The sequence below is a fragment of the Physella acuta genome, unplaced genomic scaffold (assembly GCF_028476545.2).
Source record: "Physella acuta isolate Inbredline_101_S28 unplaced genomic scaffold, ASM2847654v3 ptg000802l, whole genome shotgun sequence".
Taxonomy (NCBI): domain Eukaryota; kingdom Metazoa; phylum Mollusca; class Gastropoda; family Physidae; genus Physella; species Physella acuta.
In genome coordinates this window covers 4,420-292,777 of record NW_026732320.1, presented here as the reverse complement: position 1 = coordinate 292,777, position 288,358 = coordinate 4,420, and the positions used below count along the sequence as shown (strand labels likewise).

Below are 288,358 nucleotides of genomic sequence, written 5' to 3'. Positions count from 1 at the left end.
GCTAAATCTTTTATTGGTTTCTAAAAGCCCGATTTTGACCCAAACATAGATGGCGCATTATTCATACAAATCCTACAGACGTTTTTCCATAATCATCCAGTTTCAAAAAACGTATTTATTTTCTCCATGATATTTTTACTAAAAAGCAACTCTTCTTTTTTATATATTTTACAAAGACAAGCAACTGCGAATACGAACTTACGTCTGTTTATTCATCAACTTGTAAATCAAACAATGTTGAAACCTTGATTTCATTCAAAATGTGTTCTTTAATTATTCAAGGAAATGTCTGCTATAAGCCGCTGAATACAATTATTAGACATAGATACTTGTTGCATCTTTATTGCACTGGAATCCCCAAGAATTAATTTTACCATCTTCAACATGCAGCGTTTGATGAAATTTTATCCTATTGTTTTTATTTTTTGTTGTTTTTTTTTTTTTTTTTTTTTTTTGCTTGGCAATTTCTATCGCGACTTCATTGATGCTTGCTATAATGCTGTGTTCCATTGAAGAAAACTTCCTGTTCAATTAAGTCTCTGACATTTGCAACTAACTTCATGCCGACGAAAGAACTTCATGTCTTTTTGGTGTACCGAATGACTCGTCTCAAAATGACGTTTAAGTTTTGAAGGCTTCATAGACCCATGGCTGAGATCAACTTTTCACAGTTCGCATTGTTTTTCTTGATTTCATTTCCTGAGATGTTAGTAAAGCCGAATTTCAGATATTCTTCTAATTTCTAAATATTTGTTGTTGTTTTTTTCATTGCTAGGGTATAGTCTAACAGTTCGCGAACCCCCAGAAAGCCATTCGCGACCCCAATGCTCTACAGACTTAACTGGACAATCCTTCACATTTTATTCAATTAGAATGGGCCGAAATATATTTTTAATCGCAAAAGACAGTCATTGCAAAGTTTAGCAAACAAAATCATTCGATATCATCACACAATAATTGCAATTTAATTTAATGTATGGTGTTAAAATTAAATTACTGATTCAAGAACAATCATTTTAATAATGAAAGCAAATGAAACTATAAGTTTGTTGTGTAGTGGTTGGTACCCGTGTTTTATTCATTCAACGGTTAGGTTATTGCTGGGATATTTACAGGACCCCATGTCTACATATATTACTAACGTGCCCGATCCCGCGGTCTCAGAAGAAAGTCAGATGTAATATTTTGAGAGGGTTTTATCATTACGTTACCACCCCTATATTCTTAGACGTATAGCCTAACACGAAGCTATTTAAATGTAAACAATACCTGAGCGATATTTCTTGGGCCATATTTTTCGGGGTAAGGATTTGCTCACATTACCGTCCAGCACGCCCGAGCACGCCCGAAGCGTGCTGTATAAAACCTTTGAGTGTATGTTAATCACATTCCGTATTAGTGAGGCAGATCACACTTCGGCGACAGCCCATGAGTGTGGAAAGTAGAGCGGCGCTCTCGGGAGCTCCTGGTTAAATAAATGCAGGGGCACCGTGTACGGACCAGGGGCGGAACTACAGTGCCGCCAGACCCCGCAATGCGGGGGGGGGGGGGGGGGGCAGACCGATTGGGGGCCCAAAAATCCTGGCTAAATTATTTTTTAAACAATTTAAAAAAAAAATTAGGTGGAGGTCGAGTTATCTTTCTTCTACAGTTAAAAACAAACACGATAGTCGGCAAACGTCTTTGAGAAAAATGCACAGACTATAGCTCGAGAGACCGCCAGACATATAGACAACTTCAAAGACGTAGCCTACCGTTCTTTTTTTAGTGGCGTCGATTAGGAGAACAAAAAAGCATTGTTATATTGTTTACATTATTAAAATACATATCTATGATTGTGTGTTTAAACAACTGGCCTGAATTCTACAAAAAAAATATAATTATTTATTTCGATCTCAGACATTTATAATTGCGTTCATTTTTACTTTAACAACTGTATCAATAAACTTGTAAAAGTTTAAGTTATTTCCCTTCAGCGAAGCATCTGAAATTTTATTGTGCCGGCACGCTTTGAAATCGGGCTGGGGAAATGTTGCGACGACTATCCTGGTCTTCTAGACCAGGGGTCTCCAAACTACGGCCCGCGGGCCGGATGCGGCCCGCGAGGTCCTCTCGTCCGGCCCGCGGAGATCTTTTTGTCCACGAAAAAAACGTTTGTTGGTGATGGCTGAGGAACTTTGCTCAGAAAAATCAAAGACATGCCTGGAAGAAACTGGCCCCCGAACTGAAATTTGATAGTTAATGCGGCCCTCGGACTGAAAAGTTTGGAGACCCCTGTTCTAGACGACCGGAAAAAGTCGGCACTATTGATGTAGATGTTTATCGGCGCTTTCTTGTCCCCTTCCAATGAACCTTCCCAAATCTCTCCCCTCCCCCCATCACCCCTACCCCTCACCTCTACCCCTCACCACACCCTTACTCTTATAATTGATGTAATGCATAGATTACCTAACCGTCTATGAACTACTGAACTGTAAACTTCTGCACATTTTGTTAGACACTAGTCAGTAGTTGTTCATTTACCTGATGAACAGGGGTGGAACTACAGTGTCGCCAGACCCCGCAATGCGGGGGGGGGGGGACAGGCCGTTTTGGGGCCCACGGCTGACGAAAATTAATATTTTTTAATATTTTGAATTTAATTTTCGTGCATTTTTGCCTTAATATTTGGTTCGTAAAACTAGCTGCGGTACGATTATCTTTATTTTACAGTCACTATACCAATACCACGCTCTTCCGCAAAAGATAAAATCCATTACACAAACTACAGTGTAAAATATAGACAACTCTTCAAATTTGAATGACTTCTTTGACTCGTTGCCCCCCCCCCCATGATAGCTAAATATAGGACACGTAACTGTTTGACCGATCCTCCAAAGTGTACTGTGTCGGGTGGGGCAGGGGATGGGGATCAAAAAGGGGGTTCAAAAATTGTCAATTTTTTTATATGTTTTAAAAAGTTATTTATAATTGTATTTTTTAACAAATCGTCAAGGTCGAGTTTTATTTCCCTACAATCAAACACACGCTGTTGCCGGAAAAATTCTTCTTAAAAAACAACAAAGTCCATAGCACGAAAAGCCGCTACATATGAAGTGGGCTTTCATGATGCGCGGTTCTTCTTTGCGGCATTGGTAAGGGGCCCAAAATCCATTGTACATTTTTCAATGTTAATATGTGTTTGTGATAGTGGTTGAATTTGTATCCTGTACTATATCTTGTATCCTACAAATAATAAAAAATATTATAATACTAGAAACTTCAGTTTTATATACGTTTACTTGTTTTTGCTTTTACAAGAAATATAGTAAACTTTTAAGGCCTATACTTGGAATTATCTCCCCTGAGTAAGCTTTACAATGGGCGATGCTGACGTACATAGATCAAGGCGTTTTGTTGTCTCTTTCAAGTTTTTTCCCGAGCCGACACCCCCCCCCAATCCCATCCCATCCCTCTTTCTCAACCTCGCAAGTATCGAGGAGATAAATGTATCGTTTATGAACTACTTCCTAACCGTACGATTCACCACTTCAGCACATTTTGTCAGACACTAAATCTAGACAGCACTAGTCAACAGATATTAATTTACTTTCATAGTATTAGGCACATCTAATTCACAAAACAGGGCAGGTAAGATTATTGTTATATAATTATTTAGAAATTAATTAGAACGTTTAGAATTAATTGAACATTATTAATAGTCAATTACTATTTATAAATGACATCATTGAGGTGGGGGTGTGTGAGGGTCTGCAACATGGCTTTTTGTTAGTCCCCCCCCCTCCCCTAAATCAGAAGGTTATCCAACGCGTGACCTGGCCACATACAGTTGTACATGTGAAAAACACTTTTCTGTCTATTATGCATTACTGCATCATTCACCCAATCGCCATGAAAACTTGGGAAGCTTTTGAGTACAGGCCCGCAAAGGTTTCTGTCATAGGCCTAACATTTGTACATATTGGAGTGGGGACTCCTAACGGAAATATGTGATTTAGCGCCCCGTGATCCTGAATAAGAGGATGGGGTTACTATTTGAATACAACCGGCGGCAGTGTCATCTTGAGCGCATCACATATGAGCAGGTTGGCCCCCACAGACAGTCGTTTAAAAGTTCCCACAACATTAGGAATAAGTCTCACTACTACACTCGATGACTAAATCTAATTAGGTGTCGCACCAATGTTTCTTCCAGGGTAAACTGTTTTCGGGGGAGAGGAGGGGGGGGGGCTCTGTCGGAAGAAACAATGTGTTGCAACCATCATCCGTGCAGTAATGTAACCGGTAGCTCCAAGAGCCCCGTGACTCCCTTGACAGCTGGGTCGTCGCCGAGGACTTACAGCATACCTTGGCGTGTCTAGTTGGTAGTGTGGACTAACCCGCGCCCTAAGATCCATGAAATGAACTGCCGACATTGTTAACATTTAATTCAACTTCTGAACAACAGGGCACACGGTTGGTAACGTTTTGATGAAAGCCTCAGTTTGGTGTATTGGACTAGATTTAGAGAGTCCGTGCTTCTCACTTGGAAAACTGAAAAGGGCCAGCTTGTGTGTTGGAAAACTTCTGATTTATTCGTGTACCAGATGGAAATATTTTTAAAAATTTAGAGCGACCCTTGTTTTCCATATATATATATATATATATATATATATATATATATATATATATATATATATATATATATATATATATATATATATATATATATATATGTATGTATGTATATATATATGTATATATATATATATATATATATATATATATATATATATATATATATATATATATATATATATATATATATATATATATATATATATATGTATATATGTATATATATATATATATATATATATATATATATATATATATATATATATATATATATATATATATATATAATTATATAGAAGCCCAAAAAACAATTCAGCGGGGGCCTTTTTTTTCTAGTTCCGCAACGGGTACGGACCCTGGTTCTGTTTAATTTTTAAATCTTCGAATGTCGTATGCCTATGAGTCAAATACTATAGTACCCCAATTTATACATAGCCTATCGCATGATTTAATTTAGTGAGCTGTTATAGAACCCCATTGTATCCATAGCCTAGCGCACTCTTTCAAATGAACGTATGCGATAAAATGCACACAGGGGAGTCCGAGGCGCCTTAGGCCCCGCAATCGCTGGGCGCCGGCGGCTGCGCCTGTTGCAGTTTTGCCGCTGAATATAGTAGCACCCATTACCCACTTTGCAGGACGCCCAGTTAACAGATACCAAGTGCTAAGACAGCTGCTCTGGAACTCTGGGTGGCAAACCATGTATGGACAAAAACCGAACTCTCATGGTCACCGCCCATAATTTTTTTTTCGAAAAAACCTCCTCTGGAGTATTCTTATCAACTCTCCAAAAATTTATGGCACTAGGATGAATGGGGTCAAACCGCATCACTTTTTATATACCGTATTATAGAGAAAAATAGCATCGAACCTTGCCGGTGCGCCGCCCTTGTGAAATTGAATCTTTCTCCGCCGCCCCCGCCCCAGAACACACACAGAAAGAAACCTATTCATCAAAGGTGTAGTAATGCCATAAGGACAAATCAACAAAGCCATATACATTCATTTATATATATATAAGTATATATATATATATATATATATATATATATATATATATATATATATATATATATATATATATATATATATATATAGGGTAAAGGAGGGCGTTAAGAGCCGTGTGGTATTAAGCCCCAATCAACACCCCACCCCCACAAAACCCCGAATAACACTGCTAATCTACTTCTGAGGTAACAACCACTGCTGTTCTTTGATAACAGAGAAGCAGAGGATTCATTTTATGTAATTTATGACCCACTTGGTCCAATAGGGAGAGGATGAGACAGGATTTAATCCCACTGCTCTTTCCCTAAAATTTCTCATCTCCATAAAACCATTTTGTGAACTTTTTTTCCAAATAGACATAACTTGGGAAACTTTACTTTGTAATAAACCAAATGAGTTTTTCAAGCCCATTCTTTATTCCTGTATTAGAGCATTGGTTGTTGTACATTTTAACACTGTTTTTATAGCTATTGCTAGAATAGTTTTATTTTGGTGAATTTTTTTTGCACAGTGATTATTGGTGCCAAAACAGAATGGCCGACATTTGTCCCATTTTAACATGCTATAAAGTTTTTATCATTATCAGAGTAAAACTTGACTGATCATTACCATAATTGTTTTATTTGTTAGATAATAACTAAATCTACATGAATACATTAATTTTGTCCACTAGCTTGCCTGTTCAGAAAAGTTATAACAGATACTGTTATGTGGCTCTTGAAACCCTATGTGCAAGTTTCTCATTTATTAGACCACTGAATATGACACTGGTATAGGAATAGTTAACACAAAATGTATTAATTGTTAAACAGACTTGTGTCTAAATGATAGAAATACAATTCTAACCTGCTAAAAAGTAAAAATTCAGCCATCTGATGTTAGCCAGGTAATTTTTAAAATGGTACACGTACTTATTACAGCCGACTCAGCCCCCACCTGTTTCTAACCAACCATAAAACTTCTAATCTCTTTGTAGGTAACAGTAATAAATGTTCTTAGGTCTCAGCCAATCTGGGGTGGTATGTTATGTAATTTATGACCCTCATGGTCCAGCAGGGAAGTAAACAGACACATTAAAACCACTGCTCCCCCCCTTACAATTTCTTACCCCCATGATACCCAGCCCCACCAGTTTCTGGCCCACCATAAAACTTCATCTCTTTGTAGGTAACATGGATTACAGTTACAGATCTCAGACAATCTGGGGTGGCATGTTATGCAATATATGACCTTCATGGTCTAGCAGGGTGGAGACCAAAGAGGAATCAGTACCACTGCTCTCCCCTCACAATTTCTCACCTCCATGATAGCCAGACCCCACCTGTATCTACCCTATCATAAAACTTCATCTCTTTGTAGGTAACATGGACTAAGTTCTTAGATCTCAGCCAACCAGAGATAACATCTCCTTATGTAATTTATGGCCATCAGGGTCCAGCAAGGAGAAAAAAAGGGGAAACCAGTACCACTGCTCTCCCCTCAACATTTCTCACCCCCATGATACCCAGCCCCCACCTGTATCTAACCCACCATAAAACTTCATCTCTTTGTAGGTAACATGGACTTAGTTCTTAGATCTCAGCCAACCAGAGATAGCATCTCCTTATGTAATTTAAGGCCCTCAGGGTCCAGCAAGGAGAACAAAGGGGAAATCAGTACCACTGCTCTCCCCTCAACATTTCTCACCTCCATGTCATGTTATGTCATGTATAGCACACATGGCTTATCAGGGGAAAGCATTAAGGCAGATTAGTTAGTACCACCCCTTTTTACATACAAGAATGTTAACTCTGGACAGCTACACACTAGTATACTAGCTACACACTAGGCATACTAATGTGCCTACTGTAAACTACTAGACTGTAGGCCCTATGTAGTATGTACACCTGCAATTGTATCAATTGTAGACTGGGCCCATTGGGGCCTAGTGATAGCTAGTATAAGTTAAAGTGTGTGTAAACGGTAAACGGAAAAAAAGTCACAGGAAAAAAAAACACAGAAAAAAAGTCACAGTTTTTGCTAGGAAAAAAAGTCACAGAAAAAAAGTCACAGTGGAAAAATTTTATCGGAAAAAAAGTCACAGAAATAAAGTCACAGAAAAAAAGTCACAAAAATCTTTTTAGAAATATTTTTATTAATTTGTTAAGAATTGTAAATTTTGTATGTTTATTGTTGTGGGTTTTATTTTTGGATAGCATAAATTATTTATAGACGTTAAAAGCATTATGATTTATAACAATTGTAAGTAAAAATACTCTAAGATAATTTACACAACAATCTTAACTTGTTACGTATTTATTTAAATACGCGGTAGAAAAGTTAATTATAAAAGAAATTTAGGCACATTTTGCCGTAGGCTATTGATCTCTGGTCGGCCTCTCCTCAGTAGGTATTGTCCGAACATATTTTGTGTTGTTGACGTTACGCGTCAATGACAGCCTTTGAACCTTGTCGGCTTTCTGTTTTGATCCTAAGTTTTGTTATGTAATGAGCGTGATAAATGTGGGCAGTAAAGGTGGTTGAACTAAACATAACTATTGTTGCCATGAGTTGAGGGCAGCAAGTCAGATGAATTCACCATTTCACGGTAATTTAATATTGGTATTTTAAAAAAAAACACGATGAAAACCGTGGACTTAGGAGCATTCTATTAAATGCTACTAATCTTAAGTTTAAAATAATTACAATCTACATACTTCATAATAAATATCTTTAGATGAATTTTAAAAATTCCTATGCGTATACAGCCTACATACATTACATTACATTTAATTAATCCTAAGTTAATTTGCACTCTCTAAATATTTAATACATAAAAGTATTAACAAATATCATGCAAATATATATTTGTGACTTGTTTTCCTGTGACTTTTTATCCTGTGACTTTTTTTCCTGTGACTTTTTTTCCTGTGACTTTTTTTCTGTGTTTTTTTTTCCTGTGTTTTTTTTTCCTGTGACTTTTTTTCCTACAATCGTGTACACAGCATTAACTATTTTGGGGTTAGAAATTTATTATTTTTATTGTGGAGTTAGTCGAAACTAGGAGATAATACTTATTGCCCCATTGCCTGGCTCCTTTCACCCCAAATGCTGATTTTGGGGGTATGGCAATAAATGTTCAATTAAACCCATTTAAAGTATATTTAATAGACTTTGTTATTATTTTTATATTGTGTAAGATATGTTAGAATAATTTTGCCATATATTCAATACTAAAAAATTCTTAGATTAGTAGAAATCTTCAAAAATGTACAGGTGCTAAAAAGTGTGGCTCTTAACGCCCTCCTTTACCCTATATATATATATATATATATATATATATATATATATATATATATATATGTCTAAATGTATGTATCATAACAGCTGATTCAATCATATTAACAAATTGTGTCTTATGTCTTAAAAAATTCAATCATTTTTAGCTACATTAAGTAATACATTTTGTTGCTCAATTCAATTCAATTATCATAATTATGATTAACTTAATAGGTTAATAAATTATCTATACAAAATTTAGAATTACAAAAAATGGAATATTCTATATAGAAAAATATAGAGTAAATATTACTTCACTGATTCAAATAATAATTGTACATTTAGAATGTTGGTGTTTATTAGTGGTTAGTATTACTATATGGGTAATGTAAAGGGTAAGAATTTAGGCATAATTTTTTTTCAAAAAACCTGAACAAAGCTAGCCAAATGTCACATTCATAAGGTCTCTGGTAAATGAATATTTTTATGTTTAGATAAACTACCTTTATAATTAAATTTTTTGGGACACACATCACATTCATATGGTCTCTCTGGTAAATGAATATTTTTATGCTCTGATCAATCACCTTTAAAATTAAACTTTTTATGGCACACATCACATTTATATGGCCTCTCTGGTAAATGTATATTTTTATGTGTAGACAAATTACCTTTACGATAAAAAAATTTATGACACACATCACATTCATATGGTCTCTCTGGTAAATGAATATTTTAATATTTTGATAAATCATCTTTATGATTAAATTTTTTGTGACACACATCACATTCATATGGCCTCTCTGGTAAATGAATATTTTTATGTGCTGATAAATTTCGGTTACGCCTAAATCTTTTATGACACACATCATGGTCTCTCTGGTAAATGAATATTTTTATGTGCCGATAAATTACGTTTATGCCTAAATGTTTTATGGCACACATCACATTCAGATGGTCTCTCTGGTAAATGAATATTTTTATCATATTTATGTGTAGCTAAATGAACTTTATGATTAAAAAATTTTTATGACACACATCACATTTATAAGGTCTTTCTCCTGAATGCATCTTTTCATGTTCTGATAAATAACATTTATGATTAAATTTTTTGTGACACACATCACATTCATATGGTCTCTCTGGTAAATGAATATTTTTATGTGCTGATAAATTACGTTTATGCCTAAATGTTTTATGGCACACATCACATTCAGATGGTCTCTCTGGTAAATGAATATTTATATGTTTTGTTAAATCCCCTTTAATCTTAATTTTTTTGTGACACACATCACACCCAAATGGTCTCTGGTAAATGAATATTACTGTGTGTAGATAAATGATTTTTATTACACACATCACATTCAAATGGTTTTTCTCCTGAATGAATCTTTTTATGTTCTGATAAATGACCTCTCTGACTAAATGTTTTGTGACACACATCACATTCATATGGTCTCTCTGGTAAATGATTATTTTTATGTTCTGATAAATGACCTTTCTGACTAAATTTTTTGTGACACACATCACATTCATATGGTCTCTCTGGTAAATGAATATTTTTATGTCTAGATAAATTAGATTTAAGAGCAAAACATTTATGACAAACATCGCATTCATGTGGCTTGAGACTAGAATGGACATTTCTTTTATGTCTAGATAAATTTCTCTTCTTTGCAAACTTTTTATGACACACACCACATTCATATGGACTTTCTCCTAAATGTATCTTTATATGGTTTGCTAAATGATTTTTAATATGATATTTTTTATGACACACATAGCATTCATATGGCTTATTAATTCCAGACGGTATATTTGTGTGTGTGGATAAACTAGACTTTGTAGTTAACTTATTAGACAAACTAGACTTATTGTATACCTGTTCTAGGTTTATTTTGTTAATCTGTTCACCCTGACTGATCATAACAACTTCTTGCTGATGAAAATCATGACCATATGGATTCACCCTTGTGTGAATGTTTATGTGTTGTTTAACAAGATCAAAATGGAAAAATCTTTGACAACACATATCACACTTGTATGTCTTCAGTCCCTTATCATTTATCTGATATTCTGTTGGGAGATTATCTATCAATTGTGTATGCAATGACTTGAGTTCTTTTAATTCATTTTGAAGATCTGATTTTAAAACTGCTAAATTTTCTTTAAAATCAGTTGAATCTGGTGGGGAAGAAAGTTGTTGCTGTGCTTTGAAACCATTTTGTTTTTCACTCTCCAAAGATGAAATTGTTAATATCTCAGGTTTTATATCTTCAAAAATTGAAAATGCTGTTGATAGATTTGGTTTCATGTCTTCAGCAGATGAAAATGTTGGGTTATCTTGTTTCATCTCTTCTAAATTAAACAAAGGCTTTGTTTTATCAATATTTTTATCTTCTAAAGCTAAAGGTTGCATTGTTTCCTCCAAGTATTTGTCTTTAACAGTTGAAAATTGTGTTGATACATTTTGCATTATATCTTCAGAATTTGAAAAGAGTGTTGATATATTTGTTTGTACTTCTTCTGAACTTGAAATAGCTGATGTTTCATCTGATTTCATGTCCATAAATGTTATGATGTCGTCACACAATTCCTGTTTAACCATAATTAAACTCTCCCAAACTATACCATTAGTGTCGTTTGTGTTTTCCATAGCTTTAGATTGATGAATTATTGCACAAAAACTGAAATAAAAATAAACTTGCTTAGAAAACCAAATTAAAATTTCTTTTTGAAAATATATTGATTGCATTTTTTTTAAATTTATAAATATTTATGTCTTAGCTTTACTATATTACATAACACCATAGAACATTTGTTTTAATAACTGAAGTGTCTATTATCAATCAGAAGTATTATGAATAGATCAATAGTTAAAAACAGTGTTCTTGCCTTAGCACACCATCAACCATGGTTGAGTGGCACAGTGCACATCTGTTAACCCATCTCCCCAGAGTTTGAATCTCAGTAGGGAATCATATATTCACGTTTTCTTTGTCTTTTGCCTTTATTAATCAAAGGTTGACACATTTTTTAATAAGCCATATTGTTTTTCTCTATACAATTAGTCACAGTAAAAATCAACTTTTTTAAAAAAAAGCATACCATCAAACTAAAACAAGCCTGCAAAATTTTTAATGCAAATTAATCTAATATTATTTTATCATTTTTTAAATTAATAGTCCTTGATGAGATTTTCAAGAAGGGCTATGAGCCACTAAAGAAGCATCAATATTAATTATTAATCAATAATATTACTATTATTAGAATATTAGGCCAGGGGTCTGCAACCTGCAGCTCGCGAGCAGCATGCGGCTCTTTTGATGTCCAGTTGCGGCTCTTCAGCTCCATGCACAAATATTAATAATTATTTTATTTAATTTCAAAACTCATAAAAATATTAGTCTGCAACACTCGGTAATAAAAGATATAACAATAGTTATAAACAATAAACATTCACTATTATATTAGAATATTTAGTTACTCCCTATCTCAATGTACTTCATTGTCCATTCCGAATTGAAATATTCAACTTCATAGTGGATATCACAAGAAACTAAACCAGCTAAGTGTAAAAATGAAAGGAAAACCCAGCCTATGTCTTGATTGAAGAAGTGGTTTGTTTAAAAAGAATACTTTTTTGTTGAAGACATGGTGAACGGTAAATTACGAAAAATCTGAAAAAAATATCGTTATGGAGCCAATGCTACTATTCAATCGCTTCGGCATTACTATAAACAATGAATGGCGTTTTCACTGACAGATGTGAGAAATTCAAAACAAATTCAAGCACTCCGACGTTCACCGCAGATCCTCTCAACACAACTTCAAATGAGATTATTTCAGAAAAGCGTGGGGGTCTTCCTTAACATTAGTAAAGGTATCCAATAGATACTAAAGTAACCCACGCTTTTCTTTATAGTTATTTAAATAGTAGTCTATAATTTATTTTCTACTTTTTAGTTCATTATTACATAAAAGCTTGTTATTAAAACGTTTTTTATGAATTTTTTTTACAAGCTTTTATTTAACTCACTTCCTCTGTCTCTCGTCAGTCTAGATCGAAACGCCGGAGCGAAAATTCTGACACTTCTAACTGACAGATACGGTTTGTAATTGGTACGTGGGTCAAGACATGAAGACAATGCAATCTGAAATTAAATTTGACTTAATTGGATGCCTAATTAATTTTTTATGAATTAATTAAAATTTGGACCGAATTAGTAGGCATTTCTATCCAACCACACCACACACGTCATCACGTTCAATAGCGCGTCATCATGTTCAATAGGCTCGCAATGGTTTTTAGTCATGAAACTCTATTGTAAATAAAAACATGTAAAGTACTAAAAAAAAACTACTATTAAAATTACTATAAAGAAAAGCGTGGGCGTCTTCCTTAACATTAGTAAAGGTATCCAATAGATACTAAAGTGACCCACGCTTTTCTTTATAGTTATTTAAATAGTAGTGTATAATTTATTTTCTACTTTTTAGTGCATTAGTACATAAAAGCTTGTTATTAAAACGTTTTTTATTAAAAAAAAATTAATACTGCCTTTTATTTGTTCTAATTAAGTCTTTTTTTTGCGTTTTCGTTTTTGTTTGTCCTTTTTTTGCGAACAAAGGGAATTCGTTTTTGTCGGTCGCACCAGAAAGCTCTTTTGTAGACACCTGCACCAAACTACAAGAAGATATACCATTTTATATAATACTAGCCATCCTGGATTGTGTTGCGTTTGTGTTGTGTTTTGTTTGTGTTTTGTTTGTGTTGTGTTTTTGTTGTATTTTTGTTTGTGTTGTGTTTTTATTGTATTTTTGTTGTGTTTTCTTTTGTTCTGTTCTTAAGTTTGTACATTTAAAAAAGATTTACTGTGGCGGAGCACGGATATACTGCTAGTAATCTTATATGAAACAACTGGGGATGGCAACTCGGGATATTGACAATATTTTAAATCCATTTTTAATTACTTAAACTTTTTATAATAGAATAGAATCTCGTAAAAAAAAGAGTTGCACACAAAGTGAACGCCAAATAAAATGTGCATAATAGTGCGGGATATTATGCGTACTTTATAAATTCACATGCATTTTTTTGCGAAATCGGAAAATAACGTAAATTACTACTAGATCAACCAGTCGACAGAAATTACTCAAAATTTGATAGAAGGCAGAAAATTAGAACTTTTACTTATATGTTAAATTCCATTTATCTATCTGAAATAGTACTCAAGTTATAGACTTTTGAAAAATTCAAAGCAGAAATAGTTCCTTTTCCGGTAATCGCTCAAAAGTTTATACGGATCTAAGATTTTCATACAATACTTAAATATGAAATTTCATTAACCTAGCTGAACGGTACTCAAGTTATCATGTTTACACACAGACAAGATTGCAAAATTATGTTTTTTCGACTCAGGGAACCTTAAAACGTCGAGATTTTTAAAAAAAAATGTGCACAATTACAAGACTTTCTCTATACTTCGTATATACAAGAAAGTAAAAAGAATTGCATAACAAGTAAAATAAATATAATAATAATGCCAAATAAAATGTGCAATATAGTGCGGAATATTATTAGTACTTTATAAACTACCATGCGTTTTTGAGAAATCGGAAATAGCAAAAATTACTTCTTCCGGTCAACGGAAATTACTAAAATTTTGACAGAATGCAGAGAATTAAATATTTTACTTACATGTAAAAAAAAAGCATAGTTCCCTTTTCAAACCTGACGGTCTATAAGGCAAGTGAAGTAGAGTTCACTTATTTCTGTGACCTCTGCATATGAAGAGATAGTGTGGTTAGCACTATGCCCTGCCGCTTTTACTTTCCCTAACGTGAGTTAGGTACCCATCAGAGTTGGGTGGACTCAGGGACGGTCTACTGAACTTGCGACTTACGGGTTAGCAGTCCAGCTCTATACCGCTAGACCACTCCAGTGGTGTAGCTACCGTAAAGCTAGCGTTAGCAAGGCATAGAGGCCCATGGCATTTAGGGGCCCTTTTTACTTTCTCGTATATACGAAGTATAGAGAAAGTATTGTAATCGTGCAAAAAAAAAAATCGAGATTTTTACAAATCTCGACGTTTTACATCTCACTGATACGGAAAAACATAATTTTGTAATCTTGTCCGTATGTCTGTGTGTCTGTCTGTGTGTCTGTCTGTCTGTCTGTCTGTCTGTGTGTAAACACGATAACTTGAGTACCGTTACAGCTATTTTGATGAAATTAAATATATATATAAGTATTTTATCAAAATCGTAGATCCGTATCAACTTTTGAGCGATTTCCGATAACCGGAAGTGGTACTTTTCCATTTTAAAATTTTCAAAAGCCTACAACTTGAGTACTATTTCAGATAGATAAACGAAAGTTCACGTGTAAGTAAAAGATCAAATTCTCTACCTTCTGTTAAATTTTGAGTCATTTCCGTTGAACGGAAGTAGTAATTTACGCTACTTCCGATTTCTCAAAAGCTAATGTAAATTTTTTAAATGTACTAATAATATTGCGCACTATTATGCACTTTTTTTATTTAGCGTTCACTTGGTGTGCAATTCTATTGTCTACGAGATTTTATTCTATTTTTAAAACTTTAAGTATTTTAAATGGATTAAAAATCATGTCTGTAGCGCGAGTTCCCATCCCCTGTTATTTTATATAAAAATATTCGAGAAAGTTTAGGGGAGATCACTCCCGGTTTATTTCCTCTTTAAAAAATAAGAACTTTTTACGTTGAAATTTTAATATTTCTTTTATATAAATAATTTTAAAATGAAAGGAAAATTCCATTTCTTTTCTATCGTAGAAATAATTAAAAGTTCCAAAAAGGCCCCTAGTCCTTTCGTACTTTACAAGTAGTGGGATTCAGTGGGGGGGGGGGGGAAGGGGGCTCGAACAGGGCCCAACCTTAATAATATCACTATATCTACGTTAATGACATTTCATTTGTTGATCTAATTAATCTTTAATCAATATGGCGCTATTAACACTATACATTTTTGGTTTTAATCCAATCGCCAAGAAACAGTACTCAAGTTATAGGCTTTTGAAAAATTAAAAGTAGAAAAAGTTCCACTTCCATTTATCGGAAATCGCTCAAAAGTCGATACAGATCTACGATTTTGATATAATACTTATATATGAAACTTCATCAACCTAGCTTTAACGGTACTCAAGTTATCGTGTTTATACACACACAGACACGTGCAAGTTTGCAAAACTATGTTTTTCCGACTCAGGGAGCTGTAAAACATCAAGATTTGCATCTCAATTTTTTTCACGACTACAAGTCTTTTTCTTTACTTCATATATACGAGAAAGTAAAAAGGGGTGTTGGGTTATTAGTAGTATTGTAATCTCAACTAATTTTATAGTTAGAAATTAGGGTTAGGCGTATGGTAGGACCAGGGTTGGGGTTAGGGACAGGGTTAGCATTGACATTTGCCAGCTAGGTGTGAATATAGTTAACTACCAGTAACCTAACACCCCTTTTTGAAAATGATACCATTATCGGACTTCCATTTGTCGGGGATTTCAGTGTCGGTTTGGTCAGGGAGTTCATTGTCATTTTTGTCAGGGATTTCAATGTCGGTTTTGTCAGGGATTTCAATGTCGGTTTTGTCAGGGATTTCAATGTCGGTTTTATCGAGGATTTCAATGTCGGGAGTTTTGTCCTACATGGACAGTAGCATTTTGTGGTCAGATATTTTCAAGGGAGCCGTATATCACAAGGTCATTTATTTTTAACGGGATCGATTTGTCAGGACCTTTAATATTGCCCTGTCACGGTACTTTTTTATGTATGAGGATAACCAATATACAGCTTTTTGTTACAATTTTAGCAAACATCGTTTATACTTGCCTACATTTTTATTTTGCTTTATATGTGTTTTTATTTGCTAGTTATATTTTATTTATTGTTATGTTTTATATTCCAGACAAAATATGCCCTTCGAAAGCAGAGCAGAAACCATATCTAGAACTATATAAATTATAATAAAGCTCTTTGGTGTACTCCTATATAAATTGTTCATCATTATTTCTTTTTACTCTAATAAAATTACAAGCATATTTATTGAGATTAAAATTAAATGAAGCCCAGCAATGGACAGCATTTGAGCCAGCAGTGAAGAAAAAAGTATTTCTTTCAAAATGACAAATGTTCTTTAGAAATGCAATATATTTTGGTATAAATAAGAAACATTATTATAAACCTAAATTAAACTAAATCCTCATTTAAAAGTAGTGGGGTTATGACTATGCCCAGCTGTCTTCAATTTCCATAAAGAATATTAGGTACTCATTACAGCTGGGTGGACTCGGGGATGTCCTATCAACCTTAGTCCTGGATCCGAACTTGAAGCTTATGGTTAACATTTGGGCATTCTATCATCTGACCATGTTTATCCCCGGGCGCTGGGAAAGGTCGCTACGCCTCTGCTGTATCATCAATAACAACATAGATGTGCAGTATTAAAAGTGACTTGTGGCAATCATTGTACAACTGCACCACACGCCTTAATTGAGTTTAATTAAGGTAATTAGAAATTATTTTCCTTTTAATTAATCTTTATTTCATTTGCATATTCCCATTGTCTTCACTCTCTAGCATCAATGTTCACATTTTCAACATTATTTGTTTTTCAACATTATTTGTTTAATAACTACGTTATACAAACCCAAAGAAGGGCACTAAATATTTTGTAACTTTACATGAACATCTAAGCTGTTTTTCCTAAAGCTTTAAAAATTCATATAAAAAACTACTGGGCCTAGAATGATCATTTTTGTTGTTTATTAAATGGCAGAACCTCTTCTTGATTATATGTAAATTTTATCATTCTGTGTTAAATAGAAACATTTTTACAAAAATGCCTAGCCTATATATATTCTAGGTATGAGTCTATTGTTTTAGGTACGTAAAATCGGCCGAGGCTAGTAATGTGCGAGAAAGTTGGCTCATTAATATGGCTTTAATACAAGTATATTATTATATTTTTGCGTCAAACATAATACATAATAATAAACCAATAGCAATGTCTAAATATATCAAAGGCCAGAAATTGACTTTAAACAGCATTGTCCTTGTTTTCGAACAAGATTTGCTATATAAACAGCGGCCATCTGTAAATTAGAGTGGTTTCCCCTGAATCTCTAGCTAAAATGTTACCAAAAAACTTAATTAAACAAGATGGCTTCTAAAGTAAATGAGCTTGGTTGCATCTGATGAAAACATCGCCAATCTTTATTTATTACTGAAAAGTTTTAATACACTTTGTAATAGATTGACGATAGAAGCATGTGATTGTATATAAAACGTTTATTGGCCTCAACTAACCGGATGGAACGAGAGAGGGCGGAAGTGACGAGAGACAAAGATATATATACATATAAGGGACATCACTCAAGATAACAGTATAAATATAATACTAATACAAGAAGAGTGAGTTCCCTTGACTTCACAATTCTCACTATATTACATCCCTTTACCCTTAGTAAACACAACACATCTCTCAATAGAACAATTTACAGTATCCTAAAATCACCAAATATATTGTAACATGAACATTATGGTAGATTACATCCTTACAAACAATGCACCATATGTTACAACATAATTAAAATACAAAACAATGATGTCAAAGTCCCTTTGACCTTTAAAATCATAGGTCTAACTTATTTGGGACTTTGATTGTCCTGCTTGACCTTCTCAGTGGCTTTTGATTTGGTGACTCAAGATTCTGACCATATGGATTCTCTATCTCAGGAGGTCTAGGATCTAAATCATTAATTCCAGAATTTACATTTTCTGACTCCAGACTACTTGGTTCACTCATATCAACAGAACTTGGTTGTGGAACAAACTGAGTTGGTGTGAACTGATCAGATTTGGTGGGATTGACAGATTCACACTTATTATCTGCACAAGTTATTTTTAACTGGTCTGCATGTCTACGGACAATAAGTCCATCATTTGTTTTTACTTTATAAGACACAGGTCCTGTACATTGAACAATTGACCTGGTATCCATTTTTCCCTTCTCCCATAATTTCTCAGATACACATTCTCATTAAATCCAAATTCTCTTTCAATGGATGTTTTGTCATGATTTAATGGAACTATTTTTGAATTGGCATCTGAAAGTATTATGCTATTATTCAGATCCTTAACTGACATAGATTTCTTTGATTGATCAATTTTCTCAGGTAATGTGATAGTGCTTTTTGGTAACCAAAAATACTGTTTAAAAGTACTATCCTGGACCATATCAATTTGCAACTGTGATCCAGTATTTGAAGTGGGTGTATTAAATGGCAAAAATATTTTTTTTCTTTTGATGTTACCCTTTTAGTTTCCGAAGTGCTAATGATGTTAGCAAAGTTGTTTGATGAGCACATTCCTTCTTACTAATGTATTCTCTTTAAAACATTTGAAATTGCCATATCACCATAATCATTTATTAAGTTACAAATACTTTGTTTAGGCAACTCTGACTGATAATGGACTGCATCTTCTCCATCTTTTAGACTTAATTCCATTTTTCTTATTTTATATGGCCTTAAGTCATCATTCACAGACTTTTCAGGCCAACCATACTTACAGTACTCATATACTTTTATTAAGCACTCATCTTTTTGTGTTTCTCTTTTAATATCATTCACATTTATATTGGAGTTATCCATGATAGTGAAGAGAACAAATACATCTTCTGGTACATAGCTAAGGCTTTGGTTTTTTAAAGGTAATCGACTAAGACTATCTGCACTATTCTCAGATCCAGGTTTGTATTTCAATTCATAATTGTATGCAGCTAGTGTGATAGCCCATCTTTGAATTCTTGGTGAGGCATGCTCAGGTAGGGGTTTGTTTTCTCCAAATAAACCTAGCAATGGCTTATGATCTGTAAAGATGGTGAACTCTTTACCAAACAGAAACTTATGAAATTTTTTAACACCAAAAATGATGTCTAAGCCTTCCCTATCTAACTGAGAATAATTTTTCTCAGCCTGGTTCAAAGATCTACTGGCAAAAGCAATGGGTCTGTCACCCTTTTCATCCATGTGGGACAAGACTGCTCCTACACCATCTGGTGAAGCATCACATGTTAATATAAGTCTTTTCCCTGGGTCATAGTGAGTTAGTAAGGTGTCAGAAGACAAAGCTTCTTTTGCTGTATTAAAAGCAGCATCTTGTTGTTTACCCCAGTGCCAACTTGCATTTTTCTGTAGCAGCTTGTACAGTGGTGATAGTTTACCAGACAGATTCCCTATGAACTTTGCATAGTAATTTATCAAGCCCAAAAAAGCTCTTAGTTGTTGGGTATTTTCAGGTTTGGGTGCTTCTTTAATGGCTTTTGTTTTCTCAGGTTGAGGTCTGAGACCTTGCTTGCTTAATATATAACCAAGAAAACTAATTTCTGTCAGCATGAATTGACATTTATCTTTGTTTATCTTTAAACCTTTTTCACCAACTATTTTCAAGACTTTATCAAGTGTTTTTAGATGTTCAGTGTCATTCTTACCAGTTATGTACACATTGTCAAAGTAAACACAAACATTTGGAATATCCTTAAAAATACTGTCCATGACAGCTTGGAAAATTCCAGGGCTGGATGATATGCCAAAACATAGTCTTTCATATTGGTAGAGTCCTTTATGTGTGTTTATTGTCGTATAGACTTTTGAATCTGGATGCAGTTCTAGTTGAGTGTAAGCATGACTAAAGTCTAATTCAGTGAATTTGTCTCCTCCTGCCAAATTCAAAGAAATTTCCTCAATGTTAGGAATAGGGTACCTATTTAGCTCTATTTGCTTATTCAGTGTGGCTTTATAGTCTCCACAAATTCTTACAGAACCATCCTTCTTTAACACTGACACAATGGGCGTTGCCCAATCGGAATAGTCTACCTTCTTTATGATGCCATTAGATTCCAATCTACTTAGCTCATTTTCAATTTTATTCCTCATTGCATAAGGTGGAACTCTAGCTTTGCAGTATCTTGGATTTGTGTCTTTAATGCTTATCTTCACTGTTCTATCATTTAGTAATCCTGAATTACCAAAAACACTTTCATTTTTAGATATTACTTTATCTATTGAAGTAAGACTAGATTCTCTTGCATTGTTCACTGAAAATATACTCTCCCAATTTAACTTAAGATCAACTAACCAGTTCCTACCTAGTAATGGTGGTCCATTTCCTTCAACCACAAGAAGAGGAAGTTTAACACTTTAACCATTATAACTTACATGAACCATACACTCTCCTATCACCGGAACATTGTCACCAGTGTATGTTGTTAGACATTTTTGACATGGTTGTAGAGGCACTGATCCTCCTGTGACAGCGTCAAAGTCCTTCTTTGTGATGACTGTTAGAGATGCTCCAGTGTCAAGTTGGAAGCTGATGCTCTTACCGTTGATATTAACTAGTACATTGATGGGAGCATGACTTATTGATTTCACAGAGAATAGGTTGAAATCCGGCTGCGAATCAGTTTGAGCATTTTCACAGGTAGAGTTGTTCATTGGTTGGGTTAGGTAGTCTTGGTGAGAGTTAACATAGTGCTGCCTTTGGTTGCGGTACTGTCTTGACTGGCTAGATTTAGCAACAGACGAAGACTTTGCAAAGCAGGCCTTGGCAATGTGACCTTGCTTACTGCACTTATAACAAGTTGCTAACTTGAACTTGCATCGATGAGATGCATGGGGACCTTTGCATCGATGACATTTTTGATAATTATTACTAGATTTAGATCTAGGATTTGAACGTGCAGGCTGTTTAGCATAAGTTGGAATGCTCTGATGGGGTTGGTGTTTGTTGACTAACCTGCTGTTTACTGCATGGATCCCTGAGGGTGCTAGAGATCTCGCCGCATCGGATGACTGCTGGAATGAAGTCGCAAGTTTTATTGCTTTTTCCAATGTGAGATCTGACTCGAGAAGCAACTTTCTTTGAACATCAGGGCTATTTACACCTGTCACAAACTTTTCACATAGTCTGTCAGACAGCGTGTCTCCGAATTCACAAAATTCACTTAAATGACGTAAAGCAGCAACATATTCTGATATTGACTCGTTTGGTTGACGAGTCCTACCTTCAAATCTAGCTCTACATAGAAACTTTGATGGTACAGGCGCATGGTGGTCTGTTAGCAGTTTGCTCAGCTCGTTAAAGCTCTTGGTAGTTAGACTAGCTGGTGCGCATAAGTCCTTTAATAGCCTAAATTGTTGAGGCCCTATGACTGGTAACAAAACAGCTCTCTTTTTGGCTTCTATCGTCACGTCGTTTGCTTCAAGGTAAAAGCTTAACCTATCTAGATAATCATGAATGGTTTCATCATTCGAATCAAATTCTTTCATTTGGCCATATAGCGCCATTATTCTAGAAATACTTAGCCAATATGCTCTAGCAAGCTCCTTTTTAAGTAAGCATATGCTCTTTCTAGTGGATTATCCCATCCTCGTCGCCAGATGTAATAGATTGACGATAGAAGCATGTGATTGTATATAAAACGTTTATTGGCCTCAACTAACCTGATGGAACGAGAGAGGGCGGAAGTGACGAGAGACAAAGATATATATACATATAAGGGACATCACTCAAGATAACAGTATAAATATAATACTAATACAAGAAGAGTGAGTTCCCTTGACTTCACAATTCTCACTATATTACACACTTGTTTAAAAACAGGTACATGAATGGAGGGTTGAAACATTTCTGTAAAACTTTAACAAACATATTGACATAAATCTTGATTGCAATACAATGACTGCAAGTAAAAGGAGCAAAAAATTAGAATCACAGAACAGTTTTCCTTTTTGATGTAGCTTTAATGGTTAAAAAGCTATGCTTTTTTTCTATTATAAAAGGTGCATTTTTAACAGGATAAAGAATTTTTTAGTGTGCACTAAAATGATCATTTGATCATAGCCTGTAAACTACATGGTAGAATCTGTTTAAACTTTCCAGTATCTTTTTTATCATATATGGAGGCATAATAAACAAAAAAATAAGACATTTATGGTTAGAATTTTTGAACAACAAAAGTTGAACACGGGAACCCTATTTTTGAATACGCAGTGCTTTCATACAACCACAGTTTAAATTTTAACTCTTTGAAATATTAAGCTCAAAATAACTCAGAAAGAGTAACTATGGGTGTGTCAATGAATAATATCAAAATACTGATCTTAGCATGAAAGTTTTGTGTATATCATGACGCAAAGCTGATAAATCATGCGATTCTACAAAACCGAAGTCTGGTTTGTGTGAAATACTAAAATTATGACAAATTTAAACTACTGAGCATTTAAGTCCCATAATTTGCTTAACTTTAGAAAGAATCAAAATATTGGTTGTGACTCCATCTGTTTGCCAGAAATATATGGTTGAAGAAGGTACCCCCCTTTTAAAAAACCAAAACTTTTCGCACAACCTGAGTGTGAGTTCTATTTATTAAACATATCACGCACAGAGCTTGCTCGAATGAAGTTCTAAAAGTGTGTCTATTAATGTGTACTAAATAATTATCATAAAGGTATGTTTTTCTTTTCATTGAGCTGAAGAATTGATACAACTCACTTTGTAATTATATAAATGATTATCATTATCATTGTTCCAAAAGTGAAAATAAATATGTTGATGTTACATTGATGGCAAATCATTTAAAACCCTTAGTCTGAATCAGTGATTGTAATTAAATGAAAGGATGACATGGTCAGATGACAGAATGCCCAAATGTTAACCATAAGCTTCAAGTTCGGATCCAGGACTAAGGTTGATAGGACATCCCCGAGTCCACCCAGGTGTAATGAGTACCTAATATTCTTTATGGAAATTGAAGACAGCTGGGCATAGTCATAACCACATAAATGTGTTTTCTAAGGTGATGATAGAGATAGCAGCAGAACTAACATGTCTGATGAACCTGAAGAAAATACTTGCTGTCAGTCACCTGATCTAAGACAGAGCTTCTCAAACTTGGGGAGATGTAGCCCAGTACACATTTTGGAAGGGATCAAACACACTCTTCTTGATAGGAATCAAACAATGGTGTGCTGCCTTTGATAACTGTTCATGGCACAAAAACATCTTCACAAATATCAAAACTTTCCTGGGGAGGGGATTCAAAATTTGATAAAAACTAAAATACTTTCAACAAAAGGATCCCATATATAAAAAAAATAATGCTATGAATGTGTAAATATAGCTGGTAATGTGTTTTAGACCTATAATAATGCTCATAATATACATGTAAGAGAAATAAGCCAGTAGCAGCTAGGCCTATCATTCCTGGCCTTCATCTTCCTCTGTGTTCTGCTGCTCCAGGGCTTGAAGGCGCTGCTCCAGTTCCCCAATGCGCTTGTCCTGTTTGCGCACCTTGTTCTTTAGCTCAGTGATTTCTTCTTGGAGTTCCTTCAGGTCGATACCATCATGTTTGTGTGACTGAGGTGGTAAAGATGGGGCTGCTGCCGCTTCAGCATTGTTGGATGACTGTTGTTGCTGTTGTTGTTGAGGTTTGGCTGGCATTTTGTCAAGAATATTGGACTTTCTCACCACTTTTAACTGCTCTTTCTTGGTTGGTGCTGATCCATCTTTCAATGAAACCAAAACAGGCTCAGCGTTTTTCCCTGCAAAGAAATCATCAGCGGAAATAGCAGGCACATCTGAAGCTGTGTCAGGGTAAAGGTCGTCTTGGAAAAGTTCAGACTTTCTAGGAACTGTAAATGGAATAATCTCACAGAAACCATTGTTGTGTAGCTTGTAAAACCTAGCAATCTCATTATTATTAACATTGAGGCCTCTTTTTGGCATGAATCCAATACCTCTCTGTGGGGAGTTGGACTGGTAGAGGGTTAGGAAATGAACATATGGAGCCTCATCAGTAACCTCATAATAACGGATTATACTGTCCCCCTTGCCTTCAAGATACACCATACTTGTGTCAGCATCATAACAGATAAACAAAACACCATTGCTTGAGTCTATCTCCTCTATTGTCTTTGGCTCATTCAAATCATTCTCATCCCACAATGCATACTGTCTTTCACTCATCTTTGAGAATCCAGTAGTAAAGATTTGACCATTCTTCAAGTATGCGCACTGAGCTGGTTTTGATCCTAAGTGACATTTGCCTTCTGAAATTGTTTTTCCTGTATGTGTGTCCATTATCCTCAGAAGTTTGTCTTTACAGGTACAAACAAAGCGGCTTCCGTCTGAGTTGAAAGAGGCAGAATAAATCTGATCTGGCAAATCAACTTGAAGCATGGCCTCACCAGTCCCAACATTCCACAAAATCACAAAGTTGTCCGAACCAGTGCTAAGTAATACATTCATAGCTGTGGGATGCCAGACAAGCAATGTAACTCTTCTTTGATGGGCACACAGGTCCACTACCACAGCCGGTAACCCCACTCGTGCTACCAATTTGTAAGCCCTGCTAGGGGGGGAGGGGATACCTTAAAATCTATATAACTGTCCGGGTCAGTGCAACCGTGGTGAAACCCACGGTGGTTATATCTTATCCTTAGTCTAAATAAAATACTAAAATAAAACAAAAACTTTAACAGTTAACAAAATTTATTTATCAAAATTAAGGAACCAATGGAAAAATCACAGAAAAAGGATAGATAAAAACTGACACAAAACAGACAAAACAAAACCAAACAAAACACCCAATTTCGGACCACCGTCCAGGTCTATGACGAACACAAACACAAAATAAAGACGGCTGGATGGTGTGAATTTGTTGTTCTTTACAATCGATGACCAGAGAGTCTTCCTGCTCTCTTCATCGCTGCTTTCCACACACCAAAAAGACAGACTCGAACAAGCCGGAAATCGACTTCCACACACCTCACACACTACACGTAAACAAATAGTCCCTAACTCACGGATAACAAACCAAACGCCACGAAACATGCAACAGAATTATATAAAAAGACACTTAATATAAACAATGACAACAATATAAACGAAATATATACAAACTAGCTATAAACAGGGACATAAACAGTGAGACAGCGACGCCATAATACGGGACTACACAACTAAAAACTACGAACAATTTACGACATGAAACGAAACGATACATTCGCCTTCTAAGTTACACATAATAAAAATACACTCCAGCCGCTCACATAAGCATTCAGTATCTCCCTCAAGCACAGAAATAAACTCGCTGTATTTCTTTATTCTGAAAAACAATCTGCTTTTAGTCGCTATTTGCGAAGTCGACGCAATCAGCGGGAGTCAACTAAACAAAGAATCGTCTATCAAACTGATATTTCAATGTAAAATTGTAGGCCTCCTATTTCATACAACAAACGCAATCCGTCCTGGCACCTCGCTCTACAAAATACGATTCTCTACAGCAGTGGTTCCCAAACTTTTTCAAGTGGCGACCCCCTTTTATAAAAAGTAAGTGACCCGCGACCTTCATAGAATTAAAAAAATTGGAAGGAAATTTATAAGCGCTTAAATAAAATTTTCCAGAAGACTTTCAATATAAATTATTCTTGATAACTGTTTTAATACGATGAGTGAAATTGCATGCTATTAACAAGCCTCAACATTCGCAGTTGAGTTTCTGTTAACGCCAAATTTATTTATTTCTTTGTTTTGTTTTTAATTGGAGAAATCTTGAAAATCCCCCGCCACCCCTCCCCCCTACCTTGTCGGAAAAAAGTCTGGAAGAAACACTGAGCAAGGGAAGCAGAGAATACGTAACGCGTCAAGGCAGATTCTTATTCTTTCAACACAGGGAAAATAACGCCACTGTTCGTTTTCTAGAGATTCAAGATGCCCAGAATCCTATTTCAATTTTTTATATATCTCACAATCAGATTCATCTACCACATTGCAGACAATATTTACTATACGTATTTTTCTTCCCAAATTTGCAGTTTTGATAAAAATTCAAAGAGATTATCTTGAAAACAGATAATATTCGTTCATTTTCTCTGATGCTTCAGGTTAAGCTTATGTTGATGTTGGAATATATCTGCTAGGTATGCTACTCTTTCCAACCACTCTTTTGACAGCCAACGTACTGCAGTGAAGAAAAGCAGAACTTTGTGATGTTTATCATTTCTTTGCACCGTTCTTTAAACAGACGTGTGTTTAGGACTCCGAATTTAATATTATAATTTACGACGTTTATTAGCAATGGTGTCGGAAGAGTCTTACTGGCGAGGGCATACCGGTGAATCATGCAGTAGATTTCCCGTAGGTTAGGCAGCTAAATCTTTTATCGGTTTCTAAAAGCCCGATTTTGACCCAAACATAGATAGCGCACCATCCATACAATTAATCCTACAGACGTTTTCCCATTTTAATCATCAAGCTTATAAAAAAAAAGTATTTTTTCTCTCCATGATATTTTCACTAAAACGCAACTCTTCTTTCCTATAATTATATTTTACAAAGACAAGCAACTGCGAATACGAACTTACGTCTGTTTATTCATCAACTTGAAAATCAAACAATGGTGAAAGCTTGATTTCATTAAAAATTTGTTCCTTAACTATCCAAGGAAATAGCTGCTATAAGTCGTTGAACAGTATTATTAGACAGAGATACTTGTTGCATCTTTATTGCACTGGAACCTTCAAGAATTAATTTCACCATCTTCAACATGCAGGGTTTGATGAAATTTTGTCCTATTGTTTTTTTTTTTTTTTTGCATGGCAATTTCTATCGCGACTTCATTGTATGATTTCACTAATGCTGTGTTTCATTTTTGAAAACTTGTTCGATTAAGTCTCTGACATTTGCAACTAACTTCCAGAGTTTCTTCCAGTTCGCCCCCCCCCCCCGAAGAAAGTTTACCGCCCCCCCCCCCCCCACCAAAAATTTCAAGTCCCCCCCCCCCCCGGAGAAAAAAGTCTGGAAGAAACACTGCTAACTTCATGCCGACGAAAGAGCTCCATGTCTTTTTGGTGTACCGAATGATTCGTCTCAAAATGACGTTTGAGTTTTGAAGGTTTCATAGACCCATGGCTGAGATCAACTTTGCACAGTACGCATTGTTTTTCATGATTTTATTTCCTGAGATGTTAGTAAAGCTGAATTTCAGATATTCTTCAAATTCTAAATATTTGTTGTTTTTTTTTAATTGCTAGGGTTTAGTCTACCAGTTCGCGACCCCCAAGAAAGCCATTCGCGACCCCAATACTCTACAGACTTAACTGGACAATCGTTCACATTTTATTCAATTGGAATTGGCCGAACTATATTTTTTTTAATCGCGAAAGAGTCATTGCAAAGTTTAGCAAACAATATCATTCGATAAAATACTATAATACCCCAATTTATACATCGCACGAACGTAGGCGCCTTTGCGCCTGATTTAATTTAGTGAGCTGCGCCTGTTGCAGTTTTACTCCCCAAAGTTTTATGGCACTAGGATGAACGGTGTCTAACCGCATCAAGACTTTTTATATACCGTATTATAGAGACAAATCGCATCGAACTTTGCCGGTGCGCCGCCCTTGTGACCTTGAATCTTCTTCCCCCACCCCTCTCAACACAGAAAGAAACCTATTCAGCAACTCCCCATAGTGCGATGGCGATAGGTGAAAGGTGTAGTAATGCCATAAGGACAAATCAACAAACAAACCCACATACATTCATTTATATATATATATATATATATATATATATATATATATATATATATATATATATATATATATATATATATATATATGTATGTATATATATATGTATGTATGTATGTATGTATATATATATATATATATATATATATATATATATATATATATATATATATATATATATATATATATATATATATATATATATATATATATATATATATATATATATATATGTATATATATATATATATATATATATATATATATATATATATATATATATATATATATATATATATTGGTCTAGATCTATATATCATAACAGCCGATCCAATCATAATAACCCTAAAAAACGGAATTAACGCTTTCTGATTAATTAATAGCTGAAAATATTTATTATGTCTTTTAAAAAAAGATAAATTAAACATCAATAATAATCATAATAATAAATTGTTTCTTATGTCTAAAAAATTTAATCATTTACAGCTACATTAATTAATACATTTTGTTGCTCACTTCAATTATCATAATTATGATCAACTTAATGGGTTAGATAATTATTTATACAAAATTTAGAATTGCATAAAATGGAATATATTCAATTTATTCAAACCCACATACATTTATATATATATATATATATATATATATATATATATATATATATATATATATATATATATATATATATGTATATGTATAGATTGGTCTAGAGTAGTCTAGACCTATGTATCATAACAGCCGATCCAATCATAATAAACCAAAAAAACGGAATTAACGCTAATTAAAAGCTGAAAATATTTATTATGTCTTTAAAAAAAAAATATAAATTAAACATCAATAATCATCACAATAATAAATTGTATCTTATGTCTTAAAAAATTAATCATTTTCAGCTACATTAATTAAAACATTTTGTTGCTCACTTCAATTATCATAATTATGATCAACTTAATGGGTTAAATAATTAGTTATACAAAATTTAAAATTGCATAAAATGAATTATATTCAATATAGAAAAATATAGAGTAAGTATTACTTCAATGATTCAAATTATAATTGTACATTTAAAATGTTGGTGTTGATTAGTGGTTAGTATTAATTGTATGGGTAATGTAAAGGGTAAGAATTTAGCCATCTTATTTTCCAAAAAACCTGAACAAAGCTAGCCATAACACCTTGTACAAGATCATAAATGTGCTATGGAGATTCACGACATCCATTCTTTCCATGTAGTTTTCTTTCCATTGTGTGAAATGTCTAGATAGCATATTAATCATTAGTAATACTTTGTATGACAAATATTACTATAAATGAAGAGTATTATGTCATGTATGACAAACATTAATGGTGTGTTTTTAGCCTCCACAATGTGGTTTTAGTACAAAAGCAATAATTTTATATATAGATAATTGAAGATCTTTGTGAAAGAGAATTTAATGACCAACAACACATTCAAGTCCTGAGTAAAAATTTGTGTGCATAGATAAACTAGATTTAGAGGAAACGTTTGTGATAAATGTCAAATTTATATGGTCTCTCGGGTAAATGAATATTTTTATGCTTAGATAAACTATCTTTAAAATTAAATTTTTTGTGACAGACATCACATTCATATGGTCTCTCTAGTAAATGAACATTTTTATGTATTGATAAACTACATTTATACTTCAATTTTTTATGATACACATCACATTCATATGTTTTTATGTATTGTATTTTATGTGTTATGTATTGATAATTGACCTTTATAATTAAATGGTAATTGAATATTTTTATGTATTGATAATTGACCTTTATAAATAAATTTTTTGTGACACACATCACATTCATATGGTCTCTCTGGTAAATGAATATTTTTATGTTTTGATAAATCCTCCTTATTCTTAAATTTTTTGTGACACACATCACATTCATATGGTCTCTCTGGTAAATGAATATTTTTATGTTTTGATAAATCCTCCTTATTCTTAAATTTTTTCTGGCACACATCACATCCATATGGTCTCTCCAGTAAATGAATTTTTTTGTGTGTAGATAAATGACCTTTACGATTAAATTTTTTATTACACACATCACATTCAAATGGTTTTTCTCCTGAATGAATCTTTTTATGATTTGAAAGATTCCATTTAGTACTAAATTTTTTAAGACACACATCACATTCATATGGTCTCTCTGGTAAATTAAGTAAATGAATATTTTTATGTTTTGATAAATCACTTTTATGATTAATTTTTTTGTGACACACATCACATTCATATGGGCTCTCTGGTAAATGAATATTTTTATGTTTTGATAAATCACTTTTATGATTAAATTTTTTGTGACACACATCACATTCATATGGGCTCTCTGGTAAATGAATATTTTTATGTTTTGATAAATCACTTTTATGATTAAATTTTTTGTGACACACATCACATTCATATGGTTTCTCTGGTAAATGAATATTTTTATGTTCTGATAAATAACGTTTGTGATTAAATTTTTTGTGACACACATCACATTCATATGGTCTCTCTGGTAAATGAATATTTTTATGTTTTGATAAATCCTCCTTATTCTTAAATTTTTTCTGGCACACATCACATCCATATGGTCTCTCTGGTAAATGAATTTTTTTGTGTGTAGATAAATGACCTTTACGATTAAATTTTTTATTACACACATCACATTCAAATGGTTTTTCTCCTGAATGAATCTTTTTATGATTTGAAAGATTCCATTTAGTACTAAATTTTTTAAGACACACATCACATTCATATGGTCTCTCTGGTAAATTAAGTAAATGAATATTTTTATGTTTTGATAAATCACTTTTATGATTAATTTTTTTGTGACACACATCACATTCATATGGGCTCTCTGGTAAATGAATATTTTTATGTTTTGATAAATCACTTTTATGATTAAATTTTTTGTGACACACATCACATTCATATGGTTTCTCTGGTAAATGAATATTTTCATGTTCTGATAAATAACGTTTGTGATTAAATTTTTTGTGACACACATCACATTCATATGGTCTCTCTGGTAAATGAATATTTTTATGTTTTGATAAAACCCCCTTATTCTTAAATTTTTTCTGGCACACATCACATCCATATGGTCTCTCTGGTAAATGAATTTTTTTGTGTGTAGATAAATGACCTTTACGATTAAATTTTTTATTACACACATCACATTCAAATGGTTTTTCTCCTGAATGAATCTTTTTATGATTTGAAAGATTCCATTTAGTACTAAATTTTTTAAGACACACATCACATTCATATGGTCTCTCTGGTAAATTAAGTAAATGAATATTTTTATGTTTTGATAAATCACTTTTATGATTAATTTTTTTGTGACACACATCACATTCATATGGGCTCTCTGGTAAATGAATATTTTTATGTTTTGATAAATCACTTTTATGATTAAATTTTTTGTGACACACATCACATTCATATGGGCTCTCTGGTAAATGAATATTTTTATGTTTTGATAAATCACTTTTATGATTAAATTTTTTGTGACACACATCACATTCATATGGTTTCTCTGGTAAATGAATATTTTTATGTTCTGATAAATAATGTTTGTGATTAAATTTTTTGTGACACACATCACATTCATATGGTCTCTCTGGTAAATGAATATTTTTATGTTTTGATAAATCCTCCTTATTCTTAAATTTTTTCTGGCACACATCACATCCATATGGTCTCTCCGGTAAATGAATTTTTTTGTGTGTAGATAAATGACCTTTACGATTAAATTTTTTATTACACACATCACATTCAAATGGTTTTTCTCCTGAATGAATCTTTTTATGATTTGAAAGATCCCATTTAGTACTAAATTTTTTAAGACACACATCACATTCATATGGTCTCTCTGGTAAATTAAGTAAATGAATATTTTTATGTTTTGATAAATCACTTTTATGATTAATTTTTTTGTGACACACATCACATTCATATGGGCTCTCTGGTAAATGAATATTTTTATGTTTTGATAAATCACTTTTATGATTAAATTTTTTGTGACACACATCACATTCATATGGGCTCTCTGGTAAATGAATATTTTTATGTTTTGATAAAGCACTTTTATGATTAAATTTTTTGTGACACACATCACATTCATATGGTTTCTCTGGTAAATGAATATTTTTATGTTCTGATAAATAACGTTTGTGATTAAATTTTTTGTGACACACATCACATTCATATGGTTTCTCTGGTAAATGAATATTTTTATGTTTTGATAAATCCTCCTTATTCTTAAATTTTTTCTGGCACACATCACATCCATATGGTCTCTCCGGTAAATGAATTTTTTTATGTTTAGATAATCTAGATTTAAGGGCAAAACTTTTATGACAAACATCACATTTATGTGGCTTGAGACTAGAATGGATAGCTATTTTATGGCTAGATAAATTACTCTTTTTTGCAAACTTTTTATGACACACACCACATTCATATGGACTTTCTCCTAAATGTATCTTTATATGGTTTGCTAAATAATTTTTATTATGATATTTTTTATGACACACATAGCATTCATATGGCTTATTAATTCCAGAATGAATATTTGTGTGTGTGGATAAACTAGACTTTGTGGTGAACTTTTTAGACAAACTAGACTTATTGTATACCTGTTCTAGGTTTATTTTGTTAATCTGTTCACCCTGACTGATCATAACAACTTCTTGCTGATGAAAATCATGACCATATGGATTCACCCTTGTGTGAATGTTTATGTGTTGTTTAACAAGATCAAAATGGGAAAATCTTTGACAACACATATCACACTTGTATGTCTTCAGTCCCTTATTGCTAACCAGATATTCTGTTGGGAGATTATCAATCAATTTTGTATGCAATGACTTGAGTTCTTTTAATTCATTTTGAAGATCTGATTTTAAAACTGCTAAATTTTCTTTAAAATCAGTTGAATCTGGTGGGGAAGAAAGTTGTTGCTGTGCTTTGAAACCATTTTGTTTTTCACTCTCCAAAGATGAAATTGTTAATATCTCAGGTTTTATATCTTCAAAAATTGAAAATGCTGTTGATAGATTTGGTTTCATGTCTTCAGCAGATGAAAATGTTGGGTTATCTTGTTTCATCTCTTCTAAATTAAACAAAGGCTTTGTTTTATCAATATTTTTATCTTCTAAAGCTAAAGGTTGCATTGTTTCCTCCAAGTATTTGTCTTTAACAGTTGAAAATTGTGTTGATACATTTTGCATTATATCTTCAGAATTTGAAAAGAGTGTTGATATATTTGTTTGTACTTCTTCTGAACTTGAAATAGCTGATGTTTCATCTGATTTCATGTCCATAAATGTTATGATGTCGTCACACAATTCCTGTTTAACCATAATTAAACTCTCCCAAACTATACCATTAGTGTCGTTTGTGTTTTCCATAGCTTTAGATTGATGAATTATTGCACAAAAACTGAAATAAAAATAAACTTGCTTAGAAAACCAAATTAAAATTTCTTTTTGAAAATATATTGATTGCATTTTTTAAAAATGTATAAATATTTCATAACACCATAGAATTTTTTAAGTCATAAAAAAGATCAAACAGGCCTTATTGAGCTATGGTAACATTTGTTTTAACAATTGAAGTGTCTATTATCAATCAGAAGTTTATGAATAGATTAATAGTTAAAAACAGTGTTCATGCCTTAGCACACAATGGTTGGGTGGCACAGTGCACATCTGTTAACCCATATCCCCAGAGTTTGAATCTCAGTAGGGAATCATATAATCATGTTTACTTTGTCTTTTGCCTTTATTAATCAAAGGGCGACTCCATTTTTATAAGCCATATTGTTATATTAATCCAAAGTAAGTGAACGCGTGTGGACAGAGGGCGGGGTAGTGGAGAAGGGGGGGGGGGGTGTCAAAAATCCGAAAAAAATTGTTGTAAGTCATAAATGGATGACGCCTTACAGACTGATAAATAATATCTAAACTACCACTCACACATCTCCCCCATAACTTTTTGTTTTGACTGCCTGCATGCAAACTCAAACGATGAAAAAATAGCGGGTGAAATCGAGAGCCTAACAATCATGACGGCGATCATTCTTTTATTAAACGACAATTTTTTTCGGATTTTTGACACCCCCCCCCCCCTTCTCCACTACGACTGACCGTGTGAATGTGTTACTTGTAACACATTCACACGGTCAGTCGTGCCACAAAATATCTCTTCCCTCCCTTCCCCTCTTTTTCCAATGACGTAGTAACTGAGCATCCGTTTTTTTATCTGCGAACCAGCGAAAAAACATCACAACAAACATAGGAAAAAAAAGGGAGTAAATTCACTGAAAAAAAAGCAATTTTTTAAGTTGGAAAATATGGACTACGAAGTTGTGCTTCTAAAACTAGATTCCAGACTTTTTCCAGACTTTTAAAAAATCCTGCCCAAAAACTAGCGATTTTCCAGACTTTTTTATGTCTTAAATTCACTTTTCTAAATTCAAGACTTTTTCCAGACTGCGTACGAACCCTGAGTGTTGTCGCATAATTTCCACCACCCCAGGTACAGTACACTACATCTACATGTATTACAATGTTTGGTCAACCATTATTGTGTTGCATGTGTAGGTCTGCTCTACTTCATCTACCCAAGTAACAAGTTACTATAATAAGTAATATGTGCTTACACATTTCTAAAGAAAAACTGGTTGTAAAATAGTACAATAGTAGTAACATTATTTAGTATTCAGTCTTAATATTCAGTATTAATAAATCCGTTTAAAAAATTAAACAAGATCTAAAAAAAAAATATAAAAGTTGCATTTTTTTAACACAATGTCAATCTGTTATGAGGGTGAAGCCTTATTATAATTTTTTAATTTTTCGAAAAATGCAAATACAGGATGATGCAATAAAATTATAATTTTTTTGAAAAATGCTAATCCGTAATGATGCAATGAAAAAACCATATGTGCCAACTTTTTTACTTGCGTAATATAGACTTGAATTACGAAGGTCTAAGCTGTTTTAGCCACGCCCACAATTTTTTAAAAGCCCATAAATTAGCTCCTAATGAAGCTAGAGACACAAAAATGGTATTGATGTGTTGGGAAAAAATCCTTTTTTTTTTGTGTGGTATAATTTTATCTGAAATTAATGTAGTTCAAAAACTACGAGCAACAACCTAATATAATCAAGAAGAGGTTCTGCCATTTAATAAACAACAAAAACTATCATTCTAGGCCCAGTAGTTTTTTTTATATGAATTTTTAAAGCTTTAGGTAAAACAGCTTATATGTTCATGTAAAGTTGCAAAATATTTAGTGCCCTTCTTTGGGTTTGAATAACTTAGTTTTTAAACAAATAATGTTAAAAATGTGAACATTGATGCTAGAGAGTGTAGACAATAGGAATATGCAAGTGAAATAAAGATCAATTAAAAGGAAAAGAATTTATAATTACCTTAATTACCAATTAAGGCATGTGGTGCAGTTCTACAATGATTGCCACAAGTCACTTTTCATACTGCATATCTATGTAGTTATTGATGATATAAAGATAAAACTTAGCACATAGATGCCTAAGGATATGGAAATAGAAACTTACAAGTTAATACATGCTAGAAGAAAAAGACAATCACGTATAATGAAGTCTAACTAAGGGGATGGGACTGAAATTTTGCATCAATAATACCTGGGTATTATACTTTACGGTAATATGATATGATTAGGATTATGTTGAAGTATCTAAATATTAGTAGCATTAGTTGTAGGCTACTTTTAATAAGTAGCCAAGGATTGCTAATCAATAAATGGTTTAACAGGAACTAGACGAGATGTGTGGCAACCAAAGGATAGACAGCTGCCTTATTTGCTAATCCGAACCTACTATATAAAAAACATTACTGTTGCTTAGTTTGTTATTTTTAAGTAAAATTAAAGGAAGTGGCTATTCGGACCCGGGTCCTAATAGACTCGGCCACTATTGGAACCCGGCATTAAGTTCGTTAAGCCCTTGTACAACCTGTATTAAAATTATACCTTTTATGTTTAGGCTATTTGATTTGTCTTGTGGATTTGCTCGTATTTTGTTGTTTTTTATTGCAATTAGTTATGCGGATTAGCTAGCGTTAGTTCTTGCGTTGCTATTTTTAAATACCCTATATTTAGCTCGGTATACAAAATCATTAAACTTTGTGAAATTATCGTTAGACGTCGCGGTCGAGTGGAGAACGCAGTACCTCATGTTTCTTGATCAGTTACGGGATCGGAACCTATCAAAGCTCTTGTTTTTGCGTGAAGTAAAGTGTATTTATCTAAGTTTAACGTTCCATTGAATTGTTTGCATAAGTGTCTTTTTTTTAAATTTAAATAGATTTTTTTTCTCTAGATTTAGGGTTTTAAACACGCCAATTATAAGAACATCGCTCTATTGTTCGTCTGCTCGCGTTTTCTGGTCAGCGCAAGAAAAATACCGACACGTTCTAGCCAGGGTCACTGTGAGTTCACATTGGTTTAGACGTGAACAGTGTAGGCGTATAGCATACGTCATAGAAAGACCATTGCTATGAGCTTGTCGAGATTTGTCGTCGTCGTAGAACTTTTGTATAACTAAATCTAAACAATTCTATTGGCTGGTCCCAATAGCGGCCGAGGCTTTTAGGACCTGGGTCCCAATAGCGGCCGTGGCTATTGGGACCCGGGTCCGAATAGATGCATCCAAAATTAAATCACATTGTTTAAAGTGTTACTGTTTCTGTTTTCTTTTTGACTTTTAAAAAAATGTATCACTGTTGCTTTAGATCAAATTATTGTTAAAGTGTTAAATGTTCCTATTTTATCTTTGACTTAGTTTTTTTGTTTTTTAATTTCCATTGCCTCTATACTATAGCACTATATTTTAACTATTAGGCCTATTTCTATTTGATTTTTATATTACTCATTGGTTAGGCTATCTATAGACTACCATTACTACTAATAAAAAGTTTAAAATTTAAATGGAATTAGTTTAGGCTGGACAGCAATATTTAATATTTAGTTATTTCTTCTTCTTCTTCGTTCTTAATTATTAGTGTTGAAGGGGATCGAGATTTATCTGCCAGTGGGTTTGAACTCGAGACTTTGTTCGAATTTATCAACCATGAGCTTTTTGCCGACTCGACCACGCCTCCAACACAATTAAGCGTTACGTGTAAACTAGTTATGCGCCATTGAGGCCATTGACTCCAATTTCAGCCTATTTTTCTTTTTGGATTTGCTTCCATAGCCTTTGTCCAAACAAGAACAAACTACAAGGCAGTAGTTGTTTAATTTTGGAGTTGTCTCTCCTAGAAGAGTGGCTGTCCCCAGCTAACGAGCCTCATCTGCCCGAGGGTTTGAACTCGAGACTTTTCAGTTTAGCAACCATGAGCTTTTAACGACTCGGCCACGCCGACCCCTCTAATTTTTAGATCTAGGGCCTATTTAAAATTTTAATTAGGTATTATTTACTAATATTTACCCGGAGAATGTTTACACCAATGTCCGATAATGGAATCTTCTTTAAATAAACCGGGAGTGATCTCCCCTAAACTTTCTCGAATATTTTTATATAAAATAACAGGGGATGGGAACTCGGGCTATAGACATGATTTTTAATCCATTTTAAATACTTAAAGTTTTAAAAATAGAATAAATTCTCATAGACAAATTAATTGCACACCAAGTGAACGCGAAATAAAAAAGCGCATAATAGTGCGCAATATTATTAGTACTTTTAAAATTTACATTCGTTTTTTGAGAAATCGGAAGTAGCGTAAATTACTACTTTCGGTCAACGGAAATTACTCAAAATTTAACAGAAGGTAGAGAATTAGATCTTTTACTTACATGTGAAATTTCATGTATCTATCTGAAATAGTACTCAAGTTATAGGCTTTTGAAAAATTCAAAGTAGAAAAAGTACCACTTCCGGTTGTCGGAAATCGCTCAAAAGTTGATACGGATCTACGATTTTGATATAATACTTATATATGAAATTTCATCAACCTAGCTGTAACGGTACTCAAGTTATCGTGTTTACACACGGACACACAGACACACAGACAGACATGCGGACAAGATTGCAAAATTATGTTTTTCCGTATCAGTGAGGTGTAAAACGTCGAGATTTGTAAAAATCTCGATTTTTTTTTTTTGCACGATTACAATACTTTCTCTATACTACGTATATACGAGAAAGTAAAAAGGGGTGTTGGGTTACTGGTAGACTAGTTAACTAAATACTAAATACACACATGGCTGACTAATGTAAATGCTAACCCTGTCCCTAACCCTAACCTCAACCCTGGTCCTACCATACATGATACGCCTAACCCTAAAATTAAAAAATATAATAGTATGTAGCATTAGAACAAAGGGAGATAATTTTCAGACAAAAACCTGCCCAGAGCTTTTGACTGATTTTTCAAATTTTGTTTTTACCACTGTCTCTTATTAATTTTAAATTAATATCATATTAATTTCCAATACACAAAGCAACTACATTTTCAAAATCTACTGAGGTTCAGCTATAGTCTAATGCAATTACTTTTCATTTTCTTTCATTTTTGCCTATAAAAAATTTGATTTGAAAACAATATATGCTCTAAATCAACTTTATTTTAATATATAAACACTTGCCTGCACACAAAACTATGCAAAATCAGTTAAATAAACCACGTGTGATTCTTATTTAATAAAGAAATTGTGATAGAATTTTACAAATACATTTTTTATGATTTTTTTAAGATTTGGACCTTTATCAGCCATGTTGTTTTTTCCTATATAATTAGTCATAGTAAAAATGTACATTTTTAAAAATAAAGCATAACATCAAACAGAAACAAGCCTGCACAATTATTAATGCAAATTTACATAAAGGAAACACCCCTGATTCATAATATATCATTAGAATTCAAAAAAAAAAATTTGCAAACATATTTTATAAAATTTTCATTTTTGTTTCCCACTAGTTTCATTTTTTACAGAGATTATATAAGACCATACATTTTAAACAGAAAAAAAATTATTTCTCCTTTCTTGTTGAAGCTAGAAATATAAATTTGGTACCACTGGAATTCTTAATCCTTCCTCTAACTAACTCATATGATTTTAAGATTAAATACTCAAAAATTAATTTTGAATGCTACACCTACTACAACCTACCCTAATTTAGTTAGTAATGGACACCAGCGAGAAAAGTCTCAAAGGTATTTGAGAGGTCCATAAATTAATTTTAAAATCTTGCACGGCGTAGTTACAATTAATATGGTTATAAAATCCTGCCTGTCTGTTTTTTTTTCGGACTTCACTAAAGATTGGATGTATTTGATGTTTTTAATATTTTCGGTAACTAAATAAAAATAATAAAAAAAGCAAAAACAATTTGGTTTTCACGTGTAATGGCGACATAAACAATGGCCGCCATAAATTTTATTGTACACATTGTAAGCTAAAAATAGAAAAAATAGGTCATGGTGTTTAAATTTGCATTGTTATTTAAAAACTTGATCTGCAAAGTTTTGTAAACAAAATAACTATAAAGAGGGGCTGTCAGAAATCCATCACGGAGTGCCTTTACAGCCAATCAATGTTTGCCTTACGAAAGTGAAACATCTGGTTATAACTTAGGCTTGATGAAAATAAATAGAAATGTAGCCTTAAACTCGACCCATCCTGATGGCACACCGCCTTGAAGTGGTGGGATGGCTTGTGTGCCCCAGCGACCCCCAGAGCTATGCCGGCGGGAGCCTAGTGCTCCTGGCAGGTCTAACCAAGTCGGACAGATCTGCGTGGGTAGGGGCCAGACCAAACGATGTGCCCTGGTCCTCCAGGTTGGGGGTTGTGCGATGGGCTAACTACTCGTCCACATAAAACAAAAGACAGTTACAGAAACCGAAGCCAAATCCGAAACAAATCCGGTCCTCGGGAGAATCAGGGCTCCACTTAGGAGAAGTATGACGCAATGCAGCCAAATCCGTAAGGAAGCTACAGAGCCGACCCCCCTTCTTCAACCGAGGAAAACTAAATCCACAGCCCCAAAACTACTGTCGCAAAAGAAACCTATCCTCACAGGAACATGGAACGTCAGAACACTATGGGAAGCAGGGAAGTGTGCACAGGCATTGAAAGAAATGCAACAGTATCATCTTACAGTGCTTGGCCTGTGCGAAACAAGATGGAACACCTTTGGAGAGACAAAATTCCAGACGGGAGAAACACTGTTATACTCGGGAAAAGAAAATGAGGATGACTCACGAGAGGCAGGCGTAGCCTTGCTATTGACAAAGGAGGCAACAAAAAGCCTGATGAAATGGGAACCTGTATCTGATCGAATAATTAAAGCTAGATTTGAATCCAGGTTTCAAAAGACCTCCATTATCATGTGCTACGCTCCTACGAACAACGCAGACGAGGAAGAAAAAGACCGTTTCTACGAAGAGCTTCAGTCGGTGGTTGATAAGGTACCCAAGCGCGACATGCTGATCCTCATGGGTGATTTAAATGCCAAAGTAGGCAAAGACAACAGAGGCAGGGAAATGGAGATGGGAACCAATGGCTTAGGGGAAATGAATGAAAATGGTGAACTCTTCGCAGACTTTTGTGCCTCAAATGAGCTTACTATCGGCGGTACACTTTTCACCCACCGAAGGTGTCATAAAGCCACCTGGATATCACCAGATCATCATACCGAAAACCAGATCGATCATGTCGCGGTAAGGCGTCGTTGGGGGGCCTCACTGCAGGATGTGAGAGCAAAGCGAGGAGCAGACATAGGATCCGACCACCACCTGGCTGTTGCTAAACTGAAGATGAAGCTAAAGGCAAAGAAGAGGCAACATGAAATTGATCCACGAAGAAGATTTGATGTAAGTAAACTTAAGACGCAAGACAACAGGACAAATTTTCAGGTCACCCTAAAGAATCGGTTTGAAGCTCTACAGACAGAAGAGAAAGATTTTGATTCAGTTGAACACACCTGGGAAATATTTAAGCAAGCCACTATTGAAGCCTGCGAAGAGGCTCTAGGAGGCAGAGCGCCAAACAGGAAGCCCTGGATCACAGATGATACATGGCAGAAGGTGGAAGAAAGAAAAAGCCTAAAGAGCGAACTAAATCAAGCAAAAACACGGCAGCAAAGACAAGCAGCAGCCGCTCGATATAACGAAAAGGCTAAAGAGGTGAAAAGGAAACTAAGAAATGACAAGAGATTGTTTATAAATGAAATGGCAGAGCAGGCCGAAACAGCTGCCAGTAAGGGAGATCTCAAGACGCTCTATGCAACAACCAGAGCTCTGAGTGGGAGGAAAACCAATCCCAACAGGCCAGTGAGGAGCAAAAATGGTAAACTTCTAACGTCAATTGAGGAACAATTGGCACGATGGAGAGAGCACTTCCAGGAATTACTAAACGGTCCAACACCTCAAGATCCACCAGACCTGGAGCCAGGGGAACCCCTTAACATCAATACCGAGGAAATCACCAGACAGGAAATTCTCAACGCCTTAAATAGTTTGAAGAGTGGCAAGGCAGCAGGACCAGATAATATCCCAGCAGAGGCATTAAAACAAGGTGGGGAAGAAGTTGTAAATCGACTTCATAAATTACTTAACTTAGTCTGGAACACAGGACAGATCCCAACCGATTGGAAAAGGGGCCTCCTTGTGAAGTTGCCTAAGAACGGTGACTTATCTCAGTGTGGAAAATGGAGGGGCATTACCTTGTTGTCCATACCAAGTAAAGTCCTTACCAGAGTTATTTTGGACAGAATGAAAGAGGCGGTTGACCTTAAGCTAAGAGAGGAACAAGCAGGATTCAGGAAGGAAAGATCTTGTACAGATCAGATAGCCACTCTTAGAATTATTGTAGAACAGACGATAGAATGGCAAGCCCCGCTTTACATCTGCTTTGTTGACTTTGAGAAGGCCTTTGATAGTGTGGATAGGCAAACAATATGGCATCTGTTGAGACACTATGGTGCACCTGCTAAGTTAGTGGAAATAATCCAGCAACTTTACAATGGATTTTCATGCCAAGTTAGCCATGCAGGGAAACTGTCTAAAGAGTTCCAGGTCAACACAGGTGTGAGACAAGGATGTCTGCTGTCGCCCCTCCTCTTCTTGGTGGTTCTCGACTGGGTGACACGCACAGCCTATGCCAGTTCTGGAAAAGGTATTCAGTGGACACTCACGGGGAAACTAGAAGATCTGGAGTTTGCAGATGATCTTGCCTTACTCTCGCACAGGCTACAGGACATGCAAGAAAAAGTTGATGCATTAGGAGCCATCTCGCAGCGCGTAGGTCTGAAGATCAACAAAGAAAAGACGGAAATGATGAGAATTAACAATAAACAGGAGGCTCCAGTGTCAATAGACGGAAGACAGGTAAATGATGTGCAAGAGTTTGTCTACCTTGGCAGCAAGATCAGCAAAACGGGAGGCACAGAGGAGGACATACGCGCTAGAGTTAATAGAGCCCGCTGCGCTTTCACAGTCCTGCGACCCATATGGAAAAGTTCGGCCATCTCCATTACCACAAAAATTAGGATATTTAACTCTAATGTCAAGGCAGTTCTGCTGTATGGAGCAGAGACATGGAGAGTCTCCAAGGCAAGCACAGCAAAGATACAGACCTTCATGAATAGATGCCTTAGACAGATACTGAAACTGAGATGGCAGGACAAAGTGCCGACCTTGGAACTATGGAGGAAAGCTAGGCAGGAGCCTATAGGTGTGCAAATAAGAAGGAGGAAGTGGCGCTGGGTGGGTCACACACTGCAAAAGGCTCACACAAATGTTACACGCCAAGCGCTTGAGTGGAACCCCCAGGGAAAGCAGAAGAGAGGGCGCCCAAGACAGACCTGGAGGCGGAGTCTTCTTGAAGAACTGAAGCCAATAGGGATGTCTTGGGAGATGTCAAAATTAATAGCCGAGGATAGGAAGAAATGGAAGGAAATGGTGGAGGCCCTATGCTGCATAAGGAGCAAAGAGGACTAAGTCAAGTAAGTCAAGTAAGTCAAGTCTTAAACTCGACAAATTATTTTCAAGTTCTCTGGATCTGCAACTTGTATAGCATTGCTTCTAAAAATATTAAATTTCTCAATTAGTTTTAGGCTTAAGTTTTTAATAAAATTTTATCTTTTATTATTTTTACGATCCTAAAACTAAGAAAGCACATTTTTATTCCATGTCAACAACAATACGGAAGGAATCTCGTCAACTAGCTGGTGTCCATTTGCCATTAGGGCCTAAGGTAGCGATGTCGGCATCGCCGCCATCTTGCTTTAAAGAACGGCAACCGGGGAATTTCGCTATTGTAAAATTTCGTCGAATATCTTCCTTATTGAAATAAATAGTGAGAAAATATAGGGATTTTAGAGTAATCGATTCAATTTCATAGTCGGGCCAACTTTTCACCAATTTAATGAAATAATGTGTGATTTTAAACTGCTTACTGTATTACTTTTCTCTCTTCCTTCTCCAAGTTATAATATTGCGAAACATGGTCTAATTTTGTGCGTGTTTCAACGACAACTGTTGATAGAAAGGTGAGTTTATCAAGCTATCTCTTTGTATTCTCAAAAATTACATTATGTATATTATAAGTTAATAATGATTTCATCTAATTTGAGGTACGTTTTCTAGTGGTATTTTGACCGAAAAAAAAGGTGTTTGATTCACCACAATAACGCCATTTTATAATTAAAAAATATGGCGAGACCGGAAAACCTATAAGGGCGTGGGGGCCGGCGTCGCCTTTATAAATGTTCACTTGTTCCTTAATCGTAGAGTTTATTGCAAATGAATGATCGCCTTTTAAAAATAAAAGATGTATAAATATGTTAAAGGCTGTTGAAGAAAGCCAGTGGGGTTTTTTTTTGCACATCAAGCTAATAACCAATAATAAATTACCACTCAAGAATAGAAATTATTTTAAGCATATATTTCCTTATCCCTTACTTTATTATGCTACACACATGTCTCTATTAAAACAATAAATTCTACTTTTACAGTAGTATTAATGTTGATTTCTTTTCCTCTAGATATATGATCAAGAGTATGGATGAGGAAATAAATACTTTAGCAGGTGGTAATTCTGAAGGCTCTGGGAGCCCTGATAAGCATTCTGCCAAAGATTTACCAATTCTGATTAATCAGTATTCTGACTTTCGGACAGCAGCTGTCATAAAGCAAGACCATATAATTTATGTATGGTATGAAAATAAAAAACAAATTAAATAGGCAGTGCAAGTTTTGGAAGAAATAATACCAGCGTCAAGTAACAGTCATCAACTTTATAATAAAATCAACAGATTATGTGTTAAATTTAGATCTCTTAAGCCACAAGCACAATGGGATTAAATTATAAATTTTATGGAACTGCCATTTCAAGAGCCTGTACCTAAAGAAAAGGGGATTGTCTCTAAGTTAGCACCTGAATTAATAACAACAATAATCCCCCCAAAACAAGCCTCACCTTTAAAACTTAAACAAGACTGTGTAAGTTGTGCATACAAAAGAAAGTCTACAGAACAGTTATTGAAATCAAATTGAAAACTAGTTTAAAATTCTATCAAAATGAACTTCAATCAAATAAAGTTTTTCAAATTAAAGATCTAAATAAAAAATTAAACGACTCACTGACAGACTCCTCAAACAAGAGAAAAAGAATAGACAGTTGGAAGCAGAGAAAGTAGAGGTTAAAAAAAAAACTTAACTGCAATCCGTTTGCAGATTCCATCCAATACAAAATGAAACTGAATCAAGTTGCCAGTTTAAAGAAAAAAATTATCAAGAAGAGAAAGAAAAATTGAAGCACTAGAAAATCTGGTCAAGATCAAAAACAAAACCATCAAAAATTTAAAATCAATGGTCAATGATTTAGAATTAATGTATGATAATGCCATCAACATGTAAGAACCCCAAGAAGAGGGACAAACTATTGTAACCAAAGAAGGAAAGCATTATGGTACTTCTATGAGAATTTGTATGTACCAATCTTTGTTGAAAAATGTTTCTGTGTTAGCTGCTGGACAGCTATTACAGTTTTTCCTGGAGCAAGAAACTGGAATGAAACTTGACTGCGTGCCTCGCAAATCTACAGTGGCTCAAATGGCTTATGAAATAGGCAATTTAGCTGATCTGCAGGTTGGCGAGGCACTTGCATCCCTTGATGGTGCCACACTGTCATGGGATGCAACCACCATTGATGGTAGTCATGTAAATGAAATCCATATTTCTGCTGCAGGATAAACTCTTGCTGTTGATGTAAAACCTTTACCTGGTGGTAAAGCTGTAGATTACATAGAACATATTAGTGTTAAGTTAAAAGATATTGTAAACATTTATTGTAAATACATAAATCATCCAAATTTAGAGCAGCTGTATAAAACTCTTATATTCACCATTAAATCCAATGTGACAGATAGGGCAGCTGTGAATCATAGTGTTGTAAACCAGCTTAATACTTTGTTACAGACACACCTGCTGGAATTGAATTGCAATGTTCATCCCCTAGATAGTTTTGCTGCTGGTGCCAGAAGAGCATTGGAAAATGATACTGAGATAGGCAATAAGACATTGCACTGTATTTTGAGTATTTCCAAGCTCAGATACAAGCAATCCAGTGGAGACCCTAGCGGGTTCAAGACCTATTTTAGAGAAAAAGATATTCCAGTGGGAGTTTTCCTTCGGTACGTCGGTAACCGGTTGCACATTTTATTCCATTCAGCTGGAATTATAATTTTATTTCTGAAAGAGCTGAAGAAATTTGTTGAATTAGGAGGCACCAACCTTAAAAAAAGCATTAAGGAAGAGCTGGATGACCCTAGGGTTGTAGCTCAATTAATTGCACTCGGGCTCATCGGGAAAACAGTCACAGGGCCATGGATGACTAAATTCTATGCAAATTCAATGAATTTAGAAATGGTCCCCGTGATCCAAAGCTCTAAAAATATTTTGGATAGATTTGCTGCTGAGCCAGAAGAGTTGTTATGTCCCACTGTGAATGTTTTTAATGAACCCATTGATGCAGCTTCAGACATGGTGCTGACAGCAATCATCAACAATATTGAATCCCACAGGGGTAAAGTAAAGCAAACTTTGAAGCAAATATTACATGAAATTGTTAAGGTCTTTGACCGCCAGTTTGTTCGATATACCAGTGGCGACCTTTCTAGCCCTACAGTTGAGCAGTTGACACAAGCTTCAACTGCTCCTTCACACAACATGGCAGCTGAGAGAATATTAGGAATGACTGACTATTTATGGCGTCGGGCCCCTAATGCGACAGCTGGTTTTGTAGACGGAAAGGTTAGAGGACAGACAAATCATTTTGATACAGTAGGATGGCTTCTGCAACAGGACAAAACGACCCAACATAGATTAGTTTATTTTGCAATGACAGAGGGTTACAGAGCAAGGGAACTTGCAGCCCAAAGGAAGAAGATGATGGAAGCAGTGATGATGCGTCGAATGCTAGAAGCTGGTCAGAAACATGAACAATCCAACCGTAAGGCTCTAGAAAAAGGGGTTGCTATGGCTTTGAGTGCTAAAGATCTGAATGCTAGTGTGTTTTCATCTGCGTCTCCTGAAGTTATGGGCCTCATTGCAATGCATATTACTACAGAAAATCCTATGTCTGAACTGACTGAAACCTATACAGGACATCTACTTAAGCATTTATGGACAGAGGAAGGAGTTGATAAAATGTATTCTGGCAGAGTAGTAAATTTTAAGCAACAGAAGACTAAGACAGTGAAATGTACAACTACTTACTGGGGACCTGATGAATTGGAAACTGACAGTGTTGACTATGACATGACAATGACATCTCTAGTCACTGATTTACTGACAGGTGACCTTGTGTTTAGTAGCTAGGATGACAGTAGTAGTCCATGTTGTACAAAGCTTAACTTGGTACAAGTCTCACCTGTTATTGTATTGATGTAAGCTATGTCTACCTTAAAAGTTTATTGTTTTGGTGTATATATTAAGGTAAAAATTTAGAGAAAACCCTTGATATTTCATAGTATCCGCCGCCAACCAATCAAACGCGCGCTTTCAACGCGTTTTGGTTGGCGGCTGACGTCACGATGACGTCACGCGACCCGTAAACACGGCGTTTTTGGAGCTAAAAAGGGCCGAAAAAGCCATTTTTTCTACGTGTTCGGATTTTTTTACGTTTTTTAAAATGGGCCCGAAAATGACCCTTTTTTAGAAATGGACATAGCCATTTTTTCGAAGAATTAATTCAAAAAAGGGCTGTTTTGAGCTATGTTTCGATGTAAACAAAGGCCCATGTCAACACGTGTCAAACCACGTGAAGGCACCCGATCGACGATTTCGGTCACGAATGAGTGGTTTTCGTACGTTCTCGTGAACTAAATACCAGTTTCGTGACAACAAATTGGAAAACGACAATTTCGTGAAAATAACGACCCTGGAGGAATGGCTTTTGAAGATTATTAAATAAAAATCGATGTATTGGCTACATGTGTTGATTCTAAAGTTGTCTATAATTGACTAGTAGGGCATGCTGAAACAACGGCCTTAGGGCACCGTGTAGTGTGTAGTTTCGCTAAATCATGAAATGTAAATTAATCAGCCCGGCCGCAGATCGACCGCAAACTGTTAAATTGGTTGAATGTGAAAAGCATACTACTTACAAATTACTTTTGAATATTCACATCACACAAAATAATCCCAAAGAAAGCACAAAATAAAATCCGTTAGAAAAGCATCACCATGAAATTTGAAAACCACAGTATGTCAACCTTAACCAGCCATCTTTGGCTCGATCTAGAGGTCATTCTTTAGCCTACATATGAGTCTTGCCAATAAATTTAGTTTCTGATGGTACACGACATTAGATCAATATATTAATTAACAAACTAACTGAATTCCAACATACTATCACTCTAATCCTAAAATGAAACAGAATTTGAAGCACAATGATCTAACGAATAAATCCCACTCTAAGTAAGTGTCGCAGCTCTAATCCTGGATACAACCGTAGTGTGTAGTCGTGTTGTGAGTAAACTTGCACGAGATAAAACACCGACCTAGACCTTCCTGATGCTGTGTATGGCCCCAAAGTGAAATGCTGGGAGTAGGGGAGGGGAATTTAACAGCAGAATATTTTTTTTTCAGTAGTTACGTCACCAGTAGTTCACGCATCCTAACGGGGTTGAAAGTGTAACTTTATATTCAACTAGGCAAAAGGTGGAGGGTGGTGTCTTTCTAGTCGAAGAATACGGGGAAGCCGGCATTTGAAGCCGGCATTTCATTATTGTCATTGCTATTGAGTACAACCCTTTATTCTAGTTAAATGCATGACTAGGCTACTCATTACACAATCTAAAAAATGTCGTTGTGCTGCCATGCAAAAGTAGCCTAATATTTCTACTGAATGGGGTAGGTATTTGACTTTGTTTATTTAAATGCAGATACCATTAGCCTTAACATATTTGGATGCACATTTCAGTTATATCGTAAGGATTAATTTTATAATACAATGCATATATTCTGACAGTCCTTCAAGTATTAGTAGTTATTGCCTATTGGACTATTCATAACTTGTATTTCAAAGATTTATAATGAGCGGGATGCACTCGATGTTTTAAGTTCTACATTCTGTAGCTGTTACTTTGTGCATGACAGCATCCCAATAGTTCAATGTTAATAATGTAAACTGAGCTTGACGAGACTCCCATCGCCAAGCAATCGTATGATGATAGACCCAGCAAGCATCACTCGTTATATTCGACAACATGGCTATACCAGTCCTTGATTTTCATTACTGCCTTGAAACGCCTAGATCTTGGTTTTGAAAAAAAAAACGTCTCCCCCCCCCCCCCCACCCCTTTGCGCTTGCGCCGACGTCATCATAGGCCAATATCACGGTGCATTTTTTTTTCACCGAGTATAACACACCCCCCTCTCCCCCTCACAGCAAGCGCCAACAACGGTCACCCAAGGCCCAAGGCCAATAACACGCACCACGGTGGATTTTTTTCAATGAGTATATACTCTACCCACCCGCCGCCTTACAGCATACCGCTAGTCTTTACAAATGGGGTTAAAAGTTTAACTTTGAGTTCAATAAGGGGAGAGGATGGTATTGAAACAACGATGTTCTTTAATATGTTTAATAGTACAAATACATAGTAAAAAAATATACTTACCTACTTCTATAGCATCATACATAATTTTATAATTAGCAAATTAATTAATTAATTAAATATATCTAATGATAATGAAGGGAGATAGTTTATTTTGGTTAAGGCACGACACACAACACTATGCGTGCGTGGTATGTGGCCTGACCGACCGAAAGGAGATTGTTTATATTATTGTTTTGAGTTTATATTTAACTCTATGCAACGAGCCCGCCGGTTGGTTGAGGCCATGCCGGGGGGACGATCTGTCCGGGATTCAAAGGGTCGATTCTAAATATCATCCAAGTTATTCTACTTGTTGTGTTGCTAATAATAATAGTTTTTAAAGACAACCATTCAGTAAATAAAACTCCTGGCTTGCCAGTGGGCCTAAGATAAATTGTTCGGTTTAATTTATTAAAAAAAAAATTAGTGCCTACTACCTTTTTATTCAGTTTGTTCTGCTACTGACAAGTCTATTAATAATTAAATTAATAAATGTAATTCAAACATGCTGAAGTAAGATCATGCAGAGTTTTAACATTGTACCTTTAAAAACAACTGAGCAGTGCTACTTAGAAATTAGGGCCCAAAAGTGGCGTAATACATCCCTTTGAGGAGTACTAATTATTCTGCTCCCAGTGAATGAATTAATGATTTCAATTAATATTTGTAATTCAAACATGCTGAAGTAAGATCCTGCAAAGTTTAAACATTGTAGTTTTAAAAACAACTGAGCAGTGCAACTTACTTAGAAATTAGGGCCCATAATAGCCGTAATGTATCCACTTAAAGGAATACTAATTATTCTGCTCCCAGTGAATGAATTAATGATTTCCATTAATATATGTAATTCAAACATGCTGAAGTAAGATCCTGCAAAGTTTTAACATTGTATCTTTAAAAATAACTGAGCAGTGCTATTTCAAAGTTAGGGGACAGTGATTTTCATGACTTACAATTTACTTACATAGAAAATTTCTATAATAGAAATATAGTGGACATTCACCAATTAAGTAAAAAATTCATTAAAAAAAAACTACTGAAGCTAGAAAGAAAATTTTTTCAGTGTTATTTAGTTACATCAAGCACAATATTTTTGCAATGCTCATACATTTAATTAGCCAATTTTAATTTTTTTTAATGGAATGCCTAGCCTAGCCCTAATAATTCCTAACCATAAAATTAAAATTAGTCAATAGTCAGGATTACAATACTAACAACCCAACACGCCTTTTTTAAAGAAGATTCCATTATCAGACACTGGTATCTATAATCATCCGAAGTGTTTAGTTCGTTTTAAACTAAATTACTTAATTTATTATTTATTGTCACTCACTGCCATTCACAACACACCTCTCCTTGACAACTCTTCTTACGTTTCAATCTAAAGCAAATCACAAATCGGCTACACTTTTTAAGTGGCCTTGCACCCAGAGTTCCTCACTAGTGATCATCAAATAGCGGTCACATGGTTTTAAAAAAAAATTTGGTTGTCATTCAAAAGCCATGTTTTATAAAAAAAAAAAGTTGTTAGCAAAATTTGATTTATTTTTTCACAGAATGATAACCCTAATAGTTCTACAACCTCAAATTCATTTTTGTAACCTCCAGGCTGATATTTGAAAAAGTTCTATTAATTTTAATGAGATCGACTTTAAAATTTAGCCTTCTTTCTCCAAAGCAAATTTTAAAATGCTTTTCTGGCATATTTAGCCTTGCCGCCTTATAACACGAAAACCCGCCATTTTGCTCGTGGTAAACATTTTTATAAGTAATTCTAAGAAGGTCTCTCTAACTAAGACAAAAAAACCGTCGGAAGTCATTCATCCGGTCCGTACGCCATATTGTTGTTAGCAAATTAATTTTTATCAACCCTGTTCGAGATAGTAAATTTGAAATTAAAAACAGCAACCATCTTTAGAAAATATTTAGAGTAGCTTCCCTTTCATTACTATTCGTATGAAACTGTATTTAAATATGATTGTCTTGTATTTGTATAGGCCTACAAAGCATTGTTTTTAAATTCTGCCCTTTAAAAACTGAAGTTACTAACAAACAGCATCATCAATTCTAGAAGTATTGTGATATGCAACTTGTATCCATGTATAAAATCACGTTTTTTTTTGTACTAACGTTTATTTGATCATTACTAGATCCATTATACAGTTTATGTTTTTAGCGCTATTTCCATTCTGGAGAATTGCGATTATTAACTCGACATTTCTGGGAATGGATGTCCGCAGCTTTAAGTCGCTTTAAGTCGTATCTCCTCCTCAACGAAGCAATATCGAGGACTAGTTCCAAAGCAAAAATGTTAAGCAAGTTCCAAGGATGATTGTGGGCCAAAAAAAAATCCCGGTTTCCTTCCTGGATTTCCCGGAAAAGCAAAAAAAAAACTCGAAAAATGCAGTTTTTTGCCCATATCTCGGCAACCAGACCACTTAGCTACTTGAAGCATTTACCAATCGATTCCTGCCATAATTTAGAACAATATTGCCGAAGAAAGTTTTCAAAAATATCCTTTCGTTCGGTCACAAAAAATTAATTTCTTCTAATTTGTATTGGCTAAGATTACTAAGAATATACAAAACCAAGCACACCGGCTGAGGCAGTCGCTAGTGAGAGGTAACGTCTACTTGTACACGCTGCCATTGGTCAGACTCGCGCAGATCTCGCGAGGGGGCGGGGACTAGCTCTGCTCGTGTGGAGAAAAGAAAAGGGGTGCAAACATCTACGGGTGATTCGTTCGGTCACAAAAAATTAATTAAGGAAATTGCGCTTACATTGTCACTAGATTCTATAGTCGCCCCCCCCCCCCCCCATAAATTATTTTTTTTCGAAGAAACCTCGTCGGAAATATTCTCATTAACTCCCCAAAGTTTTATGGCACTCGGATGAACGGTATCAAACCGCATCCGACTTTTTATATACCGTATTGTAGAGAAAAATCGTTTCGCACCTTGCCGGTGCGCCGCTCTTGTGAAATTGAACCCCCCCCCCTCCACACACACAGAAACCTATTCATCAACTCCGCAACGTGTGATGGTGATAGGTAAAAGGTGTAATGTAATAATGCCTCGATTTTTTTTTTTTGCACGATTACAAGACTTTCTCTATACTTCATATATACGAGAAAGTAAAAAATTGAAAAAAGTGTGTTCTATATCAATACTTTTTTACTTTGAGTCTGCGTAAGAAACCTGATTTACGCGAATAGGCCCTAGTATTATTTCAAATTAAATTTATCCCAAATTAGCCAATTCCATAGCTAAACAAACAAAGATGTATATAAAATAATTAAAGTCTGAAATAGTTTAGTATAGAAACTCATTAAGTCTAGTCAAGTCTTTCCATAGTTCTAGATCTAGAGCCTAGATAGCATAAATAAATCCCTTGTATTACTAAATAAGATGATGCTTGAAACTAAAAAGCAAAGATTTATATAGAATATTTAAGGACTAAAACAGTTTAATAAAGAAACTCAATACTTTATTCTGATTTTATAATGGTATTTATTTTTAACTAATTTATTTTGGTTTTACCTAGATTCTAAATCTATAATTATAATTTTTCCTTCCTTAGACAGCTGATGTGTAGATTCTAGATCTAGAGAAATTTATTGTTCACTCAAATTAAAAGAAATGCTGAAAGTTGAACCTAAAAAAAATAGCAAACAGACATATTGTTAATGCTATAGCCGACAGAAAAGTAGCTGTATAATGCTTTATACTTTTGAGTGGGCAACAAAATTTTGTATGGAAGCCGCCATTATTGTTATAAAAAGTAAATAAATCATGTTACGTCACTAAAAGTAATGTCATTGTTCTGAAGTTTTATAATTAAAGTGGATAATCTACCAATGAATATATCAATAAATTAATTATTGTCTTTAAATTAATTTGTGATTAACAGTTTGGTCAAAAAGAACATTGTTCTCTACCTAAATACTATTTTACAGCTGTACACATAGTGCAGATTCTCTCCTGTAACCAAACAGACAAACAAAAAAAAAATACTAACATGTAAACAAACTTGAGTTTTAGTAGTAAATATATATATATATATATATATATATATATATATATATATATATATATATATATATATATATATATATATATATATGCCTAGATCTATATATTATATATATATATTATATAGGCCTATATATATATATATATATATATATATATATATATATATATATATATATATATATATATATATATATATATATATATATATATATAAACAGCTGATCCAACACTATTATAAAAAAACAGACGTGTTTTTGTTCTCAATCAGTAAGCCTAGAAAAACGGAATAAACACTTTTTGATTAATTAATAACTGAAAATATTCATTATGTCTTAAAAAAGATAAATAAACATCCAATCATTTCACAAAGGCTAATAATCATAATAAATTGTATCTTCTGTCATAATAATTTAATCATTTTCAGCTACATGAATTAATACATTTTGTTGCTCAATTCAATTATCATAATTATGATTAACTAAATGGATTATATAATTATTTATACAATTTAGAATTACATAAAATAAAACATTCAATATAGAAAAATTTAGAGTAAATATTACTTCAATGATTCAACTTATAAATATAATTGTACATTTAAAATGTTGGTGTTTATTAGTGGTTAGTATTATTGTATGGGTATTAATTGTATGGGTAATGTAAAGGGTAAGAATTTAGCCATCATATTTTCCAAAAAACCTGAACAAAGCTAGCCATAACACCTTGTACAAGATAATAGATGTGCTATGGTGATTCATGACATCCATTCTTTCCATGTAGTTTTTCTTCCTGTGTGTGAAATGTCTAGATAGCATTTAATCCTTAGTAATACTTTGTATGACAAATAATATGAATGAAGAGTATTATGTCATGTATGACAAACATTAATGGTGTGTATTTAGCCTCCACAATGTGGTATTAGTACAAAAGCAAAAATTTTATATATAGATAATTAAAGATCCTTGTGAAAGAGAATTTAATGACCAACAACACATTCAGGTGGCTTAAAGTCCTGAGTGAAATTTTGTGTGTGTGTGTGTGTGTGTGTACATAAACTAGACTTAAGAGCAAACTTTTTATGACAAATGTCACATTCCAATGGCCTCTGGTAAATGAATATTTTTATGTTTAGATAAGCTACATTTATAATTAAAATTTTTGTGACACACATAACATTCATATGGTCTCTCTGGTAAATGAATATTTTTATGTGTAGATAAATAACCTTTAGAATTAAATTTTTTATGACACACATCACATTCATATAGTCTCTCTGGTAAATGTATATTTTTATGTGTAGATAAATTACCTTTATGATTACCTATTTTGGTGACACACATCACATTAATAAGGTCTTTCTCCTGAATGAATCTTTTTATGTTTTGATAAGTCACTTTTATGATTAAATTTTTTGTAACACACATCACATTCGTATGATCTCTCTGGTAAATGAATATTTTTATGTCTAGATAAATGAACTTTATGATTAATTTTTTTGTGACACACATCACATTCATATGGTTTTTCTCCTGAATGAATCATTTTATGTTGTAATAAATTACTTGTATGATTAAATCTTTTGTGACACACATCACATTCAAATGGTCTCTCTGTTAGTGTTAAATGAATATTATTATGTCTAGATAGATGATATTTACAATTATATTTTTTATGTCACACATCACATTCATATGGTCTCTCTGGTAAATGAATATTTTTATGTTTTGATAAATCCCCCTTATTCTTAAATATTTTGTGACACACATCACATCCATATGGTCTCTCTGGTAAATGAATTTTTTTGTGTGTAGATAAATGACCTTTCTGAATAAATTTTTTTTTACACACATCACATTCAAATGGTTTTTCTCCTGAATGAATCTTTTTATGATTTGAAAAATTACCTTTATGATTAAATTTTTTAAGACACACATCACATTCATATGGTCTATCTGGTAAATGAATATTTTTATGTTTTGATAAATCACTTTTATTCCTATATTTTTTATGGCATACATCACATTCATATGGTCTCTCTGGTAAATGAATATTTTTATGTATAGATAATGTATATTTTAGAGCAAAACTTTTGTGACAAACATTGCATTCATATAGCTTGAGACTAGAATGAATCTTTTTAGAATGAATCTTTTTATGTTTTGAAAAATTACCTGTAGTACTAAATTTTTTAAGACACATGTCACATTCATATGGTCTCTCTGGTAAATGAATATTTTTATGTTCTGATAAATTATGTTTATGCCTAAATTGTTTATGGCAAACATCACATTCATATGGTCTCTCTGGTAAATGAATATTTTTATGTATAGATAATGTAGATTTTAGAGCAAAACTTTTATGACAAACATCACATTTATGTGGCTTGAGACTAGAATGAATAGTTATTTTATGTCTAGATAAATTACCCTTCTTAGTAAACTTTTTATGACACACACCACATTCATACGGTCTTTCGCCTAAATGTATCTTTATATGGTTTGCTAAATACTTTTTAATAGGATATTTTTTATGACATACATAGCATTCATATGGATTATTAATTCCAGAATGAATATTTGTGTGTGTGGATGAACTAGACTTTGTAGTGAACTTTTTAGGCAAACTAGACTTATTGTATACCTGTTCTAGGTTTATTTTGTTAATCTGTTCACCCTGACTGATCATAACTTCTTGCTGATGAAAATCATGACCATATGGATTCACCCTTGTGTGAATGTTTATGTGTTGTTTAACATGATCAAAATGGAAAAATCTTTGACAACACATATCACACTTGTATGTCTTCAGTCCCTTATCATTGATTGGATATTCTGTTGGGAGATTATCAATTAATTTTGTATGCAATAACTTCAGTTCTTTTAATTCATTTTGAAGATCTGATTTTAAAACTGCTAAATTTTCTTTAAAATCAGTTGAATCCGGTGGGGGGAAAAGTTGTTGCTGTGCTTTGAAACCATTTTGTTTTTCACTCTCCAAAGATGAAATTGTTAATATCTCAGGTTTTATATCTTCGAAAATTGAAAATGCTGTTGATATATAAGGTTTCATGTCTTCAGAAGATGAAAATGTTGTTAGGTTATCTTGTTTCATCTCTTCTAAATTAAAAAAAGGCTTTGTTTTATCAAGATTTTTATTTTCTACAGCTAAAAATGGCCTTGTTTCCTTCAAGTATTTGTCTTTAACAGTTGAAATTTGTGTTGATACATTTTGCTTTATATCTTCAGAATTTGAAAAGAGTGTTGATGTATTTGGTTTTTACTCCTCCTGAACTTGAAATAGCTGATATTTCATCTGATTTCATGTCCATAAATGTAATGATTTCATCACTAAATTCCTGTTTAACCATAAATGAGCTCTCCCAGGCTATACCATTAGCGCCCTTTGTGTTTTGCATAGCTTTAGATTGATGAATTATTGAAGAAAAACTGAAAAAAAAATATCTTCATTAGAAAACAAAATTAAAATTTCTTTTTGAAAATATATTGCATTTTTAAAAAATGGATAAAAATGACATAACACCATAGAATTTTTTAAGTTATAAAAAGGATCAAACAGGCCTTATTGAGCTATGGTAACATTTGTTTTATTAACAGAAGTGTCTATTATCAATCAGAAGTTTATGAATAGATAGATTAATAGTTAAAAACAGCGTTCATGCCTTAGCACATCATGGTTGGGTGGCACAGTGCACATCTGTTAACCCATATCCCCAGAGTTTAAATCTCAGTAGGGAATCATAAAATCATCTTTTCTTTGTCTTTTGCCTTTATTAATCAAAGGTCGACTCTTTTTTATAAGCCATATTGTTTTTCTCTATATAATTTGTCACGGTAAAAATCTACTTTTAATGAAAAGCATACCAACAACTAAAACAAGCCTGCAAAATTATTAATGCAAATTAATCTAATATTAAGTATTAATAGACCTATTATTTTACCATTTTTAAAATTTAAATGTATAGTCCTTGATGAGATTTTCGAGAAGGGCTATGAGTCACTAAAGAAGCATTAATATTAATTATTAATCAATAATATTACTATTATTAGAATATTAGGCTAATATCATATTATGCGTATATTTTTAATATTTTCTGATCTTACTTATAAAATATTGTAGACTGTAGATCTATTAGGCCTACTAATTTCTATTACCTACCTAAAAACCTACATTTACATAATTAAAGTAAGGTATCAAATAGTAACTATCCAGTTTTAGATACATAAAATTATTTTAAAATTGGCCAAAGTCAAAGCTAGTAATGTGAAATGTGACAGAAACCCTAGCCTACCACCCTGTCATAGTCCAATAACTTCATAAGTCAATGGGACGATTATAGATACCAGTGTCTGATAATGGAATCCTCTTCAAAAAATAAACCAGGAGTGATCTCCTCTTAACTTTCTCGAATCTAATATATAAAGTTCAATTCTGTATGTTTGTAAAATGTTTGTAATCGAGGATTACAAAGGAATATATAAAAACACTATACTTCCATTGAGTCAAGTTTTAAATGTCTAAAATGCTCATGGTCTAAATATATGAGTTAAAAAATTAATATTGAAAGTGTTTTATACAGTTTTCATTTAGCATACTTAGAATAATAATTTTCAATATGCACATTAAATAAACATTTTTTTTTTAAATGTATCAATGTTTACAACATTTCTAAATGTGTCTGAAATACATTTGCATTTAGTCCTTTAGCTCTCATTACATCCCTTGACTAGGAAAACACAGTTACTTCCCAGATACTGCTAGTATTCTTATATGAAACAACAGGGGTTGGCAATTCAGGATATTGACAATATTTTTAATCCATTTTTAAATACTTAAACTTTTTAAAATAGAATAGAATCTCATAAAAAAAAATTGCACACAAAGTGAACGCCAAATAAAATGTGCATAATAGTGCGGGCTATTATTCGTAGCAGTGTTTCTTCCAGACTTTTTTCTCCGGGGGGGCACTTGAAATCTTCGGGGGGGCGGTAAACTTTCTTCGGGGGGGCGGACACTGTTAAAAGTATATATTTTCTATATAAATTATATAAATTTCATTTCGTTCGGGGGGGGGGCGGTAAAAATTTTTCGGGGGATGCCTGGAAGAAACTCTGATTCGTAGGGGCCTACTTTATAAATTCACATGCGTTTTTTTTTTTTTGAGAAATCGGAAAATAGTGTAAATTACTACTTCCGGTCAACAGAAATTACTCAAAATATGATAGAAGGCAGAGAATTGGAACTTTTACTTAAATGTGAAATTTCATTCATCCATCTGAAATAGTACTCAAGTTATAGGCTTTTGAAAAATTGAAAGTAGAAAAAGTTCCACTTCCAGTTATCGGAAATCACTCAAAAGTTGATACGCATCTACGATTTTGATATAATACTTATATATGAAACTTCATCAACCTAGCAGTAATGGTACTCAAGTTATTGTGTTTACACACACACACAGAGACAAGTTTGCAAAACAATGTTTTTCCCACTCAGGGAGCTGTAAAACGTCTAGATTTGCATCTCGATTTTTTTTTTGCACAATTACAAGACTTTCTCTATACTTTGTATATATGAGAAAGTAAAAAGGGGTGTTGGGTTGTTAGTAGTATTGTAATCTCGACTAATTTTATAGTTAGAAATTAGGGTTAGGCATATGGTAGGACCAGGGTTGGGGTTAGGGACAGTGTTAGCATTGACATTAGCCAGCCAGGTGTGAATTTAGTTAACTACCAGTAACCTAACACCCCTTTTTGAAAAAGATTCTGTTATCGGACACCGGTGTAAACATTCTCTCAGCCAATGTCTTGACCCTTATTTGAAGTTTTAACCATAGGCCTATTAAATGACTAATGACTAATGTAATAAATCATAATCATAATGAGATGAATGTTATGAAACAAAATCTAGACATCTAGTTCTAGATCTAGATCTAGTTTTCTAGACCTAGATCTCTATACCAACTTTTTTTTTACTGTGCAGTGTAAAATTTAAAATAAAATTACTATCATAAAAAAGTAAAAAAGCTTTTAAAAAAGCCTCATTGACATTTTAATTTGAATTATTTGAGAGATAAAAGCTAAAATAAAACGTTTTTAGTCATTCTAGTACAAAACAACACATTAAAAATGTTTCAAACTGTAAAATTGTGTATCTAATTATGCTTTAAAGTGCAAAATATTAAAAAGTTCCTTATGAGGAACGGGTGTTCGCTATTCGGAACAAATGTAAAAAAGGTGTTCGCTATTGGGAAATACAGACACATGCAAAAAGTGGAAAGTAAAATCTAAAATGCGAATGAATACAAGGATGAATAGCCTATTATTATTCTCCTATAAATAAAGAGTATTATGGTCGATTCGGTTTTTTTCTAGGTGAATTAATGTGAATTATTAATGAGACGAGGTGCCCTCATAGCGAACATGTCGCATTTTTTGTGTATCGGTGTTTATTAATGTCACTTTACTCTATATACAAATTTCAGAATGATTTTTTTTTTATTGAAAATGTATCAATAGCTAGCACACTAGTAAACTAAGCCAATTTAGCATATTTTAACTTTCTGTACAAAGTCATTATTACTGAAAAAAATTCCAAAGTCAGGTCAGCCTGTGGCACCCTCCACTGAACATGACTAAATAAAGGAAAAAATTTAAAATATTTGACCTGCGACCTTCATTGAAACAGAATTTACTTTTTTTTTAAATTACTAGTAAACATGTGCTTAATCTTACCCAATAAAAGTAATTTAAAAAATTTGAAAATTAATTTTAATTAGGCCTACTGTTGTAAAGTGAGATAAGCAGCTTAATAAACAGCATTCTTGAGGGGGTGTGGCACATAGTAATTATAACTTTACGAGCCGACCCGCGGCGTATTATATGTGCTGCACATTTAAAATCAAACGGGCTGCCTTGTCGAGACTATAGATTCCTAGTTCGCATCTTCAGACTGATCTGAGGTTGTCACGGAAAAAATTTTCCTGAACTGCCTTGGGTCGCAAATAAATTAAATTAATGGACACCAGCGAGAAAAGTCTCAAAGGTATTTGAGAGGTGTATAAATTCATTTAAAAATCATGCACAGCGTAGTTACAATTAATATGGTTATAAAATCCTGTCTATCTGGTTTTTTTCGGACTTTACTAAAGATTGAATGTATTTGATGTTTATAATATTTTCGGTAACTAAATAAAAATTTTAAAAAAAAGCAAAAACAATTTGGTTTTCACGTGTAATGGCGACATAAACAATGGCATCCTGGATAGGCCGCCATTGATTTTATTGTACACATTGTAAGCTAAAAATAGAAAACTAGGTCATGGGGTTTTAAATTAGCATTATTATTTAAAAACTTGATCTGCAAAGTTTTGTAAACAAATAGTTATCGATCACTAAGTTACTGTACAGCCAATCAATATTTGTCTTACGAAAGTGAAACATCCGGTTATAACTTAGGCTTGATGAAAATAAATAGAAATGTAGCCTTAAACTCAACAAATTATTTTCAAGTTCTCTGGATTTGCAACTTTTATAGCATTTATTCTAAAAATATAAAATTTCTAAATTAATTTTAGGCTTAAGTTTTTATTTTTTATTTTTTTTTACGGTCTAAATCTAAAAAAGCACGATTTTATTCCATGTCAACAACATTGGGGACGGAATCTCGTCAGCTCGCTCGCCTCCATTAAGTAAGCTTCATATGAGCTAGTACCATCAAACAAAGTATTTAATATTATTGATCTATATTTTTCATAGGTAATGTTTAAATGGAAAAATAATGAAATTTAAAATTTAGTGAGAATCGCTAGAGGTAAAACTCCATTTCAGCGTATTTTATTCTCCGTTGCTTGTTTACCTCCAGTTGAGCGTATTTTATTATAACAACCGAAACACACCAAAACATTAAGAAAACACGATTTATTTTTTTGTATTGTATTTTTGTTTTAGCAAATGAATAAAAATGAATATTTAAAAAACACGACTTGTTTATTTGTATTGTACTTTTTAAAAAAGGCATTTGTCTCATGGTGAAACTGATACACTGTTAATCATTCTGTTTTATATTTTTGTATTTATGCAATAAATGTACAAACTCTGTGTTTTTTAATTTGACAGTTTTGCTAAAACTGAAAAAAATATTTTACTATAGAGTTGTATGTTATTTAAATTCATAGTAAATCTACCATCCTTCCTTTTTTTGTATGAGTAAATTTCTGACTTTAAAAAAAAAATTGATGAGGGGGTCGTCCATAAATGACGTCACACTCGTAAGGGAGGGGGGGGGTCAGCAATTTTGTGACGGTGTGTGATGAGGGGGTGGGGGTTTCAGATGGTGTGACGTCCCTTTTTTGCATTATAAAAAAGCAATGTTAGAAAAACAAGATTTAGCCGTTATTTCGCGTTTTAGAAAACGGTTTTAATAAATTGCAATATGAATTGATCAAAATACTCTATGTTGACAGAGTTCTGACAAGATTTTGGAAAAATTATCGATGTTTTAAGAAAAAAACAGAAATTTTGAGGGGGGGGGGGGTTGTCGGCTGAGGTGTGACGTCATTTTAGGGGGGGTCTGACTTTTTGTGACGACGTGTAACGGCCCACTTTCGGCAGCATCATTGTGCCTTTTAATACTTTTATTCAGTTTAGTTGAAATTGGAACACTTAATTGTACAAAGTGTGCATCTCTATTTTTGTAACCAGCAAACAAATCACTTCAGTCAGTCTCTTTGTTGTTTTTTTATTCATTTATTAAAACAAAAATACAATACAAATAAATAAGTCGTGTTTTTTAAACATTCACTTTTATTCATTTGTGAAAACAGAAATACAATACAAAAAATAAATCGTGTTTTTCTAATGTTTTGGTGTGTTTCGGTTATTATAATAAAATACGCTCAACTGGAGGTAAAAGTATACCAAGTTACAAAACCTGCGATCTAACTTGTAATTCATACTTTCAGTTTAAAAAATTATAAATACGATCATGAATGAAGAAAGCGTAAATATTTTATTTTTAGGTGTGACATAAAAAAAAACAGTCATAAATCTAGCCAAATGATTGGATTCTTGCGCGGCACATATTTTTCTGCGCCTCGTTTTCACCAAACAAGATCATAATAAAACGAGCCGACCCGCAGCGTATCATACGCCGCTATTTAGTTGTTTTATTTTCAACTTTTCAGTAATTCATAATTTGTGAATTCGACAGTACCAATGCTCGCTCTCTCTCTCTCTCTCTCTCTCTCTGGTGACCAGACCAGGAAAAAATATTCGGAAATTTTCTTCAGACAAGAACTCAATGTTTAATCTTTTTTTCTTGTCGCAGTTAATTACTGTACTAATTGAATGTTTAATTAAGCTAATATTTTAAATAAAAGAAGTTTGTTACTCTTACACTCTAAAATAACAATGAAAGTCTTGTCGCAATTTAATATTTAATGTTTACCTCAGGGGTCTCCAAACTACGGCCCGCGGGCCGGACGGCCCGCGATGTCCTCTCATCCGGCCCGCGGAGATCTTTTTGTCCACGGAAAAAATGTTTGTTAGTGATGGCTGAGGAACTTTGCCCAGACATACCTGGAAGAAACTGGCCCCCGAACTGAAATTTAATAGTTAATGCGGCCCTCGGACTGAAAAGTTTGGAGACCCCTGGTTTACCTTATAAACAACCTTAAAAAAATATTATTTACCATGTAACAAAAGTGGCAATTAAGTTTTATTTTAACATTTAGCTAATTTAAACTATACTAATCTAGTCCAAATGTGTACACTTGTTTTGAATTTTAAATTATGCCTTATATTTAATTTAAAGATTGGCATGGTAAAAATGTTTGTCTTCAACAGTAAACAGCCTAGATTTAGATTAATTATAACGAGCCGACCCGCGGCGTATCATACGCCGCTATTTCGTTGTTGTTTTTTCTACTTTTCAGCAATTCATAATTTGTGAATTCGACAGTACCAATGCTGCCACTGAAAATATTTGCTTTAAAACACCAAAACCCTCCTTTCCCCCCAACCCCCCCCCCCCCCCCCCCCCACGTGAAAGCAGTCTCCTCTTAGTTACCTCCCATAAGTTTAAAATCGTTTCAAACTAAATCATCTGCCCCTAATAGCCGTCATTAAACCCGTCTCTACGATTGTAAACATTTAGCGTGAACCACAGCTATGTGGGGATGGGGGTGGTAGCGATATGCCTAGAGAGGCGGAGAAGGGACTGCTAGGCGCGCTTAAAGCTTGGTGTTTTCTAGGGTCTCCAAGAAGAGAATTATATATATAGATTTGAAAGTTTTAGGTTCATGTGATGGAAAATGAAATTGACCAGATTAGTTAAAACCATTATAATAGCCAAACCACATCGTTATTCATGATTTTGGAACAGCTGTAAATTGTTAGGTCATCGATAAATGACGTCACGTTTTTTTATTTGACGATTTTTACCTCCCCTCTATGCTCCGTCACAAAAGTCAGACTCCCCCCCCCCCTAAAATGACACACAACTCAGCCAACAACCGCTCCCCCCCCCCTCCTCAAAATTTAATTTGTATTTTTTTTTTAATCACAGTTTTTTTTTCAGAAATATTGACTGAGCTCGACCAACATAGAGTATTTCTAACATTACTTTTTTAAAATACAAAATTACGACGTCACACAATCTGACCCCCCCCCCCTCCCCCCTACGAGTGTGACGTTATTTATGGAAGACCCCTTATTAACAGTCTGTGTCGTATTTTTTCTTCCACAAACAAGACATAGTAGAAGTCGCGTTGCGTTCAGTTTTTTTTAATCTGTTGGCCTACAGCTATTTGAAATTGACTGTGACATCATTTTAATCCCCCCCCCCCTTCCCACAAGCAGCACCAAACACGTACTCGGGGTCATGGTGAGGTCACAAGAGCCACCGAAAAAGTCGGATTTCCGCTCAAATTTGGAAAAGTCACATCCCTGCTCTGTGGGTGCCTCGCGCGACTGCCCCGTGTTCTGAAAATTCTCCTTTTTATATCACTATCACCAAAGGATTATGGGATATCGACACTAAGGCCAAGGACTATAGGGGGGATCCAAAACACGAGTTCCACGCACGAGCACAGTTGTGATCACCGTCACTTGAGTCTGGTGGAAAATTACTTAAGACACAGGTTCCCAAATTAAGAGGTCGTCAACTAATGCATTTATTAAAAACAAGTTAATTAAAAAAGTCTAGTGACATTTGTGCGCAATTTCCTTATGTTATCGAAAAATAGCTCTGACGTATAATGTTGGGGTGCATTCAAGCTAGAAGAACAATCGGTTTGTAGGTGTTTATGTAATTTTAAAATTTGTGACCGAACGAGAGAATATTTTTGAAAACTTTCTTCGGCAATATTGTTCTAAATTATGACAGGAATCGATTGGTACATGTTTCAAGTCGCTAAGTGGTCTGGTTGCCGAGATATGGGCCAAAAACTGCTTTTTTTTTCGAGATTTTTTTGGCTTTTCTGGGAAATCCATGAAAGAAACCCGGAATTTTTATGGCCTATGTTCATCCTCGTAACTTGCTTAACATAATTGCTTTTGGAACTAGTCATCGATATTGCTTCGTTGAGGAGGAGATACGACTTAAAGCTGCGGACACACATTCATCCATCCATCCATCCAGAAATGACGGGTTAATAAACGCAATTCTCCAGAATGGAAATTGCGCTAAAAATATTTAAAAACTGCAATGAAATCGGCTTTACACATAGATCTACAAGCTTTAATACTAAACTAGCATAAGGAATAGAGAAGCCTAAACACATATTGTGCGAAGTTGTTCGCAGCCATGACTTTACGCTTTACGAACAGAATTTCTTCCAGGCATCTCTGGGGGGGGGGGGCGGCTCGAACAGGGCCCAACCTTAATAATATCACTATATCTTTACGTTAATGACATTTCATTTGTTGATCTAATTAATCTTTAATCAATATGGCGCTATTAACACTATACATTTTTTGGTTTTAATCTAATCGCCAAGAAATAGTACTCAAGTTATAGGCTTTTGAAAAATTAAAAGTAGAAAAAGTTCCACTTCCATTTATCGGAAATCGCTCAAAAGTCGATACAGATCTGCGATTTTGATATAATACTTATATATGAAACTTCATCAACCTAGCTTTAACGGCACTCAAGTTATTGTGTTTATACACACACACAGACACGTACCAGTTTGCAAAACTATGTTTTTCCGACTCAGGGAGCCAGCCAGGTGTGAATTTAGTTAACTACCAGTAACCTAACACCCCTTTTTGAAAATGATACCATTATCGGACTTCCATTTGTCGGTTTCAGTGTCGGTTTGGTCAGGGAGTTCATTGTCAGTTTTGTCAGGGATTTCAATGTCGGTTTTGTCAGGGATTTCAATGTCGGTTTTATCGAGGTTTTTAATGTCGTGAGTTTTGTCCTATATGGAAGGTAGCATTTTGTGGTCGGATATTTTTAAGGGAGCCGTATATCACAAGGTCATTTATTTTTACGAAATCGATCTGTCAGGACCTTTAATATTGCCCTGTCAGGTTATTTTTTGATGTATGAGGATAACCAATATGCAGCTTCTTGCTACAATTTTAGCAAACATTTTTTATACTTACCTACAGTTTTATTTTGCTTTATTTGTTTTTATTTGCTAGTTATATTTTATTTATTGTCATGCTAATGATGTATGTTTTATATTCCAGACAGAATATGCACTTCTAAAGCAGAGCATAAACCATTTGGAGAACTATTTAAATTATAATAAAGAATAAAGTTCTTTGATGTAGCCTACTCATATATATAAATTGTTCATCATTTTTTTTCTCTAATAAAACTGCAGTTTTTTTTACTACAAGCATATTTATTGAGATTAAAATTAAAATAAATGAGGCCCAGCAATGGACAGCGTTCGAGTAAGTAGTGAAGAAAAAATATTTGTTTTCAAAATGACAAATGTTCTTTAGAAATGCTAAATATTTTTGTATAAATAAGAAACATTATTATAAACCTAAATTAAACTAAATCTTCATTTAAAAGTAGACTATGCCCAGCTGTCTTCAATTTCCATAAAGAATATTAGGTATTCATTACAGCTGGGTGGACTCGGGGATGTCCTATCAACCTTAGTCCTGGATCCGAACTTGAGGCTTATGGTTAACATTTGAGCTTTTTATCATCTGACCATTACAAATAAATTACATCCCTTCATTTGATTACAATCACTGAATCAGACTAAGGGTCTTAAATGATTTGCCATCAATGTAACATCAATATATATATATATCTTCACTTTTGGAACAATGATAATGATAATCATTTATATAATTACAAATTGAGTTGTATCAATTCTTCAGCTCAATAAAAAGAAAAACATACCTTTATGATAATTATTTAGTACACATTAATAGACACACTTTTAGAACTTCATTCGAGCAAGCTCTGTGCGTGATATGTTTAATAAATAGATAGAACTCACACTCAGGTTGTGCAAAAGTTTTGGTTTTTTAAAAGGGGGGTACCTTCTTCAACCATATGTTTCTGGCAAACAGATGGAGTCACGACCAATATTTTGATTCTTTCTTTTGTAGTAGGCCTATAGAGTTATCTAAAGTTAAGCAAATTGTGCGGCTTAAATGTTCAGTAGTTTACATTTTTGTCATAATTTTAGTATTTCACATAAACCAGACTTCGGTTTTGTAGAATCGCATGATTTATCAGCTTTGCATCATGATATATACAAATCTTTCATGCTGTGATCAATATTTTGATATTATTCATTGACACACCCATAGTTACTCTTTGGTGTGTTTCGGTTATTATAATAAAATACGCTCAACTGGAGGTAAAAGTATACCAAGTTACAAAACCTGCGATCTAACTTGTAATTCATACTTTCAGTTTAAAAAATTATAAATACGATCATGAATGAAGAAAGCGTAAATATTTTATTTTTAGGTGTGACATAAAAAAAAACAGTCATAAATCTAGCCAAATGATTGGATTCTTGCGCGGCACATATTTTTCTGCGCCTCGTTTTCACCAAACAAGATCATAATAAAACGAGCCGACCCGCAGCGTATCATACGCCGCTATTTAGTTGTTTTATTTTCAACTTTTCAGTAATTCATAATTTGTGAATTCGACAGTACCAATGCTCGCTCTCTCTCTCTCTCTCTCTCTCTCTCTCTCTCTCTCTCTGGTGACCAGACCAGGAAAAAATATTCGGAAATTTTCTTCAGACAAGAACTCAATGTTTAATCTTTTTTTCTTGTCGCAGTTAATTACTGTACTAATTGAATGTTTAATTAAGCTAATATTTTAAATAAAAGAAGTTTGTTACTCTTACACTCTAAAATAACAATGAAAGTCTTGTCGCAATTTAATATTTAATGTTTACCTCAGGGGTCTCCAAACTACGGCCCGCGGGCCGGACGGCCCGCGATGTCCTCTCATCCGGCCCGCGGAGATCTTTTTGTCCACGGAAAAAATGTTTGTTAGTGATGGCTGAGGAACTTTGCCCAGACATACCTGGAAGAAACTGGCCCCCGAACTGAAATTTAATAGTTAATGCGGCCCTCGGACTGAAAAGTTTGGAGACCCCTGGTTTACCTTATAAACAACCTTAAAAAAATATTATTTACCATGTAACAAAAGTGGCAATTAAGTTTTATTTTAACATTTAGCTAATTTAAACTATACTAATCTAGTCCAAATGTGTACACTTGTTTTGAATTTTAAATTATGCCTTATATTTAATTTAAAGATTGGCATGGTAAAAATGTTTGTCTTCAACAGTAAACAGCCTAGATTTAGATTAATTATAACGAGCCGACCCGCGGCGTATCATACGCCGCTATTTCGTTGTTGTTTTTTCTACTTTTCAGCAATTCATAATTTGTGAATTCGACAGTACCAATGCTGCCACTGAAAATATTTGCTTTAAAACACCAAAACCCTCCTTTCCCCCCAACCCCCCCCCCCACGTGAAAGCAGTCTCCTCTTAGTTACCTCCCATAAGTTTAAAATCGTTTCAAACTAAATCATCTGCCCCTAATAGCCGTCATTAAACCCGTCTCTACGATTGTAAACATTTAGCGTGAACCACAGCTATGTGGGGATGGGGGTGGTAGCGATATGCCTAGAGAGGCGGAGAAGGGACTGCTAGGCGCGCTTAAAGCTTGGTGTTTTCTAGGGTCTCCAAGAAGAGAATTATATATATAGATTTGAAAGTTTTAGGTTCATGTGATGGAAAATGAAATTGACCAGATTAGTTAAAACCATTATAATAGCCAAACCACATCGTTATTCATGATTTTGGAACAGCTGTAAATTGTTAGGTCATCGATAAATGACGTCACGTTTTTTTATTTGACGATTTTTACCTCCCCTCTATGCTCCGTCACAAAAGTCAGACTCCCCCCCCCCCCTAAAATGACACACAACTCAGCCAACAACCGCTCCCCCCCCCCTCCTCAAAATTTAATTTGTATTTTTTTTTAATCACAGTTTTTTTTTCAGAAATATTGACTGAGCTCGACCAACATAGAGTATTTCTAACATTACTTTTTTAAAATACAAAATTACGACGTCACACAATCTGACCCCCCCCCCCCCCTCCCCCCTACGAGTGTGACGTTATTTATGGAAGACCCCTTATTAACAGTCTGTGTCGTATTTTTTCTTCCACAAACAAGACATAGTAGAAGTCGCGTTGCGTTCAGTTTTTTTTAATCTGTTGGCCTACAGCTATTTGAAATTGACTGTGACATCATTTTAATCCCCCCCCCCCCCTTCCCACAAGCAGCACCAAACACGTACTCGGGGTCATGGTGAGGTCACAAGAGCCACCGGAAAAGTCGGATTTCCGCTCAAATTTGGAAAAGTCACATCCCTGCTCTGTGGGTGCCTCGCGCGACTGCCCCGTGTTCTGAAAATTCTCCTTTTTATATCACTATCACCAAAGGATTATGGGATATCGACACTAAGGCCAAGGACTATAGGGGGGATCCAAAACACGAGTTCCACGCACGAGCACAGTTGTGATCACCGTCACTTGAGTCTGGTGGAAAATTACTTAAGACACAGGTTCCCAAATTAAGAGGTCGTCAACTAATGCATTTATTAAAAACAAGTTAATTAAAAAAGTCTAGTGACATTTGTGCGCAATTTCCTTATGTTATCGAAAAATAGCTCTGACGTATAATGTTGGGGTGCATTCAAGCTAGAAGAACAATCGGTTTGTAGGTGTTTATGTAATTTTAAAATTTGTGACCGAACGAGAGAATATTTTTGAAAACTTTCTTCGGCAATATTGTTCTAAATTATGACAGGAATCGATTGGTACATGTTTCAAGTCGCTAAGTGGTCTGGTTGCCGAGATATGGGCCAAAAACTGCTTTTTTTTCGAGATTTTTTTGGCTTTTCTGGGAAATCCATGAAAGAAACCCGGAATTTTTATGGCCTATGTTCATCCTCGTAACTTGCTTAACATAATTGCTTTTGGAACTAGTCATCGATATTGCTTCGTTGAGGAGGAGATACGACTTAAAGCTGCGGACACACATTCATCCATCCATCCATCCAGAAATGACGGGTTAATAAACGCAATTCTCCAGAATGGAAATTGCGCTAAAAATATTTAAAAACTGCAATGAAATCGGCTTTACACATAGATCTACAAGCTTTACTACTAAACTAGCATAAGGAATAGAGAAGCCTAAACACATATTGTGCGAAGTTGTTCGCAGCCATGACTTTACGCTTTACGAACAGAATTTCTTCCAGGCATCTCTGGGGGGGGGGGGGGCGGCTCGAACAGGGCCCAACCTTAATAATATCACTATATCTTTACGTTAATGACATTTCATTTGTTTATCTAATTAATCTTTAATCAATATGGCGCTATTAACACTATACATTTTTGGTTTTAATCTAATCGCCAAGAAATAGTACTCAAGTTATAGGCTTTTGAAAAATTAAAAGTAGAAAAAGTTCCACTTCCATTTATCGGAAATCGCTCAAAAGTCGATACAGATCTGCGATTTTGATATAATACTTATATATGAAACTTCATCAACCTAGCTTTAACGGCACTCAAGTTATTGTGTTTATACACACACACAGACACGTACCAGTTTGCAAAACTATGTTTTTCCGACTCAGGGAGCCAGCCAGGTGTGAATTTAGTTAACTACCAGTAACCTAACACCCCTTTTTGAAAATGATACCATTATCGGACTTCCATTTGTCGGTTTCAGTGTCGGTTTGGTCAGGGAGTTCATTGTCAGTTTTGTCAGGGATTTCAATGTCGGTTTTGTCAGGGATTTCAATGTCGGTTTTATCGAGGTTTTTAATGTCGTGAGTTTTGTCCTATATGGAAGGTAGCATTTTGTGGTCGGATATTTTTAAGGGAGCCGTATATCACAAGGTCATTTATTTTTACGAAATCGATCTGTCAGGACCTTTAATATTGCCCTGTCAGGTTATTTTTTGATGTATGAGGATAACCAATATGCAGCTTCTTGCTACAATTTTAGCAAACATTTTTTATACTTACCTACAGTTTTATTTTGCTTTATTTGTTTTTATTTGCTAGTTATATTTTATTTATTGTCATGCTAATGATGTATGTTTTATATTCCAGACAGAATATGCACTTCTAAAGCAGAGCATAAACCATTTGGAGAACTATTTAAATTATAATAAAGAATAAAGTTCTTTGATGTAGCCTACTCATATATATAAATTGTTCATCATTTTTTTTCTCTAATAAAACTGCAGTTTTTTTTACTACAAGCATATTTATTGAGATTAAAATTAAAATAAATGAGGCCCAGCAATGGACAGCGTTCGAGCCAGTAGTGAAGAAAAAATATTTCTTTTCAAAATGACAAATGTTCTTTAGAAATGCTAAATATTTTTGTATAAATAAGAAACATTATTATAAACCTAAATTAAACTAAATCTTCATTTAAAAGTAGACTATGCCCAGCTGTCTTCAATTTCTATAAAGAATATTAGGTATTCATTACAGCTGGGTGGACTCGGGGATGTCCTATCAACCTCAGTCCGGGATCCGAACTTGAGGCTTATGGTTAACATTTGAGCTTTTTATCATCTGACCATTACAAATAAATTACATCCCTTCATTTGATTACAATCACTGAATCAGACTAAGGGTCTTAAATGATTTGCCATCAATGTAACATCAATATATATATATATATATCTTCACTTTTGGAACAATGATAATGATAATCATTTATATAATTACAAATTGAGTTGTATCAATTCTTCAGCTCAATAAAAAGAAAAACATACCTTTATGATAATTATTTAGTACACATTAATAGACACACTTTTAGAACTTCATTCGAGCAAGCTCTGTGCGTGATATGTTTAATAAATAGATAGAACTCACACTCAGGTTGTGCAAAAGTTTTGGTTTTTTAAAAGGGGGGTACCTCCTTCAACCATATGTTTCTGGCATACAGATGGAGTCACAACCAATATTTTGATTCTTTCTTTTGTAGTAGGCCTATAGAGTTATCTAAAGTTAAGCAAATTGTGCGGCTTAAATGTTCAGTAGTTTACATTTTTGTCATAATTTTAGTATTTCACATAAACCAGACTTCGGTTTTGTAGAATCGCATGATTTATCAGCTTTGCATCATGATATACACAAATCTTTCATGCTGTGATCAATATTTTGATATTATTCATTGACACACCCATAGTTACTCTTTGGTGTGTTTCGGTTATTATAATAAAATACGCTCAACTGGAGGTAAAAGTATACCAAGTTACAAAACCTGCGATCTAACTTGTAATTCATACTTTCAGTTTAAAAAATTATAAATACGATCATGAATGAAGAAAGCGTAAATATTTTATTTTTAGGTGTGACATAAAAAAAACAGTCATAAATCTAGCCAAATGATTGGATTCTTGCGCGGCACATATTTTTCTGCGCCTCGTTTTCACCAAACAAGATCATAATAAAACGAGCCGACCCGCAGCGTATCATACGCCGCTATTTAGTTGTTTTATTTTCAACTTTTCAGTAATTCATAATTTGTGAATTCGACAGTACCAATGCTCGCTCTCTCTCTCTCTCTCTCTCTCTCTCTCTCTCTCTCTCTCTGGTGACCAGACCAGGAAAAAATATTCGGAAATTTTCTTCAGACAAGAACTCAATGTTTAATCTTTTTTTCTTGTCGCAGTTAATTACTGTACTAATTGAATGTTTAATTAAGCTAATATTTTAAATAAAAGAAGTTTGTTACTCTTACACTCTAAAATAACAATGAAAGTCTTGTCGCAATTTAATATTTAATGTTTACCTCAGGGGTCTCCAAACTACGGCCCGCGGGCCGGACGGCCCGCGATGTCCTCTCATCCGGCCCGCGGAGATCTTTTTGTCCACGGAAAAAATGTTTGTTAGTGATGGCTGAGGAACTTTGCCCAGACATACCTCGAAGAAACTGGCCCCCGAACTGAAATTTAATAGTTAATGCGGCCCTCGGACTGAAAAGTTTGGAGACCCCTGGTTTACCTTATAAACAACCTTAAAAAAATATTATTTACCATGTAACAAAAGTGGCAATTAAGTTTTATTTTAACATTTAGCTAATTTAAACTATACTAATCTAGTCCAAATGTGTACACTTGTTTTGAATTTTAAATTATGCCTTATATTTAATTTAAAGATTGGCATGGTAAAAATGTTTGTCTTCAACAGTAAACAGCCTAGATTTAGATTAATTATAACGAGCCGACCCGCGGCGTATCATACGCCGCTATTTCGTTGTTGTTTTTTCTACTTTTCAGCAATTCATAATTTGTGAATTCGACAGTACCAATGCTGCCACTGAAAATATTTGCTTTAAAACACCAAAACCCTCCTTTCCCCCCCAACCCCCCCCCCCCCCCACGTGAAAGCAGTCTCCTCTTAGTTACCTCCCATAAGTTTAAAATCGTTTCAAACTAAATCATCTGCCCCTAGTAGCCGTCATTAAACCCGTCTCTACGATTGTAAACATTTAGCGTGAACCACAGCTATGTGGGGATGGGGGTGGTAGCGATATGCCTAGAGAGGCGGAGAAGGGACTGCTAGGCGCGCTTAAAGCTTGGTGTTTTCTAGGGTCTCCAAGAAGAGAATTATATATATAGATTTGAAAGTTTTAGGTTCATGTGATGGAAAATGAAATTGACCAGATTAGTTAAAACCATTATAATAGCCAAACCACATCGTTATTCATGATTTTGGAACAGCTGTAAATTGTTAGGTCATCGATAAATGACGTCACGTTTTTTTATTTGACGATTTTTACCTCCCCTCTATGCTCCGTCACAAAAGTCAGACTCCCCCCCCCCCTAAAATGACACACAACTCAGCCAACAACCGCTCCCCCCCCCCCCCCCTCCTCAAAATTTAATTTGTATTTTTTTTTAATCAGTTTTTTTTTTCAGAAATATTGACTGAGCTCGACCAACATAGAGTATTTCTAACATTACTTTTTTAAAATACAAAATTACGACGTCACACAATCTGACCCCCCCCCCCCCCTCCCCCCTACGAGTGTGACGTTATTTATGGAAGACCCCTTATTAACAGTCTGTGTCGTATTTTTTCTTCCACAAACAAGACATAGTAGAAGTCGCGTTGCGTTCAGTTTTTTTTAATCTGTTGGCCTACAGCTATTTGAAATTGACTGTGACATCATTTTAATCCCCCCCCCCTTCCCACAAGCAGCACCAAACACGTACTCGGGGTCATGGTGAGGTCACAAGAGCCACCGGAAAAGTCGGATTTCCGCTCAAATTTGGAAAAGTCACATCCCTGCTCTGTGGGTGCCTCGCGCGACTGCCCCGTGTTCTGAAAATTCTCCTTTTTATATCACTATCACCAAAGGATTATGGGATATCGACACTAAGGCCAAGGACTATAGGGGGGATCCAAAACACGAGTTCCACGCACGAGCACAGTTGTGATCACCGTCACTTGAGTCTGGTGGAAAATTACTTAAGACACAGGTTCCCAAATTAAGAGGTCGTCAACTAATGCATTTATTAAAAACAAGTTAATTAAAAAAGTCTAGTGACATTTGTGCGCAATTTCCTTATGTTATCGAAAAATAGCTCTGACGTATAATGTTGGGGTGCATTCAAGCTAGAAGAACAATCGGTTTGTAGGTGTTTATGTAATTTTAAAATTTGTGACCGAACGAGAGAATATTTTTGAAAACTTTCTTCGGCAATATTGTTCTAAATTATGACAGGAATCGATTGGTACATGTTTCAAGTCGCTAAGTGGTCTGGTTGCCGAGATATGGGCCAAAAACTGCTTTTTTTTCGAGATTTTTTTGGCTTTTCTGGGAAATCCATGAAAGAAACCCGGAATTTTTATGGCCTATGTTCATCCTCGTAACTTGCTTAACATAATTGCTTTTGGAACTAGTCATCGATATTGCTTCGTTGAGGAGGAGATACGACTTAAAGCTGCGGACACACATTCATCCATCCATCCATCCAGAAATGACGGGTTAATAAACGCAATTCTCCAGAATGGAAATTGCGCTAAAAATATTTAAAAACTGCAATGAAATCGGCTTTACACATAGATCTACAAGCTTTAATACTAAACTAGCATAAGGAATAGAGAAGCCTAAACACATATTGTGCGAAGTTGTTCGCAGCCATGACTTTACGCTTTACGAACAGAATTTCTTCCAGGCATCTCTGGGGGGGGGGGGGGCGGCTCGAACAGGGCCCAACCTTAATAATATCACTATATCTTTACGTTAATGACATTTCATTTGTTGATCTAATTAATCTTTAATCAATATGGCGCTATTAACACTATACATTTTTGGTTTTAATCTAATCGCCAAGAAATAGTACTCAAGTTATAGGCTTTTGAAAAATTAAAAGTAGAAAAAGTTCCACTTCCATTTATCGGAAATCGCTCAAAAGTCGATACAGATCTGCGATTTTGATATAATACTTATATATGAAACTTCATCAACCTAGCTTTAACGGCACTCAAGTTATTGTGTTTATACACACACACAGACACGTACCAGTTTGCAAAACTATGTTTTTCCGACTCAGGGAGCCAGCCAGGTGTGAATTTAGTTAACTACCAGTAACCTAACACCCCTTTTTGAAAATGATACCATTATCGGACTTCCATTTGTCGGTTTCAGTGTCGGTTTGGTCAGGGAGTTCATTGTCAGTTTTGTCAGGGATTTCAATGTCGGTTTTGTCAGGGATTTCAATGTCGGTTTTATCGAGGTTTTTAATGTCGTGAGTTTTGTCCTATATGGAAGGTAGCATTTTGTGGTCGGATATTTTTAAGGGAGCCGTATATCACAAGGTCATTTATTTTTACGAAATCGATCTGTCAGGACCTTTAATATTGCCCTGTCAGGTTATTTTTTGATGTATGAGGATAACCAATATGCAGCTTCTTGCTACAATTTTAGCAAACATTTTTTATACTTACCTACAGTTTTATTTTGCTTTATTTGTTTTTATTTGCTAGTTATATTTTATTTATTGTCATGCTAATGATGTATGTTTTATATTCCAGACAGAATATGCACTTCTAAAGCAGAGCATAAACCATTTGGAGAACTATTTAAATTATAATAAAGAATAAAGTTCTTTGATGTAGCCTACTCATATATATAAATTGTTCATCATTTTTTTTCTCTAATAAAACTGCAGTTTTTTTTACTACAAGCATATTTATTGAGATTAAAATTAAAATAAATGAGGCCCAGCAATGGACAGCGTTCGAGCCAGTAGTGAAGAAAAAATATTTCTTTTCAAAATGACAAATGTTCTTTAGAAATGCTAAATATTTTTGTATAAATAAGAAACATTATTATAAACCTAAATTAAACTAAATCTTCATTTAAAAGTAGACTATGCCCAGCTGTCTTCAATTTCCATAAAGAATATTAGGTATTCATTACAGCTGGGTGGACTCGGGGATGTCCTATCAACCTCAGTCCGGGATCCGAACTTGAGGCTTATGGTTAACATTTGAGCTTTTTATCATCTGACCATTACAAATAAATTACATCCCTTCATTTGATTACAATCACTGAATCAGACTAAGGGTCTTAAATGATTTGCCATCAATGTAACATCAATATATATATATATATCTTCACTTTTGGAACAATGATAATGATAATCATTTATATAATTACAAATTGAGTTGTATCAATTCTTCAGCTCAATAAAAAGAAAAACATACCTTTATGATAATTATTTAGTACACATTAATAGACACACTTTTAGAACTTCATTCGAGCAAGCTCTGTGCGTGATATGTTTAATAAATAGATAGAACTCACACTCAGGTTGTGCAAAAGTTTTGGTTTTTTAAAAGGGGGGTACCTCCTTCAACCATATGTTTCTGGCAAACAGATGGAGTCACAACCAATATTTTGATTCTTTCTTTTGTAGTAGGCCTATAGAGTTATCTAAAGTTAAGCAAATTGTGCGGCTTAAATGTTCAGTAGTTTACATTTTTGTCATAATTTTAGTATTTCACATAAACCAGACTTCGGTTTTGTAGAATCGCATGATTTATCAGCTTTGCATCATGATATACACAAATCTTTCATGCTGTGATCAATATTTTGATATTATTCATTGACACACCCATAGTTACTCTTTCTGAGTTATTTTGAGCTTAATATTTCAAAGAGTTAAAATTTAAACTGTGGCTGTATGAAAGCACTGCGTATTCAAAAATTCAAACCATAAATGTCTTATTTTTTGGTTTATTATGCTTTCATATATGATAAAAAAGATACTCGGAAGTTTAAACAAATTCTACCATGTAGTTTACAGGCTATGATCATTTTAGTGCACACTAAAAAATTCTTTATCACAGAAATTTTAAAAATCCTATGTTTAACACAAAATGATAATTTACATATAATCAAGAAGAGGTTCTGCCATTTAATAAACAACAAAAATTATTATTCTAGGCCCAGTAGTTTTTTTTATATGAATTTTTAAAGCTTTAGGAAATACAGCTTCTTTGGGTTTGTATATCGTAGTTATTAAACAAATAATGTTCAAAATGGGAACATTGATGCTAGAGAGTGAAGACAATAGGAATATGCAGTGAAATAAAGATTAATTAAATGGAAAAGAATTTATAATTACCTTAATTAAGCTCAATTTAGGCGTGTGGTGCAGTTCTACAATGATTGCCACAAGTCACTTTTAATACTGCATATCTATGTTGTTATTGATGATACAGCAGAGGCGTAGCGAACCTTCCCGGCGCCCGGGGACAAACTTTCGATTTGCACCCCCCCCCCCCTCGAACTTTTTATTTACACCCCCCTCCTCTCAAACTTTCAATTTGTCGTATCCCCCCCCCCCCCCGCTCCCCCCCCCCGTCTCTACGCCTCTGACAGAGTTAGAACTTAGCACATAGATGCCTAAGGATGGTGGAAATAGAAACTTACAAGTTAATACATGCTAGAAGAAAAAGACAATCACATATAATACAGTCTAACTAAGGGGGTGAGATTGAAATTTTGCATCAATAATACCTGGGTATTATACTCATACTGGAATATGATATGATTAGGATTATGTTGAAGTATCTAAATATTAGTAGCATTAGTTGTAGGATTGCTAATCAATAAATGGTGTAACAGAAAATAGACGAGATGTGTGGCAACGGAAGGATAGACAGCTACCTTATTTGCTAATCCGAACCTACTCTATAAAAAACAATACTGTTGCTTAGTTTGTTATTTTTAAGTAAAATTAAATCACATTGTTCAGTGTTACTGTTTCTGTTTTCTTTAGGTCTTTTAAAAAAAATGTAGTATCGTTGCTTTAGATCACATTATTTGATTACTTATGTTGGTGTTCAATTAAACAGCCCCTCACCCTCTCCCCCCCCCCCTCTCCCGCCCCTCACTCGTCCATTTTCCCGTACGTGGTTATAAAATTTCTCAAGCTTGCTGTTTTGAGACTTTCGGCCCTTTAAAACTTAATTAAGCTCCCATCCTATAGAAATAGACTACCCATTATGTTGTCGTCCATAAATGACGTCACACTCGTAGGGGGATGGAGGTCCGTAATTTTGTGACGAGGGGGAGGGGCGGCGGTTTAGATGGTGCAACGTCACACTTATGCATTATAAAATGCAATGTTAGAAAACGAATTATAGACGTTATTTCGCGTTTTAGAAAACTGTTTTAATAAATTGCAATAGGAATTTATTAAAATACTCTATTTTGACAGAGTTCAGACAAGATTTTGGAAAAATATCGATGTTTTAAGAAACATGCAACTGCAATTTTGAGGGGGGGGGGGTCGTAGGCTGAGGTGTGACGTCAATTTAGGGGGGGGGGTCTGGCTTTTTGTGACGATGTGTGACGGAGGGGAAGGGGGGAGGTAAAAATCGTCAAAAAAAGCGTGACGTCATTTATGGATGACCCGTAAGCTCCAAAAGAAGCTTGTCTTTAAAATGCGCTTGGTGACAAACAGGGGAAGCCGTCTGATTTTGAAATTGTTCGGAGCTTTATAAATAGCACAATTAACGATAAGATGACACTTATAGTAAGTAAATTATAATTCTGAACCTTGTTACATTAAAATTGACATTTAAAAATTAGGAGTTGTGTATTAGGACTAACAGTCAACATGATATTTCAGTTCAAGTCCAAGAAAAACAAAACATTTCTCAAAAGAAGGAACACTACTAAATAGTTGCGCAGTTTCGCGAAACTAAATTACGGTATTTACGGCATCATAGCCTACTGGTGCTTTAACGCTGCCCCGTTTGGTTCGTCGGGCTCGGGCCCCATGCTGATGGCCGTATTCCTAACGCCACGCATTAGACGCGGTATATTCGTCGGCAGGCATTTGGTGGCAAGCCTTTTTGACGGGGATAATGAGTTGAGGCCATTCTGCCACACGTCTCAAACTAGCAGACTTGCAACATTTTGACAATAAAGGATAACCGAAATGTGTCTGAAAAGTGGAGACTTGGGATCGACCATAAATGACAAAACGCACTTAAGGGGTGGAATGGCTGATTTTTTTTTTTTTTTTTTTTTTGATGTTTTAGAGGGCAGCTGGTGGATAATAAATTTTGTCTCTCTATATTAAAAAAATTATGAAAAACATGTTTCTTTGTCAAAATTATGGCTACAGATCTTTGAAAAAGGCAGAGCAAAACTGGTAATATTTTACATTATGACTTTTTGTGACATTTGACAACTAAAATATGATGGAGGTTGGGGTTTAATTAAGGTAGAGAGAAGTAACAAGAACTGACATAATTTACGATTGAATCACTAATTAAAGAAAAGAAACTTAAAACCTGAAATGAAAATAGCAAACATTCAAACAATAAGAAAAACTCTAACTGTGTAGTTTGTTTAAATAAACATTAATTTAAAAAACGGGATTGTATGAATGGGTACAAGTTGCATCTCACAATGCTTCAAGAATTGATGATGATGTTTGTCAGTAACTTTAGTTTTAAAAGGGCAGACTAAAAAAATAATCCGGGAGTGATCTCCCCTAAACTTTCTCGAATATTCTAATATAACACTACGGAGAAAGGCAACTCAGGACATAAACAATATTTTTAATCCATTTTTAATTATTTAACTTTTTATAATAGAATAGAATCTCGTAGAAAAAAGAATTGCACACTTAGTGAACGCCAAATAAAATGTGCACAATAGTGCGGCATATTATTAGTTAGTTAGTTAGTCCTCTTTGCTCCTTATGGAGCATAGGGCCTCCACCATTTCCTTCCATTTCTTCCTATCCTCGGCTATTAATTTTGACATCTCGCAAGACATCCCTATTGGCTTCAGTTCTTCAAGAAGACTCCGCCTCCAGATCTGTCTTGGGCGCCCTCTCTTCCGCTTTCCCTGGGGGTTCCACTCAAGCGCTTGGCGTGTAACATTTTAGTGAGCCTTTCGCAGTGTGGGACCCACCCAGCGCCACTTCCTCCTTCTTATTTGCACACCTATAGGCTCCTGCCTAGCTTTCCTCCATAGTTCCAAGTTGGGTGGAGAGAAATGTTTTGCTACAATGCTAAATTTGTTATTTGTATTTTTAAAAGTCACATAGGTTTAAAACGTATGCCGCTTCTTTGCTTCGAATGAACAGGGCTAAATATTTGTTTGCTGAAAGGACCGATTTCTTCGAAAACTTGCATCTGCTAAGTTTCTTAAACGTATTGAGATCGGGTTATAATTATTTATAATGAGTCTATTATTAAGAATAAAAGTAGATCTAGTTTGTAGAGTAGGGCTTATGACACTCACCCCCCTTCTCGTTTTTACAGTCAGTTGATTAAGTGTGATCCCACGTGCACATTATGGTGAGCCTATAGATTTATTCATGTCAGACGGAAACAGAAATATGTTTATGCACTTTTAAAAAAATATTGGTCAAGGAAAAATTGGAGATGAATTTGTTTGAATTATATTTTTTAATTAATCATTATTTACTTGATTACAACCTAAACTGGTTTTAAGGGTCGTCCATAAATGACGTCAAGCTTTTTGACGATTTTTACCTCCTCCCCTCCGACACATATCGTCACAAAAAGCCAGACCCTCCCCCTAAAATGACGTCACACCTCAGCCTACAACCCCCCCCCCCCTAAATATTGTAGTTGTATTTTTCTTAAAATACGATACATTTCCTGATCTTGTCTGAAATTTGTCTACAGAGAGTAATTTAATCAATTCCTATTACAATAATATTTAAAACAGTCAGTGGCGTGTAGACCTATGCAGATACCCAGGGCCAACTCAAGCAGAAGATGTGTGTGTGTGTGTGTGTGTGTGTGTGTGTGTGTGTGTGTGTGTGTGTGTGTGTGTGTGTGTGTGTGTGTGTGTGTGTGTGTGTGTGTGTGTGTGTGTGTGTGTGTGTGTGTGTGTGTGTGTGTGTGTGTGTGTGTGTGTGTGTGTGTGTGTGTGTGTAAGGGGCTGGGGAGTTATTTAATTATTATATTATTACAAAAAGGTGAATGTCACTTTTTGTGTTCCTTTGAGGATTGTTGTGGATTTTATTATGGCGCTGATATGATTTTGATTTTAAAATGGTTTATAGCCTAGTTATTGTGTCTTGTTTATGTTTTGATGTTATTATTTATGCAAACTTTGTATTTGAGTGTGGCTGCACTTTGCTTTATATCCTGAATGTAAGTTATTGTTGTATTAGGGCAGAGGCGTAGCGACCCTTCCCGGCGCCCGGGGACAAACTTTTCGATTTGCACCCCCCCTCAAACTTTCGATTTGCACTCCTCATCCCCCTCAAGATTTCGATTTGCATCCCCCCTCAAACTTTCGATTGCACCCCCCTCAACCTTTCAATTAATTTTTCCAACCCATTTTGGCGCCCCCTAAGGTCGGCGCCCGGGGACATATGTCCCGTCGTCGTCGTCCCCCCCGCTCCCCCCCCCCCCCTCGCTACGCTACTGTATTAGGGACTATTTCCTTGTACGTAGTATTGGTTTTAGCTCTTAAATGTGGTGTGTGGACAGGGAGGGACATTCTGCGGGAATGTTGAGGCCTGTGTGTTGAAGTGTTTCTGTGTCACATTTAGAATCTAGATCTATGAGGTGTATGGACGGACTGTGGTCCGAAATTGGATGTTTTGTTCCGTTGAGTTCTGTTTTGTTTTGTGTGTCTTGAGTGTTTTGCTTTGTCTAGTTTTTTATATTATATAAGTTTTGGCTCCATATTTTTGTTAAATAAATTTTATTAAATTGATAAAAAAAATTGTTTTATTTTTAGCGTAGACTAAGGTTATTAACTAGTCTGGGTTAAGCAGGACTTGCACTGACCGGTAGTTAGTGTAATCATCCCCTAGCCTAACAGGGCTTACATATATACAAGTGGTACCAGCAGCAATAAAACGCGTTTTAAAATTCTAAGCCAATGTGGAATTCAAATGCTTTGTCAAAATAAACCGGGAGTGATCTCCCCTAAACTTACATTACTTTCTCTATACTACGTATATACGAGAAAGTAATAATTCAATCAGGATCTAGATCTATAGAAAATTTGTGAAGTCTCTTTTAATATGTATTGCTCGGAGCTAGGTTACTGACAGTGGATAGTGAAATAAGAGCATGGGAAAAGTGGTGGTTAGGGCACAATATCAGAAAGACAGTAAATAACATCACTAAGCAGGTGCTGGTGTAAAGACCACGGGGGGGGGAGGAGGAGGAAGAGAAGGAGACTAAAAGTTCTGAAGGAAATCGTTTGAAATAGAGATGGGGGAGACTGAATTTTTAGGTTCTATCTTCCTGAAAATCAAGCGAATAAACGAAGTGTTGCCTACGCCTATGCTCCTTAGGAATCCGAAACGAATAAAAAGAAGAAATAAAAAAAGTTTCGATCAGTGGTTCTTAATCGGTGTTCGATCGAACCCAAGTCTCAGGGCTTTGGCGAAGGTCATGGCGCACACCCGACTCGTAGGATTCAAGATTTTATGTGAACGATAAAACTATTAAGAAGGGTTCGATGAAGGCGTATATGAAACTGGTAGGGTTTGGTACCTCCAAAAAGGTTAAACAAGTAATTAAAAAAAGTCTAGTGACAATTTTAGCGCAATTTCCTTGTGTTATCTAAAAATAGCTCTGTCGTAGCGTAAATCAAGAGCAGGGTTAGTAAAACCATTGGTTAGTTATTAAAACATTTTTTATTAATTTTTTTTCAGTATTTTACATGTTTTATTTACAATAGAGTAACATGACTAAAAACCATTGCGCGCCCAGCTACCGAACGTGACGTCGCAGCCATTGAACGTGATGGCGCAGCTATTGAACGTGATGACGCGTGTCATGTGGTTGCATAAAATGCCTACTAATTCGGTCCAAATTTTAATTAATAAAAAAAAATTTTTGTGACCGAACGAAAGGATATTTTTGAAAGCTTTCTTCGGCAATATTGTTCTAAATTATGGCAGGAGTCGATTGGTACATGTTTCAAGTCGCTAAGTGGTCTGGTTGCCGAGATAAGGACCAAAAACTGCTTTTTTTCGAGGTTTTTTGGCTTTTCCGGGAAATCCATGAAAGAAACCCGGAATTTTTATGGCCTATGTTCATCCTCGTAACTTGCTTAACATAATTGCTTTTGGAACTAGTCATCGATATTGCTTCGTTGAGGAGGAGATACGACTTAAAGCTGCGGACACACATCCATCCATCCATCCATCCATTCATTCATACATCCAGAAATGACGGGTTAATAAACGCAATTCTCCAGAATGGAAATTGCGCTAAAAAAAACACTGCTTTAGAATTTAGAGTGAACTTTGTAAAACGTGCAAGCTTATTTGGTCTACTTTTTGTCTTGTCTTTTGAACAATTCCGATAGTGTATTACAGTTTTAAATTATCAGTTAGGTTGACCAAAGTAACAAAGCATTAGCAGTAGTCGTGTTGTACCATTTTTACATCGTTTTGTAGATCTAGTGGCCTTAACTATATGAAAATTGCAGTATTATGACTTGTTATGAAACAAGCAATAACAAAATGATCAATTCTGTACAATATACTATTTTTTAGCTTAAAATTTCGGCAAGAGTATTGTTTTCCAGCCAACCGCTCCGACCGTATGCTATTTTATTAATCGGATAGCGATTCAAGACTCCGTGATATTTAATTCTCTTTACTACAGTGACCCAGGCAAGGTGTAATGCAATCAAGTAAAAGTAAGTGATCTTTCAAGTTGAAGTCGAGCGAATCGTAAGAATCTTACAAAGAAATAGTCGAGTCTTATCTTAAAAAAACTGGCTAGCGAAATTGTACATTACGCACTAATACAATTGGTTTATATTCTTAGTGTAATACGATTTATCAAATCACAGTTCCGGTGTAAATCCTTCCCATTTACATTGGCGAAAAAAAAAACGTGCAACGGCCACCCACCATACTTTTTTAAAGTCACACAATACGCTTTGATATAATTAGTTTATTTCTAGGTGTTAAAACCAATTCAGTACACATACTTGCGATTTTTGTTCGCAAAAAAACGCCCCACCCCCCCACACTCCTCCCCACCATCTTGGACAAGGTTGGTAGAACAGGTTTTAATCGTGCAATGTGTGTGTGTGTGTGTGTGTGTGTGTGTAAACACGATAACTTGAGTACCGTTACAGCTAGGTTAATGAAATTTCATATATACGTTTTTTTTAATCAAAATTGTAGATCCTTATCAGCTTTTGGGCGATTTCCGTTAACCGGAAGTGGTACGGTCGGTCACGTGACTTTTTTCTCGCATTTTACCACAACCCGAAACTTACGCTGAGTGGTGTTGAAATGCGAAGATTTCTGCGAAAAATTTACCGCACCCGATTTTCAGTGGTATTTGGTGCAGACTTTAAAGACGTTTCGTTTACATTGTTAAAACTTCCGATTTTTCCGTCGCTAGACATACTGATGATTTGTCGACTAAGAATACCACCTTGTTCGAAACCGACGGAAATACCGCCGACGATAGATCAACTTCTGTCTTTTGTGTGGAACGCCGAGGCCGCCTGATTTACCGTCTTTGAAGATCACCGTGCCCGGATCCGCTGCCGCCGCAACCATATTTTGTATTGTTGCATAGAAATTTTGTATTATAGCCGCCGCCTACGCTTTTTTCCTAGCTTTTTTTGCCATATAAATATAAGCACAAGGAAATGCCTACATCATTTGGATACAAGTATTCCGGAGGAAAGAACTACTTACTGTGTGTTTTCTCTTCCAATGTTCCTTTACACTAATTTATATTAGATTTTATATCACGGTTGTGACTTTTCCGAATTTTCCCATAAATGTTATATTATTATTTATTAATTAATTGTAAATATATATAAAAATGTATTATTTATTATTTCCATAAACAAGTCAGAAAAAATAACCTCAAATTAAGTATGCGATTACTGCCCTATGTGAAGGTGAGGACTAGATTAACCCTCCCTTATGCGTTGCTTATTCCTAAGCTTTTATGAACTCCCAATGCCCCCAGTTTTTTTCTCTTACTTGCTATTTGGGGGGAACAATAAAAGTGACGTCACCGATATTATCAGTTGCTCGTTCTATGTCGTAAGCCTACTTCAAATATTTTTTAAACCAATTTGAACTTATCTGATTTTTTTGGTTTTCGTGGTGGTGTTATTTGGGGTCTTCCATTAATGACGTCACACTCGTATGGGGGGGGGGGGGGAGAGAGGAGGGGGTCTGTAATTTTATGACGATGTGTGAAGAGGGGGAGGAGGGGGTTAGACGTTGTGAAGTCACACTAAATAAACCGGGAGTGATCTCCCCTAAACTTTCTCGAATATTCTTATATAAAATAACAGGGGATGGGAACTCGGGCTATAGAAATGATTTTTAATCCATTTTAAATACTTAAAGTTTTAAAAATAGAATAAAATCTCGTAGACAAATTAATTGCACACCAAGTGAACGCTAAACAAAAAACGCATAATAGTGCGCAATATTATTAGTACTTTTAAAATTTACATTAGTTTTTTGAGAAATCGGAAGTAGCGTAAATTACTACTTCCGGTCATCGGAAATTACTCAAAATTTAACAGAAGGTAGAAAATTAGATCTTTTACTCACATGTGAAATTTTATTTATCTATCTGAAATAGTGCTCAAGTTATAGGCTTTTAAAAAATTCAAAGTAAAAAAAGTACCACTTCCGGTTATCGGAAATCGCTCAAAAGTTGATACGGATCTACGATTTTGATAAAATACTTATATATGAAATTTCATCAACCTAGCTGTAACGGTACTCAAGTAATCGTGTTTACACACGGACAGACACACAGACACACACACACACAGACATACGGACAAGATTGCAAAATTATGTTTTTCCGTATCAGTGAGGTGTAAAACGTCGAGATTTGTAAAAATCTCGATTTTTTTTTGCACGATTACAAGACTTTCTCTATACTTCGTATATACGAGAAAGTAAAAAAGAAATGTTGGAAAAAGAATTTTAGACGTTTTTTCGCGTTTTAGAAAACTGTTTTAATAAATTGTAATATAAATTGATTAAAATACTCTATTTTGACCGAAATTAGACAAGATTTTTGGGAAAATATCGATGTTTAAAAAAAAATTCAACTGCAATTTTGAGAGGGGTTGTCGGCTGAGGTGTCATTTTAGTGGGGGGATGGGGGTCTGGATTTTTGTGTCGGTAACTGCTATCACATCGTGGCGGCCATACAGGCAGTTGGATTATCGGCAGTTAGCAACAAGAAATCAATAAATCTAACACAACTAAGAAGAGCTGCAAGGAAGCGACAAGATAAAACTTCAGGACGTAAACGTCCACGCCCCGCTGACGTATATCCGGCTGATGACCACAATGAACAAAACATTGCCAAAATTACAGAAATGATAAAAAATACATATTATAAAAAAAGGAAAACAGATGTTTTCGTGCGGATGATGATGATGAGAACATGGGTGCCAGTGTTGTGTGTGGGGTCGGAAGAAAAATTTATTTTCTACTTTTTAGTCCACAAGAAAAACGTGGTTTTTTAAAAAGTTTTTTTTTAAGTATTTTATTAATTTCAAATTTTCTATCTCGAACAGGGTTGATAAAAATTATTTTGCTAACAACAATATGGCGTACGGACCGGATGCATGACTTCCGACGGTTTTTTGTCTTAGTTAGAGAGACCTTCTTAGAATTACTTTTAAAAATGTTTACCACGAGCAAAATGGCGGGTTTTCATGTTATAAGGTGGCAAGGCTAAATAATTACTAAATATGTCAGAAAAGCATTTTAAAATTTGCTTTGGAGAATGAAGGCTAAATTTTAAAGTCGATCTGTTTAAAATTAATAGAACTTTTCAAATATCAGCCTGGAGGTTACAAAAATGAATTTGAGGTTGTAGAACAATTAGGGTTATCATTCTGTGAAAAAATAAATCAAATTTTGCTAACAACTTTTTTTTTTTATAAAACATGGCTTTTGAATGACAACCAAACTTATTTAGTTTTTTAAATCACGTGACCGCTATTTGATGATCACTAGTGAGGAACTCTGGGTGCAAGGCAAGGCCACTTAAAAAGTGTAACCGATTTGTGATTTTCTTTAGATTGAAACGTAAGTAAGAAGAGCTGTCATGGAGAGGTGTGTTGTGAATGGCAGTGAGTGACAATAAATAATAAATTAAGTAATTTAGTTTGGTTGGACAAAGGCTATGGAAGCAAATCCGAAAAGAAAAGCAGGCTGAAATCGGAGTCATGGCCTCAATGGCGCATAACCAGTTGACACGTAACGCTTAATTCATTTTTAATTGTGTTGGAGGAGTGGTCGAGTCGGCAAAAAGCTCATCATGGTTGATAAATTCGAACAAAGTCTCGAGTTCAAACCCACTGGCAGATAAATCTCGATCGCTTCAATCACTAATAATTAAGAACGAAGAAGAAGTTTAAAACGAAATAAAAACTTCGGATGATTATAGACCCTAGATACCAGTATCTGATAATGATCTTCTTTAAAAAAAGGGGTGTTTGGTTGTTGTTAGTTAGGAATGTTGGGATATTTTTCCTAATTATCATAGAATGATAAAATGTACACAGATTAATCCTATAATATACCCCATTGATAAAAATACCAAATTTATCATTCTAGGCCTAATAGTTTATTTTATATGAATTTTTAAAGTTATGTATGTATTAAACTTGTTATATATCACTGTAACATCGGATTTAATTGTGTGATTGGCTTTAGGCTTGCATACCACTGCTGCTATTTGAGATAAAATTATAAAACTTTGCACGCTAGTGCTAGAGAGTGTGGGCAATAGAAATATGAAAGTAAAATCAAAATTTGATGAAGGATAATTAGAACTAATCAGGTCAAATTAAAGTGAGGTGTGCTGTTCTATATAGGTCAATATGCAGACTGAAAGTCTATTTTTTTTTTAAATATTAAAATTGAAACTTTACTAGAGGGTGGGGGTAATAGAAATATAGAAAAAAATTAGATTAAGTATGACTGCATATAATTAAAAAGTCCTATGAAAGGGTGTTGCACCCTTGTATAGTAATTATAGTGACTGCAACAGACGTATGTCCAGAATGCTACTTTAACAGATAGGATACATTTGGTGATTGATACTGAAGCATGTAATAAGAAGAATGCTGAAAAATAAAACTAGGGATGGTGTGTTAAAGCACTCAACTACTAACATGCAAGTCTTAAGCTCAGATCTCAGACAAGTCTGTCTGTGCAGCGCGCAGCATCCACCTAGCTCAGATGAGTACCTGACACAAGGCAAAGTAAAGATAGCTTGGCAGAGAGCTAACCACACCATCACTTCATGTTCAGTGGTCAAGAAACAGATAAACTCTACTTCAGCTGCTCTATGGATGATGGATTGACAGGTCCAAAAGGGAAACTACTTTAATATACTAGGGTCTTTATCAGGCCCTATTGATATTATTTTGGTACAACTAATCAATAGAAAAACCTTAAATTCTTGTAAAAGTTTATTAAATCTTAAGTAAGTTGTACTACATCAGAAGTTACAGCTTCCCTGTCTATCTGCTTATATGAATATATTGGCAATATGCTGTGATTTAAATACGTAATGTTTGTTTTTTGTTACTTTTTATTATTAAATGTAACAATTGTATCCTAAATTATTATGAATAACTATCATGCCTTTTTCATGACATTCTAAATTCACTGCCTTATTAATTAGTATCCCCCCCCCCCCATGTCAATTGCTGCGCCTTTTGTTTATTATTTAGATCTACTATTTACTAATGTCATAGACATAATTATCACAAATAATTAATCAAGTTTATCACCAAGCTTCTTTACTTATCATAACCAATAATAGGCCCAGACTTACTTTATCAATCGATACATATTACATATAGCATTAGTTATACTAAGAAATATGCCTATAACTTATTTATTATTTATATATAGTATAAAGTATAATTTAGTATTAACTTAATTAAGTATAATAAGCCTTAAATCTAAGTACTAAGTAGGTATGTGTGAAATGCTTGACACTAGTTAATGTAAGCCTAAGCTTCTTGCCTGTCGTTTTTAATTGATAACTTGATCAATGTATTTTATCTAGTTTTAACAGTGCCACCCACAATTTAAATTCTTTCCACCTTCGAAAACTACGTCATTGGCATTAGTACGCGTATTTTATCGATAATAGGTAATGCGGTGCTAAACGGACGCCATGGCGTTGTCAAGGCCGAAGCGCTAGCTCGGGGATTTGACATGTATGATAACTCGTTAACAGAAGTAATAAGTGCCATAAAACCGTTATTATAATAATATTTGTTTATTTAATGGACACTTACAACTAATGGCAAGACACTTATAATGTGTTTAATACGTAAACTTATTTAAAATGTGACAGCACCGTACGGGACACGTTCGCGAGATAAACTCATTAGAATCGTGCGATCGATTTCGGCTTTAAGATTGTCATAATGGCAGTAATTTTCTAATTGAAACATATAATACGACTACACTAGAATATCTATATCGAATATTTCTAAAAACTCGATTCCAACAGTGAGATTCGGCATTCTTCGGAAAAGGGCGAGTTTTTATAAAGTCTGCATCAAAAAGTCCGGATGTGGAATACCGAATCGAAACAGCGGAAGTCGGAAAGCCTAGTTGTTAGTACTAGACTCAAGTACTAGAATCTAGTAGTATTGTAATGCTGACTAATTTTGTAATTTATGGTTAGTAGGCCGTTCGGTTCAACGCTTCCGGGTTTGTCATTTTCGTGGCATCTCACGGCTCATGCGCTTAAAATGGATTAAAAATCATGTCTATAGCCCGAGTTCCCATCCCCTGTTATTTTATATAAGAATATTCGAGAAAGTTTAGGGGAGATCACTCCCGGTTTATTTACATTGTGTGGGGGAGGGGGGGTAAAAATTGTCAAAAAAGCGTGACGTCATTTATGGATGCCCCCTGTATTGTAATTTTTCTTTTTTTTCAATATAGTTGACATGAATGACTAATAGACCTATTCAGACTTAATAGTGTGCCTCCAAGACCACAACAATTGTTGGAAGGTAGAACTTTTGAACACTTTATTTCAAATTGCAGTAAGCAAATCAATATTAGATCATTCATAAATGGCGTTGCTCTTAAGATAGTAATAACAGCGTGCACAGTGTTTCTTCCAGACTTTTTTCTCCGGGGGAGGGGGGAGCACTTGAAATTTTCGGGGCGTGGACACTGTTAAAAGTATATTTTCTATATAAATTATATAAATTTAATTTCTTTCAAGGGGGGGGGGACGGTAAAATTTTTTCAAAGAGATGCAGGGAAGAAACTCTGAGCATGCACTATTACAGAACAAACATGTGAACATATTATTTCAGATAGAAATTGTGATTTGTGGTGGGGAGAGGTTGAGTAGAATTTAGTTGAGATTACAATACTACTAACAACCCAACACCCCTTTTTTTAAAGAAGATTCCATTAGCGGACACCGCTATCTATAATCATCCGATGCTACTAATATTTAGATACAACATAATCCTTATCATATCATATTACAGTATGAGTATAATACCCAGGTATTATTGATGCAAAATTTCAGTCCCAACCACTTAGTTAGACTTCATTATATGTGTTTGTCTTTTTCTTCTAGCATGTATTAACTTGTAAGTTTCTATTTCCATATCCTTAGGCATCTATGTGCTAAGTTTTATCTTTATATCATCAATAACTACATAGATATGCAGTATGAAAAGTGACTTGTGGCAATCATTGTAGAACTGCACCACATGCCTTAATTGGTAATTAAGGTAATTATAAATTCTTTTCCTTTTAATTGATCTTTATTTCACTTGCATATTCCTATTGTCTACACTCTCTAGCATCAATGTTCACATGTTTAACATTATTTGTTTAATAACTACGTTATAAAAAACCCAAAGATGGGCACTAAATATTTTGCAACTTTACATGAACATATAAGCTGTTTTACCTAAAGCTTTAAAAATTCATATAAAAAAAACTACTGGGCCTAGAAGGATAGTTTTTTTTTATTTATTAAATGGCAGAACCTCTTCTTGATTATATTAGGTTGTTGCTCGTAGTTTTTGAACTACATTAATTTCAGATAAAATTATACCACACAAAAAAGGATTTTTTTCCCCACACATCAATACCATTTTTGTGTCTCTAGCTTCATTAGGAGCTAATTTATGTGCTTTTAAAAAATTGTGGGCGTGGCTAAAACAGCTTAGACCTTCGTAATTCAAGTCAATATTACGGAAGTAAAAAAGTTGGCACATATGGTTTTTTCATTGCATCATTACGGATTAGCATTTTTCAAAAAATTATAATTTTATTGCATCATCCTGTATTCGCATTTTTCTAAAAATTAAAAAATTATAATAAGGGTTATTGCTTCGGTTATACTGGATTGAAGTGATTTATTAAATGAGTAATTAAATGTCACCCTCATAACAGATTGACATTGCGTTAAAAAAATGCAACTTTTAAAATAAAGCTAAATCTAGTTTAATTTTTTAAACTGATTTATTAATACTTAGACTGAATACTAAATAATGTTAATACTATTGTACTATTTTACAACCAGTTTTTCTTTAGAAATGTGTAAGCACATATTACTTATTATAGTAACTTGTTACTTGGGTAGATGAAGTAGAGCAGACCTACACATGCAACACAATAATGGTTGAATAAACATTGTAATACATGTAGATGTAGTGTACTGTACCTGGGGTGGTGGAAATTATGCGACAACACTGTTTAAGCAGTTTTATGTCATGTTTATTTGGATTTTTTTTTAAAGTTGGATAAATAGTAAGCCAATTCCATAAAGTCTAGCTATTTCCAAATACTAATAGTAATTAATACCCATAAAGAAATAGTAAGAGTATGCTTGTGAAAAGCATTTGTAACATAACTCCATGCTAATATTAATAGTAGTGTTTTAATCATAGCTTTGATGCACAGGAATAGAAAGAAATGTTATAAATAAAACAAAGTTTATTCAATAATGAAAAAATGTCAAACCATAACAAGTAACAACACCAGTTAAAACATCCTGGATACATTTTAATAAACCTAAGTTTTAGAATTGCAAAGCATACATGACTAAAAATAGACATCATCAACATCATCAATAGGACATAAGACATAACAGAAGATGAGAAAATTTGGCACTATTCCATTAGCTGAATTATTATAACTGAATTTCCTGTAATTGATGCGACATCAAGATATTAAATTTCATTGTACATAGAGAAGTATTTTATTCTTCTCTTTGCAGCTCTGCTTAAGGAACTACATGCATCTGATAATGCTGATATCCATAGTAAGACAGCAATAACTTTATGCAGATCTTGTAGCCAAACTGAATGACTGCAGTATTTAAAAATATAAAGTAGTTTTTTTTTAATTTTTGATTTTGATTAAATTGTGTTTAACGTAAACAGTTTACTTGAATGAGCAATTTATTTGTCATTAACAAAATTAATTTAAATGCATAATCCTGAATCCTGTATGGGTTTAAAAAACAAAACAAAAGGGCACCTAAAAATACACTGACTAAAGTAAAAGACACAAGTAGTTTAGTGTAAACATTTAGTCTTTGTTAGAGATGTCAGTCGAAGAATAGAAAATGTACCATAAATCAATGGGACACACATATTTTTAACAAGGTTTTACTATTATTACCAACTGAAGTTCTACTATTAATAAAATATGAATAAATCTTGGCTTGGGAATCCACCTAAAGCTTTGTCAATTAATAAAAAGTGTTTGAGTAAAATAATATTAATAAGGGTTCAATCAAACTAAACAGATTAGATCCTTAGTTATACTTAGGATACCATATAAATAGACCTATTCCTTTTGCTGATCTGTATGTCAGATATAACTTGATAAATGAATTATGCCCGTTAGCCATAGTGAACTAAGACTTAACCCTGATTCCTCATGATTGCTGTAGCCTATATGGAAAAGAAAAACAGTGTCATATATTTAATTTCTACAAGGCATGGAAAAATAAAGGAAAATAGGCCTAATAGATTTTATAGTAAATTGAAAATCTGCTACCAGAATTACAAAACTAAATTCAAATTGCTATTGATTAGGCCTATTATGATATTTAATATTATTTAACTGCAAGTGTATGATTAAATCTAAGTTAACTATGTGTCTGCCAACATGATTAAAAAAAAGCAATATTTTTATGATACATCACTAGATGTTAAGCTTTCTTAGGCCTAGTCGTGTTCGCCAGTTCTCGCAAAATTGCTCAACACACTGAAAATAACACGGAAAATGTAAAATACGAACTTCATACTATTTGAAAACATCTTTTAAAGGATTTTTGAAAATTAAGAAACGCTAAGATCATAGAAAAAATCCTCTGAAAATTAATATACTGAATAAATATTATGTAATATTATTAAATTATTAAGAAGTTACTCAAATTTGGCGCAAAAATGGGCTAATGCTTACTCCAGAGTATTTCTTTTAATCCGGAGGTTAATGAGTCTTTTTTTTTTTAAATTATTTTCATGCACGGTGTCACTGAAGTTTTTAATATTTCATATTTCACTTACAAGAGATAATTATCAACAAAAATAAATAAATAAATAAGTACTCACCATGTATTTAAGCACCATGTTCCTACTTAAAATAGAGAATAATTTTCTTTAAGAAATAACGCATAGGGTCTGCAGACCTGTCGGCGACTTTACTAACTACACACCATGTCATAATATGGACAGATGAGCACGCAATACACCTGGATTTGACATGCCCACTAATAAACATGTACAGCGGAAACAAGCCAGTCAGGGCAAAGGTCAACGCCATGATTACCATGGAAAAAAGGCATGCGCGAAAAAGATAACACGCTAATTATATGTAAATTTTATCATTCTGTGTTAAATAGAAACATTTTTACAAAAATGCCTAGCCTATATATACTAGGTATGAGTCTATCGTTTTAAGTACATAAAATCGGCCGAGGCTAGTAATGTGCGAGAAATGTGGCTCATAATATGGCTTTAATACAAGTAGGGGGGGCCTATATTATTATATTTTTGCATCAAATATAATACATAATAAAACCAATAGCAATGTCTAAATATATCAAAGGCCAAAAATTGACTTTAAAAAGCCTTGTCCTTGTTTTAGAGCAAGATTTGCTATATGAACAGCGGCCATCTGTAAATTAGAGTGGTTTCCCCTGAATCTCTAGCTAAAATGTTACCAAAAAAACTAAATTCAACAAGATGGCTTCTAAAGTAAATGAGCTTGGTTACATCTTTATTTATTACTGAAAAGTTTTAATACACTTGTTTAAAAACAGGTACATGAATGGAGGGTTGAAACATTTCTTTAAAACTTTTACAACATAAATCTTTCTAAAAATGTGAAATAATTACAGAAATTTGATGAGTCACCCTTTTTTCACATTACTAGGCTCGGCTGATTTTACATACCTAATACGATAGATTACCATATATGATTATATTAGGTACTAGGATAGAATTTTAAAAATTATATGGTTTGATTGCAATACAATGACTGCAAGTAAAAGGAGCAAAAAATTAGAATCACAGAACAGTTTTCCTTTTTGATGTAGCTTTCATGGTTAAAAAGCTATGCTTTTTTTTCTATTATAAAAGGTGCATTTTTTAACAGGATTTTTTAAATTTCTGTAATAATTTTTTAGTGTGCACTAAAATGATCATAGCCTGTAAACTACATGGTAGAATCTGTTTAAACTTTCCAGTATCTTTTTTTATCATATATGGAAGCATAATAAACAAAAAAATAAAACATTTATGGTTAGAATTTTTGAACAACAGAAGTTGAACTTGGGACCCCCTATTTTTGAACACGTAGTGCTTTCATACAACCACCGTTTAAATTTTAACTATTTGAAATATTAAGCTCAAAATAACTCAGAAAGAGTAACGATGGGTGTGTCAATGAATAATATAAAAATATTGATCATAGCTTGAAAGGTTTCTGTATATCATGATGCAAAGCTGATAAATCATGCGATTCTACAAAACCGAAGTCTGGTTTATGTGAAATACTAAAATTATGACAAATTTAAACTACTGAGCATTTAAGTCCCAAAATTTGCTTAACTTTAGATAACTCTATAGGCCTACTACAAAAGAAAGAATCAAAATATTGGTTGTGACTCCATCTGTTTGCCAGAAATATATGGTTGAAGAAGGTACCCCCCTTTTAAAAAACCAAAACTTTCGCACAACCTGAGTGTGAGTTCTATCTATCTATTAAACATATCAAGCACAGAGCTTGCTCGAATGAAGTTTTAAAAGTGTGTCTATTACTAAATAATTATCATAAAGGTATGGTTTTCTTTTCATTAAGCTGAAGAATTGATACAACTCAATTTGTAATTATATAAATGATTATCATTGTTCCAAAAGTGAAAATATATATGTTGATGTTACATTGATGGCAAATCATTTAAGACCCTTAATCTGATTCAGTGATTGTAATTAAATGAAGGGATGACATGGTCAGATGATAGAACGCCCAAATATTAACCATAAGCCTCAAGTTCGGATCCAGGAATAAGGTTGATAGGACATGCCCGAGTCCACCCAGCTGTAATGAGTACCTAATATTCTTTATGGAAATTGAAGACAGCTGGGCATAGTCATAACCACACTACTTTTAGATGAAGATCTAGTTTAATTTTGTTTATAATAATGTTTCTTATTTATACCAAAATATTTTGCATTTCTAAAGAACATTTGTCATTTTGAAAAGAAATATTTTTTCTTCACTACTGCCTCGAACCCTGTCCATTGCTGGGCCTCATTTATTTTTATTTTAATCTCAATAAATATGCTTGTAGTAAAAAAAAACTGCAGTTTTATTAGAGAAAAAAAATGATGAACAATTTATATATAGGAGTACATCAAAGAACTTTATTCTTTATTATAATTTAAATAGTTCTCCAAATGGTTTATGCTCTGCTTTAGAAGTGCATATTCGGTCTGGAATTAAAACATACGTCATTAGTGTTAGGATTGTTACATATAAGTATTTACGTAGATTTAGAGTAGCGTCCCTTTTGTTTACATGTTTCCATTAACCTTCAAGCTAATAGGCTATAGTCTATTTTTAGTATATTCAGATTAAAGAATGTAAATAAATAGTACACACACATTTTGTAGCATAGGAACGATTGGGAGGGAAGTGACATAGAGCGCAGAAAACTTAGATGTTAGGTGGGGTATAAAAGGTGGGGTTAGGAATATTAGGGGGTCCATTCTCTTATAGGCATCCTAGGTTGTGTGATCTTACAAGCAATAAAAGTAACGGATTGTGAACGGACTTCGTGTTTGTTTCTTGTCGAACCTGTCCTCAACTCACAACAGATGGTGGGGCAGCTGGTTGCTCAACGCAGTACAACAACGTACACCCACCCGATGGTTCTTCCTAACGACCGTTGTGTTCTACACTACGCCTATCGTTTGCCGCAACATGCCTGCATTTAGATTCGCCTGCCACCTATTGCAGTGCACCGTGATCTACAGCCGTGCCAGATTCGCCTGCCAACTATTGCAGTGCACCGTGATCTACAGCCGTGCCAGATTCGCCCCCCAACTATTGCAGTGCACCGTGATCTACAGCCGTGCCAGATTCGCCTGCCACCTATTGCAGTGCACCGTGATCTACAGCCGTGCCAGATTCGCCTGCCAACTATTGCAGTGCACCGTGATCTACAGCCGTGCCAGATTCGCCTGCCAACTATTGCAGTGCACCGTGATCTACAGCCGTGCCAGATTCGCCTGCCAACTATTGCAGTGCACCGTGATCTACAGCCGTGCCAGATTCGCCTGCCACCTATTGCAGTGCACCGTGATCTACAGCCGTGCCAGATTCGCCTGCCAACTATTGCAGTGCACCGTGATCTACAGCCGTGCCAGATTCGCCTGCCAACTATTGCAGTGCACCGTGATCTACAGCCGTGCCAGATTCGCCTGACCTTGGACCGTGAATGGATCTTTCGACACTTGATTTAGCTGCTCGAGTCGTTATCGTTTGGGCAGAGACGGACTTCTGTTCGACCGTTACGATATCCAGCGACCATATCGGGTCTCTGATCGTCTATTGACTCCAATCAAGTTCAGGACTACAGACGTGGAGAGTGGACCGAGTGCGCACCGTGTGACACCATCGTGGGATACAAGCTTTGGATTATTTAAAGATAAGTACCTTTTCCTTCATTCTTAGATAGCATTTAATATTTGTATAGTTTATAGTTGTCCTCCATCGCTTACTTCATAAGGGCGGTTAGGGTAGGAGGATTCTAAGCGATTCCTCTATTGTCCAGTAGGTTCTGTTTATCTTCAGGTGGGGGACATACCTGGGAGAGGGCGTTATTGTTAGAAGATAACGTTAGGACCCCCGCCTGCAGATAATCACTGCGACTGTGGGCTTTCTTGGTCCTGTGTACATTCCACTCTTTCGTAATTTATTCCTCCATTGTTATTACCCATCATTGTGGTACACGGTTCGGTATGGGAACGGCCGAACATCTGGGTCTCCTTTTTGAGTTGGGGGAAAGGCTAGGCTATTCAGGCGAAGCTCTGGATGATTGGGCGCAGATTAATGCAGAAAAGGAGCGTAAGACTAGTGAGGCCAAATTAGATATTGCGATCGCTGAACAAAGGGCGAAGATAGAGCTAGATTTAGAAAGACTTAGACTAACAGAAAAGTCTAGAGCGGAAATAGAATTAGAAAAACTTAGGCTGGCCGATCAACAGAGTAGGGCTGAGTTATACTTGAAAAGCTCCGATTACAATTACGCCTGGAGGAATCCAGGCATCAGGTAACAGTAACAGACAATAGGGACCGTGATAGTACGGGAATGGGAATATTGGGTAAGATCCCGAAATTTGAGGAAGGTAGGGACAATCTCGATTCGTTCATTCGTCGGTTTGAAACCGTTGCTAGGTCAACAAATGTCCCTGAATCCCAATGGGGCACCCAACTCCTTGTGCTAATTGGAGGTAGGGGGCTGGATGCCTGCCAGAGTCTGACTGAACATCAGATGAAGGAGTTTAAAATATTAAAACAAACTCTGCTAGAATATTATCACCTCACGGAAGATGCGTACCGCCAAAAGTTCCGTAATTTAAAACCTAGTAACTCGGATGATTTTAAAATATTCATCAACGAGATTAGTGTCACATTCAACAAGTGGTTTGAGGCCTCTGGTTTAGAACGAACTGCCGATAACCTACAGGAATTTTTCCTGGTGGACAAGGTTCTTTGTTCGGTTGATAGGGACTTGTTTAGTTATCTACAGGAACGTAAACCTCGTGACCTGCCAACGATAACAGATAAAAATATCAGGCTGCTCACCCTGATAGACCAGTCGCAAATGACTCAACACAAATGACGCACACTATTTTTACCGCCCAACCTTCACAATCCGGGAGAGGTAGAAGCTCATACAGGGATGAGGGCCTATATAATAGATCAGATAATAGATCCTCCTCGTTACCCAGGGGAAATTACTGCTATCACTGTAATCAGTACTCTCATAAGGATTGCCCTTGTAGTAGCACGCCTTTTAACCAGAGACCGATAAGATGTTTCAAGTGTGGCCGAACGGGACACGTAAGTAGACAATGTAGGAACGGTGGTGGTGGGAATCATAGCTCAAATGGCGACCGACGGTATGGTGTTGATACGCCGAGGGACAGAAGATGACTAGGTCTTGTATTTGATAGTGAACCTCCCACTAAAATATGTACTATCAAATGTAGAGTGGGGGATAGAATAGTTGATACATTGAGAGATACGGGTGCAAATATTTGTGGGGTTCGATGTAACTTCGTTGAACCACATGAATACACAGGACAATTATTGGAGGTTGAAGGTTTTGGTGGTGTAGCGAACACCTGGCCTGTGGCGATAATACATATCGATACCCCTAGCTATACAGGTAAGGTGAAAGCGGTGGTGTTTAAAAAGGGCCCGTATGACCTAATCCTCGCTAACGGTCCAGGTATAGGTAATCCTTCAGAAAATTATATCTATGAGTGGTTAAAGACGCAGCGAATTACGCTGGCACAAACTAGGTCTCATACAAAGCTAGAAACCCTACGGGTAGAAGAATCAGATAATGTAAATAACATGTTGACGAGACAAGCATCAAACGAACAGGTCACATCGATATGGAATCCGGCGGTGTTCCAGAAGGAACAGAAAGATGACCCCAGCCTCGCGAAAATATTTAGATTAGCGCAAAAAAATTCAGTCACGTTATCAAAGTCTACGTCACATGCTATTACAATAAAGAATAATTCGTTGGTCCGCGTGTACAGAGACAAGGACAGGGAGTATACACAGTTGGTCACACCCAGCAAATATAGATCTATCGTGCTAAAACAGGCACACGATCTTTCACTTGCACGTCACATGGGGCGAAGAAAGACAAAGCTACGTATTCAGACAGCGTTTTATTGGCCAGGTATGGACAGGGATATAGCTAAATATGTACAGTCGTGCAAAGTTTGCGGGGAAAAGGGGAAAACGCCACAACCAGCACCGTTACAAAAAACGGATCTAGCGTGTCGCCCATTTCAGAAAATTGCGATAGATGTTATTGGTCCTCTGAGTCCTACGTCTGCAAGAGGCCACAGGTTCGTGCTGACCATAGTTGATCTAGCGACTAGATGGCCCGAGGCCTACCCTCTTAAATCCACAACTGCGAACGATATAATTAACTGTTTAATACAGTTCTTCTCTAGAACGGGTTTTCCCGAAGTGATATTGTCCGATAACGGGCCCCAGTTTGCCTCAGAACCAGAGGCGTATCCAGGTTTTCGTTGTAGGGGGAGCGAAAAGAGCAAAAAAGGCGCCGAAATTTTAACACGTTCTATATACGTGTATTATATATATATATATATATATATATATATATATATATATATATATATATATATATATATATAATTATTATTACTAGATGTATGTCATTACTTCGCTATGATGTAAAATAAATTGAAAGTAGCACTCTGAAGAAATAAGAAAAAACACAATGTAGGCCGACAAAACAAAAATTGTATCAATCTAAACAAAAACAAAATATAGACACACTACAACCAAAAACAATGAACGTAACACAATCTGTTGTGTAATTCTTGTAAAAAAATGTCTTACATAATAATTCCTGGGAAATTATTTAAGACAAGTGAAATAGGGGAAATAATCACTCTCTTAATATAAATATGTATATATCTACACATTTAATTACTGGTAATTGCAAAAACAATATTCACAGAGTTTTACGTCTAAAAAGCTAATTTTCTGGCGGCATGGTACTTCATTCACCACTGTCCGGTCACTTTAGGTCAATTATCCAACCCAGTGTATACCTAGGTGGGACATTAATGTCGCTCTACACAATTGTAGTGGTGAGGTGTGGGGGGATAGCGTCAGTTTTTAGATGACTGTTCTAAATATACATATATATCAGAGGCGTAGCGAGGGGGGGGGTGCGGGGGGGGACATATGTCCCCGGGCGCCAACCTTAGGGGGGGCGCCAAATTGAAAGTTTGAGAGGGGGGGGTGAAAATGAAAAGTTCGAGGGAAGGGGTGCAAATCGAAAGTTTGAGTGAGGGGGTGCAAATCAAAAGTTCGAGGGAGGGGGGTGAAAATTGAAAGTTTGTCATTGGGCGCGGGAAGGGTCGCTACGCCTCTGATATATATTACACAAAATATATTACACAAATATATATTACAGAAATAGATTTAAATAAGTAGCAGTGGTATTATGACAATTTTTTTTTTACCGAGGGGTCCATGGGGGAGGGGGGTTGTTTCATATAATTTGAAATCGTAATCACTATCGCCCAAAATGTAAAAATACTACTACTTCATCACGATGACGTTGTTGACCTTGTCAAAATTTCCCCACCACTACGCAGTTTGCTTATAATAAATTGAAATAGAGGTGCCACATCAGTTGCATTTAATTTGTTTCTGTATTGTAATTTTTTTTAAAATTAATCACACGATTCAAACTGTATATATATAAAGTACTTATGTGTGAAGTTTTATGTATAACATTTTCTAATTCAATTATTCGTAAGCAAATACATTATACAGTTGCCTTAAACTTAACACCTCTCTTGCCAAGTGGTACTACCCGTAGAAGTTTTTTAAACATTGCAATGCATCGTAATGGTTATTTTTAGAATGGCAAACTGATGCAGCTGTTAATACGTGTTGTAAACGTAGACACTACTAGACTAGTACAATAATGCTAAATTGCTGTATGAAAAAAATCTTGTGATTTACATAGATGTGCCGACCAAAACTATTTTTTTAACAAATATCATTGTTTAAAACTTCGAGTTTAAAAAGTTTCCAAAAAGGCGCCACTTTGCTGAAAATGGCCATAGGGGGAGCGGCCGCTCCCCCTGCTCCCCCCCCCTGCATACGCTACTGCTCAGAACTAACTAATAAAATCTCCGGTTTGTTGGGTATCAAACCGGTTTTTGCAACCCCTTACCATCCTCAAAGCAATGGCATTTGCGAACGTCTCAATGGCACTATAAAGGCCATATTAAGTAAACTACCCATAACTGATAGCTTTAATTGGGATTTAATTTTACCATGTTTGTTATTTGCATATAGGGAATTACCGCATACAGCCACCGGGTTTTCCCCATTTGAATTAGTATATGGCGCGAATCCTAGAGGACCCATGCAGCTAATGAAGTCCCTGCTATTGAATGAACAATTAGATAGTGACACAAAAATGTCTTATGAGAGAGTTATTGATCTACGTGAGCAAATAATTAGGACTTGTGAAACAGCTAAAATGTCATTAGATATTAATCAAGAAATATACAGAGCCAGAATCAATAATAGCCGGAGATCGAGGAAATTCAATGTGGGGGATTTAGTGAGGGTTTTATTACCCTCAAAAGACAATAAGATGCAGCTGGCTTGGCGGGGGCCTTTTAAGATTACTAGAAAAGTGACAGATGTAGACTACGAAGTCGATATAAATAATAAGCACCGTATTTTTCATGTGAATATTTTCAGTTTATTCGAGGTCCGGCCAGATGAGCTGGAATTGTCTACCGTGACGCCTACAGTAAATTGCGTTATGATTAACAACACTGAAGATCGTGATGACAACGAGATTCACACAGTGTCATCTGGACAAGAGAGTTATAGGGATGTAAAATTAGGACATATGCCTGATGACATTAAAACCAGAATTTCACAACTTCTGCTCGACTTCTGCGACGTATTGTCTGCCATTGCTGGTAAAACGACTGCTATAGAACATGAAATCAATTTAACATCTGGGCGACCAATAAAGCTACAACCCTACAATATACCATTACACTATAGAGAACGGATACAAGCCGAAATCCAAGATTTATTGAAATCCGGTATAATTGAACCGTCTGACTCCTCATATGCTGCACCTATCGTTTTGGTGAAAAAGAAAAATGACGAGATCAGGTTGTGTGTTGACTATAGACAGTTGAATAAGGTCACAATACCGGACGCAGAGCCTATGCCAAACCAGGAGGAACTGTTTATCAAAATAGCACAGGCAAAAAAAAAATTCTAAGTTCGATTTATCTAAAGGTTACTGGCAGATCCCGATTAAAGAACCATCTAAGAAATTTACTGCTTTTGTGACACCTTTTGGTTTATATCATTGGAATTTTATGAGCTTTGGGCTTATTAATGCACCGGCCACCTTTAATAGATTAATGAGACGGGTGTTAGCGAGTAATAATGATACAGTGGCTTATCTTGATGATATTTGTTTATTCTCTAAGGACCAGGATGAGCGCATCACTGGTTTACATGCGCTTTTCACGGCGTTAAAAAATAATGGTCTAACAGCAAGACCCAGTAAGGTTGAAATTGGCATGACAGAAATCCAATTCTTAGGTCACATGATTTCGTACCAAACTGTAAAACCTGTGGGCGAAACGTTAAAGCATATTCTAGACATAAAAATTCCTAAATCCCTAAAAGAAGTACGTAGTTTGATAGGACTGTGCAACTATTATAGGAAATTTATTCCTAATTTCGCCTCACTGGTACACCCAATCACAGTGTTAATTATAAAGAAAGGAAGGTACAAGGGTATTGAGTGGACTAAGGAATGTGATGATACATTACATAGTATTAAAACGTTGTTTGCGGAGCAGCCAATTCTAAGGCTACCTGATCTAGGCAGACCTTTTCTTTTGGCTACGGATGCTTCTGCTTTTGGTATCGGTGCCTGCTTAATGCAGGAGGTAGATACCCATCTACATCCTGTTGTATACGTTAGCAGGAAGCTATCCGAGTCAGAAAAAAATTACGCTACGATTGAGAAGGAATGTTTGGCGATCGTGTGGGCCGTCACAAAGCTGTCTAAGTACCTATCGGGCACACATTTTACCTTACTGAATGACCACTCCCCCTTGGTAGCATTAGAAAATAAAAAACTTCATAATGCTAGGTTGACTAGGTGGGCACTTATCTTACAAGATTACAGGTTTGACATTGTACATATTCCTGGGGCCCAAAATGTTATTGCAGATACTTTATCTAGGAACTGAGGATATTAGGGGCTGGGAGAGGATCATTTAAAGGTTTACAATTAATGCTGTATTATGTAAATATATGATGGTTTTAAGATGATGATATTGTTTGATAACATGTTTGCATTACAATAATTATTGTGTTTTAAATTTGAGATAAGTAGATGTTAGTATAAATTTTTTTTTTTAAGGAAAAGGTACATTGTAAGTTAAGATGCATTTGAATTATGACTTAGTGACTGAATATTGTTAGCTTGGTATGTTTGTTTATTCCTATTAGCGTCTGGCTGTCTCAAGTTGTACAAGCAACCATATTGACTCAAGAAGGAAGACAAGATTTGTCTCGTCTGTTGGTGTATATTATGTCCTAGCTAATAACATATTAAGGATATATTATTAGCCTTTATGGGAGGGGGGTATGTTAGGATTGTTACATATAAGTATTTACGTAGATTTAGAGTAGCGTTCCTTTTGTTTACATGTTTCCATTAACCTTCAAGCTATAGTCTATTTTAGTATATTCAGATTAAAGAATGTAAATAAATAGTACACACACATTTTGTAGCATAGGAACGATTGGGAGGGAAGTGACATAGAGCGCAGAAAACTTAGATGTTAGGTGGGGTATAAAAGGTGGGGTTAGGAATATTAGGGGGTCCATTCTCTTATAGGCATCCTAGGTTGTGTGATCTTACAAGCAATAAAAGTAACGGATTGTGAACGGACTTCGTGTTTGATTCTTGTCGACCCTGTCCTCAACTCACAACAATTAGCATGACAATAAATAAAATATAACTAGCAAATAAAAACAGGTATAGCAAAATAAAACTGTAGGTAAGTATAAAAAATGTTTGCTAAAATTGTAGCAAGAAGCTGCATATTGGTTATCCTCATACATCAAAAAGTACCCTGACATGGCAATATTAAAGGTCCTGACAAATCGATCCCGTTAAAAATAAATGACCTTGTGATATACGGCTCCCTTGAAAATATCCGACCACAAAATGCTACTGTCCATATAGGACAAAACTCCCGACATTGAAATCCTCGATAAAACCGACATTGAAATCCCTGACAAAACCGACATTGAAATCCCTGACAAAACTGACAATGAACTCCCTGACCAAACCGACACTGAAATCTCCGACAAATGGAAGTCCGATAATGGTATCATTTTCAAAAAGGGGTGTTAGGTTACTGGTAGTTAACTAAATTCACACCTGGCTGGCTAATGTCAATGCTCACCCTGTCCCTAACCCCAACCCTGGTCCTACCATACGCCTAACCCTAATTTCTAACTATAAAATTAGTTGAGATTACAATACTACTAATAACCCAACACCCCTTTTTACTTTCTCGTATATATGAAGTATAGAAAAAGACTTGTAATCGTGAAAAAAAATTGAGATGCAAATCTTGATGTTTTACAGCTCCCTGAGTCGGAAAAACATAGTTTTGCAAACTTGTACGTCTCTTAATTAGGCGTTTGAACATTTCGATCATCTATCAAGATCCACGTTCTCACCACTCATTTGATGACTCAAACTAATCAACATATCATTGCATTCCATTTAATGGGTCATCAGAGCGCGACTGCTAAACCGAAAGTCTCCAGTTGGAGTCCAGGTTAAAGTGAGTAGTATGTCCTTGAGTTAAACCAGCTCTGATAGTACCTAACCGAGGTGACAGAAACAGGTGAACTCTACTTCATTTGCTCCACAGACAGTCAGGTTTAAAAATGGATTTTTACTTTTGGGTCGTCAGCAGAACACTAAGCATTCAGTATCTCCCTCAAGCACAGAATTAACCTCGCTGTATTCCTTTAGTCTGAAAAACAATCTGCTTTTAGTCGCTATTTGCGAAGTCGACGCAATCAGCGGGAGTCAACTAAACAAAGAATCGTCTATCAAACTGATATTTCAATGTACAATTATAGGCCTCCTATTTCATATAACAAACGAAATACCGTCCTGGCACCTCGTTCTAAAAAATACGATTCTCTACAGCAGTGGTTCCCAAACATTTTTAAGTTTTGACCCCTTTTATAAAAAGTAAGTGACCCCCTACCTTCATAGAATTAAAAAATTAGTAAGGAAATTTATAAGCTCTTAAATAAAATTTTCCAGTAGACTTTCAATATAAATTATTCTTGATAACTGTTTTAATACGATGAGTGAAATTGCATGCTATTAACTAGCCTCAACATTCGCGGTTGAGTTTCTGTTAACGCCAACCTTATTGTTGCGAAGTGAGTTTCGGTACAGGGTCGATGCTGAACGTGACGAACAATAGACGACGACGATCCAAAAAGAGAACACTGAACGACGCCACGATGTTTCCATATTTTATTACATATAATAAACAGCTACATCAACAGCAGACACAGGACGAAGACTTCCTAACACAACCTCACATGACGACGACAAGACGCAGACTGACTTCCAACTATCCTCATAACAACGAAAACATTCTCTCTTACGTCGCATCCTTATTTATTCACGCATTCATAATCTTTTATTAATATCGCTACACACATACTCTCAAACCATCCACAACTATATTAACTCCATTCAACTAAACACATACTCTCAAACTCATTCAATATACTTAATTCCATTCACAACATACCCCTCTCCTTTCTTTAGCTGAAAATACACACATAAACCATCAAACTATTTTCAGCTTCAACACATGCATCCATACAATGTGCTAAACATTCAACCAAGACAATGTTCTGTAGTCCATGATAATTCCTCAACGTGTCAGTCAGCTTGAGCACACACATCATTTGGTCCCAACCAACACCTTGTCCCCACACATCATTTGGTTTCTTGTCTCTGGACATCAACACAAGCTATAAGAAAAATAATCCAGGACCAACAAGTACCCAAACTATACAATAGCTTCTAATTTAAAATTAACATTGTTGAGCACCTCTTCCTGTAATTAAAATATAATATTACTACCAAATAGCAAAGGCACATGGCTTCTAAAATGTGAAAAAATTAAATCACAACTAATATTTAAAATCACTACGATTTGGCCATATATTATATAACTCAATTGATCCTTAAGCATAAAAAAACTACTATCCGACAATCAGGAAATCAACAGTCTAAGCAAATACCAGCACTCCCTATTCAAACCAATTAAACCTAAAGATATTATAGTTAATCTATACAATGGCGTACACTAATGAACTAAATCAGAACTATCAATAAGCAAATACTATATCCCATATAGGAGTATTTCCCATGAACCCCTAAAACAACAACCAGGTACTCGGCACAACCTCGAGATACCAAAAAATAAAACGGACTGCATCCTCAGTCTCGTAAAACAAAATCAACTATCTAGTGATGAAGATCAATTATCTCCAAAAACAACACTAAGCTAATGGGTTCATTATCCAACCAAGAAAATCAAACCTCTTAGGGTACAATAATTTAGCACAGTGTACATTAGATATAACGATATAACTTAATCACATATTTCACTTGCTATATCAACTAATGGTGCATGACGACGCCCAACCAACTATTAGTATACAAATATAATATCCAATGGAGGACAATTTTCCATGACCCCGGGACAAACAAAATATCTCGGCAAACCATCGAGATCCAAATAACCATAATCAATATCCATCAAATAACTACGTTACGTATCAATCAGACAACATCCAGCATGAATGGGTGACTACGACAATACAACTACTCTACAAGGGAAACAGGGAAAATACTGGGTCCAACAACCAAATCAGAAAATATATCCTCAATTGATATCATATCCAATAAACCAAAGAGTTCCTAAACCTAGCACTAACAAATTACTTATAGTCAATACATAATACAAACATGCACATAAAGGGAACCTAACGCTATATATTTCAATAACGCCCTCTCTAAGGCGCTTCCCTAAATGAGAATGGTTAATTGTAATTAACATAAGACAAGTTAATTATACATTTAAATTTAAATTATAGTAAACAGTATAACTACCACCAAAATTATATACACAATAACAAAATACAGTACTCTATCTCCATGATGGTAACTGGAGAGAGTAAAACCATATTGCTCTAATAGTGTTAAGTAACTGGTATTGTTTAAAACTAATCATCTTAACTTACCGGGATGGTAGATAATATGCCCAAATATTACATGATTTGCTTCTAAATATTAAATAAAACTAGATTCTAAATTACAGGGCAAATGAAATGTCACACAATTAGTGTGAACTATGACACTGGTAACTGGATTCTAGATCTAGATTAATGATGTTGGGAAAAAAATATATCCAGTAGGGCCTAAATAGATATTATTTATTACTAAAATGAACACACACAAAAATTGTATTAGATCTTAGTATCTTAAAAAAATGGAAGAGGTGTACTCAACTTAAACAATCCCAGACGTCAGGTCTTCATGACAACTCCAGATCCCACACTCCATAGGCCACATCAGATTCAGGCGATGACTTGTAGTACACATGCTGGTATAGTCCAAGTCAGTCACACACACTGGATTGGTGACGCAGATTGACGTCGACTTGTACTCCGAGAATCCATGTAGATAATGTCGTTCTTGTAGTTAGGGAATTCATCTCGACCAATACTGGATCGAACAAACGAAGATGACGCAATGCAGAAAATTCTCGTCTGCACTGTCGATAAAGTCAACCACGAAGAAATTTGACATGGTGAAGGTCAGGAACGTCATCAAAACATGTAGGCCAAACAATTCAGCCGATCACGACGATGTGGGTTAGACGAGGGTGATGACGTAAACTCTTCCAACGAACAGTTGACGATGTAGGAAGAAACCCGAAAATTAAGCATCAGTCATGAAGAAAATCTGCATAAACGATAGATTCATCACGACGAAAACAGCACGGTCATTGTTCCGGGTCGGGGACGAGTGGCGATGACGTCATAATAAACAACTCTGGACATCAAATAAATGCCGGCCTTTGAACTACTACTCAGCACGAACCAAAGATGAAAACGGTCACATCTGTAGTTCTAACCTTGACGGGAATCAATGGGCGATGAGAGACCCGATATAGTCGCTGGATATCGCGCCGGTCAACCAAAAGTCCGTCTCTGGCAAACGACGACGACTCGAGCAGGCCACATCACGCGTCGAAAAGTCCATTCATCACGGTCCAAGGTCAGGGTCTGGTACACAACTGAGTCCCGATCAAATTAAACAACCGTTGATACTGTAGATTACGACGTACTGCTGTAGATAACGGGCGAATCTAGATCTAGATGAAGGCGTACTGCTAGCTACAGATGAGATGACATCACGGCAAGTGTAGATGGGAACGTACTGCGACAGATAAGTTCAGCAAACCGCTGCTTCCACCATATGTTGCGAAGTGAGTTTCGGTACAGGGTCGATGCTGAACGCGACGAGCAATAGATGACGACGATCCAAAAAGAGAACACTGAACGACGCCACGATGTTTCCATATTTTATTACATATAATAAACAGCTACATCAACAGCAGACACAGGACGAAGACTTCCTAACACAACCTAACATGACGACGACAAGACGCAGACTGACTTCCAACTATCCTCATAACAACGAAAACATTCTCTCTTACGTCACATCCTTATTTATTCACGCATTCATAATCTTTTATTAATATCGCTACACACATACTCTCAAACCATCCACAACTATATTAACTCCATTCAACTACACACATACTCTCAAACTCATTCAATATACTTAAGTCCATTCACAACACTTATTTATTTCTTTGTTTTGTTTTTAATTGGAGAAATTTTGAAAATCCCCCCGCCACCCCTCCCCCCTACCTTGTCGGAAAAATGTCTGGAAGAAACACTGAGCAAGGGAAGCAGAGAATACGTAACGCGTCAAGGCAGATTCTTATTCTTTCAACACAGGGAAAATAAGGCCACTGTTCGTTTTCTAGAGATTCAAGATGCCCAGAATCCTCTTTCAATTTTTTATATATCTCACAATCAGATTCATCTACCACATTGCAGACAATATTTACAATACGTATTTTTCTTCGCCAAATTTGCAGTTTTGATAAATGTAAGCCCTGCAAGGGGGGGGGGATACCTTAAAATCTATCTCTACCCTTCCCTAGGCTTATCTAACTAACTACTGTCCGGTCAGTGCAAGTCCGGATAAACCCAGACTGGTTAATAACCTAACCTTAGTCTAAATTAAAAACAAAAAAAGCTTTAACAATAATATAAAATTTATTTAGCAAAATATGGAACCAAAAGTTATTAAAGAAACTAGAATCTAGATCTAGACAAAACACTCAAGACATACAATACAAAAAGAACTCAACGAAACAAAACAGGTGTATACTTCATGGAAAGAGGAACGCCTTCGCCCTCACCTCATAGCTTCAGTACACACAAAAGACATTACGTAGAAAACAATATATACCAAACAGGTGCCTTATGACGTCTAGGATGGTCCAGGCCCTGACACACAGAAACCTCCCTTCATCCATTCTCGACATCCAAAAGTCCACACCAAACAAAACACTACGTAAAACCGCTACGTACAATACGTCACGTACAATACATTACGCAGAACACAATACGTACACAACAAACTTTTTACAAACAAAACAATTCATATATAACAAAACACCCAGCCAAGTCGCACAAGCAACCTCACTGGAAGGGGGGGGGAAGAGAAAAAGAAAAGGAAAACATAAGAAAAAATGCATGGAAATATATACATCAATATATACATGTTTAAAATACTACCTACTACTACTATCTAGCTAAAGCCTCGAGTAAAACTAATCCTTACTCTTACAATTCTAAAAGCAATTCTCAAAAACACAACTAACCACTGTCTAACCAAGAACTAGCAACTTAAAAATAACGTGTAAACAAATTCATTGTAGAACCAATCTTTCCTACACAAGGAAGCCCGAAGCCATTGGTTTACATAAACAACATCTATATTGATAACATTAAGTTAACACACTCCGCTAAGGCCCCAATGAAGGCAGACACAAAGCAAGCGATACTCAACATGACGTTGCACGAAACAGCACACACATTAATTTTAAACAACCTAAAACTCGAGGCAACTAAAATATAGTAATCTAATTACTGTCTAAAACAACTGACTATTGACTAAGCCAATCCTAGTCATCGTGGGGAACCCACAATAACAACATCATAATAAAGTAAAATGTAAATGCACACACGCATTCGCACAAGTGTAGGAAACAGTCCTAAACACACTGACCTAAACCACGTGGTCCGAAAACACACGCCAAGGGTTTAGAAAACATCAAAAATACATTTTAAATCTTTCAAAATAACACACCACGTGCATACCAGACATGCCGATGCTCACTATCTCGTTTTAGACGAAAAAGAAATAAAACGAGAACACATCGGCAGTCGCATTCATACAAATCACATAAAGATAAAGTATAAAAAACAAATACCTCCAACGCACAAAGGGCGACCACAGAAGCTGACCTGACCTACATTCTGGCGGTCAAAAAAAGGAAGAAATTATCCGAGTGGTCAGTTTATATACTGCCCGCTTCGGACGGAAGGGGGACCCGTGGCCTCTCCTCATTGGATCATCCACTCGCAGATTCGTACCAAATAAAATAATACAAAATAAATAATCCATTCACCCGCTCACATTCACCCCTTTTAAAAATCTTACAGTCCCTGTAAGGACAAAAAATGCATATAACAATCTTAAAATAAAACATGCACCCATCTCTTACACCAAGCCTATAAGCTTGAATGCAAAAAAACAATTTCCATTAACATTAATCTTGCGTCTCTGTGCTTCCTAAAAAACTCAAGGCACCAAGATAGTGTTCCCTTCACTGAGGGCTGATTCGCGCTACTAGTCCTGTCGGTCGTTCATCCAGAAGGACAAGGGGGGAGGGTCAGCCTAGACCCGCCCGCTACTAATGGGACACGTTGTCTGTCCATCCCGTCTACCTGGGTCCACTACACAACACACCGTGTTCTGGTCTTGCGTCACCGTAGGCACACCGGTGGAGCGTCCGCTAGGTCGGTCCGGAGATGATCAACCGCCTTTCACCACTGGCTCTCCGACTGTTACCCGCCCCAACGATCGTGCCTCCGCTTCGACACACCTGTGGGGCGGGTGTCCAGTAGCCCTCTTTGTGGGTCGAGGAATCTACGTCATAGGCCTTCCGTTGGTAGGGAGCGTCCGCTTGGCTGGGCTAGGTGGTGACGCAACCGCCTTGCCCCACTGGCTCTCGTGCTGTTGCCCGCCTCCAATGATCGTGTGCCCGACACGACACACCTGTGGGGCGGGTTTCCAGTAGCCCTCTTTGTGGGTCAAGGGGTTGACGTCATAAGCCGTTCGTTGTTCACCGGTCTGCCGTACACACCAGATCCGCGCCACGCCCGTGTGTTGTCCAGTATAGACCACACGAGGCCGCCATCTTCATCACACGCCAGGTCCAGTGCCACACACCGCGCCTTGTCCCGCCTAGCACACTAGAGGCTCACCAATGCACATCTCTCCGCCAACCTGACTGGGTGTTTTAACAACAACCAATTCCTACACTAAACATAAACTAAACACATATGGTTCCAAAAAGGGCCTATCAAAAACAAAAATTTAACTAAGCTAACCTAGTCCTAACAGAAAAACAAAAATTTAACTAGACTAAAGCACTGACCCCACTCGTGCTACCAATTTGTAAGCCCTGCAAGGGGGGGGGATACCTTAAAATCTATCTCTACCCTTCCCTAGGCTTATCTAACTAACTACTGTCCGGTCAGTGCAAGTCCGGATAAACCCAGACTGGTTAATAACCTAACCTTAGTCTAAATTAAAAACAAAAAAAGCTTTAACAATAATATAAAATTTATTTAGCAAAATATGGAACCAAAAGTTATTAAAGAAACTAGAATCTAGATCTAGACAAAACACTCAAGACATACAATACAAAAAGAACTCAACGAAACAAAACAGGTGTATACTTCATGGAAAGAGGAACGCCTTCGCCCTCACCTCATAGCTTCAGTACACACAAAAGACATTACGTAGAAAACAATATATACCAAACAGGTGCCTTATGATGTCTAGGATGGTCCAGGCCCTGACACACAGAAACCTCCCTTCATCCATTCTCGACATCCAAAAGTCCACACCAAACAAAACACTACGTAAAACCGCTACGTACAATACGTCACGTACAATACATTACGCAGAACACAATACGTACACAACAAACTTTTTACAAACAAAACAATTCATATATAACAAAACACCCAGCCAAGTCGCACAAGCAACCTCACTGGAAGGGGGGGGGGAAGAGAAAAAGAAAAGGAAAACATAAGAAAAAATGCATGGAAATATATACATCAATATATACATGTTTAAAATACTACCTACTACTACTATCTAGCTAAAGCCTCGAGTAAAACTAATCCTTACTCTTACAATTCTAAAAGCAATTCTCAAAAACACAACTAACCACTGTCTAACCAAGAACTAGCAACTTAAAAATAACGTGTAAACAAATTCATTGTAGAACCAATCTTTCCTACACAAGGAAGCCCGAAGCCATTGGTTTACATAAACAACATCTATATTGATAACATTAAGGGCATGGGCGGGTGATGAGTACCAACTTCCTTATTTCCGAGTCTAAAGATGTAATACTTGGCTAATAGTTATAACTCAAAGAGATAAGCATAAAAATATTTTTTTTTATTTTTTAAATCCTCCGTTGCCATGGTGACGGCGGCCATATTGGATTTTATTGACGATTTTTAAATGGAAATAACTCAAAAATGGTTTGTACAAATTTCATAAAATCTTAATATAGTCTGAAGACACATGTGTTTAACACTTCTGATAGATTACATTTTGTAAAAAGACGATAGTTTTTTTTTTACTTTTTTTTCCTATACATCACTGTAAAAATTTCATTATTTCGTCCAATTTTTTCACTATTTCAACAAAAAATTTTTTTTTTTTTTTTAAATTTCCAAAAGTGTTCTATCAGTTTTATTTGAACATATATACAGAGTAACTGGAGCAAATTTAGTTCAGTTCTGATAATTATTAACAAAGTTATTTCAATAATTGTACACAAAAGTATCAAACTGAGAAAAACGCAAAAAACCAACAAAAAGTTGCAAAAAAAGAAAATTTACAGCTGTATGTCACTAAAATTGACCACATTTATTGCCTGAAGTATGGTGCTGTTGAATATATTTCTTCTGAGCTTGTTCAGCTGTTAGTTTCCTTTTTTTCTGGCTTTCTTTGTTGTACCTAGAGCTGTAGTAAAGCTGTTGCGAAGGCTTCTTTTTTGGCGTCCTTCACTGAGTCTTTGACTATGGTTTCCTTCTTTTGACAGCAATGCTATAGCATGCATGGGCCCCATACTGAATTATGCTATCGCAGAAACAGCAGTATATTTTGCATGGTCTCATGTCTAAAGCCAATTATGATAAGACGATGTCTTTGTTTATTGTGAATGGCCTTGTTCTGGATTCTTTTGCAGTTGTAAACATACGGTTTACAACATTTTTACAACTGCCACACCATGCTTGAAGCAAACCCTTTACACTGTTTTCATCAATAGTAGCCACTACATCACAGTTACACTCTGGGCAAGGAAATGTATTGATAACATCAAGAAGCAAATCACAGTCGACAATAATTCTGCATGGCTGTTGTTTACAATTAGCACTACCATACTAGATGTAACAGTGCTTTCTTCTGTCTGTAAAAACTGTCTTACATTACCGCAGTTTCTTAGTAAATGTGCATATTACATCTGCACCAGTGCTTGTCTGAATAGTACTAGATTGAGTAGAGGTAGATGCAATCAGTTGCATTCGGACGTGCCTTTGCTTTAGTAACTTCATGTGTGTATCTATTTTTAGCGAGTGTTTTGTTCTACCCATTATCGAAAGAGAAACATTAAATCGTCTCACTGCTTATGATAATTCACACAAACTAATCTAAACTGTTAAAAGTATATTTAATTTAAATAATTATATGTTAAAATAATGTAAGTATTTCACAGAAGCTTAGAGAAACAAAACTAGATCAAACTTAGCAACGCGCTGAAACTAAGGGATTGTTTACTTCCGAAGCGAAACGACCAATCGCTAACTAGCTTCCGCCGTTGAATGCCAATGAAAAAATTGAGGTCAAAAATTTGCACACCGGAAAAACCCGACTGAGTAAAATAAACAACTTTATGACGTAGAAAAATAATCACATTAAAATAGGTATTTTGATTGGTCCTTTAATTTTAGAACAAATAAAGAAATGAGGTCACGGCCTTTCCATTGATATGAAACACATTAGGCTTCCGCAAAATCTAATAGTACTTTTCTAGGTCGAAAAATGGCTATTTTTACCGAAAAAGTGAACAAATTACCCTGAACACACTACTTTGAACCCGGTTTTTCATAAATAAATAATGTTTTCAGGGTCATAACAATGTCATTTTTAGATTCAACGATGGTTATTCTGTATAGATCAAGTAAAAGTGGGAAATCGATGATTTAGTAGATTTATGACGAAAAGTACACCCGCCCATGCCCTTAAGTTAACACACTCCGCTAAGGCCCCAATGAAGGCAGACACAAAGCAAGCGATACTCAACATGACGTTGCACGAAACAGCACACACATTAATTTTAAACAACCTAAAACTCGAGGCAACTAAAATATAGTAATCTAATTACTGTCTAAAACAACTGACTATTGACTAAGCCAATCCTAGTCATCGTGGGGAACCCACAATAACAACATCATAATAAAGTAAAATGTAAATGCACACACGCATTCGCACAAGTGTAGGAAACATTCCTAAACACACTGACCTAAACCACGTGGTCCGAAAACACACGCCAAGGGTTTAGAAAACATCAAAAATACATTTTAAATCTTTCAAAATAACACACCACGTGCATACCAGACATGCCGATGCTCACTATCTCGTTTTAGACGAAAAAGAAATAAAACGAGAACACATCGGCAGTCGCATTCATACAAATCACATAAAGATAAAGTATAAAAAAAACAAATACCTCCAACGCACAAAGGGCGACCACAGAAGCTGACCTGACCTACATTCTGGCGGTCAAAAAAAGGAAGAAATTATCCGAGTGGTCAGTTTATATACTGCCCGCTTCGGACGGAAGGGGGACCCGTGGCCTCTCCTCATTGGATCATCCACTCGCAGATTCGTACCAAATAAAATAATACAAAATAAATAATCCATTCACCCGCTCACATAAAAATTCAAAGAGATTATCCTGAAAACAGATAATATTCGTTCATTTTCCCTGATGCTTCAGGTTAAGCTTATGTTGATGTTGGAATATATCTGCTAGGTATGCTACTCTTTCCAACCACTCTTTTGACAGCCAACGTACTGTAGTGAAGAAAAGCAGAACTTTGTGATGTTTATCATTTCTTTGCACCGTTCTTTAAACAGACGTATGTTTAGGACTCTGGATTTAATATTATAATTTACGACGTTTATTAGCAATGGTGTCGGAAGAGTCTTGCTGGCGAGGGCATACCGGTGAATCACGCAGTAGATCTCCCGTGGGTTAGGCAGCTAAATATTTTATCGGTTTCTAAAAGCCCGATTTTGACCCAAACATAGATAAAGCACCATCCATACAATTAATCCTACAGACGTTTTTCCATTTTAATCATCAAGCTTCAAAAAAAAAGTATTTTTTCTCTCCATGATATATTTTACTAAGACAAGCAACTGCGAATACGAACTTACGTCTGTTTATTCATCAACTTGAAAATCAAACAATGGTGAAAGCTTGATTTCATTTAAAATTTGTTCTTTAACTATCCAAGGAAATAGCTGCTATAAGTCGTTGAATAGTATTATTATACAGAGATACTTGTTGCATCTTTATTGCACCGGAACCTTCAAGAATTAATTTCACCATCTTCAACATGCAGGGTTTGATGAAATTTTGTCCTATTGTTGTTTTTTTTTTTGTTTTTTTTTTTTTTTGCTTGGCAATTTCTATCGCGACTTCATTGTATGATTTCCCTAATGCTGTGTTTCATTTTTGAAAACATGTTCGATTAAGACTCTGACATTTGCAACTAACTTCCAGAGTTTCTTCCAGTTCGCCCCCCCCCCCCCCCCCGGAGAAAAAAGTCTGGAAGAAACACTGCTAACTTCATGCCGACAAAAGAGCTCCATGTCTTTTTGGTGTACCGTATGACTCGTCTCAAAATGACGTTTGAGTTTTGAAGGTTTCATAGACCCATGGCTGAGATCAACTTTGCACGTTACGCATTGTTTTTCTTAATTTCATTTCCTGAGATGTTAGTAAAGCTGAATTTCAGATATTCTTCTAATTTCTAAATATTTGTTGTTGTTTTTTTTTCATTGCTAGGGTTTAGTCTACCAGTTCGCGACCCCCAAGAAAGCCATTCGCGACCCCAATGCTCTACAGACTTAACTGGACAATCGTTCACATTTTATTCAATTGGAATTGGCCGAACTATATTTTTTTAATCGCGAAAGAGTCATTGCAAAGTTTAGCAAACAAATATCATTCGATAAAATACTATAATACCCCAATTTATACATCGCACGAACGTAGGCGCCTTTGCGCCTGATTTAATTTAGTGAGCTGCGCCTGTTGCAGTTTTACTCCCCAAAGTTTTATGGCACTAGGATGAACGGTGTCTAACCGCATCAAGACTTTTTATATACCGTATTATAGAGACAAATCGCATCGAACTTTGCCGGTGCGCCGCCCTTGTGACATTGAATCTTCTTCCCCACCACCCCCCCCCCCCCCACCCCTTTCAACACAGAAAGAAACCTATTCAGCAACTCCCCAAAGTGTGATGGCGATAGGTGAAAGGTGTAGTAATGCCATAAGGACAAATCAACAAACAAACCCACATACATTCATTTATATATAAATATATATATATATATATGTATGTATATATTATATATATATATGTATGTATATATTATATATATATATTATATATATATATATATATATATATATTGGTCTAGATCTATATATCATAACAGCCTATCCAATCATAATAACCCTAAAAAACGGAATTAACGCTTTCTGATTAATTAATAGCTGAAAATATTTATTATGTCTTTTAAAAAAAGATAAATTAAACATCAATAATAATCATAATAATAAATTGTTTCTTATGTCTAAAAAATTTAATCATTTACAGCTACATTAATTAATACATTTTGTTGCTCACTTCAATTATTATAATTATGATCAACTTAATGGGTTAAATAATTATTTATACAAAATTTAAAATTGCATAAAATGGAATATATTCAATTTATTCAAACCCACATACATTCATTTATTTATATATATATATATATATATATATATATATATATATATATATATATATATATATATATATATATATATATGTATAGATTGGTCTAGACCAGGGGTCTCCAAACTTTTCAGTCCGAGGGCCGCATTAGCTATCAAATTTCAGTTCGGGGCCAGTTTCTTCCAGATATGTCTTTAATTTTTCTGGGCAAAGTTCCTCAGCCATCACCAGCAAACATTTTTTCCGTGGACAAAAAGATCTCCGCGGGCCGGATGAAAGGACCTCGCGGGCCGCATATGGCCCGCGGGCCGTAGTTTGGAGACCCCTGGTCTAGACCTATATATCATAACAGCCGATCCAATCATAATAACCCAAAAAAACGGAATTAACGCTAATTAAAAGCTGAAAATATTTATTATGTCTTTAAAAAAAAAGATAAATTAAACATCAATAATAATCATAATAATAAATTGTATCTTATGTCTTAAAAATTTAATCATTTTCAGCTACATTAATTAATACATTTTGTTGCTCACTTCAATTATCATAATTATGATCAACTTAATGGGTTAAATAATTAGTTATACAAAATTTAAAATTGCATAAAATGAATTATATTCAATATAGAAAAATATAGAGTAAGTATTACTTCAATGATTCAAATTATAATTGTACATTTAAAATGTTGGTGTTGATTAATGGTTTGTATTAATTGTATGGGTAATGTAAAGGGTAAGAATTTAGCCATCTTATTTTCCAAAAAACCTGAACAAAGCTAGCCATAACACCTTGTACAAGATAATAAATGTGCTATGGTTATTCATGACATCCATTCTTTCCATGTAGTTTTTCTTCCAGTGTGTGAAATGTCTAGATAGCATATTAATCATTAGTAATACTTTGTATGACAAATATTACTATAAATGAAGAGTATTATGTCATGTATGACAAACATTAATGGTGTGTTTTTAGCCTCCACAATGTGGTATTAGTACAAAAGCAATAATTTTATATATAGATAATTAAAAAACTTTGTGAAAGAGAATTTAATGACCAACAACACATTCAAGTCCTGAGTAAAAATTTGTGTGCATAGATAAACTAGATTTTGATTAAATGTCACATTCATATTGTCTCTGGTAAATGAATATTTTTATGTTTAGATAAACTACATTTATAATTAAATTTTTTGTGACACACATCACATTCATATGGTCTCTCTGGTAAATGTATATTTTTATGCTCTGATAAATCACCTTTAAAATTATAGTAAATGAACATTTTTATGTATTGATAAACTACATTTATACTTCAATTTTTTATGATACATATCACATTCATATGTTTTTATGTATTGTATTTTATGTATTATGTATTGATAATTGACCTTTATAATTAAATGGTAAATGAATATTTTTATGTATTGATAATTGACCTTTATAATTAAATTTTTTGTGACACACATCACATTCATATGGTCTCTCTGGTAAATGAATATTTTTATGTTTTGATAAATCCTCCTTATTCTTAAATTTTTTCTGGCACACATCACATCCATATGGTCTCTCCGGTAAATGAATTTTTTTGTGTGTAGATAAATGACCTTTACGATTAAATTTTTTATTACACACATCACATTCAAATGGTTTTTCTCCTGAATGAATCTTTTTATGATTTGAAAGATTCCGTTTAGTACTAAATTTTTTAAGACACACATCACATTCATATGGTCTCTCTGGTAAATTAAGTAAATGAATATTTTTATGTTTTGATAAATCACTTTTATGATTAAATTTTTTGTGACACACATCACATTCATATGGGCTCTCTGGTAAATGAATATTTTTATGTTTTGATAAATCACTTTTATGATTAAATTTTTTGTGACACACATCACATTCATATGGGCTCTCTGGTAAATGAATATTTTTATGTTTTGATAAACCACTTTTATGATTAAATTTTTTGTGACACACATCACATTCATATGGTTTCTCTGGTAAATGAATATTTTTATGTTCTGATAAATAACGTTTGTGATTAAATTTTTTGTGACACACATCACATTCATATGGTCTCTCTGGTAAATGAATATTTTTATGTTTTGATAAATCCTCCTTATTCTTAAATTTTTTCTGGCACACATCACATCCATATGGTCTCTCCGGTAAATGAATTTTTTTGTGTGTAGATAAAAAACCTTTATGATTAAATTTTTTATTACACACATCACATTCATATGGTCTCTCTGGTAAATGAATATTTTTATGTTCTGATAAATGTCCTTTCTGACTATATTTTTTGTGACACACATCACATTCATATGGTTTCTCTGGTAAATGAATATTTTTATGCTCTGATAAATCACCTTAACGATTAAATTTTTTATGACACACATCACATTCATATGGTCTCTCTGGTAAATGAATATTTTTATGTTCTGATAAATGTCCTGTCTGACTATATTTTTTGTGACACACATCACATTCATATGGTTTCTCTGGTAAATGAATATTTTTATGTTCTGATAAATGTCCTTTCTGACTAAATTTTTTGTGACACACATCACATTCATATGGTTTCTCTGGTAAATGAATATTTTTATGTCTATATAAATTAGATTTATGAGAAAAACTTTTATGACAAACAACACATTCATATGGTCTCTCTGGTAAATGAATATTTTTATGCATAGATAATGCAGATTTTAGAGCAAAACTTTTATGACAAACACCACATTTATGTGGCTTGAGACTAGAATGGATAGCTATTTCATGGCTAGATAAATTACTCTTCTTTGTAAACTTTTTATGACACACACCACATTCATATGGACTTTCTCCTAAATGTATCTTTATATGGTTTGCTAAATAATTTTTGTTATGATATTTTTTATTACACACATAGCATTCATATGGCTTATTAATTCCAGAATGAATATTTGTGTGTGTGGATAAACTAGACTTTGTAGTGAGCTTTTTAGACAAACTAGACTTATTGTATACCTGTTCTTGGTTTATTTTGTTAATCTGTTCACCCTGACTGATCATAACAACTTCTTGCTGATGAAAATCATGACCATATGGATTCACCCTTGTGTGAATGTTTATGTGTTGTTTAACATGATCAAAATGGGAAAATCTTTGACAACACATATCGCACTTGTATGTCTTCAGTCCCTTATCATTGATCCGATATTCTGTTGGGAGATTATCAATCAATTTTGTATGCAATGACTTGAGTTCTTTTAATTCATTTTGAAGATCTGATTTTAAAACTGCTAAATTTTCTTTAAAATCAGTTGAATCTGGTGGGGAAGAAAGTTGTTGCTGTGCTTTGAAACCATTTTGTTTTTCACTCTCCAAAGATGAAATTGTTAATATCTCAGGTTTTATATCTTCAAAAATTGAAAATGCTGTTGATAGATTTGGTTTCATGTCTTCAGCAGATGAAAATGTTGGGTTATCTTGTTTCATCTCTTCTAAATTAAACAAAGGCTTTGTTTTATCAATATTTTTATCTTCTAAAGCTAAAGGTTGCATTGTTTCCTCCAAGTATTTGTCTTTAACAGTTGAAAATTGTGTTGATACATTTTGCATTATATCTTCAGAATTTGAAAAGAGTGTTGATATATTTGTTTGTACTCCTTCTGAACTTGAAATAGCTGATGTTTCATCTGATTTCATGTCCATAAATGTTATGATGTCGTCACACAATTCCTGTTTAACCATAATTAAACTCTCCCAAACTATACCATTAGTGTCATTTGTGTTTTCCATAGCTTTAGATTGATGAATTATTGCACAAAAACTGAAATAAAAATAATCTTGCTTAGAAAACCAAATTAAAATTTCTTTTTGAAAATATATTGATTGCATTTTTAAAAAATGTATAAATATTTCATAACACCATAGAATTTTTTAAGTCATAAAAAAGATCAAACAGGCCTTATTGAGCTATGGTAACATTTGTTTTAACAACTGAAGTGTCTATTATCAATCAGAAGTTTATGAATAGATTAATAGTTAAAAACAGTGTTCATGCCTTAGCACACAATGGTTGGGTGGCACAGTGCACATCTGTTAACCCATATCCCCAGAGTTTGAATCTCAGTAGGGAATCATATAATCATGTTTTCTTTGTCTTTTGCCTTTATTAATCAAAGGGCGACTCCTTTTTTTATAAGCCATATTGTTATATTAATCCAAAGTAAGTGAACGCGTGTGGACAGAGGGCGGGGTAGTGGAGAAGGGGGGGTGTCTAAAATCCGAAAAAAATTGTTGTAAGTCATAAATGGATGACGCCTTACAGACTGATAAATAATATCTAAACTACCACTCACACATCTCCCCCATAACTTTTTGTTTTGACTGCCTGCATGCAAACTCAAACGATGAAAAAATAGCGGGTAAAATCGAGAGCCTAACAATCATGACGGCGATCATTCTTTTATTAAACGACAATTGTAAGTACTTGTAACACATTCACACGGTCAGTCGTGCCACAAAATATCTCTTCCCTCCCTTCCCCTCTTCTTCCAATGACGTAGTAACTGAGCATCCGTTTTTTTATCTGCGAACCAGCGAAAAAACATCACAACAAACATAGGAAAAAAAAGGGAGTAAATTCACTTAAAAAAAGCAATTTTTTAAGTTGGAAAATATGGACTACGAAGTTGTGCTTCTAAAACTAGATTCCAGACTTTTAAAAAATCCTGCCCAAAAACTAGCGATTTTCCAGACTTTTTTAAGTCTTAAATTCACTTTTCTAAATTCAAGACTTTTTCCAGACTGCGTACGAACCCTGAGTGTTGTCGCACAATTTCCACCACCACAGGTACAGTACACTACATCTACATGTATTACAATGTTTGGTCAACCATTATTGTGTTGCATGTGTAGGTCTGCTCTACTTCATCTACCCAAGTAACAAGTTACTATAATAAGTAATATGTGCTTACACATTTCTAAAGAAAAACTGGTTGTAAAATAGTACAATAGTAGTAACATTATTTAGTATTCAGTCTAAGTATTAATAAATCAGTTTAAAAAATTAAACAAGATCTAGTTTTATTTTAAAAGTTGCATTTTTTTAACCCAATGTCAATCTGTTATGAGGGTGAAGCCTTATTATAATTTTTTAATTTTTCGAAAAATGCAAATACAGGATGATGCAATAAAATTATATTTTTTTTGAAAAATGCTAATCCGTGATGATGCAATGAAAAAACCATATGTGCCAACTTTTTTACTTGCGTAATATAGACTTGAATTACGAAGGTCTAAGCTGTTTTAGCCACGCCCACAATTTTTTAAAAGCCCATAAATTAGCCCCTAATGAAGCTAGAGACACAAAAATGGTATTGATGTGTTGGGAAAAAAATCCTTTTTTTTTGTGTGGTATAATTTTATCTGAAATTAATGTAGTTCAAAAACTACGAGCAACAACCTAATATAATCAAGAAGAGGTTCTGCCATTTAATAAACAACAAAAACTATCATTCTAAGCCCAGTAGTTTTTTTTATATGAATTTTTAAAGCTTTAGGTAAAACAGCTTATATGTTCATGTAAAGTTGCAAAATATTTAGTGCCCTTCTTTGGTGTGAGGGTGGGGATTTTTACGAGGGACGTCAACGAATGAATCCAATAACACACAATTCAAGTTCGACTATAATTGTTCTTTATTAAAATGATATATATGTTCAAGTTTCTACCTAACTGATCTACACTGTACTATTTACTTCTACTACTGACTGTTCATACCACATGCTACCTACTACTACGCACTCCCATGACCAATCCTAACACTAACTGTTCTCTACATTCTACAACCTAACACCTTCTACCTTCGCTAGCTAATCATGATCTCCTAACTATCTACATTCTCGGCCGTCTCTGACCGCTACCTCACAACTTCTGGCCTATCGCTCTACTGCCCCACGCCTCAGTGGTCAGCTGACCGTCCCACGTGACCGGTCAGCCCTGTGCGCCCATTGGCCTCTCTACCCAACCCGCTAGGCCTATAGTCTGTTTCTGCTAACCTATATCTGCTAAACATGTCTGACGTAATCTTGCGTCATCACATTTGGGTTTGTATAACGAATTTATTAAACAAATAATGTTAAAAATGTGAACATTGATGCTAGAGAGTGTAGACAATAGGAATATGCAAGTGAAATAAAGATCAATTAAAAGGAAAAGAATTTATAATTACCTTAATTAAGCCCAATTAAGGTGTGTGGTGCAGTTCTACAATGATTGCCACAAGTCACTTTTCATACTGCATATCTATGTTGTTATTGATGATATAAAGATAAAACTTAGCACATAGATGACTAAGGATATGGAAATAGAAACTTACAAGTTAATACATGCTAGAAGAAAAAGAAAATCACATATAATGAAGTCTAACTAAGGGGGTGGGACTGAAATTTTGCATCAATAATACCTGGGTATTATACTCATACTGTAATATGATATGATTAGGATTATGTTGAAGTATCTAAATATTAGTAGCATTAGTTGTAGGCTACTTTTAATAAGTAGCCAAGGATTGCTAATCAATAAATGGTGTAACAGAAACTAGACGAGATGTGTGGCAACGGAAGGATAGACAGCTGCCTTATTTGCTAATCTGAACCTATAAAAAACATTGCTGTTGCTTAGTTTGTTATCTGTAAGTAAAATTAAAGGAATTGGCTATTCGGACCCGGGTCCTAATAGCCTCGGCCACTATTGGGACCCGGCATTAAGTTCGTTAAGCACTTGTACAACCTGTATTAAAATTATACCTTTTATGTTTAGTCTTATAATAGATTGACGACAGAAGCCTGTGGTTGTTTATAACACGTTTAATCTGGTCTAACTACCACGATGGTAACACACAGAGAGGTCGGAAGGAAGTACACAAGGGACATCACTCAAGATAACAATATTATAAATATAACTAATACAGAAGAGTGAGTTCCCTTGACCTCACAATTATTTCAATCTATTACATCCCTTTACCCTTAGAACACAATAACACATCTCTCAATAGAACAATTGATAGTATCCTAAAATCACCAATTATATTGTAACATGAACATTATGGTAGATTACATCCTTACAAACAATGCACAATATGCCACAACATAATCAAAATACAAAACAATGATGTCAAAGTCCTTTTGACCTTTAGAATCATAGGTCTAACTTATTTGGGACTTTGATTGTCCTGCTTGACCTTCTCAGTGGCTTCTGATTTGGTGACTCAAGATTCTGACCATCTGGATTCTCTATCTCAGGAGGTCTAGGATTTAAATCATTAACTCCAGAATTTACATTTTCTGACTCCAGACAACTTGGTTCACTCATATCAACAGAACTTGGTTGTGGAACAACTGAGTTGGTGTGAACTGATCAGACTTGGTGGGATTGACAGATTCACACTTATTATCTGCACAAGTTATTTTTAACTGGTCTGCATGTCTACGGACAATAAGTCCATCATTTGTTTTTACTTTATAAGACACAGGTCCTGTACATTGAACAATTTGACCTGGTATCCATTTTTCCTTTCTCCCATAACTTCTTAGATACACATTCTTATTAACACCAAATTCTCTTCAATGGATGATTTGTCATGATTTACTTTTTGTGTATGTTGATGTTGGGAAACAGACCTTTGAACAGTTGGATGTAGTAGGTCAAGATGAGTTTTAATTTTCCTACCACATAGCAATTCACATGGTGCAACACCTGTTGTTATATGAGGAGTTGTGCGGTATTTGGTTAAGAACCTGTTTACTCTTTCTCTAAGAGAAAACTTGTTACCGGTATTCATTTTTACCATAGCGGTTTTGAATATGCCTACCGCTCTTTCAGCTAAACCATTCCCAGCAGGATGATAGGGGGATGTGGTTATATGCTCAATACCATTTGCCACACAAAACAGTTTAAACTCATGAGCTGTGAAACTAGGCCCATTATCTGAAACAATTTGATCTGGTAATCTGGTAGTGCTTTTTCGTAACCAAACATACTGTTTAAAAGTAATATCCTGGATAATATCACTTTGCAACTGTGATCCAGTATTTGAAGTGGGTGTATTCAATGGCAAAAATCTTTGCTCTTTTCTTTTGATGTTACCCTTTTAGTTTCTGTAAGTGCTAATGATGTTAGCAAAGTTGTTTGATGATCACATTCCTTCTTACTAATGTATTCTCTTTAAAACATTTGAAATTGCCATATCACCATAATCATTTATTAAATTACAAATACTTTGTTTAGGCAACTCTGACTGATAATGGACTGCATCTTCTCCATCTTTTATATTATCTTCACAAAGGTTTTTATTTCTTATTTAATATGGCTTTAAGTCATCATTCACAGACTCTTCAGGCCAACCATTCTTACTGTACTCATATATTTTTATTAAGCACTCATCTTTTTGTGTTTCTCTTTTAATATCATTCACATTTATATTGGAGTTATCCATGATAGTGAAGAGAACAAATACATCTTCTGGTACATAGCTCAGGCTTTGGTTTTTTAAAGGTAATCTACTAAGACTATCTGCACTATTCTCAGATCCAGGTTTGTATTTCAATTCATAATTGTATGCAGTTAGTGTGATAGCCCATCTTTGAATTCTTGGTAAGGCATGCTCAGGTAGGGTTTTGTTTTCTCCAAATAAACCTAGCAATGGTTTATGATCTGTAAAGATGGTGAACTTCCTACCAAACAGAAACTTATGAAATTTCTTAACACCAAAAATGATGCCTAAGCCTTCCCTATCTAACTGAGAATAATTTTTCTCAGCCTGGTTCAAAGATCTACTGGCAAAAGCAATGGGTCTGTCACCCTTCTCATCCATGTGGGACAAGACTGCTCCTACACCATCTGGTGAAGCATCACATGTCAATATAAGTCTTTTCCCTGGGTCATAGTGAGTTAGTAAGGTGTCAGCAGACAAAGCCTCTTTTGCTGTATTAAAAGCAGCTTCTTGTTGTTTACCCCAGTGCCAAGTTGCATTTTTCTGTAGCAGCTTGTACAGTGGTGATAGTTTACCAGACAGATTTCCTATGAACTTTGCATAGTAATTTATCAAGCCCAAAAAAGCTCTTAGTTGTTGGGTATTTTCAGGTTTGGGTGCTTCTTTAATGGCTTTTGTTTTCTCAGGTTGAGGTCTGATGCCTTGCTTGCTTAATATATAACCAAGAAAACTAATTTCTGTCAGCATGAATTGACATTTATCTTTGTTTATCTTTAAACCTTTTTCACCAACAATTTTCAATACTTTATTAAGTGTTTTAAGATGTTCAGTGTCATTCTTACCAGTTATGTACACATTGTCAAAGTACACACAAACATTTGGAATGTCCTTAAAAATACTGTCCATGACAGCTTGGAAAATTCCAGGGCTGGATGATACGCCAAAACATAGTCTTTCATATTGGTAGAGTCCTTTATGTGTGTTTATTGTCGTATAGACTTTTGAATCTGGATGCAGTTCTAGTTGAGTGTAAGCATGACTAAAGTCTAATTCAGTGAATTTGTCTCCTCCTGCCAAATTCAAAGAAATTTCCTCAATGTTAGGAATAGGGTACCTATTTAGCTCTATTTGCTTATTCAGTGTGGTTTTATAATCTCCACAAATTCTTATAGAACCATCCTTCTTTAACACTGGCACAATGGGTGTCGCCCAATCGGAATAGTCTACCTTCTTTATGATGCCATTAGATTCCAATCTACTTAGCTCATTTTCAATTTTATTCCTCATTGCATAAGGTGGAACTCTAGCTTTGCAGTATCTTGGATTTGTATCTTTAATGCTTAACTTCACTGTTCTATCATTTAGTAATCCAGAGTTACCAAAAACACATTTATTTTCAGATATTACTTTATCTAGTGAAGTAAGACTAGATTCTTTTACATTCTTCAATGAACAAATACTCTCCCAATTTAACTTAAGATCACTTAACCAGTTCCTACCTAGTAATGGCGGTCCATTTCCTTCAACCACAAGAAGAGGAAGTTTAACACTTTGACCATTATAACTTACATGAACCATACACTCTCCTATTACCGGAACATTGTCACCAGTGTATGTTGTTAGACACTTGTGACACGGCTGTAGAGACACTGATCCTCCTGTGACAGCGTCAAACTCTTTCTTTGTTATGACTGTTAGAGATGCTCCAGTGTCAAGTTGGAAGCTGATGCTCTTACCGTTGATATTAACTTGTACATTGATGGGAGCATGACTTATTGATTTCACAGAGAACAGGTTGAAATCCGGCTGCAAATCCGTTTGAGCATTTTCACTGGTAGAGTGGTTCATTGGTTGGGTTAGGTAGTCTTGGTGAGAGTTAACATAGTGCTGCTTTTGGTTGCGGTACTGTCTTGACTGGCTAGATTTAGCAACAGACGAAGACTTTGCGAAGCAGGCCTTGGCAATGTGACCTTGCTTACCGCACTTATAACAAGTTGCTAACTTGAACTTGCACCGATGAGATGCATGGGGACCTTTGCATCGATGACATTTTTGATAATTATTACTAGATTTAGATCTAGGATTTGAACGAGCAGGGTGTTTAGCATAAGTTGGAATGCTCTGTTGGGGTTGGTGTTTATTGACTAACCTGCTGTTTACTGCATGGATCTCTGAAGGTGCTAAAGATCTCACCGCATCTGATGACTGCTGGATTGAAGTTGCGAGTTGTATTGCTTTTTCCAATTTTAGATCTGACTCGAGCAGCAACCTTCTTTGAATATCAGGGCTGTTTACACCTGTCACAAACTTTTCACATAGTCTGTCAGACAGCGTATCGCCGAATTCACAAAATCTACTTAAATGACGTAAAGCAGCAACATATTCTGTTATTGACTCGTTTGGTTGACGAGTCCTACTGTCAAATCTAGCTCTACATAAAAACTTTGATGGGGTAGGCGCATGGTGGTCTGTTAGCAATTTGCTCAGCTCGTTAAAGCTCTTGGTATTTAGACTAGCTGGTGCGCATAAGTCTTTTAGTAGCCTAAATTGTTGAGGCCCTATGACTGTTAACAAAACAGCTCTCTTTTTGGCTTCTATCGTCACGTTGTTTGCTTCTAGGTAAAAGCTTAACCTCTCTAGGTAATCTTGAATGATTTCATCATTCGCATCAAATTCTTTTATTTGGCCATACAGCGCCATAATTCTAGAAATAATTAGCTAATAAGCTCTAGCAAACCTCTTTTTTGCGTAAGTAGGTGCTCTTTCTAGTAGATGTTTATCCTTCGTCGCCAGTTATAATAGATTGACGACAGAAGCCTGTGGTTGTTTATAACACGTTTAATCTGGTCTAACTACCACGATGGTAACACACAGAGAGGTCGGAAGGAAGTACACAAGGGACATCACTCAAGATAACAATATTATAAATATAACTAATACAGAAGAGTGAGTTCCCTTGACCTCACAATTATTTCAATCTATTACAAGTCTAATTGATTTTTCTTGTGGATTTGCTCGCATTTTGTTGTTTTTTATTGTAATTAGTTATGCGGATTAGCTAGCGTTAGTTCTTGTGTTGCTATTTCTAAATACCCTATATTTAGCTCTGTATACAAAATCATTAAATTTTGTGAAATTATCGTTAGATGTCACGGTCGAGTGGAGAACGCTGTACCTCAAGTTTCTTGATCAGTTACGGGATCGGAACCTATCAAAGCTCTTGTTTTTGCGTGAAGTAAAGTGTATTTATCTAAGTTTAACGTTCCATTGAATTGTTTGCATAGGTGTCTTTTTTTAATTTTTTTTTTTTTAAATTTAAATAGATTTTTTTTTCTAGATTTAGGGTTTTAAACACGACAATTATAAAAACATCGCTCTATTGTTCGCCCGCTCGCGTTTTCTGGTCAGCGCAAGAAAAATACCGACATGTTCTTTTTGACTTTTAAAAAAATGTATCTCTGTTGCTTTAGATCAAATTATTGTTAAAGTGTTAAATGTTCCTATTTTATCTTTGACTTAGTTTTTTGTTTTTTAATTTCCATTGCCTCTATACTATAGCACTATATTTTAACTATTAGGCCTATTTCTATTTGATTTTTATATTACTCATTGGTTAGGCTATCTATAGCCTACCATTACTACTAAAAAAAAGTTTAAAATTTAAATGGAATTAGTTTAGGCTGGAGAGCAATATTTAATATTTAGTTATTTCTTCTTCTTCTTCGTTCTTAATTATTAGTGTTGAAGGGGATCGAGATTTATCTGCCAGTGGGTTTGAACTCGAGACTTTGTTCGAATTTATCAACCATGAGCTTTTTGCCGACTCGACCACGCCTCCAACACAATTAAGCGTTACGTGTAAACTAGTTATGCGCCATTGAGGCCATTGACTCCGATTTCAGCCTGCTTTTCTTTTTGGATTTGCTTCCATAGCCTTTGTCCAACCAAGAACAAACTACAAGGCAGTAGTTGTTTAATTTTGGAGTTGTCTCTCCTAGAAGAGTGGCTGTCCCCAGCTAACGAGCCTCATCTGCCAGAGGGTTCGAACTCGAGACTTTTCAGTTTAGCAACCATGAGCTTTACCGACTCGACCACGCCGACCTCTCTAATCTTTAGATCTAGGGCCTATTTAAAATTTTAATTAGGTATTATTTACTAATATTTACCCGGGAGAATGTTTACACCGATGTCCGATAATGGAATCTTCTTTTAAAAAGGGGTGTTAGGTTACTGGTAGACTAGTTAACTAAATACTAAATACACACATGGCTGACTAATGTAAATGCTAACCCTGTCCCTAACCCTAACCTCAACCCTGGTCCTACCATACATGATACGCCTAACCCTACTTAGTATGTAGCATTAGAACAAAGGGAGATAATTTTCATACAAAAACCTGCCCAGAGCTTTTGACTGATTTTTCAAATTTTGTTTTTACCACTGTCTCTTATTAATTTTAAATTAATATCATATTAATTTCCAATACACAAAGCAACTACATTTTCAAAATCTACTGAGGTTCAGCTATAGCCTAATGCAATTACTTTTCATTTTCTTTAATTTTTGCCTATAAATAAATTGATCTGAAAACAATATATGCTCTAAATCAACTTTATTTTAATATATAAACACTTGCCTGCACACAAAACTATGCAAAATCAGTTAAATAAACCACGTGTGATTCTTATTTAATAAAGAAATTGTGATAGAATTTTACAAATACATTTTTTATGATTTTTTTAAGATTTGGACCTTTATCAGCCATGTTGTTTTTTCCTATATAATTAGTCATAGGAAAAATGTACATTTTTAAAAATAAAGCATAACATCAAACAGAAACAAGCCTGCACAATTATTAATGCAAATTTACATAAAGGAAACACCCCTGATTCATAATATATCATTAGAATTCAAAAAACATTTTGCAAACATATTTTATAAAATTTTCATTTTTGTTTCCCACTAGTTTCATTTTTTACAGAGATTATATAAGACCATACATTTTAAACAGAAAAAAAAATATTTCTCCTCTCTTGTTGAAGCTAGAAATATAAATTTGGTACCAATGGAATTCTTAATCCTTCCTCTAACTAACTCATATCATTTTAAGATTAAATACTCAAAAATTAATTTTGAATGCTACACCTACAACTACAACCTACCATAATTTAGTTAGTAATTGACACCAGCGAGAAAAGTCTCAAAGGTATTTGAGAGGTCCATAAATTAATTTTAAAACCTTGCACGGCGTAGTTACAATTAATATGGTTATAAAATCCTGCCTGTCTGGTTTTTTCTGACTTTACTAAAGATTGGATGTATTTGATGTTTTTAATATTTTCGGTAACTAAATAAAAATAAAAAAAAGCAAAAACAATTTGGTTTTCACGTGTAATGGCGACATAAACAATGGCCGCCATAAATTTTATTGTACACATTGTAAGCTAAAAATAGAAAAAATAGGTCATGGTGTTTAAATTTGCATAGTTATTTAAAAACTTGATCTGCAAAGTTTTGTAAACAAAATAACTATAAAGTGGGGCTGTCAGAAATCGATCAGGGAGTTCCTTTACAGCCAATCAATGTTTGCCTTTTGAAAGTGAAACATCTGGTTATAACTTAGGCTTGATGAAAATAAACAGAAATGTAGCCTTAAACTCGACAAATTATTTTCAAGTTCTCTGGATCTGCAACTTGTATAGCATTGATTCTAAAAATATTAAATTTCTCAATGGACACCAGCGAGTTGACGAGATTCCTTCCGTAATGTTGTTGACATGGAATAAAAATGTGCTTTTTTAGATTTAGGACCATAAAACTAATAAAAGATAAAATTTTATTAAAAACTTAAGCCTAAAATTAATTCAGAAATGTAATATTTTTAGAATCAATGCTATACAAGTTGCAGATCCAGAGAACTTGAAAATAATTTGTTGAGTTAAAGGCTACATTTCTATTTATTTTCATCAAGCCTAAGTTATAACCCGATGTTTCACTTTCGTAAGACAAACATTGATTGGCTGTAAAGGAACTCCCTGATCGATTTCTGACAGCCCCACTTTATAGTTATTTTGTTTACAAAACTTTGCAGATCAAGTTTTTAAATAACTATGCAAATTTAAACACCATGACCCTATTTTTTCTATTTTTAGCTTACAATGTGTACAATAAAATTTATGGCGGCCATTGTTTATGTCGCCATTACACGTGAAAACCAAATTGTTTTTGCTTTTTTTAAATTTTTATTTAGTTACTGAAAATTTTAAAAACATCAAATACGCCTACACCCAATCTGTAGTAAAGTCTGAAAAAAACCATACAGACAGGATTTTATAACCATATTAATTGTAACTACGCCGTGCCTGATTTTTAAATTAATTTATGCACCTCTCAAATACCTTTGAGACTTTTCTCGTAAAATTTTATCTTTTATTATTTTTACGATCCTAAAACTAAGAAAGCACATTTTTATTCCATGTCAACAACATTACGGAAGGAATCTTGTCAACTCGCTGGTGTCCATTTGCCATTAGCCTTAGGGCATTAGGGCCTAATGGCCCTAAGGCCTAAGCCGCCGTAGTATGTAGCTTTTTCTGACAGGGGCAGACAACCTACCCCCAAAATCTCACCATGAAAAAATTTTGTGTTTTTAAAAAAAATATTTGGGGTACTCTCTGTTTTTTTGGAAATAAAAAAGTACTCTACTGTTTCCTGTCATTTCTACCACGTTTTTTGAACAGGAGAGGATCAGCTCTGTAATGAAGTAAAATTTTCATTTTTCCGATGTTTTTTTTACCAAGAAAACTTCAAGTGAAAAATTAGGTGAGCTTGAACCTATTACATTTATAATTATAACATTATTCTTTTAGCAGAAATGAGAATAACTTTACAGAAGAACCATTTACTCTTGTAACTAAACCATAAAAAGTTAAAAAACTCATCAGCAATTTACTTAAATTAATTTTTTCCCTAACTCAGTAGGGAAGCTTTTTTCAGCTGCCATCTTGTTTCCGTAATAGATAATATATAGTAAAAAATGTACTCATCTTAAAACCTTAGTGTTGCAATAAATAGCTGAGACTTTTAGCAGAATTGAGAATAACAATACAGAAGAACCATTTATTCTTGTAACTGAATCATAAAAAGTTAAAAAACTCATCAGCAATTTACTTAAATTAATTTTTTCGCTAACTCAGTAAGGCAGCTTTTTTCAGCTGCCATCTTGTTTCCCCAATAGAGAAAATATAGTAAAAAATGTACCCATCTTAAAACCGGTAAACGGAAAAAAAGTCACAGGAAAAAAAACCACAGAAAAAAAGTCACAGTTTTTAATAGGAAAAAAAGTCACAGTGGAAAAATTTTATCGGAAAAAAGTCACAGAAATAAAGTCACAAAAATCTTTTTAGAAATATTTTTATTAATTTGTTAAGAATTGTAAAATTTTCTATGTTTATTGTTGTGGGTTGTATTTTTTTATAGCATAAATTATTTATAGACGTTAAAAGATTATGATTTATAACAATTGTAAGTAAAAATACTCTAAGATAGTTAACACAACAATCTCAACTTTTGTTACGTATTTAGTTAAATACGCGGTAGAAAAGTTAATTATAAAAGAAATTTAGGCACATTTTGCCGTAGGCTATTCTCTGGTCGGCCTCTCCTCAGTAGGCATTGTCCAAACATATTTTGTGTTGTTGACATTATGCGTCAATGACAGCCTTTGAACCTTGTCGGCTTTCTGTTTTGATCCTAAGTTTTGTTATGTAATGAGCGTGATAAATGTGGGGAGTAAAGGTGGTTGATCTAAACATAACTATTGTTGCCATGAGTTGAGGGCAGCAAGTCAGATGAACTTACCATTTCACGGTAATTTAATATTGGTATTTAAAAAAAAAACACGATGAAAAACGTGGACTTTGGAGCATTCTATTAAATGCTACTAATCTTAAGTTTAAAATAATTACAATCTACATACTTCATAATAATTTTTTTTAGATGAATTATAAAAATTCCTATGCGTATACAGCCTACACCCATTACATTATATTTAATTAATCCTAAGTTAATTTGCACTCTCTAAATATTTAATACATAAAAGTATTAACAAATATATCATGCAAATATATATTTGTGACTTTTTTTCCTGTGACTTTTTTTCTGTGTTTTTTTTTCCTGTGTTTTTTTTTCCTGTGACTTTTTTTCCTACAATCCTTAAAACCTTAGTGCTGCAATAAATAGCTGAGACTTTTAGCAGAATTGAGAATAACAATACAGAAGAACCATTTATTCTTGTAACTGAATCATAAAAAGTTAAAAAACTCATCAGCAATTTACTTAAATTAATTTTTTCCCTAACTCAGTAAGGCAGCTTTTTCAGCTGCCATCTTGTTTCTGTAATAGATAATATATAGTAAAATATATACTCAGTTCAAAACTCCAGTACTTTAATAAATAGTTGAAGATTGAATCAGAAAAGTGAATAACTATACAGAAGAACCTTTTTCCCTTGTAATAGAATTATAAAATGTTCAAAAAGAAGTCAGCAATTTACTGAAATTAATTTTTTTCTTTTACAGAATTAAGTTACAAATTTCTTAACATATCTAGTGAATTTTGCAGAGCGTGCTGTTCCAGACAGCCCCAGAAATGATCAAGTAGATGAAGCTCGACCCCAGCAGCTGCTAGCGGACCGATGAGGATGTTTTTGGACAGAAGATAGTGGCTGATATGGTTCACCGGTATCTGTTGGTGGACAATAGGCTCCTGCGATATGTCCTGTCTGTGCTCTTACAGTCTACGCAGGATGTTAAGGAACGGCAGATATCCCCTTACTTGACTGGTAGCTATTCTGACCCTTCTGAGGAAATGTTAAAATGGACTCAGCTCCTGCCCACAAGATCCATGCTGAGAGGATGCTGGGATATATGGACTGATGCGCTGAGCTCTAAACACCACTGGGTTTTCTGGATTTCAGGATGAAGGCAAAGCTGAACTCAACCCTTCAGTGGCTGGAAAGGAAGTCAGAAGCAGAGCAGAAAGTCCTAGAGGGACAGCTCTGGGCTGGTAAGGACTGCAATTACTTCAGAAGGTTTTTGAATCAGAAGACTGGGATTCCTGTACAATCAATAATTGTGGATCTTGCAAACAGTGACCTCAGTTTTGATTAATAGTTAGTGGTGAGTTATTCATTTTATTATTATTTGTTGAAACACCCAGCTATTGAATTGTTTTAATCAGCTCAATATAATGTACAGAATAGTATTGACTGTATTGTAAGTAAATTAGAACCTACACATGAGGTGAGTAAGAAACAATTTTTCCCCTCATTTTAAATAAAAAATGTCTTTAAATAAAAAGCTAGGCCTATTCATTAATTAGGTATAGCCTAGTTAACTATTATTCTTTGCATTTCAGGGTACTTAATTGTATATTTGTATTGTAATATTATAGCCAAAATGTAGTTTTAAGTTTTTAAAGATAGTGCTCTCTCGGGCCTAACAATTTAAATTTTGAAAGAAAATTATTTAGGCCTAGTATTAATATTAAATTTTTTAATTAGGCCTATGCGCAAAATAATACCAAATTATTATAGCTGTAATTAAATTTTCTGTGTTATTTCAGGGCTGATATTATTGTAACTTTTATTTGTGATAAATTGTGATATAATATTTCCAAATACAATTTTTTTAAGATCATTTTGCTGTTTTTGTTTTTTTGCTTTATGTGTTATCTCTCTTTTACAATATTTGTGTTGTTCGCCTTATTAAAAAACAAAAAAAAATGATTTCTCAGCTTCTAATTAAGCTAGAAATACAAATGAAGTATCTATGTCATGTTTACCTTTAACACTATGTAACTAACAGGTTTATAAGGTATAAAACTCAATAATTCTAATCCAATGCTACTACTAGTACTACCTCTACCGACCCTAAGCCAAGCCCTAAGCCGGAAGCCCTGATCCTAACCATAAAATTAGGTACTAGATCTAGATCTAGGATTACAATACTATACTACTAACAACCCAACACCCCTTTTTTAAAGAAGATTCCATTATCAGACACTGGTATCTATAATCATCCGAAGTTTTTAGTTCGTTTTAAACTAAATTACTTAATTTATTATTTATTGTCACTCACTGCCATTCACAACACACCTCTCCATGACAACTCTTCTTACGTTTCAATCTAGATCTAAAGATAATCACAAATCGGTTACACTTTTTAAGTGGCCTTGCACCCAGAGTTCCTCACTAGTGATCATCAAATAGCGGTCACGTGGTTAAAAAAAAATTTGGTTGTCATTCAAAAGCCATGTTTTATAAAAAAAAGTTGTTAGCAAAATTTGATTTATTTTTTCACAGAATGATAACCCTAATAGTTCTACAACCTCAAAGTTATTTTTGTAACCTCCAGGCTGATATTTGAAAAGTTCTATTAATTTTAATGAGATCGACTTTAAAATTTAGCCATCATTCTCCAAAGCAAATTTTAAAATGCTTTTCTGGCATATTTAGCCTTGCCACCTTATAACATGAAAACCCGCCATTTTGCTCGTGGTAAACATTTTTAAAAGTAATTCTAAGAAGGTCTCTCTAATACCGCGTTTACACTTACGACAATGTATACTATCAGAGTTTCTTTACCGCCCCCCCCCCCCCCGAACGAAATGAAATTTATATAATTTATATAGAAAATATATACTTTTAACAGTGTCCGCCCCCCCCCCCCGAAGAAAGTTTACCGCCCCCCCGAAGATTTCAAGTGCCCCCCCGGAGAAAAAAGTCTGGAAGAAACACTGTATACTATACATTTCTGGAACACAAAGCCCGCCAAAATAAAATTTGTCTTGAAACAATTTGTTCACAGAACATGTATACTTTAGCGTTCACACTAGAACATTGTTATAGAACATTTTATAAAACGATCATGACCTTTGACCCGGAGCGTCTGCTATATAGGCCCGGATAATTAAATAATGAGAAATCAAAGTTAAAAAAAAAAGATAGTGGGCACACAGTTGTTTTTTTTTTTTTTAAAGGAAAATGGTGTAGCCACGGTGCTTGCGATTCAACAATGAATTATCTAAAAATCAGAGAACATGCAAGATTTTATAAATTTTATGCCAGCTACTGGAGCTAGACAGTTTTTATAAATATAATGCTGTGTATAATACCACGGGTCGTAGACATTACCCACCTGTTATTACCCCTCCCACAGTACAATCACCCTTTCCCACCCCAACCCCATGGTAGCCATTTCCCCAGCTTCTTTAATTGCTAGTCTATATCCTTCAGAAACAGCTTCCAATAAACAGGGCTAAATATTTGTTTGCTGAAAGTAAAGGTCCGATTTTCTCCGAAAACTTGCATCTGCCAAGTTCATTAGGGGTCATCCATTTATGACGTCCACACGCGGGGGGTCCGAAAAAAACAGACTTTTGTGGACGCATATGGACTTTAATAAGGAAAAAACTTGGATTTTTGTGGACTGGGGGGGGGGGGGGGGGGGGGTCCAAAATCCAAAAAAATGTGGACGTCATAAATGGATGGCCCCTTAAACGTATCGTGATCGTGTTATCACTATACTGAGTGTATTCAGAGGCGTAGCGACCACTCCCGGCGCCCGGGGCGAACATTCAGTTTGGCGCACCCCATATATATATATATATATATATATATATATATATATATATATATATATATATATATATATATATATATATATATATATATATATATATATATATATATATATATATATATATATATATATGCGTGTGTGTTTGTGTGTGCGACAGTCTGGAAAAAAAATAACAATTACGCTTATTGTCGTTCCCTAAAACTTCACTGGACGCCAATTAAATTCCCCTTAAGATGCCGAAACGAATAAAAAGTAGAAAATGAAAAGAGCTTAGAACAGTGGGCTCCATCGAACCCGAGAGGTTCGGTAATTCAGTCTCAGGGCTTCCGCGGAGGTCAAGACAGACACCCGACTCATACGACTCACGATCGAATTTTGTCGGCGTGGACGATACAACTATTATAAAGTGTTCGATGATTGCGCATATGAAACTGGTAGGGTTTGGTACTCCAAAAAGAACCACTGCTTTAGAGTGTATTTTGTAGAAGGTGCAAGCCTTATTTGGTCTACTTTTGGTCGTGTCTTTAGAACAATTTCGATAATAGTAGGCCAATATTGCAATTTTGAATTATCAGTTAGGTTGAACAAAGTAATAATCAGTACAATATACTAATTTTCTTCTCTCTTAAAATTTTGGCAAAGAGTGCCGCTTCCCATCCACCCGCTGCGACAGTCTGCTATTTTACTGATCGGATAGCGATACAAGAATACAAGAATCCGTTATATTTATTTCTCTTTTATGCAGTGATCCAGGCAAGATGTAATGCAATCAAGTAAAAGTATCTGATCTATCACTGTAATAGATTGACGATAGAAGCATGTGATAGTATATAAAACGTTTATTGGCCTTCAACTACATGATGGTAAGAGAGAGGGCGGAAGTCACGAGACACAACCATATATATAGATATAAGGGACATCACTCAAGATAACAGTATAAATATAATACTAATACAAGAAGAGTGAGTTCCCTTGGCTTCACAAATCTCACTATATTACATCCCTTTACCCTTAGTAAACACAACACATCTCTCAATAGAACAATTTACAGTATCCTAAAATCACCAATTATATTGTAACATGAACATTATGGTAGATTACATCCTTACAAACAATGCACAATATGTTACAACATAATTAAAATACAAAACAATGATGTCAAAGTCCTTTTGACCCTTAAAATCATAGGTCTAACTTATCTAGGACTTTGATTGTCCTGTTTGACCTTCTCAGTGGCTTTTGATTTGGTGACTCAATATTCTGACCATCTGGATTCTCTATCTCAGGAAATCTAGGATCTAAATCATTAATTCCAGAATTTACATTTTCTGACTCTAGACCACTTGGTTCACTCATATCAATAGAACTTGGTTGTGGAACAAACTGAGTTGTTGTGAACTGTTCAGATTTGGTGGGATTGATAGATTCACACTTATTATCTGCACAAGTTATTTTTAACTGGTCTGCATGTCTACGGACAATAAGTCCATCATTTGTTTTTACTTTATAAGACACAGGTCCTGTACATTGAACAATTTGACCTGGTATCCATTTTTCCCTTCTCCCATAATTTCTTAGATACACATTATCATTAACTGCAAATTCTCTTTCAATGGATGTCTTGTCATGATTTAATGGAACTATTTTTTTTTTGTTTTGAATTGGCATCTGAAAGTATTATGCTATTATTCAGATCCTTAACTGACATAGATTTCTTTGTTTGATCAATTTCTTCAGGTAATCTGATAGTGCTTTTTGGTAACCAAAAATACTGTTTAAAAGTACTATCCTGGACCATATCAATTTGCAACTGTGATCCAGTATTTGAAGTGGGTGTATTAAATGGCAAAAATCTTTTTTCTTTTGATGTTATCCTTTTAGTTTCTGTAAGTGCTAATGATGTTAGCAAGTTGTTTGATGATCACATTCCTTCTTACTAATGTATTCTCTTTAAAAGCATTTGAAATTGCCATATCGCCATAATCATTTATTAAGTTATAAATACTTTGTTTGGGTAACTCTGACTGATAATGGACTGCATCTTCTCGATCTTTTAGACTTAATTCCATTTTTCTTATTTTATATGGCCTTAAGTCATCATTCACAGACTCTTCAGGCCAACCATTCTTACAGTACTCATATACTTTTATTAAGCACTCATCTTTTTGTGTTTCTCTTTTTACATCATTCACATCTATATTGGAGTTATCCATGATAGTGAAGAGAACAAATACATCTTCTGGAACATAGCCAAGGCTTTGGTTTTTTAAAGGTAATCTACTAAGACTATCTGCACTATTCTCAGATCCAGGTTTGTGTTTCAATTCATAATTGTATGCAGTTAGTGTAATAGCCCATCTTTGAATTCTTGGTGAGGCATGCTAAGGTAGGGGTTTGTTTTCTCCAAATAAACCTAGTAATGGTTTATGATCTGTAAAGATGGTGAACTTCCTACCAAACAGAAACTTATGAAATTTCTTAACACCAAAAATGATGCCTAAGCCTTCCCTATCTAACTGAGAATAATTTTTCTCAGCCTGGCTCAAAGATCTACTGGCAAAAGCAATGGGTCTGTCACCCTTTTCATCTATGTGGGGTAAGACTGCTCCTACACCATCTGGTGAAGCATCACATGTCAATACAAGTCTTTTCCCTGGGTCATAGTGAGTTAGTAAGGTGTCAGAAGACAAAGCTTCTTTTGCTGTATTAAAAGCAGCATCTTGTTGTTTACCCCAGTGCCAAGTTGCATTTTTCTGTAGCAGCTTGTACAGTGGTGATAGTTTACCAGATAGATTCCCTATGAACTTTGCATAGTAATTTATCAAGCCCAAAAAAGCTCTTAGTTGTTGGGTATTTTCAGGTTTGGGTGCTTCTTTAATGGCTTTTGTTTTCTCAGGTTGAGGTCTGTAACCTTGCTTGCTTAAAATATAACCAAGAAAACTAATTTCTGTCAGCATGAATTGACATTTATCTTTGTTTATCTTTAAACCTTTTTCACCAACTATTTTCAAGACTTTATCAAGTGTTTCAAGATGTTCAGTGTCATTCTTACCAGTTATGTACACATTGTCAAAGTAAACACAAACATTTGGAATATCCTTAAAAATACTGTCCATGACAGCTTGGAAAATTCCAGGGCTAGATGATATACCAAAACATAATCTTTCATATTGGTAGAGTCCTTTATGTGTGTTTATTGTCGTATAGACTTTTGGATCTGGATGCAGTTCTAGTTGAGTGTAAGCATGACTAAAGTCTAATTCAGTGAATTTGTCTCCTCCTGCCAAATTCAAAGAAATTTCCTCAATGTTAGGAATAGGATACCTATTTAGCTCTATTTGCTTATTCAGTGTAGCTTTATAGTCTCCACAAATTCTTACAGAACCGTCCTTCTTTAACACTGGTACAATGGGCGTTGCCCAATCGGAATAGTCTACCTTCTTTATGATGCCATTAGATTCCAATCTACTTAGCTCATTTTCAATTTTATCCCTCATTGCATAAGGTGGAACTCTAGCTTTGCAGTATCTTGGATTTGTGTCTTTAATGCTTATCTTCACTGTTCTATCATTTAGTAATCCTGGATTACTAAAAACACTTTCATTTTCAGATATAACTTTATCTATTGAAGTAAGGCTAGATTCTCTTGCATTGATTACTGAAAATATACTCTCCCAATTTAACTAACCAGTTCCTACCTAGTAATGGTGGTCCATTTCCTTCAACCACAAGAAGAGGAAGTTTAACACTTTGACCATTATGACTTACATGAACCATACACTCTCCTATTACCGGAACATTGTCACCAGTGTATGTTGTTAGACACTTGTGACATGGTTGTAGAGGCACTGATCCTCCTGTGACAGCGTCAAAGTCCTTCTTTGTGATGACTGTTAGAGATGCTCCAGTGTCAAGTTGGAAGCTGATGCTCTTACCGTTGATATTAACTGGTATATTGATGGGAGCATGACTTATTGATTTCACAGAGAACAGGTTGAAATCCGGCTGCGAATCAGTTTGAGCATTTTCACAGGTAGAGTGGTTCATTGGTTGAGTTAGGTAGTCTTGGTGAGAGTTAACATAGTACTGCCCTTGGTTGCGGTACTGTCTTGACTGGCTAGATTTAGCTACAGACGAAGACTTTGCAAAGCAGGCCTTGGCAATGTGACCTTGCTTACTGCACTTATAACAAGTTGCCCACTTGAACTTGCATCGATGAGATGCATGGGGACCTTTGCATCGATGACATTTTTGATAATTATTACTAGATTTAGATCTAGGATTTGAACGTGCAGGCTGTTTAGCATGTTGAAATGCTCTGATGGGGTTGGTGTTTGTTGACTAACCTGCTGTTTACTGCATGGATCTCTGAAGGTGCTAGAGATCTCGCCGCCTCGGATGACTGCTGGAATGAAGTTGCAAGTTGTATTGCTTTTTCCAATGTGAGATCTGACTCGAGCAGCAACTTTCTTTGAACATCAGGACTGTTTACACCTGTCACAAACTTTTCACATAGTCTGTCAGACAGCGTGTCTCCGAATTCACAAAATTCACTTAAATGACGTATAGCAGCAACATATTCTGATATTGACTCGTTTGGTTGACGAGTCCTACCGTCAAATCTAGCTCTACATAGAAACTTTGATGGTACAGGCGCATGGTGGTCTGTTAGCAGTTTGCTCAGCTCGTTAAAGCTCTTAGTAGTTAGACTAGCTGGTGCGCATAAGTCCTTTAATAGTCTAAATTGTTGAGGCCCTATTACTGTTAACAAAACAGCTCTCTTTTTGGCTTCTATCGTCACGTTGTTTGCTTCAAGGTAAAAGCTTAACCTATCTAGATAATCATGGATGGTTTCATCATTCGAATCAAATTCTTTTATTTGGCCATACAGCGCCATTATCCTAGAAATACTTAGCCAATATGCTCTAGCAAACCTCTTTTTGAGTAAGTAGGTGCTCTTCCTAGTGGATTATCCCATCCTCGTCGCCAGATGTAATAGATTGACGATAGAAGCATGTGATAGTATATAAAACGTTTATTGGCCTTCAACTACATGATGGTAAGAGAGAGGACGGAAGTCACGAGACACAACCATATATATAGATATAAGGGACATCACTCAAGATAACAGTATAAATATAATACTAATACAAGAAGAGTGAATTCCCTTGGCTTCACAAATCTCACTATATTACAATCACGATCAAGTTGAGAGAATCGTAAGAATCGTACAAAGAACTATTCCCGCTATTACTTAGCAAAACTGTGGGGAAAAAAAGTGAAATCGTATATTAAGTGTTAATACAATAGATTTCTTTTCTAAGTGTTAAAAGAGTTATCTAGCAACCGATCCAGTATAAATCCTGCGGTTTTTTTGTTTGTGAAAAGGCACCCCACCATCTTGGACAAAAATGGTAGAGCGGATTTTTAAACGTCACTAACTCTTTTTTGTTACACAATCGTAAAACACGCTTTAGTTCAATGGGTTTCTTTTCTGAGTGATATCGGTTATTTATTCCTTAATCCGGTGTGAATTTTTCCGATTTTAGCCTTCGAAAAAGCGCCCCCCCCCCCCCCCCCCATCTAAGAAAGCTGGAAAGCGGTTTTTCCGGTCACGGTTTCTTAAGATATACGTTTTACAAGGTAGAAAACAGTTAAATCAGTATGCAAAGGCTCTCAGCAGGGTAAACTTGTACCCCACCGTCCAGTAAAATTGAAATTATCATCATCATTCCTTTGTGGCCCCTGGAGAGCAAAGGGCTGTAACCACACATCTCCAGCGGACTCGTTTTTGGGCCGCCCCCTTTATCTGTTCCCATGTGAGCCCAGCTGTTTTCGCCTCTTCTTCAACCGTTCTTCTCCATGTCTTTCTTGGCAGGCCCACCCTCCTTTTTCCCTGGGGATTCCAGTCCAAAGCATGTTTTGCGATGTTTTCTTTTTTCTTTTCTTAATGTGTGTCCGATCCATCCCCATTTACGGGCCTTGATATCTGTCTCTATTGGCTGTTGCTTTAAAGTTTGCCACAGGTCTTTGTTTGATATTTTGTCTGGCCATCTTATTTTAAGTATATGTCGTAAGCATTGTTTACGAATGCCTGTAGCTTATCAGTATTTGTCTTCGTAACACTCCAAGTCTCCGAGCCATAGCGCAGCACTGCTTTGACATTTGTGTTGAAAATCCCAATTTTGCTCCGGAGTGACAGGGCCGTGGACCTCCACATCGGGCGCAGTAAGTTGAAGGCACAACTATCCTTGTTGATACGACATTTTATGTCCACGTCTGCTCCCCCGTCCTTATTGATCACGCTTCCCAGATATGGGAATGTGAAATAAAATTGAAATTATATAACTATAATAATATTTTTGCAAGGAGCTGGAGAGCCGCAACTTGACATCCAAAGAGCCGCATGCGGCTCGCGAGCCGCAGGTTGCCGACCCCTGCTCTAGATCTATTAATTATACAGTTTAAGTTTTTTCTTATTGGTTGAATGTTCGCTATTTCATTTCAGGTTTGTTTTTTTCCTTTAATTGGTGATTCTATAGTCGCCCCCCCCCCCCCTTAAATTTTTTTTTTCCGAAGAAACCTCGTCAGAAATATTCTCATTAACTCCCCAAAGTTTTATGGCACTCGGATGAACGGTATCAAACCGCATCCGACTTTTTATATACCGTATTGTAGAGAAAAATCGTTTCGAACCTTACCGGTGCGCCGCTCTTGTGAAATTGAACCCCCCCCCTCCACACACACACACAGAAACCTATTCATCAACTCCCCAATGTGTGATGGTGATAGGTAAAAGGTGTAATGTAATAATGCCTCGATTTTTTTTTTGCATGATTACAAGAATTCCTCTATACTTCATATATACGAGAAAGTAAAAAATTGAAAAAAAATGTGTTCTATATCAATACTTTGAGTCTGCGTAAGAAACCTGATTTACGCGAATAGGCCCTAGTATTATTTCAAATTAAATTTATCCCAAATTAGCCAATTTCATAGCTAAACAAACAAAGATGTATATAAAATAATAAAAATAATTAAAGTCTGAAATAGTTTAGTATAGAAACTCATTAAGTCTAGTCAAGTCTTTCCATAGTTCTAGATGTAGAGCCTAGATAGCATAAATAAATCCCTTGTATTATTGAATAAGATGATGCTTGAAACTAAAAAGCAAAGATTTATATAGAATATTTAAGGACTAAAACAGTTTAATAAAGAAACTCATTAATTTATTCTGATTTTATAATGGTATTTATTTTTAACTAATTTATTTTGGTTTTACCTAGATTCTAAATCTATTACTTTTCCTTCCTTAGACAGCTGATGTGTAGATTCTAGATCTAGAGAAATTTATTGTTCACTCAAATTAAAAGAAATGCTGAAAGTTGAACCTAATAAAAATAGCAAACAGACATATCGTTAATGCTATAGCCGACAGAAAAGTAGCTGTATAATGCTTCATACTTTTGAGTGGGCAACAAAATTTTGTATGGAAGCCGCCATTATTGTTATAAAAAGTAAATAAATCATGTTACGTCACTAAAAGTAATGTCATTGTTCTGAAGTTTTATAATTAAAGTGGATAATCTACCAATGAATATAGGCCTATCAATAAATTAATTATTGTCTTTAAATTAATTTGTGATTAACAGTTTGGTCAAAAAGAACATTGTTCTCTACCTAAATACTATTTTACAGCTGTACACATAGTGCAGATTCTCTCCTGTAACCAAACAGACAAAAAAAAAATACTAACATGTAAACAAACTTGAGTTTTAGTATATATATATATATATACATATATATATATATATATATATATATATATATATATATATATATATGCCTAGATCTATAAATTATATATATTATATATATATATATATATATGCCTAGACCTATATTATATATATATATATATATATATATATATATATATATATATATATATATATATATATATATATATATATATATATATATATATATATATATATATATATATATATATATATATATATATATATATATATATATATAGGCCTATATTATATATATATATTATATATATATATATATATATATATATATATATATATATATATATATATATATATATATATAAAGCAATGTATGTCTGTGTGTTTGTGTGTTTGTGTGTTTGTCCTTTATGCATTACTACACCTCTCATCACATCGCCGTGACACTTTGGGAAGTTGTTGAGAATATTCCTGGGGAGGCTTCTGCGAAAAAAAAATTCAAATTCGCAGGGGTGGCGCCCCGGCAGGGCGCGATTTGTTTTTCTCTATATACGGTATATAAAAATAAAAGTCTATTTTGGTTTGGCATCGTTCATCCGATAGGCATGAAACTTTGGGGAGTAGATAAGAACACTCTAGGGAAGGGTTCTGTACAAAAATCATTTTTAATATCGCAAGGGCGGCGCCACGGGAGGGTGCGATTTTTCTCTATATACGGTATATAAAAATGATAAAAGTGAATTACAGTGACACCGTTCACACTATCGCCATGAAACTTTGGGAATATGTTTAGAATATTCCTGGGGAGGTTTCTGCATTAAAAAACATTTTCAAATTCGCAGGGGTAGCGCCCCGGCAGGGCAAAATTTGTTGTTTTTTTTTTTATAAGATATATAAAAATAAAAGTAGATTTTGGTTTGACAGCGTTTACCCGATAGCCATGAGACTTTAGGGAGTTGATAAGAACACTCTAGGAAAGTGTTCTGTTAAAAAAATAATTCTTAATTTCGCAAGGGCGCCGCCACGGGAGGGTGCGATTGTCCTCTATATACGGTATATAAAAATAATAAAAGTGAATTGCAGTGACACCGTTCATCCGATAGGCATGAAACTTTGGGAAGTTCATTATAAAACTCTAGGGAAGGGTTCTGTAAAAAATCATTTTTAATTTCGCAAGGGCGGCGCCACGGGAGGGTGCAATTTTTCTCTATATACGGTATATAAAAATAATAAAAGTGAATCGCAGTGACACCGTTCATCCGATAGGCATGAAACTTTGGGGAGTTCATTATAAAACTCTAGGAAAGGGTTCTGTAAAAAATCATCTTTAATTTCGCAAGGGCGGCGCCACGGGAGGGTGCGATTTTTCTCTATATACGGTATATAAAAATAAAAGTCGATTTTAGTGTGACACCGTTATCCGATAGCCATGAGACTTTGGGGGAGTTAATTAGAACAATTCAAAGAAGGGTTCGGTAAAAAAAATCCTTTTTAAATTTCGCAAGGGCGGCGCCACGGGAGGCTGCGATTTTTTCTCTATATACGGTTTATAAATATAAAAGTCTATTTCAGTTTCACACCGTTCATCCGTGTACCATGAAACTTTGGGGAGATGTTTAGTAGGGTTCTGCAAAAAAAATATATTGTTTAATATTGCAAGGGCGGCGCCCTCCGGGGGGGGAGCGATTTTTTTTCTCTATACACGGTATATAAAAAATAAAACTCGGATGCGGTTCATCCGAGTGCCATGAAACTTTAGGGAGTAGATGAGAATACTCCCGAGAATATTTCTGCGAAAAAGAAAACTAACGTTTCTTGTGGGCGGCGTCATATAGGGTACAACTTTCGTCAATAAACGGTTTGGCGCCTAGAGTTTTAGAGCGACTATGTTGGCACTTAGCATCCGTTAATCGAGCTTCCCGCATTGCGAGAAAGGGGTACTATAATATTCAGTGGTAAAACTACAACACGCTTCTAAAAATAACTTTGTAACGCGAGGAAATCCTTCAGTGCAGTTTCGTCACCTTGCCAAAGATGAAAAAAATAACTTTTTGAATATGAGGAGCCTACTGTAGAGTTTCGTCACTTTGCGAATGATGCAATAAGCATCTACTATTAGACAAGCCAGTCAGAAATTGAGATCGAGCATCTAATAATAGACCATTAGTAACGCTAGCATATTGCATCAGTCACACTGATGTTTAAAACACGTTAAATACTTTTTTACGTGTTAAAGAAAAAAATCCTGTTCATTTGTGTCACTTTAGCGAATGACGAAATCTGCATCATTATTAATAGGATGCTATTTAGACGATGGCGCCTGTTAGTTTAAGGAGCCAGGGGTCGTACGCCGCGCCTATGCGGTAGTCTAATCGTGGGGGTGGGGGCCCTGAGAGCGCCCCTGTGCGTCTCTGACACATGGGCGGTCACCGAAGTGTGTTCTAACATTATTTCGGTGAGTGATTAATGTACACTCAATGTTTACATGCGGTAGTGTAGGTAAACCCGTGTCCCGATATTTATGATTTAAGCGCAGGCATTGTTTACATTTAAATAACTCACTTTTAGAAAAGACGGTCACGCGTCTTAGAACATATAATTGGTAACGCGTTGCTGAAATCCTAATACATTTCGTCAAACTTACTTCTACCCCGCGGCAACGCGCGGGGGACGGGTACGCTAGTATATGTATAAATTTCGACCGAAATTTTAGATAATAAAGCTTTTATTTAACTCACTTCCTTTGTCGTCAGTCGTCAGTCTGTCTAGACCGAAACGCCGGAGTGAAAATTCGGAAACTTCTACTTGACCGATACGATTCACACTTGGCACGTGGGTCAAGACATGAAGACAATGCAATCTGAAATTAAATTTGACTTAATTGGATGCCTAATTAATTTTTTATGAATTAATTAAAATTTGGACCGAATTAGCAGGCATGTCTATCCAACCACACCACACGCGTCATCACGTTCAATAGCTGCGCCATCACGTTCAATGGCTGCGCTAGGCGCGCAATGGTTTTTAGTCATGTAACTCTATTGTAAATAAAACATGTAAAGTACTGAAAAAAAAATTCATAAAAAACGTTTTAATAACAAGCTTTTATGTAATAATGCACTAAAAAGTAGAACATAAATTGAGGAGTCCACTTTCAAAACCTGCTAAGTCACTTTTGGTTGATTTCGAAGAAATTGACTTTTAAGTTCTTTTTTTGTTAACTATTCTTAGGACTTTTGATATTTTACTGTTATATAATTTATTTTTATGTATACCTTTTTGAACAAAAATTAGTATATTACTTTAATTGCCACTTAATTGAGAAGGTTTTAGGAGTAACTTATTTTCTTCAAAAAGTGTACTTAGCAGGTTTTGCAAGTGGACTCCTCAATTATAGACTACTATAAACTTTTTCAAGTGGCTACCCCCTTTTATAAAAAGTAAGTGACCCGCGACCCCCATTGAATTAAAAAATCGAAATTAGTAAGGAAATTTATAAGCACTTAAATAAAATTTTCCAGTAGACTTTAAATATGAATTATTCTTGATAACTGTTTTAATACGATGAGTAAAATTGCATGCTATTAACTAGCCTCAACATTCGCGGTTGAGTTTCTGTTAACGCCAACCTTATTGATTTCTTTGTTTTATTTTTAATTGGAGAATTTTTGAAAATCTATTCTCGCAAATATATGCAGGAACACAAGAAACTAAAACTCAAAGGGAAATCAATTTCACGTTTGGATTGGACAGCTGCATACTACACCAAAATTGCGTGAACAATTTTTCATCTGACGCGGAATCACTCCGCAAATCCAAGAATTCATCTTATAATTCATCGGGAATGTGGCAACATCAAGGGCAGTGTTTCTTCCAGTCATCTCTCCCCCCCCCCCCCCCCCAGAAAAATATATATAAAATATATACTTTTAACAGTGCCTGACCCCGGAAAATTAGTCCGCCCCCCCCCCCCCCCGCAAATTCTGGAAGAAACACTGAGCAAGGGAAGCAGAGAATACGTAAAGCGTCAAGGCAGATTCTCATTCTTTCTCTCCTTTCCTCTTCCTTTGCTCAGTGTTTCTTCCAGGATTTTTTCCGACAGGGGTTGGGGGGGGGCGGGGGTGCAGTGTTCCCTGTAAACTGCGCGGCTGCGCAGCCGCGCAGCACTTACAAATATGCCGCGCAGACATTTTCTGATGCCGCGCACAGATTATCAGAACGTCGGGCTAGCCTAATTCACTAGAAAATTTGGGGCCAGTGGCTTGAATTAAGCTACATTTTTAGTGCCTGTTTTGTTAAACGAACAGTCTTTGTGTTTTGGGGCATAAACAGAAAACACAGGTTTTATTGACTGGGGGGAGGGAGTGACCTCGGTTGTCATACCACAGGTCTAGTTAATGACTTCACTCTAAATTGATCGGGGCGGGTTCCGATGTGATGTCTGGGTGACACTTCCTCTGCTTGATTTAATGGTTTACCCCAAAACTGACCGTAGCTGACACCTAATACCTGAAATGGATTGCGGCTACTAGCTGACCATGCAATGTTTTTTTTATTGCCACTGCCCTCCCCCATCTTCCAACCCCCACACACCTCCTTGATACTTTGACGATTTACCCAAGTCAGATGCAAATTCTACGTTACTAAAGGTGGATGTGTTTTTGCTCTGTTTGGTTTAAGGATTTATATACTATATATCCAATTATTGGGATCATTACGTGCACCTGGATAGAACTGTTTCAGTGTTTACAAACTGGTTTGGTATATAAGGAATAAAAGTTTACTTCTCTGTGCTATTTGAAAATGTTGAAAAGAAAAATGTGTGTAACAAGCGGTAAAACAATGCAGCAAAAAATAAAAGCGAGAAATTCGTTTAAACTGGAATGGCTCTAAGTTAAAGTAACAACCAATACGCCAGATTTAAAAAATGTTTCAGTTGAATAAGGAAGCATCTATGAAAATTCCGATGAGATTGGACTGAAGTGTAAGTTCTGTGCTGCTAGTATTTGTAACAAAACCAACAGAGACAACGAATTTGTCATGGGAAAGCGTTGGAAGTCATGGAAACTTGACTACTGTAAACGTCATTTACTGTCTCGTGTTCACGTAGAAAATGTTGCTTAAATGGGACTAGCCTTAAACGTCTACTGGGTGAAACAAACACTGAGCGAGAAGAACGAATTGAACAAAATGAGCGTCGGCGTTCAAACGCGGATCAAGTTCGAATCCTAATTGATAATGTTCTTCTCGCCATTAGGATGAACGCCTCGATGCTGTCGGAACAACTGATTCATAACCACATGGCGAAGTATGTTTCTATATCAGACAGTTGGCGAAGTAAGAATTACGCCTTTGACTTTGTTCAAGCAATCAACGAGGTGGTTGTAAAGAACATACTGACAGAACTTCGAGTAGCATCGTTCCACACGCTTATAGTTGATGAAAGTACTGACGTAACTGTACATAAAATGCTAATCCTTTATTTTAAATTTCGACCAGTCAATTGTTTATTGGTGGAATAATTCAGCTTACCGCATGTGATGCCTCAGTTCTGGAGGCAGCCATAACACAGTACTACACTGAACATCAACTTGAAATGAAACGCATGATAATGATAACATCGCACGAAAGTAGGCCTTTGCGCCTGATTTAATTTAGTGAGCTGCGCCTGTTGCAGTTTAACTCCCCAAAGTGTTGTGGCACTAGGATGAACGGTGTCTAACCGCATCAAACTTTTTATATACCGTATTATAGAGACAAATCGCATCGAACCTTGCCGGTGCGCCGCCCTTGTGAAATTGAATCTCCATCCCCCCCCCCCCCCCCATTCAAAACAGAAAGAACCCGATTCAGCAACTCCCCAAAGTGTGATGGCGATAGGTGAAAGGTGTAGTAATGCCATAAAGACAAATCAACAAAAAAAAACAAATACATTCATTTATATATATATATATATATATATATATATATATATATATATATATATATGTGTGTGTGTGTGTGTATATATATAGATTGATCTAGATCTATCTATATATATAATTCTCTTCTGGGAGACGCTAGAAAACAAGCTATAAACGCGCCCCCTACCATCCCCACCCCTACATAGTCTTAGTGAGCTGTGGTTCACGCTGTTTACCTTCGTGGAGTCGGGTTTAGTGACGGCTATTAGGGGCAGATAATTTAGTTTGAAACGATTTTAAACGTTGGGGGGGGGGTGGCGGAAGGGGGGGGGATTATGGTCCTTAACGAGCTACTTATAGTGTTTTAAAGAAATATTTTCAGTGTCAGCGTTGGTACTGTCGAATTCACAAATTAAGAATTACTGAAAAGTAGAAAAAACAACAAATAATAGAGGCGTATGTTATGCCGCGGGCCGGCTCGTATATCATTACAGCCAATCCAATTATACTAACCCTAACAAAATGGAATAAACGCTTTCTGATTAATTAATAGCTGAAAATATTTATTATGTCTTTTAAAAAAAAAGATAAATTAAAAGTCAATAATAATCATAATAATAAATTGTATCTTATGTCTTAAAAATGTAATCATTTTTTGCTACATTAATTAATACATTTTGTTGATCAATTCAATTATCATAATTATGATTTACTTAATGGGTTATATAATTATTTATACAAAATTTTGAATTACATAAAATGGAATATATTCAATAAAGAAAAATATAGAGTTAATATTACTTCAATGAGTCACATTATAATTGTACATTTAAAATGTTGCTGTTTATTAGTGGTTAGTGTTGTTATATGGGTAATATAAAGGATAAGAATTTAGCCATCATATTTCCAAAAAAAAACGAAATAATGCTAGCCATAACACCTTGTACAAGATAATAAATGTGCTATGGAGATTCATGACATCCATTCTTTCCATGTAGTTTTCTTTCCATTGTGTGAAATGTCTAGATAGCATATTAATCATTAGTAATACTTTGTATGACAACTAATACTATGAAGAGTAGTATATCTTGTATGACAAACATTAATGGTGTGTTTTCAGCCTACAAAATGTGGTATTAGTAAAAAAAAGTAATAATTTTATATATAGATAATTAAAGATCTTTGTGAAAGAGAATTTAATGACCAACAACACATTCAATCCTGAGTAAAAATTTGTGTGCATAGATAAACTAGATTTAGAGGAAACGTTTGTGATAAATGTCAAATTTATATGGTCTCTCTGGTATATGAATATTTTTATGCTCTAATAAATCACCTTTATGATTAAATTTTTTATAACACACATAACATTCATATAGTCTCTCTGGTAAATGTATATTTTTATGTGTAGATAGAGTACTTTTTCGACTAAATTTTTTATAACACACATCACATTCATAATATGGTCTCTCAGGTAAATGAATATTTTTATGTCTAGATAAATGACTTTGATGATTAAATTTTTTGTGACACACATCACATTCATATGGTCTCTCTGGTAAATGAATATTTTTATGTTCTGATAAATGACCTTTCTGACTAAATTTTTTATGGCACACATCACATTCATATGGTCTTTCTGGTAAATGAATATTTTTATGTCTAGATAATCTAGATTTAAGGGCAAAACTTATATAACAAACATCACATTTATGTGGTCTCTCTGGTAAATGTATATTTTTATGTGTAGATAGAGTACTTTTTCGACTAAATTTTTTATGACACACATCACATTCATAATATGGTCTCTCAGGTAAATGAATACTTTTATGTTTTGATAAATCACTTTTATGATTAAATTTTTTGTGACACACATCACATTCATATGGTCTCTCTGGCAAATGAATATTTGTATGTTCTGATAAATGACCTTTCTGACTAAATTTTTTATGGCACACATCACATTCATATGGTCTTTCTCCTAAATGTATCTTTATATGGTTTGCTAAATGATTTTTAATATGATATTTTTTATGACACACATAGCATTCATATGGCTTATTAATTCCAGAATGAATATTTGTGTGTGTGGATAAACTAGACTTTGTAGTGAACTTTTTAGACAAACTAGACTTGTTGTATACCTGTTCTAGGTTTATTTTGTTAATTTGTTCAACATGACTGATCTTAACAACTTCTTGCTGATGAAAATCATGACCATATGGATTCACCCTTGTGTGAATGTTTATGTGTTGTTTAACATGATCAAAATGGAAAAATCTTTGACAACACATATCACAATTGTATGTCTTCAGTCCCTTATTGCTAATCAGATATTCTGTTGGGAGATTATCAATCAACTTTGTATGCAATAACTTGAGTTCTTTTAATTCATTCTGAAGATTTGATTTTAAAACTGCTAAATTTTCTTTAAAATCAGTTGAATCTGGTGGGGAAGAAAGTTGTTGCTGTGCTTTGAAACCATTTTGTTGTTCCCTTTCCAAAGATGAAATTGTTAATATCTCAGGTTTTATATCTTCAAAAATTGAAAATGCTGTTGATAGATTTGGTTTCATGTCTTCAGAAGATGAAAATGATGTTGGGTTATCTTGTTTCATCTCTTCTAAATTAAACAAAGGCTTAGTTTTATCAAGATTTTTATCTTCTAAAGCTAAAGGTTGCATTGTTTCCTCCAAGTATTTGTCTTTAACAGTTGAAAATTGTGTTGATACATTTTGCTTTATATCTTCAGAATTTGAAAAGAGTGTTGATATATTTGTTTGTACTCCTTCTGAACTTGAAATAGCTGATATTTCATCTGATTTAATGTCCATAAATGTTATGATTTCATCACTCAATTCCTGTTTAACCATATTTGAACTCTCCCAAACTATACCATTATTGTCCTTTGTGTTTTCCATAGCTTTAGATTCATGAATTATTGCAGAAAAAACTGAAATAAAAATAATCTTGATTAGAAAACCAAATTAAAAATAGTATTTGAAAATATATTGATTGCATTTATAAAAATGTTTAAATATTTATGTTTTAACTTTACACTTGCTTAATTTTTTTTTTTAGAATTCATACAGATCTAAGAGACCTTAGACCCTTGCTCTTTTAGTTCAACCTTTATTAAATAGAAGAAAAAAATTCCTCTTCTCCTAATAAAGCTAGATCCATAAATTTAGTACCAATGGAAAGCTTAATGCCCACAAACTCATATGGTTTAGAGATAAAATACTCAAAAATGTAATTTTCATACTTCATAATTTTTTTTTCAATTTTTTTTTTTAGATGTTAATGATAAATTTGACTATCTGAACTTGGCGGGATACAGGGCAGATGAAGTAAAGTTCATCTGTTTCTTTGTCCTAAGCATATGAAGGCATAGTGTTGTCAGAGAAATGCTCGACGAGAATTGTTTTTATTTAAACAATAAAAACATGTTGTCTGAGACTTGGTGGGACACTGAAGTAGAGTTGGATAGGTCACCTGTGATATCATATATGAAAGGTTAGTGTGGTCAGACCTATGCTCAGCTGAAATCGGTGTTTTAAAAGATAAAAAACGTCTTTTTGAATGTGGGGTCTGGTTATTTTATGATGATAAATGACAGACGTAATGTTATGGATGACCCCCAAAACCTACAGTTATCCAAGGGATGACCAGGTAAGTCTAGTTAATTATTAATAGTCCTGTTATTTTATAATTTTAAATTAATACGCCTTGATGAGATTTTCAAGAAGGGCTATGAGTTGATAAAGAAGCATTAATATTAATTAATAATATTAATAGGCCTAAAAAAAGTATATTTTGAATATTTTTGGATCTTTGTTATAAAATATTGTAAATCTATAAGTCTATTACCTACCTAAAAACCTATATTTACATATTTAAAGGTAGATTCTAATCTAATAATAAAAATAACTATCAATTTTAGTTTTAGGTACTAAAAATTATTTTAAAATAGGCCACAGCTAGTACTAGATATAGTAATTATTTTCATTTAGTAATGTGACAGAAATCCTTACCCTACCTAGATCTAGTACCTACCATAGTCCATATGCCTACGCCCTGACCCTAATTTGAATTTCTAACTAGATCTATAGGCCTATTAAATCAAAATGTCATGAAACAAACTCTAGATGTATAGACTAGGATCTAGTTTTCTAGATCTAGATCTCTATAGTACTCTATAATAGTCTATACCAAATTTTTTTTACTGGGAAGTGTAAAATTTCTAAAATGTCTATATTTAATGGTAATCTATTGTTAAAGGTACGTAAAATCAATCAAGACTAGTAATGTGAAAAAAAGTTGACTTATTAAATTTATGATTTCACATTTTTAGGAGGATTTAAGTTTTGAAAGCTACATAAATGTTTCAAAGTTTCATGTAACTGTTTTTAAATAAATGTATTAAAACTTTTCAGTAATAAATAAAGACTAGATCTAGCAATGTTTACATCCAATGCAACCAAGCTCATTTATTTTAGCAATCATCTTGTTTAAATTTTTTGGCTAAATTATAATTAGAGATTCAGGGGAAACCACTCTAATATACAGGTGGCCGCTGTATATATAGCAAATCTTGCTCGCAAACACTGGTGTTTAAAGTTAATTTCTGATCTATATTGATATATTTAGCCATTGCTTTATTATTCAGTTATCTATATTTGACAAAAATATATCATAATATACATCTATTAAAGTCTTAACAATGAGGCAATTTTTTTCACATTACCAGCCTCGGAGGATTTTACGCACTTAAAATGATAGATTACCTCTAGATCTATATTAATCCTAATATATAAAAGTCCATTTTCGCACTTCTCGCTCTCTCTCTCTCTCTCTGTCCGCAAGTTTTTTTTTTTTTCACATTACCAGCCTCGGAGGATTTTACGCACTTAAAATGATAGATTACCTCTAGATCTATATTAATCCTAATATATAAAAGTCCATTTTCGCACTTCTCGCTCTCTCTCTCTCTGTCCGCAAGTTTTTTTGGCGATTGTGATCAGAATGTTCAGCTAAATAGGGAGAACTTGAAGATACTGGCTTTTGTTGAAAATAATATATACTGGATGTTATAAATGTATTTAATGTATTTAATGTATTATCTAAATTTTATTTAAAGAATGGAAATACAATTTAAGGCATATTCGAATGTAGAAACGCAATTTTAATAATGCAACCATAAAAGCATTTATTTTTGTGAAAAGAATGAAATAAACAATGACTTCACATGTGACATTTTTAAACTTTGGAAAGAACACAAAACAGTTCAAAACTAATTTGCATCATCCTCCAATTTTAGAATATAAAGAAATGAACTATTTCATTCAAATTTTATTTAGATCTATAGATCTACTTATGGGGACGTACGCTATGAAATGTATACAATTTTATCGCCTAAAAGTAATACAAATTACTTAAAGAAATTATTTAATTCTCTTAATCAGACTTAATCAGTGTGTTCATTTAATATGGTGTTGTGTTGACAAATAATGTAAATAATCCTGCCTGTCTGGGTTTTTTTCGACTTAACTAAAGATTGGATGTATCTGATGTTTTTAATATTTTCTGTAACTAAATAAAAATTTAAAAAAAGAAAAAACAATTTGGTTTTCATGTGTAATGGCGACCTAAACAATGGCATCCTGCTATTTGATAGGCCACCATAAATTTTATTGCACACATTGTAAGCTAAAAAAAGAAAAACTCATGTTGTTTAAATTTGCATTGTTATTTAAAAACTTGATCTGCAAAGTTTTGTAAACAAAAAAACTATAAAGTGGGGCTGTCAGAAATCGATCACGGAGTTCCTGAACAGCCAATCAATGTTTGTCTTACGAAAGTGAAACATCAGGTTATAACTTAGGCTTGATGAAAATAAATAGAAATGTAGCCTTAAACTCAACACATTATTTTCAAGTTCTCTGGATCTGCAACTTGTATAGCATTGCTTCAAAAATATTAAATTTCTGAATTCATTTTAGGCTTAAGTTTTTTATAAAATTTTAGCCTATCTTTTATGATTTTTATGGTCCTAAAACTAAAAAAGCACATTTGTATTCCATGTCAACAACATTACGGAAGGATTTTCGTCAATTTTTCGTCAACTCACTGGTGTCTATTTGGCATTTAGGCCATAATATTATATATTATTATTAATAATAATATTCATAGCCTAAGTATTGGTAGCCGTTGTTATTTTAAATGTGCCGGATTTTTAGCTACCCCCTATTTGGTTATTTTTTTGCTTTGTCACTAGTTTTGACCAATAGGGCTAACAAATAGATCTAGACTGGATCTAGATTCTAGATCTAACTATTTTATAAAATATTTTTCTCCAACATGTTTAACATCAATTTTAGGCCTATGCGGCTATTGACTTGTTCACGTGTGTGTTATTTTAAATGTGCTGTATTTTTAGCTATTTGGTTATTTCTTTGCTTTGTCACTAGCTTTGACCAATAGGGCTAACAACTAGATCTAGATCTAGAATCTAGATCTAGAATTCTAGATCTAGAATCTAGATTCTCTCTACTCTATTACTTAGTATTACGGTACATCGGTACACTATTTAAATTTTATAAAATATTTTTCTCCAAAATGTTTAACACCAAATGCCAAGTAGATGAAGCTCGACCCCAGCAGCTGCTAGCGGACCGATGAGGATGTTTTTGGACAGAAGATAGTGGCTGATATGGTTCACCGGTATCTGTTGGTGGACAATAGGCTCCTGCGATATGTCCTGTCTGTGCTCTTACAGTCTACGCAGGATGTTAAGGAACGGCAGATATCCCCTTACTTGACTGGTAGCTATTCTGACCCTTCTGAGGAAATGTTAAAATGGACTCAGCTCCTGCCCACAAGATCCATGCTGAGAGGATGCTGGGATATATGGACTGATGCGCTGAGCTCTAAACACCACTGGGTTTTCTGGATTTCAGGATGAAGGCAAAGCTGAACTCAACCCTTCAGTGGCTGGAAAGGAAGTCAGAAGCAGAGCAGAAAGTCCTAGAGGGACAGCTCTGGGCTGGTAAGGACTGCAATTACTTCAGAAGGTTTTTGAATCAGAAGACTGGGATTCCTGTACAATCAATAATTGTGGATCTTGCAAACAGTGACCTCAGTTTTGATTAATAGTTAGTGGTGAGTTATTCATTTTATTATTATTTGTTGAAACACCCAGCTATTGAATTGTTTTAATCAGCTCAATATAATGTACAGAATAGTATTGACTGTATTGTAAGTAAATTAGAACCTACACATGAGGTGAGTAAGATACAATTTTTCCCCTCATTTTAAATAAAAAATGTCTTTAAATAAAAAGCTAGGCCTATTCATTAATTAGGTATAGCCTAGTTAACTATTATTCTTTGCATTTCAGGGTACTTAATTGTATATTTGTATTGTAATATTATAGCCAAAATGTAGTTTTAAGTTTTTAAAGATAGTGCTCTCTCGGGCCTAACAATTTAAATTTTGAAAGAAAATTATTTAGGCCTAGTATTAATATTAAATTTTTTAATTAGGCCTATGCGCAAAATAATACCAAATTATTATAGCTGTAATTAAATTTTCTGTGTTATTTCAGGGCTGATATTATTGTAACTTTTATTTGTGATAAATTGTGATATAATATTTCCAAATACAATTTTTTTAAGATCATTTTGCTGTTTTTGTTTTTTTGCTTTATGTGTTATCTCTCTTTTACAATATTTGTGTTGTTCGCCTTATTAAAAAACAAAAAAAATGATTTCTCAGCTTCTAATTAAGCTAGAAATACAAATGAAGTATCTATGTCATGTTTACCTTTAACACTATGTAACTAACAGGTTTATAAGGTATAAAACTCAATAATTCTAATCCAATGCTACTACTAGTACTACCTCTACCGACCCTAAGCCAAGCCCTAAGCCGGAAGCCCTGATCCTAACCATAAAATTAGGTACTAGATCTAGATCTAGGATTACAATACTATACTACTAACAACCCAACACCCCTTTTTTAAAGAAGATTCCATTATCAGACACTGGTATCTATAATCATCCGAAGTTTTTAGTTCGTTTTAAACTAAATTACTTAATTTATTATTTATTGTCACTCACTGCCATTCACAACACACCTCTCCATGACAACTCTTCTTACGTTTCAATCTAGATCTAAAGATAATCACAAATCGGTTACACTTTTTAAGTGGCCTTGCACCCAGAGTTCCTCACTAGTGATCATCAAATAGCGGTCACGTGGTTAAAAAAAAATTTGGTTGTCATTCAAAAGCCATGTTTTATAAAAAAAAGTTGTTAGCAAAATTTGATTTATTTTTTCACAGAATGATAACCCTAATAGTTCTACAACCTCAAAGTTATTTTTGTAACCTCCAGGCTGATATTTGAAAAGTTCTATTAATTTTAATGAGATCGACTTTAAAATTTAGCCATCATTCTCCAAAGCAAATTTTAAAATGCTTTTCTGGCATATTTAGCCTTGCCACCTTATAACATGAAAACCCGCCATTTTGCTCGTGGTAAACATTTTTAAAAGTAATTCTAAGAAGGTCTCTCTAATACCGCGTTTACACTTACGACAATGTATACTATCAGAGTTTCTTTACCGCCCCCCCCCCCCCCCCCGAACGAAATGAAATTTATATAATTTATATAGAAAATATATACTTTTAACAGTGTCCGCCCCCCCCCCCCCGAAGAAAGTTTACCGCCCCCCCGAAGATTTCAAGTGCCCCCCCGGAGAAAAAAGTCTGGAAGAAACACTGTATACTATACATTTCTGGAACACAAAGCCCGCCAAAATAAAATTTGTCTTGAAACAATTTGTTCACAGAACATGTATACTTTAGCGTTCACACTAGAACATTGTTATAGAACATTTTATAAAACGATCATGACCTTTGACCCGGAGCGTCTGCTATATAGGCCCGGATAATTAAATAATGAGAAATCAAAGTTAAAAAAAAAAGATAGTGGGCACACAGTTGTTTTTTTTTTTTTTTAAAGGAAAATGGTGTAGCCACGGTGCTTGCGATTCAACAATGAATTATCTAAAAATCAGAGAACATGCAAGATTTTATAAATTTTATGCCAGCTACTGGAGCTAGACAGTTTTTATAAATATAATGCTGTGTATAATACCACGGGTCGTAGACATTACCCACCTGTTATTACCCCTCCCACAGTACAATCACCCTTTCCCACCCCAACCCCATGGTAGCCATTTCCCCAGCTTCTTTAATTGCTAGTCTATATCCTTCAGAAACAGCTTCCAATAAACAGGGCTAAATATTTGTTTGCTGAAAGTAAAGGTCCGATTTTCTCCGAAAACTTGCATCTGCCAAGTTCATTAGGGGTCATCCATTTATGACGTCCACACGCGGGGGGTCCGAAAAAAACAGACTTTTGTGGACGCATATGGACTTTAATAAGGAAAAAACTTGGATTTTTGTGGACTGGGGGGGGGGGGGGTCCAAAATCCAAAAAAATGTGGACGTCATAAATGGATGGCCCCTTAAACGTATCGTGATCGTGTTATCACTATACTGAGTGTATTCAGAGGCGTAGCGACCACTCCCGGCGCCCGGGGCGAACATTCAGTTTGGCGCACCCCATATATATATATATATATATATATATATATATATATATATATATATATATATATATATATATATATATATATATATATATGCGTGTGTGTTTGTGTGTGCGACAGTCTGGAAAAAAAATAACAATTACGCTTATTGTCGTTCCCTAAAACTTCACTGGACGCCAATTAAATTCCCCTTAAGATGCCGAAACGAATAAAAAGTAGAAAATGAAAAGAGCTTAGAACAGTGGGCTCCATCGAACCCGAGAGGTTCGGTAATTCAGTCTCAGGGCTTCCGCGGAGGTCAAGACAGACACCCGACTCATACGACTCACGATCGAATTTTGTCGGCGTGGACGATACAACTATTATAAAGTGTTCGATGATTGCGCATATGAAACTGGTAGGGTTTGGTACTCCAAAAAGAACCACTGCTTTAGAGTGTATTTTGTAGAAGGTGCAAGCCTTATTTGGTCTACTTTTGGTCGTGTCTTTAGAACAATTTCGATAATAGTAGGCCAATATTGCAATTTTGAATTATCAGTTAGGTTGAACAAAGTAATAATCAGTACAATATACTAATTTTCTTCTCTCTTAAAATTTTGGCAAAGAGTGCCGCTTCCCATCCACCCGCTGCGACAGTCTGCTATTTTACTGATCGGATAGCGATACAAGAATACAAGAATCCGTTATATTTATTTCTCTTTTATGCAGTGATCCAGGCAAGATGTAATGCAATCAAGTAAAAGTATCTGATCTATCACTGTAATAGATTGACGATAGAAGCATGTGATAGTATATAAAACGTTTATTGGCCTTCAACTACATGATGGTAAGAGAGAGGGCGGAAGTCACGAGACACAACCATATATATAGATATAAGGGACATCACTCAAGATAACAGTATAAATATAATACTAATACAAGAAGAGTGAGTTCCCTTGGCTTCACAAATCTCACTATATTACATCCCTTTACCCTTAGTAAACACAACACATCTCTCAATAGAACAATTTACAGTATCCTAAAATCACCAATTATATTGTAACATGAACATTATGGTAGATTACATCCTTACAAACAATGCACAATATGTTACAACATAATTAAAATACAAAACAATGATGTCAAAGTCCTTTTGACCCTTAAAATCATAGGTCTAACTTATCTAGGACTTTGATTGTCCTGTTTGACCTTCTCAGTGGCTTTTGATTTGGTGACTCAATATTCTGACCATCTGGATTCTCTATCTCAGGAAATCTAGGATCTAAATCATTAATTCCAGAATTTACATTTTCTGACTCTAGACCACTTGGTTCACTCATATCAATAGAACTTGGTTGTGGAACAAACTGAGTTGTTGTGAACTGTTCAGATTTGGTGGGATTGATAGATTCACACTTATTATCTGCACAAGTTATTTTTAACTGGTCTGCATGTCTACGGACAATAAGTCCATCATTTGTTTTTACTTTATAAGACACAGGTCCTGTACATTGAACAATTTGACCTGGTATCCATTTTTCCCTTCTCCCATAATTTCTTAGATACACATTATCATTAACTGCAAATTCTCTTTCAATGGATGTCTTGTCATGATTTAATGGAACTATTTTTTTTTTGTTTTGAATTGGCATCTGAAAGTATTATGCTATTATTCAGATCCTTAACTGACATAGATTTCTTTGTTTGATCAATTTCTTCAGGTAATCTGATAGTGCTTTTTGGTAACCAAAAATACTGTTTAAAAGTACTATCCTGGACCATATCAATTTGCAACTGTGATCCAGTATTTGAAGTGGGTGTATTAAATGGCAAAAATCTTTTTTCTTTTGATGTTATCCTTTTAGTTTCTGTAAGTGCTAATGATGTTAGCAAGTTGTTTGATGATCACATTCCTTCTTACTAATGTATTCTCTTTAAAAGCATTTGAAATTGCCATATCGCCATAATCATTTATTAAGTTATAAATACTTTGTTTGGGTAACTCTGACTGATAATGGACTGCATCTTCTCGATCTTTTAGACTTAATTCCATTTTTCTTATTTTATATGGCCTTAAGTCATCATTCACAGACTCTTCAGGCCAACCATTCTTACAGTACTCATATACTTTTATTAAGCACTCATCTTTTTGTGTTTCTCTTTTTACATCATTCACATCTATATTGGAGTTATCCATGATAGTGAAGAGAACAAATACATCTTCTGGAACATAGCCAAGGCTTTGGTTTTTTAAAGGTAATCTACTAAGACTATCTGCACTATTCTCAGATCCAGGTTTGTGTTTCAATTCATAATTGTATGCAGTTAGTGTAATAGCCCATCTTTGAATTCTTGGTGAGGCATGCTAAGGTAGGGGTTTGTTTTCTCCAAATAAACCTAGTAATGGTTTATGATCTGTAAAGATGGTGAACTTCCTACCAAACAGAAACTTATGAAATTTCTTAACACCAAAAATGATGCCTAAGCCTTCCCTATCTAACTGAGAATAATTTTTCTCAGCCTGGCTCAAAGATCTACTGGCAAAAGCAATGGGTCTGTCACCCTTTTCATCTATGTGGGGTAAGACTGCTCCTACACCATCTGGTGAAGCATCACATGTCAATACAAGTCTTTTCCCTGGGTCATAGTGAGTTAGTAAGGTGTCAGAAGACAAAGCTTCTTTTGCTGTATTAAAAGCAGCATCTTGTTGTTTACCCCAGTGCCAAGTTGCATTTTTCTGTAGCAGCTTGTACAGTGGTGATAGTTTACCAGATAGATTCCCTATGAACTTTGCATAGTAATTTATCAAGCCCAAAAAAGCTCTTAGTTGTTGGGTATTTTCAGGTTTGGGTGCTTCTTTAATGGCTTTTGTTTTCTCAGGTTGAGGTCTGTAACCTTGCTTGCTTAAAATATAACCAAGAAAACTAATTTCTGTCAGCATGAATTGACATTTATCTTTGTTTATCTTTAAACCTTTTTCACCAACTATTTTCAAGACTTTATCAAGTGTTTCAAGATGTTCAGTGTCATTCTTACCAGTTATGTACACATTGTCAAAGTAAACACAAACATTTGGAATATCCTTAAAAATACTGTCCATGACAGCTTGGAAAATTCCAGGGCTAGATGATATACCAAAACATAATCTTTCATATTGGTAGAGTCCTTTATGTGTGTTTATTGTCGTATAGACTTTTGGATCTGGATGCAGTTCTAGTTGAGTGTAAGCATGACTAAAGTCTAATTCAGTGAATTTGTCTCCTCCTGCCAAATTCAAAGAAATTTCCTCAATGTTAGGAATAGGATACCTATTTAGCTCTATTTGCTTATTCAGTGTAGCTTTATAGTCTCCACAAATTCTTACAGAACCGTCCTTCTTTAACACTGGTACAATGGGCGTTGCCCAATCGGAATAGTCTACCTTCTTTATGATGCCATTAGATTCCAATCTACTTAGCTCATTTTCAATTTTATCCCTCATTGCATAAGGTGGAACTCTAGCTTTGCAGTATCTTGGATTTGTGTCTTTAATGCTTATCTTCACTGTTCTATCATTTAGTAATCCTGGATTACTAAAAACACTTTCATTTTCAGATATAACTTTATCTATTGAAGTAAGGCTAGATTCTCTTGCATTGATTACTGAAAATATACTCTCCCAATTTAACTTAAGATCAACTAACCAGTTCCTACCTAGTAATGGTGGTCCATTTCCTTCAACCACAAGAAGAGGAAGTTTAACACTTTGACCATTATGACTTACATGAACCATACACTCTCCTATTACCGGAACATTGTCACCAGTGTATGTTGTTAGACACTTGTGACATGGTTGTAGAGGCACTGATCCTCCTGTGACAGCGTCAAAGTCCTTCTTTGTGATGACTGTTAGAGATGCTCCAGTGTCAAGTTGGAAGCTGATGCTCTTACCGTTGATATTAACTGGTATATTGATGGGAGCATGACTTATTGATTTCACAGAGAACAGGTTGAAATCCGGCTGCGAATCAGTTTGAGCATTTTCACAGGTAGAGTGGTTCATTGGTTGAGTTAGGTAGTCTTGGTGAGAGTTAACATAGTACTGCCCTTGGTTGCGGTACTGTCTTGACTGGCTAGATTTAGCTACAGACGAAGACTTTGCAAAGCAGGCCTTGGCAATGTGACCTTGCTTACTGCACTTATAACAAGTTGCTAACTTGAACTTGCATCGATGAGATGCATGGGGACCTTTGCATCGATGACATTTTTGATAATTATTACTAGATTTAGATCTAGGATTTGAACGTGCAGGCTGTTTAGCATGTTGAAATGCTCTGATGGGGTTGGTGTTTGTTGACTAACCTGCTGTTTACTGCATGGATCTCTGAAGGTGCTAGAGATCTCGCCGCCTCGGATGACTGCTGGAATGAAGTTGCAAGTTGTATTGCTTTTTCCAATGTGAGATCTGACTCGAGCAGCAACTTTCTTTGAACATCAGGACTGTTTACACCTGTCACAAACTTTTCACATAGTCTGTCAGACAGCGTGTCTCCGAATTCACAAAATTCACTTAAATGACGTATAGCAGCAACATATTCTGATATTGACTCGTTTGGTTGACGAGTCCTACCGTCAAATCTAGCTCTACATAGAAACTTTGATGGTACAGGCGCATGGTGGTCTGTTAGCAGTTTGCTCAGCTCGTTAAAGCTCTTAGTAGTTAGACTAGCTGGTGCGCATAAGTCCTTTAATAGTCTAAATTGTTGAGGCCCTATTACTGTTAACAAAACAGCTCTCTTTTTGGCTTCTATCGTCACGTTGTTTGCTTCAAGGTAAAAGCTTAACCTATCTAGATAATCATGGATGGTTTCATCATTCGAATCAAATTCTTTTATTTGGCCATACAGCGCCATTATCCTAGAAATACTTAGCCAATATGCTCTAGCAAACCTCTTTTTGAGTAAGTAGGTGCTCTTCCTAGTGGATTATCCCATCCTCGTCGCCAGATGTAATAGATTGACGATAGAAGCATGTGATAGTATATAAAACGTTTATTGGCCTTCAACTACATGATGGTAAGAGAGAGGACGGAAGTCACGAGACACAACCATATATATAGATATAAGGGACATCACTCAAGATAACAGTATAAATATAATACTAATACAAGAAGAGTGAATTCCCTTGGCTTCACAAATCTCACTATATTACAATCACGATCAAGTTGAGAGAATCGTAAGAATCGTACAAAGAACTATTCCCGCTATTACTTAGCAAAACTGTGGGGAAAAAAAGTGAAATCGTATATTAAGTGTTAATACAATAGATTTCTTTTCTAAGTGTTAAAAGAGTTATCTAGCAACCGATCCAGTATAAATCCTGCGGTTTTTTTGTTTGTGAAAAGGCACCCCACCATCTTGGACAAAAATGGTAGAGCGGATTTTTAAACGTCACTAACTCTTTTTTGTTACACAATCGTAAAACACGCTTTAGTTCAATGGGTTTCTTTTCTGAGTGATATCGGTTATTTATTCCTTAATCCGGTGTGAATTTTTCCGATTTTAGCCTTCGAAAAAGCGCCCCCCCCCCCCATCTAAGAAAGCTGGAAAGCGGTTTTTCCGGTCACGGTTTCTTAAGATATACGTTTTACAAGGTAGAAAACAGTTAAATCAGTATGCAAAGGCTCTCAGCAGGGTAAACTTGTACCCCACCGTCCAGTAAAATTGAAATTATCATCATCATTCCTTTGTGGCCCCTGGAGAGCAAAGGGCTGTAACCACACATCTCCAGCGGACTCGTTTTTGGGCCGCCCCCTTTATCTGTTCCCATGTGAGCCCAGCTGTTTTCGCCTCTTCTTCAACCGTTCTTCTCCATGTCTTTCTTGGCAGGCCCACCCTCCTTTTTCCCTGGGGATTCCAGTCCAAAGCATGTTTTGCGATGTTTTCTTTTTTCTTTTCTTAATGTGTGTCCGATCCATCCCCATTTACGGGCCTTGATATCTGTCTCTATTGGCTGTTGCTTTAAAGTTTGCCACAGGTCTTTGTTTGATATTTTGTCTGGCCATCTTATTTTAAGTATATGTCGTAAGCATTGTTTACGAATGCCTGTAGCTTATCAGTATTTGTCTTCGTAACACTCCAAGTCTCCGAGCCATAGCGCAGCACTGCTTTGACATTTGTGTTGAAAATCCCAATTTTGCTCCGGAGTGACAGGGCCGTGGACCTGCACATCGGGCGCAGTAAGTTGAAGGCACAACTATCCTTGTTGATACGACATTTTATGTCCACGTCTGCTCCCCCGTCCTTATTGATCACGCTTCCCAGATATGGGAATGTGAAATAAAATTGAAATTATATAACTATAATAATATTTTTGCAAGGAGCTGGAGAGCCGCAACTTGACATCCAAAGAGCCGCATGCGGCTCGCGAGCCGCAGGTTGCCGACCCCTGCTCTAGATCTATTAATTATACAGTTTAAGTTTTTTCTTATTGGTTGAATGTTCGCTATTTCATTTCAGGTTTGTTTTTTTCCTTTAATTGGTGATTCTATAGTCGCCCCCCCCCCCCCCTTAAATTTTTTTTTTCCGAAGAAACCTCGTCAGAAATATTCTCATTAACTCCCCAAAGTTTTATGGCACTCGGATGAACGGTATCAAACCGCATCCGACTTTTTATATACCGTATTGTAGAGAAAAATCGTTTCGAACCTTACCGGTGCGCCGCTCTTGTGAAATTGAACCCCCCCCCTCCACACACACACACAGAAACCTATTCATCAACTCCCCAATGTGTGATGGTGATAGGTAAAAGGTGTAATGTAATAATGCCTCGATTTTTTTTTTGCATGATTACAAGAATTCCTCTATACTTCATATATACGAGAAAGTAAAAAATTGAAAAAAAATGTGTTCTATATCAATACTTTGAGTCTGCGTAAGAAACCTGATTTACGCGAATAGGCCCTAGTATTATTTCAAATTAAATTTATCCCAAATTAGCCAATTTCATAGCTAAACAAACAAAGATGTATATAAAATAATAAAAATAATTAAAGTCTGAAATAGTTTAGTATAGAAACTCATTAAGTCTAGTCAAGTCTTTCCATAGTTCTAGATGTAGAGCCTAGATAGCATAAATAAATCCCTTGTATTATTGAATAAGATGATGCTTGAAACTAAAAAGCAAAGATTTATATAGAATATTTAAGGACTAAAACAGTTTAATAAAGAAACTCATTAATTTATTCTGATTTTATAATGGTATTTATTTTTAACTAATTTATTTTGGTTTTACCTAGATTCTAAATCTATTACTTTTCCTTCCTTAGACAGCTGATGTGTAGATTCTAGATCTAGAGAAATTTATTGTTCACTCAAATTAAAAGAAATGCTGAAAGTTGAACCTAAAAAAAATAGCAAACAGACATATCGTTAATGCTATAGCCGACAGAAAAGTAGCTGTATAATGCTTCATACTTTTGAGTGGGCAACAAAATTTTGTATGGAAGCCGCCATTATTGTTATAAAAAGTAAATAAATCATGTTACGTCACTAAAAGTAATGTCATTGTTCTGAAGTTTTATAATTAAAGTGGATAATCTACCAATGAATATAGGCCTATCAATAAATTAATTATTGTCTTTAAATTAATTTGTGATTAACAGTTTGGTCAAAAAGAACATTGTTCTCTACCTAAATACTATTTTACAGCTGTACACATAGTGCAGATTCTCTCCTGTAACCAAACAGACAAAAAAAAAATACTAACATGTAAACAAACTTGAGTTTTAGTATATATATATATATATACATATATATATATATATATATATATATATATATATATATATATATATATATATGCCTAGATCTATAAATTATATATATTATATATATATATATATATATATATGCCTAGACCTATATTATATATATATATATATATATATATATATATATATATATATATATATATATATATATATATATATATATATATATATAGGCCTATATTATATATATATATTATATATATATATATATATATATATATATATATATATATATATATATATATATATATATATATATATAAAGCAATGTATGTCTGTGTGTTTGTGTGTTTGTGTGTTTGTCCTTTATGCATTACTACACCTCTCATCACATCGCCGTGACACTTTGGGAAGTTGTTGAGAATATTCCTGGGGAGGCTTCTGCGAAAAAAAAATTCAAATTCGCAGGGGTGGCGCCCCGGCAGGGCGCGATTTGTTTTTCTCTATATACGGTATATAAAAATAAAAGTCTATTTTGGTTTGGCATCGTTCATCCGATAGGCATGAAACTTTGGGGAGTAGATAAGAACACTCTAGGGAAGGGTTCTGTACAAAAATCATTTTTAATATCGCAAGGGCGGCGCCACGGGAGGGTGCGATTTTTCTCTATATACGGTATATAAAAATGATAAAAGTGAATTACAGTGACACCGTTCACACTATCGCCATGAAACTTTGGGAATATGTTTAGAATATTCCTGGGGAGGTTTCTGCATTAAAAAACATTTTCAAATTCGCAGGGGTAGCGCCCCGGCAGGGCAAAATTTGTTGTTTTTTTTTTTATAAGATATATAAAAATAAAAGTAGATTTTGGTTTGACAGCGTTTACCCGATAGCCATGAGACTTTAGGGAGTTGATAAGAACACTCTAGGAAAGTGTTCTGTTAAAAAAATAATTCTTAATTTCGCAAGGGCGCCGCCACGGGAGGGTGCGATTGTCCTCTATATACGGTATATAAAAATAATAAAAGTGAATTGCAGTGACACCGTTCATCCGATAGGCATGAAACTTTGGGAAGTTCATTATAAAACTCTAGGGAAGGGTTCTGTAAAAAATCATTTTTAATTTCGCAAGGGCGGCGCCACGGGAGGGTGCAATTTTTCTCTATATACGGTATATAAAAATAATAAAAGTGAATCGCAGTGACACCGTTCATCCGATAGGCATGAAACTTTGGGGAGTTCATTATAAAACTCTAGGAAAGGGTTCTGTAAAAAATCATCTTTAATTTCGCAAGGGCGGCGCCACGGGAGGGTGCGATTTTTCTCTATATACGGTATATAAAAATAAAAGTCGATTTTAGTGTAAGCCCTGCTAGGGGGGGATACCTACAATCTACCCTTCTAGGCTTAACTAACTAATCTGTCCGGTCAGTGCAACCGTGGTAGAACCCACAGTGGTTAAACCCTAACCTTAGTCTAAATAATAAGCTACTAAAATAAAACAAAAACTTTTAACAATTTAATAAAATTTATTGCATGGAACCAAAAGTTATAAAAAAAGAATAGATAAAACTGACACAAAACAGAACCAAACGAAACAAACTTTTTACATCAAACAAAACTTTACGTTTGACCATTTGCTGGTGTTGCGCCGACTTATGATGTCTAGGATGGTCCAGGCCCTGACACACAGAAACCTCCCTTCATCCATTCTCGACATCCAAAAGTCCACACCAAACAAAACACTACGTAAAACCACTACGTACAATACCTTACGTACAACACATTACGTAGAAAACAATACGTACACAACAAACATTTTACATCAAACAAAACAATTCATATATAACAAAACACCCAGCCAAGTTGCCCAAGCAACCTCACTGGAAGGGGGGGGGGAAGAGAAAAAAGAAAAGGAAAACATAAGAAAAATGCATGGTAATGGCAGATATATACATAAATATATACACAAGTTCAAAATGCTACCTACTACTTTTATCTAGCTAAAGCCTCGAGTAAAACTAATCCTTACTATACAATTCTAAAAGCAATCCTCAAAAACAACTAACCACTGTCTAAAGAAGAACTAGCAACTTAAAAATAACGTGTAAACAAATTCATTGTAGAACCAATCTTTCCTACACAAGGAAGCCCGAAGCCATTGGTCTACATAAACAATATCCATATTGATAACATTAAAGTTAACACACTCCGCTAAGGCCCCAATGAAGGCAGACACAAAGCAAGCGATACTCAACATGACATTGCACGAAACAGCACACACATTAATTTTAAACAACCTAAAACTCGAGGCAACTAAAATATACTAATCTAATTACTGTCTAAAACAACTAACTATTGACTAATCCAATCCTAGTCAATAACACATCATAAAACAATCAAGTAAATGCACACACGCAGTCACACTAGTTTAGGAAACACTCCTAAACACACTGGCCTAAACCACGTGGTCCGAAACACACGCCACGGGTTTAGAAAAAATACATTTTAATTCAAAATAACACACCACGTGCATACCAGACATGCCGATGCTCACTATCTCGTTTTAGACGAAAATGAAAGAAAACGAGAAACATCGACAGTCGCATTCATACAAATCACATAAAGATAAAGTATAAAAAAACAAATACCTCCACGCGTGAGGTGCGCCCACGCAGAAACCTGACCCGACCTACATCTCGCCGTGGGTCAAAAAGAGGGAGAAAATCGTCCGACCGGTTAATTTATACTGTCCGCTTCGGACGGAAGGGGACCCCGTGTCTGATCCCCATAGGACCACCATGCACTCGCAGATTCGCAACAAATATATTAATACAAAATAAATAATCCATTCACCCGCTCACATTCACCCCTTTTTAAAATCTTACAGACCCTGTAAGACAAAATGCATATAACAATCTTAAAATAAAACATGCACCCATCTCTCACACCAAGCCTATAAGCTTGAATGCAAAAAAACAATGTACAATAACATTAATCTTGCGTCTCTGTGCTTCCTAAAAAAAACTCAAGGCACCAAGATAGTGGTCCCTTCACTGAGTACTAGTCCTGTCGGTCGTTCATCCGGAAGGGCAAGGGTCAGGCTAGACCCGCCCGCTACTAATGGCACACGTTGCCTGTCCATCCCGTCCACTACACAACACACCGTGTTCTAGTTCTGGCCTCAGCGTCAGACCACCGGTAAAATTGGTTCAGATATGACGCCACCGCCTTTCACCACTGGCTCTCCGACTGTTACCCGCCCCCAACGATCGTGCCTCCGCTTCGACACACCTGTGGGGCGGGTGTCCAGTAGCCCTCTTTGTGGGTCAAGGAATTGACGTCACTGGCCTCTCGTTGGTGGGGAGCGTCCGCTTGGTTGGGCCAGGTGTTGACGCACCCGCCTTGCCCCACTGGCTCTCCGACTGTTACCCGCCCCCAATGATCGTGCCTCCGCTTCGACACACCTGTGGGGCGGGTGTCCAGTAGCCCTCTTTGTGGGTCAAGGAATTGACGTCATAGGCCTCTCGTTGTTCCACCGGTCTGCCGTACACACCAGATCCGCGCCACGCCCGTGTGTGTTGTCCAGTCTAGACCACACGAGGCCGCCATCTTCATCACACGCCAGGTCCAGTGCCACACACCGTGCCTTGTCCAGCCACGCACACTGAAGGCTCGTCGAGGCACGTCTCTCCGCCAACCTGACTGGGTGTTTAAACAACAAACAACTCCTACACTAAACAAAAACTAAACACATATGGTTCCATAAAGGGCCTATCAAGAAACAAAAATTTATCTAAGCTACACTAGCCCTAGCAAAAAAACAAAAATTTAACTAGACTAACGCCTTGACCCCACTCGTGCTACCAATTTGTAAGCCCTGCTAGGGGGGGATACCTACAATCTACCCTTCTAGGCTTAACTAACTAATCTGTCCGGTCAGTGCAACCGTGGTAGAACCCACAGTGGTTAAACCCTAACCTTAGTCTAAATAATAAGCTACTAAAATAAAACAAAAACTTTTAACAATTTAATAAAATTTATTGCATGGAACCAAAAGTTATAAAAAAAGAATAGATAAAACTGACACAAAACAGAACCAAACGAAACAAACTTTTTACATCAAACAAAACTTTACGTTTGACCATTTGCTGGTGTTGCGCCGACTTATGATGTCTAGGATGGTCCAGGCCCTGACACACAGAAACCTCCCTTCATCCATTCTCGACATCCAAAAGTCCACACCAAACAAAACACTACGTAAAACCACTACGTACAATACCTTACGTACAACACATTACGTAGAAAACAATACGTACACAACAAACATTTTACATCAAACAAAACAATTCATATATAACAAAACACCCAGCCAAGTTGCCCAAGCAACCTCACTGGAAGGGGGGGGGGAAGAGAAAAAAGAAAAGGAAAACATAAGAAAAATGCATGGTAATGGCAGATATATACATAAATATATACACAAGTTCAAAATGCTACCTACTACTTTTATCTAGCTAAAGCCTCGAGTAAAACTAATCCTTACTATACAATTCTAAAAGCAATCCTCAAAAACAACTAACCACTGTCTAAAGAAGAACTAGCAACTTAAAAATAACGTGTAAACAAATTCATTGTAGAACCAATCTTTCCTACACAAGGAAGCCCGAAGCCATTGGTCTACATAAACAATATCCATATTGATAACATTAAAGTTAACACACTCCGCTAAGGCCCCAATGAAGGCAGACACAAAGCAAGCGATACTCAACATGACATTGCACGAAACAGCACACACATTAATTTTAAACAACCTAAAACTCGAGGCAACTAAAATATACTAATCTAATTACTGTCTAAAACAACTAACTATTGACTAATCCAATCCTAGTCAATAACACATCATAAAACAATCAAGTAAATGCACACACGCAGTCACACTAGTTTAGGAAACACTCCTAAACACACTGGCCTAAACCACGTGGTCCGAAACACACGCCACGGGTTTAGAAAAAATACATTTTAATTCAAAATAACACACCACGTGCATACCAGACATGCCGATGCTCACTATCTCGTTTTAGACGAAAATGAAAGAAAACGAGAAACATCGACAGTCGCATTCATACAAATCACATAAAGATAAAGTATAAAAAAACAAATACCTCCACGCGTGAGGTGCGCCCACGCAGAAACCTGACCCGACCTACATCTCGCCGTGGGTCAAAAAGAGGGAGAAAATCGTCCGACCGGTTAATTTATACTGTCCGCTTCGGACGGAAGGGGACCCCGTGTCTGATCCCCATAGGACCACCATGCACTCGCAGATTCGCAACAAATATATTAATACAAAATAAATAATCCATTCACCCGCTCACATTAGTGTGACACCGTTATCCGATAGCCATGAGACTTTGGGGGAGTTAATTAGAACAATTCAAAGAAGGGTTCGGTAAAAAAAATCCTTTTTAAATTTCGCAAGGGCGGCGCCACGGGAGGCTGCGATTTTTTCTCTATATACGGTTTATAAATATAAAAGTCTATTTCAGTTTCACACCGTTCATCCGTGTACCATGAAACTTTGGGGAGATGTTTAGTAGGGTTCTGCAAAAAAAATATATTGTTTAATATTGCAAGGGCGGCGCCCTCCGGGGGGGGAGCGATTTTTTTTCTCTATACACGGTATATAAAAAATAAAACTCGGATGCGGTTCATCCGAGTGCCATGAAACTTTAGGGAGTAGATGAGAATACTCCCGAGAATATTTCTGCGAAAAAGAAAACTAACGTTTCTTGTGGGCGGCGTCATATAGGGTACAACTTTCGTCAATAAACGGTTTGGCGCCTAGAGTTTTAGAGCGACTATGTTGGCACTTAGCATCCGTTAATCGAGCTTCCCGCATTGCGAGAAAGGGGTACTATAATATTCAGTGGTAAAACTACAACACGCTTCTAAAAATAACTTTGTAACGCGAGGAAATCCTTCAGTGCAGTTTCGTCACCTTGCCAAAGATGAAAAAAATAACTTTTTGAATATGAGGAGCCTACTGTAGAGTTTCGTCACTTTGCGAATGATGCAATAAGCATCTACTATTAGACAAGCCAGTCAGAAATTGAGATCGAGCATCTAATAATAGACCATTAGTAACGCTAGCATATTGCATCAGTCACACTGATGTTTAAAACACGTTAAATACTTTTTTACGTGTTAAAGAAAAAAATCCTGTTCATTTGTGTCACTTTAGCGAATGACGAAATCTGCATCATTATTAATAGGATGCTATTTAGACGATGGCGCCTGTTAGTTTAAGGAGCCAGGGGTCGTACGCCGCGCCTATGCGGTAGTCTAATCGTGGGGGTGGGGGCCCTGAGAGCGCCCCTGTGCGTCTCTGACACATGGGCGGTCACCGAAGTGTGTTCTAACATTATTTCGGTGAGTGATTAATGTACACTCAATGTTTACATGCGGTAGTGTAGGTAAACCCGTGTCCCGATATTTATGATTTAAGCGCAGGCATTGTTTACATTTAAATAACTCACTTTTAGAAAAGACGGTCACGCGTCTTAGAACATATAATTGGTAACGCGTTGCTGAAATCCTAATACATTTCGTCAAACTTACTTCTACCCCGCGGCAACGCGCGGGGGACGGGTACGCTAGTATATGTATAAATTTCGACCGAAATTTTAGATAATAAAGCTTTTATTTAACTCACTTCCTTTGTCGTCAGTCGTCAGTCTGTCTAGACCGAAACGCCGGAGTGAAAATTCGGAAACTTCTACTTGACCGATACGATTCACACTTGGCACGTGGGTCAAGACATGAAGACAATGCAATCTGAAATTAAATTTGACTTAATTGGATGCCTAATTAATTTTTTATGAATTAATTAAAATTTGGACCGAATTAGCAGGCATGTCTATCCAACCACACCACACGCGTCATCACGTTCAATAGCTGCGCCATCACGTTCAATGGCTGCGCTAGGCGCGCAATGGTTTTTAGTCATGTAACTCTATTGTAAATAAAACATGTAAAGTACTGAAAAAAAAATTCATAAAAAACGTTTTAATAACAAGCTTTTATGTAATAATGCACTAAAAAGTAGAACATAAATTGAGGAGTCCACTTTCAAAACCTGCTAAGTCACTTTTGGTTGATTTCGAAGAAATTGACTTTTAAGTTCTTTTTTTGTTAACTATTCTTAGGACTTTTGATATTTTACTGTTATATAATTTATTTTTATGTATACCTTTTTGAACAAAAATTAGTATACTACTTTAATTGCCACTTAATTGAGAAGGTTTTAGGAGTAACTTATTTTCTTCAAAAAGTGTACTTAGCAGGTTTTGCAAGTGGACTCCTCAATTATAGACTACTATAAACTTTTTCAAGTGGCTACCCCCTTTTATAAAAAGTAAGTGACCCGCGACCCCCATTGAATTAAAAAATCGAAATTAGTAAGGAAATTTATAAGCACTTAAATAAAATTTTCCAGTAGACTTTAAATATGAATTATTCTTGATAACTGTTTTAATACGATGAGTAAAATTGCATGCTATTAACTAGCCTCAACATTCGCGGTTGAGTTTCTGTTAACGCCAACCTTATTGATTTCTTTGTTTTATTTTTAATTGGAGAATTTTTGAAAATCTATTCTCGCAAATATATGCAGGAACACAAGAAACTAAAACTCAAAGGGAAATCAATTTCACGTTTGGATTGGACAGCTGCATACTACACCAAAATTGCGTGAACAATTTTTCATCTGACGCGGAATCACTCCGCAAATCCAAGAATTCATCTTATAATTCATCGGGAATGTGGCAACATCAAGGGCAGTGTTTCTTCCAGTCATCTCTCCCCCCCCCCCCCAGAAAAATATATATAAAATATATACTTTTAACAGTGCCTGACCCCGGAAAATTAGTCCGCCCCCCCCCCCCCCCCCCCCCCCCGCAAATTCTGGAAGAAACACTGAGCAAGGGAAGCAGAGAATACGTAAAGCGTCAAGGCAGATTCTCATTCTTTCTCTCCTTTCCTCTTCCTTTGCTCAGTGTTTCTTCCAGGATTTTTTCCGACAGGGGTTGGGGGGGGGCGGGGGTGCAGTGTTCCCTGTAAACTGCGCGGCTGCGCAGCCGCGCAGCACTTACAAATATGCCGCGCAGACATTTTCTGATGCCGCGCACAGATTATCAGAACGTCGGGCTAGCCTAATTCACTAGAAAATTTGGGGCCAGTGGCTTGAATTAAGCTACATTTTTAGTGCCTGTTTTGTTAAACGAACAGTCTTTGTGTTTTGGGGCATAAACAGAAAACACAGGTTTTATTGACTGGGGGGAGGGAGTGACCTCGGTTGTCATACCACAGGTCTAGTTAATGACTTCACTCTAAATTGATCGGGGCGGGTTCCGATGTGATGTCTGGGTGACACTTCCTCTGCTTGATTTAATGGTTTACCCCAAAACTGACCGTAGCTGACACCTAATACCTGAAATGGATTGCGGCTACTAGCTGACCATGCAATGTTTTTTTTATTGCCACTGCCCTCCCCCATCTTCCAACCCCCACACACCTCCTTGATACTTTGACGATTTACCCAAGTCAGATGCAAATTCTACGTTACTAAAGGTGGATGTGTTTTTGCTCTGTTTGGTTTAAGGATTTATATACTATATATCCAATTATTGGGATCATTACGTGCACCTGGATAGAACTGTTTCAGTGTTTACAAACTGGTTTGGTATATAAGGAATAAAAGTTTACTTCTCTGTGCTATTTGAAAATGTTGAAAAGAAAAATGTGTGTAACAAGCGGTAAAACAATGCAGCAAAAAATAAAAGCGAGAAATTCGTTTAAACTGGAATGGCTCTAAGTTAAAGTAACAACCAATACGCCAGATTTAAAAAATGTTTCAGTTGAATAAGGAAGCATCTATGAAAATTCCGATGAGATTGGACTGAAGTGTAAGTTCTGTGCTGCTAGTATTTGTAACAAAACCAACAGAGACAACGAATTTGTCATGGGAAAGCGTTGGAAGTCATGGAAACTTGACTACTGTAAACGTCATTTACTGTCTCGTGTTCACGTAGAAAATGTTGCTTAAATGGGACTAGCCTTAAACGTCTACTGGGTGAAACAAACACTGAGCGAGAAGAACGAATTGAACAAAATGAGCGTCGGCGTTCAAACGCGGATCAAGTTCGAATCCTAATTGATAATGTTCTTCTCGCCATTAGGATGAACGCCTCGATGCTGTCGGAACAACTGATTCATAACCACATGGCGAAGTATGTTTCTATATCAGACAGTTGGCGAAGTAAGAATTACGCCTTTGACTTTGTTCAAGCAATCAACGAGGTGGTTGTAAAGAACATACTGACAGAACTTCGAGTAGCATCGTTCCACACGCTTATAGTTGATGAAAGTACTGACGTAACTGTACATAAAATGCTAATCCTTTATTTTAAATTTCGACCAGTCAATTGTTTATTGGTGGAATAATTCAGCTTACCGCATGTGATGCCTCAGTTCTGGAGGCAGCCATAACACAGTACTACACTGAACATCAACTTGAAATGAAACGCATGATAATGATAACATCGCACGAAAGTAGGCCTTTGCGCCTGATTTAATTTAGTGAGCTGCGCCTGTTGCAGTTTAACTCCCCAAAGTGTTGTGGCACTAGGATGAACGGTGTCTAACCGCATCAAACTTTTTATATACCGTATTATAGAGACAAATCGCATCGAACCTTGCCGGTGCGCCGCCCTTGTGAAATTGAATCTCCATCCCCCCCCCCCCCCCCCCCATTCAAAACAGAAAGAACCCGATTCAGCAACTCCCCAAAGTGTGATGGCGATAGGTGAAAGGTGTAGTAATGCCATAAAGACAAATCAACAAAAAAAAACAAATACATTCATTTATATATATATATATATATATATATATATATATATATATATATATATATATATATGTGTGTGTGTGTGTATATATAGATTGATCTAGATCTATCTATATATATAATTCTCTTCTGGGAGACGCTAGAAAACAAGCTATAAACGCGCCCCCTACCATCCCCACCCCTACATAGTCTTAGTGAGCTGTGGTTCACGCTGTTTACCTTCGTGGAGTCGGGTTTAGTGACGGCTATTAGGGGCAGATAATTTAGTTTGAAACGATTTTAAACGTTGGGGGGGGGGGGTGGCGGAAGGGGGGGGGATTATGGTCCTTAACGAGCTACTTATAGTGTTTTAAAGAAATATTTTCAGTGTCAGCGTTGGTACTGTCGAATTCACAAATTAAGAATTACTGAAAAGTAGAAAAAACAACAAATAATAGAGGCGTATGTTATGCCGCGGGCCGGCTCGTATATCATTACAGCCAATCCAATTATACTAACCCTAACAAAATGGAATAAACGCTTTCTGATTAATTAATAGCTGAAAATATTTATTATGTCTTTTAAAAAAAAAGATAAATTAAAAGTCAATAATAATCATAATAATAAATTGTATCTTATGTCTTAAAAATGTAATCATTTTTTGCTACATTAATTAATACATTTTGTTGATCAATTCAATTATCATAATTATGATTTACTTAATGGGTTATATAATTATTTATACAAAATTTTGAATTACATAAAATGGAATATATTCAATAAAGAAAAATATAGAGTTAATATTACTTCAATGAGTCACATTATAATTGTACATTTAAAATGTTGCTGTTTATTAGTGGTTAGTGTTGTTATATGGGTAATATAAAGGATAAGAATTTAGCCATCATATTTCCAAAAAAAAACGAAATAATGCTAGCCATAACACCTTGTACAAGATAATAAATGTGCTATGGAGATTCATGACATCCATTCTTTCCATGTAGTTTTCTTTCCATTGTGTGAAATGTCTAGATAGCATATTAATCATTAGTAATACTTTGTATGACAACTAATACTATGAAGAGTAGTATATCTTGTATGACAAACATTAATGGTGTGTTTTCAGCCTACAAAATGTGGTATTAGTAAAAAAAAGTAATAATTTTATATATAGATAATTAAAGATCTTTGTGAAAGAGAATTTAATGACCAACAACACATTCAATCCTGAGTAAAAATTTGTGTGCATAGATAAACTAGATTTAGAGGAAACGTTTGTGATAAATGTCAAATTTATATGGTCTCTCTGGTATATGAATATTTTTATGCTCTAATAAATCACCTTTATGATTAAATTTTTTATAACACACATAACATTCATATAGTCTCTCTGGTAAATGTATATTTTTATGTGTAGATAGAGTACTTTTTCGACTAAATTTTTTATAACACACATCACATTCATAATATGGTCTCTCAGGTAAATGAATATTTTTATGTCTAGATAAATGACTTTGATGATTAAATTTTTTGTGACACACATCACATTCATATGGTCTCTCTGGTAAATGAATATTTTTATGTTCTGATAAATGACCTTTCTGACTAAATTTTTTATGGCACACATCACATTCATATGGTCTTTCTGGTAAATGAATATTTTTATGTCTAGATAATCTAGATTTAAGGGCAAAACTTATATAACAAACATCACATTTATGTGGTCTCTCTGGTAAATGTATATTTTTATGTGTAGATAGAGTACTTTTTCGACTAAATTTTTTATGACACACATCACATTCATAATATGGTCTCTCAGGTAAATGAATACTTTTATGTTTTGATAAATCACTTTTATGATTAAATTTTTTGTGACACACATCACATTCATATGGTCTCTCTGGCAAATGAATATTTGTATGTTCTGATAAATGACCTTTCTGACTAAATTTTTTATGGCACACATCACATTCATATGGTCTTTCTCCTAAATGTATCTTTATATGGTTTGCTAAATGATTTTTAATATGATATTTTTTATGACACACATAGCATTCATATGGCTTATTAATTCCAGAATGAATATTTGTGTGTGTGGATAAACTAGACTTTGTAGTGAACTTTTTAGACAAACTAGACTTGTTGTATACCTGTTCTAGGTTTATTTTGTTAATTTGTTCAACATGACTGATCTTAACAACTTCTTGCTGATGAAAATCATGACCATATGGATTCACCCTTGTGTGAATGTTTATGTGTTGTTTAACATGATCAAAATGGAAAAATCTTTGACAACACATATCACAATTGTATGTCTTCAGTCCCTTATTGCTAATCAGATATTCTGTTGGGAGATTATCAATCAACTTTGTATGCAATAACTTGAGTTCTTTTAATTCATTCTGAAGATTTGATTTTAAAACTGCTAAATTTTCTTTAAAATCAGTTGAATCTGGTGGGGAAGAAAGTTGTTGCTGTGCTTTGAAACCATTTTGTTGTTCCCTTTCCAAAGATGAAATTGTTAATATCTCAGGTTTTATATCTTCAAAAATTGAAAATGCTGTTGATAGATTTGGTTTCATGTCTTCAGAAGATGAAAATGATGTTGGGTTATCTTGTTTCATCTCTTCTAAATTAAACAAAGGCTTAGTTTTATCAAGATTTTTATCTTCTAAAGCTAAAGGTTGCATTGTTTCCTCCAAGTATTTGTCTTTAACAGTTGAAAATTGTGTTGATACATTTTGCTTTATATCTTCAGAATTTGAAAAGAGTGTTGATATATTTGTTTGTACTCCTTCTGAACTTGAAATAGCTGATATTTCATCTGATTTAATGTCCATAAATGTTATGATTTCATCACTCAATTCCTGTTTAACCATATTTGAACTCTCCCAAACTATACCATTATTGTCCTTTGTGTTTTCCATAGCTTTAGATTCATGAATTATTGCAGAAAAAACTGAAATAAAAACAATCTTGATTAGAAAACCAAATTAAAAATAGTATTTGAAAATATATTGATTGCATTTATAAAAATGTTTAAATATTTATGTTTTAACTTTACACTTGCTTAATTTTTTTTTTTAGAATTCATACAGATCTAAGAGACCTTAGACCCTTGCTCTTTTAGTTCAACCTTTATTAAATAGAAGAAAAAAATTCCTCTTCTCCTAATAAAGCTAGATCCATAAATTTAGTACCAATGGAAAGCTTAATGCCCACAAACTCATATGGTTTAGAGATAAAATACTCAAAAATGTAATTTTCATACTTCATAATTTTTTTTTCAATTTTTTTTTTTAGATGTTAATGATAAATTTGACTATCTGAACTTGGCGGGATACAGGGCAGATGAAGTAAAGTTCATCTGTTTCTTTGTCCTAAGCATATGAAGGCATAGTGTTGTCAGAGAAATGCTCGACGAGAATTGTTTTTATTTAAACAATAAAAACATGTTGTCTGAGACTTGGTGGGACACTGAAGTAGAGTTGGATAGGTCACCTGTGATATCATATATGAAAGGTTAGTGTGGTCAGACCTATGCTCAGCTGAAATCGGTGTTTTAAAAGATAAAAAACGTCTTTTTGAATGTGGGGTCTGGTTATTTTATGATGATAAATGACAGACGTAATGTTATGGATGACCCCCAAAACCTACAGTTATCCAAGGGATGACCAGGTAAGTCTAGTTAATTATTAATAGTCCTGTTATTTTATAATTTTAAATTAATACGCCTTGATGAGATTTTCAAGAAGGGCTATGAGTTGATAAAGAAGCATTAATATTAATTAATAATATTAATAGGCCTAAAAAAAGTATATTTTGAATATTTTTGGATCTTTGTTATAAAATATTGTAAATCTATAAGTCTATTACCTACCTAAAAACCTATATTTACATATTTAAAGGTAGATTCTAATCTAATAATAAAAATAACTATCAATTTTAGTTTTAGGTACTAAAAATTATTTTAAAATAGGCCACAGCTAGTACTAGATATAGTAATTATTTTCATTTAGTAATGTGACAGAAATCCTTACCCTACCTAGATCTAGTACCTACCATAGTCCATATGCCTACGCCCTGACCCTAATTTGAATTTCTAACTAGATCTATAGGCCTATTAAATCAAAATGTCATGAAACAAACTCTAGATGTATAGACTAGGATCTAGTTTTCTAGATCTAGATCTCTATAGTACTCTATAATAGTCTATACCAAATTTTTTTTACTGGGAAGTGTAAAATTTCTAAAATGTCTATATTTAATGGTAATCTATTGTTAAAGGTACGTAAAATCAATCAAGACTAGTAATGTGAAAAAAAGTTGACTTATTAAATTTATGATTTCACATTTTTAGGAGGATTTAAGTTTTGAAAGCTACATAAATGTTTCAAAGTTTCATGTAACTGTTTTTAAATAAATGTATTAAAACTTTTCAGTAATAAATAAAGACTAGATCTAGCAATGTTTACATCCAATGCAACCAAGCTCATTTATTTTAGCAATCATCTTGTTTAAATTTTTTGGCTAAATTATAATTAGAGATTCAGGGGAAACCACTCTAATATACAGGTGGCCGCTGTATATATAGCAAATCTTGCTCGCAAACACTGGTGTTTAAAGTTAATTTCTGATCTATATTGATATATTTAGCCATTGCTTTATTATTCAGTTATCTATATTTGACAAAAATATATCATAATATACATCTATTAAAGTCTTAACAATGAGGCAATTTTTTTCACATTACCAGCCTCGGAGGATTTTACGCACTTAAAATGATAGATTACCTCTAGATCTATATTAATCCTAATATATAAAAGTCCATTTTCGCACTTCTCGCTCTCTCTCTCTCTCTCTGTCCGCAAGTTTTTTTTTTTTTCACATTACCAGCCTCGGAGGATTTTACGCACTTAAAATGATAGATTACCTCTAGATCTATATTAATCCTAATATATAAAAGTCCATTTTCGCACTTCTCGCTCTCTCTCTCTCTGTCCGCAAGTTTTTTTGGCGATTGTGATCAGAATGTTCAGCTAAATAGGGAGAACTTGAAGATACTGGCTTTTGTTGAAAATAATATATACTGGATGTTATAAATGTATTTAATGTATTTAATGTATTATCTAAATTTTATTTAAAGAATGGAAATACAATTTAAGGCATATTCGAATGTAGAAACGCAATTTTAATAATGCAACCATAAAAGCATTTATTTTTGTGAAAAGAATGAAATAAACAATGACTTCACATGTGACATTTTTAAACTTTGGAAAGAACACAAAACAGTTCAAAACTAATTTGCATCATCCTCCAATTTTAGAATATAAAGAAATGAACTATTTCATTCAAATTTTATTTAGATCTATAGATCTACTTATGGGGACGTACGCTATGAAATGTATACAATTTTATCGCCTAAAAGTAATACAAATTACTTAAAGAAATTATTTAATTCTCTTAATCAGACTTAATCAGTGTGTTCATTTAATATGGTGTTGTGTTGACAAATAATGTAAATAATCCTGCCTGTCTGGGTTTTTTTCGACTTAACTAAAGATTGGATGTATCTGATGTTTTTAATATTTTCTGTAACTAAATAAAAATTTAAAAAAAGAAAAAACAATTTGGTTTTCATGTGTAATGGCGACCTAAACAATGGCATCCTGCTATTTGATAGGCCACCATAAATTTTATTGCACACATTGTAAGCTAAAAAAAGAAAAACTCATGTTGTTTAAATTTGCATTGTTATTTAAAAACTTGATCTGCAAAGTTTTGTAAACAAAAAAACTATAAAGTGGGGCTGTCAGAAATCGATCACGGAGTTCCTGAACAGCCAATCAATGTTTGTCTTACGAAAGTGAAACATCAGGTTATAACTTAGGCTTGATGAAAATAAATAGAAATGTAGCCTTAAACTCAACACATTATTTTCAAGTTCTCTGGATCTGCAACTTGTATAGCATTGCTTCAAAAATATTAAATTTCTGAATTCATTTTAGGCTTAAGTTTTTTATAAAATTTTAGCCTATCTTTTATGATTTTTATGGTCCTAAAACTAAAAAAGCACATTTGTATTCCATGTCAACAACATTACGGAAGGATTTTCGTCAATTTTTCGTCAACTCACTGGTGTCTATTTGGCATTTAGGCCATAATATTATATATTATTATTAATAATAATATTCATAGCCTAAGTATTGGTAGCCGTTGTTATTTTAAATGTGCCGGATTTTTAGCTACCCCCTATTTGGTTATTTTTTTGCTTTGTCACTAGTTTTGACCAATAGGGCTAACAAATAGATCTAGACTGGATCTAGATTCTAGATCTAACTATTTTATAAAATATTTTTCTCCAACATGTTTAACATCAATTTTAGGCCTATGCGGCTATTGACTTGTTCACGTGTGTGTTATTTTAAATGTGCTGTATTTTTAGCTATTTGGTTATTTCTTTGCTTTGTCACTAGCTTTGACCAATAGGGCTAACAACTAGATCTAGATCTAGAATCTAGATCTAGAATTCTAGATCTAGAATCTAGATTCTCTCTACTCTATTACTTAGTATTACGGTACATCGGTACACTATTTAAATTTTATAAAATATTTTTCTCCAAAATGTTTAACACCAAATGCCAAATAGGCCTATGGCTATGCGGCTATTCACTTGTTCACGTGTGTAAGCTTTAGTAACATTAGACCTTTCTTATCTGATGTTGTAATTCGTAAATGATCTTAAAACACTCCTAAAATGAACTTTTTTGCGATGTTTGTCGTTTGAGATACAAAACTTGGGTCCCCATCTTGAATATATTATTAGAGTAATCTCCCTTGAAGACAAGAGTTCCCAAACTACACCGCTTTGACAATTTCGACATGTAGGCTTATGCTATACATTTCTAGTAGTTTTTTTTAAAATCTGGTTAGAGTAGGGCTTATGACACACATCCCCCCCCCCCTCGTTTTTACAGTCAGTTGATTAAGTGTGATCCCAAGAGCACGTTCTGGTGGGCCTAAAGATTTATTCACGTCAGACTGAAACAGAAAATATGTTTATACACTTTAAATAGTAAACGAAGTGTTGCCTACGCGTATGCTCTTGATGAAACCGAAACGAATAAAAAGAAGAAATCACAAAAGTTTCGATCAGTGGTTCTTAATACCTGTTCTATCGAACCCAAGAGCTTCGGTAAGTCAGTCTCAGTGCTTTGGCGAAGGTCATGGCGCACACCCGACTCGTAGGTTTCAAGATCTTATCTGGAAGATAAAACTATTAAGAAGGGTTCGGTGAAGGCGCATATGAAATTGGTAGGGTTCGGTACCTCCAAAAAGGTTAAAAAAAACACTGCTTTAGACTAGCGTGTACTTTGTAAAAGGTGCAAGCATATTTGGTCTACTTTTTGCCTTGTCTTTTTAACAATTCCGATAATAGTGTATTACACTTTTAAATTATCATTTAGGTTGAACAAAGTAATAATGCATTAGCAGTCGTCGTTTTGTACCATTTTTACATCGTTTAGTAAGTCTAGTGGCCTTAACTATATGAAAATTGCAGTATTATGACTTGCCTTTGCTCCCCAGGAGCCACAAAGGAATGATGATGAAAAAAGCAATCAAAAAATTATCAATTCTGTACAATATACTATTTTTAGCTCTTAAAATTTCGGCAAGAGTATTGTCTTCCACCCAACCGCTCCGACTGCATGCTATTTTAATAATCGGATAGCGATTCAAGAATCCGTGATATTTAATTCTCTTTACTACAGTGACCCAGGAAAGATGTAATGCAATCAAATAAAAGTATCTGATCTTTCATGTTTAAGTCGAGCGAATCGTAAGAATCTTACAAAGAACTATTCGAGTCATATCTTAACAAAACTGGCTAGTGAAATTGTACATCACGCACTAATACAAATGGTTTATACTCTTAGTCTTAGTGTAATACGATTTATCTAATCACCGTTCCGGTGTAAATCCTCCCCATTTACATTGGCGAAAAATAACGTGCCACGGCCACCCACCATACTTTTTACTTTCTCGTATATACGAAGTATAGAGAAAGTATTGTAATCGTGCAAAAAAAATCGAGATTTTTACAAATCTCGACGTTTTACACCTCACTGATACGGAAAAACATAATTTTGCAATCTTGTCCGTATGTCTGTGTGTGTGTGTGTGTGTCCGTGTGTAAACACGATAACTTGAGTACCGTTACAGCTAGGTTGATGAAATTTCATATATAAGTATTTTATCAAAATCGTAGATCCGTATCAACTTTTGAGCGATTTCCGACAACCGGAAGTGGTACTTTTTCTACTTTGAATTTTTCAAAAGCCTATAACTTGAGTACTAATTCAGATAGATAAATGAAATTTCACATGTAAGTAAAATATCTAATTCTCTACCTTCTGTCGAATTTTGAGTAATTTCCGTTGACCGGAAGTACTACTTGACGCTATTTCCGATTTCTCAAAAAACGCAAGTAAATTTATAAAGTACTAATAATATTGCGCACTATTAAGCACATTTGGTTTTGGTGCTCGCTTGGTGCGCATTTTTTTTTCTACTAGATTTTATTCTATTTTTAAAAGTTTAAGTAAACAAAAATCATGTCTATATTCCGAGTTGACATCCCACGTAGTGTTATATTAGAATATTCGAGAAAGTTTAGGGGAGATCACTCCCTTTTTTTATTTTACTGTTACACAATACGCTTTGATATAATTAGTTTATTTCTAGGTGTTAAAACCAATCCAGTACAAATACTTGCGATTTTTGTTCGCGAAAAAGCGTCCCCACCCCCACACTCCTCCCCACCATCTTGGACAAGGTTCGTAGAACAGGTTTTAACCGTGCTATGCACTTTGGTAAAATAGTTTCTTTTCTAAGCGATCTGGGTTATCTCCTTAACAATCCAGTGTAAATCCTTGCAATTGTATTTAGCAAAAAAAGCGCCCATCCCCTTTTACTATCTTGATAAAAGTCACAACATTTTTTACGGTTAAAAAATCGTACAATACGTTTTAATACGATTGGGTTTTTTTTCATAAGTGGTAACGTTTAACCACTAATCAATCTAATTTAATTTTTTACGATTTTGGTCGTGAAAAAGCCCCCCCCCCCCCTTCCACACACACATATCTAGCGGTTTTTGCCGATCACTGTTTCTAAATGTTACATATTTGACAGTTAAACTATCAAGATGAAAAAATAGTTAAATAAGTATGTAAAGGCTTGTAGCCATTACATTTCTTAACTTAGACTTTTTATAATTAAAAACTGCAGCATAAAATCAGTTTTAAAAAAAATGTCCACCCCTTTTGGCGCCCCCTAGGGTCGGCGCGCGGGGCAGCCTCCTTATTATCTGTCCGTAAGTATTAGACAAAATCCGAAACATAACTGACGAAAATCAATACTACTGTGACTGTCTTTAAGATTAGAATCCACAAACTCGAGTGCCCTATTATGATAATTGTTCTTCAGTCTCTTTGTGTGAGCGGGTGAATGGATTATTTATTTTGTATTATTTTATTTGGTACGAATCTGCGAGTGGATGATCCAATGAGGAGAGGCCACGGGTCCCCCTTCCGTCCGAAGCGGGCAGTATAAATTGACCGCTCGGCTGAATTTTCTTCCTTTTTGACCCGCGGCGAGATGTAGGTCGGGTCAGGTTTCTGCGTGGCGCACCGCACGCGTGGAGGTATTTGTTTTTTTATACTATTATACTTTATCTTTATGTGATTTGTATGAATGCGACTGCCGATGTGTTCTCGTTTTATTTCTTTTTCGTCTAAAACGAGATAGTGGGCATCGGCATGTCTGGTATGCACGAGGTGTGTTATTTTGAAAGATTTAAAATGTATTTTTGATGTTTTCTAAACCCTTGGCGTGTGTTTTCGGACCACGTGGTTTAGGTCAGTGTGTTTAGGAATGTTTCCTAAACTGATGCGAATGCGTGTGTGCATTTACTTGTTTTACTTTGATATGATGTGTTGTTATTGTGGGTTCCCCACGATGACTAGGATTGGCTTAGTCAATAGTCAGTTGTTTTAGACAGTAATTAGATTACTATATTTTAGTTGCCTGGAGTTTTAGGTTGTTTAAAATTAATGTGTGTGCTGTTTCGTGCAACGTCATGTTGAGTATCGCTTGCTTGGTGTCTGCCTTCATTGGGGCCTTAGCGGAGTGTGTTAACTTTAATGTTATCAATATGGATGTTGTTTATGTAGACCAATGGCTTCGGGCTTCCTTGTGTAGGAAAGATTGGTTCTACAATGAATTTGTTTTACACGTTATTTTTAAGTTGCTGGTTCTTGGTAAGACAGTAGTTAGTTGTTTTTGAGAATAGCTTTTAGAATTGTAATAGTAGGGATTAGTTTTACTCGAGGCTTTAGCTAGATAGTAGTAGTAGGTAGCATTTTAAACATGTATATATTGATGTATATATTTCCATGCATTTTTTCTTATGTTTTCCTTTTCTTTTTCTCTCCCCCCCCCCCCCCCTTCCAGTGAGGTTGCTTGGGCAACTTGGCTGGGTGTTTTGTTATATATGAATTGTTTTGTTTGGTGTAAAAAGTTTGTTTTGTATATATTGTTTTGTAAGTAATGTTGTCTACGTAATGTATCGTACGTAGTAGTTGTACGTAGTGTTTTGTTTGGTGTGGACTTTTGGATGTCGAGAATGGATGAAGGGAGGTTTCTGTGTGTCAGGGCCTGGACCATCCTAGACATCATAAGGCACCTGTTTGGTATATATTGTTTTCTACGTAATGTCTTTTGTGTGTACTGAAGCTATGAGGTGAGGGCGAAGGCGTTCCTCTTTCCATGAAGTATACATCTGTTTTGTTTTGTTTAGTCGTGTTTTGTTCCGTTGAGTTCTGTTTCTGTTTTGTATGTCTCCAGTGTTCTGTTTTACCTAAATTCTAGTTTTTTTAAGCTTGGTTCCATATTTTTTTGATAAATAAATTTTATTAATTTGTTAAAGTTTTTGTTTTATTTTTAGTAGTTTTATTATTTAGACTAAGGTTAGGTTATTAACCAGTCTGGGTTTAGCCGGGCTTGCACTGACCGGACAGTAGTTAGATAAGCCTAGGGAAGGGTAAGATAGATTTTAAGGTATCCCCCCCCCCTAGCAGGGCTTACAAATTGGTAGCACGAGTGGGGTCAGTGCTTTAGTCTAGTTAAATTTTGTTTTTCTGTTAGGGCTAGTGTAGCTTAGTTAAATTTTTTTGTTTTGATAGGCCCTTTTTGGAACCATATGTGTTTAGTTTATGTTTAGTGTAGGAATTGTTTGTTGTTTAAACACCCAGTCAGGTTGGCGGAGAGACGTGCCTCGGCGAGCCTTCAGTGTGCGTGGCTGGACAAGGCACGGTGTGTGGCGCTGGACATGGCGTGTGATGAAGATGGCGGCCTCGTGTGGTCTATACTGGACAACACACACGGGCGTGGCGCGGATCTGGTGTGTACGGCAGACCGGTGAACAACGAACGGCTTATGACGTCAACCCCTTGACCCACAAAGAGGGCTACTGGAAACCCGCCCCACAGGTGTGTCGTGTCGGGCACACGATCATTGGAGGCGGGCAACAGCACGAGAGCCAGTGGGGCAAGGCGGTTGCGTCACCACCTAGCCCAGCCAAGCGGACGCTCCCTACCAACGGAAGGCCTATGACGTAGATTCCTCGACCCACAAAGAGGGCTACTGGACACCCGCCCCACAGGTGTGTCGAAGCGGAGGCACGATCGTTGGGGCGGGTAACAGTCGGAGAGCCAGTGGTGAAAGGCGGTTGATCATCTCCGGACCGACCTAGCGGACGCTCCACCGGTGTGCCTACGGTGACGCAAGACCAGAACACGGTGTGTTGTGTAGTGGACCCAGGTAGACGGGATGGACAGACAACGTGTCCCATTAGTAGCGGGCGGGTCTAGCCTGACCCTTCCCCCTTGCCCTTCCGGATGAAAGGCCGACAGGACTAGTAGCGCGGATCAGCCATCAGTGAAGGGAACACTATCTTGGTGCCTTGAGTTTTTTAGGAAGCACAGAGACGCAAGATTAATGTTAATGGAAATTGTTTTTTTGCATTCAAGCTTATAGGCTTGGTGTAAGAGATGGGTGCATGTTTTATTTTAAGATTGTTATATGCATTTTTTTGTCCTTACAGGGACTGTAAGATTTTTAAAAGGGGTAAATGTGAGCGGGTGAATGGATTATTTATTTTGTATTATTTTATTTGGTACGAATCTGCGAGTGGATGATCCAATGAGGAGAGGCCACGGGTCCCCCTTCCGTCCGAAGCGGGCAGTATAAATTGACCGCTCGGCTGAATTTTCTTCCTTTTTGACCCGCGGCGAGATGTAGGTCGGGTCAGGTTTCTGCGTGGCGCACCGCACGCGTGGAGGTATTTGTTTTTTTATACTATTATACTTTATCTTTATGTGATTTGTATGAATGCGACTGCCGATGTGTTCTCGTTTTATTTCTTTTTCGTCTAAAACGAGATAGTGGGCATCGGCATGTCTGGTATGCACGAGGTGTGTTATTTTGAAAGATTTAAAATGTATTTTTGATGTTTTCTAAACCCTTGGCGTGTGTTTTCGGACCACGTGGTTTAGGTCAGTGTGTTTAGGAATGTTTCCTAAACTGATGCGAATGCGTGTGTGCATTTACCTGTTTTACTTTGATATGATGTGTTGTTATTGTGGGTTCCCCACGATGACTAGGATTGGCTTAGTCAATAGTCAGTTGTTTTAGACAGTAATTAGATTACTATATTTTAGTTGCCTCGAGTTTTAGGTTGTTTAAAATTAATGTGTGTGCTGTTTCGTGCAACGTCATGTTGAGTATCGCTTGCTTGGTGTCTGCCTTCATTGGGGCCTTAGCGGAGTGTGTTAACTTTAATGTTATCAATATGGATGTTGTTTATGTAGACCAATGGCTTCGGGCTTCCTTGTGTAGGAAAGATTGGTTCTACAATGAATTTGTTTAAACGTTATTTTTAAGTTGCTGGTTCTTGGTAAGACAGTGGTTAGTTGTTTTTGAGAATAGCTTTTAGAATTGTAATAGTAGGGATTAGTTTTACTCGAGGCTTTAGCTAGATAGTAGTAGTAGGTAGCATTTTAAACATGTATATATTGATGTATATATTTCCATGCATTTTTTCTTATGTTTTCCTTTTCTTTTTCTCTCCCCCCCCCCTTCCAGTGAGGTTGCTTGGGCAACTTGGCTGGGTGTTTTGTTATATATGAATTGTTTTGTTTGGTGTAAAAAGTTTGTTTTGTATATATTGTTTTGTACGTAATGTTGTCTACGTAATGTATCGTACGTAGTAGTTGTACGTAGTATTTTGTTTGGTGTGGACTTTTGGATGTCGAGAATGGATGAAGGGAGGTTTCTGTGTGTCAGGGCCTGGACCATCCTAGACATCATAAGGCACCTGTTTGGTATATATTGTTTTCTACGTAATGTCTTTTGTGTGTACTGAAGCTATGAGGTGAGGGCGAAGGCGTTCCTCTTTCCATGAAGTATACATCTGTTTTGTTTTGTTTAGTCGTGTTTTGTTCCGTTGAGTTCTGTTTCTGTTTTGTATGTCTCCAGTGTTCTGTTTTACCTAAATTCTAGTTTTTTTAAGCTTGGTTCCATATTTTTTTGATAAATAAATTTTATTAATTTGTTAAAGTTTTTGTTTTATTTTTAGTAGTTTTATTATTTAGACTAAGGTTAGGTTATTAACCAGTCTGGGTTTAGCCGGGCTTGCACTGACCGGACAGTAGTTAGATAAGCCTAGGGAAGGGTAAGATAGATTTTAAGGTATCCCCCCCCTAGCAGGGCTTACATTTGGAAGCCATATTTTTACCTGCACTTTCGGATGGTTTTAGCATCTCTTAAGTAGGCGTTTCAACATTTAGATCATCTATCAAGATCCACGTTCTCACCACTCATTTGATGACTCAAACTAATCAACATATTATTGCATTCCATTTAATGGGTCATCAGAGGGCGACTGCTAAACCGAAAGTCTCCAGTTGGAATGCAGATTGAAGTGAGTAGTATGTCCTTGAGTTGAACCAGCTCTGATAGTACCTAACCCAGTGGCGTAGCGAGGTTGGGTGCCACCCGGTGCGGCACTTAATGGTGTCACTCCCCCCAGAGGTGTAGCGACTCTTCCCGGCGCCCGGGGACACACTTTTCCATTTGCAACACCCTCTCAAGATTTCGATTTGCACCCCCCTCAAACCCATTTTGGCGCCCCCTAAGGTCGGCGCCCACGAGGGCATATATGTCCCCCCGCCCCCCCCCCCTCTCGCTACGCTTCTGCCCCCCCCCCCCTACCAGAGGTGTAGTGAACCTTCCCGTGGACACACTTTCAAACTTTCTATTTGCACCCCCCCCCCCTCAAACTCGATTTGCACCCCCCCCCCCCCCTCAAGTTTTTCTCTATATATTTTGCTATTTTTTGCCTTGGTGTCATCCCCTTAAATGGTGTCACCCGATGCGATCCGCTCAAGACTAGGCATTCAGTATCTCCCTCAAGCACAGAATTAACCTCGCTGTATTCCTTTAGTCCACGGGTTCCCAACCTGGGGGTCGCGAAGGGCTTTCTGGGGGGGTCGCCAACTGATATACTAAATTAGGGGTCTCCAAACTACGGCCCGCGGGCCGGATGCGGCCCGCGATGTCCTCTCATCCGGCCCGATGAGATATTTTTGTCCACGGATAAAACGTTTGTTGTTGATGGCTGAGGAACTTTGCACAGAAAAATCAAAAACATGCCTGAAAGAACCTGGCCCCCGAACTGAACTTTGATAGTTAATGCGGCCCACGGACTGAAAAATTTGGAGACCCCTGTACTAAACCTTAGCAATGAGAAACAAAACATAAATATTTGGAAGAATATCTGAAATTCGGCTTTACTAACATCACTACAAATGGAATAGAGAAGGAACATCGCGTACTGTGCAAAGTTGTTCTCAGTCATGAGTCTATGAAACATTTATATCTAAAACGTCATTTCCAGACGAGTCATTCGGAAAACAACAAAAAAGATATGGAGTTCTTTCGTCGGCATGAAGCTAGTTGAAAACGTCAGAGAATTGATCGAACAGGAAGTTTTCACCAAGGAAACACAGCATTAGTCCAAGCATCAAATGAAAATCATAGAAAATACCAAGCAAAAAAAAAAAGAACACAATAGGAGATAATCTCATCAAACACTGCATGTTGAAGATGGTGAAGTTAATTCTTGGGGATTCCAGTGCAGTAAAGATGCAACGCATATCTATGCCTAATAATACTCTTCAGCGGCTTTTAGTTGACATTTCCGTACATGTTAAATGACAATTTTTAATGAAATCAAATTTCCACAATTGTTTGCTCTTGAAGTTGATAAAGAAACAGACGTAAATTCGTGTTCGCAGTTGCTTCTGGTCTTTGTCTATATTCATTCAGATGATAGCAAAGATGTGTTGCTATTTTTTGAAGATAGCATGGAGAAAATAAATACGTTTTTTTTAACTGGATGATTAAAATGGGTTAAAACGACTGTGGGATGGTACGGATGGTACGCCATTTATGTTTGGGTCACAATCGGGCGTTCAGAAAACAGAAAAGATTTAGCTCCCTTACCACTGCATGATTCACCAGTATGTCTTCGAAATCAAGACGCTTCCGACTCAATAGGGCGGGTTAGTAGGTCAGCAACCAGTTCTACGGCTCATGCAAGTTTAATTGAGTCGTAGAACTGGTTGGTGAACAACTTACCAGCCATATTCCTAGTAAAAGACGTAAATTATATTAAATTTGGAGCTTTCAAAGAACTGTGCAAAGACAAATAAAGATCACGAGGTTCTGCTTTTCTACACTACAGTACGCTGGCTGCCGAACGAAATGTTGTGAATCGTGTTTTTAAATTAAAATCTGAAATAAAAAATTTCTTAGAAGTGCAAAGGAAACAAGACCTTTTGATATACTTAAAACGACATAGAGTGGTTGGAAAATCATACCTAGCAGGTATATTCGAACATCTACATAAGCTTAGCCTGAAGCTTCAGGGAAAATGAACGAATATTATCTGTTTTCGTGATAATCTCTTGGCATTTTTATCAAAACTTCAAATTTGGCGAAGAAAAATACTTATTGGAAATATTGCCTTTCCATGATAATCTCGGAGCAATGTTATCAAACCTGCAAAATTGGAAAAGAAAATAAATCTTGGAAATATTTTGAAAATTTGAGAAACTCTGCAGTGTGGTAGATGGATCTGATTATGAGATAATTAAAATTTTAAAAGAAGCGATTTCTGGGCATCTTGAATATCTTGAAAACAAACTGCTGCGTTATTTCTCTGAGCTGAAAGAAGAAGAATCTGCACTGACACGCTACCCATTCTCTTCTTCCCTTGATGTTGCCAGCATTCCCGATGAATTACAATTCTTTGATTTGAAGAATGATTCCGCGTAAGTTGAAAAACTGCACACACAATTTTGGTGTAGTATTCACCATTCATACCCAAACGTAAAATGGATTGAGTTTTCGAGAATAGATTTAATTTTCAAATATATATTTTCTATATAAATTAATAAATTATATAAATTTCATTTCGTTCGGGGGGGGGGGGGGGGTGGGGGGCTTTGCCCCGAAGAGATGCCTGGAAGAAACTCTGTTTACTGGTCTATGGTCTATATATATATATATATATATATATATATATATATATATATATATATATATATATATATATATATATGTATATATATTACTAACGTGCCCGATCCCGCGGTCTCAGAAGAAAGTCTGCTGTAATATTTTGAGAGGGTTTTATCATTGCGTTACCACTCCTATATTCTTAGACGTATAGCCTAACACGAAGCTATTTAAATGTAAACAATACCTGTGCGTAGTGGCGGAACTAGATAAAAAGGGCCACCCCGCAAAAATTTTTTTAGCCCCCTACCATTATATATATATATATATATATATATATATATATATATATATATATATATATATATATATATAATATATATAAAGCTCAATTCTGTATGTAAAAATACATATGTTTGTCGTTGTTATACTTCGATGGATTTAAGTGTTAGACTATTACCGTGTGAATTTGTCTAAATTTATGAGTTAAAAAATTACTATTGAAAGTGTTGGGAAATAATTTTCATTTTTCAAACTGGTAGTAATAATTGTCGGCATGTTAATTAAACACAATTTTTAAAAAATAACAAAAATTCTAATTTTTTCTGAAAATTATTTATATTTAGTCCTTTAGCACTTACTTCCCTTTGATAAATTAGGAAAACACAATTACTTCCCTTTATAAAACATTGCATTAGTGGAAAAGAATTTACTTTTTATTACTTTATTTTGGTGTTGGAGAAAAAAATAATTACATAATTAGCGAAGATTGATCAAGTGCAAATGTTGTAGGTATGTTACGTATAAGCTTGGAGTATTATAATTGTTCATTTGGTTTGGTTTGGCACCTACGTTCGTTTAAGTGAGTGCAAAAAGACTATGAATAAGTTGGGGTACTATAGTCGATTATTAAGCTTTTTTTGTTTGTGTTTTTTCTTTGGGTTTGTGTTTGTATTTGTGTTTGGTTTTGCGTTTGGATTTGGTTTGTTTTCGTTTGCTTTTTCGTTTGTGTTTTTTCTTTGGGTTCGTATTGGTGTTGTGGTTGTGGTTGGGTTTGTTGTTAGGTTTTTGTTTTCGTTTCCTTTTTTGTTTGTTTTTTCTTTGTGTTTGTATTGGTGTTTGTAGTTGTGGTTGGGTTTGTTGTTAGGTTTTTGTTTTCGTTTGTATTTGCAATTGTGTTAGCGTTATGTTTGCGTTTTGTTGTTTTGGTTTTGGTTGGTTGTGGTTCGGGTTGGCAGTGCCGGGTTTATGTTGATTACTAAACACACAGGTAATAGTCTTTAACAGAAAGGTTTTTCACAGAAGCCAGAGCAGGGCCTGGCCGGGACGGCTATTATATATATATATATATATATATATATATATATATATATATATATATATATATATATATATATATATATTTATTTATTTATCAAACACGACATACGAACATAGGATATTCATTGCTGGCCTGTTCGGGTTTTTTAAAAAAAAATGGTAGTTCTTTTTCAATTAAAACAAATTACAACATCATGCCATGTGTGTAAGTGCATTAGGGAGCTTTGTAAAAATCAGTTTTATTTTATTTCTACTATAAGACCTCTTAACCACTAGTCGTTCAAAAGAATATAAACCATGAAAGCTTTGTATGTAAGTTATGGTGTCTCGTGTTATGTTTATTTTCTTGTTTTTTTTTCGAATTTATATTATTAATTTTATATACATTTCCTTTTTATACAATGTCATTCATAAGTAAGTATTTTACAAAAAATTATAATTAAGAGAAGTAATTGCTTTTTAATTTGTTTAGTACAAATCTATTAAAAGGAGCTTATGAGCACCCTTATTTGACTATTTAAAAAAGGGAAATAAGTCATGGAAGTGGTTTGAACGTTTGCTTAGCTTTGATAAGTTTGATTGTAGGAGAAAGAGGACTTGGCTTTCACAGTGGTTTAAAAACAAAGGGAAAAATATACAAGAGCGTGGGATGGTGTCTATAGAAGCTACGGTAATCTTTTTTACAAAACAACCATCAAGTCAAAAAAGCAAGGAAATTATTTTATTTTTTTAAATATAAAAAAAATTATTTTGGTCGGCTGTGGGCCCCTAAATGGCGTGGGCCCCCCGCATTGCGGGGTCTGGCGGCACTGTAGTTCCGCCCCTGCCTGTGCGATATTTCTTGGGCCATATTTGAACATGAATTTCATGTTTACAACATAGATGCACACAATTTAAAAACATTAGTTACAAAACTATAGATTCATATTACTTATCTTCAAAATGAAATGTCTAGATAACATATTAAACATTATTATTATTTTCATGACAAATAATACAATGACTCGTTGCCCCCCTTTGATACATAAACGTAACTGTTTGACCGATCCTCCAAAGTATACTGTGGCGGATAGAGCAGGGGATGCGGACCAAAAGGGGGGGGGGCCTAAAAAATTGTCGTCAATTTTTTTAATATATATTTTAAAAAGTTATTTATAGTTGTATTTTTTAACCATCGTCAAGGCCGAGTTCTATTTCCCTACAATCAAACACACGCTGTCGCCGGCAGAATTCTTTTTAAAAAAACAACAAAGTCTATAGCACAAGAAGCCGCTACATATGAAGTGGGCTTTCATAATGCGCGGTTCTTCTTTGCGGCATTAGTTAGGGACCCGAAATCCATTGTACATTTTTCAATGTTAATATGTGTTTGTGATAGTGGTTGAATTTGTATTCTGTACTATCTTGTATCCTACAAATAATGAAAAAATATAATACTAGAAACTTCGGTTTTAAATATGTTTACTTGATTTTGCTTTTACAAGAAATATCATAGTAAACTTTTAAGGCCTATACTTAAAATTATCTCCCCTGAGTAAGTTTTACAATGGGCGATGCTGCCGTACATAGGCGTTTTGTTGTCTCTTTCAAGACCCCCATCCCATCCCTCTTTTTTAACCTAGCAAGTATCGAGTAGATCAATGTATCGTTTATGAACTACTTCCTAACCGTACGATTCACCACTTCAGTACATTTTGTCAGACACTAGACGGCACTAGTCAACAGATATTAATTTACTTGCATAGTATTCGGCACATCTAATTTACAAAACAGGGAAGGTAAGATTATTTTTTGTATAATTATTTAGAAATTAATTAGAACGTTTAGAATTAATTAATAGTCAATTACTATTTATAAATGACGTCATTGAGGTGGGTGAGTGCGAGGGTCTGGCTTTTTGTTAGTCATTAAAAAAACGTGACATCATTTGCGGATCCCCCCCCCCCCCCCAATCATAAGGTTATCCGACGCGTGAGCTGGCCACATACAGTTGTACACGTGAAAAACATTTTTCTGGCCATTATGCATTACTGCATCATTCACCCAATCGCCATGAAAACTTGGTAAGCTGTTGATAACAGCCCCGCAAAGGTTTCTGTCATATGCCTAACATTTGTTTACATATTGGAGTGGGGACGCTCAACGGAAATATGTGATTTAGCGCCCGAAGAACCTGCATAAGCGGATGAGGTTACTACTTGAATCAATCGGCGGCAGTGTTATCCTGAGCGTATCACATATGAGCCCCCACAGACAGTCGTTTAAAAGTTCCCACACCACTAGAACACAAGGAATAAGTCTCGCTACGACACTCGATGACTGAATCTAATCAGGTGTTGCACCAATGTTTCTTCCAGGCTTTTTTCTCGGGGGGGGGGGGGTCAAACATTGGTAAAAGTATATATTTTCTATATAAATTTCCATTTCGTTCGGGGGGGTAGACTGTTTTCGGGGGAGGGAAGGGGGTGGCGGGCGGCGGCTCTGCCGGAAGAAACAATGTGTCGCGCCCATCACCCGTGCACTAATGTAATCGGTAGCTCCAAGAGCCCCGTGACTCCCCTGACATCTGGGCCGTCGCCGAGGGACTAACAGCATGCCTTGGCGTGTCTAGTTGGTAGTGTGGACAAACCCGCGCCCTAAGATCCAAGAAATGAACTGCCGACATTGTTAACATTTAATTCAACTTCTGGAAAACATGGCACACGGTTGGTAACGTTTTGATGAAAGCCTCATAAAAGTCGGCGTCAGTTTGGTGTGTTGGACTAGATTTAGAGGGTCCGTGTTTCTCACTAGGAAAACTGAATGGGGCCAGCTAGTGTGTTGGAAAACTTTTGATTTATTCGTGTACCAGATGGAAATTTAAAAAAAATTTAAAAAAAACTTAGAGCGACTTTTGTTTTCCATTTACATATATATATATATATATATATATATATATATATATATAGGGGCCCAAAAAAATTCTGCGGGGGGGCCTTTTTTTCTAGTTCCGCCACTGTATACTAATATAGTAATATACTTCTATTTAAAGTTAAAGCCTTGACAATGAGGTAACTTTTTCGTACATTACTAGCCGCGGCCGATTTTACGTACCTAAATCAAAGCGATAGATTACCTTTTTCTCTTATATAGATCTAGTAAGTATAGTATTAGTATAGATCAGGGGTCTCCAAACTTTTCAGCCCGAGGGCCGCATTAAATTAGTTCGGGGGCCAGAGTTTCTTCCAGGCATCTCTTCGGGGTGGCTAAGCCCCCCCCCCCCCCCCCGCACCCTCCGAAGAACGTCTACCCATCCCCCAACGAAATTTATATATATATATATATATATATATATATATATATATATACATTTGAACGAATATATTTTACAAAGACAAGCAACTGCGAATACGAACTTACGTCTGTTTATTCATCAACTTGAAAATCAAACAATGGTGAAAGCTTGATTTCATTCAAAATTTGTTCTTTAACTATCCAAGGAAATAGCTGCTATAAGTCGTTGAATAGTATTATTATACAAGATACTTGTTGCATCTTTATTGCACTGGAACCTTCAAGAATTAATTTCACCATCTTCAACATGCAGGGTTTGATGTAATTTTATCCTATTGTTTTTGTTTTGTTTTTTTTTGCTTGGCAATTTCTATCGCGACTTCATTGTATGATTTCACTAATGCTGTGTTTCATTTTAGAAAACTTGTTCGATTAAGTCTCTGATGACATTTGCAACTAACTTCCAGAGTTTCTTCCAGTTCGCCCCCCCCCCCCCCCCCCGAAAAATTTCTACCGCCCTCCCACCCCCCGAACGACATGAAATTTATATAATTTATATAGAAAATATATACTTTTAACAATGTCCGCCACACACACCCCCCGAAGAAAGTTTACCGCCCCCCCCCCCCCCCCCGAAAATTTTAAATCCCCCCCCCCCTCCCCGGAGAAAAAAGTCTGGAAGAATCACTGCTAACTTCATGCGGACGAAAGAGCTCCATGTCTTTTTGGTGTACCGAATGACTCGTCTCAAAATGACGTTTTAAGTTTTGAAGGTTTCATAGACCCATGGCTGAGATCAACTTTGCACAGTACGCATTGTTTTTCTTGATTTCATTTCCTGAGATGTTAGTAAAGCTGAATTTCAGATATTCTTCTAATTTCTAAATATTTGTTGTTGTTTTTTTTTCATTGCTAGGGTTTAGTCTACCAGTTCGCAACCCCCCCCCCCCCCCCCAGAAAGCCATTCGCGACCCCAATGCTCTACAGACTTAACTGGACAATCGTTCACATTTTATTCAATTAGAATTGGCCGAAATATATTTTTTTTAATCGCGAAAGACAGTCATTGCAAAGTTTAGCAAACAATATCATTCGATAAAATACTATAATACCCCAATTTATACATCGCACGAACGTAGGCGCCTTTGCGCCTGATTTAATTGAGTGAGCTGCGCCTGTTGCAGTTTTACTCCCCAAAGTGTTATGGCACTAGGATGATCGGTGTCTAACCGCATCAGACTTTTTTATATACCGTATTATAGAGACAAATCGCATCGAACCTTGCCGGTGCGCCGCCCTTGTGAAATTGAATCTTCTTTCCCCCCCCCCCCCCCCTTTCAACACAGAAAGAAACCTATTCAGCAACTCCCCAAAGTGTGATGGCGATAGATGAAAGGTGTAGTAATGCCACAAGGACAAATCAACAAACAAACCCACATACATTCATATATATATATATATATATATATATATATATATATATATTGGTCTAGATCTATATATAACAGCCTATCCAATCATAATAACCCTAAAAAACGGAATTAACGCTTTCTGATTAATTAATAGCTGAAAATATTTATTATGTCTCTAAAAAAAAAAGATAAATTAAACATCAATAATAATCATAATCTTCTTCTTCGTTCTTAATTTTTTGTGTTGAAAGGGATCGAGATTTATCTGCCAGTGGGTTTGAACTCGAGACTTTTTTGAATTTATCAACCATTAGCTTTTTGCAGACTCGACCACACCTCCAACACAATTAAGGATACGTGTCAACTGGTTATGCGCCATTGAGGCCATTGACTCCGATTTCAGCCTGCTTTTCTTTTTGGATTTGCTTCCATAGCCTTTGTCCAACCAAGAACAAGCTACAAGGCAGCAGTTGTTTGATTTTGGAGTTGTCTCTCCTAGAAGAGTGGCTGTCCCCAGCTAACGAGCCTCATCTGCCCGAGGGTTCGAACTCGAGACTTTTTCAGTTTAGCAACCATGAGCTTTACCGACTCGACCACGCCACCCCCTAATCATAATAATAAATTGTATCTTATGTCTTAAAAATTTAATCATTTTCAGCTACATTAAATAATACATTTTGTTGCTCACTTCAATTATCATAATTATGGTCAACTTAATGGGTTAAATAATTATTTATACAAAATTTAGAATTGCATAAAATGGAATATATTCAATATAGAAAAATATAGAGTAAGCATTACTTCAATTATTCAAATTATAATTGTGCATTTAAAATGTTGGTGTTTATTAGTGGTTAGTATTAATTGTATGGGTAATGTAAAGGGTAAGAATTTAGCCATCATATTTTCCAAAAAACCTGAACAAAGCTAGCCATAACACCTTGTACAAGATAATAGATGTGCTATGGTGATTCATGACATCCATTCTTTCCATGTAGTTTTTCTTCCTGTGTGTGAAATGTCTAGATAGCATTTTAATCATTAGTAATACTTTGTATGACAAATAATATGAATGAATAGTATTATATCCTGTATGACAAACATTAATGGTGTGTTTTCAGCCTACACAATGTGATGTAAGTACAAAAGCAACAATTTTATTTACAGATAATTAAAGATCCTCGTGAAAGATAATTTAATGACCAACAACACATTCAGGTGGCTTAAAGTCCTGAGTGAAATTTTGTGTGTGTGTGTGTGTGTACATAAACTAGACTTAAGAGCAAACTTTTTATGACAAATGTCACATTCCTATGGCCTCTGCTAAATGAATATTTTTATGTTTAGATAAACTACCTTTATAATTAAAATTTTTGTGACACACATAACATTCATATGGTCTCTCTGGTAAATGAATATTTTTATGTGTAGATAAATAACCTTTAGAATTAAATTTTTTATGACACACATCACATTCATATGGTCTCTCTGCTAAATGAATATTTTTTGTTTTGATAAATCCCCCTTATTCTTAAATATTTTGTGACACACATCACATCCATATGGTCTCTCTGGTAAATGAATTTTTTTGTGTGTAGATAAATGACCTTTCTGATTAAATTTTTTATTACACACATCACATTCAAATGGTTTTTCTACTGAATGAATCTTTTTATGATTTGAAAAATTACCTTTATGATTAAATTTTTTAAGACACACATCACATTCATATGGTCTCTCTGGTAAATGAATTTTTTTGTGTGTAGATAAATGTACTTTCTGATTAAATTTTTTATTACACACATCACATTCAAATGGTTTTTCTCCTGAATGAATCTTTTTATGATTTGAAAAATTACCTTTATGATTAAATTTTTTAAGACACACATCACATTCATATGGTCTATCTGGTAAATGAATATTTTTATGTTTTGATAAATCACTTTTATTCCTAAATTTTTTATGGCATACATCACATTCATATGGTCTCTCTGGTAAATGAATATTTTTATGTATAGATAATGTAGATTTTAGAGCAAAACTTTTGTGACAAACATCACATTTATGTGGCTTGAGACTAGAATGAATCTTTTTAGAATGAATCTTTTTATGTTTTGAAAAATTACCTGTAGTACTAAATTTTTTAACACACACGTCACATTCATATGGTCTCTGTGGTAAATGAATATTTTTATGTATAGATAATGTAGATTTTAGAGCAAAACTTTTATGACAAACATCACATTTATGTGGCTTGAGACTAGAATGAATAGTTATTTTATGTCTAGATAAATTACCCTTCTTAGTAAACTTTTTATGACACACACCACATTCATGTGGTCTTTCGCCTAAATGTATCTTTATATGGTTTGCTAAATACTTTTTAATAGGATATTTTTTATGACATACATAGCATTCATATGGCTTATTAATTCCAGAATGAATATTTGTGTGTGTGGATAAACTAGACTTTGTAGTGAACTTTTTAGACAAACTAGACTTATTGTATACCTGTTCTAGGTTTATTTTGTTAATCTGTTCACCCTGACTGATCATAACTTCTTGCTGATGAAAATCATGACCATATGGATTCACCCTTGTGTGAATGTTTATGTGTTGTTTAACATGATCAAAATGGGAAAATCTTTGACAACACATATCACACTTGTATGTCTTCAGTCCCTTATCATTGATTGGATATTCTGTTGGGAGATTATCAATTAATTTTGTATGCAATAACTTCAGTTCTTTTAATTCATTTTGAAGATCTAATTTTAAAACTGCTAAATTTTCTTTAAAATCAGTTGAATCCGGTGGGGGGGAAAAGTTGGTGCTGCGCTTTGAAACCATTTTGTTGTTCACTCTCCAAAGATGAAATTGTTAATATCTCAGGTTTTATATCTTCAAAAATTGAAAATGCTGTTGATATATTTGGTTTCATGTCTTCAGAAGATGAAAATGTTGTTAGGTTATCTTGTTTCATCTCTTCTAAATTAAAAAAAGGCTTTGTTTTATCAAGATTTTTATCTTCTAAAGCTAAAAATGGCCTTGTTTCCTTCAAGTATTTGTCTTTAACAGTTGAAATTTGTGTTGATACATTTTGCTTTATATCTTGAGAATTTGAAAAGAGTGTTGATGTATTTGTTTTTACTCCTCCTGAACTTGAAATAGCTGATATTTCATCTGATTTCATGTCCATAAATGTAATGATTTCATCACTAATATCCTGTTAACCATAAATGAGCTCTCCCAGGCTATACCATTAGCGCCCTTTGTGTTTTGCATAGCTTTAGATTGATGAATTATTGCAGAAAAACTGAAAAAAAAATATCTTCATTAGAAAACAAAATTAAAATTTCTTTTTGAAAATATATTGCATTTTTTAAAAATGTATAAATATTACATAACACCATAGAATTTTTTAAGTTATAAAAAGGATCAAACAGGCCTTATTGAGCTATGGTAACATTTGTTTTAATAACAGAAGTGTCTATTATCAATCAGAAGTTTATGAATAGATAGATTAATAGTTAAAAACAGTGTTCACGCCTTAGCACATCATGGTTGGGTGGCACAGTGCACATCTGTTAACCCATATCCCCAGAGTTTAAATCTCAGTAGGGAATCATAAAATCATGTTTTCTTTGTCTTTTGCCTTTATTAATCAAAGGTCGACTCTTTTTTATAAGCCATATTGTTTTTCTCTATATAATTTGTCACAGTAAAAATCTACTTTTAATGAAAAGCATACCAACAACTAAAACAAGCCTGCAAAATTATTAATGCAAATTAATCTAATATTAAGTATTAATAGACCTATTATTTTACCATTTTTAAAATTTAAATTAATAGTCCTTGATGAGATTTTCGAGAAGGGCTATGAGTCACTAAAGAAGCATTAATATTAATTATTAATCAATAATATTACTATTATTAGAATATTAGGCTAATAATATCATATTATGTGAATATTTTTAATATTTTCTGATCTTACTTATAAAATATTGTAGACTGTAGATCTATTAGGCCTACTAATTTCTATTACCTACCTAAAAACCTACATTTACATAATTAAAGTAAGGTATCAAATAGTAACTATCCAGTTTTAGAGTTTTAGATACATAAAATTATTTTAAAATTGGCCAAAGTCAAAGCCAGTAATGTGAAATGTGACAGAAACCCTAGCCTACCACCCTGTCATAGTCCAATAACTTCATAAGTCAATGGGACCAGCCGATCATACACTATTCTCAACGACACTGTCGTTGAGTGGCTTATCAACAGTGTCGGTATATAATAACGCTATAGATTTTTTCTCATTTGATTCTGTCGTTGAGACTCTAATTATAGTTATAAACTGTAAAAACTAGCTAACGGAATAAAACCATTTCGATTAATTAATCGCTTAAAATATTTAATATAAGAAAAATTAAACAACCATTCATTTTACAGAGCTAATAATAATTAATATTATAAAAAATGTATCTTCTATCTTTAAAATTGAAAATTAAATTATTTTTAGCAATATAAATTAATACAGTGGATTGTTGAATTTAATTGTGATCATAGTTATGATTAATTTTAGAGATTATATGATTAATTTATATTACTGAATATTGATTATTCGGTATAGAAAACATTAGGGTAGAGATTACTAAACGATATAATATAGGATTATGTAATATAGAATATATTAGTATATTATTATAGAATCTAGATTCTAGGCTATACAACAAGTAATACATGATATGATTGCAAAATAGAAAAAATACATAATATAAAGGCCCATTTTGTAATCGAATTTAAGACTCATTTCGTTTACAATATGTTATTACAAATATAAAATTGTAGAATAAGTAATAGCTATTTTTATCGAATTTATACATAGAATGTGCCATATAATCTTAAGAACATGATTATGTAGTGGCGTAGGTACAAGGTGTGCCAAGGGGCTATACCCCCCCCCCCGATATATATATATATATATATATATATATATATATATATTTATATATATTTACTGTAATCAAGTAGTACCCCTAACCAGAGGCGTCACAAGGTGGGGGGCGGGGCTGTGGACTGCGCAAGGTGGCAACATTTCGGGGGTGACACCATGGCGAAAAATAGCAAAATATATTGAAGAAGTATGCATTTTGCCAGTTCAATAAATGACTAATGAGAGTTAACTGTACTAATAACTGACTGCAGATAAAAAAATATATACAATTAACTATGCACGTTTAAAAACTATCACCCAGGGGGGGGGGGGGGGTGAGGGGAGATGACACAAACGGCAAAATGTACAGGTGAATACATGCTTGTTGAATTTTTGGATAACAGATTTGCTAAGCGACGACCAGAGAGAGGCTGATACCAAAATCTAATAATTTACGATGAAAACGATCCTTTTTTTCACATGAATTAATAGGTGGATTATGTGCAAAATTTGACGCCATTGGGGAAAATGGGAAGTCACCAAATCTAGTTATATATATATATATATATATATATATATATATATATATATATATATATATATATATATATATATATGCATATATGCATATGTAGAATTATGTATATTTCTCTCTATGTATATATATAATGAAGTTTTGCTTGTTTGTTTGTGGGTTTGTTTATGTCCTCTATGCAGCACTACACCTTTCATCCTATGGCCATGCAACTTAAGTTAAGAATACCACTGGATATATTTCACAAGCACGGTGCCCCAGCAGGGCGCGAATCGATTCTTCCCTATATAGGGTATATATACGAAAAAGTAGATTGCGGTTTAATCCCGTTCATCCGCTCGCCATAAAACTTCAGGGGAGGTTAGAGTAAGAAATTCTTTTTTTTTATTTTAACAGGGCGGCGCTCCTGGAGGGTGCAATTTTTCTCTACACAGTTTGTAAAAAACAAAACGGATGCTGTTTTAAATCGTTCATCTGAGTGCCGTTAAACTTTCGAGAGTTAATGAAAACACTCACGAGAAGGTTTCTGCGAAAACAAAAATTAAAATTTATTATGGGCGTTTCCCTGGAGGGTGCGATTTTTGTTAATAAACGGCTTGGCGCCCGAAAATCCAGGGCGGCGATATTAAAACTTGAGCCTTCTGCATGGGGGCTAAGGTAAAAAAACAACAACAGGCGCAGCCGCCGGCGCCCCGGATATTACGTAACCCGAAGCGCCCGGTGCTACCATGTGAACACTATGACGCCTACGTTCGTTTTTTTTTTTAATTTATACACTAAAGACACGATGGGCAACAATAATTGTTGACTATATGGAATCAGGCGCGTCTGCCGGCGCCACGGCAGGATGCGATTTGGCGCCCTGGGATATCCTAAGGTTGTGTTAAAGAGCACTCTACAATATTGACTCTGTGGCACACGACATTCGATGACAATTCGTTTGACCAGGTGCGCCCCTGGCTTCGGGAGGAACACTATGAGTTTTAAAAGAGCGCCCTACAGTAGGGAAACTTGTGTCTACTGCACCACTGGCGTGTGGTCTAGCGCCTCTGTGTGGGTCCCTCATAAACAGTATTGCGCCTACGTTCGTCTTAAAGAGTGCGATACATTATGGATACAATGGGCTACTGTGTGCGGTAGAATTTGCGCCTCAACAACTATGATGAAAGCAATATAACACCGGCTTTGATTACATTTAAATTGTTTAGATTTAGAAATCAATGTCAAGCGTAAAAAAATACGTGATTGCTAATGTAATTATGGAATCCTCTTAAAATATTGCGTCAGTCTGTCTTCTGAGACCACAGCAACGCGCGGGACGGGTACGCTGGTTTAATATATATTTCTTCTATAGAAATAATTCTCTTCATGGATACCATAGAAAACACCAAGCGGTAAGCGCCCCTAGCAGCCCCCTCTCTTTCTCTCTATCCCTACCACCCCCATCCCTACATGGTCTGGTGAGCTGTGGTTCAAGCTAAATGTTTACAATCGTAGAGCCGGGTTTAGTGACAGCTATTAGGGGCAGATAATTTAGTTTGAAACTATTTTAAACTTAATGTAGGTAACTCAGAGGGGGCTGCTTTCACTGGGAGGGGGGGTAGGGTTTTGTGGGAAAGGAGGGTGGGGAGGGGAGGTTATCGTCCTTAACGAGCTACTGATAGTGTTTTAAAGCAAATATTTTCAGTGGCAGTATTGTTACTGTCGAATTCACAAATTATGAATTACTGAAAAGTAGAAAATGAAACAACTAAATAGCGGCGTATGATAGCGGCTCGTAAGATATAAAACACAATGTAAATACCTTTGTTATACCTAAGGAAAATAATAATATGTAACGTGGATTCCTGAAATTTTGCCCTGTTTTAATTTTTAACGTTGGGATCCTCCATCAACATCCATACTCTCCTTTAGTATGTTCAGGCTTTTTTTTTTTTTTTTTCATTTATGGGAAGGGGTGATCGGAAAGTGTGACGACACATTTTTGCTTTCATCCGTTATTTCGGGCTTTAAAAGGTTGCTTTTGGTATTAATTCATTTATTAATTAATGTTTATCGAGGTCAGTACATATTATAATAAACCGGGAGTGATCTCCCCTAAACTTTCTCGAATATTCTAATATAACACTACGGGGAATGGCAACTCGGGAAATAGACATGATTTTTAATCCACTTTAAATACTTAAACTTTTTAAAATAGAATAAAACCTCGTAGAAAAAAGAATTGCACACCAAGTGAACGCCAAATAAAGATGTGCATAATAGTGCGCAACATTATTAGTACTTTATAAATTTACGTGCGTTTTTTTGGGAGATATCGGAAATAGCGTAAATTAGTACTTCCTGTCAACGGAAATTACTCAAAATTTGACAGAAGGCAGAGAATTAGATCTTTTACTTACATGTGAAATTTCATTTATCTATCTGAAATAGTACTCAAGTTATAGTCTTTTGAAAAATTCAAAGTAGAAAAAGTACCACTTTCGGTTATCGGAAATCGCTCAAAAGTTGATACGGATCTACGATTTTGATAAAATACTTATATATGAAATTTCATCAACCTAGCTGTAACGGTACTCAAGTAATCGTGTTTACACACAGACACACACAGACACACAGACATACGGACAAGATTGCAAAATTATGTTTTTCCGTATCAGTGAGGTGTAAAACGTCGAGATTTGTAAAAAAATCTCGATTTTTTTTTTGCACGATTGCAAGACTTTCTCTATACTTCGTATATACGAGAAAGTAAAAATGCAGTTTCAGGGGAACGGCGGAGGGGGTTATGTGTTGAGGTGTGGTGTTTTTAAAGAGAGTGGTGGTGGGGGGGGGAAGCGAAGATCTGGCTTTTTGTGAAAATGTGTTACAATTAGAGAAGGGGGGTTGGGTGCAAAATCGTCTGAAGAGTGAGTCGTCGTTAATGGGTGACCACTTTATGATTGTATATTGACGTCACCATCATTTTGGGCGGTGGCTTTATGTGACGATATGTAACGAGAAAAAAGAGGGTTGAGTTAATGGCGTAGCATTTATTTTGCATTTTTTAAGGATACAGATAATAAAAACACTGCTTATTTTGTTTTACATGTGTGACGACATTGTGTTAACCAAATGTATTGAATAGTAGGCCTTACAGATTATTAGTTCTCTCCCCCCCCCCTGAAGCAATTATCCCCTGTCACTTACCCCCCGCCAAGAAGGACATCCCCCCACGGACACACCTCTTAAGGTACAGCTGGGGTTAGGGTTATGGTTATGGCTAGGGTTAGCGTTAGGGCTAGGGTTAAAGTTAGGGTTAGATTTCTGGCCAAGGTTAGGATTACGGTTAGGGTTACGGCTAGGGTTAGCGTTAATAGGGCTAGGGTTAGAGTTAGGGCTAGAGTTAGAGTTTGGGCTAGGGCTAGCGTTCGTGCTAAGGTTAGAGTTATGGTTAGCGTTAGGGCTAGGGTTAGAGTTAGGGCTAGAGTTAGGGTTAGCGTTCGGGCTAAGGTTAGGGTTAGGTTCAGAATTAGAGTTAGTGTTATGGTCAGGGTTAGGATTAAGGCTAGGATTAGGGTTAGTGTTATGGTCAAGGTTAGGCTGAAACCTAAGTCTAGAGTTGGTTTTAGTTATGTGTTAAGTTTTAGGCTGAGGTGAATGCTTAGGGTTTGGTCATTTTTTTATCGATTAGGATTAAGGAAATACATAGGTATAGAGTTAGAGTTAGGATCATAACTTGAGGCCGGGGGGTGGGGGGGGGGGATTCTCCAGGGGGGGTTATTGACAAGGGGTAATTGCCCCGGGGGGTAAATACGGGAGGGGGGTCTCCTCCGGGGGGGGGGGGGTAATTAACGGGGTGGGGGCAATGTCATGTAGCCAGGTCCACTATTAGAAAGCCAAGATTCCAAACTTTGTAGCCTTATGTAGGTAATCTAATCTCATACAAGTTCTTGAAAGCAACATCAAAGACGAGAAATAAGAAGAGCCATCGTTGTCGGCTTATTTAACAGGGAAGTCTTAGTCTAAATCAATCCACGACAATGTCTTTAAGACAATAAACCTTAACTTTGCTTGAAATAACAATATCGTTCTTCATTCAGTCAAACTCAACATTATGGCTTCACTGAACTTTGTCATTGAAATGCATGTGTAGTTTGAAATGTGTGTCTGTTAAAATTGTACAGTTGATACCGAATATATCCAGCCTTTTTCTTCTTCGTTCAGCTGCTTTTCTTTCTGGATTTCTTTTCTTATCCTTTTTAAATCCAAGAACAAGTGTTGTATCCCCAAGATAGGTTGCTATCCCCAACTATAGAGCCTCATCTACACGGGAGATTGAACTCAGGACTTCTCGGTTTAGCAACCACAAATTTTACAAGTTCTTGATTTTGGTATTGGCGTGTCAGTTTTCTTCTTTATTTAGTCGACATCTAAAGTTAAACAAAAACAGTTGCCTACCTCAGCAAAAGTCAATGTAGGCCAATTATGGCCAGTGTAGCAATAAGCAACATCAAAGTTGATTTGGATTCCATGCAACACTCATTCCATCCATACTTCTCTAGTGTGGAGGTCTTTATTATTAATATTATCCTGTTTGTTTGATACTTTTCTTTAACTTAATAATAATAAACATAGGCACTTTTTGCCTGGAGTACAAACTGGGTCACAGTATTCTCTGGTAAACAATTAAGTTATTTTCCAAATATGTGCTCAGCTAATAGAAACAGCATTCCTAGATTGTTTTATTTTTAGTTTTTTTAAAAGGCTTCAACTGTTTTAATGTCAAATTGTGCTGGGAATACTATAACTACATACTACACTTTTCAGCTTTCAATCACTCGCATCTTATGTACACAGTAAGAAAACCAAATACATCAAATTTTGCGAAATAATTTATTTATCAAACCTGACAATAAAGCCAAAAATGAATATATCAGGATTATTGCAATTATCGCCATTTGCAGATTCTTGTTTAACTATGGTAGATGGAAGTATTAGTTGCCTTTCACATCACTTTTCACTTCCTGAAACAAAACAAAATGATTTTCTTAAAAATCCATCTGAAATAATAACATTAGCAAAAAAAAATCTTTAGTTTAATACATCAAAACAAAACAAGAAAAAAGTGATTGAATGGGATGAATCATGGCATAGATATCTATAATTTTTTTGCTTTAGTGATAAAGGGGGAAAAATTTAAGTTCTTTTAAGTGAAACATAAGCTAGAGCAGAGATGTGACCAGACCAGGAAAAAAAATTAGGAAATTTTCTTCGGATAATAACTCAATATGTTTTATCTACTTTTTATCGCGGTTAAGCAGATTCATACTGTTACTGTACTAATTAATTGTTTAATGAAGTTAATATTTTAAATACAAGAAGTTTATGTTACTCTAAAATAACATTGAAAGTCTTGTCTAATTGCAATTTAATGTTTACCTTATAAACAACTTTTAAAAAATTACAATGTAACAAAAGTAGTAATTAAGTTTTATTTTACCATTAAGCTAATTTAAACTGAAGGCCTACTAATCTAGTGTAGATTCTAGATGTAGGCCTACTCCTGTTTTCAATTTTAAATAAGGGGCCTAATACCTTATATTCTTTTACAGATTAGATAGGTAAAAATATTTGTCTTCAACTGTAAAGAGCCTAGATTAAGGTTAGTTATAATATGAACGTTTTAGGTTCATGTGATGGAAAAATGAAATGGACCAGGTTAGCTAAGATTAGAAATGGTCTGATGTGTGAACCAAAGTTAATCATTTTGATGGCCAAGCCACATCGATATTTATGTTTTTTTGGAATAGCTGTAAATTGTTAGGGGGTCATCCACGTTTTTTGACGATATTTACCTCCCCTCTGTCCTACAAAATCCAGACTCCCTCCCCCCTATAAAGACGTCACACCTCAGCGCCCCCCCCCCTCCTCGAATTGAATTGGAATATTTTGTTAAACATCGATTTTTTTTTCTAAAATATTGACTGAGGTCGACCAACATAGGGTATTTTATTCAATTTCTATGTTTTACAACAGTTTTCTAAAACTTTTTTTGAATGCAAAAAATTACGTTACACTATCTTACGAGTGTGAAGTTATTTATGGAAGACCCCTTATTAAAAATTTAAAAACAGTCTGTACGTATTTTTTCTTCCACAAACAAGACACGGTCGTAGTCACGTTGAGTTCAGTAATTTTTTTTTAATCTGTAGGCCTACGAAGCATACGTATTGCAAGAACAGCTATTTGAAATTGACTGTGACGTCATTTCCCCCCCCCCCCCCCACAAGCAGTACCGAACACGTACTTGGGGTCAAGGTGAGGTCACAAGAGACACCGTTGCGACGAGGTGGGGCGGGTTAGTCTAGTCCTCATAGTCAATTTTAGCAAGGATTTCCATATTAATTTGAGATTGCGAAATAAAATAGAATCAGAGAGAAACTGTAGATTTAGGCGGGTTAAAATACCGATAGATAAATTAGGCTATATCGATGAGATGTAAGTTTCATTTGAATAACTGCATTATTTTAGATTACCTTTTCCCGTGTTTTTGATAAATAGTTAACTAAAAATATCAGCGGAAAATTTGGACTAAAAAATTGTGCTTTGAAAAATTCGTAAGTCCGCCGAAATTCCTAATCTTAATCTACATTTAATCTTGATCTAGCACCGTCAGACCTAGCGCAATCGACCAATCGAAAAGAAATGCGTATATTCGAGTTTGACCTAAGTACAGTAGTTGTCGATTTAAATTTAAATACGAATAAGTGGAATGAGCATGTCGGCCCTTTCCGGAGAAAACATTTCCGTTATTTTTCCTAATTTTTAAAACTTCGTAAAAAATCGACAAAAATTGAAAGTCGGCGGAAAAATTCGGCGAAAATTAAATCAGCGGAGGAAAAACGCAACTGAAACGGAAAAATCGGATTTCCGCTAAAATTCGGAAAAGTCACATCCCTGCTAGAGAAATAAACTATTAGGCCTAATTTAAGTAATTTAATTCCTTTCTCCCAAAACACTACATGTATCCCTAAAAAAAGGAAAACTTAAAATGTATCAATATTTATCTTGTGTATAAACTCTTCTGTAGATCTAGTGCAGGGGTCTCCAAACTACGGCCCGCGGGCCGGATGCGGCCCGCGAGGTCCTCTCAACCGGCCCGCGGAGATCTTTTTTCCACGGAAAAAAACGTTTGTTGGTGATGGCTGAGGAACTTTGCCCAGAAAAATCAAAGACATGCCTGGAAGAAACTGGCCCCCGAACTGAAATTTGATAGTTAATGCGGCCCTCGGACTGAAAAGTTTGGAGACCCCTGATCTAGTGTATCAGCTTGACGCTCATTAGGTATGCCTAGTTCCTGTTGAGCAGTTAAGACAAATTAAGTAAATAATTCAAATTTGTAAGACCAACCACTAAATGATAATGTAAGATATATAATATATATATATATATATATATATATATATATATATATATATATATATATATATATATATATCATATTTTGCAAAACAGATATTTAAAAAGATATAGAATTATTTATAAAAATACATATTGTATCAATCATCACAAATGACTTGGTCTTACTAGGTAAAATATTTTTTAAATACAATATTTATACAAATAAAAATCTATCTCAATCAACATGTTCAAAATAAACCAAAGTAAACTTGTGATAACTTACCTGATTCAAGTTTGAGAGGATTCACCCACTTCTGGCCACTAAAGCAGATTAGATGCTTGTATTAAAACCCTTGTGATATACTGATTGCAAATTTTTTCAGTTTTAGTCCTGGAGATCCATGTTGTAGGCATAGACTGTTATATCTAGTATAAGTATAATATAAATATTTAAAAAATAAATGACACTAAATTATATTTATCATCATTGGAAATAAAAGTGGTACAATAAAGTTATAAAAAAAAAACAAATTATAAAATTTAAAGCAGCTTATTAATAAGTGTCATACCTTTTCCTGCTTTTATATCAAATGTAAGAGGTAATAGAGAAAGAACATCTTGTGTCATTTAGTATGCTGTAGTCTTATTACTGGTAAAAATCAGATCTTCCCTTTTTTTTGGGTGAACCTGTAAAAGAGAAATTACAACATGCATAAACACAATGAATTTCATAACTAATCCTCAACTAGTTATCACCCCAATCCTAACCTCATTTTTTTAAAACCAATTTCTAAATATGTTTTCAGAACAAATTTATGTTAAGTCTACCTATTTTAATTTTCAGAATACTAATAGTTATCAAAACTACCTCCAGTTGAAATAAAAAAAAATACCTTTATAAAAACTAAGGTCAATGCAAAGACTTCCAAATTAACGATAAGTAGGCTTGTATAGATATTGTATATAATTACTAGCCCAATAGTATTACTCTACGACCAATGTATAGGACAATGTATCAGACCTAATTCCTATAATTAGGCCTACTAATTATTAAATAATTAATATATCTAACAGTAGGATAATTACAATTATGGGCCTTAGCTGACATAGAGAGCTGAATACTTAACAAAACATTTTTAAAAATTATGGTAAGCTAAGTGAGTTGAATTATTTTATTTAGATAGGCCTAGGCTATAATATACTCTATATAGTGATAACCGCAGAGTAGCATATAATCATAATTTAAAATTAAATCTATACGCAACATTAAGCCTCTGCCTTGTTGCCTAATTAAAAACTAAAGCCTATTAAGCCTTTTCCTAATAAGCCTTTGGCCTAATTTAATAACTTAGCCTATATAATATATAAGTAAGCTAAACTACTTGTAAGACCTAATAGACTAATGACTAAGAGAGTGCAGGCCCCTATCCGATATTATATATTATATAATATATGCTCTCGATATCATAATATCTAAGACTGATTACATTAATTTACATAAGGCTATAACATCTTAACTCTAATGGCTAATATTATTTCTACTAATAAAATAGGCTTGGTCTAGTTTTAACTTATGACAATTATAATATTTTTAGTAGATGGCTGAGCCTTAAATTTAAATACTAAAATAGATTTAGCCTACTATCATACTACTATGCCTATTGTTGGTCTAATTAATAATTTATTTTTCATTTAGAATTTTAGATCTCCAATACATAGTCCTAGGTCCTAAATAAATTATTTTTATTTTATTGAGCCCTTAATGTATAAGATATGATCTGTTTTTTTAATAAAAATAAGCCTATACAATACACACATGACATTTTTGTTCATTGCTCATGATTCTCAGTCTGAACTAGTGATTTATCTAATATCTAGTACTACTTTAGGCCTATTTAATTATTTATTAGTAGGCTGAATAAAATCTAAAGCTATCCTTTATTACTATATTGGCCTATATTATAGGCCTATTATTCTATAATTAATTTATATTTTCTTTCAATATATAGTAGATCCTGTGGTACATCAACATTCTAGTGCCTCGACATACGAGATTTTTTAAATACGCGCAGTTGAGTGAGTAATCGCTTTGAGTTACAAGCAAAATTTGAGATACCAAATTCTGTGGCTTTCACGGTTCATGGAAAAGAAATACCCCCAAAAAGATGCAAATGATTATTCATCGCAGCTATTTAATTTTAATAATATGCGTCTTACTCATATTTGCAGCATTATGAAAGGGAGAAAGAAATTAACTTCCTGAACAAGTAAGCTACCAGCACACAAAAGTGACTTAAATAAAGCAGGGCAAAAAAAGAAGAAAAAGCTGTCACGAAAATTAGAGAATCTAGGTCTTACTTAAGCTAACGTAGACGTAATAATTTTATTTAGTATTAGTATTTAGGCCTTACGTTTAAGTCTTAAGCGCCAAGTGCAACAATGCTCAGTGAATTTTAGCCATGTTCCATTAAGTTTAGGAATAATGTGTAGGCCTAATGTGTAGCTTTAGTAATTTTTAGACCTAAGCCTAAGCTTGTACATACAGGTCTAGATCTAGATCTACAAACAATTTGAAATAGAAGAGATTTAAAATTGAATAGATCCAAAAGGACAGCTATGCCACGGAAATAATTATCTTTCTATTCTAGATCTAGAATCTATTAGATCTAGATCTCTAGTGTTACTGAAAAATTACTAGATCTAGATCTAGATTCTAGATCTAGAACTAGATTCTAGATCTAGCTAGATCTATCATTTACTTACGAGGCACTAGGCATACTTTTAACTTTTCTCTCTAGTCAATAATGTAGATTTCTAGATCTAAATTTAAATCTAGATCTTGCAGATTTACGTAGGTTATACATCAGTGTAAATCGTTGATCCAGTAGATCTAGAGGATCTAGATCTGGACTAGCTCTCGTCAAAACAAAATGGCTGGAATCTTCAGCTACATTTCTCGTTTCGTTTCTTTTTTTTAACCATAAAATATAGAGTCTTCGGAGTTTTGAGTTTTTTTATTAATTCTCTACGACAGTCTCGTTTGAGAACGATTGGAAGGGTCTTATTCTCATCAACACTATTGGAGAGAAACTCAACGTTTTTGTCGTTGAGACAATACGCATGGGGTGATGGGACGGTTATAGATACAGGTGTCTGATAATGGAATCCTCTTAAAAAATAAACCAGGAGTGATCTCCCTTAACTTTCTCGAATCTAATATATAAAGTTCAATTCTGTATGTTTGTAAAATGTTTGTAATCGAGGATTACAAAGGAATATATGAAAACACTATACTTCCATTGAGTCAAGTTTTAAATGTCTAAAATGCTCATGGTCTAAATATATGAGTTAAAAAATTAATATTGAAAGTGTTTTCATACAGTTTTCATTTAGCATACTTAGAATAATAATTTTCAATATGCACATTAAATAAACAATTTTTAGCGCAATTTCCATTCTGGAGAATTGCGTTTATTAACCCGTCATTTCTGGATGTATGAATGTATGAATGAATGAATGGATGGATGGATGGATGGATGGATGGATGGATGGATGGATGGATGGATGGATGGATGGATGGATGGATGGATGGATGGATGGATGGATGGATGGATGGATGGATGGATGGATGGATGGATGGATGGATGGATGGATGGATGTGTGTCCGCAGCTTTAAGTCGTATCACCTCCTCAACGAAGCAATATCGATGACTAGTTCCAAAAGCAATTATGTTAAGCAAGTTACGAGGATGAACATAGGCCATAAAAATTCCGGGTTTCTTTCATAGATTTCCCGGAAAAGCCAAAAAACCTCGAAAAAAAGCAGTTTTTGGCCCATATCTCGGCAACCAGACCACTTAGCGACTTGAAACATGTACCAATCGATTCCTGCCATAATTTAGAACTATATTGCCGAAGAAAGTTTTCAAAAATATCCTTTCGTTCGGTCACAAAAAATTTTTTGAATTAATTAAAATTTGGACCGAATTAGTAGGCATTTTTTCCAACCACACCACACGCGTCATCACGTTCAATAGCTGCGCCATCGCGTTCCATGGCTGCGCCATCACGTTCAGTAGGCGCGCAATGGTTTTTAGTCATGTAACTCTATTAATACTAATAGTTTCGCTGTCTGTCTGTCTATCTGACAAGAACGCTCTGTCTGACAAGAACGCTCTAGAGAAAACACAAGCAATTTAAAAACATGCATAGTATTTCGAAAAACGAAGTATGACGTCGACACATTTAGCGCAGAGTAGAACATAATCTCAAACCAGAGAGTGCACACAGTCATATGACGTCATTGATTATCGCGTAAACATTGAATTAAAAAGGAAATGTTGTCTAATCTAAATGGTTTGCGTGAAGAGTTTCTTGCATACAATTCTTCGGGTAGGGGCGAAGCCCCACCCCCCGCGTAAGAACGTCTGAGCCGCCCCCACCCCCTCCCCAACTCAAAAGAAATTTCCTCATCGATACTCTATAATAAAATTACCGCCTAATTAATGTGTCTAATCTAAAAAGTGGTTTTCTTGCAATGGGACGGTAGACATGTTTTTTTTGGGGGGGTGGGGGGGGTGTGGGGGGTGTGTGTGGGGGGGTGGTGTGGGGGGGGGGGTGGTGTGTGGGGGTGGGGGGGGTGGGGGTGGTGTGTGGGGGGGTGGGTTGGTTTCAGTGTTTCTTTCAGACTTTTTCCTCCCCGGAGAGGGGTGGGGGTACTTGAAATTTTCGGGGGCGGGGGTAGAATTTTCTGGGAGGGGGCGGACACTGGAAAAAGTATATAATTATATTTCGTTGAATGGGACGGTAGACATGTTTTTTTTGGGGGTGGGGGGTGGTGGAGGGGTGGGGTGGGGGGTGGTGTGTGTGTGTGGGGGGGGGGGGGGGTGGTGTGGGGGGGTGGGGGTGGTGTGTGGGGGGTGGGTTGGTTTCAGTGTTTCTTTCAGACTTTTTCCTCCCCGGAGAGGGGTGGGGGTACTTGAAATTTTCGGGGGCGGGGGTAGAATTTTCTGGGAGGGGGCGGACACTGGAAAAAGTATATAATTATATTTCGTTGAATGGGACGGTAGACATGTTTTTTTTTGGGGGGGGGGGGTGGGGAGCGGTGTGTGGTGGGGGGTGGGGGTGGTGTGTGGGGGTGAGGGGTTGGGGTGGGGTTGGTGTGTGGTGGGGGGTGGGGGTGGTTTGTGGGGGTGGGGGTGGGGTGGTGGGGTGGGGGTGGTGTGTGGGGGGGTGGGTTGGTTTTAGTTTAGAGAAAAGAGACAGCACTATCAGCCTAGCGCCCGTTGTACCCTTCCTCAACGGGCCATTTATCTAGTTGTAAATAAAACATGTAAAATACTGAAAAAAATTAATAAAAAACGTTTTAATAACTAACCAATGGTTTTACTAACCCTGCTCTTGATTTACGCTACGACAGAGCTATTTTTAGATAACATAAGGAAATTGCGCTAAAATTGTCACTCGACTTCTTAATTACCTTGTTTTAAAATGTATCAACGTTTACAAAATTTCTAAATGTGTCTGAAATACATTTGCATTTAGTCCTTTAGCTCTCATTACATCCCTTGACTAGGAAAACACAGTTACTTCCCAGATACTGCTAGTATTCTTATATGAAACAACAGGGGTTGGCAATTCAGGATATTGACAATATTTTTAATCCATTTTTAAATACTTAAACTTTTTAAAATAGAATAGAATCTCATAAAAAAAATTGCACACAAAGTGAACGCCAAATAAAATGTGCATAATAGTGCGGGATATTATTCGTAGGGGCCTACTTTATAAATTCACATGCGTTTTTTTTTTTTTTTGAGAAATCGGAAAATAGTGTAAATTACTACTTCCGGTCAACAGAAAGTACTCAAAATTTGATAGAAGGCAGAGAATTAGAACTTTTACTTAAATGTGAAATTTCATTCATCCATCTGAAATAGTACTCAAGTTATAGGCTTTTGAAAAATTGAAAGTAGAAAAAGTTCCACTTCCAGTTATCGGAAATCACTCAAAAGTTGATACGCATCTACGATTTTGATATAATACTTATATATGAAACTTCATCAACCTAGCAGTAACGGTACTCAAGTTATTGTGTTTACACACACACACAGAGACAAGTTTGCAAAACAATGTTTTTCCGACTCAGGGAGCTGTAAAACGTCTAGATTTGCATCTCGATTTTTACTTTCTCGTATATACGGAGTATAGAGAAAGTCTTGTAATCGTGCAAAAAAAAAATCGAGATTTTTACAAATCTCGACGTTTTACACCTCACTGATACGGAAAAACATAATTTTGCAATCTTGTCCGTATGTCTGTGTGTGTGTGTGTGTGTGTGTGTGTGTGTGTGTCTGTGTGTAAACACGATTACTTGAGTACCGTTACAGCTAGGTTGATGAAATTTCATATATAAGTATTATATCAAAATCGTAGATCCGTATCAACTTTTGAGCTATTTCCGATAACCGGAAGTGGTACTTTTCCTACTTTGAATTTTTCAAAAGCCTATAACTTGAGTACTATTTCAGATAGATAAATGAAATTTCACATGTAAGTAAAAGATCTAATTCTCTACCTACAGTTAAATTTTGAATAATTTCCGTTGACTGGAAGTAGTAATTTACGCTACTTCCGATTTCTCAAAAAACTAATGTAAATTTTTAAAGTACTAATAGTATTGCGCACTATTATGCACGTTTTTATTTTACGTTCACTTGGTGTGCACTTCTTTTGTCTATAGATTTTATTCTATTTTTAAAACTTTAAGTATTTAAAATTGATTAAAAATCATGTCTATAGCCCGAGTTCCCATCCTCTGTTGTTTTATATAAGAATATTCGAGAAAGTTTAAGGGAGATCACTCCCGGTTTATTTATTTTTTTTGCACAATTACAAGACTTTCTCTATACTTTGTATATATGAGAAAGTAAAAAGGGGTGTTGGGTTGTTAGTAGTATTGTAATCTCGACTAATTTTATAGTTAGAAATTAGGGTTAGGCATATGGTAGGACCAGGGTTGGGGTTAGGGACAGGGTTAGCATTGACATTAGCCAGCCAGGTGTGAATTTAGTTAACTACCAGTAACCTAACACCCCTTTTTGAAAAAGATTCTGTTATCGGACACCGGTGTAAACATTCTCTCAGCCAATGTCTTGACCCTTATTTGAAGTTTTAACCATAGGCATAATAAATGACTAATGACTAATGTAATAAATCATAATCATAATGAGATGAATGTTATGAAACAAAATCTAGACATCTAGTTCTAGATCTAGTTTTCTAGACCTAGATCTCTATACCAACTTTTTTTTTTTACTGTGCAGTGTAAAATTTAAAATAAAATTACTAACATAAAAAAAGTAAAAAAGCTTTTAAAAAAGCCTCATGGACATTTTAATTTGAATTATTTGAGAGATAAAAGCTAAAATAAAACGTTTTTAGTCATTCTAGTACAAAACAACACATTAAAAATGTTTCAAACTGTAAAATTGTGTATCTAGTTATGCTTTAAAGTGCAAAATATTAATATGTTCCTTATGAGGAACAAATGTAAAAAAGGTGTTCGCTATTGGGAAATACAGACACATGCAAAAAGTGGAAAGTAAAATCTAAAATGCGAATGAATACAAGGATGAATAGCCTATTATTGTTCTCCTATAAATAAAGAGTATTATGGTCGATTCGGTTTTTTTTCTAGGTGAATTATTAATGAAACGAGGTGCCCTCATAGCGAACACGTCGCATTTTTTGTGTATCGGTGTTTATTAATGTCACTTTACTCTATATACAAATTTGAGAATGATTTTTTTTAAAAATTAAAAATGTATCAATAGCTAGCACACTAGTAAACTAAGCCAATTTAGCATATTTTAACTTTCGGTACAAAGTCATTATTACTGAAAAAAATTCCAAAGTCAGGTCAGCCTGTGGCACCCTCCACTGAACATGACTAAAGGAAAAAATATTTGACCTGCGACCTTCATTGAAACAGAATTTACTTTTTTTTTAAAATTACTAGTAAACATGTGCTTAATCTTACCCAATAAAAGTAATTTGAAAAATTTGAAAATTAATTTTAATTACTGTTGTAAAGTGAGATAAGCAGCTTAATAAACAGCATTCTTGAGGGGGTGTGGCACATCGTAATTATAACTTTACGAGCCGACCCGCGGCGTATTATACGCCGCTATTTAGTTGTTTTATTTTCTACTTTTCAGTAATTCATAATTTGTGAATTTGACAGTAAAATGCTGCCACTGAAAATATTTGCTTTAAAACACTAACCCCCCCCCCCCCCTCTTTCCCCCCAACCCCTACCCTACACCCCCCCCCCCCCTTGAAAGCAGCCTCCTCTTAGTTACCTCCTGTAAGTTTAAAATTGTTTCAAACTAAATTATCTGCCCCTAATAGCCGTCACTAAACCCGGCTCTACGATATGTAAACATTTAGCGTGACCACAGCTCACCAGACCATGTGGGGGTGGGGTGGGGGTGGTAGTGATAGTGATAGAGAGAAAGAGAGGGGACTGCAAGGACGCGCTTGCAGCTTGTTTTCTAACGTCTCCCAGAAGAGAATTATATATATAGATATTTCGTTGTTTTATAACTATATTTGTACACAATCAGCATGCTATGCTTTTATAATTGATAAATGGTAAGTATACTAGCGATGCTCACAAGCCTAAAAGGATTGGTCGTTGCTAACAACAATATGGCTACCTAACCTGGCATACGATTGGAGAAATTTTATTTGCTTTGTTCAAGTCACTATCTCAACATTAACTTTAAAAATATTAATTTCGCGAAAAATGGTTTTTCTGTGTAATTTAAGTTATTTTTAGATGAGAGTACTGTCTGTGCCAGGAACAAAATTTTAAGTTTGCTCCCGATAATGTAGACCAAACGTAAAAATTGGTCAGCTTTGAGCTTTGTAAAAATTTTAAGGCCGATGCTAGCCGGGAAAAGATACATATGCGCAATGGAGAGAAACTACGGCTTGCCATCGCGGCAATGTTTTCTATGGTACCGCGGTGTTTTCAACCGCAGAACCCTAGTCCTAACTCCAACCCTAACCATAATCCGAGCCCTAACCCTAATAGGTCACAGCGCACTAAGTAAAGACATTTCATCACCATTGAGAAAGAGGCTGGTTTGCTCTGTTGCTAGGCTATTTTTTTTTTTAATGGGTATTTCTTGTTTGTCTTTTTTTTTCACGTAATTAGGCTGATTAAGCTTAATTATCGGTCTTTCAGCCGGGCAATAGGATAATAGATATAAAAGCCCCCATACCACAATTTTGGAAATCAATGAGAGTTGGCCTTCTAAACTAACTAGGCTTTAGCTGACCTATTAATTACTATATTTACTTATTTAATTATGTATCGTGCTTTTAAATTTCACATAGGCCTAGCCTAATTAATTTTTTTTTAATTCACTTTTTTTTAGTCTTTGGCTTAAGCTTACATTACTATTAATTACTAATTAGTAAATAAGTATATGGAATAGAGATGCGTGTGCTGTAGCGGGCTCGCTGACAAAACAGCGCGAGCGAGCGAGCCCTCTACCGCGCGTGGCCCGTGACAATGTCTGGAATGCATTTTTCACACTCTAGGGCAGGGGTCTCCAAACTACGGCCCGCGGGCCGGATGCGGCCCGCGAGGTACTTTCATCCGGCCCGCGGAGATCTTTTTGTCCACGGGAAAAAAATGTTTGTTGGGGATGGCTAAGGAACTTTGCCCAGAAAATTCAAAACAATTTGAAAATGTAGCTTTGGGTGCAATTACTTTTGCCTGCCGTGTTGCAGACATTGGTGAAAACATTGTGACTCAAATAGCGAAAAATGCAAGCAAGCTTCGCCATTTTTCAATTGCAGTGGATGAGTCGCTGGACAGCTGTTCCGCCTCTTAACTGTTTGTGTTCATGAGAGGTGTGGATGAAGACATGAATACAACACAAGAGTTGGCTTCCCTACACAAGATATATATCACTGTTACCGGAGAGGATATATTCACTGAGTTAAAAAAAGATTTGCTGATTATAACTTGGACTGGACTAACCTCACTTACCGGACGTTTGATGGAGGAAAGTAAAATTTACTATATTTCACAGCAGTAAGATGGCTAATTTGCGAGAAAGTCCTGAGTAGAGTATCCAAACTTGTCATTTTTGGAACAAGTACAGGCCAACAACTTGACGCTTTCTCAGCAGTGCAAGGTCTTTACGACTGACACAACCACTGTGTTCCCCAAGTCATTTGTATGCGAGATCATCAAAGCCCTCCAGCTGCAGCTCCAGCAGCGGTTTTCTGACTTGGATTCTAAATCAGAAGAAGTGAGACTTTCAAAACCTATTTGAAGCAAATGTGGCCAGTTGCACAGATGAACTGCAGATGGAGGTCATTGAGTTGCAAGCAAATAAGCTCCTTAGAGACACGGGCGGGTGGGTTTTTATAAGTTTTTGCCCAAGGAAGACTTTCCTAATATTAAAACTTTTGCATCAAAATACTTTTCAAACTTTGGAACAACATACCTGTGTGAACAAACATTTTCAAGAATCAAATACGTGAAGAATAATTTGAGAGCAAACTTGGACCTCGAGTGTGTTCTTGGCCCCCGACAGTGTTTCTTTCAGACTTTTTTCTCCGGGGGGGGGGGGGAGAGACACTTGAAATTTGTATATATTTCTATATAAATTATATTTCGTTGGGGGGGGGGGATAGACGCTCTTTGGAGTGGGGGAGGGGGAGGGGGGAGAATACACCCCGAAGAGATGCCTTGAAGAAACTCTGGCCCCCGAACTGATATTTGATAGTCAATGCGGCCCTCGGGCTGAAAAGTTTGGAGACCCCTGCTCTAGGGTGATAAATTTTTAATGCGAAGACATTTTTAAAAGAAAAATCTATTAAATTTACAAAATATGTTATACTCCGTTAAGTAAATATTAATTTGGGGTTAGACCGAATAAATAATAAAAATTTGGTAACGAAATCAAATGTGCTGCACATTTAACATCAAACGGGCTGCCTTGTAGAGACTACAGTTCGCATCTTCAGACTGATCTGAGGTTGTCACGGAAAAAATTTTCCTGAACTGCCTTGGGTCGCAAATAAATTAAATTAATTAAGTAAGCTTCATATTATAGATCCATCAAACAAAGTATTTAATATATTAGATATTGATCTATATTTTTCATTGGTAATGTTTAAATGGAAAAATAATGAAATTTAAAATTTAGTGAGAATTGCTAAAGTATACCAAGTTACAAAACCTGCGATCTAACTTGTAATTCATACTTTCAGTTTAAAAAATTATAAAAACGATCATCAATGAAGAAAGCGTAAATATTTTATTTTTAGGTGTGACATAAAAAAAAACAGTCATAAATCTAGCCAACTGATTGGATTCTTGCGCGGCACACATTTTCCTGCGCCTCGTTTTCACCAAACAAGATTATAATAAAACGAGCCGACCCGCGGCGTATCATACGCCTCTATTTAGTTGTTTTATTTTCCACTTTTCAGTAATTCATAATTTGTGAATTCGACAGTACCAATGCTGCCACTGAAAATATTTGCTTTAAAACACTAACCCCCCCCCCCCCCTTTCCCTTAACCCCGACCCTACACCCCCCCCCCCATGAAAGCAGCCTCCTCTTAGTTATTTCTTAGTTACCTCCTGTAAGTTTAAAATCGAACTAAATTATCTGCCCCTAATAGAAACCCGGCTCTATGGCTCTACGATTTGTAAACATTTAGCTTTGTAAACATTTAGCGTGACCACAACTCACCAGACACTGTGGGGGTGTGGTGGGGGTAGTAGTGATAGTGATAGAGAGAAAGAGAGGGGACTGCAAGGAGGCGCTTGCAGCTTGTTTTCTAACGGCTTCCAGAAGAGAATTATATATAACGAGCCGACCCGCGGCGTATCATACGCCGCTATTTAGTTGTTTTATTTTCTACTTTTCAGTAATTCATAATTTATACCAATGCTGCCACTGAAAATATTTGCTTTAAAACACTAACCCCCCCCCCCCCCCTTTCCCCTAACCCCGACCCTACACCCCCCCCCCCCCCGTGAAAGCAGCCTCCTATTAGTTACCTCCTGTAAGTTTAAAATCGTTTCAAACTAAATTATCTGCCACTAATAGCCGTCACCAAACCCGTCTCTGCGATTGTAAAATGTAAACAGAGTGAACACCGCTCACCAGATCATGTGGGGTGGGGGTGGTAGTGATAGAGAGGAAGAGAGGGGACTGCAAAGGCGCGCTTGCAGCTTGTTTTCTAACTGATCCCAGAAGAGAATTATATATATAGATAGATTATACGAAGTGTCTACTCGGAAGAAGATTTTTCTCCCCAACGTCTCCACTTAGTCGGCAAAAGATAGCTCTGCGCATACGCAGTGACCTATGGCTAGGGTTAGGGCTAGAATGAGGGTTAGGGGTAGGATTAGGGATAGGGTTAGGAATAGGATTAGGGCTAGGGTTAGGGATAGGATTAGGGTAAGGATAGGATTAGGGTTGGTGTTACGGTTCTGCGGTTGTAAACACACGCATGCGAAGTACCATCGAAAACATCGCCGCTAAGGCAAGTCATAGTTTCTCTCCATTGCGCATGCGTATCGCATGCGTATCTTATTCCGGCTAGAATCTGCCATAATTATATTATATATAGATGGCATTATTGGGGGGGGGGGGTGATTGTTTTCCCACGAACACATCTCATAAACCCCATAAATTATTACGAGTTAATTGTAATGTGTGTAAAATTGATACTTTTAAGTTTCATATCCACATGGTCTGGTTTGCTAAGAAAGCGTTATTTTAGTTTAGAGTTATTTGATTTGAAAGACAAGAATACATACATAGAACTATGCGTCGCTTGCGAGACAAAGAAACTAGATTCTAGGTCAAAAGAACATCTGACAATTCTTAAATAACAGACTGAAATAGAAACGGATAGTTCCGATTTCTAAAATTAACGATGGCCTTGTAATCGTTAGTTTTATCCCTCTACCGTTTAGTGAAAGCGAAACTGGTCGCCATTAGCCGTGAGATGCCACGAACATTACAAACCCGGAAGCGCTGAATCGAACGGCCAGGTAATACTTTACCCAACTTAAAATGTAAATGTTCAAAAGTAAACACACAGATCTTTAACTAAACTAACACTTGGTAAAACACTAAATTAATCAACACAACCTACACTCTATGAAAATAAGATACAGAAAAAACTAAATACACTGGAACTTTGAGATAATTAGTAATTACTGCTAAAAATCTAGAAAGTACAACATGGACGACTTGGCTCTCTCTCTCTCTCTCTCTCTCTCTCTGTGCAGGGATGTGACCAGACCAGGAAAAAATATTCGGAAATTTTCTTCAGACAAGAACTCAATGTTTAATCTTTTTTTTTTGTCGCAGTTAAAACTGTCTCACACCATTACTGTACTAATTGAATGTTTAATGAAGCTAATATTTTAAATAAAAGAAGTTTGTTACTCTTACACTCTAAAATAACAATGAAAGTCTTGTCGCAATAATTAAGAACGAAGAAGAAGAAGTTTAAAACGAAATAAAAACTTCGGATGATTATAGACCCTAGATACCAGTATCTGATAATGATCTTCTTTAAAAAAGGGGTGTTTGGTTGTTAGTTAGGAATGTTGGGATATTTTTCCTAATTACCATAGAATTATAAAATGTACACAGATTAATCCTATAATATACCCCATTGATAAAAATACCAAATTTATCATTCTAGGCCTAATAGTTTATTTTATATGAATTTTTAAAGTTATGTATGTATTAAACTTGGGTAATCTATCGTTTTGGGTACGTAAAATCGCCCGCGATTTGTAATGTGAAAAACAGGTGACTCCTTAAATTTTAATAATTATTTCACATTTTGAGGAGGATTTATGTTTTTAAAAATTCAAAAATGTTTCCTTGATTCATTTATGTACCTGTTTTTAAACAATTGAATTAAAACTTTTCCGTAATAAATGAAGACTAGCGATGTTTCCAACAGATGCAACCATGCTCATTTACTATAGCAGCCATCTTGTCTAAGTTTTATTTTTATAAGCTTTTAGCGCCAGATTCAGGGGGAAGCCACTCTATTTTACAAATGGCTGCTGTTTATATAGCAAATCTTGCTCTCAGACACTGCTGTTTAAAGTTAATTTCTGGCCTATATCGATATATTTAGCCATTGATTTAGGTTTATTATTCATTTATCTATAATATTTGACACAAAAGTATGACAATATACTTCTATTAAAGCCTTGACAACGAGGTAACGTTTTCGTACATAAATAGCCGCGGGCGATTTTACTTACCCAAAACGATAGATTACCTAAACTTGTTATATATCACTGTAACATCGGATTTAATTGTGTGATTGGCTTTAGGCTTGCATACCACTGCTGCTATTTGAGATAAAATTATAAAACTTTGCACGCTAGTGCTAGAGAGTGTGGGCAATAGAAATATGAAAGTAAAATCAAAATTTGATGAAGGATAATTAGAACTAATCAGGTCAAATTAAAGTGAGGTGTGCTGTTCTATATAGGTCAATATGCAGACTGAAAGTCTATTTTTTTTTTAAATATTAAAATTGAAACTTTACTAGAGGGTGGGGGTAATAGAAATAAAGAAAAAAATTAGATTAAGTATGACTGCATATAATTAAAAAGTCCTATGAAAGGGTGTTGCACCCTTGTATAGTAATTATAGTGACTGCAACAGACGTATGTCCAGAATGCTACTTTAACAGATAGGATAAATTTGGTGATTGATACTGAAGCATGTAATAAGAAGAATGCTGAAAAATAAAACTAGGGATGGTGTGGTAAAGCACTCAACTACTAACATGCAAGTCTTAAGCTCAGATCTCAGACAAGTCTGTCTGTGCAGCGCGCAGCATCCACCTAGCTCAGATGAGTACCTGACACAAGGGAAAGTAAAGATAGCTTGGCAGAGAGCTAACCACACCATCACTTCATGTTCAGTGGTCAAGAAACAGATAAACTCTACTTCAGCTGCTCTATGGATGATGGATTGACAGGTCCAAAAGGGAAACTACTTTAATATACTAGGGTCTTTATCAGGCCCTATTGATATTATTTTGGTACAACTAATCAATAGAAAAACCTTAAATTCTTGTAAAAGTTTATTAAATCTTAAGTAAGTTGTACCACATCAGAAGTTACAGCTTCCCTGTCTATCTGCTTATATGAATATATTGGCAATATGCTGTGATTTAAATACGTAATGTTTGTTTTTTGTTACTTTTTATTATTAAATGTAACAATTGTATCCTAAATTATTATGAATAACTATCATGCCTTTTTCATGACATTCTAAATTCACTGCCTTATTAATTAGTATCCCCCCCCCCATGTCAATTGCTGCGCCTTTTGTTTATTATTTAGATCTACTATTTACTAATGTCATAGGCATAATTATCACAAATAATTAATCAAGTTTATCACCAAGCTTCTTTACTTATCATAACCAATAATAGGCCCAGACTTACTTTATCAATCGATACATATTACATTTAGCATTAGTTATACTAAGAAATATGCCTATAACTTATTTATTATTTATATATAGTATAAAGTATAATTTAGTATTAACTTAATTAAGTATAATAAGCCTTAAATCTAAGTACTAAGTAGGTATGTGTGAAATGCTTGACACTAGTTAATGTAAGCCTAAGCTTCTTGCCTGTCGTTTTTAATTGATAACTTGATCAATGTATTTTATCTAGTTTTAACAGTGCCACCCACAATTTAAATTCTTTCCACCTTCGAAAACTACGTCATTGGCATTAGTACGCGTATTTTATCGATAATAGGTAATGCGGTGCTAAACGGACGCCATGGCGTTGTCAAGGCCGAAGCGCTAGCTCGGGGATTTGACATGTATGATAACTCGTTAACAGAAGTAATAAGTGCCATAAAACCGTTATTATAATAATATTTGTTTATTTAATGGACACTTACAACTAATGGCAAGACACTTATAATGTGTTTAATACGTAAACTTATTTAAAATGTGACAGCACCGTACGGGACACGTTCGCGAGATAAACTCATTAGAATTGTGCGATCGATTTCGGCTTTAAGATTGTCATAATGGCAGTAATTTTCTAATTGAAACATATAATACGACTACACTAGAATATCTATATCAAATATTTCTAAAAACTCGATTCCAACAGTGAGATTCGGCATTCTTCGGAAAAGGGCGAGTTTTTATAAAGTCTGCATCAAAAAGTCCGGATGTGGAATACCGAATCGAAACAGCGGAAGTCGGAAAGCCTAGTTGTTAGTACTAGACTCAAGTACTAGAATCTAGTAGTATTGTAATGCTGACTAATTTTGTAATTTATGGTTAGTAGGCCGTTCGGTTCAACGCTTCCGGTTTGTCATTTTCGTGGCATCTCACGGCTCATGCGCTTAAAATGGATTAAAAATCATGTCTATAGCCCGAGTTCCCATCCCCTGTTATTTTATATAAGAATATTCGAGAAAGTTTAGGGGAGATCACTCCCGGTTTATTTACATTGTGTGGGGGAGGGGGGGTAAAAATTGTCAAAAAAGCGTGACGTCATTTATGGATGCCCCCTGTATTGTAATTTTTCTTTTTTTTCAATATAGTTGACATGAATGACTAATAGACCTATTCAGACTTAATAGTGTGCCTCCAAGACCACAACAATTGTTGGAAGGTAGAACTTTTGAACACTTTATTTCAAATTGCAGTAAGCAAATCAATATTAGATCATTCATAAATGGCGTTGCTCTTAAGATAGTAATAACAGCGTGCACAGTGTTTCTTCCAGACTTTTTTCTCCGGGGGAGGGGGGAGCACTTGAAATTTTCGGGGCGTGGACACTGTTAAAAGTATATTTTCTATATAAATTATATAAATTTAATTTCTTTCAAGGGGGGGGGGGGGACGGTAAAATTTTTTCAAAGAGATGCAGGGAAGAAACTCTGAGCATGCACTATTACAGAACAAACATGTGAACATATTATTTCAGATAGAAATTGTGATTTGTGGTGGGGAGAGGTTGAGTAGAATTTAGTTGAGATTACAATACTACTAACAACCCAACACCCCTTTTTTTAAAGAAGATTCCATTAGCGGACACCGCTACCTATAATCATCCGATGCTACTAATATTTAGATACAACATAATCCTTATCATATCATATTACAGTATGAGTATAATACCCAGGTATTATTGATGCAAAATTTCAGTCCCAACCACTTAGTTAGACTTCATTATATGTGATTGTCTTTTTCTTCTAGCATGTATTAACTTGTAAGTTTCTATTTCCATATCCTTAGGCATCTATGTGCTAAGTTTTATCTTTATATCATCAATAACTACATAGATATGCAGTATGAAAAGTGACTTGTGGCAATCATTGTAGAACTGCACCACATGCCTTAATTGGTAATTAAGGTAATTATAAATTCTTTTCCTTTTAATTGATCTTTATTTCACTTGCATATTCCTATTGTCTACACTCTCTAGCATCAATGTTCACATTTTTAACATTATTTGTTTAATAACTTCGTTGTACAAACCCAAAGAAGGGCACTAAATATTTTGCAACTTTACATGAACATATAAGCTGTTTTACCTAAAGCTTTAAAAATTCATATAAAAAAAACTACTGGGCCTAGAAGGATAGTTTTTTTTTTATTTATTAAATGGCAGAACCTCTTCTTGATTATATTAGGTTGTTGCTCGTAGTTTTTGAACTACATTAATTTCAGATAAAATTATACCACACAAAAAAAGGATTTTTTTCCCCACACATCAATACCATTTTTGTGTCTCTAGCTTCATTAGGAGCTAATTTATGTGCTTTTAAAAAATTGTGGGCGTGGCTAAAACAGCTTAGACCTTCGTAGTTCAAGTCAATATTACGCAAGTAAAAAAGTTGGCACATATGGTTTTTTCATTGCATTATCACGGATTAGCATTTTTCAAAAAATTATAATTTTATTGCATCATCCTGTATTTGCATTTTTCGAAAAATTAAAAAATTATAATAAGGCTTATTGCTTCGGTTATACTGGATTGAAGTGATTTATTAAATGAGTAATTAAATGTCACCCTCATAACAGATTGACATTGCGTTAAAAAAATGCAACTTTTAAAATAAAGCTAAATCTAGTTTAATTTTTTAAACTGATTTATTAATACTTAGACTGAATACTAAATAATGTTAATACTATTGTACTATTTTACAACCAGTTTTTCTTTAGAAATGTGTAAGCACATATTACTTATTATAGTAACTTGTTACTTGGGTAGATGAAGTAGAGCAGACCTACACATGCAACACAATAATGGTTGAATAAACATTGTAATACATGTAGATGTAGTGTACTGTACCTGGGGTGGTGGAAATTATGCGACAACACTGTTTAAGCAGTTTTATGTCATGTTTATTTGGATTTTTTTTTAAAGTTGGATAAATAGTAAGCCAATTCCATAAAGTCTAGCTATTTCCAAATACTAATAGTAATTAATACCCATAAAGAAATAGTAAGAGTATGCTTGTGAAAAGCATTTGTAACATAACTCCATGCTAATATTAATAGTAGTGTTTTAATCATAGCTTTGATGCACAGGAATAGAAAGAAATGTTATAAATAAAACAAAGTTTATTCAATAATGAAAAAATGTCAAACCATAACAAGTAACAACACCAGTTAAAACATCCTGGATACATTTTAATAAACCTAAGTTTTAGAATTGCAAAGCATACATGACTAAAAATAGACATCATCAACATCATCAATACGACATAACAGAAGATGAGAAAATTTGGCACTATTCCATTAGCTGAATTATTATAACTGAATTTCCTGTAATTGATGCGACATCAAGATATTAAATTTCATTGTACATAGAGAAGTATTTTATTCTTCTCTTTGCAGCTCTGCTTAAGGAACTACATGCATCTGATAATGCTGATATCCATAGTAAGACAGCAATAACTTTATGCAGATCTTGTAGCCAAACTGAATGACTGCAGTATTTAAAAATATAAAGTAGTTTTTTTTTTAATTTTTGATTTTTATTAAATTGTGTTTAACGTAAACAGTTTACTTGAATGAGCAATTTATTTGTCATTAACAAAATTAATTTAAATGCATAATCCTGAATCCTGTATGGGTTTAAAAAACAAAACAAAAGGGCACCTAAAAATACACTGACTAAAGTAAAAGACACAAGTAGTTTGGTGTAAACATTTAGTCTTTGTTAGAGATGTCAGTCGAAGTATAGAAAATGTACCATAAATCAATGGGACACACATATTTTTAACAAGGTTTTAGTATTATTACCAACTGAAGTTCTACTATTAATAAAATATGAATAAATCTTGGCTTGGGAATCCACCTAAAGCTTTGTCAATTAATAAAAAGTGTTTGAGTAAAATAATATTAATAAGGGTTCAATCAAACTAAACAGATTAGATCCTTAGTTATACTTAGGATACCATATAAATAGACCTATTCCTTTTGCTGATCTGTATGTCAGATATAACTTGATAAATGAATTATGCCCGTTAGCCATAGTGAACTAAGACTTAACCCTGATTCCTCATGATTGCTGTAGCCTATATGGAAAAGAAACACAGTGTCATATATTTAATTTCTACAAGGCATGGAAAAATAAAGGAAAATAGGCCTAATAGATTTTATAGTAAATTGAAAATCTGCTACCAGAATTACAAAACTAAATTCAAATTGCTATTGATTAGGCCTATTATGATATTTAATATTATTTAACTGCAAGTGTATGATTAAATCTAAGTTAACTATGTGTCTGCCAACATGATAAAAAAAAAGCAATATTTTTATGATACATCACTAGATGTTAGGCATTCTTAGGCCTAGTCGTGTTCGCCAGTTCTCGCAAAATTGTTCAACACACTGAAAATAACACGGAAAATGTAAAATACGAACTTCATACTATTTGAAAACATCTTTTAAAGGATTTTTTAAAATTAAGAAACGCTAAGATCATAGAAAAAATCCTCTGAAAATTAATATACTGAATAAATATTATGTAATATTATTAAATTATTAAGAAGTTACTCAAATTTGGCGCAAAAATGGGCTAATGCTTACTCCAGAGTATTTCTTTTAATCCGGAGGTTAATGAGTCTTTTTTTTTTTAAATTATTTTCATGCACGGTGTCACTGAAGTTTTTAATATTTCATATTTCACTTACAAGAGATAATTATCAACAAAAATAAATAAATAAATAAGTACTCACCATGTATTTAAGCACCATGTTCCTACTTAAAATAGAGAATAATTTTCTTTAAGAAATAACGCATAGGGTCTGCAGACCTGTCGGCGACTTTACTAACTACACACCATGTCATAATATGGACAGATGAGCACGCAATACACCTGGATTTGACATGCCCACTAATAAACATGTACAGCAGAAACAAGCCAGTCAGGGCAAAGGTCAACGCCATGATTACCATGGAAAAAAGGCATGCGCGAAAAAGATAACACGCTAATTATATGTAAATTTTATCATTCTGTGTTAAATAGAAACATTTTTACAAAAATGCCTAGCCTATATATACTAGGTATGAGTCTATCGTTTTAGGTACATAAAATCGGCCGAGGCTAGTAATGTGCGAGAAATGTGGCTCATAATATGGCTTTAATACAAGTAGGGGGGGCCTATATTATTATATTTTTGCATCAAATATAATACATAATAAAACCAATAGCAATGTCTAAATATATCAAAGGCCAAAAATTGACTTTAAAAAGCCTTGTTCTTGTTTTAGAGCAAGATTTGCTATATGAACAGCGGCCATCTGTAAATTAGAGTGGTTTCCCCTGAATCTCTAGCTAAAATGTTACCAAAAAAACTAAATTCAACAAGATGGCTTCTAAAGTAAATGAGCTTGGTTACATCTTTATTTATTACTGAAAAGTTTTAATACACTTGTTTAAAAACAGGTACATGAATGGAGGGTTGAAACATTTCTTTAAAACTTTTACAACATAAATCTTTCTAAAAATGTGAAATAATTACAGAAATTTGATGAGTCACACTTTTTTCACATTACTAGGCTCGGCTGATTTTACATACCTAATACGATAGATTACCATATATGATTATATTAGGTACTAGGATAGAATTTTAAAAATTATATGGTTTGATTGCAATACAATGACTGCAAGTAAAAGGAGCAAAAAATTAGAATCACAGAACAGTTTTCCTTTTTGATGTAGCTTTCATGGTTAAAAAGCTATGCTTTTTTTTTTCTATTATAAAAGGTGCATTTTTTAACAAGATTTTTTAAATTTCTGTAATAATTTTTTAGTGTGCACTAAAATGATCATAGCCTGTAAACTACATGGTAGAATCTGTTTAAACTTTCCAGTATCTTTTTTTATCATATATGGAAGCATAATAAACAAAAAAATAAAACATTTATGGTTAGAATTTTTGAACAACAAAAGTTCAACTTGGGACCCCCTATTTTTGAACACGTAGTGCTTTCATACAACCACCGTTTAAATTTTAACTATTTGAAATATTAAGCTCAAAATAACTCAGAAAGAGTAACGATGGGTGTGTCAATGAATAATATAAAAATATTGATCATAGCTTGAAAGGTTTCTGTATATCATGATGCAAAGCTGATAAATCATGCGATTCTACAAAACCGAAGTCTGGTTTATGTGAAATACTAAAATTATGACAAATTTAAACTACTGAGCATTTAAGTCCCAAAATTTGCTTAACTTTAGATAACTCTATAGGCCTACTACAAAAGAAAGAATCAAAATATTGGTTGTGACTCCATCTGTTTGCCAGAAATATATGGTTGAAGAAGGTACCCCCCTTTTAAAAAACCAAAACTTTCGCACAACCTGAGTGTGAGTTCTATCTATCTATTAAACATATCAAGCACAGAGCTTGCTCGAATGAAGTTTTAAAAGTGTGTCTATTACTAAATAATTATCATAAAGGTATGTTTTTCTTTTCATTGAGCTGAAGAATTGATACAACTCAATTTGTAATTATATAAATGATTATCATTATCATTGTTCCAAAAGTGAAAATATATATGTTGATGTTACTTTGATGGCAAATCATTTAAGACCCTTAGTCTGATTCAGTGATTGTAATCAAATGAAGGGATGACTTAGTCCGATGATAGAATTCCCAAATGTTAACCATAAGCCTCAAGTTCGGATCCAGGACTAAGGTTGATAGGACATCCCCGAGTCCACCCAGCTGTAATGAGTACCTAATATACTTTATGGAAATTGAAGACAGCTAGGCATAGTCATAACCACATTACTTTTAAATGAAGATTTAGTTTAATTTAGGTTTATAATAATGTTTCTTATTTATACAAAAATATTTAGCATTTCTAAAGAACATTTGTCATTTTGAAAGAAATATTTTTTTCTTCACTGCTGGCTCAAATGCTGTCCATTGCTGGGCTTCATTTAATTTTAATCTCAATAAATATGCTTGTAATTTTATTAGAGTAAAAAAAAAATAATGATGAATAATTTATATATAGGAGTGCACCAAAGAGCTTTATTATAATTTATATAGTTCTACATATGGTTTCTGTTCTGCTTTAGAAGTGCATATTCTGTCTGGAATATAAAACATACTTAATTTGCTTAACAGTAAATAAAATATAACTAGCAAATAAAAACACATATATAATTATAAAGCAAAATAAAAATGTAGGCAAGTATAAACGATGTTTGCTAAATTTGTAACAAGAAGCTGCATATTGGTTATCCTCATGCATCAAAAAATACTCAGACAGGGCAATATTTAAGGTTCTGACAAATCGATCCCGTTAAAAAAAAATATCCTTGTGACATACGGCTCCCTTGAAAATATCCCACCACAAAATGTTACTGTCCATAGGACAGACCTCCCGACATTGAAATCCACGATAAAACCGACATTGAAATCCCCGACTAAACCGACACTGAAATCCCAGACAAAACTGACATTAAAATCCCTGACAAAACCAACACTGAAATCCCTGACAAAACCGCTCATCAATAAGAACAATGTACGTGGCTAAGCGCTCGCGTCATAAACGCTCACGATAAAACAGCTTTGTCGCCCAGGCTACAGTAATAACACAAAAAATGCACGGCGATACAAAGTTTACATTCAAACACTTGCGGTGAGAAACTTAAAATGTAGTAAGGTTTTTGTACCTATCAGCGGGGAAAAAAAATTTGTCCATAAATGACGTCACCAAGTTGTATCACCCACCAATGTTAACTAAGTTACATTTATTCATTTTAGTTTGTTGGTATGCTTTTCTTAAAAAAGTAGATTTTTACTGTGACAAATTATATAGAGAAAAACAATATGGCTTATAAAAAAAGGAGTCGCCCTTTGATTAATAAAGGCAAAAGACAAAGAAAACATGATTATATGATTCCCTACTGAGATTCAAGCTCTGGGGATATGGGTTAACAGATGTGCACTGTGCCACCCAACCATGGTGTGCTAAGGCATGAACACTGTTTTTAACTATTAATCTATTCATAAACTTCTAATTGATAATAGACACTTCAGTTATTAAAACAAATGTTACCATAGCTCAATAAGGCCTGTTTGATCTTTTTTATGACTTAAAAAATTCTATGGTGTTATGAAATATTTATACATTTTTTAAAAATGCAATCAATATATTTTCAAAAAGAAATTTTAATTTGGTTTTCTAATCAAGATTATTTTTATTTCAGTTTTTGTGCAATAATTCATCAATCTAAAGCTATGGAAAACACAAACAACACTAATGGTATAGTTTGGGAGAGTTTAGTTATGGCTAAACAGGAATTGTGTGACGAAATCATTACATTTATGGACATGAAATCAGATGAAACATCAGCTATTTCAAGTTCAGAAGAAGTACAAACAAATATATCAACACTCTTTTCAAATTCTGAAGATATAAAGCAAAATGTATCAACACAATTTTCAACTGTTAAAGACAAATACTCGGAGGAAACAATGCAACTTTTAGCTTTAGAAGATAAAAATATTTATAAAACAAAGCCTTTGTTTAATTTAGAAGAGATGAAACAAGATAACCCAACATTTTCATCTTCTGAAGACATGAAACCAAATCTATCAACAGCATTTTCAATTTTTGAAGATATAAAACCTGAGATATTAACAATTTCATCTTTGGAGAGTGAAAAACAAAATGGTTTCAAAGCACAGCAACAACTTTCTTCCCCACCAGATTCAACTGATTTTAAAGAAAATTTAGCAGTTTTAAAATCAGATCTTCAAAATGAATTAAAAGAACTCAAGTCATTGCATACAAAATTGATTGATAATCTCCCAACAGAATATCTGGTTAGCAATAAGGGACTGAAGACATACAAGTGTGATATGTGTTGTCAAAGATTTTCCCATTTTGATCTTGTTAAACAACACATAAACATTCACACAAGGGTGAATCCATATGGTCATGATTTTCATCAGCAAGAAGTTGTTATGATCAGTCAGGGTGAACAGATTAACAAAATGAACCTAGAACAGGTATACAATAAGTCTAGTTTGTCTAAAAAGCTCACTACAAAGTCTAGTTTATCCACACACACAAATATTCATTCTGGAATTAATAAGCCATATGAATGCTATGCGTGTCATAAAAAATATCATAATAAAAATTATTTAGCAAACCATATAAAGATACATTTAGGAGAAAGTCCATATGAATGTGGTGTATGTCATAAAAAGTTTGCAAAGAAGAGTAATTTATCTAGCCATAAAATAGCTATCCATTCTAGTCTCAAGCCACATAAATGTGGTGTTTGTCATAAAAGTTTTGCTCTAAAATATGCATTATCTATACATAAAAATATTCATTTACCAGAGAGACCATATGAATGTGATGTGTGTCACAAAAAATTTAATTACAAAGGTAGTTTATCTAAACATAAAAATATTCATTTACCAGACAGACCATATTATGAATGTGATGTGTGTCACAAAAAATTTAGTCATAAACGTAATTTATCTACACATAAAAATATTCATTTACCAGAGAGACCATATGAATGTGATGTGTGTCACAAAAATTTTAATCATAAAGCTCATTTATCTAGACATAAAAATATTCATAAACCAGATAGACCATATGAATGTGATGTGTGTCACAAAAAATTTAGTCAGAAAGGACATTTATCAGAACATAAAAATATTCATTTACCAGATAGACCATATGAATGTGATGTGTGTCACAAACAATTTAATCATAAACGTTATTTATCAGAACATACAAATATACATTTACCAGAGAGACCATATGAATGTGAGGTGTGTCACAAAATTTTTTATCATCAAGGTCATTTATCAAAACATAAAAATATTCATTTACCAGAGAGACCATATGAATGTGATGTGTGTCACAAAAAATTTTATCATAAAGATTATTTATCAAAACATAAAAATATTCATTTACCAGACAGACCATATGAATGTGATGTGTGTCATAAAAAATTTTATCATAAAAGTGACTTATCAAATCATAAAAATATTCATTTACCAGAGAGACCTTATGAATGTGAGGTGTGTCACAAAAAATTTAATCATAAAGGTTCTTTATCTACACATAAAAATATACATTTACCAGAGAGACCATATGAATGTGATGTGTGTCACAAAAAATTTAATTACAAAGGTAGTTTATCTAAACATAAAAATATTCATTTACCAGACAGACCATATTATGAATGTGATGTGTGTCACAAAAAATTTAATTCTAAACGTGATTTATCAAAACATAAAAATATTCATTTACCAGACAGACCATATGAATGTGATGTGTGTCATAAAAAATTTTATCATAAAAGTGACTTATCAAATCATAAAAATATTCATTTACCAGAGAGACCATATGAATGTGATGTGTGTCATAAAAAATTTAGTCTAAAAAGTTCTTTATCTACACATAAAAATATACATTTACCAGAGAGACTATATGAATGTGATGTGTGTCATAAAAAATTTAATTATAAAGTTAGTTTATCAATTCATATGAATTTTCATTTACAAGAGAGACCATATAAATGTGATGTGTGTCACAAAAAATTTAATCATAAAAGTGATTTATCAAAACATAAAAATATTCATTTACCAGAGAGACCATATGAATGTGATGTGTGTCACAAAAAATTTAATTACAAAGGTAGTTTATCTGAACATAAAAATATTCATCTACCAGACAGACCATATTATGAATGTGATGTGTGTCACAAAAAATTTAGTCATAAACGTAATTTATCTACACATAAAAATATTCATTTACCAGAGAGACCATATGAATGTGATGTGTGTCACAAAAATTTTAATCATAAAGCTCATTTATCTAGACATAAAAATATTCATAAACCAGATAGACCATATGAATGTGATGTGTCACAAAAAATTTAGTCAGAAAGGACATTTATCAGAACATAAAAATATTCATTTACCAGATAGACCATATGAATGTGATGTGTGTCACAAAAAATTTAATCATAAACGTTATTTATCAGAACATACAAATATACATTTACCAGAGAGACCATATGAATGTGAGGTGTGTCACAAAATTTTTTATCATAAAGGTCATTTATCAAAACATAAAAATATTCATTTACCAGAGAGACCATATGAATGTGATGTGTGTCACAAAAAATTTTATCATAAAGATTATTTATCAAAACAATAAAAATATTCATTTACCAGACAGACCATATGAATGTGATGTGTGTCATAAAAAATTTTATCATAAAAGTGACTTATCAAATCATAAAAATATTCATTTACCAGAGAGACCTTATGAATGTGAGGTGTGTCACAAAAAATTTAATCATAAAGGTTCTTTATCTACACATAAAAATATACATTTACCAGAGAGACCATATGAATGTGATGTGTGTCATAAAAAATTTAATTCTAAACGTTATTTATCAACACATAAAAATATTCATTTACCAGAGAAACCATATGAATGTGATGTGTGTCACAAAAAATTTAATTTTAAACGTCATTTATCAAAACATAAAAATATTCATTTACCAGACAGACCATATGAATGTGATGTGTGTCATAAAAAATTTTATCATAAAAGTGACTTATCAAATCATAAAAATATTCATTTACCAGAGAGACCATATGAATGTGATGTGTGTCATAAAAAATTTAGTCTAAAAGGTTCTTTATCTACACATAAAAATATACATTTACCAGAGAGACTATATGAATGTGATGTGTGTCATAAAAAATTTAATTATAAAGTTAGTTTATCAATTCATATGAATTTTCATTTACAAGAGAGACCATATAAATGTGATGTGTGTCACAAAAAATTTAATTCTAAATGTAGTTTATCTAAACATAAAAATATTCATTTACTAGAGGCCATAGGAATGTGACATTTGTTTATGTACACACACACACAAAATTTCACTCAGGACTTCAAGCCACCTGAATGTGTTGTTGGTCATTAAATTCTCTTTCACGGGGATTTTTAATTATCTGTAAATAAAATTGTTGCTTTTGTACTTATATCACATTGTGTAGGCTGAAAACACACCATTAATGTTTGTCATACAGGATATAATACTCTTCATTCATAGTATTATTTGTCATACAAAGTATTACTAATGATTAAAATGCTATCTAGACATTTCACACAGAGGAAGAAAAACTACATGGAAAGAATGGATGTCATGAATCTCCATAGCACATTTATTATCTTGTACAAGGTGTTATGGCTAGCTTTGTTCAGGTTTTTTGGAAAATATGATGGCTAAATTCTTACCCTTTACATTACCAATACAATTAATACTAACCACTAATAATAACCACTAGTAATACTCTATATTTTTCTATATTGAATATATTCCATTTTATGCAATTCTAAATTTTGTATAATTATTTAACCCATTAAGTTGAACATAATTATGATAATTAAAGTGAGGAACAAAATGTATTAATTAATGTAGCTGTAAATGTTTAAATTTTTAAGACATAAGATACAATTTATTATTATTATGATTATTAGTGATGTTTAATTTATCTTTTTTTTTAAAGACATAATAAATATTTTCAGCTATTAATTAATCAGAAAGCGTTTATTCCATTTTTATTCCATTTTGTTAGGGTTATTATGATTGGATAGGCTGTTATGATATATAGATCCAGACCAATATATATATATATGTTTATATATATATACACACATATATATATATATAAATATGTATATATATATATATATATATACACACATATATATATATATATATATATATATATATATATATATATATATATATATATATATAAATGAATGTGTGTGGGTTTGTTTGTTGATTTGTCCTTATGGCATTACTACACCTTTCACATATCGCCATCACACTTTGGGGAGTTGTTGAATAGGTTTCTATCTGTGTTGAAAGGGGGGGGGGGAAAGAAGATTCAATTTCCCAAGGGCGGCGATGCGATTTGTCTCTATAATACGGTATATAAAAAGTCTTGATGGGGTTAGACACCGTTCATCCTAGTGCCATAACACTTTGGGGAGTAAAACTGCAACAGGCGCAGCTCACTAAATTAAATCAGGCGCAAAGGCGCCTACGTTCGTGCGATGTATAAATTGGGGTATTATAGTATTTTATCGAATGATATTGTTTGCTAAACTTTGCAATGACTGTCTTTCGCAATTAAAAAAATATATTTCGGCCAATTCTAATTGAATAAAATGTGAACGATTGTCCAGTTAAGTCTGTAGAGCATTGGGGTCGCGAAGGGCTTTCTGGGGGGGGGGGGGGGGGGTCGCGAACTGGTAGACTAAACCCTAGCAATGAAAAAAAAATATTTAGAAATTAGAAGAATATCTGAAATTCAGCTTTACTAACATCTCAGGAAATGAAATCAAGAAAAACAATGCGTACTGTGCAAAGTTGATCTCAGCCATGAATCAATGAAACCTTCAAAACTTAAACGTCATTTTGAGACGAATCATTCGGTACACCAAAAAGACATGGAGCTCTTTCGTCGGCATGAAGTTAGCAGTGTTTCTTCCAGACTTTTTTCTCGGGGTGGGGGGGCGAACTGGAAGAAACTCTGGAAGTTAGTTGCAAATGTCAGAGACTTAATCGAACAAGTTTTCTAAAATGAAACACAGCATTAGTGAAATCATAAAATGAAGTCGCGATAGAAATTGCCAAGCAAAAAAAAAAAAAAATAGGATAAAATTTCATCAAACCCTGCATGTTGAAGATGGTGAAATTAATTCTTGAAGATTCCAGTGCAATAAAGATGCAACAAAAGTATCTCTGTCTAATAATACTACTCAACGGCTTATAGCAGCTATTTCCTTGGATAGTTAAAGAACAAATTTTGAATGAAATCAAGCTTTCACCATTGTTTGATTTTCAAGTTGATGAATAAACAGACGTAAGTTCGTATTAGCAGTTGCTTGCCTTTGTAAAATATATTCGTTTAAATTATAGGAGAGAAGAGTTGCTTTTTAGTGAAAATATCATGGAGAGAATACTTTGGCTGTCAATAGAAAATATTGTGAATCGCGTTTTTGAATTGAAAGATAAAATAAATCAAGATGTTCTTAGAAGATCAACAGAAACAAGATATTTTGATATACTTTGACGACAAAGAGTGGTTGGAAAGAGTAGCATACCTAGCAGATATATTCGAACATCAACATAAGCTTAACCTGAATAATCAGGGAAAACAAACGAATAGTATCTGTTTTCATAATAATCTCTTTGAATTTTTATCAAAACTGCAAATTTGGCGAAGAAAAATACGTATTGTAAATATTGTCTGCAATGTGGTACATGTATCTGATTGTGAGATATATAAAAAATTGAAAGAGGATTCTGGGCATCTTGAATCTCTAGAAAACGAACAGTGGCGTTATTTTCCCTGTGTTGAAAGAATAAGAATCTGCCTTGACGCGTTACGTATTCTCTGCTTCCCTTGCTCAGTGTTTCTTCCTGACTTTTTTTCCGACAAGGTAGGGGGAGGGGTGACGGGGGATTTTCAAAAATGCTCCAATTAAAAACAAAACAAAGAAATAAATTAGGTTGGCGTTAACAGAAACTCAACCGCGAATGTTGAGGCTAGTTAATAGCATGCAATTTCACTCATCGTATTAAAACAGTTATCAAGAATAATTTATATTGAAAGTCTACTGGAAAATTTTATTTAAGCGCTTATAAATTTCCTTACTAATTTTTTAATTCTATGAAGGTCGCGGGTCACTTACTTTTTTTAAAAGGGGTCACCACTTGAAAAAGTTTGGGAACCACTGTTGTAGAGAATCGTATTTTTTTAGAACGCGGTGCCAGGACGGATTACGTTTGTTATATAAAATAGGAGGCCTACAATTGTACATTGCAATATCAGTTTGATAGACGATTCTTTGTTTAGTTGACTCCCGCTGATTGCGTCGACTTCGCAAATAGCTCAAGGTTTAACTCAAGGACATACTACTCACTTTAACCTGGATTCCAACTGGAGACTTTCGGTTTAGCAGTCGCGCTCTGATGACCCATTAAATGGAATGCAATGATATGTTGATTACTTTAAGTCATCAAATGAGTGGTGAGAACGTGGATCTTGATAGATGATCGAAATGTTGAAACGCTTACTTAAGAGATGCTAAAACCATCCGAAAGTGCAGGTAAAAATATGGCTTCCAAAGAGACTGAAGAACAATTATCATAATAGAGTGCGGCACTCGAGTTTGTGGATTCTAATCATAAAGACAGTCACAGTAGTATTGATTTTCGCCAGTTATGTTTCGTATTTTGTCTAATACTTACGGACAGATAATCAAGGGATTTTAGTTAATGCATTAGTTAACGCAGACGCGTAGCTAGGGGAGGGGGAGGCCACCCCGGGCGCCGACACTAGGAGGCGCCAAAAGGGGTGGACATTTTTTTAAAGTTGATTTTATGCTGCAGTTTTTAATTATAAACAGTCTAAGTTAAGAAATGTATTGGCTACAAGCCTTTAGAATTCTTATTTAACTATTTTTTTTTTAATCTTGATAGTGTAACTATAAAATATGTAACCTTTAGAAACAGTGACCGGCAAAAATCGTAAAAAGTTATATTAGATTGATTACTTGATTAACGTTACCACTTATGAAATAAACCGGGAGTAATCTCCCCTAAACTTTCTCAAATATTCTAATACGAGAAAAATGGCCCGTTGATGAATGATACAATGGGCGCTAGGTTGATAGTGCTGTCTCTTTTCTTTAAACAAAAAAAAAACGACATTGAAAACAGATTTGTATCCAGAATCGACATGGTAATCGGATTTATTCTTGATCTACACGTAGTTATCGCGCATTTATACTAAATATAGTCGTAGCCATACCCCTAAATCATGCACCTAATCTCAATCATGACGAAAGTCGTATTTAGAGTTCTTTCAGGCAACTCTACTTGGGGGGGGGGGGGGGGGGGGGGAAGGGGTACTCCGCCACCCCCCACCCCCAAACATGTATACCGTCCCATTTGACAAAATATAATTATATACTGTTTCCAGTGTTCGTCCCCTCACAGAAAATAATCAAGTTCCCACCACATATGTTCAGTCATCTTTTGACTGTCCACTCCACCGACCAGTTTCTTCAGAGGCAACCGATCTCGAGGGATCGAGATAGGTTGACTTCTCATCGTTCCTGGCAGAGGCTGTCATTAGCAACCCTGGTGATCCGTTGTCAAATTCCACCCCCGCCCCCAAAAATTTCAAGTACCCCAACCCCTTTCAAAGGAGGAAAAAGTCTGAAAGAAACGCTGGTTGCATTTGTAGATCATACAAACTAAAGGAAGAGCGTGGGAAGAGATGCATGAAAGAAACTGTGCACGCAAAACACCTTTTAGATTAGAAAAAGTTTCCCCCCTCCGGTGAGGAAAAAGCATGAAAGAAACACAGGTATAGCGCTTAGCCCCTACCCGAAAAACTGCATGAAAGAAACTCTGCACGCAAACCGCTTCTACGCATAGCCACTTTTAAAATTAGACAACATTGGCTTTTGAATTCAATGTTTACTCGAGAATCAATGACGTCATATTACTGTGTGCACTCTCCGGCTGTAGATTATGTTTTACTGTACGCTCCATGTGACGTCATATATTTCGTTTTTCGTTTTACTCTGCAAGTTTTTATTTTTCTTATGTTTTCTCTAGAGCGTTCTTGTCAGATACATAGATAGACAGATAGATAGATTGTGACCTACTTAGGTCGTGTATTTTTTCAGTTTGACTTTTATTGCTCAACCATGAGTGACCTGTGGTGCAACCACCGGTACTTTTCCATAGTTCCAAGAAAGACATATCCCCAGTAATTTTCCATCACCAGTGTTGGTGCAATACCTTTATACTTTTGATTGGTTGATTCGGACATCAGAGATGCCCCAACCAATAGTCTTATGTTTTGAAGGCGACCTCCCAGGTTGCCTCAGGTGTCAAATAAGCTGCGCACACTTTTTCTGCAGCCAGAGCCTACCGCAGCGGTCTGCAGCAGCAGAGACCAGACATCTTTGAGAGAAAGCCTTGATTGTTGCTATTTTGTAGCCTATAGCTTTAAGCAGCATTTTTCCTTTTATTACTTGTGGATTTAACTAAGATTTTTGTGCTTTAAGTAGTGTCGTAAAAGCTGTGGTGATTTTCTTAAGTGCCATATCCTGTGATAGTGTAACATAGGGTTTTTTCCTCAAATAGTAAGTTGGGTTTTGTTATTTTACTCATTCATTTTATTCTGTATAAAGCTAGAGTCATACCTTGAATTTGTACACATATTAAAAGTTGTATATGGATTAAATGTGTTGTTGGCATCAGTAGTTTCTCTAGTGCTTCCCCTAGACGTTAAGTACGAGTCCTAGTTAGCTGTTGTGCTAGCTACCATTTATTAGGCTTTTTGCCATCTGTGTATAACCATCTAAACGAACCCGGGGACGTTCGCCAGCTATCTGGCTGATAGAGTGGTGTTCGTAATAAAAGTGGGGACCCTTCCGGATTTAATTTGTTGTACGAGTTTTGGTTTTGACACTAGGTTTAAGTCTAGGAGTTTTCTCGTAGTCCAGTAGCGTTGTGTGACAACTCCGCTCAAGGCTAGAGTTATCTAGGTCAGGAGGCCAGACGTATCATGTCCTAGATTTAGGTCGAGTTCATAGCAGATCCTTGTGCTGTGTTAACCTAGTGCGGTTTTTTTTAGTTGTAAAACCTAGCTAAATAATGGAGGCTTTTTTGTTGAAACCTACAGTTGAGGAAGTTGAGAAACTCAGTAGGAAGGATTTAATTGGGGTAGTGAAAGAGTTCAATTTAGATTACTCTGTTACTCAAAAGTCAGAAGTGCTAAGAGATAAGATTGTAGTACATTTTATCAACGAAAATGTGTTTTAGGAAAGTCTGTTAGCTGATATGTTACTTCGTGAAGAGAAATCTTTAGAAGAGAAGGAGTTGGCTTTAAAAGATAAAGAGTTAGAGGAAAGGATTGCTTTAGAGAAGGCTTTCAAAGAAAGAGAATTAGAAGCTAAAGTTGCTCTAGAGAAGGAGGAGTTGAAAGCTAAGATAGAGTTAGATAAGAGGAGGTTAGAGTTGGAATTCGCTAAGGTTTCTGGTAATGTGAGTTCTGTAGTGGAACCTGAAAAGTTGTCAGTTGCTCAGGTTATTGCCAAATTTGGTAAACTGGTCCCTAGGTTTAACGAGGTAGATTTGGTTGTTTTCTTTAACTCCTTTGAGAGTTTAGCTAAAGCATGTGAATGGCCCGAAAATGCTCTTACCGCTTTATTAAACACAGTTCTTATAGGGAAAGCTGCTAGTACATATCAGGCACTCTCTCGAGATGTACAAACTAATTATGGGCTGGTCAAAGCTGCCATTTTAAAAGCCTACGAGTTAACGCCCGAGGCTTATCGGATGAAATTCCGAAAACTCAGAAAACAGCCCACACAATCCTATGTGGAGTTTCTGTTCGAGAAAGAAAAAGTTTTCTCGAGATGGCTAATCTCAGAATAAGTCACAGAGTTTGAAAAACTCAAATCTCTGGTCCTGAGGGAAGAATTTCTGAATTCCCTACCCGAAGAGATCCGTCTACATATCCTCGATAATAGGATAGTCGACATCAAGAAGGCTGCTGAGTCGGCAGACACATACATGCTGGTTCATAAAAGACCACAAGTGTCAAGTAACCGCCTCAATCATGTACTCCCCCTTGTTGGCAACAGTCCCCCTGTTGGCCAATCTTTGAAGTCGTTCCAGTCAATAGAGAAGCCCAGAAACACCACCAGTCGAAGAACAGTATGCCAATACTGTAAGAAACCTGGACATCGCATAAAAGACTGTTATAAGCGGCATCAAGTCAACAGAGAGGTTGTGCGTACATCAGCGCATAACTCTCTCCTCCATCAGGCAGCCAGTTCAAATTTGAACTCTACTCTTCGGAATGACACTATCCCTAAGTGTCCACAGGAAAAGAATCAAGTTCCCACCACATATGTTCAGTCATCTTTTGACTGTCCACTCCACCGACCAGTTTCTTCAGAGGCAACCGATCTCGAGGGATCGAGATAGGTTGACTTCTCATCGTTCCTGGCAGAAGCTGTCATTAGCAACCCTGGTGATCCGTTGTCAAAGCGGAACATAAATGTCCTGAGAGATACAGAGGCATCACAGTCGCTTCTATTGAAGAGCTCAATGGACATTACACCGGAGACGAACACCGGGAATGTTACCATTATTCAAGGAGTGGGGTCAGAACCCACTGTAGTCCCTCTGTACAAGTTTAACCTGAAACATCATCTCGTCGAAGGAGAGGTCATCCTAGGGGTGATCGAAAGTATCCCTGTACCAGGAGTGCACCTGCTCCTAGGGAACGACTTAGCGGGAAGCAAAGTCTACCCCCATACGGTTCAAAACCCGTTGTCAACAATTCCAGATGATGATAATGAACTGTATCCTGCATGTGTGGTGACAAGAAGCCAGACCAAGCAGTTGGCTGATACAGCGCCTGATCCACACGAATCATCATCGTTAGGAAATCCAGCTCCCAAATTGGAACCTATGCCTCTAGAGGGCCCATTCATGGAATTGCCCCTGAGGATATCTCATGATGACATCGTTAAGGCTCAACAAGACGACGCAGAACTCCAATCGGTGGTCGAGAAATCCCTCTCGGCTGACGATGGGGAGTATTTCACCGCGAACGACCTGATCTTCCGTCGTGTTTTACCAATGACTGCCTCACCGGCCGAACCATGGTTGAAAAAAAACCAACTGTGGGTCCCTCCACCTTATCGGCAGGAAATCCTGAAACTGGCCCATGACAACCCGATGTCAGCGCATCCAGGGGTCACGAAAACAATGGCGAAGATCAAGGAACTGTTTTTTTGGCCGAAAATGAGAAATGATGTGTCGCGTTACTGCAAACGTTGCACGAACTGTCAGTTGGCCGGGAAACCCAATCAGAAAATTCCTAAGGCCCCGCTGAATCCGATTCCTGTGTTAGAAGAACCCTTCTCCAAAATCATCATGGACTGCGTTGGCCCTTTGCCAAAAACCAAGGCGGGCAACGAGTACCTACTCACCTTCATGTGTTCAAGTACCCGTTTTCCCGAAGCATTCCCCCTGCGGAACATAAAGGCAAAGACTAGTCAGAGCCATGACCCGGTTCTTCACTACTTTCGGATTACCTAGAATTGTGCAAACCGACCAATGCAGCAACTTTACCAGCCATCATTTCCAAGAAGTGCTAGCCAAGCTAGGCATTACCCACGTCACCAGCTCAGCCTATCACCCTCAGTCTCAATGTGCTCTTGAGAGGTTTCACCAGACCCTAAAAACCATGCTGAGAACTTTCGTTCGAAGTAATACTCAGTGGGATGAAGCTGTTCCCTGGATTATATTCGCCGCTAGAGACTGTGTGCAGGAATCTCTAGGTTATTCACCTTTTCAGCTTGTGTTCGGTCATTCTGTCCGTGGTCCCCTGAAGCTGATCCACGAGCGTTGGACAGGTACTAGTAACCATCCAGTGGAGAACTTTGACGAGTTTCACGTCCGATTGAAAGCGGTGTGCGAGTTAGCTCATAAGAACTTAAGAAAGGCCCAAGTGAGGATGAAAGGACTGTATGACAAAAGTTCTCAAAAACGAACATTCAAACCTGGCGAGAAAGTTCTTGTTCTGGTGCCGAACCTCACAAACGCTCCTAAGGTATTGTGGACCCTTTACGGTGCATTCAAAATTAAGTGATTTGAACTATGTTATCAATACTCCAGACAGTAGGAAGAAACAGAAGGTGTACCATGTTAACTCATTAAAAAGGTACTATGATGATAGTACCAATTTTTATTCCACAGCTAAGGTTACTTTACCTTTATGTGTATCTAATGATTCTGATGATGTTATACATGACAAGCCAAAGCCCCCAAAATTGTTAAATTATTCGTTTTTGGCTCATTTAAATGACCACCTAGTACATCTGTCCACTGAGGAAAGCCAAAAATTGTCTCAGTTGTTTGATACCTTTCCCTCCATTTTTGGGGATATTCCCAAAGAAGCAAAGGTACCCCCTCATGATGTTGATGTAGGTGGGGCTAAGGCTATAAAACAACACCCCTACAGGTTAAACCCAGAAAAAGCTATTATTATGAAAAATGAAATTGATTACATGATCAAAAATGACATCATTGATCCCAGTTTTAGCAATTGGAGTTCCCCCTGCCTATTGGTCCCGAAAGACGGTGGATCTTTCAGATTTGTGACCGACTTTAGAAAAGTCAATGCACTTACCAAGGCTGATTCTTACCCATTGCCTAGAATAGAGGATTTAATAGATAAAATTGGTCAGTCAAAGGTTATTACTAAAACTGATTTATTGTCAGGGTATTGGCAAATCCCCTTATCAGACCGTGCTAAAGAGATCTCTGCTTTTGTAACCCCTAATGGTTTTTATAGATATAAACGTATGCCTTTTGGTATGCGAAATGCTGGGCAGACCTTCCAGCGTGTCATAAATTCTGTAATAGCAGACATTGACAAATGTGAAGCCTACATGGATGATATTGTAGTATATTCTGATTCATTTGAAGAACACATTGTTCAGTTAACTAACCTTTTCAGAAAATTGTCAGAAATTAACTTCACCTATTTGGGTTATCAAAGCCCAAGTCAGTGCTATTGTGAAGTTGCCTCCTCCCAAAAATTGTAAAGAAATAAAAAAGTTCCTTGGGATGGCAGGTTACTACGGGCGGTTTTGTAAAAATGTTTCAGCTGTTGCTGAACCCCTGACTGCATTGTTAAAAAAAGGTGTTGATTTTGTATGGTCAACTAAATGTCATGAAGTTTTTTAGACATTAAATCATTTTTATCTAATGCTCCTGTTATGGCTGCACCAGATTTTGGTAAGCCTTTTAAACTTGCCATTGATGCAAGTGACTTAGCCATTGGCTCAGTCTTATTTCAGGAAGACAACCAAGGGATTGACCATCCAATCGCTTTTTTCTCTAGAAAGTTAAATGACAACCAGAAGAGTTACTCCACCATTGAAAAGGAAGCATTAGCTTTGGTTTTGCCCTTGCAACATTTTGAGGTCTATGTCACATCCTCAGCTTAATTTGCTGTATCACCCAAGCCCAATGATGCAACTCTTCGTATCAAAACCCCATGGAATTGCAGCACTTATAATTAAGAGATGTCAAAAAAAAAACTAATTAAAGTTTGGTGACTAGATAGCCCTATGCCGTCATATTTGCTTTCCGGTCACTGACATTCCAATTGGTACACGCAGCTGGTTAGTCAATTTATTAACTGCTGTTCACAACTCAACTAGTAATACAGTTCAACCCAGCCACCTCCAGTGACTCATTCATTCTAAAGACTCATCAAAATAACAACAATAATTGACATGGTTTTAATCATCAAAACTAACAATAAGAGCTTGTTTAAAAATGTTAAATGTATCAGTAAATGAAATAGTATTTTACACAATGGAGCAATGAACAAGGCTTTTTGCCTGAAGTCAAATTGTTTTGATTCTAATTAAATCAATGGCTATTTATAACATTAACTAGACAACACCAGTAGTCCATCAAAGTTAATCTTTGACAAAACAACAAAAACTCAGACCTCTGTCATGTGTGTCAGAGTACAAATGTATACACAAATCCCACTTGTGTGGTTGTATTATAGAAGTAGAGATATTTGATGTATTTTAAAGCACAACAAAGGTGATATTCAAGTAATTCCATCTCCAGTTAATTAAATTTACAAAAGCAAAACCTGTACATAAAATTATTTAGGTTAGAATGGACTCATTTTAAAATAGATTCAGATAATAAAATTTATGACCACAATTTGGATAATTTTTTTAATGCTACTATTGGTAAATAGTATAATAGCCAGCTGCACAGCAGATTAAAAGCCAAATAAATTTTCTTAATGTTCTACTGATAAACTGAATTTGAAAATAAACAACATGCTAAACCATAAAAAGATACAGATGCACTGAGCTAATTACAAAATACGAGCACACTGGGAAATAAATAACAATCCTTCTACAATGTGAAGTAAAAAAATTTCTTTTTGAAAACATTAACAAGACATATTATAAAAAGTAACTAATCTGACTTCAGAGGCAAAGGACCAACAACAATGATGTACATCAGTTAGCATTCAAACATAAATCAAAGTACCAGGATGAAGATGGTGATGGTTGTTCAGGTTATGATGTGGCGGCCTCAAGCTCGCCCACTGGCTGATCTGGTTCTTCATCATTGTAAATATTTTCAGCCTACAGAAAGTCAATAAACAATTGTCACAACTGTAATCAAATTTTAAAAATCCAGGAATAGTAAACACTTTAACAAGGAACAAACCAAATTAAGTGCCATGCAAGACCAGATGGTGCATGAAATAGATGAAGTACAGTTTATCTGATGTTGTGACAAAGGGATTATGTGGGCAAAGAAAATACTTTTACATCCTTACCATCTGCCAAACTTGCATGATGTTGTCCTCAGACACTGAACAAATCACCCATGGTTCATTGGGATTCCAAGAAAAATCTGATATCTTTGCTGTGTGTCCACCATGAATGAACTGGAATAGACATGGATTTAAATTGTAACAACAACCTGTATATGAATAACCTCAATGGATTTAACTATGTATTATTTGCTAATTTACCAATAACTCAGGAGGTCCATCTTCAGCATCTTCTGGCAATTGCTCCTCTCCAATTTTGCTATAAAAAATAGAATGAATAGTAAAATTTCATTGCTGAAGAAAACTATTAGCAGGTATCAATGCCCAAGTGGCATCTCCAAAATACAATTTCATAAAATTCCTACAATTTCAAAGGAAAAAACCCTACAGGTTTTGCTAATTTAGATTAAAACAGATTTAAAGTTTAGCAACAAGCAAAAATTAGTAATAGCAATATTTTCTTCTTCATTTTTCATTGTAATGAGGACATGATTTCCTTCAACACAATTAAGTGCTATGTGTCAACCTGTAATGCACCACCTAGGCAGTTTGACTTTCCTTTCTGGATTTGCTTCCATAGATTATGTCCTTCCATACGAACTACAAAGCAGCAGTTGTTTGATTTTGGAGTTTTCTCTCCTAGAAGGGTAGCTGTCCCCAGGTAACTCATCTGTCTAGGGTTTAATACTTGGCACCTTTCGGTTTGGCAAACATGCGCTTTACCCACCCACCAACTAATATTTAACATACCTAAGGTCCCAAACATGTAATCTCCTATCAGTACCACTAGAGGCAAGAATTGTTTCATTGTGTGGTGACCATTGAACCTAAGGGAAACAATAAAAAAAAACAATGATACTCAACTAACCAATTCTTAACATTTCAAAAGATAGAGATATATAAAACTGATGGGCTCAACCTATACAGAAAAAAATTATATAAATGAGGGGATTAGTTATTGTTTGTTCAAAGTGGTAGTTTAAAAAAATGCTGTTTTATGAACTACTTTTGCTAGTTGAACTTACTTGGAAAATTTCATCCTTATGTGACTCGAATGAATGAAGTTTTAACTTTAGGTTTCGCAAGTCCCAAAGAGCAACAGTCTAAGAAAAGGCACAGACGTAATTAAAAGTAAAATATACTTTATTTAAATAAACCCAATAACACAATAGTTATTATTTTAAATAGTAAATATTGTAAAAGTTTGAATCCTACCTTGTCTGCTGAACCAGTGGCTAAAATAAACTCGCTGTAAGGATTAAATGACAGACAGTTCACCTCAGCCGTGTGAGCATCAACTGTATGGCTAGGTTTACTTGTGTTGTTGGACCTTGTGTCCCAACTGGGTAAGGAAAACATAGTAAATTATAAACACCTTGGTAATTCAAAAATAATAATTTTTATAAACCTTTAATAATTAAATTAACCCTTAAATTAAAATAATATATCTTACATCATTAGTTTCTGATCATCAGCGACTGAACCGAATAAACTTTCATGAAGCAAATGCCAAGCAACATCCTAAAAAATAAAATAAAATTTCAACACTTCATATAGCACTACTTTTTAAATAATTTTAAAATACTAATGTAAAATAGAGCATTGTGTACCTCAACAACAGATGTGTGACCTGTAAATATTGTCATTGCATCAATCACTCTTTCCTGGCGCTGAGTAGCATTTACATCCCACAAACATATTGTCTGTAAATAAATAAACTTTTAGCATAAGTTTTTACACCTCAGTGAGGTAACAACCATTCACACACTCAGACAGGCTTACCCTTTTCAGCCAAAAGTAGGAACAGTCATGTCTAAAAAGAGGAATTTGAAGCCAAAAAGAGGAACATACGCACTGACGTTAATTTACTAAGTCAAAAATAAAAATAATTTATTAAAAATTAATCTAATGACATAAGTAGTCTTCTAGTCATATATAACAAGTCTCTAGGCTTCATTTGAATACTACTTAATGTCAGCTTACATTAAAATAAACCGGAAGTGATCTCCCCTAAACTTTCTCGAATATTCTTATATAAAACAACAAGAGATATAGTCATGAGTTTTAATCCATTTTTAACTACTTAAACTTTTTAAAATAGAATCTCGTAGAAAAAAGAATTGCACACCAGGTGGACACAAAACAAAATGTATATAATAGTGCAGATTATTAGTACTTTATAAATTACATGCGTTTTTTGAGAATTCGGAATTAGCGAAAATTACTACTTTCGGTCAAAGGAAATTACTCAAAATTTGAAAGAAGGCAGAGAATTAGATCTTGTACTTACAAGTGAAATTTCATTTATCTATCTGAAATAGTACTCAAGTTATAGGCTTTTGAAAAATTGATATATAGAAAAAGTTCCATTTCCGGTCACCAGAAATCGCTCAAAAGTTGATACGGATCTATGATTTTGATAGAATACTTGTATATAAAATTTCATCAACCTAGCTTTAATGGTACTCAAGTTATCGTGTTTACACACACAGACAAGATTGCAAAACTATGTTTTCCTGACTCAGGGAGGTGTAAAACGTCGAGATTCACAAAAATGTCAAGTTTTTTTTTTGCACGATTACAAGACTTTCTCTACACTTCGTATATATGAGAAAGTAAAAGGTTAACCAGTAACCTGAGACCCCCCCAACAAAACCCATAGCTTTGACATAACATTATTGATTTGATTAATGCTGAAGGCTTCATATATAACATAAAAATATAAGTTAAGAGCTAAGACCTAGTTACTTCTTCTTACTGATACTGTAGTTACTAGTTAAGTTACAACTTACAAAATAGGTCATGGTTTAATTGTATTTTTCTCCCTACATGTTTAAGGCATAATTTAAATCTCAGGGATGTGACCAGGCTCTAAAAAAAAATTAGGAAATTTTTTGGGTCAAAATATGCTATATCAAGAATTGTGCGCGACCCCAAATATTGGATACCCTTTTAGTACTTATACAAACTGAACAGATTTAGATGTAAAATATTGTATTTTTAATATAAAAACCACTTCTTCATTATTCAGGGATGTGACCAAATTGTTTTTTACAATGTAACAAAAGTGGCAAAAAAGTTTTATTTTTACATTAAACTAATTTAAACTCTACTAATCTGGTCTAGTTGTACTCTTGTTATCAATTTAAATTATGCCTTACATTCTTTTAAAGATGTACAATGGTACAAATGTTAATCATCAACTGTAAAGAGCCTAGATTTAAATTAATTGTAATTTAAAATTTTTAGGTTCATGTGATAGAAAATAAAATCGACCAGATTAGCTGAAAATAGAAAGGGTCTGATATGTGAACTAAAGTTAACCAATTGGTAGCTAAGCTACGTCTGTTGTTTATGCTTTTGGAATAGCTGTACTGTAAATTGTTAGGGGTCATCCGTAGTAAATGACGTCACATTTTTTTGACGATTTTTACTTCCCCTCTCCTCTCCCTCACAATAGCCAGACTCCCCCCCCCCCCTTTCTCATCAAACTTGAATTCTTGTTAAACATCGTTTTTTTTTTTTAAATATTAACTCATCTCCACCAACATAGGGTATTTTAAATTATTTTAATCAATTTCTATTACAATTTGTTTTCTTTAAAGTTTTCTTGAACGCGGCTAAAATTTAGTTTCTAACATTTTTTTAAATACAGAATTATGACGTCACACTACCTGACCCCCCCCTCCATCGTACGTCACTAAATTACGGATCCCCCCCCCCTCCCCCGTAAGAGTGTGACGTTATTTATGGAAGACCCCTTATTAAAAAAAGTCCGTATCGTATTTTTTTTCTTCCACAAACAAGACACGGTGGGAGTCACGTTGCGTTCAGTTTTTTTTTTAATCTGTAGGCCTATAGCATACGTAGGTTTATTGCGGGAACAGCTATTTGAAATTGACTGTGACGTCATTTTTATTTTTCCCCACACGCAGTATCACACGTACTTGTGGTCATGGTGAGGTCACAAGAGCCACCGTTGCTACAAGGAGGGGCGGGTTAGTCTAGTCCTCATAGTCACCTTTAGCTAGGATTTCAATAGCAATTTGAGATAGCGAGATAAAAAAGAATCAGAGAGAAAGGGGTCATCCATTTATGACGTCCACACGCGGGGGGGGGGGGTCCGAAAAAAAACTGACTTTTGTGGACGCATATGGACTTTTATAAGGAAAAAAAGTAGATTTTTGTGGGGGGGGGGTCCAAAATCCAAAAAAATGTGTGGACGTCATAAATGGATGACCCCCAACTAGATTTGAGTGCGCTTAAATACCGAAAAATGAATTAGGCTATATCGATAGCCTTTGGAGAGGTTAATTCATTTGAAGAACGGCATTACTTTAAATTAATTTTCCCAGAATCTTTGATAAATATTTAACTGAAAATATCAACGGACAATTTGGACTAAAAAATGTGCGTTCCGAAAAATTCTGAAAATTGCAGAAATTCAGAATCTTGACCTAGATCTAAATTTAATCTTTATCTAGCGCAACCTAGGACTGAGCGCAAAAAAAAATTTCCGTACGAACATGTGGAGTGCGCATGTAGGCCGTTTCAGTGTTTTTTTTTCCCCTAATTTTTAAAACTTCGTAAAAAAATCGGTTTAAAATCGTAAATCCGCGGAAAAATTCGGCGAAAATGAAATCAGCGGAGGAAAATTGCAACTGAAACGGAAAAGTCGGAATTCCGCTAAAATTCGGAAAAGTCACATCCCTGAAATCTACAATTCGTATACTAAAAAAAATGTTCAGTGGCTAGATTGTCCACATTATCTTTAGTTGTAAATATTGTAAGTTAACTACGTATACTAAAAAAAATGTTCAGTGGCTAGATTGTCCACATTATCTTTAGTTGTAAATATTGTAAGTTAACTACGAAACGGAGAGAGAGAAATAAGGGAGATAATCACTTTTCCCTGCCTTTTTTCAATTCAGTTTATTACTTTGAAAATCAGAACAGAGTCAAAATCGGGATGACGGAATAACCTTTTTAGGTCAAAAAGGGGAACGGTATGCATGTATGCACACTCCTTTTCCAGAAAAATAAATGCACGTGAAGCTGAATAGAAAATCAAATAAGTTGCTCTCAACCTGTATATATAGAGAAAATCTATTTGTACTTGTACATACAACACACTAAAAGGCCCAAATTTCGACAACTTACATGATCATCTGAAGCACTCAGTAGGTGACCATTGAGATTAGGGTTCCAAGACAGGCCATATCTGTAGACACAAAGCCAGATTGTTTATACACACACACTTATACAGTCAGATATCAGAATCACTATAGAAAAAAATTACAGTCTAATAAAGGACAGAGTTTGCTTCCTAATAATCAAACATTTATTATTTCTCTATAAAATTAAATTATATTTTTAACTTTATTTCTGTGGACTTTTTTATCATTGGAAATAGCCAGGATGTTCATAATTTAATTATAGAGAACCTTACATTATCAACAGCAAAGATGTAATATGTGATTTAATCAAAGCAGAATTATACTAAAACATACCCTTCTTTTTGATGACCCTTTAATCGTAGTTCTGGAATACATTCACCACTTGGATCTTAAAAAACAAAACAAAAGCCCATTCATGAAATTTACAAAAGGCTGAAGATTTTTTAAAAAAATATTTTATTGATATCTTTTGAATTGAAATTTCCCATACCTGGTTTTGAAGGATGTTTAGTGTAATCAAAAACCAGCACATCACTAGATGGGGTCTTTGTTGCAATGATACATGGATTCTGTGGCATGTATCTTGCACGGTTAACTTCACCTTCATGGTTTATTTTTATTTCAATCTCAATTTTTCCACTAACCGAACCAAATCCACCAAATTCTAGAGTTTGAAAAATGAGAAATAAACAGTGCAATAATTTTTTTTTTAACAATTTGTTAATACAACATAATCATTTATTTTAATAACATCTCAAAATATTTTTTTAAACAGTGCAAATTCATTTTTTTTAACAATTTGTTAATACAGCATAATCATTTATTTTAATTACTTCTCAAAAAAAATTTTTTAATGAAAAAACGATACTATATGAAATATGGCTTACCTCCTTTATCACTATCATAATGCGATGCATCAAACTGAGCATTATCATTAGGTAACTGAACACTTGCAATCAAAAGATGATTCTGTTCATCCGAACTGGAAGATGCAGTGGAAGTTCTGTTAATGTGAGGCGCAATAGCAAACTACAATCACGTCTCTTGTTTCAACAGAAAAATCACTACAATCTAATTCTACAGTCTAAAAATTTAACATTAAAGAAAAAAAAAAATACCAATCAGAGTAACTTGTTCAAAGGCACATTTTTTTCTCTTCAAATTCAGAACCAAGACATTTTATTTTGTTATTTATTATCATTTGTATAAGTAAGATTTTGCACTTTGAACAAAAGCTATAGCTCAGATGGTTAATTAAAAAAAAAAAAGAACAGTAAAAAATAAAGTAAAATAAAACAAAATAATGATCTTACGTATGAGTTCCAAGTATTAATCGATGCAATGAATAATCCTTGCCTTCTGGTCTGAAAACATAATTTTAAAAATATTTTTAAAGCAACTAATAGGCCCTATAGAAAAAGACAAACATTTTGCTCTGCTGGTTTAAATATATTCTAATCTAAACACTGTCAACAAATTTACCGAGTGACATCAGCAAGCCATTGTGCTGTTAAACTTGGCCATTCTAATGCATGTGTCATCACCAGGTCATAAAGGAAGGGTGTGTTCTTTTTCCATATTTTGTATTCCTCATTGATAACCCTTTCTTCTGCAGCTTCGTCAAAATTTTCTGTTTGCAAAATAAATTTTAAATTTTTTTTTACTAAAATTGAGCTTGAGAACAATTAAATTTACCTGAATAATGAACTGCAGTAAACATGTCAGAAGATATAACACTACAAGAAAGGTGGGCTTTTGTTTTTTCACTATAGTATAGTAGTATAGTTATAAACACTTTCATGATATAATAATAACTGGGCTGCAGTCAACATTTTTGCAGATTAATAAGTGTCTACCAATCAGATGGGGGTAAAATGTGAGACAAAATTTGAAATGTCACATGACTGGCTTCTTCTTCTGCGTTTTTAATTCCCTCCAACACATTTGAGTATGTTTCAACATGTTATGTGCTATATAGGCCATTGACTCTGATTTCAGCCAGCTTTTCTGATTAACACCACCACCAAAACCAAAACATTCAGATAAGTTCAACTTGGTTTTAAAAATATTTGAAGTAGGCCCATAGCTTACGATATAGCACGAGCAACTGATAATATCGGTGACATCACTTTATTTTGTTGTATCCAAATGATGTAGGCATTTCCTTATGCTTAGATTTATATGGTAAAAAAAAGCTAGAAAAAAATCGTAGGCGGCGGCTATAATACAAAATTTCTATGCAACAATAGAAAATATGTTTGCGGCGGCAGCGGATCCGGGCACGGCGATCTTCAAAGACGGTAAATCAGGCGGCCTCGGCGTTCCACACAAAAGACAGAACTTGATCTATCGTCGGTGGTAGTTCCGTCAGTTTCGAACAAGGTGGTATTCTAAGTCGACACAAAAGATGGGGGGAGTTGACAAATCATCAGTATGTCTAGCGACAGAAAAATCGGAAGTTTTAACAATGTAAATGAAACGTCTTTGAAGTCTGGACCAAATACCACTGAAAATCGGGTGCGGTAAATTTTTCGCAGAAATTTTCGCATTTCAACACCACCCTGCGTAAGTATCTGCTTGTGGAAAAATGCGAGACAAAAAAGTCACGTGACCTACTGTTTTCGCGCCCTTCTCGCATTTTTCCCGCCTCGCCATTTCGCTTCTCGCAATTTCCCCACACCCGTAAATTGCATTTTTCATGAATAATCTAGGTCTATAGTCTATAGTACTCTATAGTAGTCCTAGTTAGAATAAACTTCTACATTTATAAACTAGAATCTAGCAAAGTATCAGAATTGGTACTAATGGTATGAATCAGAATGGCATGAAGAATGAACAGTGAGCAGGTTTGGAATGCAGGAAAAGTTCTGTTACATTTAATTTAAATTTAGGTGCCCATGTCAATCTTAGATAAAATAATTAGTAACTAGTCTAGTACTCCTAGTAAGTCTAGTAGGCCTAATGAAAATACTAATATTTTGTAGCGAGACTCACTAACTTAAAAGCGTCCTTGGTTGCTAACCAGAACATGGCTACCACACCTTGGCCTACGATTGGGCAATTTTTTCTGCTTTGTCGAGAGACCACCTTAACATTAACTTTAAAAATAATTATCACGCGAAAAATGGCGTTTTTTTCGCGTATTTTAAGCAATCTAATGATGACAAAGCTTTTTTTGGCAGATTTTTTTTTTTTTTTTTGCTTCCGACATTGAAAGGTCAAACGTAAACATGGGTACAGTTTGAGTAGCTCAAAAACTTTAAATAATGGTCTCTAAGGTGTCAAAACTGCATGCCTAGGTAGAGTATTATTAGATTGATCGTTTAGTGAAAAAAAATTGTAAATATTATGTTCGCCTTTTAAGAAATCGGCATCGCAAAAAGGTCACTGAAAGCACGTTATTTTTTATTGTGACGTCATCGCTATTGTTACGGAAGCTGTACAGTAGTATCCTCTCGCTGCTTATATAATTGTGTTTTCTTTTCACTTGACACTCTTTTTCAGCTTATTTTGCTAGCGTAATTAGACTAATTAAGCCTAATTATGGATATTTCACCTGACTTTTGGATTATACTATGACTCTAAAAACCCTTAAACCACAACGATCTGTTATTTTTTTTTTTTGTTGATCCCTGGAATTAGATCTAGATCTAGTAGTGAGCGTTGGTCTTTGTGTGCTTACTTAGGCTAATGACTTAGGCCTAATTATTTGTTTTCAAATTTGTTATAGCTTAATTAATTTGTCTTAATTCTTATTGATTTCATAAATTTTAATTAGGCTAATTATAATATTATTTTCACTGGTCTTTGTTGCCTCATTATTTGTTTTCAAATTTGTTATAGCTTAATTAATTTGTCTTAATTCTTATTGATTTCATAAATTTTAATTAGGCTAATTATAATATTATTTTCACTGGTCTTCGTTGCCTCATTATTTGTTTTCAAATTTGTTATAGCTTAATTAATTTGTCTTAATTCTTATTGATTTCATAAATTTTAATTAGGCTAATTATAATATTTTCACTGGTCTTCGTTGATGCATTTATTAGGCTTAATAATGTTAATATTATTACGATTTTATAGGCCTGATAGATAAATTAAATGATTTTAGCGTTAGGTCTAAGTTTACATTACTAATTAGTACTAAGTAAACCAAGTACGCATGGACTAGGACATGTGTGCTGTGCCCGCGCTGTGGCGGGCGATGCCTCTCTCGCTGACAAACCAGCGCGAGCGAGCGAGTCGTTTGACACACGTGGTCTGTGTCGATGTTTGGAATGCATAGGCATAGGCCTAATTCTCGCTCTCGGGCGATTAATTTTTATGCGCTGACATTTGAAAAATCAAATAGACACACATCTTAATTAAATACATTTAATTTGAACTTTATATTAATCTAGACCTATAATACTAATTAGGGCCTATAACTTGGGATAACAAAGTACTTGGACTAGATTTAGCGCATGCGCACACTGTGCTATGAGTTTTCTCTCGCTGGTTGACAAAAGAACGCAGGCGGGCTAGCGATGTTTGTAATTTGCATATATCTTTGCTCACAGGCGATCATTTTAATGAGATTGGCCTCTTTTTATTTTATAGGCCTAATTAATTGTATTTGATAGGCTAACTTTTCTGGTTGACAAAACTAAGCGAGCGAGATGTCTGTCACGCGCACTGCCCGTGACGCTGTTTAGAATGTATTTCTCGCTAACTTGATGAATTTGAATACTATTGCAGTGTTTTTTAAAATAAATCAAATACTTACAAATCTTTACATTTTAAACTGAGCATAGACAAAACTTTGTAAATAACACACCTGTCCCAAGTCAAGTGAGAGAAGAGGGTTAGATTAATTTTACAATGACATCGCTATATTTTATGAATTGCCCTAATTAAGCATTGCTAAAACACTTACACTAGTTAATAAAACATGCATGGGATTGAATATCTTTAAAAAGATTAGATCTATACTATATATTCTTGAACATGTTTTTCATTAATTTGAATTTAGTTTTCCTTTTTAAACACCCTTCCATTTAAAAAAAAATTAAATAAAAATATTTAAAAATTCTAGATCTAGATCTAATTCCATTACGTGATTTTTTATTCTGACGAAGACAGTGTACATACGAATAGAAATGCGGTAATAAAATCAAATGTACTGTGCATATTCTGCTAAAATCAAATCAGCTGCAAGGTCAACCCTGCAGAGTTCGTCTCTTCAGAAAAGCTATGGCGATCTGGTTGTCACTGATTATTTGGCTTGCAATGCTTGGAGTGGCCAATTAATAAAAATCAGTAATTAAGCTCCAAATGAGTTTATTTTCAACAAATTAAGTATTTGATTGATTAGAGATTGATCTCTAGTTTCCATTGGTAATGTTTAAATCGAAAAATAACGAAATTTAAAATTAGTGAGTATCTCTAATATTTTGCATGGGCCAACTAAAATCTAGAACTTTTATAGATCTAGAATCTATAAAAAAAAATACATCAATCTTAGATCTAGAAACTGGATTAGAATCTAGACAGAACATACACAAAAACGATAAGGCCTGACTAGATCTAGAGTCTAGATTTCTAGCACACTTCATAACGAGGCAGATTGGGCAAGTACATTGACAAAATAACTAGACTAGATTCTAGTCTAGACTCTAGATCTATAAAAAATTCTTTTAATCAATTATCCCAATAAAACAGTATTATAGCAAACGGAAATCCTAACTATGAAAAAGAATGTACACATTATTGAATTTAAGAAGTAGATGTGCGTACCGGCTTCTTTGTCAGTCATTTTCTTATAATTTTATTTTATTGTCAGTAAACACGGGGGCATTTGCTCGCGCCAAGCCCGGAAAGTTCAATCCAGCACAAAATGTAAAAATGGCGTTAAGCGTCATAGAAATGTTTCGATTTACAAACATATATTAAAAAATCATTTTATTTCCTTTAAAAAAAAAATAAAAAATAAACATCGCTATGATTAAAATGTATTTTGGTTTATACTATTAGTTTTGTTTTTAAAACATGAAGTCAAATTCTTTATAAACTGATCTTTAATAATTTTCTTGTTATCACTAAAATGTGACTAAAGCTATGTAATGTAGCCTAACTGCTAGATTCTATACCATATCTAGAACTAAGATCTAGTACTAGACTTTCTTGATCTACTCATTCTACAGAGTCCCTATCAGAGTTTCTTCCAGGCATCTCTTCGAAAAAAATCTACCGCCCCCCCCCCCCCCCGAACGAAATGAAATTTATATAATTTATATAGAAAATATATACTTTTAACAATGTCCGCCCCCCCCCCCCCCCCCCGAAAATTCCAAGTGCCCCCTTCCCCCCCCCCCCCCGGAGAAAAAAGTCTGGAAGAAACACTGGTCCCTATGGTATAGCGAGGCCCAGGGCTCGAAAAAAAAAGCATAGGATGAAGAAACGTAGATATAACTTCGGAAAAAAATACTGCAGGATTATAGAAGATCAGTTGCGACGTCCCTAAGTGAAGCTTTTTTTATTTACAAATATTTAGCGTAATTTTAACCTCGCTACGTCACATACATCATCGAAAAAGAAGCATCTAAAGAAGAAGAAGCTTGTTTTGTTTTAATGAAATACAAATAGACGCTATGGTGCCCTGTCAAAACGACCAGGGACAAATCGGCCCCGTCAAAACGGCCCCGTTAATATGACCCCGTCAAATCGACTCCCGACAAACCGACCCCGTCAAAATAGCCCCGTCAAAAGGGCCCCGACTTATTGGCTCCCGTCAATTGGGCTCCCGTCATATTGACTTGCGACATATAGGCTCCCGACAAATGGGCTCCCGACATTTAGGCTCCCGACAAATGGACTCCCGACATATTAACCCCTGACAAATAGGCTCAGGACATATTGGCTCCCGACAAATGGGCTCACGACATATTGGCTACCGACAAATGGGCTCCCGACATATTGGCTCCAGGCAATTGGGCTCCCGACATATTGGCTTTTGACAAAATGACTCCCGACATATTGGCTCCAGACCAATGAATGACCATTATTGGCATAAAAGTAACTATTTTGTCCTACCTCCAATACCACTATAAATTCTTTTGAATGCCCGAACGAAATTGTTTTTCATGAACCAACATTAATTCACAAACAAATCGAGCCCTTAACAGCTAAATTCCACCAATTCTAAAGTTTGAATAATGTTTAATTTACAACAGAAAAGATATGTTGCTTAAAAGCGAGCACAGAAGTGTAAATGTATGATATACATGATGTTTACATGAAAACAGCATCTTGTTTTGATAACCTACAAGCATACTGCAGGTAGGAAGGTATAGCGTTTTACCCTTCTCCCCACACACAGAGTTGGAACAGCCTATCGACTCAATTATGGATGTCATAGATAGATGACCCTTAAATTAAAACATACTATATTTTATAATAGATAAACTCATATAAAAATAAGGCCTGCCGAACAAGAGATGCATGCGTTGTATTCAGTGGCGGAACTAGAAAAAATGGGCCACCCCGCAAAAATATTCGATATCTATATCTATATCCAGTGGCGTAGCGAGGTCGGGTGTCACCCGGTGCGGCACTTTATGGTGTCATCCCCCAGAGGCGCAACGACCCTTCCCGGGGACAAATTTTCGATTTACACCCCCCCCCCCTCAAACTTTCGATTTGCACCCCCCCCCCCACTCAAACCTTCGATTTGCACACCCCCCCTCAAACTTTCGATTTGCACCCCCCCCCCCCCCCCACCTCTTAAAAGGCTATTTAACACTCTAATTAATCACTCTATTAAGTGGAATTATCATTTTTCTCTATATATTTTGCTATTTTTTGCCTTGGTGTCACCCCCCTAAATGGTGTCACCCGGTGCGGTCCGCACCCCCCGCACCCACCTCGCTACGCCCCTGTCTATATCTATATCTATACCTATATCTAGATCTAGATCTAGATCTAACACACAATAAGAACATAGGATTCTCACTGCTGGCCTGTTCGGGTTTTGAAAAAATAATTGTTTTTTTCTTTTCAATTTAAGCAAATTACAACATGTCATGTGTGTAAGTGCTATAGTCTGTTTTGACTATCTAGTTTATTTTATCTCTGCTATCAGATCTCTTGATCTCTAGTCGGTCAAAAGTATATAAAACATGAAAGCTTTGTATAAGTTATGGTGTCTCGTTTTATTTTTATGTTTTTTTTTTTGTATTTATGTTATTAATTTTAAATGCATTTCCTTTTTGTACAATGTCATTCTTTAGTAAGTACTTTATAAAAAATAATTATTAAGAGAAGTAATTACTTTTTAATTTGTTTAGTGCAAATCTATTTAAAGGAGCTAATGGGCACCCCTATTTGACTATTTTAAAAAAAGGAAATAAGTCATGGAAGTGGTTTGAACGTTTACTTATCTTTGATAAGTTTGATTGTAGGAGAAAGAGGACTCGGCTTTCACAATGGTTTAAAAACAAAGGGAAAAAGAATACAAGAGCGCGGGGTGGTGTCTTTAGAAAAAAAGATAATCCAATCGCAGCTATAGTAATCTTTTTACATAACAATCATCAAGTTAAAAATGCAAGAAAATTATATTTTTTAACTATATATTTTTTTTTAGTTATGGTCGGCTGTGGGCCCCTAAAGGGCTTGCCCCCACCCCCACCCCCTCATTGCGGGGTCTGGCGGCACTGTAGTTCCGCCCCTAGTTGTATTACATAAGAGTGTTGGATAAGCTAACTTTAAAGAATGTTGATGAAGGGGTCCCACTGACAGGTGTCATATTCAATGAGACCGCTTTGCCGGGCGACTTAGTCTCTACAGAAACGGTATTGTCAGTGGTCAATTTGTCTGGAGCCAAATTGATAGGAGCCTTTTTGTCGTGAGCCAAAATGACGCTAGCCTATTTGTCGGGAGTCGTAACGACGGGGGCCGTTTTGTGGAGAAACTAAATGGCGGGAGCCTATTTGTCGGGAGTCGTAATGACGGGGGCCGTTTTGTGGAAAAAACTAAATGACGGGAGCCTATTTGTCGGGAGCCTTATTGACTGGAGCCCTTTTGTCGGGAGCCTATATAACGGGAGCCTATTTGTCGGTAGCCTAAATGACGGGAGCCTATTTGTCGGGAGCCTATATGACGGGGTCCATATGTCGCTGGCCCTTTTGACGGGGCCGATATGACGGGGTCGTTTTGACGGGGCCGTTTTGTCGGGGTCGTTTTGACGGGGCCGTTTTGTCATTGGCCGAATTGACGCAACACGAGACGCTATATACTTTGCCCCCCCCCCATACACACACACACCTACACCAGAGGCGTAGCGACCTTTCCCGGCGCCCGGGGACAAACTTTTCGATTTGCACCCCCCCTCAAGATTTCGATTTGCACCCCCCCTCAAACTTTCAATTAGCACCCCCATCAACCTTTCAATTTATTTTTCCAACCCATTTTGGCGCCCCCTAAGGTCGGCGCCCGAGGACATATGTACCCCCCCCCCCGCCCCCCTCGCTACGCTACTGACCTACACTCACGACATCTCTACGAAAGTCTGGAACCTCTACTGTGACTGGTGACCCTTTTAAATTTTATAACTGATGTGCAGATGCAGGCTGAACTCCAACAAACATTCTCTAAAACTGGCCTACTGATGCGAGAAAAAGAAAAGGAGGCCGACAAACGAAGATACCAAGAAAATCGGATACACCTGGGGACATTTGCAGATACTATAATTAGCCCAGAACAACAAATATTCCTGAAAAGCTCTTAATGTAATTGGCGGTCCATGTCTCAGGAGGGGCGACAGGCTAACCTATCCTGAACTAACTTGACAATTGAGATAAGCGTGTGAATAATGTGTCTGAAAAATTAAAGTTGCGTTAATTTCGTTTATAATAAATGAAGAAAGATATATTGAATTTCAAACTAAGACATCTTTTCTTCCCCAAATAGGCCCACACTCAACCGTTCACATAAATACATACAAGGATGATATGTTGCGAATATTCAGCTTATCTAATTTATCTAATTAAATTATAGTTATATCCTATTGACTTGAGGTAGAGCATAAAGTTGATATTAGAGGGTCGGAGTCATGGAGGTTAGGATCGTCTATAAACGACGTCACACTCGTAAGAGGGAGTCCGTAATCTTGTGACGGTGTGTGATGAAAGGGGGGGGGGGGGGGGGGGGTCAGATGGCATGACTTCATTTTTTTGCATTACTAAAAAGCAATGTTAGAAAACGAGTTTTAGCCGTTATTTCGCGTTTTAGAAAACGGTTGTAATAATTTGTAATAGGAATTGATCAAAATACTCTATGTTGACAAGATTTTGGAAAAATAACGATATTTTAAGAAAAATTCAACAGCAATTTTGAGGGGGGGGGGATTGTAGGCTGAGGTGTGTGACCTACTTAGGTCGAGTCATTTTTATTTTGACATTGTATAATTCCTTATATGGAATGATGGTGTAACACCTGGGGTTTTTCCACTGACTAATTAAGGTGTTTGGGACATAGAAATTTTCCATTAAGATCTGATTGAATGATTCTGATCAGATGATTATCCCAACCAATGGCTACATGAGTTGAGGATAGCCTCCCCTGTCGCAGAAGTCTTTAATTGCACTGCACACTCGCAACACGAGGCAGTTTTTCTTGACCTGGCAGTCTACGGGGCAGTTTTACCTTGATCAGGCAGCCGTCCATATTGTCCGGCTATAGACTCTGACCATTTGAACGTGAGAGTACTTAAGACCTGTGTGTGCCTTGCTTTCTTAAGTTGATTTAGTCTTCTAGTTTAATATTACTTGTCGTTAAGTAATTTCTGAAGCTACAGCAGTGTTGTGTGGCCTGTGGCTGTTCTTTAGACAGTGTAGAAATCTGTGATAGTGTTTTTTCCTGCATTTTGTAAGTTGGGTTTTTGATATTTTATACATTAAATATTTTATCTAGTTCATCCTTGTGTTCTGCCACAACTGTGTTCGCTGATTAAAAGGTCGTATGTAGATTGGATGAGTGTTAATTACAATAGTATCACTAGCTTCCCTAGACATTGAATTCGCGCCCTAGTGTGTCGTTGTGTTAAGTGTTCATCCACTTAGGCCGTAAGGCATTTGCATATGACCCCGAAAAAAGAATCCGGGGACGTTCTCCTTCTATTTGGCTGATAGATAGGTTAACGTTACAAAGTGGGAGCTCGCCGAGATTTAATCTGTCGTTCCAGTTGTTGGTTATATCAGTTGAATACTAAGGTTAGTTGGATTTAGTTGTTTTTATATCCAGTAGCGCAGTGTTCTTACAACGCGCGCTCAGGCTAGAGTTATCTAGGTCAAATAAGCAGACGTGTCGCCCTACATTTAGAGGTCGAGTATACGGCCCAACACGGTGTGTTAAAATAAAGGATCTAGGCTTGTTGTGATTTTCAAGTTAGTGTTATGGAGTCTTTTTTGGCTAATCCTACTTTTGAAGAGGTCGAGAAGTTGAGTAGAAAAGTTTTGATTAGTGTTGTTAAGGAATTGAAATTGGATTATTCTGTTACGCAGAAGTCAGAAGTGTTGAGAGATAAAATTGTTGTTCATTTCATTAATGAAGGAGTATTTGATGAAAGTTTGTTGGCTGGTGTGTTGCTCCGCGAGGAGAAAACTCTAGAGAAGGTAGAATTAGAAGCTAGAATTGCTTTAGAGAAGGAAAAAGTTGCTTTAGAGAAGGCTTTAAAAGAACAGGAGTTAGAGGCTAAAATTGCTTTAGATAAGAGGAGGTTGGAATTAGAGTTTGGTCAAGTTAGTGATGTTACTTCTCCGGTAGATCCAAAAAAGTTGTCGGTAGGGCAAGTGATTGCCAAATTTGGGAAATTAGTTCCTAAATTTGATGAAACAGATTTGGTCGTTTTCTTTAACTCGTTTGAGAGTTTAGCGAAGACATGTGAATGGCCCGAAACTTCCATTACTGCTTTATTGAGCTCTGTCCTTACTGGGAAAGCTGCAAAAACATACCAGGCACTCTCTCACGACGTTCAAAATAACTATAGTTTGGTCAAGACTGCCATTTTGAAGGCCTACGCGCTGACGCCCGAGGCCTATCGGACAAAATTCCGAACACTCCGCAAGTTACCCACACAATCATATGTGGAATTTCTCTTTGAAAAGGAGAAAATATTCTCAAGGTGGCTACACTCTGAGGAAGTTTCTGAGTTTGAGAAGCTCAGGTCACTTATCCTAAGGGAAGAATTCCTAACGTCCCTGCCTGAAGAGATACGACTACACATACTGGATAACAAGATAACTGACATCCAGAAGGCTGCTGAGTCGGCTGACACATATATGTTGGTGCATAAGAAACCACCAGTGTCAGGAAACCGCCTCAACCCCGTGCTCCCCCTTTTTGGCAACAATCATCCTGTTGGCCAACTCTTGAAGGCATCACAGTCCAGGGAGAAACCAAGATCAACTCTCAATCGTCGAGCAGTATGCCAGTTCTGCAAAAGGCCTGGTCATCTTGTCAAAGACTGTTACAAACGTCTTCAGAATAACAGAGAGGTGGTGCGTACTTATGCGCACTATGCTCTATCCCCTCAAGCAGCCAGTTCAACTATGAACTCTAGAATTCAAAAGGACTCTAACCCTAAGAGTCCGCAAGTAGGTAGTCAAGTCTCCACACATTATGTGCAGTCACATTTTGACTGTTCTCGCCACCATCCAGTTTCTTCCGAGTTTACCGATCTCGAGGGATCGAGAAAAGTTGACTTTTCATCTTTTATTGCCGAAGCCATCATTAGCAAACCAGGCGATCCGTTGTCTCAGAAGAATATCACCGTCCTAAGAGACACAGGAGCGTCACAATCACTCCTTTTGAAAAGTTCAATGAACATTTCACCAGAGACGAACACCGGAAGGATTTCCATTATCCAGGGAGTGGGGACAAAATCTACTGTCGTCCCTCTACACAAGTTCGCCCTGAAACATCATCTCGTCGAAGGTGAAGTCATTTTAGGTGTGATAGATAGTATTCCAGTCCCAGGAGTACACCTACTTCTAGGGAATGACCTTGCGGGAAGCAAAGTATACCCCTGTACGGTTTCAGACCCTTTGTCAACAGTTCCAGATAATGATAATGAACTGTATCCTGCATGTGCGGTGACAAGAAGCCAGACCAAACAATTGGCTGACACAACGTCTGAACCACATCTACCATCATCGTCAAGAAATTCGACTCCCAAACTGGAGTCTATGCTTCCAGAAAACACAAGCCTGGGCTTACCCCTGAGAATATCTCAGGAAGACATCATTAAAGCTCAACAAGTCGACGCGGAACTCAAAGCAACGGTCGAAAAATCTCTATCATCTGACGATGGAGAATATTTCTCCGAGAAAGGCCTCTTCTTTCGTCGCGCTATACCAGTGAATGCCTCACCAGCCGAACCATAGTTGAGTAAAGACCAGCTGTGGATCCCTCCACCTTATCGGCATGAAATACTTAAGCTGGCACATGACCATCCAATGTCAGCACACCCAGGAGTCACTAAAACGACGGCGAAGATCAAAGAACTGTTCTTTTGGCCCAAAATGAGAAAAGATGTGTCGCGTTACTGTAGAAGTTGCACGAACTGTCAGTTGGCCGGAAAGCCAAACCAGACAATTCCTAAGGCCCCTTTGAGTCCGATTCCTGTATTAGAAGAACCTTTTTCTAAAATCGTCATGGACTGTGTAGGTCCTGTGACCTACTTAGGTCGAGTCATTTTTATTTTGACATTGTATAATTCCTTATATGGAATGATGGTGTAACACCTGGGGTTTTTCCACTGACTTATTAAGGTGTTTGAGACATAGAAATTTTCCATTAAGATCTGATTGAATGATTCTGATCAGATGATTATCCCAACCAATGGCGACATGAGTTGAGGATAACCTCCCCTGTCACAGAAGTCTTTAATTGCACTGCACACTCGCAACACGTGGCAGTTTACCTTGATCAGGCAGTCTACGGGGCAGTTTTACCTTGATCAGGCAGCCGTCCATATTGTCCGGCTATAGACTCTGACCATTTGAACGTGAGAGTACTTAAGACCTGTGTGTGCCTTGCTTTCTTAAGTTGATTTAGTCTTCTAGTTTAATATTACTTGTCGCTAAGTAATTCCAGAAGCTACAGCAGTGTTGTGTGGCCTGTGGCTATTATTAGACAGTGTAGAAATCTGTGATAGAGTTTGTTCCTACATTTTGTAAGTTGGGTTTTGATATTTTATACATTAAATATTTTATCTAGTTCATCCTTGTGTTCTGCCACAACTGTGTTCGCTGATTAAAAGGTCGTATGTAGATTGGATGAGTGTTAATTACAATAGTATCACTAGCTTCCCTAGACATTAAATTCGCGCCCTAGTGTGTCGTTGTATTAAGTGTTCATCCACTTAGGCCGTAAGGCATTTGCATATGACCCCGAAAAAAGAATCCGGGGACGTTCTCCTTCTATTTGGCTGATAGATAGGTTAACGTTACAAAGTGGGGGCTCGTCCGGGATTTAATCTGTCGTTCCAGTTGTTGGTTATATCAGTTGAATACTAAGGTTAGTTGGATCTAGTTGTTTTTTTTATCCAGTGTAGCGCCGTGGTCTTACAACGCGCACTCAGGCTAGAGTTATCTAGGTCAAATAAGCAGACGTGTCACGTCCTACATTTAGAGGTCAAGTCCATAACGCAGCGTTAGGGTGTGTTAATTTAAAGGATCTAGGCTTGTTGTGATTTTCAAGTTAGTGTTATGGAGTCTTTTTTGGCTAATCCCACTTTTGAAGATGTAGAAAAGTTGAGTAGAAAAGTTTTGATTAGTCTTGTTAAGGAATTGAAACTGGATTATTCTGTTACGCAGAAGTCAGAGGTGTTGAGAGATAAAATTGTTGTTCATTTCATTAATGAAGGGGTATTTGATGAAAGTTTGTTGGCTGGTGTGTTACTCCGCGAGGAGAAAGTTGCTTTAGAGAAGGCATTAAAAGAACAGGAGTTAAAGGTTAAAATTGCTTTAGATAGGAGGAGGTTGGAATCAGAGTTTGGTCAAGTTAGTGATGTTACTTCTCTGGTAGATCCAAAAAAGTTGTCGGTAGGGCAAGTGATTGCCAAATTTGGGAAATTAGTTCCTAAATTTGATGAAACCGATTTGGTCGTTTTCTTTAACTCGTTTGAGAGTTTAGCGAAGACATGTGAATGGCCCGAAACTTCCATTACTGCTTTATTGAGCTCGGTCCTTACTGGGAAAGCTGCAAAAACATACCAGGCACTCTCTCACGACGTTCAAAATAACTATAGTTTGGTCAAGACTGCCATTTTAAAGGCCTACGCATTGACGCCTGAGGCCTATCGGACAAAATTCCGAACACTCCGCAAGTTACCCACACAATCATATGTGGAATTTCTCTTTGAAAAGGAGAAAATATTCTCAAGGTGGCTACACTCTGAAGAAGTTTCTGAGTTTGAGAAACTCAGGTCACTTATCCTAAGGGAAGAATTCCTATCGTCCCTGCCTGAAGAGATACGACTACACATACTGGATAACAAGATAACTGATATCCAGAAGGCTGCTGAGTCGGCTGACACATATATGTTGGTGCATAAGAAACCACCAGTGTCAGGAAACCGCCTCAACCCCGTGCTTCCCCTTTTTGGCTGCAATCATCCTGTTGGCCAACACTTGAAGGCATCACAGTCCAGAGAGAAACCAAGATCAACTCTCAATCATCGAACAGTGTGCCAGTTCTGCAAAAGGCCTGGTCACCATGTCAAGGACTGTTACAAACGTCGTCAATATAACAGAGAGGTGGTGCGTACTTCCGCGCACTATGCTCTATCCCCTCAAGCAGCCAGTTCAACTATGAACTCTAGAATTCTAAAGGACTCTAACCCTAAGTGTCCGCAAGAAGGTAGTCAAGTCTCCACACATTATGTGCAGTCACATTTTGACTGTTCTCGCCACCATCCAGTTTCTTCCGAGTCTACCGATCTCGAGGGATCGAGAAAAGTTGACTTTTCATCTTTTATTGCCGAAGCCATCATTAGCAAACCAGGTGATCCGTTGTCTCAGCGGAATATCACCGTCCTAAGAGACACAGGAGCGTCACAATCACTCCTCTTGAAAAGTTCAATGGACATTTCACCAGAGACGAACACCGGAAGGATTTCCATTATCCAGGGAGTGGGGACAAAATCTACTGTCGTCCCTTTACACAAGTTTGCCCTGAAACATCATCTCGTCGAAGGTGAGGTCATTTTAGGTGTGATAGATAGTATTCCAGTCCCAGGAGTACACCTACTTCTAGGGAATGACCTTGCGGGAAGCAAAGTATACCCCTGTACGGTTTCAGACCCTTTGTCAACAGTTCCAGATAATGATTATGAACTGTATCCAGCATGTGCGGTGACAAGAAGCCAGACCAAACATTTGGCTGACACAACGTCTGAACCACATCTACCATCATCGTCAAGAAATTCGACTCCCAAACTGGAGTCTATGCTTCCAGAAAACACAAGCTTGGGCTTACCCCTGAGGATATCTCAGGAAGACATCATTAAAGCTCAACAAGTCGACGCGGAACTCAAAGCAACGGTCGAAAAATCTCTATCATCTGACGATGGAGAATATTTCTCCGAGAACGGCCTCTTCTTTCGTCGCGCTATACCAGTGATTGCCTCACCAGCCGAACCATGGTTGGGTAAAAACCAGCTGTGGGTCCCTCCACCTTATCGGCATGAAATACTTAAGCTGGCACATGACCATCCAATGTCAGCGCACCCAGGAGTCACTAAAACGACGGCGAAGATCAAAGAACTGTTCTTTTGGCCCAAAATGAGAAAAGATGTGTCGCGTTACTGTAGAAGTTGCACGAACTGTCAGTTGGCCGGAAAGCCAAACCAGACAATTCCTAAGGCCCCTTTGAGTCCGATTCCTGTATTAGAAGAACCTTTTTCTAAAATCGTCATGGACTGTGTAGGTCCCTTGCCTAAAACCAAGGCGGGCAACGAGTACCTACTTACCTTTATGTGTTCAAGTACCCGTTTTCCCGAGGCGATTCCCTTACGGAACATTAAGGCAAAGACTGTAGTCAGAGCCATGACCCGGTTCTTCACTACCTTTGGATTACCTAGAATCGTGCAAACAGATCAAGGCAGCAACTTCACCAGTCACCATTTTCAGGAAGCGCTAGCCAAGCTAGGCGTTACCCACATCACCAGCTCAGCCTACCACCCTCAGTCTCAAGGCGTACTTGAGAGGTTCCACCAAACCCTCAAAACCATGCTAAGGACATTCGCTAATAGTAACACCCAATGGGATGAGTCTGTTCCTTGGATTATTTTCGCCGCGAGGGACTGTGTCCAGGACTCTTTAGGCTACTCGCCTTTTCAACTTGTGTTTGGACATTCTGTCCGTGGCCCCCTGAAGCTGATACACGAACGTTGGACAGGTACCAGTGATCATCCAGTGGAAAACTTCGACGATTTTCACGTTCGACTGAAAGCCGTGTGCGAAATGGCTCACAAGAACTTAAGAAAGGCCCAAGTGAGAATGAAAGGACTGTATGATAAGAGTTCTTGTAAACGAACATTCAATCCAGGCGACAAAGTTCTTGTGTTAGTGCCTAATCTGAACAATGCGTTATCCTTGAGATATTGTGGACCCTTTACTGTGCATTCAAAATTAAGTGATTTGAACTATGTTGTCAATACGCCCGACAGAAGAAAGAAACAGACCGTGTATCATGTTAACTCACTGAAAAAGTATTATGATAATTGTAACAATTTTCATTCCACAGCTAAAATTACTTTACCTGTATGTTCAAATGTTTCTGATGATGTGATACATGATAAATTGAAACCCCCAAAATTGGTAAATTCTTCCTTTTTAGATAATTTGAATGTCCACCTTATGCATTTGTCCACAGAGGAAAGCCATAGATTGTCTCAGTTATTTGAGACATTTCCCTCTATCTTTGGGGATGTCCCCAAAGAAGCGAAGGTTCCACCTCATGATGTAGACGTTGGTGACGCAAAACCCATTAAACAACACCCCTATCGAGTTAACCCGGAAAAAGCTGCTTTGATAAAAGATGAAATTGATTATATGCTTAAGAATGATATCATTGAGCCCAGTTTCAGCAGCTGGAGTTCCCCATGTCTCCTAGTACCGAAAGACGGTGGATCTTTCAGGTTTGTGACCGACTTTAGGAAGGTGAATGCGCTCACCAAAGCTGATTCCTATCCATTACCTCGGATAGAAGACGTTATTGATAAAGTTGGTCAGGCTAAGATAATTTCCAAAATTGATTTACTTTCAGGATACTGGCAAATCCCCTTATCTGACCGTGCAAAAGAAATATCTGCTTTTGTAACCCCTAATGGTTTTTATAGATACAAACGCATGCCCTTTGGTATGCGAAATGCTGGTCAAACTTTCCAGAGGGTCATTAACTCTGTCATTGCTGACATAGACCAATGTGAGGCCTACATAGATGATATAGTTGTATTTTCTAATACTTTTGAAGAACATATTGTTCAGTTGACTAACCTTTTTAGAAAATTGTCTGAAGTTAATTTTACTGTAAACTTACATAAAAGTGATTTCTGTAAAGCTTCAATTACCTATTTGGGTTATCAAGTGGGAACGAACCAAGTTCGGCCCATTGAAGCTAAAGTAGATGCTATTGTAAAGTTGCCACCTCCCAAAAATTGTAAAGAAATCAAAAAGTTCCTTGGGATGGCTGGTTACTATAGGCGGTTCTGTCATAACTTTTCAGCTATTGCTGAACCTCTTACTGCATTATTGAAAAAGGGTGTTGAGTTTGAATGGTCAAATAAATGTCAAGAAGCCTTTTTAACCATTAAGTCATTTTTATCAAATGCTCCTGTTATGGCTGCACCAAATTTTAGCAAGCCCTTTAAACTTGCCATTGATGCTAGCAACTTAGCCATTGGCTCAGTCCTATTTCAAGAAGACAACATGGGAATTGACCATCCCATTGCCTTTTTTTCCAGGAAGTTAAATGAGAACCAAAAGAATTATTCTACTATTGAAAAAGAAGCTTTAGCTTTGGTTTTATCATTACAACATTTTGAAGTCTACGTCTCTTCTTCAACCAATCCAGTCAGAGTGTTTTCTGACCATGATCCCCTGAAATTTACCTCTAAGTTAGGACAGACAAATCAAAGAATATTGAGATGGTGCTTATATTTCCAAAATTTTAATCTGGAAATTTCACACATTAAGGGTAGTGATAATGTTGTGGCTGATTGTTTGTCAAGGATGTAAAATCTTGTTACACACATTGATCATATGACATGCTTTGTGGTTCATTAGGACCATAAACAGGTTTTGTTTGAGTGTCACTCATATGAAAATGAGTGGTGTGAGTTTTGAATTTTTTTCAAAATTCCAATCCTGTTGAATATTTTGTTTATTTTCAGGTAAACCTTAATTAAAGGTGGTTTTTGATTATATGTAATCTTTTATAATAATATGTCTCATATGACTCAATTGATATTGTAGCTAGTAATTGAAATAAAGGTCTTACCCTGGCGGGTTTACCACTTTTAATATCCTCATGGAAATATTGTAATACCCTTTTTTGAGGGATTTTGATGTATAATGACTTTTTGAAGGGTTACTCCCCTTTCACCAATTGTAAAAGTTGGAGTTACTTCCCTTTTATGTTCAGGGATATTTTCATCTGGTATTATGATTTTGATTGCCTACATTTGTAAAATATTTTTGTTATTTCATTGCCAGATTGGTTCCTTATGTATGTTCTTGTGGAACCTATCTGTCACTTCCAAAAAGGGAGGGGATGTGACCTACTTAGGTCGAGTCATTTTTATTTTGACATTGTATAATTCCTTATATGGAATGATGGTGTAACACCTGGGGTTTTTCCACTGACTAATTAAGGTGTTTGGGACATAGAAATTTTCCATTAAGATCTGATTGAATGATTCTGATCAGATGATTATCCCAACCAATGGCTACATGAGTTGAGGATAGCCTCCCCTGTCGCAGAAGTCTTTAATTGCACTGCACACTCGCAACACGAGGCAGTTTTTCTTGACCTGGCAGTCTACGGGGCAGTTTTACCTTGATCAGGCAGCCGTCCATATTGTCCGGCTATAGACTCTGACCATTTGAACGTGAGAGTACTTAAGACCTGTGTGTGCCTTGCTTTCTTAAGTTGATTTAGTCTTCTAGTTTAATATTACTTGTCGTTAAGTAATTTCTGAAGCTACAGCAGTGTTGTGTGGCCTGTGGCTGTTCTTTAGACAGTGTAGAAATCTGTGATAGTGTTTTTTCCTGCATTTTGTAAGTTGGGTTTTTGATATTTTATACATTAAATATTTTATCTAGTTCATCCTTGTGTTCTGCCACAACTGTGTTCGCTGATTAAAAGGTCGTATGTAGATTGGATGAGTGTTAATTACAATAGTATCACTAGCTTCCCTAGACATTGAATTCGCGCCCTAGTGTGTCGTTGTGTTAAGTGTTCATCCACTTAGGCCGTAAGGCATTTGCATATGACCCCGAAAAAAGAATCCGGGGACGTTCTCCTTCTATTTGGCTGATAGATAGGTTAACGTTACAGGTGTGACGTCATTTTAGGGGGGGGGGGGGTGGGTGTCTGGCTTTTAGTGACGACGTGTGACGGAGGAGAGTGGGGGGGGGGGAGGTAAAAATCTTCAAAAAAAGCGTGACGTCATTTATAGATGACCCCTAACGGTTAATGGCGCATAATCATATGTTCTGAAATTCATAATAAGAAAAATTAGACGTCATTGATGGTCGCCTTTTACAATAGTTAGCCTGTATGATAAATATTTTCCAAAGACATTTCCATTAACGAAAAAAAAGCAAATCAGAAACTTAGGGTTGTTGAGTCTGGGGTCCTACACAGTGGGCTACACACATAGATCTACAGGCCTATATAAAAAAAATAATCGTTAGATCAAGTTCTTAATTATAAATATAATACTCAGTGTCGTAGCGAGGTCGGGTGTCACCCGGTGCGGCACTTAATGGTGTCACCCCCCCCCCAGAGGCGTAGCGACCCTTCCCGGGGACAAACTTTGAATTTTTGATTTGCAGCCCCCCCCCCCCCCCCCCCCTCAAACTTTCGATTTCCACCCCCCCCCCTCAAACTTTTGCACCTCTTAAAAGACTATGTAACACTCGAATTTAACACTTAATTAAGTGGATTTATCATTTTTCTCTATATATTTTGCTATTTTTTGCCTTGGTGTCACCCCCTAAATGGTGTCACCCGGTGCAGTCCGCACCCCCGCCCCCCCCCCCCCCCCTCGCTACGCCCCTGATAATACTAGATTCCATTAATGCTATTAATACCTAGACTATACATTAAACTACAGTATTAAACACACCAATATTATTTTATTCATATCAATTTTTGTTTGCATATGTGTATAATAGGACCTATTATTTTAAATTCAGATATGCCTATTGTTAACTGATAATTCACATATAATAGATCTAGGTTCTCGTTAGAATTATAGATCTACGGACGTTTAAAGTTTAAACGAAACAAACATTTACGCAAATTGTAATTAGAGATTTATTTTAGGTTAAAGTAGTTGTTAAAACTATTTCTGTTTATAATACTCACTATGAATTATAATACTATTGAGATACATTTGAAATGTTCTAACTTATTTGTTTTTAACAGTTCATGAATCCGAAATTTTAACATACAATTATACATCTTTTTAATATAGCTCTTCATAAATAAAGATGGTGGATTGACTGCTCATCTAACTAAACAATTACATTTTGGTAGAAATCAATTACGGCCATGGATGATTATAAAGATTAATTTAATGTAATTTGAAAAGTACGTCACATATTTGTTTGTATTGTATAGTACTGACTTAAATTATGGAAGGTATAAAGCTTGGAGTGCGAGAGCAACAATATTATGCTGAATTATTTCAAGCTTGTGATGCTGAAGGAAGTGGAAAAATTACTGGACAAAAAGCATCGGAGCTATTCCTTGCTTCTGGATTAAACCCCGATATTTTAAAACAAGTAGGTTTCTTTTAGACTATAAATTATGTATATTATTAATATGTTCTTATCTCTTATACTTAAAAGTAATAAAGACCTGTAGGTCCTAACTACTTCAATTTAGGCCTATGTTTTATTTTTTGTTAAAATAATTTAAATAAAATTTAAAATAGTAGGCCTAAAAGTAAAGTAGGCCCTATTTTAAACTATTTCAAAGACATTTAGGCCTATTTAAAGTAGAAAATCTAGACTCTAGTTTAAATTTATTAAGTATTTTAATTGGCTATACACAAGAGTTCCTCATTAGTGATGAACCCATGATTTAGGGCCTAAACAAAAAAAAATTAATTGTCATTCACAAGTAGGGTAGTATGTAGACTAAGGGCCAAGGGAGGTAACCGACTTGAAAAAACCTCCCTGTTCCAGCCTGCATGAGTATTTTTCTCTTTTTTCACCTAGTACTCTTATTAATTAAAGATTAAATAATTCAAGTTCCGCTTCCGTCCAGCAACCACATTTTTACAAAGTTTGGATTTTCGGCCATTACCCAGTGCAAAAATTTTTCATTTTTTTTTTGTTTTTAACTTGAATATTTGCTTCAGAAAAATAGGTAAGTTTTCAACCTTTTTTTTTTAATATAAAAGAACCCGCCTGCACCAATATTTAATGAGAATTAAATAGATTAACCATTCTTGTTTCATATTCTAACAAGAAATTAAGAATAAATTTTACAAACCTATCTTAAATTAATTTTTTTTTAAACCTTGGGTATCTCGATTTTTCTGCCTGCCATCATGGCGGCCTCCATTATAATGATTGGTAAAAATTAGCTACAATTCAAAAGCGTATTCTCACAAAATTATAATCGCCTGCGCTCAGATTTTTAAGTAAAAAGTTAGATAAACCACCTATATTGAATATTTTATTAAGGAAATCAATTAGAATTTTGCAAATGTATTTGAAATTAATTTTTTTGTCAAGCCTTGTTGGTAGTCCGCCATATTGCTTTTTTCATTACTATGAATGGCAAAAAACGTGAAAGAGGCACCATTTCTGAAGTCTATAACTTATAAAGTATTTAAGGCTTTGTCAGTAATCATATAAAATAAGCTAGATAAACCACTTGTCTTTATTATTCTATCAAGGACATGCCACTTAATTTTGCAAATGTATTCAAATTTTTTTTTTTTTTCAAGCCTTGTTCAAGCAAATTTAATAGTCCGCCATATTGCTTTTTTCATTACTATGAATGGCAAAAACCGTAAAAAAAAGGCACTAGTTCTCAAATCTGTACTATATAACTATTAATTATTTAAAGCTTTGTCAGTAATTATATAAAATAAGCTAGATAAACCACTTGTGTTTCCAGTTTTATCAAGGTCATATCACTTAATTTTGCAAATGTATTCTTAATTGCCTTTTTTCAACCCTTGTCCAATAACATTTTTGGAACATAGTAGTCTTCTTATCAGGGCTAGGCATTTTGTATGCATTATTAATTAGATTTAAACTAATTTAGAATCTCTTACAATTAGAATAGCCATTAGTTTATCCTGGAATCCACAAGACTTACAGAAAAGAGGAAGACCTGGAGACGTGACCTGAAAGAAGACACTAAGAAGATTGGATACACCTGGGGACATTTGAAAAGACTGTCGCAGGACAGAGATGCCTGGAGAGCTCTTGTCACCTGCCTATGTCTCAGGGCGCAAACCTAACCTTTTTCACCAGTTTGTCTGAACATTTTGGCTCCTCTACTTCTTCAATCAATGGGAGAAAAAGGGGAGTTTTCTTTAGGACAAGGAAGTGCTGACTGCTTTGTTGCTGGGTGGTGTTACGGCCGAACATGAACTGTTTGCTAGGATAGATGCCAGACAGAAGCCTTTTCTGCAGCAAGTCATAGAGGGACAAGACTTGGCTTGTTATCTGTTGGTCTACATGCTGGCTGGTAAGGACTGCTCTTCGAGGGTTTTGATAGGCTACCATCAAGCAAGATCAAGTCTTATCCTTTCATCCTTAGCTACATGTGAGGAAATGAGGACAGTTCAGATTCCTGTACATGCTCTAATTGTGGACCTGGATGTTTGGTAGATGTTGACCTCAGTTTTGGTACATTCATAGTTAGAGGTGATTTTTTTTAATTTCATTTTTTTGTTGTTCCAACACTCAGCTATTAAGTTGTTTTAATCAGCACAGGTAAAACAAAACATTTAGGCCTATATATTTTTCACAAAAATACAAAGTTTGAAAAATTAATTATTTTGATCTGCAAATTATAGCAGTGATTTTCATTAATTATAGCCTAATTAATTATTATTCTTAGCCATTTCAGGGCATATATTTGTAGTTTCAACAGCAGTACTAAATAATTAGAAATAGGGCTGTCTAAAAATACAAGATTTGAAATATTAAAATTTTGATTAAATTTAAATTAGGCCTATGTGCTAAAAAGTCGCAAATTACAGCTGTAATTGCATTTTCTGTATTCTTTCAAGGGCAGTTATTATTGTAACTTTTATTTGTTATAAATTGTGATATGATTTTTTAAAATAAAATTGTTTAAGATTATTTTGCTGTTTTTATTTTTTTTGTTTCCTGGTGTTATCTCCCATTTACAGATTTTCTGTTAAGCCAGCTATTAAAAAACAAAAAAATTAATTTCTCAGCTTCTAATTAAGCTAGCACTATAAATTAGGTATCATTGTGATTCTTAATCCCACCACCAAGTAACTAACAGGTTTATAAGTTATAAAACTCTTTAGTTCTAATCTCATGCTACAACCTAAAGTAGGGTCTTAAAAAAATTGCATGCAATATTTGATTTATTTTTTCATAGACTGATAAGCCGAATAGTTCTACAACCTCCTATTCATTTTTGCACTCCCGGGCTATTTTAAAAGTTCCCAGCCGACTGTGAATAGCCACAATATGACTATTCACTAGTATTCACACAGTCAGCTGTCATTTCATGCTTAATACTGTGAATAATATCTTACAATAATAAAAGCATTTATTGTGACTGGGGAGTGAGGTATAAATTAAGAGAGCAGTGCTATTTTTATTTTGTTATATTTGTTATTAAAAAAATCATTATGGTTAAAGTTTAGTTTAGCTTTTAGGCTCATATCAGACATTTAGGCTATGTAGGTCATAGATTATCAATTATGCACTCTAAACCTATAATAGACCAATAGATCTAGTAATTTTTAAATAAATAATACTAATTAAGCATCAGTTTTGTTGGTTGTTCACATTGCTATTCAACTATCAATCACCATTCAAAATTCACAGTATCACATATCAGGTGAAATAGGATGTCATTTTTCATCAGCTATAATTCACAGTTTCCATCACACTTTTGCATTTTTTCTCTTAGCAAAAATCTATGGGACAGGTCTTCTTTTTTTTTTTTTTGCTGATATGCCAACAATATGTCACAAACGAAAAACAAAATTAACAAAAGTAACCTTTCCATGAGTAACTCAAGTAACTGGAAAAAAAATATTTGGTAGTAAGATTAAGAGGCATACATTAAGAGTCATAGCAATAAGGCATCTTATGGGTTTGAACCCGCACCTTCCGGCACAACAGCCACTCCCCATGTCCGCTCGACCACACATCTTCAAGCATAATAAGGTATTTTTAACATTAAATCTAGCAAAAACGGCTATTCACAGTCGTTAATAGCCCTGATACGGCTATTCACAGTCGACTGTGAATAGACACTTGGAAACTATAACTTACACTACCTTGTACAAGCTAAAAAAAAAAACAATTTTCCTCCAATGTTTATGTTATTAAAATTGTAAAAATGAGCAATTTTTTGTGTTTAAAAATATTACAAAATTATCATAAAGCACACTGATTCTGATAAGACACATTTGTAACTAGACTAATTCTATAGAAGAAAGTTGTATGACATTTAAAGTAACAAGAAATATAAATATAATAAGATATGCCTATATTTTTGGAATAGAGTAGGCCTGTAGGATTGCACATAGATTACATAACATATTTTAAGAAGTTACATCATCACAAATATACTATTGTTATAGCATCCTTCTCTTTGTATTAAAACTGTATTAGTTATATTTTCTTTAAGTAGGCTATTCACTTAAGCTAACTGACAATGAGCAAAAGAGATTTTAAAATAAATACATGGTATATTTTGAGCAAAAGGTGCGAATTACATAACCTGACCTTTATAGTTTTGTAATAATGTTCGACCGTTTTAAATATCACCATTAGCTTCAGCATATACAAATGTCATATTATAGATTAAAACAGTGTTTAATTTAAAGAATGACTTCTTATCACACGGATTATCAGATGTTCTAAAAAAATTGAAGGGGGGGGTATTACATAATCCATGAAATAAGTCTGTTATGTAATCAAAAGACACTTTTTAAAATAGCATCATTGCATTTGGCATACAAAAATCTACAAAATATCATAAAATGATATAAATTGGTGAAGGCTGCTTGCTTTTATACCACTTTTAGTGAAAAACTCTTCAAAATTTGGTCCATACCCTCCCAGTATTTTTCCTCTTTCAGGGTCTACCCCGGTTGTCTGAAAAAACTGCTGTTTTTTAATGACAAAAAAAATTCATAACTTTTTTGTTTATGGTCAGATTTTGAAAATTTAAACTGATCTGTAATCAGATTGATAGCCCCTATCCAAATATGTAGCTGTTATAATGTTTTACTGAAATTAAATTTTTGCATTGGCTTAGCTATCGAAAGTTCTATTATTTTTAATGACACCAACTTTTAGCCTTTATTCTCCAAAGCAAATTTTAAAATGCTTTTCTGGCATATTTAGCCCTGCCACCTATAGCTTGTTTTTATAATGTAAAAACTCGCTATTTTGCTTGCGGTAAATATTTTTAAAGTAATTTTAAGAAGGTCATTGGAACTAAGACAAAAATCGTCGGTAGTCATGCATCCAGCCTGTATGCAATATTGTTGTTAGCAACTAGCCACGCCTCCAGGGTAGAGAGCAATACTACTTGTAGGATTAGACTTACTTATTACTTAGTCCTGAGTTTCAGGTCCAACATTATTAATTTACGTATTCCTTAATAATGCCATTCCTTTACTCTAGTTTAGGTTTGTTGAGGAAAGTAGGACCTCTGCCAAAGTTCTCCACTCTTTACGGTCTCCTGCCACTCTTTTAGTTTTTCCACCAGCCTTTGTTCTGTTAACTATTATTATTTCAGTCTTACCCAGCACGGTTCTTCACCATGTTTTCTTGGGTTATCTTCTGTGTTTTTTGCCATGTGGGCTCCACTCTAAAATTTGTCTGGCCTTATTGTTGGTACATCTTCTATTTATTGTAGTTATTAATATTTAGACCTATGACATTATTTTTTATATACTATGTTTAACAAAATTTGCCAAGCTAGAAAAATGTTGAATTACTACTATTAATATGTTGTCTCACAAAATTCTATATACAATTAACCTATTCTACTGCTATTTACCTCCATCTCTTAATACAAAAAATAATACCAAATGAACATGCTATTGTAATATTCAAACTCATTCATTTGGTAGCTGAAATTTTAACAAACATTTATCATTTCATAAATCAATGGTAGGATATCATGGTGAAAAGTTGAAATTGCAAACATCCTAATATAAAAGCCCATGTGCGCAATTCTGTCTCTGTCCGCAAAATATTTTCACAGGCTTTTTTATATCTGTACCTTCAGCAATATATGGAGAACTTGATACAGACTTTTGTTGAAAATAATATGCTGGGTGTTTTAAATGTATAAACTAAATTTTATTGAAAAAAGGAAAATAAAAATAAAGACCAATTCTAATGTAGAAACACAATTTTAATTATGCAACAGGAAAAGTGTTTATTGTTTTGACAAGAATGCAAAAATCAATGACGTCACGTGTCACCTTTAAATTACAGAAAGAACACAAAACAAATAGTCTAATTTGGTCTGATCCTTGTTCTGATAACAACGACACCAAATTTTAGATCTGTATAGCCAGAGGCGTATCCAGGTTTTCGTTGTAGGGGGAGCGAAAAGAGCAAAAAAAGGCGCCGAATTTTTAACACGTTCTATATACGTGATATATATATATATATATATATATATATATATATATATATATATATATATATATATATATATATATATATATAGCTGTATGTTATCACTTCGCTATGATGTAAAATATATTGAAAGTAGCACTTAAAAGAAATAAGAAAAAACACACAATGTAGGCCGACAAAACAAAAATTGTACCAATCTAAACTAATATATATATATATATATATATATATATATATATATATACATACACACACTACAACCAAAATCAATGAACGTAACACAATCTGTTTTGTAATTCTTGTAAAAAAAATTTCTTAAATAATAATTCCTGGGAAATTATTTAAGACAAGTGAAATAGGGGAAATAATCAGTCTCTTAATATAAATATGTATATATATATACACATTTAATTATAAAAGTCAAAACAAATAAATAATTACTTAAGAATATAATGAAATTGTTTAACACTATTCGTGTTTACAAAATGTTTTTGTCTATAATCAGAATTTAATATATCATCATCATAAATGCTAAAGTATTACAGCATAATGAAAGTTTTTAAAATCAGAGTTGGTATAAAACCATGCTATTCTTTTTAATAGAAAAGTACTCGGAATAACAGTCTACATTTAACTAAGTATTGGTCTTTTAGTTCAGATCAAATATTTTTAATTAACTACTGATTCTTTGTGTTCTTTAAAGATTATTTTTTAACA

The 288,358-nt window shown here is 35.2% G+C and overlaps 8 protein-coding genes across 44 annotated transcripts in view; 2 read left to right on the top strand and 6 right to left on the bottom strand.

Moving 5' to 3' along the window:
• Nucleotides 1-23,778: 23,778 nt before the first annotated feature.
• LOC131951156 (coronin-6) lies at nucleotides 23,779-27,111 on the bottom strand. Its single transcript, XM_059313452.1, has 2 exons — nucleotides 27,087-27,111; nucleotides 23,779-25,291 (listed from the first exon to the last, which is right to left on the bottom strand). Exons 1-2 carry the CDS (start codon nucleotides 27,109-27,111, stop codon nucleotides 24,186-24,188), a joined length of 1,131 nt encoding a protein of 376 aa, XP_059169435.1. The 3' UTR covers nucleotides 23,779-24,185.
• A 2,198-nt stretch (nucleotides 27,112-29,309) lies between these two features.
• On the bottom strand, nucleotides 29,310-51,113 carry LOC131951157 (zinc finger protein 62). Of its 11 annotated transcripts, none has more exons than XM_059313457.1 (4): nucleotides 51,025-51,088; nucleotides 43,983-44,061; nucleotides 35,973-36,043; nucleotides 29,310-33,975 (listed from the first exon to the last, which is right to left on the bottom strand). In XM_059313457.1, exon 4 carries the CDS (start codon nucleotides 33,942-33,944, stop codon nucleotides 30,240-30,242), a length of 3,705 nt encoding a protein of 1,234 aa, XP_059169440.1. In that variant the 5' UTR covers nucleotides 33,945-33,975; nucleotides 35,973-36,043; nucleotides 43,983-44,061; nucleotides 51,025-51,088; the 3' UTR covers nucleotides 29,310-30,239. The 11 variants fall into 11 exon arrangements, with proteins under 11 accessions (XP_059169440.1, XP_059169443.1, XP_059169444.1 ...); XM_059313460.1 differs by lacking the exon at nucleotides 51,025-51,088 and adding an exon at nucleotides 50,437-50,582; XM_059313461.1 differs by lacking the exon at nucleotides 43,983-44,061 and having other exon boundaries at nucleotides 51,042-51,113.
• A 2,147-nt stretch (nucleotides 51,114-53,260) lies between these two features.
• LOC131951163 (zinc finger protein OZF) lies at nucleotides 53,261-60,590 on the bottom strand. 2 transcript variants are annotated; one of them, XM_059313487.1, is made up of 3 exons: nucleotides 60,525-60,590; nucleotides 56,366-57,171; nucleotides 53,261-53,345 (listed from the first exon to the last, which is right to left on the bottom strand). In XM_059313487.1, exons 2-3 carry the CDS (start codon nucleotides 56,834-56,836, stop codon nucleotides 53,316-53,318), a joined length of 501 nt encoding a protein of 166 aa, XP_059169470.1. In that variant the 5' UTR covers nucleotides 56,837-57,171; nucleotides 60,525-60,590; the 3' UTR covers nucleotides 53,261-53,315. The 2 variants fall into 2 exon arrangements, with proteins under 2 accessions (XP_059169470.1, XP_059169466.1); XM_059313483.1 differs by lacking the exon at nucleotides 53,261-53,345 and having other exon boundaries at nucleotides 54,846-57,171.
• A 26,985-nt stretch (nucleotides 60,591-87,575) lies between these two features.
• LOC131951159 (zinc finger protein 728) lies at nucleotides 87,576-241,810 on the top strand. 21 transcript variants are annotated; one of them, XM_059313467.1, is made up of 5 exons: nucleotides 229,533-229,565; nucleotides 231,937-232,007; nucleotides 232,681-232,751; nucleotides 234,242-234,355; nucleotides 239,082-241,810. In XM_059313467.1, exons 4-5 carry the CDS (start codon nucleotides 234,330-234,332, stop codon nucleotides 241,780-241,782), a joined length of 2,727 nt encoding a protein of 908 aa, XP_059169450.1. In that variant the 5' UTR covers nucleotides 229,533-229,565; nucleotides 231,937-232,007; nucleotides 232,681-232,751; nucleotides 234,242-234,329; the 3' UTR covers nucleotides 241,783-241,810. The 21 variants fall into 21 exon arrangements, 13 of the variants coding, with proteins under 13 accessions (XP_059169456.1, XP_059169459.1, XP_059169452.1 ...); XR_009388397.1 differs by lacking the exons at nucleotides 229,533-229,565; nucleotides 231,937-232,007; nucleotides 232,681-232,751; nucleotides 234,242-234,355; nucleotides 239,082-241,810 and adding exons at nucleotides 87,576-87,874; nucleotides 90,764-90,834; nucleotides 91,505-91,575; nucleotides 93,072-93,527; XR_009388392.1 differs by lacking the exons at nucleotides 229,533-229,565; nucleotides 231,937-232,007; nucleotides 232,681-232,751; nucleotides 234,242-234,355; nucleotides 239,082-241,810 and adding exons at nucleotides 87,576-87,874; nucleotides 90,764-90,834; nucleotides 91,458-91,575; nucleotides 93,072-93,351.
• On the bottom strand, nucleotides 96,725-137,476 carry LOC131951164 (zinc finger protein OZF). 4 transcript variants are annotated; one of them, XM_059313491.1, is made up of 4 exons: nucleotides 137,369-137,420; nucleotides 124,968-125,041; nucleotides 121,759-122,563; nucleotides 96,725-96,801 (listed from the first exon to the last, which is right to left on the bottom strand). In XM_059313491.1, the coding sequence occupies exons 3-4, from the start codon at nucleotides 122,530-122,532 to the stop codon at nucleotides 96,733-96,735; spliced, it is 843 nt and encodes a 280-aa protein (XP_059169474.1). In that variant the 5' UTR covers nucleotides 122,533-122,563; nucleotides 124,968-125,041; nucleotides 137,369-137,420; the 3' UTR covers nucleotides 96,725-96,732. The 4 variants fall into 4 exon arrangements, with proteins under 4 accessions (XP_059169474.1, XP_059169471.1, XP_059169473.1 ...); XM_059313488.1 differs by lacking the exon at nucleotides 96,725-96,801 and having other exon boundaries at nucleotides 118,893-122,563; nucleotides 137,369-137,476; XM_059313490.1 differs by lacking the exon at nucleotides 96,725-96,801 and having other exon boundaries at nucleotides 118,893-122,563; nucleotides 137,409-137,463.
• On the bottom strand, nucleotides 180,460-229,332 carry LOC131951162 (putative zinc finger protein 730). Of its 2 annotated transcripts, none has more exons than XM_059313482.1 (2): nucleotides 229,234-229,332; nucleotides 180,460-182,726 (listed from the first exon to the last, which is right to left on the bottom strand). In XM_059313482.1, the coding sequence occupies exon 2, from the start codon at nucleotides 182,692-182,694 to the stop codon at nucleotides 181,030-181,032; it is 1,665 nt and encodes a 554-aa protein (XP_059169465.1). In that variant the 5' UTR covers nucleotides 182,695-182,726; nucleotides 229,234-229,332; the 3' UTR covers nucleotides 180,460-181,029. The 2 variants fall into 2 exon arrangements, with proteins under 2 accessions (XP_059169465.1, XP_059169464.1); XM_059313481.1 differs by lacking the exon at nucleotides 229,234-229,332 and adding an exon at nucleotides 186,475-186,589.
• An 11,459-nt stretch (nucleotides 241,811-253,269) lies between the features above and the next one.
• Nucleotides 253,270-265,422, bottom strand: LOC131951155 (histone-binding protein RBBP4). 2 transcript variants are annotated; one of them, XM_059313450.1, is made up of 15 exons: nucleotides 265,311-265,422; nucleotides 261,018-261,165; nucleotides 260,849-260,899; nucleotides 260,423-260,538; nucleotides 260,026-260,199; nucleotides 259,869-259,923; nucleotides 259,519-259,579; nucleotides 255,969-256,061; nucleotides 255,812-255,879; nucleotides 255,574-255,700; nucleotides 255,384-255,461; nucleotides 255,109-255,185; nucleotides 254,560-254,617; nucleotides 254,362-254,472; nucleotides 253,270-254,164 (listed from the first exon to the last, which is right to left on the bottom strand). In XM_059313450.1, exons 1-15 carry the CDS (start codon nucleotides 265,327-265,329, stop codon nucleotides 254,096-254,098), a joined length of 1,305 nt encoding a protein of 434 aa, XP_059169433.1. In that variant the 5' UTR covers nucleotides 265,330-265,422; the 3' UTR covers nucleotides 253,270-254,095. The 2 variants fall into 2 exon arrangements, with proteins under 2 accessions (XP_059169433.1, XP_059169434.1); XM_059313451.1 differs by having other exon boundaries at nucleotides 260,423-260,517; nucleotides 265,311-265,410.
• Nucleotides 265,423-281,287: 15,865 nt separating this feature from the next.
• LOC131951167 (ralBP1-associated Eps domain-containing protein 1-like) overlaps nucleotides 281,288-288,358 on the top strand; it is a gene marked incomplete at its 3' end in the record, with an annotated part of 10,269 nt that continues 3,198 nt past the window's right edge. The window contains exon 1 of the mRNA XM_059313492.1: nucleotides 281,288-281,587. Coding sequence (XP_059169475.1) covers nucleotides 281,438-281,587 — 150 coding nt within the window. The remainder of the gene's footprint in view (nucleotides 281,588-288,358) is intronic.

Coding starts and splice junctions, on each gene's coding strand:
- LOC131951164 (XM_059313488.1), bottom strand. CDS start 122,532: ATGGAAAACACAAATGACACTAATGGTATAGTTTGGGAGAGTTTAATT.
- LOC131951157 (XM_059313461.1), bottom strand. CDS start 33,944: ATGGAAAACACAAACGACACTAATGGTATAGTTTGGGAGAGTTTAATT.
- LOC131951156 (XM_059313452.1), bottom strand. CDS start 27,111: ATGATTCACCGGTATGCCCTCGCCA. Junction 25,292..27,086: donor TCACCGGTATGCCCTCGCCA/GTAAGACTCTTC, acceptor CGGCTGTGGTAG/TGGACCTGTGTGCCCATCAA.
- LOC131951163 (XM_059313483.1), bottom strand. CDS start 56,836: ATGAAACAAGATAACCTAACAACATTTTCATCTTCTGAAGACATGAAA.
- LOC131951162 (XM_059313482.1), bottom strand. CDS start 182,694: ATGGAAAACACAAAGGACAATAATGGTATAGTTTGGGAGAGTTCAAAT.
- LOC131951155 (XM_059313450.1), bottom strand. Junction 255,462..255,573: donor CCACTGGTTCAGCAGACAAG/GTAGGATTCAAA, acceptor GCCTTTTCTTAG/ACTGTTGCTCTTTGGGACTT. Junction 254,618..255,108: donor TTACATGTTTGGGACCTTAG/GTATGTTAAATA, acceptor TATTTTTTATAG/CAAAATTGGAGAGGAGCAAT.
- LOC131951159 (XM_059313469.1), top strand. CDS start 234,330: ATGACTGCAGTATTTAAAAATATAAA. Junction 234,356..239,081: donor GCAGTATTTAAAAATATAAA/GTAGTTTTTTTT, acceptor TTTTTATTTCAG/TTTTTGTGCAATAATTCATC.